This window comes from Chaetodon trifascialis, chromosome 7 (assembly GCF_039877785.1).
Source record: "Chaetodon trifascialis isolate fChaTrf1 chromosome 7, fChaTrf1.hap1, whole genome shotgun sequence".
Taxonomy (NCBI): domain Eukaryota; kingdom Metazoa; phylum Chordata; class Actinopteri; order Chaetodontiformes; family Chaetodontidae; genus Chaetodon; species Chaetodon trifascialis.
Window position 1 is genome coordinate 10,766,772 of NC_092062.1, and position 230,729 is coordinate 10,997,500.

At 42.0% G+C, this 230,729-nt stretch overlaps 7 protein-coding genes across 7 annotated transcripts; 4 read left to right on the forward strand and 3 right to left on the reverse strand.

Moving 5' to 3' along the window:
• Nucleotides 1–1,860: 1,860 nt before the first annotated feature.
• On the forward strand, nucleotides 1,861–2,569 carry LOC139333483 (hepcidin-like). The gene is made up of 3 exons (XM_070965926.1): nucleotides 1,861–1,988; nucleotides 2,088–2,150; nucleotides 2,295–2,569. Exons 1-3 carry the CDS (start codon nucleotides 1,902–1,904, stop codon nucleotides 2,400–2,402), a joined length of 258 nt encoding a protein of 85 aa, XP_070822027.1. The 5' UTR covers nucleotides 1,861–1,901; the 3' UTR covers nucleotides 2,403–2,569.
• A 4,970-nt stretch (nucleotides 2,570–7,539) lies between these two features.
• On the forward strand, nucleotides 7,540–8,278 carry LOC139333691 (hepcidin-like). The gene is made up of 3 exons (XM_070966302.1): nucleotides 7,540–7,697; nucleotides 7,797–7,859; nucleotides 8,004–8,278. Exons 1-3 carry the CDS (start codon nucleotides 7,611–7,613, stop codon nucleotides 8,109–8,111), a joined length of 258 nt encoding a protein of 85 aa, XP_070822403.1. The 5' UTR covers nucleotides 7,540–7,610; the 3' UTR covers nucleotides 8,112–8,278.
• Nucleotides 8,279–22,634: 14,356 nt separating this feature from the next.
• On the reverse strand, nucleotides 22,635–80,647 carry rspo2 (R-spondin 2). The gene is made up of 6 exons (XM_070966437.1): nucleotides 80,287–80,647; nucleotides 79,716–80,032; nucleotides 56,297–56,485; nucleotides 47,771–47,914; nucleotides 47,285–47,473; nucleotides 22,635–24,187 (listed from the first exon to the last, which is right to left on the reverse strand). Exons 2-6 carry the CDS (start codon nucleotides 79,936–79,938, stop codon nucleotides 24,072–24,074), a joined length of 861 nt encoding a protein of 286 aa, XP_070822538.1. The 5' UTR covers nucleotides 79,939–80,032; nucleotides 80,287–80,647; the 3' UTR covers nucleotides 22,635–24,071.
• Nucleotides 80,648–85,141: 4,494 nt separating this feature from the next.
• Nucleotides 85,142–111,170, reverse strand: eif3ea (eukaryotic translation initiation factor 3, subunit E, a). Its single transcript, XM_070965769.1, has 13 exons — nucleotides 111,069–111,170; nucleotides 109,786–109,903; nucleotides 109,433–109,550; nucleotides 107,390–107,432; nucleotides 106,281–106,385; nucleotides 100,635–100,760; nucleotides 100,148–100,272; nucleotides 96,646–96,772; nucleotides 95,871–95,972; nucleotides 92,582–92,691; nucleotides 87,103–87,205; nucleotides 86,484–86,618; nucleotides 85,142–85,306 (listed from the first exon to the last, which is right to left on the reverse strand). Exons 1-13 carry the CDS (start codon nucleotides 111,156–111,158, stop codon nucleotides 85,271–85,273), a joined length of 1,338 nt encoding a protein of 445 aa, XP_070821870.1. The 5' UTR covers nucleotides 111,159–111,170; the 3' UTR covers nucleotides 85,142–85,270.
• An 8,061-nt stretch (nucleotides 111,171–119,231) lies between these two features.
• emc2 (ER membrane protein complex subunit 2) lies at nucleotides 119,232–144,020 on the forward strand. The gene is made up of 11 exons (XM_070965771.1): nucleotides 119,232–119,302; nucleotides 120,131–120,244; nucleotides 124,659–124,723; nucleotides 125,694–125,779; nucleotides 127,499–127,556; nucleotides 132,093–132,178; nucleotides 132,475–132,534; nucleotides 135,910–135,991; nucleotides 136,230–136,340; nucleotides 138,083–138,187; nucleotides 143,375–144,020. Exons 1-11 carry the CDS (start codon nucleotides 119,251–119,253, stop codon nucleotides 143,459–143,461), a joined length of 906 nt encoding a protein of 301 aa, XP_070821872.1. The 5' UTR covers nucleotides 119,232–119,250; the 3' UTR covers nucleotides 143,462–144,020.
• Nucleotides 144,021–197,787: 53,767 nt separating this feature from the next.
• LOC139333911 (transmembrane protein 74) lies at nucleotides 197,788–200,838 on the reverse strand. Its single transcript, XM_070966609.1, has 2 exons — nucleotides 200,690–200,838; nucleotides 197,788–200,043 (listed from the first exon to the last, which is right to left on the reverse strand). The coding sequence occupies exon 2, from the start codon at nucleotides 199,974–199,976 to the stop codon at nucleotides 199,131–199,133; it is 846 nt and encodes a 281-aa protein (XP_070822710.1). The 5' UTR covers nucleotides 199,977–200,043; nucleotides 200,690–200,838; the 3' UTR covers nucleotides 197,788–199,130.
• Nucleotides 200,839–211,294: 10,456 nt separating this feature from the next.
• On the forward strand, nucleotides 211,295–217,586 carry trhra (thyrotropin-releasing hormone receptor a). The gene is made up of 2 exons (XM_070966721.1): nucleotides 211,295–212,344; nucleotides 217,112–217,586. The coding sequence occupies exons 1-2, from the start codon at nucleotides 211,538–211,540 to the stop codon at nucleotides 217,550–217,552; spliced, it is 1,248 nt and encodes a 415-aa protein (XP_070822822.1). The 5' UTR covers nucleotides 211,295–211,537; the 3' UTR covers nucleotides 217,553–217,586.
• Nucleotides 217,587–230,729: the final 13,143 nt, after the last annotated feature.

Below are 230,729 nucleotides of genomic sequence, written 5' to 3' on the forward strand. Positions count from 1 at the left end.
TCAAGAACCAGCCTGGTCTTCTCTTGCATATAGGCCTGCCTGATGGATTGCAGTGGCAGTTGCAGTGTGTTCTTCCCGAAGAGGCCTGTTTCGAAGAGGCACCCTGGCAGCCCCAGCCACTTTCGGATGAATGAGTTGGCTTTTCTGTCCATCTTTCTTGTGGTAGATGAGGAGATCTCACTCATTTTCAGCGGCCACATTACCCTCTTGCAGAGAGTGAACTGGTAGCACCAGACCTTGTACTTCCTAGGGAGTTGGCTTTGGTCGATCCTTGCCAGGCCGTCTGTTAGCTGCTTCATGACAGTTCCCTCCATCTGTTTGTCAGACAGTTTGGTGGTATATCGAAGTGGTGGTGTAATCTTGGAGGGCAAAACATATCTGCAGATCATTGAAGTAGGATGCAATCAGGTTCTTTCTGAAGGGGGCATGTAGGAGAACTCCATAGGGTAGTTGATCAGCTGGTGTGGGACTGATCCATACGCTTTGGCAAGGTCAAGCCAGATGACATGCAGATCAGTCTCCTCCCGCTTGGCCTTCTGGATCTGGGTCTGTGTCCAATGTGCGCCATGCCTCTGCTTTGTTTGATTTTGGCCATTTGATCTTGTTCTTTCTAGCTGGCTTCTTGGTCTCTGCTTGTGGCTCTGTTCTATGAGAGGTGGTGGGGACTGGGTCTTGGTGCTCACGCAGGGGCTCCGCCTCCACCAGGGAGCCGTCTTCCTCTGTGCCCTTCATGCCTTCAGCAACGTTGGGTCCATCAGCTCTGTGGTTTTCGACCCAGCTTTTGGTCCCCTTGTATCACCCACTGGAGCGGTGCAAGGTTGCTGTTGGCCTTTCTGACCACAGCTTGATTTCCCCTGGTAGATTTGTAACCTCCTGAACGTGGTCACTTTTTCCAATCCACATGCACATTTTAAGAGGATCTTCTCCTCTTTTACAGGAGTTCTGGTGTTCTCGTCAACCATTTCCATTGCAGTCGTTATTGTGTGGTCCGTCCTATTAGGCCTATTGTAATTTACAGTATAAAGCTGCAATTAGGGAATCTTAATGGACAGATTCATGAAAAAAGGGACAGAACACTGAAAGAAAATTAAAGTGTATTAAGTACTCCTGCAGTTTGGACTATGTATAGGTAACTGGTCCATTGTTGCCTCTCTCAATATCTTGTGTTCTCTCTAACCTGTCTGCTCTCACTCACTTATCCTGGAGAAATGGGTTCCTAAACATCAAATATAGATGGAATTTAAATAATCTTGAATAGAAGCTTGAATCCTGCATCACCTCCTGCACACAGTGGACATTCATGAGAAATTTGCTGCTTTTAATGTAGGTGCAACAAATTAAAGCCTTGCTTAAAGTTACTGGACATCAGTGAATACAGCATTGCATACACACTAAGGTTAACTTCAATGAGCTCAGTAGCTGCATGTTTCAAATAAAGATAAAGACTGAAAGATATGTTTACATTGTCATCGTGGTTCATTATTTGGGAATATTGGTGATTGCATCATCTGTCTGGAAAAGTAGACGCTGAAGAAAATGGCCCCTGTAATAACTGACACTCTGCGACAGAACAGTACTGTAAAGCAAACCGATAAGAGACAAAATGTTCAAGATTGATTTGTGGAGCAAACACACAAAAAGTAGAGATTTTCCAGTCACCATTGCTGAGGAATTTCCCAGTCTCATTCCCAGCATCCCTCAGAGAGTGATGCAAGCCTGTGCCTGATAGCAGTCACTGGACTGTAGTTGCTGTCAGTGATGCAAACAGTGGTCCAGGTGAGTATAAATAGCAGCACATCTTACAGACTCAACCATCAGACAGGAGAAGAAGTCAAAGGAGCTGACAGGAGTCACCAAAGAGTCAAAGGATTTAACAAGTCATCCACTCAAACCCTCCAAAGATGAAGACGTTCAGTGTTGCAGTTGCAGTGGCCGTCGTGCTGACCTTCATTTGCCTTCAGCAGAGCTCTGCTGTCCCAGTCTCTGAAGTAAGAACTTGACTTCAGTCATTTCATTTTCTTCTCAGTTGTGAGTGTTTTGTCAAAATACTGAGATGTTGTTCCTAAATTCACCAAATTCATTGACAGGTGGAAGAGCTGGAGGAGCCAATGAGCCTTGAACATCTGGAGATTCCAGTGGAATCGTGGACGGTACGTTCAGTTAACTGAATGAATGAAGTCAAACACCATGAGCCATATGAGCAGCAGGAGCATCAGAGCAGCAGAGAGAATAAACAGAGTGAGAGATGATGCTGGAGATGAACACCCTGCTCATGTCTCTTGTCTTTCACACAGATGCCGTATAGCAGCAGAATGAAGCGTCACAGCAGCCCCGCTCGCTGTAAATTTTGCTGCGGTTGCTGTCCTAACATGCACGGATGTGGTGTCTGCTGCAGGTTCTGAAGATTCTGCGCCAGCCTGGAATTTCAACAACAACCACTAAATATTCATTTATGAAGCTTTCTTTTTTTTATCTGACAGCAGTTTTACAGCTTTCAGTTGTACTTGTGGCTGTAAATATCTGAAGATGTGACTGGAATTGGTTGTACTGTTGTTCATGTGTAATGTCACTATATCATCCACTCTGTGCTAAATATCTGCCGATACTACAGTGTATCATCACAATAAACTTCAATATGATTAAGATATCATGTGTATGTACTCTTTCAACATTGTTTTTGTCTTATTTTAATCTGTTTTTACTCAATGTGACAGTTAACTTTTCTTTGAAATGTGTCAAGTGCATCTCCTGGTTTGGCATTTATGTCATTATGCTAATATTCTGAATTACATGATATTAAATAAAAGTCCATTGAAGCACTGACATATACCTGTTGTTGTTGTTGCTTGCTTCAATCCTGAAAAATCCTCTGCTGCACATGAGGTGACTCATCATTTTTCTTGCAGCAGTGATAGAAAACCTGCAGAATTCTAACTGATGATCAGCTCAACTTGATTATTGTTGATTAGTTCAATGAGTTGCGCCGACCTTGTGTTAATGGACCAAACAACAATGTTGGGACAGAGAGATGTGGTGGTGATCTCTGTGGGGAACCGAAGTTGCCTGTCGAGGTCAACCTTCATGTTCCACTCCTCTTTAGGGGAACAGGGTCTATGTGTTTCTCTTGGCCTGGTGTATCTTTTATCCCCACCTTCTGTGACAAAGTTGATGTGGCTCTCTGCCAGTGGTGACTTTTTGTTGTCTTGCCAACGCCTCTCCAGCTCCTCAGCTAGCTTTCTCAGGAGTTGGTCGTGGCACCATCTGTACTGCCCCTGAGAGAGCACGATCATACAGCCTGACAGAATGTGATGGAGGCTTGTGTTGTGGGCATTGCAGAGGTAAAAGCATTCCTTGTTCCCGAACCACTGTTGGAGCTTATGAGGACAGGGAAACGTGTTGCAGGTTGCACGAATCAGGAAGCTAAGTCTTGCCTGTGGAATCTTCCACAGGTCTGACCAACAAATATTTCGGTTGACAACTCCCTCCCAAGTTATCCAGCTTCCTTGTCGGCCCTGCAACATAGCCTTGATCTTGTAGCGCTCTTCCTCCATCCTCACCACCTCTGCCCCTACCATTTCCTTCCTCTCCTTGCGGTTGATCATGATTCTTACCCAAGCCATCAACTCATCCATTCTTTTAAGCAATCGAGATGGACATGGTGCCATCTGAAGAAGGCTGGTGATGTCCGTGCAGCTCCTCAATGGGGGTAGTTTCTGACCAGATGGTACTTTGATCACTCCAACCATTGGTCTTGCTCCAAGGGGATTATCTCAAAGGCTGCCATGAACACGATTGGAGAAATGACACAACCCATAGTGATTGCTACTTGTAGCTGCTGCCACCCAGAGGTGTAATCTTGGAGGGCAAAGCACATCTGCAGATCATTGAAGTAGGATGCAATCAGGTTCTTTATGAAGAGGACATGTAGGAGAACTCCATAGGGTAGTTGATCAGCAGGTGTGAGACTGATCCATACGCTTTGGCAAGGTCAAGCTAGATGACATGCAGGTCAGTCTCCTCCTGCTTGACCTTCTGGATCTGGCCCCAGATCATCATGGAGTGCTCTCCACACCTGGGAATCCTGGGACTCCTGCTTTCTGGCATTTGGTGTCAATGTAGCCATTCTCTAGCAGGTAGGTGGTCATCCTTCTGGCCATTACATAGAAGAAGATCTTTCCTTCTACATTTAGCTGATCGATGTTTCTGAATTGGCTTATGTCTTTGGAGTTTTGGTTCCTTGGGGATGAAGACCGCCACCGCTCTTTGCCATTCTGTTGGAATGAGTTGTTTCTTCCAGGCAGTTCGCATAAGGTACCATAGCAGCTCTAGTACCTTGGGGCAGTGCTTGTAGAACTTGTAGGGGACTCCATTGGGGCCAGGTGTGGAAGAGGACCTTGTCTTCATAACGACTTGCCTGACTTTAATGAGCTTGGGGGGCATGGTGTTGAATTCAGCTGTTGGTGGTGTAGGCCGAGGCAAATACCCTGGTGTTCCTGCTGGGATGTTCCTTAACGGGTCACTGTACTGCCTTTTCGCATGATGTTCCACCTGCTCCCTGGTGGCTTCAAGCTTCCCACTCTTCTTCTCGTCCAGCAGCTGTCTGGCATGCTTGAAGGGATTTTGAAGAAGCTGGTTCACTCTTTTTGCTTCTGTTTGCTATGCTTGCGGATGGGTTCAGTTCTGCAAAGCCTGGCTAACCTTTGTTGGACCTCCTCCCACAGGGCTTTCAGACCCTTTCTCTCTGGCTGCATTGCCTTCCTCCAGTTCTTGTGGAGTTGTCGGTGCCTTTGCACAAGCTGGATGATCTCCTTTTCTCTCCCTCCCTTTTCTCTTGGGGCAGTCCTCTGTTTGGGGATAGCTTCGCCAAACCTGTCCTTACAGGTCTGGTATATTATATGCCCAAACAGGTTAATCTTGGCTTCAACACCTCTATATATTCCTCGAGTGTCTTGATCAGGTCTGCATCCAATGTGTGCCCTGCCTTTGCTTTGTTTGATCTTGGCCATTTGATCTTGTTCTTTCTAGTTGGCTTCTTGGTCTCTGCTTGTGGCTCTGTTCTATGAGAGGTGGTGGGGACTGGGTCTTGGTGCTCACGCAGGGGCTCTGCCTCCACCAGGGGGCCGTCTTCCTCTGTGCCCTTCATGCCTTCAGCAACGTTGGGTCCATCAGCTCTGTGGTTTTCGACCCAGCTTTTGGTCCCCTTGTATCACCCACTGGAGCGGTGCAAGGTTGCTGTTGGCCTTTCTGACCACAGCTTGATTTCCCCTGGTAGATTTGTAACCCCATGAACGTGGTCACTTTTTCCAATCCGCATGCACATTTTAGAGAATCTTCTCCTCTTTTACAGGAGTTCTGGTGCACTCATTAACCATTTCTATTGCAGTCGTTATCATGTGGTCCGTCCTATTAGGCCCATCTTTCAACCTGCCTCTCGGAGGGCGCGCGGGTTGTTTTTTCTTGGAGTTCTTCATAGTTACTTTGGGTCTCTCTCTTCTGAGAGACTAGTGGGTTGGGTAACTCACCGTCCACTCTCAATATTTCCATGCTGCCATTCAGTCTTTCCTGGCTGTCCTCCAGTCGTCCCTGGACACCAACTTGATTATTGTCGACAATGGTCTCTAGCTCCTGCACAAATGTACATTATCAACATGCGGACATCGAGATGGTGACATCTTATAAGTACCTGGGTGTTTCACCTGAACAATAAACTGGACTGGACTCACAACACAACTGCACTTTACAAGAAAGGCCAGAGCAGACTTTATCTGCTCAGGAGACTGAGGTTGTTTTCAATCAGGTATATTATTACTCCTATGTGCAATATCAATACTCCAGTCAGGAGTACTATCAACCAATGTGCAATATCAGTACCTATAGTTAATATTATTCAACATTCCTTGTTTATGTTATTTATATTGTTTATATTGCTTGTTTGATATTTAATGTCCTTTTTACTGATGGCCTCTATTTTTTGCTGTCCACTTTGCTGCTGTAATTCCAAAAATTTCCCCACTGTGACACGAATAAAGGAATATCTTATCTTATCTTATCTTATCTTATCTTATCTTATCTTCAGCAAAGGACACAAATGTTTGTTTCAGTCTTGAAAAATCCTCTGGTTCACACAAGGTGACTCATCATTGTTCTCGCAGCAGTGATGGAAAACCGGCAGAACTTTATGTGATGATCAACTCAACTTCATTGCTGTCTACAATTGTCTCTAGTCTCTGTACCAATGCACATTATCAACATGCTTAGCTTTAGCAAGGGACAAAATGTATCTACAATGTCTGTGCGAGAGTTGGAAATATGTTAATGCATTGCTTGTATTTATACACATTTGTCACAAAGGATGTGATGCAGCTCAATTGTTTTGCAGCTGCATGAAATTGGGTACTCGTGATTTCATCAAGGTGACCACAGAGGGTCATCATGCATTATATCATTGCAGACAGTACATTACAATATAAAGCTGCACTTTACAGAGTTATGGAAATAGGGACAGAACACTGAAACAGAATTAAAATGTATTAAGTACTCCTGCAGTTTGGACTATGTATAGGTAACCGGTCCATTGTTGCCTCTCTCAATATCTCCTGTTCTCTCTAACCCGTCTGCTCTCACTCACTTGTCCTGGAGAAATGGGTTCCTAAACACCAAATGCAAATGGACTTTTAGATCATCTTGAATAGAAGCTTGAATCCTGTATCACTTCCTGCAAATAGTGGACATTCATGAGAATATTTGCTGCTTTTAATGTAGGTGCAACAAATTAAAACTTTGCTTGAAGTTACTGGACATCAGTGAATACAGCATTGCATACACACTAAGGTTAACTTCAATGAGCTCAAAAGCTGCCTGTTTCAAAAAAGATAAAGACTGAAAGATATGTTTACATTGTCATCGTGGTTCATTATTTGGGAATATTGGTGATTGCGTCATCTGTCTGGAAAAGCTGACGCTGAAGAAAATTCAAATGGCCCGTGTAATAACTGATAGTTTTGTTTCTATACAATGGTTTGTTGACAGTTTACTTCATCATAATTTCAATGTCTTCACTGTCATGAATGTAACACTGTGTAAAATTTTACACTGTGTTTGTGAATGTAGTATTGATTTATTCATAATTGATAACATGGCAGGGGATCAGTCACACTATCAAAGTAATGTTATGTGAAAACAAAAGCATAATATTATTTCTTATCTGTGTTCTTTGTTGGGCATAACAACGACTCTTGGAAGTAGGGAATAATTCTAATCATACACTTTATGACAGAGCAGTACCAGAAAGCGAACCGATAAGAGACAAAACGTTAATGATTGATTTGTGGAGCCAGGAAATAAAAAGTAGAGATTTTCCAGTCACCTTTGCTGAGGAATTTCCCAGTCTCATTCCCAGCATCCCTCAGAGAGTGATGCAAGCCTGTGCCTGAAAGCAGCCAGTGGACTGTAGTTGTTGTTAGTGATGAGGCAACAGTGGTCCAGGTGAATATAAATAGCAGCACATCTTACAGACTCAACCATCAGACAGGAGAAGAAGTCAAAGGAGCTGACAAGAGTCACCAAAGAGTCAAAGGATTTAACAAGTCATCCACTCAAACCCTCCAAAGATGAAGACGTTCAGTGTTGCAGTTGCAGTGGCCGTCGTGCTGACCTTCATTTGCCTTCAGCAGAGCTCTGCTGTCCCAGTCTCTGAAGTAAGAACTTGACTTCAGTCATTTCATTTTCTTCTCAGTTGTGAGTGTTTTGTCAAAATACTGAGATGTTGTTCCTAAATTCACCAAATTCATTGACAGGTGGAAGAGCTGGAGGAGCCAATGAGCCTTGAACATCTGGAGATTCCAGTGGAATCGTGGACGGTACGTTCAGTTAACTGAATGAATGAAGTCAAACACCATGAGCCATATGAGCAGCAGGAGCATCAGAGCAGCAGAGAGAATAAACAGAGTGAGAGATGATGCTGGAGATGAACACCCTGCTCATGTCTCTTGTCTTTCACACAGATGCCGTATAGCAGCAGAATGAAGCGTCACAGCAGCCCCGCTCGCTGTAAATTTTGCTGCGGTTGCTGTCCTAACATGCACGGATGTGGTGTCTGCTGCAGGTTCTGAAGATTCTGCGCCAGCCTGGAATTTCAACAACAACCACTAAATATTCATTTATGAAGCTTTCTTTTTTTTATCTGACAGCAGTTTTACAGCTTTCAGTTGTACTTGTGGCTGTAAATATCTGAAGATGTGACTGGAATTGGTTGTACTGTTGTTCATGTGTAATGTCACTATATCATCCACTCTGTGCTAAATATCTGCCGATACTACAGTGTATCATCACAATAAACTTCAATATGATTAAGATATCATGTGTATGTACTCTTTCAACATTGTTTTTGTCTTATTTTAATCTGTTTTTACTCAATGTGACAGTTAACTTTTCTTTGAAATGTGTCAAGTGCATCTCCTGGTTTGGCATTTATGTCATTATGCTAATATTCTGAATTACATGATATTAAATAAAAGTCCATTGAAGCACTGACATATACCTGTTGTTGTTGTTGCTTGCTTCAATCCTGAAAAATCCTCTGCTGCACATGAGGTGACTCATCATTTTTCTTGCAGCAGTGATAGAAAACCTGCAGAATTCTAACTGATGATCAGCTCAACTTGATTATTGTTGATTAGTTCAATGAGTTGCGCCGACCTTGTGTTAATGGACCAAACAACAATGTTGGGACAGAGAGATGTGGTGGTGATCTCTGTGGGGAACCGAAGTTGCCTGTCGAGGTCAACCTTCATGTTCCACTCCTCTTTAGGGGAACAGGGTCTATGTGTTTCTCTTGGCCTGGTGTATCTTTTATCCCCACCTTCTGTGACAAAGTTGATGTGGCTCTCTGCCAGTGTTGACTTTTTGTTGTCTTGCCAACGCCTCTCCAGCTCCTCAGCTAGCTTTCTCAGGAGTTGGTCGTGGCACCATCTGTACCACCCCTGAGAGAGCACGATCATACAGCCTGACAGAATGTGATGGAGGCTTGTGTTGTGGGCATTGCAGAGGTAAAGCATTCCTTGTTCCCGAACCACTGTTGGAATTTATGAGGACAGGGAAACGTGTTGCAGGTTGCACGAATCAGGAAGCTAAGTCTTGCCTGTGGAATCTTCCACAGGTCTGACCAACAAATATTTCGGTTGACAACTCCCTCCCAAGTTATCCAGCTTCCTTGTCGGCCCTGCAACATAGCCTTGATCTTGTAGCGCTCTTCCTCCATCCTCACCACCTCTGCCCCTACCATTTCCTTCCTCTCCTTGCGGTTGATCATGATTCTTACCCAAGCCATCAACTCATCCATTCTTTTAAGCAATCGAGATGGACATGGTGCCATCTGAAGAAGGCTGGTGATGTCCGTGCAGCTCCTCAATGGGGGTAGTTTCTGACCAGATGGTACTTTGATCACTCCAACCATTGGTCTTGCTCCAAGGGGATTATCTCAAAGGCTGCCATGAACACGATTGGAGAAATGACACAACCCATAGTGATTGCTACTTGTAGCTGCTGCCACCCAGAGGTGTAATCTTGGAGGGCAAAGCACATCTGCAGATCATTGAAGTAGGATGCAATCAGGTTCTTTATGAAGAGGACATGTAGGAGAACTCCATAGGGTAGTTGATCAGCAGGTGTGAGACTGATCCATACGCTTTGGCAAGGTCAAGCTAGATGACATGCAGGTCAGTCTCCTCCTGCTTGACCTTCTGGATCTGGCCCCAGATCATCATGGAGTGCTCTCCACACCTGGGAATCCTGGGACTCCTGCTTTCTGGCATTTGGTGTCAATGTAGCCATTCTCTAGCAGGTAGGTGGTCATCCTTCTGGCCATTACATAGAAGAAGATCTTTCCTTCTACATTTAGCTGATCGATGTTTCTGAATTGGCTTATGTCTTTGGAGTTTTGGTTCCTTGGGGATGAAGACCGCCACCGCTCTTTGCCATTCTGTTGGAATGAGTTGTTTCTTCCAGGCAGTTCGCATAAGGTACCATAGCAGCTCTAGTACCTTGGGGCAGTGCTTGTAGAACTTGTAGGGGACTCCATTGGGGCCAGGTGTGGAAGAGGACCTTGTCTTCATAACGACTTGCCTGACTTTAATGAGCTTGGGGGGCATGGTGTTGAATTCAGCTGTTGGTGGTGTAGGCCGAGGCAAATACCCTGGTGTTCCTGCTGGGATGTTCCTTAACGGGTCACTGTACTGCCTTTTCGCATGATGTTCCACCTGCTCCCTGGTGGCTTCAAGCTTCCCACTCTTCTTCTCGTCCAGCAGCTGTCTGGCATGCTTGAAGGGATTTTGAAGAAGCTGGTTCACTCTTTTTGCTTCTGTTTGCTATGCTTGCGGATGGGTTCAGTTCTGCAAAGCCTGGCTAACCTTTGTTGGACCTCCTCCCACAGGGCTTTCAGACCCTTTCTCTCTGGCTGCATTGCCTTCCTCCAGTTCTTGTGGAGTTGTCGGTGCCTTTGCACAAGCTGGATGATCTCCTTTTCTCTCCCTCCCTTTTCTCTTGGGGCAGTCCTCTGTTTGGGGATAGCTTCGCCAAACCTGTCCTTACAGGTCTGGTATATTATATGCCCAAACAGGTTAATCTTGGCTTCAACACCTCTATGTATTCCTCGAGTGTCTTGATCAGGTCTGCATCCAATGTGTGCCCTGCCTTTGCTTTGTTTGATCTTGGCCATTTGATCTTGTTCTTTCTAGCTGGCTTCTTGGTCTCTGCTTGTGGCTCTGTTCTATGAGAGGTGGTGGGGACTGGGTCTTGGTGCTCACGCAGGGGCTCTGCCTCCACCAGGGGGCCGTCTTCCTCTGTGCCCTTCATGCCTTCAGCAACGTTGGGTCCATCAGCTCTGTGGTTTTCGACCCAGCTTTTGGTCCCCTTGTATCACCCACTGGAGCGGTGCAAGGTTGCTGTTGGCCTTTCTGACCACAGCTTGATTTCCCCTGGTAGATTTGTAACCCCATGAACGTGGTCACTTTTTCCAATCCGCATGCACATTTTAGAGAATCTTCTCCTCTTTTACAGGAGTTCTGGTGCACTCATTAACCATTTCCATTGCAGTCGTTATCATGTGGTCCGTCCTATTAGGCCCATCTTTCAACCTGCCTCTCGGAGGGCGCGCGGGTTGTTTTTTCTTGGAGTTCTTCATAGTTACTTTGGGTCTCTCTCTTCTGAGAGACTAGTGGGTTGGGTAACTCACCGTCCACTCTCAATATTTCCATGCTGCCATTCAGTCTTTCCTGGCTGTCCTCCAGTCGTCCCTGGACACCAACTTGATTATTGTCGACAATGGTCTCTAGCTCCTGCACAAATGTACATTATCAACATGCGGACATCGAGATGGTGACATCTTATAAGTACCTGGGTGTTTCACCTGAACAATAAACTGGACTGGACTCACAACACAACTGCACTTTACAAGAAAGGCCAGAGCAGACTTTATCTGCTCAGGAGACTGAGGTTGTTTTCAATCAGGTATATTATTACTCCTATGTGCAATATCAATACTCCAGTCAGGAGTACTATCAACCAATGTGCAATATCAGTACCTATAGTTAATATTATTCAACATTCCTTGTTTATGTTATTTATATTGTTTATATTGCTTGTTTGATATTTAATGTCCTTTTTACTGATGGCCTCTATTTTTTGCTGTCCACTTTGCTGCTGTAATTCCAAAAATTTCCCCACTGTGACACGAATAAAGGAATATCTTATCTTATCTTATCTTATCTTATCTTATCTTATCTTATCTTATCTTATCTTATCTTATCTTATCTTATCTTATCTTCAGCAAAGGACACAAATGTTTGTTTCAGTCTTGAAAAATCCTCTGGTTCACACAAGGTGACTCATCATTGTTCTCGCAGCAGTGATGGAAAACCTGCAGAACTTTATGTGATGATCAACTCAACTTCATTGCTGTCTACAATTGTCTCTAGTCTCTGTACCAATGCACATTATCAACATGCTTAGCTTTAGCAAGGGACAAAATGTATCTACAATGTCTGTGCGAGAGTTGGAAATATGTTAATGCATTGCTTGTATTTATACACATTTGTCACAAAGGATGTGATGCAGCTCAATTGTTTTGCAGCTGCATGAAATTGGGTACTCGTGATTTCATCAAGGTGACCACAGAGGGTCATCATGCATTATATCATTGCAGACAGTACTTTACAATATAAAGCTGCACTTTACAGAGTTATGGAAATAGGGACAGAACACTGAAACAGAATTAAAATGTATTAAGTACTCCTGCAGTTTGGACTATGTATAGGTAACCGGTCCATTGTTGCCTCTCTCAATATCTCCTGTTCTCTCTAACCCGTCTGCTCTCACTCACTTGTCCTGGAGAAATGGGTTCCTAAACACCAAATGCAAATGGACTTTTAGATCATCTTGAATAGAAGCTTGAATCCTGTATCACTTCCTGCAAATAGTGGACATTCATGAGAATATTTGCTGCTTTTAATGTAGGTGCAACAAATTAAAACTTTGCTTGAAGTTACTGGACATCAGTGAATACAGAATTGCATACACACTAAGGTTAACTTCAATGAGATCAAAAGCTGCCTGTTTCAAAAAAGATAAAGTCTGAAAGATATGTTTACATTGTCATCGTGGTTCATTATTTGGGAATATTGGTGATTGCGTCATCTGTCTGGAAAAGCTGACGCTGAAGAAAATTCAAATGGCCCGTGTAATAACTGATAGTTTTGTTTCTATACAATGGTTTGTTGACAGTTTACTTCATCATAATTTCAATGTCTTCACTGTCATGAATGTAACACTGTGTAAAATTTTACACTGTGTTTGTGAATGTAGTATTGATTTATTCATAATTGATAACATGGCAGGGGATCAGTCACACTATCAAAGTAATGTTATGTGAAAACAAAAGCATAATATTATTTCTTATCTGTGTTCTTTGTTGGGCATAACAACGACTCTTGGAAGTAGGGAATAATTCTAATCATACACTTTATGACAGAGCAGTACCAGAAAGCGAACCGATAAGAGACAAAACGTTAATGATTGATTTGTGGAGCCAGGAAATAAAAAGTAGAGATTTTCCAGTCACCTTTGCTGAGGAATTTCCCAGTCTCATTCCCAGCATCCCTCAGAGAGTGATGCAAGCCTGTGCCTGAAAGCAGCCAGTGGACTGTAGTTGTTGTTAGTGATGAGGCAACAGTGGTCCAGGTGAATATAAATAGCAGCACATCTTACAGACTCAACCATCAGACAGGAGAAGAAGTCAAAGGAGCTGACAAGAGTCACCAAAGAGTCAAAGGATTTAACAAGTCATCCACTCAAACCCTCCAAAGATGAAGACGTTCAGTGTTGCAGTTGCAGTGGCCGTCGTGCTGACCTTCATTTGCCTTCAGCAGAGCTCTGCTGTCCCAGTCTCTGAAGTAAGAACTTGACTTCAGTCATTTCATTTTCTTCTCAGTTGTGAGTGTTTTGTCAAAATACTGAGATGTTGTTCCTAAATTCACCAAATTCATTGACAGGTGGAAGAGCTGGAGGAGCCAATGAGCCTTGAACATCTGGAGATTCCAGTGGAATCGTGGACGGTACGTTCAGTTAACTGAATGAATGAAGTCAAACACCATGAGCCATATGAGCAGCAGGAGCATCAGAGCAGCAGAGAGAATAAACAGAGTGAGAGATGATGCTGGTGATGAACACCCTGCTCATGTCTCTTGTCTTTCACACAGATGCCGTATAGCAGCAGAATGAAGCGTCACAGCAGCCCCGCTCGCTGTAAATTTTGCTGCGGTTGCTGTCCTAACATGCACGGATGTGGTGTCTGCTGCAGGTTCTGAGGATTCTGCACCAGCCCAGAATTGCAGCAACAACCAATAAATATTCATTTATGAAGCTTTTTTTTTTTTTATCTGACAGCAGTTTTACAGCTTTCAGTTGTACTTGTGGTTGTAAATATCTGAAGATGTGACTGGTTGTAATGTAGTTCATGTGTGATGTCACTGTATCGTCCACTCTGTGCTCAATATCTGCTGATACTACAGTGTATTATGACAATAAACTTCAATTTGACTAATATATCATGTGTGACCACGTTCTTTTATCATTGTTTTGGTCTTGTAATAATCTGGAGTCAAATTATGTCACAAATTAAGCAGAAACACTTGAACATGGTCACAGGAGTGGGGTAAGACTGGCGCTTTCATTTGCACTCCAGCAGTGCTTTTCCCAAACTAGTCCATCCATCTCAGCTATGATTTCTGCTCAATTCAAAATAAATACAATGCAGAAATACAAATAATAACTCAACTAGAAAACACTATTTTTTTTCAGAAGATAGAATAAGTGATGGGTGGCACGGTTGAACAGCAGTTAGTGCACGTGCCTCACAGCAAGAAGTTCGCTGGTTCGATCCCCGGGTCCGGCAGGGCCTTTCTGTGTGTAGTTTGCATGTTCTTTCCGTGGTTCTCTCCGGGTACTCCGGCTTCCTCCCACAGACCAAAAACATGCTCATTAGGTTAATTGGCGACTCTGAAATTGCCCATAGGTGTGAGTGTGAGCGGGAATGGTTGTCTGTCTCTTTATGTTGCCCTGTGATCCACTGGTGACAGGAGGTGACAGGGGGGCTGGAGCCTATCCCGTTGAGAGCTGGGATAGGCTCCAGAAGGAAGCATACATCCACTCATAGGCGAGAGGCTCGTGCTCATGACAACGTGGGATCTAAGCATTAATGGCGTCCTCAGCTGAGCTGTAACGTCAGCTGGCAGTATCAGTTGGCTGTGTACTAATCTCCACAAGCTCACAATGTCAGTCTGGGGTTAGTCGGCCTGATGCATGTTTCCCCCTGCTCAGTGATACGGTTGGGAGGTGTAGTTCGGTAGACAGGAAATAGTTCCTACATGAAACTTCTCACAACAGTTTCTGTGAATTATCGCAAGTAACTGGGTCATGATTTCTGGCAATTTGAGCAACACAAGCCCAGTGCCATCTAGCCGTATCATACTCGAGAGAAGGCAGACATCTCTCAAAACAATCTGCATCAATTAAGAGGACGACAGGTAAGAGAAAAAATATATATATAATTTAAAAAGAAAGGGTATTTCAAAACTGGGTTGTCACAGATGTGGAGACATTCATTCTACTATTTGTTGATACAGATGTGGTATGAAGCCACTAGGCAGAGGGAATTTTGCTAATTACACAAGATATGTGGAAAGACTGAAAATTGAAGTGGCCCCTTACTTTATCAGTGTTGACTGGAAACAGAGATTAATATATTTTTTATTGTTTGAATGCCCCCCCCCCCCCCCCCACACACACACACACACACACACTATCAGAAGTTTGTCAGTAGTAGAAAGTGAAAGTGAAGTGAAGAGGAAAAATCTGTAAATATAATCAGCAGTAATTCTCACCTTTGTCTGTATTCAGGTGAGCTCTGCTTTCCCAGTGAATGAAATTAAGAACTTGACTTAATAGCCATTTTATTTGCTTGTTATCCACAAGCATTTTGCCAGGATGCTACATTTGAGCTAATTCAAATGTAAGTGTGTGTCTTTTTCCTTTAAACTGCCCTGATTCCTCTCAGATGAGAAGAGGTGAATAGAATGGATGATAATGCTCTTTTCTCTTTTCTCTCACACCGATGCCATATAACCTCGGACAGAGATGTCAGAGTGGCTCCATTAGATGCTCCGTCCTCGGCGTCTGCTCTAAGTGAGGGTTGTTGTACCAGCCTGGGATTTGAGCAACAACCACTAAAATTCAATTTGTTAGGGTTTTTGCCCTACATTTGGTCATGCTGTGGTTGCTATCTGCTTATATTAAATACAGCAACTGCAGATAGTATTGTATATTGTTTACATTCAGTTTTAATGTCAATAAAGTATCCTATGACCAGGATGAGTGACCAGTGCTGTGGATGAACTATTAATTTACAATAAATAGAAGTGGTATTGCATACAATCAGTAACATGTAATTGATGATGATCAGGAAGAGAGAGTGTAAGGGCCTACACTCTGACAAATGGGGAAGTATGCTATCACTTAATATCTGTTACCATGCAGGCCCAAATACAGAAATGTTAAGGAAGTAATGTCCTCCGCTGGCCTCTAACAAACAACAATGAGGCAACTTCATTTTCCAAGAGTGGTCTGCTGTCCAAGAGCTAACCAGGGCCAGCTCAGCTCTACTGTGCCTCGCTTGTTATCCAGCTCAGTGAGGGGAGGTATGGCATCTAGCCATGGTGGTATGCATGCTATTGTGTTATTTCAGCATTGCTGGATTGCACCTCGCAATTATAATGACCACAAAGGTCAAATAAACGGTCTGGTGTTAATTCAGTGCAGAAATGGGGAACACACAGACTCAGACTCGGTGATCGAGTTATGAATGGTGAAACAACATGGAGAGAGCTCAATATATTGCAAGTGACAAGCAGAACAATGGCAAACCTGTGATGGCTATATGATTCCGATTTAATTACCCCCACACACAGAGACAGAGGTGCATGTGCAATGCAAAACACACACATTTGCCCACACTCACACATGTACAGACTACCAGTCTGGAGCCTGGCGGACTCCTGGTCTGATCCCACCCTCATGCAGCCTTGCAGGGGGCTGAGCGGCGTGCCAGGCCTGCCTCACGCCCAGACGGATGCCCGTTCTACGCCCCCATACCAACAGAGCTGCTGCCAAACCACACAAGGAGATAGTAAATGAGAGCAGAGGGTTCTGTTCAGCTTCCTCACACACACACACACACACACACACACACACACACACACACACACACACACACACACACACACACACACACACACACACACACACACACCATGTGGTTTATTTTATCTGACTCATACCCATATACACACACACAAAACACAATGCAGGCAGGCAGGCAGGCAGGCAGGCAGGCAGGCAGGCAGCAATTAGGGGCCTGTTCATCAGTGAACTACAGTAAACTAGCTCTATAAATCTTCAAACTACTGTTTTTAAAGTGTACAAATTAAAATGTTTGGGTGGTAAGCTGAGGCATTCACAGGATGTTGCTGTTGTTGGTCATTTGATTTGTAGACACTCTCTCTTGATGGCATTCAGACAGAGGCAAATGACATAACCTCAGATCTTTGTTGAGACACACAAATAGAAGCTGAAGTGCACAACAGGCAGTTTTCTGAGACCACAAGACCGATGAGAAGATTGAATCATGAAACCTTTTGATTTGCAGTTGTCAGTAATAAAAAAAGACTAAAACCACTGCATCATGATTTATAATACATATGCAATGTGAGGGGTCAGTCTGGCACTTTGACATCTCATTGCATTGCAGCAATAGTTGAACCAGTTTGGACTTAATTTGCCAAATGAATGAGAGGGCTATGTTTTTGGTACGCACAGGGCTGTTGTCTGTCTAATTATGGCCTTAGCCAATATCAGGACACCTCATCTGGACACCAGGAATTTCTGTACTCACTTTTGTGCCAATCCATCTAGTTGATGTTGAGATATTTTAGGAGATAAGTTAAAATTCTTACTTGCTGGTGGTGATACAGGAAAATCAAGGCAAGTCTTTAGGTGTCATCCTCTGGGATCATGAATGCCTAGACTAAATTTCTAGGCAATTTGTCCGTTAGCTGTCAAGATATTAGCAACAGACTAACCACCCGAACAACTGACATTGCAATCCCTGGAGCCATGCTGCTAACATAGCTAAAAAATATGTCTTAAAAATGAGTGATGGAATGGAACTTTCTGTTTAATGTGAAAATAACAACATATGATTGAATACACAAAATTATTTTCCTATTTATGGTCTTTGGGACTATTTTATGGTATTTCACTTCAAAGCATAGTTAACTTTAACTGCTGGCAAAAATAATCTTAAAGACTAATTTCTCTATTGGGACTGATGAATTATGAGTAATACTTTTTTAAATGAATATCGAAACTGTGGAGTAGAACTTTGGAATTGCTTTGAGTGAATGTTCCCCTTGATTGGATCCAGAGGGCCACATTGCATACAGTGTTGCCTGTAATATCTCATCCCACTGCAATTGTTTCAGACTCTTAACCGACAGATTAGTCATCACTTTCTACAGTTAATCACTTAAACCAGCAACAGCGGAGAGCAGAGTGTGAACCAGAGGCTCCACCGCAGGTCACACTCCACAGCAAAGGCTGGGAGCCATTCACACACACACACACACACACACACACACACACACACACACACACACACACACACAATCAAGGCTGGGAACCACTGACATGAGGTCAAGACCTCCCCTACAGCTGAGATGATTAAACACGTTTCTACAACCCACACACTGCCCAATAAAATGTGCTGTGCTGAGGATGATGACTGTGTTGTACACACTGGGAGCATCACTGGCTCCAGCCTTCTCAGAGAGCCCAGCCCTGCCAGTGAGACAGAGGTACAACACCCTGCTGCAGCGGCTCCACTTCCACCTACTCACCATACCTTGAGGGAGCAATCAACCTGACTTCTTATTAGGAGGATAATGCCTGTTTGTATATGTGCGCATGTATCAATGAATATTCCCTCCACAGACCCTCCAAGTCAGGGCAAAGGTTGCTTCTGAACCACGGTGCTGCATAATCCGGCCCTGAATGAAGGCAGGGGGGAAGATAAACATTCCTTGACAATGAGACCCTCCTTTACCCCCTGCTGTACTCATACCCACGTTAAATCTGCTTACCCACAATGCAACATTTGGCTCAAGTGAATAGCCCCCCTGGAACCGATGCAGTGGCACTACAGAATAACACAGCCCCGCTCCTCGAAGCCACAAGTGTCAGCTATGGCTCGGATACAACCCTTCTGGGCCCGTACTGAATGTATTATATCCAATTCAACTGGTATTAATATACTTTAATAAGACCTGTTTTCGATTAATTCTCCCTTGAAACCAGTAGTAACACGGCTACTAGGCACATATAAAAATTGAATGAATGGAGAAGGGCTGCCAGAGAGTCAGGAGGGGGAAAATAGGAATCCTTGTGGATTTGTCCTCACCAGCTGGCTCTTGAGCCCAATATAATGGCTGTGCCCATGGCTCTCAGAGCACCAGTCAAAGGAAATATTTGCCCAGCCTGTAATGTGTTTAAGGTGCACAGTATGAATCAGTTCAAGTCATAAAGCCCTTGCGTGTCATATCCTGAGAGGGGGATAGAGCTGCTTTGCCTATATTCCCCTCAAGTGAACAGGGACAATGGCTTTGTGTTGTGTTTAGATGTCAATGTAAAAGGAAAAAGCCAGACATTTCAGAGGAACGTGGGATTAAATAAGCCAAAGAATGCTTACAGCACCCATAGGAAATACACCGCGTAGGTATAGAAACATCTGTCTGTTCCATATAATGGATGGTGATAAAAAGTCCCATGCCCCCCACTGCACCTGCTGTTATGAAGCCTAGCTGTAGAAACACTACCACAGCAAGTGACTCATAAATATCCCACCATTTGTCATCCAAGAATGAAAGAAAAACACAGCATGGCGATATTAATGTGCAAGGTGAGAATTAAGAACATTAATCTTTTCCACTTCCTGTGCATCAGGTGAAGCACATGTGGAGGGGCTCAGTGACTGTGATCATCATGCACTCCCAGCACAGCTCTGAGTCTTTTTACAATTTCCTGTTTGAAACGTTTCTGCAGCAAAGCAGAAAACTGTCACAGACAATTAGCTTTTATTGGAGAACATATTTATTTTTGGGATTAACTTGTAACCTAGCAACATCAAATGAAGCCAAAATCTGCATTGAGAGTTGACTTTGGATTGCATTTTTGCAATTAGGGGTGAGTTTAGTAATAAAAGTCACCCATTAATGCCACCATTTAGTGGGCTTGTACACACCATGATGGCTAACATATGGCAAACTTGTTCAAAATATTAAGATCGGCTTGTCCTTTGACACCACTATGTTCCTACTCGTTGCTGTTTCGGCTTGTGCCAAACACCATGGCTAAACCATATGAAGATTAATGATTCCAGATTTCCCTTAGCTCGAAGGGCAAGCGATGGCTCATTATACAGTTATTAAAAACAGCAAATTATTACAACATTTATTATCCCGGGCAATCTCATTTGCCCCACCAATGTCATAACTTCCATCTTTGCCATCTGCATTGGAACGAATGTGTCACATGTGCCACAATTGCCACAACTGCACACTCACAGTAGTCTACAGAATGTGAATGCAGAGCAGAGGTCCCTGAACCCCTCCCCTCATCCTCTCACTGTCTTGCAAGGTACTTAGAGTGTATACAATAGACACATTTACATGCCATAACAACCTGCCTTAAACACACAGATTGCTATCACTGATCTATACACTGTAGCCCACTGGGTCATTTCCTGTTAGTGGTTTCACTTGTTGTGCCTTTGAAGCAGGCTTTAATAATAGGACCCAACAGAACTAATGAAAATGCTCTCTGTCAGATTAAAAGGGAGCTTCGGTCTCAGCAAGCTAACCACATTCAGCACAAACATTAAAACGCACGCACACACTGAGGCATGCGTGCACACTTACACACAGTACAGAAGTGGTTTACACAGAGAGGACCACTCCTTCTGATGTGTGGATGACTGCTAACCCTCTTAACAACCCTGAGAATACCATCAGTGAGCTGTTTTTGCAGCGATAGAGAAAACAAGCCAGTGGATCGATGTCAAAGGGCAAAGGTGAGACGAAATGAAGAGAGCCATTGCTCCAAAATGTGAGATGTGATTCTCTTTGTACCCCATTTTTCCATTGTAGAAGCTGCAATGTGTGCTGTAGTGGTGGTCTTGTGCTTAATGAATCCACTTCAGTGCAGTTCCTCTCCGTAAGCCTTTAGGTTTAATCCCCCAGTCTGGAGCAGTGATAGTCTGGCCCAGGGGATGACATCTGTGAATCGTTCATTAACTTGTAACCAGCAGCAGATGTCTTTAAAAACAACTCGCTACATGTACGGCTTATTTTGTTCCCTGCAAGTCACTTTTGCTTTGCTTCATTCACTGGTAGACCCTGGCTACATGGAGTTGTTTATTGATCTCACATTGGAGAGAACATGCAGTTTTATGGCAGTGAAGACTCACATCATGTTAAGAATTATTTGAAAAGAATATGGAATTTAGTGACGCATAGTGTCACTACGTAAATTGACAAAATGTGATTAAACGGTATCAGACCAGTCAAAGATATAACTGAATACAATCAAAAAAAAGATTTCCTCCAGCACCAAAAAATATAATGAACATCATTCTCTTGATTCTTCTATTTATTTGTCATATTTTACTTTTACCCCTTCGTTTTCCAAATATTTGGATTTCCTATTTTTTTTTTATGCATATCTGATAATGAGATATCCATGACCGTGTGTGTGTGCAGGGTAGTGTGTGAACCTCTCTGTTTGTTTGCAACATCAGTGTTGCAATAGAACTGAAGTGGCAAACTATCATAACCGAAAAAGCTGCTAAATCAACAGACAGTGCAGATAATGTTAATCATCCATACACTGCACTGCATGCTGCTGTAGTATCACTGTACAGGGCTAAATTCTTGTCACACTAGTGTGACATAAAGCATCTTTTGTTGTCATAATGACCAGAATATTTTAACTACTGTTACAAGAGTTAATATGGTGATGCTACAGCAGTATGCAGTATGTGGATGATTAGCATTACATGCCCTAGCTGGTGCAGTTTAATGACAACGCTTAGCTTTAGCTATGTAGCTTGTATTATTTACTTCATGATGTGTTCAGTTCTATTTTCTGTCTGATATTCTTTTGCATTTTTGGGCCTCCATACCACAATGTGAACCGGGTGGAAGTGTTAAGCTGTGAAAATGAATAACGTCCTGTGTAAAACACAGTGCCACTTTGAACACCTGTGAAAGATGTTCAGCCACTTAAATCTGCTGTGCATTAGGCCTCAAGATGGACATTTCAACACTGACAGCCTCCCTATGGAAAAATCATGTGTGATTTCAGGGGGGTTAACCAGAGCAGGAAGACTGTGGTCTGTGTCTTCCAGGGTGATATATATGTGACACAACGTGATTCATCTGCTACTGTGCATACATAAGCTGTCTGGCAGATTCAGCTTTTTTTTTCTTTTGGCACAATGATTATACAGTGTGGATCTTGGCTAAATTAGCCATGACATGCATTAAAATATTTCTCTTTGCCCATATACCAGGCAAATTTAGCCTAGAGGAGACTTTTATATGTGTTTATTTGATGTTCTGAGGACCATAAAAGTGAATAAATGGGATGTGCATCACGTAAAGAGGTGATCGAATGTGTGCGCGTGATGAAAGACAAGTGTCACGGTAAATACATGTTGTTAGGGCATTCCAATATGATGTTGGAAATGAATTAGCCACCAAAGACATTCACTGGATTTGTACCATTCATGAGGATACGTCATAGTGAATTACAAACCCTTAACAGTGCCGTCATGCTGTTAAGGCTCAATCGACCATATCCAATCCTTTGGCTGGAGGTAGCACTTGTGTCATGCAGTGCAATATGATGGATTTCACAAATGTTTTTGAAATCACATAATTGTACACTGAAGTGAAACAAGGAAACGGGAGTTTCAGAGTTTAGCCACATATATTATAGCCATAGACGATAATGAAAGGCTTCATCGTACAGTCACATGAAATGTATTTTAATAAAACACAATGTACACATATGCAGTCCTATGACCATACATTTGCTGGATCCTAATTCTTAAACCTAGAATATGTCAAAGCATAGTTTATTTGTCTTTTTTTTCTTCTTCTGTAAAACATTGAAATCAGTAGATGAGGTCAAATGAATGTAATACAACACTTTTTGTGACATCAGACAGAAACCTTTTCCACGTGTTAAAGATATGCACTGTTATAAGGAACTCAAAGAATATTTCTGCATATAAGAGTAACAGTATGAGGCAAAAATTCTCACTGAACAAAAAAAAGTACAAAATAGAATTAATAAATAAATCAAATATATACCATATAAATGAAATAGCTATGTGGCGGCTATGTTTATTATTTGTTTTTAATCATTTTAATCTGTAGCTTGGTATTACAACCTTTTTATCTCTAAAACATTTAGAACGGTGAATGAGTCAATACTGAAAATACAGTAATAAGCTTTCATAATTAGATAAACTATATACACGAGTCTGTTGCCATGCTAGTCGAACAACTAAATTTCTTCTTTTTTTTATCCACACTATACAGTTAGAGCATAAAGCGGTCTGAACGTAAACAGTTTGTGCTGAGAATAAAATACTTTGCAACTATGCATGGTAATTTATTTAATATTACTCTCAAAAATGTACATAACATAAAGGCCACACATGGGAACGCTCTGTCTCCATTCAGCGGGGAAGGTGAGGGTAGCTTTGACATAAATATAGGAACAAAAAAACAGTCTCTTTCAGTTCAAGATGCCATTTTCTTGTCCATCAGCATCATTTGCTTCAGCCAAATCTCTTTTGCCTCTTCATTCGCCATCTTTTTTTTTTCATCCTCCCATGTTCAACCCCCCCATCCCCACCCCCCATTTTCTACGAGCAGTTTAGCTTGCATAATCCCTCACCACCTCTTCTATCCATCTCCCTCCATTCCCACCTCCACAGTCCCTGGTTGCTCCTCCGTCTTCCATCAATGGTTAATGACATTGGTAATGACGGGAAATGAGTTCAGTAATGTCAACTGTAAAGGTCCACAAGGGGCGGGCGGAGAGAACAGAGTCACCTGGCTGGTCACTGCAGCAGGTGGAGAAGCAGCAGGAGGCCGAGGCATGAAGCACGTGTTTAGTGTGTTGATACCGATGTCGTACGTTAGATGTATATTTTTGTAGTGACGGACTTGTGAGTCGTGGTTGTGTCCTGGAGGGCAGGGGAAGAGGTGGGGTTGGGCTAGAAGGCAGGTGGGGAGGTGGTGGGGTTCAGGATAGTCGTTGGTCAGAATATGGGTGCAGCAGCAGCTAGCAGCTTTGCGTTGGTTCTTTGTTCAATGGGAAGTCCGTAGGTTTAGTTCTCACTGGCTGGTGCGGGCAGAGGCCAAGTGGTCGCTGTGCTGGTTCTGGGCCCGAAACCGCAGCCTCTGCTTGTTCTTCTTCTTTGGTTCTTTGGATCGGTGCTTCCCTGAGCCACCTGGGAATAAAGAGAGAAAGAGAGGAATGGTTATCCCTTTTGCCAGTACCACATACATATGTTAAATTCTCCATATAATGACCAGAAAAGCAGCCATCTGCACTGAAAGATTGTCTGTGTGAGGTAATCACTCTGTGGTAGCTTGATTAATCGTAAATCAGTCTGAAACACATTAAAAGGTGAAACAGTACATGCCCTGTCTCTAGAGGAGCCAAATATCAAAATTTAGCTTTAACCTCTATCTAGGAAATGTGTACTCCTGTTAGCTAAGTCCTTAAAGGGAGAGAGACAAGAGCTTGGATTTGAAAATTTGACAAAGGTGTTGGAATAGAAAGAAAACCACTTGGAAATATTATAGATTACAGCTACAAGTTTCTTGAGACTTAAAGTATGCGTTGGGTATTGATGACTTATAAGGATTCCAGAAAAGCCCTTACAGTGATCTCTTACAAATTACAAATTATGCAGTGTTTGCCAATGAATAAAGGCAGAATTACCTAAAGAAGTGACCCTTACATGAGGGAACATCACATATCAGATCTTTGTTTGCTTCAACCCTGAAGACAGAACCTCAATTTTAAACAAATGTCTGCTCAGCCCAACACTTTTGACTGTCACTGCAATAGAGAGGGAGGATAAGTATGGGATGTTGCATAACGCTCTTTCCAAGTTGGAAAGGTCCCCCTGCCCAAGGTTAATACATCCCAGGTTTCACTGGGATGGGCAAGGCATCCTGCTCTCATGGAAGCTTGTGTGGTGGAGGTTCTGCACCCACGGCTCTCTGTGACAGAGAAAACTCTGGCTACCGAACCACAAGGCAACAATCTGGCTGCCAAGGCCACAAATAAGATAACGAGGTGTGTGTGCAAGATGTATGTGTGCAAGGGGGAGTGAGTGTGAGGGAATTTAAGGGAAAAGAAAATCTAATGGGGGGAAAAGTAGAGTAAGGCTTGGATGATGAGACCCTATCTGGATCCTGATCTAGAACACAAAGAAACAAGCCACGCTATGGTTCGCTGAGGGGGGAAACACAGGAGAAGGCTACAGAAAAACAAGTCCCGCTGTTTCATTGTTGATTCTGGGTCTTATTAGTGCACTTGTTCAAGCCTTTACTCTCACGAAAAATAGGTAACGGTGTGTAAAATGTTGCATTATCTCTAATTGCCCTCTCATACATGCTGGCATTGCGGTGGCCTTTAAAGCACTACAAAAGACCTATTTCCCATTCTCAGGGCTATACACTATGAGGTAGATTTGAAAATATTCACTTGTTTAAGCCGATACGCACGAGAGAGCAAGATATTGCTCTGCTAATAGGGTCTCCCAATGAAAAATACAGATGCATGCAAACATCAAACCATCTCAGAGCTATTTCCTGCAATTAATCTAATCTTGTTATTTTGAGTCACATTGCCAGCCTGAGCCATGGCTATAAAGACTCCACACACAGCTCCTAGTTAAAATCACCCTTGGAAAACAACTTTCACATCTCTTCCATCAAAATCACATACCCTTCAATTGAAAAATATTACCCAAGGACTTTGTACACTTGCTTAGCTGATGCCACTTTAGATTTTTTGCATGACTTACAGTATGATAGTGTTTGTTAAAGTAAATCTGAAGCTGAAAGGCATTTGGCCTATAGGTTCATTTTCCTAACTGCTCTTTAAAGGGGCAATTTTCATTCAAAACAGTGTTGCTAGGTGCCTGATAAACATGGCTTTCAGTGCAATCAACTCAAGATGAATTACATTTGATGGCAATAAAGTACACAGTGCAGCATTAAACTCCCTCTGTAACGGGCATCGCCTTCATGGACCATTCCTTGGATGCAAAGCTGCATTTAAACTCAAAAAGCCGGCATTTACAGCAATTTCTTGAAACACAAATACTTATGTGAGAGTTAAGTTAAAAAGTAGTTTTCTTGGCTAGTTCAGGACTGGGCAGGAGATCTGTAATCCAAAGAGTTTGTGCAACAACGCTCAAAGTACACACACATATACACAAAAAACAGCAGGAAAGAAACACATTCAGAAGCTGCATATGCAGACTGAGCTCCTGAAGTCAAGAGGTATAAAATACAGAGCGGTTTCATAAGCACACTGATTGACTGAAAGTTGTCTTACATTGATCAGATAACTTTTTAAAGCTTTGTGATTAAACTTTCCATAGCCGTTACTGTAAATGATAAATATCATTTTTGATGAATCAATATCTTGTTTTTCTACGTAACTAAATATGACAGTAGTTACATCTAGTCATGATTAAAAAAATAAATAAATAACAGCTCTCATTAGCTCCCATCTCAGCTTTTGAGTTTAGTGGAATTTGTGTGATTTAAATTTTATATTCCAATGTATTAACTGATGATCTATATTGAATGCAAAATAAATATACCAGATGGACATACATTGAAACTATGGGTTAATGAATATATCATCAAACTAGTTAAAATGGACAAGAAAGCTGAGTGAATATGGCATTTTTCACACATCCTATAAAGACTGAAGTATTAAAGTATCTGTAGTATCCCTTAGGCCTTATGCAAGTTCAAGAGCAGGGATTATTCTGGGGTAAAATAACTAAAAAGGCATAAATTTAAGCTGTATGTCTTTGTAGGACAGTTGTTTCCAAGGTTTTGTCCTTCTTCTTCTGTTGTGGCTTTGGTTGTAGCAAACTGATGACAGCCGTCAAGACACTGTACATTCTTCTTACAATAAAAGGAAAAAGTCATGGAAGTCTTTACAGCAGGAACCAAATACACTCAGCTGATGCGTGATGCTTTCCAGTCATCGCTTTTAAATTGCACCCTTGTAAATCACCACATTCTGGAAATTGTAAGGATACTGCACGTATTCTTACATCAGATCCACAGATAGATCCATGCTCCTGCTGCACAGAAAACTTCAGCCATCACTGTACCTTTAGCCATCTTGTAAGATTAACTTTGTTCAGAAAATATTGACAAGTTCGCACTTTTATGAGCCACCCTTTTGACTGCAGCAGCAGAATCCAATCCAACACAGCACTGTCACTGTATTTCAAGCCTCAGCTCAAACTCCCTGAACTAACTGATGCCACTTCATGAATTCACCTACACACCTATTTCAGACCATATTTCATAATCCAGTCTCAATTTTGACAGCTAGAGGGCAACCAATCCCCACAAAAGCCCCTTCCCCCAGCATCTGATATTGTCCTTGTGAGATGGTCTATCATATCTACCCAAGAACTCCCATTTAGCCTTTCCTCAGGGCACAGCGCACTCTGAACACTGAGCTTTCATCATCTCATATTTACGACCGATGTAATCACTTAAGCTGATTACCAGAGTTCACAGAGGAAACAGTTTAATTTGCCTGGAAAGAAATGATTAAGTCATCTCAATTGCTTTCAAAACCAAGAACAAATTCATAAATCTTACAGCATGTAAAGATAATTTTGTCTTGGAAGGCACAGAAGGTTTCAAATCATTCTCTGTCTTTGTTTTGCCGTGTAACTGGCACAGTCGGGATCAAATCAAAGGAGCATGGCTTTATCAGAAAATTAGAATCCTTCGTTATACTTTTCTTTCCGTTCTGGCTGCATTTACTATCACTACAGCAAACCAAAATTTCACCACTGTTTAGTTTTCCTTCAGAGATACAATCTTCCTCTGCCAGCTTGACGTTTGTGTTTGAGTTTGAAATGAAAAGCTGATCAAACAAACAAACAAAAATCTCAAGAGCTAATCAAAATGTTTTGTATTTCGGAATCAGAAGCAGAGCCTGCGGTGGGGTGGCTGTGCAGCGCTGTCAAAAATGACCTTTGCTGAATCCTTTCATGTGTCCGCGTGTGTGCATGCACATTTGTGAATGATACACATGCCCTTTATGCCTGCGCCTCACTGATTGTGAGTTTCTATATCACCTATGTGAGCTTGAGAAATACTTAGTGTCATTTCCAATTTTTTTCGGCTGCCAAACCAGTGAGCAAAGGAATATTAAACTCCTCTGCACGCACTGTGGTGAACGTTCTTCAATAACCTCTCAAAGCCAGCCGGGACCCACCGCTTTTTCTTTTTCTTCCCCATCTTTCTCCCTCTCCCTTTTCCCCTCTCCGTGTCCCTGTGATGCTATTTGAGGCTCTCAGCAATAATCGAGACGATGGCATGGTGAAGATCCAACTAAGAGTTAAGCGCTATTAGACGTATCATATTATTAGGCTCGCACTCCAGAATAATATCTCCTTGTGGAACGGCAATATGACTACTTGTCCAACTGATGCACTGAAAGATAATCAGTCAAATCCATATCCAGAGGGAAGGAAGCCAAAGCCAAAGCTCCCTTCATCTGTGTCAAAGCTAATATCTTTGTTTTGGAAAAGGGGACCAAACTCAAGAATATATACGTTAACACGAGAGAAAGTCTGCAATATGTAATAGGCGTTTAGTTACAGTTTTGTCGCTGAGCATGCTTTGGAAAAGTCTTTTTCTTTGCTGGCCCTGAGGCTACTGTATCTATACGTTACCCTATAATCACAGAGGCCATGACCTGCTAAAAAAGAGCAATGCACCGACTGTTGGCACAGGCCAAGTGATTTCATCCACTCACAGCTCTGACGGCAGTGCAGGAATCGAAGGCCTAATCTTATCTCCATTGCTTGCGGTTTGAGAAAAATCAATGCCTGACCTCGAGAAGGCATTAAGACATACGGTAAATGCGATCCTATACTGCTGAAAACTCTCCCCCACTCTCCTGTTACCCCATCCCTCCACTCGAAGCAGACAGTCAATTAATAACTTTCATAGGACATGGGGGGGGGGGAACAGAGGAGAGGAGACAGAAAAAAAATCCAAACAATTTTGAAGAAGATTCGGCTGGACTTAAGGAAGGTAAAGCTGGAATTTTTGGCGGCTCGTCTTTTTCATAAACAGGCCAAAGCGGAGGCCATTATTTGTGAGGGAAGGAGAGAAGTACTGGCGCCAGTGAGATTTGATTTCAGTGGCAGAAATTGGATTAGCAGCCATTAAGGGCCTGCTCACACATACATTTATAATGCTGTGAAGGGGAAAGGATCTGTAGCCAGCCAGTGCTCTCTGTACTCACACACCGACAACTCCTCCGTCTGGGAAAAGGTTACGGATGCTGACACTGCCCTACACTGCTGCTGAACGTAGCTTCCAGTTGATTTATAGGTGGGACGCAGTCGTATGACCTCAAGTGACCCATCGTTCATTAAGGCATAAGCCAGAGGTAGGCCAAAACATTTGGTGCTGTTGTTTGCCTGCAGTGAAATGCTGTCGAAGGATGATCTGACATTTGAGGCAGAGGGGAACATGATACAGATGAAAGTGTAGAAAGACAGAAATTTGTAAGAAATACAGGGATGGACGAAGTGAAAAAGCTATGATATTTGGGAGGAACGCAAGTGGGAAATACTGCGGCAGAGACACAGACGTCACATGTAGGAAAAAAGAAATCAGCGTTTTGACAGAGAGGACAATCATTTACAAGAAGCGCATCTTGCCAACCAACTGACAAGAGGCTCTCTGCACAATGTCACTTAGCCCTAACAAGGTTACCCTGGATCACACTCTTTCATTCACTCTTTCATTCGTTCGTTCCCTTTCCCCCATGCTCTGCTTACTATCACCACGTTGCGAGGCGAGAATGATTTAAAACATACGCATTCCGATTTAAAAAGCTAATGTTGGGATTAGGTCGGTCATTATTTTCTCATCTATGACCCGGTGGAGGATCTGCACAGAGATTAAAAAAGCAGGTTAGCTCACCACTCAGCTCTTTGATGCTTGGTTTCACTGACAATAAGTTAAAGCGAAAACCCGACTTGGAGATTAACGTCTCTAAGCAGGGAAGTCCTGGCAAAACATGCATGACTGACACGGTGATTAATATGCCCGATGGTCAGTACAGACAGCGTGTTTTTTTCCCCTCTGGAGAAGGTCAATCGCACCAGCAAGAAGCAGCCACAACCTGCCCAGGAAGGCTACACAACAGATAATGACCCTGCACATTAAAGGTTCTCTCCATCAGTCCACTCAGAGTCCAGAGTCATGCTCTGCTGCATTTCATAACACGGGAACTGTACCCTTGTGCTGTTTGGGGTACCGCCTTCGATCGCTTAAAGGTAGGTTATCAAGTTGAAACCTTCCATGACAGATGTTAAATTATGTCAACATCCAAAAAAAGTAAGAACTGGCTTTCCAGAGCTATTTCCTGCCCTACGCCTTCACTTAAAAGACTTACGCTGAGTTTGAGAAATGTTGGAAAGTTGGGAATTACTTCTTCCTACCATACTAGGAAAAAATTAAATGAAATAATCCCTTAGGTCAGATTTCCAAGATGGAAACTTGGGGCGCAAATTCTCAGGTTTCTGAGGTGTACTTTGATGCTGGGATGTTAACATGGCATTGAAATCCTTAGAAATACTCCTAAAGTTAGATATCCGGTATTGCTAGCTACCACAGTCGGACTGGTCATCGGGAGGGCTGGGGAAAATCATGGTGGGCCAGTCACTCTGTGGGCCAGCTTGACAACAAATCACCTGGGACCAAATTAGCTTACATCAGAGGTGAGACCAATGCTGGACAGGCTATCTGGACCACCGGGTGCACTGTTTGACAAGGCTGATGCAATGCACAAATACATCTTTTTACATAACCCCAGACCTCACTTACACAAAAATAACCAAGGGCTGTGTGGCATACTGGACCAGGCAAGTGAGCTGCCTGTGGTTGAGGATTACATCTGTCAGCCTGGAGAGTGGAGCAAGATGGACAAACAAAAAGAAAAAAACATAAAGGTGATGCTGAAAAGCGGAGCAAGAAGAGGTTGTAGTCCCTTGAGGTTGATGCAACAGAGTGTTCTAAAATAACAAATTATTTATTTGCCACCATTACCAGTTGATCGCCTAAGCAGAGAGCAGACAGCGCAGCCCATTGAGCCCAGTGATACCAGTTCAACTGTTTGTCAAGGGTTTGCAGCTGAAGAGGTAACACAAAAGACAAAGAGGATAACACAAGCAAGGTTTTGGTTTGGTTGCCTGGCTGTTTAGTTATATCATGTGTCCTTTGTTGAAACAGTTCTTCAGCTTTTCTTAAGTCAATGCGCTCAACAACATTTTTCATGACTTTTCATGAACAGACCTATCAAAGCCTGGATGGAGCGGGACATTAAAAAAACACTGACATATAAACTTTCAAAATGTTGAACTCATTGTTATGTATGAATGGTTATGATTATTGACAAGTTAGCATGAACAAATTAGAAACTAACCACCTTTGTAGATCCTTTTTCTTGCACAAATCCTTTAATGAAGAAAACCTGCAAAAGGATAAATATTGTTTGTGTTTCTCTAAAACTGGTATTAATATTGTACTAGTGTTAGGCTATGTAGTATATAATTATATGAAATACTAATGAATATGATCTAATTCATATTCAACTGACATTGCTCTTTTTATATTAATATTAAACGTATTTTTTAATGTTATGATACTATACTAACATACTAGTTGAGTTACTCATCCAGGTTGTGGACAGAGTCAGCTACAACAAGGATGGCGGTGCTATTGTGTGAATATGTGCTCCTTCTGATCAGCCTCAGTCATATATTTTATTAAAGTTATAATTAGAAATATTGTTCAGTAATTTTGTTTGACAGAGTGTGCTGCAGGTTGTGTGGGTGATGATGTGTCACTGGTCACTGAGTGGGCCAGTGTGAGTGAAAAACTCCAGGGGCCACATTTCATACCTAGTCTGTCCCTGCTAGGTACACTATAAGAACATTATTAAATCTCTTTAAATGTCCATGTGGCAAACAGCATTTAGTAAAATAACTGAAAAAATTAATTACTTATCACTCATTAAAAAAATATTTACATTGCTTTACTAACTGGTAATAGTAAGCCCTCATGCTGATCTTAATTACAGCGGATAAAAAGCCTAAATTAGCTCTTTTTGCTTATTATGTATTTATTGCAGTCTGTTATCAGATGAAGCCAGACAATAACAAACAGTGTATAGCTCTATAATGAACTGTTGTATTAGTATTAGTATTAGTATTAGTATTAGTATTAGTATTAGTATTAGTATTAGCAGTTGCACTTGTGTTGAATTCTATTTTGAATTTGAAGAGCTTTCTGCCTACAGGTCTGATGGTTGCTTGTCGGAGTCTGAGGTTCACGTTAATGTTTTTTCCCCTCTTAATAACGGTTTTAAACAACATTGAATGAAAATGCATGTTACCGGTGGCTTCCAAGCAGTTAGGACGACCCAACACATAAATAAATCAAATTGCATTTCTATTTTGTGCCTCTCTTGGAGAACATTTAATCCCTTGCACAATATTACTGTACTGTACTGTAACGTGTGCTCATAAATGATTTACTGTCCAGTGCTGCTGTCTACTTCCTAAAATGATTCAGTCAAATTGTACATTTTAAGTTGTACTTATAGTTGCCAGCTTGCCACCTAGCCAGCTACCAATGCCAACAATTAAAACAATGTCTGCTGCACACAGACCAGAAGTGTCCATGGTTCTTCACTGGTTTACCCATGCTGCATCACTGTACTTACACAGGCCTTCACTGTCAATTTTATAACCTCCGCAACTTCAGTGACTCTGAAACTTCACAATGTCTGTGAAACAAGTTTACAGCCACTGACTTTTGTGTAAACAATTCTGATAGTCTTTCATTAGTTTTCACTGAGTTTTTCTCATTTATAACAGCTTTAAAAAAAAAGCTGTTAAGTGCATTGATTCTGCTGGACACTTACATGTACTGTTAGCAGTTTCAATATACATGACAACTTTAGCACTAAGTGTCCTGAAAGGGGGAAGTTAAAAAGTGTCCCGCACAGGACCAGATGGTGTCTTACCAATGCATGTTAAGGTTTATTAGTTTAAAGCTGCACTAGTCAAGATTTATATGGAAAAACACACCTGCTTTTCAGCCAAATTGAAAAAATGGTCATTCGACAGGGAATAGCATCCTATCTTTGTTATACCCTTTTTCTCCAAAAATAAATTTCCCAAAGAAACAGAAAGTGTTTCTTGTACTTCACATCAAAATGTAAATGTTGCTGCTAAACTGCAAAGAGCAGATGCCTCGTCCTGAGACAATTGGACTCAGTAATAAAGGCTAGAATTCGTCATCCCTGTGGTGAAGTGGTTCAGCCATTATTTCTAGATGTCTGGTGGGGGTACCAGACAGAGAGAAGAAGAAATTAGGTCTGATGAGTAAAATCACATGATGTGACAGGGTTTCTGGGCTATGACATCCCACCATCTGTTACGGTTTTCCCACTTCCACTTGAAACTGCCAGGACTTAAAGACTTGTAGTTTAGCTTTAAAGCATCAATCTGTACGCACACTGTCGCCCCCTGCAGCATCGAGAGGTGAGGTGAATGGAAACCTGGTGTTTATGTGAGTCAGCCAATGCAAAATGTGCCAGCTCATGAGGTATGATACTCACTCTTCATTTTTCAGTTTTGAATTAAGGCGTATAACTGATCATTATCGACTTTTTTCCCACTAAATGGAACCTTGCTGTATTGCAGTGGCTTTTACACAGCCAGTGGTGTCATGAGGGTAACGTCAGCAGCAGTGAACAGGCATCACCAGCAGCCTGCTGAGTCTGATGTGCCTTGAAACCACAGGACTCAGAGAGAAGTGAGCAGCCCCCTCTGTGGTCTGCTATCTCCAGACTGACTCATCGACACATCTGGGCCTAAGTATATGGGGCTCTCCTGCCCCACAGGCGCTTGGGTAAATGAAGGATAATTAGCTTTAGTTGACTTTAATGAATGGTTTAATGTTGTGTTTCATTTCTGATGAGAAAAATATAAAGCTCAGCACTTATCAAAGGGAGTTCCTGAAGGCTTGCCGCTGGTGTGGGTCTGTTTGTTTTTGTATTTGTTGTGTGTTTGGGGACGAGGCAGGGTGAGCTGAAGATAGCTGCAGCATATGAGGGAGCGGTTTAAAAGTTGGCCACAGAGCCAAAGATCAGGAAACCTGCTGGGATATACAGTAGCAAATTCATCATTCCAGCTTGGAAATTACTACACATGTGAACTCTGTTTGTCTTTCCTCAAAGACAGAAAAAAAGGGCCAAAGCACTCCACTTTGATTTGCCATGTCCTCTATATCAAGATGAGATCACTATAAAGGCTTTGATCCATTTTATAATTCCCACAAGCTGTGATATAAAGCAGAAAGTGTCCCACAGAGTTATGATAGTCGTTCATCTTAGTTTCCGATAAGTGTATTGCATTGAGCTGATGAAATCAATCATTTTCAACAAACACAAGATCCAGCATGGATTTATTTGTTCTATTCAATCTTTGATAACAACTGCTCTCAAGCCAGTCTGATATAACTGTCATTCACATTCCCATGTCTCTACAGTGATGCATCACTTGCCATTGCAGCTCTACATGGTTCATTATCTTTGCTGGGCCATTAAGAAGTAAAAGCTAATAAAAACTAGACTTGGCAGGTCAGTTTAGTGTACTTTTGCACACTCTACCTTTTCCTTTTTACAGCAAATCGGGCTTAGCATCCCTTGACTAATGGAATGAAACATACTCACATGACAGGACCTCACCCCACCAGGATTAACTGTGCACTTTTAAAAGCATCTTCATATGGATGAAGGCAGGAAAAACACGTCCTGCAACAGAGGTCACGTCTTCACACCGCTATGAAACAAATATTTGGAACACTTTCTATTTATCTCCAGAGTCTGAAGAATCTGCATTTCCAAGAGCATAGTATCAGTCTGGGCCTCAGGTAAAGGGGGGGTCAATCCCCAATGGAGGGCCCTGGCTTGGGGATTTGGCTGGCTCAGCCCCCTCCCATGAGACTCTGAGTCTTTATGAACAATCCCTGTGCATTATAGCAGACCACACCACTTTATGGAGAGGAATAAAATGGTTGTTAACACAGCCATGGGGTGGGCACGCAATAGGGTGCCCTGAGAGTAGGGGGCTTTCTGCCATCCTATAATGTGGAGAAAGGAAGGATGGATGATGGTTTCTACAAACACTTTGTCAACAGTAAACTACTGGCACATACTCAGCCAGGTAGTACATGCCTACAGTCCATGGTAGGGTCTACTACAGCATCTCAGCACACACACCGAGAGAGAAAAATAAAAGTGTAATTCATCAAATTCTCTAAACCACTTACACAAACAAAAGCTCTGTTCATGACCAGCGTGTCCACTGTGTAGTATTCCTCTACTGTGTGGAGGACAGTCCAGTATGCGATCAGCGTTTAGGGAACCATTAGCAGCTCTGTCCTGCTCTTTATTGGATCAAACCCCAGCCAAACTCATTACCTGAGATAGAGTTACATTTGCCAAACATCAGTCGGCCTTAATCTTAAAAGCCTTTTCTATTGTAATGTAAAAATGAAAACATGCTGTTTAAAAATATGAACCAGTATGTACACTAAGCTGCCAAAGGGTTATGTTAGAATGCAATAAAAGTCTGATCTGATCACCCTGATAATACTAGGACTAATTACCTCTACATTACAATACAAGAACGATCCTGTTTCTTTATTGCCATGTCTTCCACAGAGATAATCAACTGGTGAGGACTTCTAATATAATTTCTGCTATTTAATCAAGCTAACATTGGCTCCATTAGCCTGATACAGCCGGTCAAATCTACCCACATTAGCCAGAAAAATCAAAGGTTGCCTGCTAGAAATTAGAAGCCCACTTCTGCCTACCTGTGTCTGAAATCAAGCAACCACTGTCTCCATAATGAAGAAAAATTTCGATGGTATTACTACTGCAGATATCACTGTAAACTCCAAATGTGCTATGAGAGATTAGAAAGCTTGACAAATGTACTAACAGTAACTAGTTATTTAGGGGAGCAGCATGTTCTGGCTATATTAAGAAAGAACAAAGTGACCATGTGTGATCCACACAGTCGCCATCTCCACCATGCATGCATACAATGTGTGCTTGTGCATGAGAGTTTTTTAGAACGTGTGTTCATGTGCGTGCACATGCTCTTCATTCTCTAATTCCACCTGGTCTGCATCCTCATGGTCTCTGTGGGGCTGTGAGGAAGCTGGGAAGGATATAGGAGGAAATTGTCCAGCATGATTCTCTCTTTATATCTCATTTCTGCATGAGTCCTTTTATCCCCCCGTCTCTTGACTGGGAAACCCCAGGAGGAAATCCCTCACATGTTTGGACATGGAGCACAACTGTCCCAAAACAGGACCAGACCCTAACGAGTGGGGAGCCAAGCTAAGTCAGACAGGCTTAGACACTAAAACAGAGACAGGGGCCATCAGGATCATGCCGCAATCCCCATGCAATGGCCAGTGATGAGGGAATCAAGTCTGACTGACGCTTTTTGTTTTCTTTAATTGTTCAGCTAACTCTGGAAGGGTACTGTTGTTCATTCAGTCTCCTCGGATGATCCAACAGACTGCACATATTTTTCGATAAAAATAGTTCATTACTACACAGGGGAGAAGCGAGGGGTTGTGTTTGATGTGTGCACTCCTGTTGCACAAGGAGAGAGGTAAAACCAACTCAGGAAGGGCTTGATCCTCTCTAAGGCCTGTGCTTCATCAAACACTTGTCAAACACCAGACAGACAGCTGAGTAGCTCTGACAGATCTGATCACAGACACAGGCAATAAGAGTCTCCGCTGCTCAGCTCCTCTACCCAGGCAGCGCTCTCCCACTCTTGTCAATAATCCACCTTCAGCTCTCTAAAACACAAACAGAGGGCTTTGAGGCATATGGCACACATTTTCTTGTTTTTAGCTGTGTAAGATTACAGTGCAATTTCAACGGTCATTTCAGGGTCTCACCTTGCCAAGGAGAGGTTTGTGTACTCCAGAAGGCAGCAGCATCTGCCAGAGATATTGCAGGGGAAGGAGAAAGGAATCAAATCAAAGGGAGACTTAAGCTCCCACTAATCTGAAAGAAATGTCTCAAGGTCTGCTGGGATCAGGGTCCTGAACCTTACCACCCAGTGGGAAGGAGCATTTATGTTTGAAGTCATTTCATATACCTGGAATGGGTTGAGTTTCATTACACCAAGCATTCAATCATTTCTAGAGATTTTCCTTGGAGAGCCATCATGTCATATCCTCTGACAAGGCAATGTAATGGGTATTCCTCACACAACAGACGACTCTAAATGTTGCATTTCATACGCATTTTGAAAAATATGAATTTGGGGTATTACATGTTGATACCACTACACGAGCAACTACGGACATGGGTACATGCCAAAGCGAATTTCCCATTAGGAAGAAAATTGAAAACCCAGAAAATATTAAGTTTCAGACTCATTGTAATTATCTAATAGTACATGTAATGTGTCAAAATTGTATTTTTATAATTAAATTTATTGTTGATCTTTATGTCAACACATTGTTCAATATGTAAATTAACAAATGACATATTCATAATTTACATTCAATTCAATTTAAATGTTTTAAAAACAAGCACTTGTCTGCAACCACCATAACTGAACAAATACCAAAGATAAGTAAAGGAATGCATCTTGCACATACACCTGTCTTAAATTACAGTATCACGCTCATAGCAGCATATTTTACAGAGCAAATTCCCCTTGACTTTGACTCACTAGCCTTACATTTCTCCTCCTCTCCCACTTAGCTTTAATGCTAAGTATTGATGAATATTTTCATGGAAAATGTGTGAATTTGTTACCTGACTGTATGGCGGACAAGGGCTGTGTCAAATAAAAAAAAGTCTGCAGTTCACCTCAGCTCCACAGAGCATTTCAGCTTCTTTAATCAAACTGTTTAATCAAACCCATTATATACTACCTGCCAGCACCAAACAACACAGTACTGTAAGTTAGTGACTAGCTGCTGAACACAGCATTTTAGCAGCTAAAGAGCCAGATATTTTCTGTAGGAGTTGGCGCCATATCAGCTTTATATGTCAATGTTGTTTTTACAGTTAGGTGCCTGTTTACTGGCTCCAGACCAGTGACTTCTCTTTTAACTCACATATAAGCAGTTTGTAACCGCAGACAGGCTCGTCTTAGCTGGTTGCTGCTTGTGTTTTATCCAGTGAGAAAATGGGTTAAGGTCACTAACTTGTGCTAGCATCAGTCCTTTAAACTGAAATTGGTAACCTGTGACATCATCTCAGTGCTTTGTGTTGATGGGAGTGCATTGCCCCTCAGCCTTGGTAAATTGGCGCTGGCCTCTACTTACCACTATAATAGCTGTGCTGTTAGTCTGTGTCCTCCCCTGTATTTGTCACTGTTAGCTCACACACACAGAAAAATACCCAGACGCAGAGACGCACACGCAGCCAAAGGCCGGCAGGCCTATACTTGCTGCTTTGTTGTGTCTGCATGTCTGTACACTGGGTCCACGCTCATGGACATGAGTGGGTCAGAAGCCACAGCCTCCCTCTGAATCACAAGCTGTAATTAAAATATGTGATGTCTCTATCAAGAAGTCAGCCAATGATGGAGAAAGAGAGGGCAGAGAGTGGAAAGAGGAGAGGAGAGGAGAGGAGAGGAGAGGAGAGGAGAGGAGAGGAGAGGAGAGGAGAGGAGAGGAGAGGAGAGGAGAGGGGCTTCTGGCGGCTGAGCCAGTGCAACTGTGCACCAGATGTTTTCAGGCTCCCCCGTTCGGCTCCTCGCCTTCCTTCTTTTCTCCTCCAGCCAGACCACTGGAGAGTGCATGCAGCGCTGCCTTGAACAATGTGCGCCACGCGAACACATCCTCCTCTGTGACATGCACGTTGTTCCTAAGACAGCACCGCACTGCGATATGTGATACATGAGTGAGAGAGTGTCATTCGAGTGTGAGACAGGAAAAGAGAATGGAAACAGGGACGAGGAAAAGAGTAGATAATGTGAGGACTTGTTCTGCCTGTGAGGTCTGTTTTATTGTTTGTCGGTGTCTATTACGTGTGTCTCACACTCTGGCAGCGTGAATGTGTGTGTCTGTAAGTGTATGTGTGTATGCATCCTCATCTGCCTAGTGTGGTGTAGATGTGGAGATGAAAGCTTTTCATGGCCCACAGGAGAGCTGGCAGCAGTGCCGGACTGGAGGTCTGGCAGACAGAGAGAGGAGGTGCGGGGATGCAGCACGATCAAACAGATCCCACCAGCTCGGGTTATCTAAATATGAGGTGAGAAAGCCTGAGACAGGGGCCCACTTCAACATAGGGTCAATCCGATATAGGCATTTGATGTTTTTTGACTGGACTGAAGAAGAAACAGATGCTATTTTGTGCCTGTATTCAATAAATTTCACCATTCCAAATATTTCCAATAAACTACAAAATTCAGTATTTTGCTAGAAATATATTCCTGTCAGGCCTCTGAAACTGCATTTGGACCATCATGGCACACTCCAAATCCTTACCAATGAAATTTTTTAAAGCAGGGTGAGCAGGTTTCATTACAGGTTTTACAGATTGCCACCCCTGAAGCTGTACTGTAAAATCCTTTAACACCTCACTGTATTGATTTCTGTCATCAGCCTTCTGATATAAAATAAGGATATTTTTACCGACAGTGGGCAGAAGTGAATCTCTTCACTTTGTCATGTCACAAGCAGACATCTGCAGTCATCAGATATTTTACATAATAACAAAAAAAGCCCCATACATGAGCTGAAATCTACTTCAAAGATCTCATCACAAGCTGTTGCCATCCATCCTTGTAAAGACACAGACCATGTCTTGACTGCTGAAAAAAAAAATCACAGGGTGTAATGGCATAAGCTGTTCATCAAGGGAATGTTCACTGAAGGTGTGCTTTACAGCCCCGACCATGTCATGGGCAATATCAGCCCATATACTGCTCAGCGGGGGGAAATAGCTCCCGTTGGTGGAGCATGAGAACTTGAAAACATTCCACTTCTGTACAGTACCCCCCTCCTCCTCCTCCTCCCTCTTCCCCCCTCCAGTTTGCTGCCACTTTGTTTGTTTGCGTACGTCTGTTTTTGATGGGGCTGTTGATGTCGGCCCATATGTCTCGTTTCCTCTGCCAGAAGATGACAACGGAAGCCTGGCAACCAATGCAGTGTTCCTCCTCTTTGACTAAGTCCCACTGAACTATATGTACACGGACATCCAGGTTTTCAAGATCACAAATGATCCCTTTAGGTCCGGATTTCATCAAACTGTGTAGAATGAAGTCATGGCTGTGTATAAACATCCACTTTGTTAATGTCTTGGCTGTCAAAACGGCATGTATTCAATGTGTTCAGCAAAAATATCTACATCTACGTCATACAGCTAGGACTTATTAGAGGAGCATTACTACCAATGCAAACTTCACAATAAAGCGAGGCAAACAAATAACAGGACTGCTGTATCTAATGTGTGTACATGAGTCTACAAAAGGCAGTTCAGCAAAACCACAACTCAACTAGGCCAAAGAGTGTGAAAAAAAGCTTCACTCACACCCCTCCTCTTTCTTCCTGCTTGGAAAAGACCAGATGACAATAATGTGGAGTATGGAGCCCCAGTGAATGCTGCTGACCCCTCCTCTTCCACCTCCCTCCTTCAATCCCTCCACCCCCTGGTCTTTGAAAGGCCTCCACATGTTTATGGCTCATGCCTGTGGTATGACGATGGATTCTCCATATAAAAGCCAGCAGGATCATGGGGTGTTTCAAATATTGCTCTCTGAAGACAGTTGCTGACAAAATGACAGCAGCCATATTTATTTTGGTCAGAGAGCAGGGGCACTTAGTGGGAAGTTAATCAGAGAACCACCCCCCCACCCCCCACCCCCTATCCCCGGCTTCCAGCATCGCCCCCCCCCCAATAAGGAATGTACCCAGGGCAGAGAAGTCTCAGAGACTACTGGTAATGACCTTGTGCTCCGATGGAAGATTTAACACCGCTAAACTGCACGAGAGGCAGAAAAATAAACCAAAAAGTTTGGTTTGAGAACATCAGCATAAAGCAAGTGTTGATTGTCTGTCCAGACATGAGCTAGATGATCAATTTCCATCTGGTTAGGCGGAGATATGAACATAAGTGCGGAGACGGGGGGATAATAATCTATGGCAGACATTTTCAAATATGGAATAGCTGAAACATTACTTGTGTTAATTTGTGAGTGTGACCACAGTGGTGACCATAACTGCCATGGGCACTGGGATGCTGGGGATCAGGCCAAGCCAATGACAGGTTGATGTGTCCTTCCTCTTCACCCATACACTTATTCACTACAACACAGTGCAAAACTTCCAGAATACTTCCAAAATCATCATTATGTTCCTGTTTGCAGTTTTTTCATCTTCACAAGCAGATTTTCAGTAGCATTTAATCAAATAAATGAACGATGTAAGCTTTTGCGGTTGGTGGTCGTGGTGAGGTGGTGGTCGTGAATTGGTTGGGGGGGGGGGTTTCCCTGTCAGGCACCAAACCAGGTCCTGTGTCCGGAGCCAGGCCATCCATGCTGTCCAAAGGAGGCAGTGTACTTCTGAGGCCCTCTCACCAGCTACTGTGTCAGCCCCTATGGAGCGGCCTTATTAAATGAAGATTAAGCCGTGGCTCCCCCAGTCACAACAGGCAGCGGTGTGAGGCACACATAATCACTATGACAGGGCGGCTGCCAATTAGAGCCCTCCTTCTGTCCTGGGAAAACTCTCCTCACTCCACTCCCGCTGGCGGGAAGAACTGATCCAGATTGTCCATGATATTACCCAGGCCAGAGATCGCTGTTAATCACCCATCATTCCACTGTGGCAGAAATCAGAGCGGTACTTGTCATCTGTGCAACAGCTCTCTCTTCCCAAAATCCCGACTTCCCGTAGAGCAAACCCAGGGAACATTAATTGAAATAATGAGATAAGTACACGAAGGAACAGGAGTGCAAACCTCTGTGTTCAAGTGTTCAAGCACAGCTCAATTGTTGTTTGGCTTAGACAAACTGCACCATGAGCTTTTTTGCTGAGACAAGAAGAACACGTTCGATCAATTAGCCTCAAGTTGAAAGCATGCGTCTGTTTCAGAAAAAAACTGGCCTAATGGTAGTAGGCTACATCTGACAAAAACACATCCAGAAATGGATGTCGTGTTTCCAAGCCAAACACAGGCCAGACTCAGATGTGATCATGCTGAGTGCGTAACTAAAATGCTCAGAAGTGAATGGCATCTTTCTCCAGAGCTTAATGCTCTTGGCTCAGTGAGTATAAACACCAAAATTGTGTGTCACATGCTCATACGCATGCACGCGCATTAACTGCTTGCTCATATGCAAAGACTGCCAGAAACCGGAATTGGTTGGTGTCTCAAATGTAGTGCGTTACAGACAAGGCGGTTGAGCTTCCTCCAGAGCGGATTTGAGGCAATCACCATTGCTCTGTGCATCGGTTTACAGGAGCAGAGACTTTGGAGCAGATGGTTTGCAGACGGTGAGGACCAGGAGGTCCACAGCACTGTGGATTCACCGCAGAACCAGACTTGCCTCAGACAGAACCTGGCGTAAATCCCGCCAGCCAACCAAATCCTCATGGGTCTGGTGGATTCAGAGAAGACCTGGGTTCACTTCTGTCCCCTGCAGTAGATTGAAGGTGCTTGTGGGATAAATTAAACAACTGCCTGCCTCATGTCCACTGGCCTTAAATACTGACAAAGACCTTGCAAGGCCTTTAGACGTCACAGTGTGGAGGACTGATGAGGTAGTAAACTGAGTATTTCTGGGTTTATCCTCTTCAACACCCCTGCCACAGAAGGTGTAACAAAACGTTATCCAGGGTTTCAAATTGATGGCAGAAAGAATAGACTGGGCATCATGGATGCAAGAGGTAGTTATCACAGTTACAGTATAAACACAAACTGCGCACAGAAGTTATGACAGACAGTATTAGTGGTGGCTGGATCTGAGTACTCAGATGACTGATGGAATGGAGGGCTTGGCCTCAGTTGAGCCCTACAGCAGAAAGGGTTTCTCTGGTTACACACATGGGAGATCAATAATCCCACAAAGGCCGGTAGCTCTCAAAGCGCAGGTACATAATCCAATGGCCAAAGATAATCATTATATGTTCCTTCTTTCTTATCCTTCTTCTTTCTGCCTCTGACTGTTTTCCTTCTTTTTCTTTCCATGGGGTCAACAGGGTGACTGTGACCCTTCATGGGCTCGTAGAAACAGTCACAGAAGCATTTAGAGTGCAAATTGTACTGCATCGTTATGGAAAACCAGGTCCTAAATATGTTTCTGTTATCAGTTCCAAAAGCTGCTATGAAGCTATGAATTTTTACTGTTCCATAACTTCATATTGTAAAACTTCTGTTCTTGTCTGGGTTTACTTTGGGCTTGGCAGCCTCCTGCACTACAAATACCCATTAAACGAATCTACTTTTACCTACAAATCAAGCAAGTAGAGCTGCAGAAATGTCACTCTGGCCTGCTACCATAAAGACTTCTGTGCCGTCTGAGAATCTGAAAGCCGATTTATAAAACTGTTGGAAATTAGCCCGAGTTGCACTGGTGTGTTTGTGTTGGACTTTACTCCCTCTTAAATCTCAAATCAGGGATTACATTAAGAATGGGAGTTTCGAGAGCTTTAACATTTTAAGTTGTTTATTCAACATCTAATGTCACTGGCATGGCAGAAGCAGCTGTTCAAAGATTATAGTAGAGTGGGTGGGCAAGAGAGAAAGAAAGGAAAGTACACAGATGGATTGACAGGCAACAGAAGGCAGCAGGAAAGAGAAGCAGGAGAAAGAGGAATCAAACTTGTCACACACATCTGTTTGTAAACCAGTGAATCTGATGACAGGGGTTGCTGGGAAATCTCTGTAGGGAATTCCTTAATGGCATCAATATGGAGCAGCCGGGCGCTTCAGTGTTATCGCTCTCCTCACCTTTCCTCTCCTCTCCTCCCCTCAGCTCACAAGACAGAGAGAGGGGGAAACCCAGTCTGTCAATGCTGATAGTGCCGGAGCAGCTATTAATAAAGTCTCTTTATTGTTTATAGCCTGTCCAGAGCACCGTCCGGAGGATAGAAGAGCATTTTACTGTCTCAAGGGTACAATGCAAAGGCCTGGGGCACATGCCAGACAAGCAGCCATGAGACAAGAGTTTCTTAAGCCTTTGGAGACTGTCTAGCACATTTTCCATCAAATTATTATTTAAAAATTATTCAGCAACTTTAAATGGTAACTTTAAATGGGTGAAAATGGTAAAATTTGATTTTCATCTACATTGCACGTAAGGTTTTCTAATCACTTAACATTTTCAGAAGTAATATGATTAATAGCAATGGGAGCAGTTTTTCCAAATAAATAATGGTGCAGTTGTTTAATCTGATTCCCAAAACAAACAAGCCGGTCAATTGGTTCAATATGGCTTTAGATGCTTTCAGATTGTTTTGTGAACTGTTCATTATCATATGCATGCAGTCAATTTCCAAAATCCATTTCAATTGTAGTGCCCAAATATTTCATTGAGAATATTTCCTAAATATTCAACCACGTAGGTGGAAATCTATCAAATTCCCACTGTATTTTTTCCAAATTTGAAAATTGCTTAAAATTAGCTTGACAGTTGGATGGAAATAACGTTTGTAACAGTGTACCGCCACATATTTTGTCTGTCCAAGTGCACTTTTTTTTCCCCTGCCATTTTCGTGAGTGTGTTATCAGAACACTGCTGGCAAACACCGGCTGAGAACAGCAAATGAATCCCAGCAGTTCAAATGATATACGGTGTTTACACTGATCGGCATCTTGTACGGAACGCATCAGACACGGTTTACACAACTCGTCATGTTTGCTGTGAAATTGCCTCTCCTTTTGACATTATCTGGGCTTTGCTTTCTCTGCTTGTGTGTGTTTTGTGCAGGGATTAGATCTTTGCCGACACAGGGAAAAGAAGATCATTCAAGCTGTCCTTGTGTGCCTCGGCTAAGCTGGGAGACAGGGATCTGTCAGCGACATCCAGTGTAATTTAAATATGTAGATATGTAGAAATGCAAGCCAGAGCGAACAGATAAGCACTTCCATAAATAGTGTATACCTACATGCTGTTTCCTTTGTCTCCGTTTAATCCACAGCATTGTCATGGTATGCAGTTACATAATGCTATGCTTATACTAAACATTGGTGTCTGGTGTCCGGTGAGAAGAGCTGATAAAAATGTTCAATTTTAGACCGAAGTCTTAAGTTACTATCACTGTAAGTACTGCTTACATATATATATATATATATATATATATATATATATATATATATATATATATATATATATATATATATATATATATATATATATATATATATATATATATATACACACGTGTGTGTCTGTGTGTGCGTGTATACACACACACACACACACACACACACACACACACACACACATATATATAGTGGTGTATATATATATATATATATATATATATATATACCACTCCACTTCCTGATCATCTGCATTTCACAAGGTGGCCTCTCCTCCCATCGGACTACGCTTTATTACTAGTCACGGGAAGTGATTATTTTACAATGTCAGTCTGTTGAGCTCCCATGCGACGGCACTGGATCTCCTCCCTTTCGACTACAGTGGCTTACACTTTTACATTGTATTTATTTGAATTGAAGAGTGTTGCATTTCACTGGTTTTTGCCAAGTGGGGATTTTTCACTGGTGGTCAAGTGGTGGGGAATGAAGAACACATGCCTAAGACTGAAATTTACCTTTATTAAATGGGCCACCGCAGCACTTCATGAGACCGGAGAGTCCTGAGATGCTCATACAGTGACACTTTTACACACAGCTGAGGCAACTGATCTTCCTCAGAGCCCCAACTCAGTTATTGGATAAGGAACTGTACTGAGGTTTGTAAAAGCCGCATCACCAGGGAACAGTAGCTTTAAGCAAATGGATATTGTGTGTCTGCTGTCGGTCGCTAAAGGTCTGAAGAAGAATGGTTCTGCTATGCCCTCAGTATAGACCTCACAACAATTTCCCATCAGTAACTTCATGCTTGAGATAATTAACTGCAGTAACCATGCACAACAATGCCAGATTTTAATTAAAGAAGGTCATAAAGTTTCTTGGAAAAGGTCAAGCAGGCACAGGAAAGTCGTGAAGAGGTATGTAGGGGTTGGGAAGACTTTCCCTGACAAACAGGACAGTGCCTTAGGAACTAAATGTGCCATGGAATCACAGTTTCCAACTCCAAGAGAGCAGCGGCTGCTTTGGTAGTACTGAAATATGAGAAACTATCAGGGTTTATTTCAAGTTTATTTACTCTTTCACCACTTCACTAAATGATCCTCCCATTCAACACTCCAGGCCAAACATGGAGAAAAATCCTCGAGGTTATAATATTTTCCTCTTTCTGTTAAACACAGTTTCTCTTTTTTTGACAGCCTGAATGATATCTGCCACTGTAATTGCTTCCTTATTTGGTGAATTAAATATTTACACTTGGCCTATCCTAATCCAAAGTTTATGAGAGATGTTAAAGCACATTAAGGGAAAAGACATTTATTTTAAAAGCACTGCTAACTGAGGCCATCACCCCAAATGGTGTGTTTGGACCTTCTGAGAGAAATGGTTTACTTTCTGAAAAAAAAAAAAAAAAAAAAAAAAAAAATCCTTAGCTGTTTTCACACACAGAGAAATTCCAGATTTGACTTCACATTTAATGGCCTGACATACATGCTGTGTGCACCGCAAATATCTCTCAAGCTGACAGGAGGAAACAGAGACGGCCTTTGAGGAAACCTGCAGTTCATACTTTTAAGAATTCCACTGAGGAGAGGAAGGGAGATGGGAGAAAGTGGGGAAAAATATACCTCAGTAAAAGAGCTGGCTTGAACAAGGCCGCCATGGAAAAACACTGATATTTCATGCACGGAAACGCAATTGTGCACCTCAAAAACACAGACGGTGAAAAAACAAAGCTGAGTGCAAGGTACCAGGGTTACATGGAACAGGTGGAACTCTGAGATGGGGAAAGTTTTCCTATGGGAAAAGGGGGCTGTTTTCTTTAATATTCACCAGAGTAGCGTAAAGTGAACATGGAGTCGGGACTGACTGACACAATATCTCTCACACACATCAACACATGGCTGTATTCCATCCTTACCTCTCCTGCAGTGCCTCATGGCCATTTTGCACATCCTGGACTCAGCGATGGTGGGACAGGGTATTGTGTCCTTGGGTGGTTTCTTTACAATGTGCCGTGTCCGGGTCTCCAGACCCCACTTGTAGCCACAGGTTTTGTTTCTCCTGGTACAGGCTCCCCATTCGCTCCACTGGCCCACCTCACAGCCCTCTGCAGAAACACACAGAAAAAAGTGATGTGCAGTGAAACCACAGCAGAGCACAATTTAGAGGCAACTCAAACACTCCAGGTCAAGCTTTAATACAGGGTGAAGGAGCTTTACTGGGGTGCCATAACCTCTGTGTGTGTGGTCCCAGTTGAACCGCTTGTTTTCAAAGTCCAAAATATGCAGGCCAACTGTGACATTATAGAATACTGTGTACAGGTAAAGAAAGACAAAGTTGTTCACTCTCTTGAAACTTGATTTTATTTTTTCATTTTTGTACATATCTGAGTTGCTTCACATACCTCCACACTCCATGGTGTCCTCCAACGGAGCAAAGCCCTCAGGGCACTTATCAAAGCAGCGCCCTTTGTGTAGGTAAAAACCTGACTTGCACTTGGTGCAGAAGTCTTTGCTGAAGCAAGACTCGCAGTTCTCTATCCTGCACCCTGGAGGAAGAAGGAGAGAAAGAGGAGATTCGTCAGGGTCTGTGCAGCCCTCTCATCTGGAGTTGATCGAAAGCTAAGGGGTTTGGGGAAGGGGGCTCTCAAGAGGATTATACTGTCTCTGCCGCAAAAAAACGCTGTCGATGCCCTGTGAATCATTTCTCTCCAGGGCTCAAGTGTATTTCAGAAAGCTTGTTTTGCCTGAGAGACATTTTTCTTTTATCTTCCTGTTCTTGTTTAGAGTGAGCAAATCAACAGCATGAAAACACAACAGCAGAGATGGTGAGAAATCATGTCACGCTGACCTCTTTCAACAAAATGCATCTACATCTAACAGTCTGGATACAAACACTCAAGCTCACATGGTTTCAACTAATGGTGTGCGGTAACAGGAAGAACACATCCCATTAGGGCTCTGAATGATTTCCTTAATATGCTATCTTATCAAACACTGTTCCAATCTTTGCATAACTGAGGATTGTTGAGAAGGTTTTCATTTATGTGTGAATGATGGCTCATGATCACAATGCTAGCCTGCTGTGTGGATCCTTAAAGTTTTGGTTAACATATGAAAGGTGGAAGGTGGGTTAGGAAGTGAGAGGCATAGGGGACAACAAAATTTTGTGCCACCTAGCCAAACAAATGTTGATGCATTTAGTCATCAAACACAACAGCACACTTATCCTCCCACGCCACACCCTGCCACTGCGCATGACACACAGCGCCGCGCTTGCAAAGAAGTGCACGCCGATGTGTCATCAAGCTCTTACTCTGCAAATAGCACGTCAGGCAGGGCCAAATTACAACAACCACACCAACAGGGCGACGCACAGGCCCACATGATTAGAAGGAGCCTCCCAGAGCTGTCTAATTTATGATGCTCCTCAGAGGCTCTATGTGGCCCTATTGCCCAATAGGCTTCCAGTGTCTGGGAACCACAATCTGTAACCTGCAGCCACCGTGTCCTGTGGCTTGCAGGGGGCTTCCCAGGTAGGGTGTCATCGGCTCCTCTGATTGCATCTCGCATGGGCATGGAACCATGAATTAGCGCGTGTGCACTTCTCGCATAAACTTGCGTTACTGAGATTTTCCACATGTGAGCGCGACGGAGGCTGAGGACTGCTCTTTTATCTGTGACCCTTGCAGGGCCCGGGGAAGGGAAGGTTCTCACAATCACACCCCTTAATTACACCATCTCCAGCTAACCATCAGGCCTCCTCCTCGACATTCCTCCAAAACGAGGGGGTCCCTCCCCGCTTTACTTTGAACCCTAAAGTATGGCCTCTGCCCACTCACTCTGGTCTCACGCTTTCCCGACCAGTCTAAACAAACCGTGGATATACACACACATACACACACGCACAAATACACACATACCAATCAGATATGGCTGGAGATAGACCCGCTCTGCAACAAAGCTGTACTCCACATCCTGAAAAATGTAGATACACTGACCACAAATCACTGATCTTTTTGGTAATTTCCTGTGTTCTCACATTGTTTTTATCTTATAAATTCAATAATATGATATTATTTAACTTATCTAGGTATTACGTTTGCTCCATTTTATCTAATATCTCAACATGTAGTATGTCTTGGATCTCTCGAGCTACGCAGTGCTGTAGAGATATTAGTGTGGAATATGTGAGTCTAAGGGGGCATAAATGCATTTTACTGATCTTTTTTTAGCCCTCTGCCTCTCATCCACTTTTTTCTGAGTAAAACTGAATCAGTCAGGCTTGGGTTTGATACAAGAGAAGCCCAGTACCGGGAGCAGGCTAATAAATCACCAAGCTAATTGGAAAGCACAAAGCTGTCTTTTACCCCTCACACTTCCCAGACCTGTCATCACCTGAGAAACTTTTAGCTCTCAAACAAAAAAATAAAAGAGTAAGAGGGGGAACAAGAACATCTGGCAGTACTCTCAAGCACTGGGGTTGTTGTGCAATCCTCAGTTATTGACAGTAAATATGAGCAACGCAGATGTGCAAAATATTGCATCCTTGCAGCTGCAGCAGTAGCACTTGACAAAGTTCTGGATTAAAACATCGCTGTTGGTTTCAATTTCAGATATGGTAAAGTGATGGCTCAGATGCTTCGGAATCTTGTTTTCTAAATAGAAGATAAGCAATAATGTCACTCTGAGAGATGGAGGAGGTGGATGACACATCAATGTGGCTCCATGGGAGTTAGACTGCAGGGGGGCATAGCTGGAGGGTCAGAGGTCATCAGAGAGCGAGGTGGGTCGGAAGGGATCACCCTTCACCCTACATTCATCCCTCTGTCCAGTTATCTGGCAGAAGGCTATCTGGGACAGCAAGGGCTATCTGTGACACTGGAGAAGCTCCTACGCTGATCACCGGCCAAGTTGGTGGTTAGGCAGCTTGTCCAGCAGCTCCAGAAACAGATACAGGGGAGCGGGTTCATTCTCCCTGCAGGATTAACCTCTGGACCACCTTTAAAGTCTTCATATAGGTGCCTCAGGGAGACTAATGAGAAATAATGAGGTCATCAGATCCCACTGAAGGCCCAGTGTTCCTGAGACTTAAACGTATTATCATCATTATCTCCCAGCCTGGATCAGGCTGTGAGTTATATTATGAACACAGGAGGAAGAGCCTTATGTTTCAGCTCTGAGAGGAATTTCAAAAGCTGCCAGTGAAGTGACCGAGGTTGCACGATTTGAAGAGATCAGTACTGCACCAGCCCCACCGTTACCCATATCGCTGTTTTGTTATTGTTGATTTTGCATTTGAATTTTGCATGGTTTGCATGTCAAGTACATTTGGAGTTGAGAGATGAGTCAGTGAGTGATCTAATGGCACATGCTTGGCAGAAGCCAGTCCCTCAACTGTGGTCTGGATAAGGAACTCACTGATTTTATCACCAACACTCAAAGCCTTGTGTCAACTGCTGTTTCTCCGCAGGCTGACAGCATCATGTGTAAACACTCTATTTATTTAAATGGATATTCACTGTGTAAAGATAGGGTGCTAAATCATTTGGGAAGATTGATGAGTCTCTCCTGTTCCAAGCAGGGACTTTTACATTATCTGAGGTTGGGAAGTGGGTCTTCTACCGAGAGTCTCAGCCTCCTTCAGAAAGCTAACCAGACCCGATGTTGCGCAGCAGGAGTGTCCATGTCGTAAAAGGCCTGGCAGCGTGAGGGGGAAAACAAGCCCCATTTTTCCATTCTTCACCTCCAAGCTCAGTCGAACAGCTCTGACCTACTCTCTACGCCCCGGGTTTGGCTGACATGGAGGCTCTGGCTTGCTCGCTGCCACCCAGCCATGTCGTGTGGAGCTGCGGATGGCAAGAGTTCATGGCAAAGGCCAGAGCTGCCATGTTCTTCCCAACTCTCTCCATGCTGTTTTTTCCACATGGGTGCTCCCCACACGTCGGTGTAGAGCTAGGTGAAGCAGAAGTGGTGTTCCTGTCAATCAGAATCTCCCAGAGAGAGAACAGAGATGACAGATGTGTCAGCAGTCCTCCCAGCTTCTTCAGTCCAAGGAACACAGTCTGTGATATACCAGGATCCGCTCCTGTATCTGCTCAGCCAGCTCCAGCATACATGCAGACAGCTCAGGCTTCAGACAGTGGTCAAGCACAGACAGCTCTTCCACTCACACTATAGCATGCACAATTACAGAGTGTTTTGAGAAAAAACCCAATTCAACTCTGCCTCTGGCTGTAACATCCTGGAAGCAGGGCTTGGTTTGGTGGGTCTATTGTATTGTCTGGCAAATCTGAAAGTGCAGTTAGTAAAGCTGTGATGATTAAATGTCCCTTGGTAAAGCTCAAAGGCCAAAAGCAACTGGTCTTTTTGTTGGTTAGACTGTGCAATGGAAATACCCACAAGCTCAGAATTAGAGCGAGAAAGAGAGCGCTTGAATGAAAGACATGGAGAGGCAGAGCAGGAGCAACAGCTGCCAACGCTGCCAACTCAAAGTTGCAAAACTCACATTAGTGCCTTTACACAGCCTTCGTACCCATTTGGCTGAGACCCATCATGTATGGCTCTTATCCATCTCCAAACCAACAAATTCCCATGATGTACTTTTACCTCAAACGATCTTGGAAAATCCAATCCAATTGCCTTCTACTTCCAGCCCTAATCTGATGCGACAAAGCAGCAACAAATAAAACAAAGGGATCTGTTAAGTCTGCAGTCTGCAGTCCAAGAAATGCATTAAAAAAGAAATCACAACTGACAAAAATTACCTCTGACAGAAGAGCCTCTAGTGGGACATGATGCTGGCACTGAATGAGCTGTGATATTTAAACCACACTTCCCGGATATTGGCATCTCAGGCGTTGATCAGACTGGGTGTTGGTTGGCTGCACAGTTTCTACGTGTTTTAAACCCGCTGCAGTGGGGTAAGGCAACTGGGTTGGTGGCTAGAGCGTGTGTATGTGTGTGTAGCAGTGGGGGGTCCATGATATGCCCAGAGGGAGTACGTTTTGAATGCGGCCCTGCTCCCATGCTAACCCTCTCAACACTTTCTGTCTGTTAAAAGACAGTTCTGACAGTCTCCTTTCAGCTCATAATTCTTTCAGCCGGAGAGCTCGTTTGTGATACAAAATGACAAAATATGCTTTGGCTTAGGAATGTATGTTAACCGAGGTATTGTGAAATGTGACTGAGGCGAGAGCATGACTGCACCGCATTCACACAGATTTGGCTGTAATAAAGCAGCACACTGTACGACCGTTGCTACAAATCTTCCCTGTGGAGCAGTGGGTTGACACCCACAGAAACTGGTGTGGAGCTCTTCTGGGCGGCTGATAAGAAGCCCTGTGGATAACACTGGAGTTACTGCACATGGTTTATGGCTCATATCAACTGCCCATTAGCTGCTGAAAGGAGGTCTTTCAAAGCAGGGACCCAGGAACATAATATATGGATACTCAGAAAGGTATTATGCAACAACAAGGCATTGCAAACGAACCAGCAACAGTACATCTCAGTAATGGTAGTTAACACTGTGGCTCCCATGTCTGGGGACTCTTTGGAATCCAGCTGAAGTGTAGCTGTAAATGGGTTTCCAGTTATGTTACATTGCGGACATATATAATTCCCATTGTTTTTGGCTCTAATTATGGTGTTATTTTCTCTGCGTCTGGGGAAAAACCCCCAGAACAAGTGAGGCACAGTTTCTCAAGTAGTCCTGAGAAATTAGTAGGTTGTGCGGTATAAGGTCGATAAATTAGGGTTCTGAATTATGGTATACTGAGCTGGAAATGTTGTGACGACAGCATTAGATGGATGCTCTAAAATTAAAGCCTCTAAAACCAGCCGTAAATGCAGATTTCTTTGCATATTTGCAAACTGCACAACTGAAAATGATTTTATTGCTCAATTTTCTGTTGTACTTCATTGCAAGAAAGTAAAACATTTTATAATATCTGTTATCCGTTATAACTGTTGTAATATTAAAAACATTGGGAGATATTGAGATGCAGCTGTTAGCTAATGTTCTGTTTGAACATGATTCTGGCCTTTTGTGTTCAGTTTGTAAATGTTTCTTCTATTTGTGCCAAAAGTCCAAAGACATGCAGGTCAAGTGAAGTACAAGTCTACAAAGTCTACAATATAAGTCTATATGCTCTAGCTTTCCTTTACCCAGGCAGTCCACAGAAAAATTCTTGAATGAGATAAGATCACACAGACAAACTCTCGTGTAATAATAAGCAGCTGCTCTCTAAGTGATTTCAGAGACTGTGTTTAAAAAACTCATGATAACAGAGACTTAATGCCACGTTCCAGGCCTCTTTGGAAACCAGGAGCACACGGCAGCTCTGATCAGGCTGGTGTAGAACCCTCTCACTGTCATTTGTCCACTGCGCCTTTGAGCTCTTGCATACCAGCTGCCTGTGTCAACGCACAAATAATAGTCGCTGACCCTACGATTAGCTTCCAACCCAATAAAATATCCGTTTATGGAGGTCTGAAGTGAATTGTTTAGTGAAAATGACATGTGGAGCACAGCTAAGAATGAGGGTCAAATAGGAAACTGGATTAGAGAGCTGTGACTGAAGCAGCGATCACATCAAAGTAGGTCTCGCTTGGAGATCTGATGCTACGTGACAATACAAGATGTTGTTCTATGAGCAGTCGGTAAGGAAAGGGATTCAGATTAACTTGCCACACATCAGGATCGGTTAAAGTCAAAATTCACCCAGCATGGGAATACAGCGCTTAGGATAGCAGGGTTTAAGTCTAAAAAAAAGACTTAACCAGAGAACAAGATGTCTTTCTGTTCTATTTTCTCTGAGTCATACAAATAGAATGAAATGGCTGTTACTGGGTAAAACAGCTGTAGACAAGATTTTTCTGAAAAACGCCTGTTATATTAGCATAAATGACCCAAGAGAGGAAAATCTTATCATACAGATTGATCTTATTTCCTAAAATGGAATTTTGATGTTTGCTATTCACACAGTAAATCTTTTCCTTCTATTCCAAGTAACAATTAAGAACAAAATCTTGGGTGTTTCTTCCTTCTTTCAATCCAGATACTATTAGATTCAATCTTTTAATACCAATAGCCTACACTTTCAAACCCTGCATTACCAGCTGCATTATCACACAGTCAGTGTAGCAGGTAAAAAAAAACCTGCTTACATGACATGTCTTGTCCATGCCCTTTGTACAGTATTTCAACTCTAAAGGCATACAACATATAAATAAGTCAACTCTGAGTTAGCAGGAGGCACATTTTTCTCGTTAGAAGCGAAGCACACCAAGCTACCGCGTGCTGCACCATATCTGTCAACTGAATGCACAGAGAGGATATAAATCCTTCATGTAACTCCTGGTAAGACAACAAACGAGTGGAATCAGCAACTGCTATGTTAGATGCATTATCCAATGCTACTTGTTGGGGGAAAAATATGTCACTAATTCCATATTGATAATTATTACTTCCAAATAATTACTACTGAAGTTTTAGTTTAGGAAACCATCTAAGGGTAGCAACTACCAAAGTTGGCTAGTGCAGCTTTAACATACTTTTCATTTTCATAATCGGATGGAGTCAACAGATGTACTTGCATCTAAGTCGGCGGTGAATGGGTAAGCAGAACAGGGTTTTTTTCTTCCTGCGGTTGCTGCATGTTCAAGTTGTTGGGCCTAAAGGTCCGGACACCCTCCTCTGAGGCTTCATTTTAGTGCATCTGTCAGGCGTTTGGCTCAGGGAACCAAATGAGTTCAAGTTCCTCTCAGTTTTCATATGAAACACTCGGCCAACACCTCAGGCTCATGTAAATCTATAAAGGCTCTCTTTCTGTGTCTCTCTCTCACTCTCTCTGAGCATATTCCATGTTAAAATAAGGTTATGAGATCAGGGTGCTACATAAGGAGGAGAGGGTGACATTTCATTAATTGGATTTAGAGTTGTTCTTTAACGAGAATCATGAGGACATTTCAATATTCACTGTTATTGTTGGCGGATTTTTTTAATGTTAAAACATCATTCACAGTGTGTGAAACTGAAGGTGTGGTCTAATTCAAGTTATTAAACCAAAACAATGTTTTCTCCAAAACTGTGTAGTGAAAAAACAAAAACATATCCTGCAGCCCACAAGAGTAATGTGCAACAATGAGGTGACTATCAGCAAAACATCCAATATGACTTTTTGTGAGAGAAGACAAGATTGTGATTGTCCTCCTAAAAAAACTTCATTGTACATACAGTTGTTGGTGGAGCATCTGGACAATTCAGCTACAGTATGACTGGCTTTCTGTTCAAAGTTAAAAACTACTGTGGCTGCCAAGAAATAACACTGTCTGGTAAAAGTCTCACTCGACAAGCCCCTGCAGACTGTCAACAAAAGAAGTTAGTTTCATGCCCTAATGCTAATATACTGGATAACCATCTTTTTGTTCAGATAATATTGACTGCCATGACCAAAAGGCCTTATTTTTACATGTTGCTCACTCATGATGCAGATCTCTGGAGTGGGTATGGCTGAATCTTCAGTGCATCTTGATTGTATTTGCACTTGGATTTCATGCATTCAGACATCCTAGTGCCAATGGGATGGTTTTTAATTCAAGTCTAAAGGGAGTGTTAAAGACAAATGAGAAACAATGTTCATCCTAACTGAAGTTCAGTGTTAAATCCCAAAGGAGACGAGACTTCACTACTTACATCCACCTGTGTGAACAGATGAGCCGTTCAAATTGCAAGGTATGTGCATCTCCTCTGGATAATTGACAATAAATCATGTGCTGTGGGAAAAGGGGATGTTGAGGGAATGTATATGTGTGTCTGGGGAAGGTGGGGTGTTGAGAAAAGGAGGGGAAAGTCAGCAGTGTGGGATGTGGAGGGGTAGAGGTGGAGTGTGAGGGAGGATAGCTGGATTGAGCTCAAGAGGACTTACTGGAGCACATGTTGAGTTCAGGGCTGCGCATGCCGTAGTATCCGGCCGGACAGTCGTGAAGACACTCCCCATACTGCCTCATCCTCTCCCTCCGCAAAAACAGGAAGAGTTTGGGTTGGCAGTTTACACAGCCGTTGTCCCTGGAGCACACCGAGCAGCCTTTACAGATGGGGTACGCTCCATAGCTAGCTGCAGGACAAACACAGAGGAGTAAACAAAGGCGATCAATAAGACGTGTCAGTATACTTCAACCGAAGTGCTTGTTGTGTGGTTGAACAGTATGTGAAACCCCCTCCAAACACACTTTTCTGACCTCAATTTACTGCTGCCCTCACCAATTTTTGTAACTTTCTTTAACTGACAATCCAACAAACACAGCGATTGGTCTGCTGTTTGGAGGAGAGCGAGCAGTTTGAATTTCTATTTCAACTTTCATTGTTCACACAGCTACTTCTGTCCATTCCGTATGAGTATCACAGCATTTCATTGCACAATGAGATATGGTTCAGAAGTTTATTCTGTACTAGAAACAATAAAGTAGAATTATTACTGATCACTGTATCATCACTCATCTGTGAATGACCCCGACTTCACCCAAGAACAAGGACAGGGTGAACTTGCGGCAGCAGACTCAACTGTGGGAGGGCTGACCAGCAGAAGACAACCCAAGTACAAGAATAAAACCAAAACAACCATAATAGATATATCAGCAGGATATTCTCTAATTCATAGTAAATATGTTCAATTCAACAATTTGTCATTCATGCAAACTCTGGCTCCCCTCTCAATGTTCGAATACTGATTGGTTATGAATGTGAATATTGCATTAATTCTGGTCAGAGCTGGCCTCCTGAACGATTGTGTTGAGACAGCCGATGAAAGCCCCCAAAACCGCAGTGGCTCAGGCCTCGGCTCGAGTTGCCTACGGAAGACAAAGGGAGCCAGTAAAAAGACAGTCCGTTCCACAATAAGTGACTTTCAGTGTAAACTCCTTAGCGTCCCCGTTTACAGGAAAATGTCCTTGGGCGAATCCAATCTCTGCAAACTAGAGACACTTCAATTGATGTAAGCCAAGTCTTAAATATCACAAGCAGGGACCGGGTAACAGCAGTGCTCAAACTGAGCGACCTACCACAACGCTTAATAAAACACTGCGCAGCAAACCGGACAAACCCTGAGAGACAGAGCAGAGCATGCCTGCATTACTGGCCATGGATCTGCATATTACATTTCTCTGAGTAGATTCACCCAGACGAAAGCGAGCGCTAAGTGGGCCCAGTGCAAGCATCAGTTTGTAATCATGTGAAAATCAGTCAGCGGATGTCAGACTCATCTTTTTTCATTTCTTTTGTTGGAGTGCTGGGAGGCAGTCCTCAGAGAGGTATGCTGGCTCTGCCAAGCTACACTCATTCTCCTGAAGCCAGGGTGGATAGAAGTAAGATTAAGTGCTAATCAGAATGTGTCTCTGATGGTCTTTAGGGATGAGGCTAACAGCGACACCACATCGATCACAGCAGCGCCGGGGTGTGCGCTCCGAACCCATTCATCACGCGCACTGGTGATAGTTCATCTCTAGTCGGCACTCGCTCAGTAAGACATGAAGGAGAGATAAAAACCCAAATCATGACTGGTTTCAGATCTTCTAGTTCTCAGATGGAAAACTGCGTCCAATGCTCAAATGTCAATCCAGTGTCTGAGATATTATTTCTTATTTCAGTTGTGCCAATGCAGGTTGTCTCTCATTTCAATACAACTTCAGAGTCAGCTGCCTCTACTTGTTGGACGTATGTGCTGTTAATCAAGTTTACAACTGGCTAAAGTACAAGTGTACAGCTGTTTTTCTGACTGTCTGAGGTAGGTTTCAAATGTGCTTTACAGAAATTGCTCAAATAATCTGCAGGCATGTATAGCTTGATATATGTTATATGTATTTTTCTATTTTATTAAAAATACTTGCATGCACAAAAACTTTCAGCATGCTAAAAACAGCAAATGTCATTTTTATTTAAAAAGTCATTTCAGCTGTATTAACAGTGTTACTCTTTCCCATTAGGTAACACCACAAACATAATTTCTCAAATACATCTCCTGTTTCATTCTGTCAGTCCTTCTATTCAACAAAACTAAACTGTAACATTAGCCCAAACCTCATACTTAACCATATATATCTGTTGAATATACAGTCTGAATGTGTTTACAGCAAACTGACATTCATGTTAACTTGGTCACATTCACCCCCTCTGCCCTGGCCAAACCTGAACACAACACTGACAGAAAGTGGAAGCCAAATTGGCAAAAGTAAAGAACTGTGAGGCTGGAAAGCTTATTTCTCCAGCCCAATTTTGTGCGGGCTCAACTCTACAGTTTTTAATAGTGTGCTAACAATGCTATCCTAACTATAATAGAAAAATAAAACCAGGGCCTGTGATCATCTTGGATCACTGGTCAGTCAATCAGCAGAGGAATTATAGTCAGTGAAAGGTCTCTTCTTGACTCTGGCTCAACAATCGTGCACACTCTTTGTTGTCAAACTTTTGTTTTGCTGGTTGCTCATTTCGCAATGCACGCTGATTGAGGATAATATAATCACACGCCGTTTGACTGCAGCAGATCCCACATCCTGGAAATAGTGCAAAATTGGAGGGATAGGAAAGGCTGTCTACGGTGGAGAGAAACTCTTTTGCTGCTGATCTTGGGAGATTAGCTTGTGTGTGTCTGTGGAAAGGTTTGGGGGTTCAGGCCACAGGTATGTCAGGAAGGAGGCCACAATTCACAGTGTCTGGAGCAGCTCTGTCCAACTCACGTCCTACACTACCGGCATAATGTCTAGTGCACTTTACATCAATCTGTTGACTGCCAGCAGGTTTCAGCCATTCTTAAAGAAAACACTCATTCATATGAATTTAGACTAGAAGAAATGGAAGAATGGCCCTTTTACAGCAGAAATGAAACTGTGAAAAAAAAAAAAAAAAAAAAAAGGTATTTGAAAGCAGCTTGTGAGTAAAAAAAAAAATGTTACCTCGGTGTGCTTTAATGGCATGAAAATTGAAAACAGTTTGCCAAAGCATGTAGCAGCCATGTTTTTAAGTGGCACTAAAGAAGAGAAAATCAAAGGGAAATGGGTTAAGTGTTAGTTCTGAAGTCTCTATAGATCATTGCAGCTTAACCTAATTTGGCAGGAACATAAAGCTGTATGTTTAGTGTGCTGGGGGATGTGTTCTGAGTTATGGATGTGGTTTTTGTTTTGCATATTGTGTCTTTCCCGTTCTTTAACTGCAGACACATTCAAACCCAGTCCATCTGAATGCTAGCAAATATACTACACGTCATGTTTTGACACATGCTCAACTGCCCTTTATGGCTTCTTCTTTCCCCACAAATCATGTAATGCCTAGGCTCTTCCAGTGTTTCTACTGTCAATCATGTTGAAACTGAAGTGACCCAGACTTGTAGAATAGACATATAGAAAAGCCGCACAGAAAGTGGTCATTGTGAGATTATGGATACCAGGTTTTACCATACATGTCTTCTGAGACAGGGAGAGTGTACACGCCATTCTAAATGCCACTCCCTGCACACAATAAACTGATGGCGTTTACAGTTTCCACCACAGAAAACATATTACGTGAAACAAAACAAATCCGCAGTTCCCACTTCTGACAGCTTTCTGAAGATCCCTCTGAACCTCAAGTACTGTATTTACAAAAGCCAGAGCCCATATGAACGTCGCTGAAGAAGCCTCTGCAAAGACCTTTTAACACAAAGACTTAATAAGTGCCTCAATGTATCATGTGTACGAGGCAGAGGACTGGCATAGAGCTGCTCCTCTCGTTCATGAACCACATGAAGGACCCTTCACAAATCCTCTTCCTCACCCATCAACAATATATTGTGACAGCCAGACTGAGGATGATTTTCTGGAACAAACTGGAAAAAATACATTTTGAATTTCAACAGCATCACTTCGTTCACTTACTTTAATAGAATAATAATAGAATATTTCCATATTTTGGGAAATACTCTCATTCGCTTTCTAGCTAAGAGTTTGACTTTCTTCTGTCTGTGTGTAAATATGAAGCTACAGCCAGCAGCCTGTTAGATTAGCTTAACAAAACATCTGAAAACAGGGGGAAACAACTAGCCTCCGTCCATACAAAAAATAAACTTGATGATTTTCATTGTAGATTTTTCACAAATGACATAAAATGTGTTATTTAGTGAGCTTTAAAGGTGCTGGTAAGTGGATTGTGTTACATTTAACAGTGACGGGCTAGTTGTTTACCCTATTTCTAGTCTTTATGCTATGCTAATGAGTTGTTAGCATCAGCAACATACTTACTGTAGACATGTGAGAGTGGTATTAATCTTCTCTCCAAAGAAGTGAGTAAGCGTACTCCCAAAATGTCAAACTCAACAAAATCAAAAACCAATCAGTTTTTGTCATCATCATCTTTGAGACTATTTAACAACTTAAAAATAAAAAATAAAAAAATCACAATTTAGACCATAAAATCGACAGCACAAGGCGATGGCCTTGTAGATTTTCACTGATAACTATCAAACATATTCAGGTGAAGTTTTGGTCTTTCATTCATGCAAAGCAGTCACACAGATCACAGCATGAAGAATGACAGCATGTTTGGAGTGTAGCGCTTTCATTCTACTGCTGTAGGCTTGCTGGGAGGTTTGCTCTAAAGCAGCTCAAGAGCAATTAGGGCTGCAGTGAGATCCAGCAGAAACTCAAACTTTGTCTCAGGTACGTTTTTATGAGTCCAAAGCAAGCGTGACAGACTGCTCTCGGGGCTGCCAAAAACCTCCACATATACAAGGGGGTTCCACCCACAGCCAGCTAATTTCCTGCCTTCCACTCACCTACCGTTACCCATGAAATCATTCACATTGACCCATTCCAACTTTCTGCAACCCGAAACCCTAACAAGGCAAATTGCACATAATTTTTGTGTTTCTTTTAGAGCCCTGAACATTGAGAACAAGAAGACATTCTTACGTGGGGTTTCAGTGATGTGGCCTCTTGCAAGCCGACTTCGATAAAAACGTCTTAGGACTGGCACTGCTGAAAACTGATACTTTGTAACCATTTTCAGGTCTTAAAATTTGACAATTTTATTATAATGCTAAAATAATAACATAAAGAAAATGTATTATATCATTAGACATATAGTATAACATAAATAATACTGAATCATATCTGATTTTTCATAAAACACAACAAATCCTCAAGGTTTTAGTAGCATCTCCTTATGTTTCGTGTTTTATGGACAAAATGGGATTAAGGTATGCTAAAACATTCCCATTCAATCAGATGTAGGATTGTTTTGTGGTCTGCCATATCTGAAAAAGGCTTCAAAAAGTGGTTACATGCCTCTTTCTCACCTCTCAGCTGCTCACTTCAGTCACAGTCCACAGAGCAGCTTCCACAGGTACAGAGGATATTTTCTTTAAGACCAAACTGCATCCACTCATCACCTCTTTAACCTGCTATCACTACTGAAATTTGTCCACATTAGTAGCTGATGATATTGGGCACAGAGGTATATACTAGAGGCGTGTAAGATGGTTAGTCTGCTTAGATCCTCCTTCATCTTGTCACATATTGTTTTAAGTCCACAATAAACTGAAAATGATAGCACCGATTGACTGCTGAGGCAATATCATAACGCAGCAGTGAATTCCAAACACAGCATACGGAGGACAAGAGCTTATATTAAAACACAACTGTTTCTATTCTCTCAGTTCTCCTCCATTTCTCCAAGGGGCCCTGGTATGTAAATCTAATAATACAGACTGTGAATGCTTCTAACCAGCAGCTACACTGTTCATTGTTCAAAAAAGACACTTACAGTACAGCCTATGTCAGAAAGTGTGGTATCATCAAGTAACACGACAAAAAAGCTATTCAATTTATTCACTGCATCTACTAACTATGAATGTCATATGGTGAAGAGGCAGTGATGGCAAACCTCAAGTTTTGGAGTTACATAGCAGCAGCAGGTCAAGAAGATTTGTGCTCTCATGTGGAAAGCATCACATTCACCAACAGAATTATACGCCTTCCTCGTGGCACTGAGACAATTATTGTTTATTGTCCACCTCCCTTGTTCCCCCTAAATGATGGTATAAGCTTACTGCTGCTCCACTTTTGAGGAAAAAGAGAAAGCTTGAGAGAGAGAGAAAGGGCAGATACGGGACAGAGCAGCACTGCAGCCACCAGCCGACGGGCGGCGGACCAAACCGTAAGAAGCAACAGCCACTTTCTGGATCTCTGTTGAAACCACCTAACTATCCAGGCTTACAATCTGTAGCTGCAAGGCAGGAGAGCCAACAGTGTCTACCCTGGCACTCAGAGTTCATCAGCCATGGTACCGTCTCAACATTGTTCAAGCTTGTTAAAGCTGCTATACGGAAAATAGCATCAAACTGCCGGCTTTTCAGGCCCGTGACTTTATTTGTCATGGAACTGGAAGTTGCACTTAGCTCAAAAAACTGTGGAGAAAAAACAGAAGGGGTAAGAGGTAAGAGTGGGGTACTTCAGGCCTGTGTGCTGAAGGCACATTTCTGTTCTAATTTAGCAGAAAATATGTTGGAGTTGCCCATGACTCTTTTCCAGCTGGAGATAGTCATGTTTTAGGATCTACGTTTTTTCCCCAGTTTACTTTAACAGATCATACTGTAAGCACATGTTTATAATTTAGGACAGTCCTGCTGCTTATAATGATTTTGCAGCATGAGACTGAGCAAACGCATTTGCTGTCAGACATATTAGCTCGGCCAGAGTGTTCCTGTGACAAAGATCCACTGGGCGAGACGGGCAGCACAGCGGTGTGAACCTTCACTTGAAAGGGTGGCGGTTTATATAGTGAATGGGTAAAACAGGCAGCCGCGGTTCAAACGGGAAACTGGAAAATGGGGGCCAATTCAAAGCTTCACTTTTTAGTGCACAATAAAACAGAAGCACAAGGTAATTTACTTTGGTATAATTGTAGTTGTGATGTAGTTTTCTCACATGCAGGTGAGAAAACTACATTTGAGTCATTGGGTGACCACATCATCGTTATACAAAGTGCTTCTTATTAAAGAAACAGTTCCACATTTTGGGGAATAAGGCTGTTTGCTGTCTTGCTCAGAGTTCCATGCAAAGTTTGAGACCATTCTCACCACTAAAATAGGTAAATATGTATGGAGCAGTAATTTCCTGGAGTCCCCACTGATTGCTTGAAAACTGCTCCCAGCCAAGAAATAGTCAGCAAACTGTTTTTTGCACAGTTTTAAACAACACGTTTTAATGGGTTAATCTGCGAGAATCAGAGGTGCTGCTGGACAGATCTTGTCAATTCAGACAGAACCTGGTTAGCTGTTTTCGTTAGTTTGTTAGTTTCCAGACTTTATGCTAAGCTAAGCTAACTAGCTGCTGGCTCCAGCTACATTCGCAACTATATTTGTTTAAAGGACAATGTAACTCTTACCGAACAGCTGCCACTGCAACTACAAGTACAATTAGAAGTTAATGCTAAATGCTACATGACTGATTAGTATCAGTAAATAAAGCTGTTACTAGCTAAAATGCTGAGCTACTGTCGAGCTGTGGCAGCCAAACCCTTGAGTGTATTGAATCAAACAACAATGTGTTTGATTGCTCATGAACTCTAATTCCAATTTGTAAGAAAAAGAATATTTCTTCTTTTATCAGATCAATTTCTGTCATGTCATTATAAGACAATGTAATCCATTTAACCAGATCAGCTGCCAAAACTGTAGCCTATAGCAGGCATGCCTGTAGCTTTATATCAGTGATCCAGAAAATGTAAGCTGTGCAGTGTGTAATGAGAATCTCTCTGTCCTATGAGTCCTGAACCAGCAGCCAGTCAGATAGAGACACTGACACTGAATCAGTCTGGAAATACTCTCACACCTTTCACCCATCTGTCCAGCTGAACTCATCATGGCTCTCACCCCTGCACTCTCTCCAACTCTATATGAAGACCCTTGGTTAGTTCACTTCCTTATTAACATCTTTACGGTGGATTATGACTTAAATCCCATGTCCTGGGTCAAATCCCACATCTGGATCCCCTGATGTGAAAGAGACCTCATAATTCCTGTTTTAGGAAAATTAGAAATAAAAGGTGACCCAGCTGACCGAGTCACACGGTATGCGCCACAATCTTTTAACACTTTCGGCCGCACTGATGGGCGCTTAAACCCTTGACCACTGCAGACATGTGACCGTCATGGAATGCTCTATAGTCACATAAGAGGAAAAAAAACGAGAGAGTGACCTTGATGTGGTGGTCAAGCAACAGCATCGCGTCTTCACTGTGGCTTGCGGTCTCATAAAATGTTTTACAGCTCAGTCGGGCCTTGAAAACAACGGAATATTTGTTCACAGTCATTGTCCACATAGCTTAAACAATGCACTGAAACAATGCAAACCTCTAATCAGGTTAAACTTTTTGTTCCAGGGAAGGAAAAATCCACTCTAAAACAGTTTTAACACTTTTAAAAATAGCTGTTGGTGACGCTGTATTTATAGGCCTGCTTTAGTTTTGGTGGTGGAGTTTATGTATTAATGCCACAGCTATAAAGTGGTTACACCAAAACGTAGTGTAAATTGCAACACTTCATCACATAATGCATGAAACATCACACAGTGAGACGGATTTTCCTTTCACCTCAACACATGCTAAAAGACTAAAACCAACATTTGCATTTTTTTTTTGTCTTTTTTCGTTTCTATCAGCCTGGCACTTCCTGCTGAGTGGCACAGGTCATCATTCAGCACCTGTCTTTGATTCTCCTGACAGTGATACTAGTTTCATAGGCTATGGTTGATCAGCGCAGGTGTAAAAGGACTAAAGGCACTACAGGGATTCACCAGTGTCTCATGAGGATGGACTTAAAAGGCATTAAAAGATGAGCATGTGGTTTACATTTCTTCCTAGCTCTTCCTCTCTCGCCCGTCTCTATTCTCTCATTCACTGAAAAAGGTTAATGTTCTTGTGAAACACCCCAGTAATTTTCTACTCATCTCCACCTTCTCAGCATCTCACACACATACCTACATTATGCCAATAAAACTTGACATTTTGACATCCCTAGGATTTGTGAAGATTGGACCTGAAAAATGATGGCCTCTTCGTAAATGTGCGCCAAAAACACACTGGCTTTTTGCTACAAAACTATATGGCCTATAATAAATAGTTTTATAGCTTTTGGTCATGAGAGTCCAGAGATGCTGCACACCACATTTGGAAATGATTAGTTGAACTGTCCAGAAGATGTTTGCAAAATATAGTAAGTTTTTCAGGAAACTGGAATCATCAGAGAAATCCAGAAATCCAGGAATTATGTGCAACTGATGAAGCTTGTGCCCTAAAGTGAAGAAAAAGAAGAAATCTGTTTCTAGGACAAGCAATTTCAACTTATCTGGACTACTTTGCTGCTGTGGCTCTTATGATTGCTTCTGAGGTTTGGGGGAGAAAAAAAACAACAAGAAACCAGGTATTAAGACACAAGAACAATTGCAAAAAAAAATAAATAAATAAGGGGGAAGTATTAATGACGCTCTATGAAATGCAAGGATGGATGTAAAAATTGTAATTAGTATTTGTTTAGTCTCATGTAAATCTGCTCAGGAGCCCAAAACACCCCATTTCTTCCCAAAGTTTCCAAGTGACAGTAACCACTGAGACACAAACTGAAAACGATGTAAAAGCAGTGTGAAATGAGCCCCAAAAGGAAGGGAAAAGTTTGGAACTTTGAGTATTTCAATATTTACATTGCCTTAAATTCACTCAAGCTGTGGGAGCTGTGCACCCCCCACCCCCCAAGAAAGAATAAAGGAGAAAAGAGAAAAGGGTGGGGTGGCTCCGATTAGCCCACATGTTGGTAATTTATCACACATAAACCTCACACCTAATTTTCACACCTGTAGCTCAACGTGCTGGAAGTCTAGTAATTCACTCACTCACACACACCCACACCTCCCACGCATACACACACACACTGGCAAGTGGGACCTGGCTGTGGGTTTCCCTCGTTGCGGGAGGGGTACGAGAACATTACAGGCAAGGATCAGTAAAGTTGGTGGGCATGCTTGGCATATTTGCACCCCATGTAGCATGGCTCTGTCTCTCCCACATTAACCCGTGTTCACTCTCCATTCCCCATTTGTCATCACCTTGACTAAACTCATCCTGACCTCCAGCTCGCACATCTGAAAAAAAAAAAAAAAGAAAAAGAAAAAAAAGTTGGATGTGGATTTTTCATACTTGCCAGAAAGCACAACATACTGTTGCTGCAAATCCAGATGGGAGATGGGGCCTTCTCATCTTTTGTTGAAATGTTACACAAAAACAGATTGTAAACTACATAAATATAAAATGTTGTGATAAAAAAAAAAAAAAAACCTGTGTTTTATTGTTTCCTATCACTGATTGACAGAGCTGGAAAAAGAAACCAAATCCTTCAGGAGAAGTAGAAAAAGCTGAATGGATTAATAAATCAAAAAAGTCTGTACTAATTGATAGTATTAACAATTTCCCCCCGGGGATCAATAAAGGAATGCTGATTCTTATTCTGATTCTAATGATTGTTATCGGAATTAAAACAGTAATGTAATATCTTCCTGAAGTTAAAGTCTATGTTTTCATTCTTTTATTAGTGGAGTTAAATACTTTTGGAAAAAGTTCAATATATTGGGAAATACTCTCGTATCTTCCCACTGAAGCTCAAGGATGGTTAGCTTAGCTTAGCACAAAGACTGGAAGCGTGTGTGTGTGTGTGGGGGGGGGGGGGGGGGGGATTTCCAATCTCTGTGCTAAACAAAGCTAACATGCTGCTTTGGATTCATATTTAAGTGACATATAAGAATGGTATAATATTTCTACACTACTGTTCTGCTGGAAAGCAAATAAGCAATCTTCTTTTTTTTAATGTCTATATATTTCTTTAAAAGTACGGGTCACCTTTAAAATCAAAAACAGTTTTGTCTCCTCTTACATGCAGTGCTATTTATCCATCTGGCTTGTCATAGTGCGCAGAAGGACGTGTGCAGGTTAGTGGAGTAGACGCACACGTCCTTCTGCACAGTGATATGATTGGCGGGTGTAGTTCGGAAGAAAGAAACTAGTCCCTACTGCTCACAACAAGGTCTGTGGATTATCTTAAGTAACCGGGTCATGATTTCTGGAAAGAGACATTGCTGTTGAGTTTTTCAAAGGTATTCTTTTTGGCGCTTTGAGCAACACAAGCCAAGTGCCATCTGGTTCCATTATATTCGAGACAAGGCAGACATCTCTACTGCCTTTCCAGAACTCTGAAACTCACATCAAAACAACTTAGATAGCACCGCAGGTACAGGGAAAAATGTACTTATGTTTTGGGGTGAACTGTTCCTGAAGGCATACTTCTTCAAAATCTATTCTGTAAAAGTCCTGAATTACTTCCCAGTACTGCTGACAATGGTGGAAACATTCAGATCCTTACTCAATTACAAGTCCTGCATTTAGCATGTAATTAATGTAAAAGTCATATCAGCAAACATAATACAGCAGAACAGGGAGCTTAAGACATACATTACTGACATATTATCACTGATGCTTAAGGTTGCAGTTGGGTAAGGAAGAGCTATTTTTAACTACTATATATACTTTTGGGTAGTTTCTTGTGCACTGTAAATCACATTTTCTCTTATTTTGTATGTGCAATCTTAATGTATGAAGTTACTAAAGTGGTAACTGGAACTGTTAAATGAATGGCGTGAAATGCAGTTGAGAAGAAGTATAAAGCAGAAAAAGGAGATACTAGCACCTCAAAATTGTACTTAAGAACAGTATCTGAGCATATTCTGTACACATTCAAACACTGACTGCTGATTGCTACAACTCACATGATGTATCCTGCAGGATGTTAATAAAGGCTTTAACATTGGACAGAAGTAATTTGCTTTAATTTTCTTAGTTGATTGAAACAAATAGATGAACAAGGTAGTTGAACAGAGCAAAAGAGTTCAACCTAAACAACAGAATGGGAAGAGGAAGTCACAGTGTTTGACTGACAGGCAATCTACTGGAAGTGCATAGCTCATAGCATAAAAGATGGAGACAAAACAATCAGACAGGAAAGAAAAACAAGGACCAAAAAAAGATTAGCCTGTGCTGACTAACTGACTACAGCATATGCTGGTCTCCAGCAGGCACGACGTGAGCGTCCGCTTCAAAGTTCTCCCTCATTAACTCTTTAACAAGATATAACCTCACGCCCCTCCTCGCCCACCAAAGCCAACAGGGAGATGTGAGGTGATCGCCAGGGTCAAAAGTGGAGTGCACCACAGGGGACAGATGGCAAAGACCTGGTCTCACTTTCACATATGGTGCCTGCCACAAAACAAACAAACAAAAACAAACAAAAACCATCAAAGCCTTATTTTTCTACCTTAAAAAACTGGGCTGGATCCAATATCTCACAGGAAAAGAAGACAACTTTGTTTGTTTTCTCACCTAACTGAGATCAGAGTGAAGAAATGGCCACAGCATTCATTAATTGATGATTGTGGGTTGAATATTAGAATAATACTGATGTTTTCCAACTGAGGCTGCCAACACTTAATATCTTGTTCTAGTCTTGTTCACGTCTTGTTCAATTACGTGAGGGTTATCCCAGAAGTACACACACACACACACACACACACACACACACACACACACACACACACACACACACACACACACACACACACACACACAAATGGGTTTTCAGCATTACATAGACTTACATGTGTTTTCTGGAGACTTACCCTAACCCTAACCATAACCACTATTTGCCTGTTCCTAACCCTATACCTAACCTAACTTTACCTAACCAGTAACCCTATCCTCAGTCTTCACCCTAAAATGTAATGATTTAACTTGTGTGGACCTGCATTTTGTCCCCAAATGTGGCTGAGTCCCCACATGTGACTGTGTAAACAGTCTCACACACACACACACACACACACACACACACACACACACACACACACACACACACACACACACACACACACACACACACACACACTAAGTCTTTAGTGAGAAGTTCAGCTGAGGTGGCCTGTGATATACAGTTTCTTTAGACGGGTATACTGTATCCAGATGAGAGCAGCCACGCTCTGCTCCAGCAGGTGTCTGGGTTACATCTGGCCTCATGTCCTCACACCACCACAAAACTGCACCTGAATGGCTGGCACTGCTGGGGCTTCTTAACAGGAACCGGCTTGTGTTGGCTCTAAAAGGCCAAACTCAGCCCTCAGGAGTACACATTTATTTTCTCCAGTGCCCTTTGAGAGAGAGACTTGGAATAAATGCTTTCATAAAGTATGAAGGATGAGTGGACTCCACCGGCCAAAATGGAGCACATAAAGCAAAATGAAAACGACTGTGGTGGAAAGATAATTTCCTTTCAGCAAAAGTACTGTATGTACTGCTGGGTGTAGAAATGTAATCTGCTGCCTCGAAAAAGTGATCTTTGGAATGCAGGTGAGCTAGAATCTAAAGAAGGTGTTAGATGTTGTGATAAAAGAAACTTTTGGATGAAGAAATGAAGACTTGCATCCAAAATCTCTGGGTGGCATGAGGTCGCATATTATTACACAGAAGCAGCAGATGCATGGAGCTGTACCTGTCTTGTGCCTGCATGCCACAGTGTTTACAGCTAGAAATGAGTGGCAAATTAGATTGTCATGTATTGGCTGCTGTTACAGCAATGTTTCATAGGACTGGATGTGCCAAAGAGCTATGCAATAACTCAACCACAGGAGCTGTCTTCTCTCAGCAATCAGAAAAAAGAATCTTAGATGCCATCTCTCATTCTCCAAAAAAAAACCCCTTGACCTTTGTGTTCTAGCTACTCATATGCATATGTGCCCTCATGCTCGATGATGATAACTGGCCTCACACTGTCCATTACACTCCACTACTGCCCATTACTGCACCAAAGCAGTACCATCTCTACAGCCATTAGCTGGTAAACATGTAAACTACATGTGACCCTTGTCTACAGATACCTATTACTTATGACTCCTGCTGGTGACAGCTGTTTACACAGCTAAGGCCCTGCTCCTAAGATCTGGCTCCAGTCCAAATAAAATAATATCCAGTTAAGGAGAAGTCAGCCAAAATGTAATACAAGTGCATAACTGGAGATGGAAAAAGAGTAAAGGAATCCAAAAAATGTTAATGGCCTTCTTTTTCTTTTAAATCTTTATACTTTTCTGTCTAGCATTTGTCTCTACCACAGCCTTGTTTCATTGTCTGGACCCTAAAACAAGCTTAGTGAGATACACTGATGGAGAAAGAAAAGTTAAAAACAGTCACCACAATTGATGTCCTCTTTGACAAAGCACAACATAAAAATGTGCTGCGTTAAAATCATAACACAGCTTACAATTTTCCCCCACAATTTGACTTCCACTCTCTTTTTACAGTCCGTGTGTGTGTGTGTGTGTGTGTGTGTGTGTGTGTGTGTGTGTGTGTGTGTGTGTGTGTGTGTGTGTGTGTGTGTGGATCTGTGTCCCAAGCCTGCGTAGCGTGCAGCCACAGCGACGCACCAAAAAGTACATGGGCTTAAGTCAACACAAGACAAACAACAACAGAGACCACAACCACATGACAACTGGGTCAGACATGCACTGTATTACAGTGAACAGAGCTGGACCCATTCTGTTGGATGTTGGGCTCAGTGGTGAAGAAACAACATCTTGGCTTAGGAGAGCATATTACAACTCAGTGGCGTTCAATGACAGGTGAGCAGAAAGCATCGTCCAATGTGCAGGATTAAGCCAAAGCTCCTTCATCATCCTACATAAGGCTGACAAATTAAAGGAACATGAAGTGTGCTGGTAGAGTTATGAAAGGCAAAGCCTTTGATTCACTTTGTTGATACTTCACTCATTTACTCAGGTTTCTCCTTTAATTTGTCACCCATCTGTATTTCACTTCATGCAACCCAACCATGGAAGCAAACTGTAAGCTGTAATTGGATTGACAAGATGTCGTATCCACCCACAAAGTCTCATTGTGAGAGGCGTCAACAAAGACGTCATTCAGTCTGGGTATACGCAGACTGTGAAAATCCAACTTTCCTTCGTATATTTGCAGACCCAAACACTAAACTGCTCTTATATTATTTTCTTTAGATTAATAATTGATCAACTGTGTATGCGTATCAACTGTGTATGCATAATATGGAAGTTGTCGAACCCACAAAGAATTATCACTCAACTTTGCAGTTCGATTTAGAGATATACGTAAATTGTATTGTTTTTGGTTGAGTCCTGCTCATTATTCACGTTACTGCCATTTGTAGACAAGGCATGTTCTTTTTTCTCCAAAATGCTCAGCTAAACCCACTGTTCGCTACATGCTCTGCACCAAAAAACAAAGTTAGCAATTAGCAAGTATTGTTAGCAAGAAGCGCTTAACGTTAGCAGCTAAATTGGGACATCTTTCCCTCGGGAGTTGGTGGAACACAACAGCTAATGAGAGTGAACACTGGAATTTTTCATGTGGACAGAAAAACAACTCCAAACAAATGTTAATGCTGCTCTGTGTCTGTGGGATTTGTAAATGAGCAACTGTTTGCTAACAAGTCCCCCAGACCAACTTAATGAGAAAATAATATGCCAATGTTGTGTTTCGCTTGTTTCTGCTGCCCCCAAGTGGCCAAGTAATCAGTTAATGCAGGTTTAACCATCTACAACTGGGACAATCAGTTTATGGCAAAAAATGGCATCATCAAGTGTTAGCTGGTTGTGACTTGTGGGTAAAGTCTTGACTTGTGAGTTACGGCACTAACAATGTAGAAGGACAATAAGGACATAAATACACCTGCAATGTCTGTCCATTGCTTGACAACTAGGATACTAGCCAGTTAGCTCGAAAGTCGTGTAAAGACAGACATAGGTGCTCTCCTATCACACAAGGGTAATCACACAGCTCATCAAGATGACTGACAAGATACCTGAGACCAGGTGTGAGCTTGAACAAGCAAGACACTCCACTGTGTTTCCTGTATGTGTCCTGTAGCTTCCATGATGTGATTGATTACATGATCTTATTGCTTTGCTCCAATGACAGTCAGATGCAGGTCTCTCCCACCACGTTCCTCCTCTTTGCCCCCCCCACCCCCCACCCCCCTTCTCCCCCCACTCCACAGAGGGAGTCAGAGAGACAATGAGCTCAACATAGAGGCCCAGTAATGACTCCCAGCCTTGTTTCTGATTAAAAACACACCGGGTGCTTCTGCACTCCGCAGGCAGCCATGAGGCCTTACCCTCCTCACACCGCAAGGCTGAGAGTGAAGAGATAGAAGCACAAGCCAGCCCCAACACAGCTCCATGCCCAAGAAAACAAAAAATCCAGTGTAAGCCTCACACACTGTAGCATTCAAAGCTCTTGTCCCAACTAGTCCAAGCCTAATTCCACAGGCAAGACTTCATTTATTCTAAGGACACCCGATTACCAAGAGTAACCCCAACCTCCAAAACCAGCACCCTGGCACAGATACATCAAGGGTGGTGCTAAAATCCTGTCACATATTTGCACGTCTTTTAAACTGTGTTGAGATAATCTTTCACACCACTTCAAAATCATATTACCAGAAAAATGTGAGAACAGCTCAGGTCCTTATTTTATCAAGAATTCATCTACTGAAGCATATCAATGCCACAGATTTGCTGTAACTCCACAGACAGGCAGTAGGCGACAGTGGGGGCAGCTGCACCTTTACCTTTACCTCTCCACGTCCATACTTGGCCACCAAATTACAGGCAAGCTCCGCAGAGAGACGCTTTATTGCATCTGACCAGCTCACTTCCTCTCCATACCAAAGGCATTGCATGCTGAGCTTTATTTTGATGTGGCATGTAAGCATAATTAGAGGACCCATAAAAGCAGGGAGAGGGGGAAAAAAAGGAGTCTTGTCCATCTGTCGAGTGTTAAGGGGTGGGCACGGGGGTAGCGATCAGAGCCCCGTGTCTCGCTGTTGTTAGCAGTAGCCATTGGAATAGGCATTGATGCAAACAGCCTTTAGTGCCAAACTTAAGTTGAAATGTGTGTTTGTTTCTGCACACAGTGTATTTTCTCAAGGGGCCTCCTTTAGTTTCAGATTTCCTGGCCTTGCAGATCGATGCAAAGTAGGTACTAGTCGGCACGCACACAGAGGAACACACTGACATGGAAAACAAGCGCAGATACAGGGGATGGCATTTTCTGCAAACATTAGAACACCCTTTCAAGGAATCTTGGATCCTTAAAACTGCATTGCTCTTCTACACATTTCAGGCAGGTAAGAAATCAAATGTATGATCAGCCAAGTAGGCTCAGTTACCAAGCTGCACAGCTAAAAATAGTTAACGGGTTTAACACTTATTTACTTTCTTGCCGAGAGTTTGATGAGAAGATCAATACTACTCTCACATCTCACAATATGAAGCAACTGCCAGCCGCCAGGTAGCCTAGCATAGAAACTGGACACAGCTAGCATGGCTTTGTCCAAAGAGAAACTAAATCCAGCTCCAAACACCTCTAAAGCTCACGAATGAGCAAGTTTTTTAATCCATACAAAAAACAGCAATTCACAGTTTTACGAGGGGTTATGTGTTGGACTATTTCTTGGCCAGGACCGGAAACTTGTTGGAGTCTCCACTGGTTGCCTGGCCACTGCTCCTGGCCAGGAAACAGCAAAATGACAAACTGTCATGTTTACACTACAATTTTTGTGAGCATTAAACTAAGAACATATAAAGGTTAATTAGTGCGCTTTAGATTTTGTTAACAACACACAGTGCCAGGCTAGCTGATTGCCTTCAGTCTTCATAATAAGTTAAGCTAACCAGCTTCTGGCTCCAGCTGCATATTCACCACACACACGAGAGTGGTATCAATCTTCTCATTTAACTCTTAATAAAAAGCAAGCATGTGCATTTCCCAAAGTGTCTAAGTTTAACTTCAAGTGTGATTTAGTCATTTTGTAAACAGCAAAGGGGAAATTGGTCATTTTTAACTATTCATTGGGGGAAAAACACAATGGATGCTTATTGTATCCACGTCATTACCTCTAAACAGCTCTTCGCTGAATTCTTTTAGAGGTGTGTATTAGTAATGTGAGAGGTAAGTAGTCTGGAAGTGCATTTCAGTGTAAGCCTGAGGGGCTCCATCTCCGGCTCTGGGCAGCTCTCCTACCTGTGAAACCCTTGTATGAGTCATTTTTTCAAAAAATGCTCCTTTTGTGTTGTTGTTTTATGTGTGGCACTTCGAAATGATTCCCACATTAGATTTTTTACAGCCCAATAAACTTGAGAGAATCAGACCAAATTGGCTGGTCATATTTAGTAGCTTTATAAGGAAATGTATTAAGGTGTAATTGCTTCAGGGGAGCGTGCAATTGAGGGAACGGGCATAGGTAAGGGTTACAAAATCGCCTCCGCGCTCTAGAGGGACACAGCAGTTTTTGTCTGCTGCTCGGGAGTTTCCAATCACCATGAGGAAATATGGAGTGTATTATAAGATTTTATATAATAAGTTCATTTTATTTCACATTTCCGAAAAAATGAACTTTTACAGTGTGGTAAAATCTAGCTTGAAAATAAACCATCTGTTTGGCATTTAGCTTTGCCAGCATATGGAATCCACTGATGACAATGATTGAGGGTGAAAGAGAAGATCCCCTCGTGTATCTCCCCCCCCCCCCCCCAAAAAAAAGTTAAAAAAGGAAAAGGAGGGGACAATCTGCTCACAATAAATGTTTTTCCGCTGTGATGTGATAAATGGAAGGGTGTAGAAGTGTTACAAAACAAGCTTTGTTATCCATGTGAAATGGATCCTGCTCTTAAATGGAGCAACACCCAAAGAGTTGATAGATGAATATGAATCCCTCATCCCACCTTCCTGCCTCACTTCACTCCTTATACACAAATGCAGCATAAAGGATGGCTGTGCTGATTTAAATTCATTAGGCTTAAATTCATTTTTCATTTTGTTTTCTGTGGGAAAACAAAGGCAAAGTGAAACAGATCATCCCCACTTTGTCACGTGGTGCCTGAAAGAATCTCTCTTTGTGCCTTTCCCTCTCCAGTAGAAAGTTCATGCCACTGCATGTTTTTTCCTCTGCTGGGGTTTTCGGCAGTGTAGCATGGCATGAGTGCACTGAGGAGCCTTTCACCGGCTTCATCTGATACCGCTGTGACTCGGAGCAGGAGCTGCACTACAGGCCAGGATCGACATGCATGGGTTAGTGGGTCAAACAAGGAGCTAGTCTTTCGACAGAGTTCGGAGGCTGGGTCAGACTAATGTGATTTATCAATACAGCGCATAAGTGAATCATTGTCCTTAATGGCCATGACAATCCCCAAGACAGACTGTGGATGTGATTGGTTGAGGAGTTGGGGGTGTATACACTGTTCTGGACTTGATGTCTTGATTAGAGCATCAGGAACATGCACCTGGAGGGTGTCCCTGTATCTCCCTGTACTCTTTTACTCCCACACACACACACACACACACACACACACACACACACACACACACACACACACACACACACACCAGTGAGCACACACACAGATTTACACTTATGGAGGCTTGGCTGATGGGGCCTGGGAGAGAAAAGACAGAGCTCTGTTCCTTGACGCCAGAGCTCCAGCTCAGGTCAAGACTCAGCTCGCTGTAATCCCTCTCAGGTGATGCTGTTCACATTCAGCCATTTCCAGCTGATCTGCTTAAATGCGCCTTCCTCATCCCCTAAAAAGCCCCCACCGCTCCTCAACCAGCACCTTCGAGGACGATGAGAGGGAGGGAGGGCTGCTGCTGCTACTCCACACTGTCAGATCTCAGATCACTTTTCAGCGTTTCCTTTAAGCGATCAATCCGGTGCTTCACATGAATAAAAGACACAAACTCCTTCTGTTTTATGGCATAAGAAAAGTCAGGATGCAAGGCTCACATCACCTGGATAAGAGTGGCATCATGTGAGCAAGCCTTGTTAACAGACGTGCCATCTGCAGGGCTTTTTCACTTTTTCCAAAGGCAAGAGTGGCAAGGCTGGTTTAAAAGCAGCCTCTTGGAGCCTTCCCTCTCCTCCCCGTTAGGCACTTAATCAAGGTATTATATTGCACTGAAGCACAGGGTTCCAACATTAACACTTACACCCACAGACCTGGGAGTTTGTGTGAGCTTTCAGCGCACTGAGGCCTGGTTTCCTCGGGCTTAGAAAGAGAGGCCACAGTGTTTGAATTGCTTATCTGCATCCAAAGAGCGCTATCTTTTTTTTTTTTTTTTTTTTACATTTATTCAGCCAAAGCTGCATTTGACTTAAAAATAATCCACATCATCTTCTTTTCTGCTATATTATCAAGAAACTAAAACCACAAAGTCAATTCACAAGAGTCACATACCTGAGAGTATCAAGTTTCCACACACTCTTTATGGGATTCTTTCTCGAAAGAAGTGCATATCCAGCCACAAATCATGACCATTTTCTGTATGTTTTGGCATCAAAAACTCACCACACACACCCTTGCTGCAGACTACCATCAGCGGTACAAAATGTCATGCATCTCTGACCTCACTCCCTCCACCCTGCTAGGCTGCATTGACTTCATCTAATCACTTCTGTCCTTCAAAACATCTGGGAACACTGCGAAAGTAACAGATTACGCACATATGATCTGAAACATGCTGTGGCCTGCTGGGAATTCAAATTTGGCATTTCTGGGTAGATGCAGAAGGGTTAACAGTATCACATGGCAACTTTTCACCACTCTTGACTGCTATTATCTATTCATTACCTGTTTAAACGTCTTAGGGCCCCAGTGTGTGTCTGTGTTCCTTCAGGCAGCATTGGTACTCCAGCCTGATTTTATGTAGTCAGCAGGTGGCATCATTAGCCAGAGAATAAAAATGAAAAGTAATACCCTTGTGTCTAGCTATGATATCATAGAAGGGCTCATTGGCATCATTTCCCTGCTTCTATTGGGCAGGATAGGGGGTAAGGAGGTGTAAATTTAATATGTTTTGTCATCTGTTTTACATGAAAAAAATGTATATGTACAGTTACCGCAGCCAAATGAGAGGTTGGGTCATGCCGTGCAGTGAGTGAGCAAGACAAGATCAGACCAGAAACCACAAAAAGATCCCAATCTTGACTCTACTCATACATTTCAGCATGGCACAAGTCATATGCAATGGTTGTGTTTCTCCTTGACATCCCCTAATTATAATGGCATCTCAATTCTGTTACACTTCACTTGGTCATGCGGCTACATGTGCACAGAATATTAATGGCAATTTTTTTTCATTTTCGAAAATGAAAAAGACTTTTGTTAAATTATGTGTTTTGTTACGCCTAAAACAATTGCGCCTGGGGAGTGGAGTGTGGCCAAATTGAGCTTTCGAATGTGTCTGGGTCTCAACACCCCTGAACGGTTTGGATAGCTCACCGTGCATGCCAGAAAGGCTGTGTATAAAGCTGTCACAGGAACCTTGAGGGCTAGAAAAATATTCAAGCATTTCTGGGCCTATTGGACAATGATCTCTTACACATGCTTCTTTCAATATAACCGTGATAAATAAAGGAAGGAAGCAAATACCGAAAACTTGGCCGGCTGCCACTGCCTGCTAGAATGGCACTTTTGGCCCAAAGTGCTGTTTCCCCCAAATCACACACACTTACACACACATACGCACACACACATACACACAGCAATACTGTAAAACCTGTACATATTTGCATGGGATTAATCTGACAAGTGTAACATCCGCTCTGAGAGCTGGCAGTAACAATGAGTAGCTTATAGTGCTCAGCCTACAGCTTTTTCTTGGGGTCAAATGTGTAAGTTAACCTCTTGATCTCATCCTCACCGGTTAGCCCACCCCATCATCCCCTCCTTGCTCCCTTTCTCTCTCTCCTTTCCCCTCTTTCTCACAAACACCACACAGATAAAGAGGCTGCTACAGACTGTTAAGACTGGGTCTGCTGCTTGACCATTCAAAACACCCTCCAGAATTTAAGCAGTTCCAAAATAAGACAGTCCATACTAAGAAAATTACATTCTAGCTCCTATATCCTATCTCAGATCACACAGTCCTCAGAGAAAGAAACACACAAAGCAGCTGAAAAACGTGTGTGTGCCAGTACCCCGCAGTGATTGCCTGATTATTTGCAGATGGGCAGTGGAGGGCTTGCAGAGTGTGGAGGTTCCCCATGGCACGCAGCGCATATGATTAGATCTGTGATTGCCTTACAATTTACAAGACCCCCTCTCCCCTGACTTCAAGTGACTTTTTCTGCTGTGCTATTACGCTGTGCGGATTGTTTAGCGCTGTCCAAAAGTCCGCTACATAGCCTCTGAGCGCCTTTCTGACCAAGTCTCCTCTCGTGGCCAACCTGAGGATCTTGGTGATGGGTTATGTCAGTTTCTGAGGAGGGCACGCCGGGGGCCACTTTCCTAATCCCACTGTCTCCCCATTCATTCAGAGTATAGAGCAGTATTTACAAAGGGGCTGATCCCCTCCTCACCCCTGCGCCTCCGCTGAGCGACTGTTATGCGGGTTTCCAACCAACTGTTCAAAGTGGTTATGAGATCAATTAAAACCAGCTTAAGGGGCTGGAGTGGAGATGTGCAATTCATAAGTCAGGGGAAGGGGATTCCGTATCTATTCATTGAATAACTCCCACAATATGACCCTTTCCCCTTCTATAAGCCGCCAGCTCTCTATAGACCGATCCGCACCAGTAGCTTTTTAGCAGTTTCACATGTAAATAATATAGGAGACCCTTTGTTGGGGCTACAACATCGACAAGTAGCGTTAATAGCTCGTCTGACAGCGTGGTTTAAATACGATTAGCCAATCCACTGATGCAACATGTTTTAACATTAATTTTGGGCATGCCACAAGCGTGGCCAATTTTGCGCACATTTTACGCATTAGCTACCAGCTCTGAAATCGTTACATAATATTGGAAATCTTCGTTCAAGAGGTTAATAAGTTACATCAGATGCTGCAAGACTGAACTGTGGCTTAGATTACAAGTTAATGTCATCGTGAATTTCTGTAACATTCCTGAATAACAATGTTTGTTGGATCGGCAGCTCTCACCTGTGCTTTAAAAAAAAATCAAACAGAGGTAGTAATCAACATTTCATATGATATCTTTCTGAATTCTCGCCTGCTCTCTGCAAACTGTACTCTATGGGAACCTACAGACGATGTATAGCCTACACACTAGTGAGAAGGAGACGGACTGAATGAGTAACCTTGTTTAGGATCGTTGCCTCCCGTGACCCTCACAAACTCTTAAACCATCTGTTAAAGTCTTCCCCTGGATGCTGCTCTAAGCCCTGTACGCTACAACCCCGTGTTACCTCTTTTGTTTCTCCTCCAGCGGTGCGACGGCGCCTGACAGTTGCTGTACTCCATACAGTTCAATACGATCAGGGCAAATGAGAAGAGTCGAAACTGCATCTGGACGGCGATCTGTTGTTCGGACTCCAGCAAAAAGGTGCCAGCAGGGCTCGGGATGAATTCTCTGACTTTTGTAATGTCCTCCTCCAGTTTCTTTAGTCGATCCTCAAATGTGTCAAACATCAGACGAGATGCGACATGTTATCACGTCGCCGATAGGGATCATTTTATGAAGCGCGATGATCCTCCAGTCACTTAAAGTGTTCGTTTTGGTGCGCTGCGGGGAGAATGAGAAAGGATGTTACTGTGATAACAGTGTAATGAAATCAACACCTTCCTAAACAATGATGCGTGAGGGTGATACAATGGGGATTAAAAACAAAAAATGAATAGCTCTTCTGTGTGTTAATGCGCTGGAACAGTCACAGATGCAAAGGCAATGCGTACTACTCAAACGCCCCTTCCAAAAATAAGCGCAACCGTGCGTAATAGTCGCCAGGACGCTCCGTGAAATAACGTGTCGGTGTATACCTTGCACCAGATGGAGTGTAATTCCGCTCCGGTCCACTTTTAAGTTCCCTCTGAGTGCAAGTGCGGCTCGGGAACATGCAGCATCCCTCTTTGTGTGAGAAACTTGCGTCTCCAGAACAGAACAGAGGTCCGAGGAGGAAAAAGGTGGTCGCGGTGAAGAGGGGATTTCCTTTCCTCCTCTCTGTAAAAGCTTAGATTCCGTTTACCTGCGTCTCCTCACTCGAGCCTGTCTCGTCCGCGTCCTGCAACGTAGCAGAAACAAACACACATGTGTTGCTTTCTTTTAAGTGGAAAACGAGCCGGTGAGTGAGTCTGCGTTTTACGCGCTGCTGAGGTTGAGCGGTAACTGACTCCCAACTGGTCCTGATGCTTGCTGCCTTTTTCCTCATATAGCGCCGTGCCGCTGTCACGTGTGGAGATTTCTAGTTTTGTGTTTCTTCTTATTGAAGATGTTGAGGATGACATTTGGTCGAGTCCCCCCCCCCTCCTCAGCGCCCCCCACCCCCCGCGCACTCACACACACTGGCCGGTACGAGGTTGCCTCTGGGTCCTAGTGTGCGTAAAAAGCTGGAAACATCCCACAGACAAAAAGTTAGTGTAGTCTGTTTAGGGGATATGGTCTGCAGCGGGCAGCAGCGACTTAACTTATCCCTTCTCACCATCCGTGATACTCCTCTAGAACTCCAATGGGGAACCCAATTCCTTACAACACCACCCAGTTATACTACTTTTCCTCTCATGGATGTCTTCATATGGGTTTCAAATTAAACTTTAGTGACCCCTCTCAACTGGAGATCAAAAATGAACTGAACCATTGCGACACAGTCAATCGATCTCGGTTCAATTATCTTCCGCTGACGATAGCCCCATTGAATAATTAGAGGTTCGCCAAAAAAAAAAAAAGCAATTATCTGCGTAATGAGGTGGGCCCGCAAGTCAACCATCTCGTCACGCCTCCTTTATTGCGCACCCGGGACTACGACCCCCCTTCCCCTCCTCCTCTGAAATTAATGATAATCTCTGGGAAAGCTGTAATTGTGGAACATAAATAAATCATTGAATAAATTCAGGGTTTTCCTGGCCCGGGCCTTTCACACTGACCCGTGCGACCTCATCAACGGAGACATGTGGCGATAGTCAATGGCCGCAGGGATTCTCCTACAGGAAGAACCAACTTACCTTCTAAGAAGACATATGAGGGGCTGGCAAGCACCCATTCCTCGCTGACATTCAAACGCTGGCTGCTCGTCAGCTACAAATCAAAGAGGACATGTGACAGTAGCGTAATGGAAGATGGTGACAGAGAGTCCTGGAGAAAGAGTCAGAGTGTAGTGATGCGCACATGTGAGCAACTAAAGAAATGCTGGACAATATCCCTCTCAGCAGCTGTTCCACATCCCGGTTGGACTACAAGTTGTGAATGCTCTACCCCCTTCAGCCACTAGGTGTGGCACTTAATCTTTTATTTATGTCAGGAAATTATTTTCGTGTGAGAGCTATATTGTCCATGCAAGTAAGTCTACATCGGTCAAACTAGCGTGAAGTGAAGAAAAACACACAGGCCTTCATGAAACAGAAAGTGTAATAGTAGTGTGTGATGCTGAAAAGATTTAACAGTTCCCACTGTAAAACTGATAAAAATAAAATAAAAATCAACCTGTTTTTACCCCAAGTCTTGCTGACCTCAGAGGTCACACAGACCTCCCATCTGAACATTACAAAATATCATTTACACGCTGGTTTTAAACTTTAAACACCAGAGAAACCAGTGAAAAAAGAGACATGTCTATCCTCAGGCAGTAAAACATACACTCACTAAACACACGCACAAGTGCAAGTTTCCATTCCGTCACTTGAACTGGTTGGAAAAAATATGTGTGTGTGTGTGTGTGTGTGTGTGTGTGTGTGTGTGTGTGTGTGTGTGGGGGGGGGGGGGGGGGGGGGGGGGGGGGGGGGCTCTAACAATATATGTTAAAAAAACAAAAACAGGAATCATGATTGTTTCATTGCCAAAATCTATAGTGACCTTTGTCCTGACTTTGCTTATTTATCTATCTGGAGAACAGTGACAGACATTGTGGTCGGAGGCCTGTGTGCCGCAGGCAGTGCCGCTGGTTTGGATTCCTCTCTAAAACAACATCTGAGAGTGCACGGTTAAGGTGAAGGTGATAATTTAGGCCTCCGGCACTTTTATTTTCATGATGTGTCATGGAGAAGGGGGCCGGGAAACCAATCACTTTATTCTCTCCATCCCTCCCTCCCACTCCTTGCAGTGCACAAAAGTGGAGGTGACGTCAGCATTTGGATGGTCTGGCTCAGGGCCCTCAGTGCCATAACAGCAATGAGGGGAGCTGCTGAACACCCTGTTCATCAGGCACCCAGACAGGATGCTCTTCAGCGTGGGCTGTTGTCAGGCCTTGCAAGGTAAAAGGAGGAAAAAAGTTCCAAGCCACAGTGGTCATCCAAGTCAGAATTTCGAAAATGTCAAGGACAGGATGAGAGTGAGGCAAGCTGAGAAAGTTCAAGTTATACTTAGCAACTTCCCATGTTCACAGCTGGAAAGAGGCAAACTTCAATGTCCAGAAATAATCTAACATGACATTTGCAAACAAAGCTGAAACATTACAGTCCACATGTACAAATACAATTTTATAGCCATCATAAATCTTGCTGACAAAACCATCTCACCTCCAGGTCCGTTTAGTAGCTGCTCTGCAGCTTGGAAGGAAATTTAAACATCTACAATTTCCAAGACAACTGGGAATCTCCACCTGTTGATGAAGATCATGTGACATGATCAAAAGCTCCTCATCCAGACATCTAGGTGAGGTTGTTTTGTCAACTTCTGTATCCAAGAAAGAGAATTACTATTTTTACTATCTTTAAAACTAGCTTTACTGTTATTATTGTCAACTATGACTCCCAACCACTCATCTTCTCTAGGCTGGAAAAGTGTGTCCCAAAAGTGTCAAAACATCCTTTAAGCTCTCCAAAAGATATGAGATTGTGATTGAAGACCCTGAAAACATCTTTTCTCACTCAGCTTCTCCTTTAAGCCACATGGTCCTCAATGAACACAGACATTTCCAAAGTGTGATAAAAGTTTTGGTTGTTTCTGTTTTTATCTGCGTTCTTCTAACTGGTGTGAAGCAGGCTGGGCGTGGTCGGAACAAAGGTGATGTCACAAACTTTGGTGCACCAATCAGGATTTAGCAATTTTTAACTTTCTGACTATTAAAGTGCCAATAAGATAATCAATCAACACACTCAACCCCAGTATGTACAGGTGGGTACACACTCGTGTAGTTCTGTGACGGCTTCTTGCACAGTTGACGCTGTACTCTCAGTAAAACACATACATATGTCAATATTTACAAAGGATGAAAGTTGACCATGCGTGGCTATTGGGCATACTGAATAAATGTGGCACAGCTCACCTAGTCCACCAGACTCCTTTCCCTCCACTCCCTCCCTTCATGTGTTCCATTGCACCATACACACCAATTTGGCGTTGCAGCTGGTGTGATCCCAATGCAAGGTCTCTAGTTTTGGATAATGTCTTTCAATGGACTAGAATGACTGAAAGTGGGATATAGTGATCCACGACTTAAGAAGAATGTGGGCCAGGGGCGTAAATCAGGTGTCTTCTGGGCCACATTTTGTCATGATGACGAATGCACAGCCTCACAAGGTGAAAACAAAAGCAGCCCAACTGTTGCAGGTGGTAATAACGCAAACTCTGACATTTTATTTGCTATAGTAATGTTAAAAATTAAGATCCGAAACCACGTTTTCTGGGGCTTTACATCAATACCTGCATCAGATTTAATCTTTTTAAAAACTTCCTTAAAACACAATTGATCCACACTCACTGAAGGTCTGTCGTTGGCAGTCAAGACTGACTTACTATAGGTAAAAACAAAACCAATGGAAACCAAAACAGGGCAGTGCTGAATGACAGGATCTTCATGCTCCGCCTGTGGATCCTGACGAGGTATGAAACCATACTGATGGACAGCACTGCAGTTTCATGCCAATGTTTTGTACACTTTCTATGGTCACATTGCAATGATTTACCTTGTCGCTGGTTCAGTATAAGATTCGAAAACTCTTCAGGCTCATCTTAAAAAAAAGTATAGAGAGAACACAATTCCCTTTTCTCCTCTCAACAAAACAATGCCACTCTTGTGTTTAAGAGTCAGTTTATAGAGTCTGATACATCACTTCATGTGGTTAAAGTGTACATGCAGGTGATGAAACACTCTGTCCATTCCAGACTTTTGCTTTTGCTTAATAGAGCATGTGTATTTCCCATAAAATCCTTGTTTAGTAGTTTAATTATATGTAAGAAGAAGAAAATGAAAAGGCTTGTGAAGGAATGAAAGAGTTTGAGAGCAACTGTGATACAGGAGAGGCAGAGGACTGAGTTATGAGAAGGTCAAAAGCAGAGGAAAGCGGGGGTGGGGTGGGACATTACAAAGATTGTGTCCGTCTGGCTAATGGTTCTTTATGGCTCCCTCATGTCCTCAGATGGGCAGGATGACTGGCAGAGAGTGTGACCACTGGTAACTGTACATCACCTCTGTGTGCCCCCTTCGGCTGACGTCCCACTCAGTGTGACTGCCTGCCACGGTGAAGCAAACCACTAAAACACCATAAAACCAACAGACTAAACAGCCATTCATCATTACTACGCACACGAGCCACGTCACACGCAGCAGTCTTAACTGTCCCACTCGGTGACTCAATGTGCACATTAAAACTTCATCAAGTATTACCGATACAAAAAAGTCTGACCACTCAAACCTCAACCGCCATTTGTAATGTCCAGAAATAAGGCAATCATGGGTGAAAATGGTTTTGTTGGTCACTTTTATTGAACTGGTGATGACTTGAACCAAGTGCAAAGCAGTACTGTGCTCCTTGAGGGACAAGTGTGGAAAAAAGAAACAATGAGTGGGATGGATCCATCTTCACTGTGTCGCTAAAATCCTGATTCCTGACCAGCCCAGTTTGGCGTCTGGAAGAAAAGTGTGAAGAAAATGGAAAATTAGACCATTGGAAGATCTCTGAGTCCGATCAAAACAAAATTTTTGCTGTTGTTTGTGGGAATTGTGAAAAAGTAACATACATGTGCAAGCAGTTAAGTGCTGACGTTTTCCCTGTTGGAGTGTGTAATGTGTGTGTTCTGTTGGTAAGCGCTGGGTGGCTGTGAGGGTTGACAGGGACCCTCAGCAGCCACTCCAGATGGTAAGCAGTAAATGCTCTCTATACGTAAGTGATTTGTAGCCTTGAGGACAGCAGGATGTAATGGTGCTCTGCGAGTTGTTTGCAGCCTCTTTTGTCAAATTACAAAAACTCCTTAATGAGAGAGAGGGGGTTTGTGTTTTTACAGGACAGGGTTACTGCTGCACTCCACTGCAGATATTCAAACAATAGGGAGGAGGGTAATTGAGCACATCAAAAGATAGCCACTCAGTAGACACACAGTTAAAAAGTGAACATTTAACATGTCTGTTTTAACTCTGTGGCCTTGGTGCTGTCAGGCATTGGGCGAGGGAACCAGCCCATCAATCTACTTTGACACATGTGCATGTCCTCAAGGAGTGGGGAGTTGTGTGAAGCAACAGCTCACAGCTCCAGCTCACTATGTGTGTGATTATGACATTCTGTGTAGTTGTAGTACTTGAACAGACTACATACCACTAAAAACACACACGGTCAACATCAAAAACACACTTAAATGGGATGACTGGACCCTGAGCCAGACATCTGCAGCAGGTCCTAAGTGCAGGGAAGTCCAGGCTTTGAGTAATGTTCGCCAAAAGCCAGTGTGAGGGTCCACCTTATTTACGTTGCTGAGCTGAGTCACAGTGCTCAGGCATCATTTTATGGTTGTTTGGAATCTACCTTGTCATTAGGCCTTTGAAGAGCAATGGAGGGATGAAAGCGTTAGCTCTGTTAAACTTGCTCTTACTGGCTTATTTCGTGTAAAGAGAGCTTTTGTTGATGGTTGTTCATCAACATTCTTTAGCCTTGTTGTTCAGGGCTGATCATTTGAGACGCTTTGAACTGCCCTGAGTTCATGTTGACCTTCTAGCAATCTGATCGGTTGAGGGAGGGATGGCTGCCTTCAGCGACGTGCTGGGAGTGGTGGTTTGTGTGCATTTCGTATGTACAGTATGTGTGTCACTCACCTCGGTTTTGGTGCTCTGGGCCTGCTTTTTCTCAATGTTCATGGCCAACATTTGGCTGCGGAAGGAGAGACTCTTGGTCTTCTCAATCACCTGCTGGTAAGGTGATATGGCATTGTTCCCCATAACCACATGGCCCTAGAAATACAGATACAGATGGACTGCAGATTCACAAAAGAACCAATAAGCCAATCACACATGGCCTTGCAGACACCCCATCCTACAAACACCAAGCAACGGCTGCTCAGGTCCCATTCACATCTACTGTAGACACATAGAGATAATTCTATGTTATTCTGAAGGACTGGGCTGTGATTTGCTGATTACAGAGAACTGTTCTGATGTGTATGCCAAAACATGCAGGTTCAACATGGAGCCTCACAAAGGAGACCTTACAAGGGTGAGATATTATGGGTACAATGTCCTTGCAGTGTATCCTTCAATTACAAAATCAGGCCATAAATAATGCCTCTTTATCCCTCTCAAGTCACACAGGAGGAACATCTAAAAGGGTTACATGACTGTCACTACCGCCCAATTTGCAGAGGGCTGTTTATAAAAGCTTTGATTAATTAGTTAAGTACTGAGCCAACTGACTGAGGAAGAAGATTGAAGGTCTCACCAGTTTGGAGTCAATCTTTGCATCCAGCCTGGCGTTGCGGATGAGGTTGACGATCCATCTCTCAGCTTCCTCAGGCGACATGTTCAGTTTGTCTGCCAACATGCTGTTGAAGAAACAGAGACATGGTGCTCTAACCTGGGCATAAGGCATTGGAAAGTGAAGAACATGCATCTCAGTGCTGGGTAGACTGTCGTGAAAATGAAGAGAATACCCAAGAATGGCAATGATGCTGAGCACTCAGTCTGTAGCACTCCTGCCATATGTGACGACCCCTATAATTAATGAAGCCCCCTTTTAGTGCTAATTTGCAAATTACCCAAAGACGAGCATTTTAGCATTGTCACTATAAGCATTTAATCATGCAGAAATCAGCATTGAGCTCGAATTACAAGGGAAGTGTGTATTTTTTTAAAAACTAAAACAAACTAAATCTGAAATGACTGCTGTTGGTATTACTTGAGTACCACTGTCTTTACCAAAGCATGTGGCTAACCCGCACAGGGCTTTTTTAAAATCACGCTCTGCACTTGGTTGGCTCCTCTGTAAGATTAGTCATTTGCAGGCACTGACACTTCATAACTTTGTAACACTACACTACATTATGATGGATGTTGCACATTGAGTGCCAAATCAGTATTTTCATTTGAGAGAATTAATAAATGGCTAACATATTGTGTTAGGGCAAAAGGTGCACAACAAGAAACACATCCCAAAAACATTTCTAATGGCCCTCTACTAATGGGAGCTTGATTTACAGACTTGTACGAATAACTCAATTAGAAGAGCTGGGACGACCTCATGTTGTGAGCCTCTGTGGTTACTTATCCTTTCATTTTTTCTGTACCTCTATCCAAAACACACACTCTCTCCACCTGGCTGCTAAGGCTTGTCATGACACACAGGTCCAAACAGTGACTGTCGCTCAAAATGAAAGCCAGGTTGGAGGCCTGCCTGCTCTTTGATACAGCTAGACATGGATGTGTCACAGTGGAGGGAGGGGAGGTATGAGGGTGGCTGGCATTCTTTGATCCAAAGCTTTCCTCAGTGCAGCTGGCTTCCCTTGTGGCTTTCAAAATAACTCGACCCCCCTTGATACCCCCATGCAGACCCCCCTTTCCCCCACATTTCCTGCCCCATTCCTTCTGTCTGACCCCCACCACCCTCCACGCCTACCACATTTCATATAAGGGCCCCAATAAATATCCTCAACCCTCCGTGCAATGCCCACAATTACTAGAGCGACCCTACCTCTCATCTCAAAAGTAAGGCACCAACCCCTCCCACCCCTTAAAACCTTACCAACACACATACTGTATCAAATACTGTAAGTACAGATTTGTCATTGTGAATAGCCTGTGTGTTTGTACAAAATAATGAGGGTCATAAGGCCTATATAAAAGCAATTTACTCCACTAATTATCACTTCCTGCTCCATTAATCACATTTTGAGAGACGTCTTCAGTTAGTAAGCAACAATCTGCCCTAACCACACCACTTCTCACACCGTGACTGTGCAAACAAAGATCCCACCAACACCACTATTACTGATTTCAACTGTCGCTCTCAGAGTCTGACTTATTTAAGACATTCTTTTGGTGGAAAGTAATCCGTTTTGGGATTTGTGATAATGTCTGTCGTACCTCAAGGCTCAAAAAGAAAAAGAAAAAGAGACTACCACTTTGTGACCCATGAATGTTGGTCAAATGGTGGCAAAACCACATAAAGAAGGGAAGTGGAATGATGTCAGTGTCTGGATGGGCATTAAAAGCATAAACAACAAATAAAAGCATTACCTCAGCATAATGAGCAAAGTAGTGTTTGGTCTCCAAGTGACAGTGCACATCTCTCAACACTTTCACCACAGTGAAGTGATGGAGGAGGTGGATAACGAGACAGAAAAGCACCAGTTGTGAGCTGATTCATGTGTATCTCAGCAGCCCAGAGGAGGGGAAAGGGAATACAGAGAGACTGATCAACCCATCACTCACCCCAACAAACTACTAACACAGCTTTGCTGGACAGCTGATTACACTTCAGGTCATCAAAAGCTGGAGAAAAATGATGCTTGACAACGAAATTGCTCCTATGGATCATTATTGGGAACCTAAAAAGTTTGGAAAAGTGTCAGCTGTCTAATGACTCAACTCCAGGTCATGATGGATAACACATGTCAGCAATCGCAGACTGACACTATTAACATCAACGATTGTAGTTTGCAGGTCTACATGTTGCTAATGTAGAGCAAATGGCACAATGACGAATAGTTGTAGCTCATATTGATAACAATATAATATCTAATATAATCAAAAACTACTGCATAAAAAACAACTATAGATTGAATTAACGCCTGTCTGACAGTTAAATACTGGCTACTGTAAGCTTCACAAAGCATATACAGTATATATAACATATAGTAGCACGGCAAAAGTAATACATGAGTGCTTGTCTTCTCATGTCCATCTCAGTATCTTGCTCTTGCTCAAGAACAATACTCAACGCGTCCCTCAATTACATTGACTGATATTCAGAATCACCCTTCACTTATTTACTCTACAATCAAGTAATCTAAGGCAAATTTGAAAGAAATTTGTTATTGGTTCTCATTTTACCTGTGTGATTAAGTGATTGCTGCGCAGGGGTACTGGGTGTTTTGTTTGGCAATTCAGTAAAGTGGGGGCACATGTCAGTCAAGTCCAGGTCAGATATGATGATCAAAACAAACACGATCTGGTTTCCTCACCAGGGAGTTAAGCCAACCCCTAACCCTCTAAATGTAATCTATGCAGCATAACACAGGAACACAGAGTGCCCCAAAAGGCCCAGGGTGTTGGCCTGTACCAGCCAAACTCCTCTAATCTAATTTATAAAAGAAAGTCTGGCAATGTTTTCCCTCCAAGGAAGGACATTTGTATATCAGAGGAGGCTTACTTTATCTCATTGTCTCTCAGAGGTGTACAGCAGCGACCACTTCTTGGTGAAAATAAGAAAAAAGAGGAAGTCAAAAAGAAGGGGGGGGGGGGAGATGTGACAGGATTTACACAACCTACACTATTGACATCCTTTGGCCCTAAAGCCAAGCAGACAGCCTCCACGACTGGTTTTATTTTACACAATCATGATCCTGTTCCTTGGGGGAGAAGGGATCACTTTCATTTCGACCCCTTACTCGCTCTGGCTCCTGAGCTTTCGACTTGAGGCTAGGAGACTCCTTTGGGTCTCAATACCAACCTCACACTTGAAGAGAGGGGTCAGGCAATGGGGTCTAACTCTGCTAGAGGAGAGGAGAGGATGGGAGGGATCCTTCTCAAAAGTAGCCCCCTTCTTAACATGGCTGGTCTAAAATGAATGCATTGTTAAACACTAACATATGATAGCATTTGGGAGACTCCAAGCCATTTGGAGCAACTTCGCTTTCGGCTTGGGGTAAAATTGATTTTTCGGGGAAACCGAAATGATCGTGTGGTCTTTTTAATGACTCAATTGTGAGGTGGAAAGATCTTCAGTGTTACATCCAAATACACAAGATACTCCTTCCAACTACCAGTGAGCTGTTGTGTGTTGTGTACAAATACATTCTCATGATGAGGGGAAAAGAACTGCCCAAATGATCATGTGTCTAGTGCACTTACTCAAAATGTCAAGGGACAAGTGTGCATTTGAGGTCAAAGCAGGGTCTCGCCACTGAAAGTCATGGGAGGACTAAGGAAATAAACCCTGTAAATCAAACAAGGAAAACAAAGCTAAATTGGAAACACACACCCGGGACACTGAAAAGTCTAGACAAAAGGATGTGTGTGTATGCAATTACGAGTGCAGGCTGAATCACATTTTCACTGCCTACAGTGCATTTTACATAAGCATTTATTGCGTAAAATAACTCAATTACGCCAACTTCTGGTCTACTTTTGTGTCCCAAGCTGTGGGCAGAAGTCGAGCTTAATATCTGTGAAACCATCATGGCCAACAGCTGTAAAAATGTCCTCATTAAAAGCAGCCATCAAATTCATTTGAGTCCACGCTTGGGTGCAGAGGGCTTCTGGGTAGAGGACTAATGACTTGGAATTTGGGTGTCTTTCAGAAATAGACATGTTCTGTCCATCGTCATAACACCACCAAAAATAAACACGGAAATCCCTGAAACTGGCCCTGATTTGTGTTCCTGCTTTAGAGACCTCAACAAACAGGGCCCAAGACACAGAAAAAAGGTGAAAAGTAGAAAAATCACCGTTCAACTTCCTCTTTCAGTGTTACCACTAACCTTTGTGGTCTTTAACAAGTAAATGGATCCAATAGCAGTAAGTCTGCCAAAAAAGAACCAGGACTCCTAATCAATTCCAGACAATCTGCAACTGGAGATTTCGACAGGGCCTGATCATGTTCCACGGTTCAACCTTGACTACAGACCTCCACGGCTCTATATAACAGTCAATGCAATCATTTTCGTGTCAACAGAAGTAATTCATTCCCTCTTTCCACTGGGCATCATGTGTTCGTCAACCATATTTGAAATGCAGACCTTCCTTCAAATCTACAGCATTCGTGATATGCCTGAGGGGCAGTGTGCTATGAATAAAGCTTTCTGAAAGCAGTGGGAAATTTGTACTATAAATTATTGAGGAACAGAATAAACAAAAGAGCTTATGTGTTATCGAATATCAAAGATTAGATACAGCAACAAGCACATATTCACCATTACAAAGATGAGGATTAATGACTGAGAAGGGTCTCTATCTTTGTCACTCTCTAAAAATGATATAAAGAGGCAGCCAAATCCCATAATCTCTCTTAATTGCAGACAATTACTATAATCTTTTATTTTCTCTCCACTAATGCTCACTATAATTAGCATGAACTAAATTTATTGGTTTTTAGGGAGGCATCCAAGGTCAATTTTATTTTAATGCAACTAAACTGAATTTTGAACTATGAGTCAATAGAGTCCTACAAAACCCTCTGACCTCCATTCTCCCAATACATACATACATACATACATACATACATACATACATACATACATACATACATACATACATACATAAAAGATTTCTGCATGTTACAGCAGCTGGGAACATCCCAAGCCATCTAAACCCTGACATCAGAGAGAAAACTGTCCATGAATTAGCCTTGGACAGGTGGCCTTAAAGGTTTAGTGAGTCTACCAATCAGTGGAGACCTGGATGCAGTTGAACCTCACAATACTGAATCCTCAAGATGTGTGGAGTCAGCATGGCTGAGTGTGTGGAAGGGGCAATAAACACTTATCTGTGCAGAAAATTCCACTAATGATTAAGCCCAGGTTTGTACTTCCTGTTCAGTGACTGCTTACAAAGTCTAGTGACAGCAAACAGGATTTCCTGTTGGTCTTAAAAGATGTCTGTCTGAATTCTGCTGTGCAACATGGTCATGATTAGTAGTGTCCCCAATGTGACATCAAACTTGCAAATGGTAGTTTCACTCAGTTTGGACTGGAGTGACTAACCTGATGCTGATGCACTGGTGAATTCTGCAGAAGGTCTCAAAGATGAAGAGGCGGGCGTTCTCAATGAAGTCCTCCAGACAAGCAACCAGGAAGAAGTCATTAACAAGAACCTAAGACACAGAAAACATGTTACATTACAGGAGTGTAAATATGATACAGAGTTATTTGTCTGTATTTCAAAGTTTTTCTTAGAGGAGTTTAAGGCGAAAGAGTTAAATATGCACAAAAGCCAGAGCTTTTCTTAGACTCATTAGGACAATCATGCTGGGTCCTTCAGACTCAACAGCAATGGGGAGGGAGGCTTGAGTGTAGCATTACAAGTTTCAATCTGTCTGCTTCTAGGAATTCATGTCTTATTCCATTAAGGGGAAAGAAATCTATTCACTGAAACCAAATTCTTCCATTTTTGATATATAGTCAGAGTAAACAGGGAGGAGAGGATCATAGTGGCTACATTTACATTACCAAAAGGTTTTTTTTGGCAAAGGTTTTAGAGGATGAAAGTTCCCAGTATAAGGTATAAGTAATCCCAGGCCCTGCAAGGTGCTTCAAATCAACCACAAATCTTCAAATTCTACCAACACCACATGAGGCAATACAGCATGCACAGAGCCAACCACAGAGATGACCACATTGTCTGTAACTTATCACCAGTCATCTGGTCTAGTGGTTCAGTGTCAACTCTAGTGTGCAGGATGGCCAAATTTCACGGCTACAGTCATCCAACAACTGTAGCATCGCCAGTCCAAATAAACTTGCAGATGAGAGCAAGTCTTTTCAGCCGTCCACATACAGTATCACTGTGTCTTGTTACAGTAAGAAATACAGCCTTGCTTGTACTCTTTGACACGACTGCATATGGCCGATTCATCTACTGTAAATGTTCATGACCCACAGGTACCAGCGTGTGAAATGCTCCCCTTTCTCAGAGTGTGCTGCATTCCAACTCTCCACTGAGTGTTATTTCACATCACAGACCTCCATCTTCAAAAGTTCTCCCAAGAATGACCAGTTCTTTGTTTGCTTAAGCTTAGAAAGCTGCTATCTGCCCAGAGTTCTGCCTGAATAAATCCCAACTACATCAGGCAACGCACATTTCAGCTATGACAACGCTTATCTAAGGCTGATAAACTTTGAACAGTTAAGTGCCCTAATTACTGTCATCTGGGATTCAAACCACAAAGCTTAAACAAATTGTGAAAGGGGCTTGAAGAGCCCTTTTATGCTCAATCTGAGGGCCTGACTATAGGTAGGCCTATATTTTCATTCTTTGACATGCAGGCATCTAACATCTGACAGTGATTCCAGATTTGGGTGGGGTGGGAAAGAAAAAAAAAAAACTGTATAGCCTGAACAGGACAATTTAAACCAACCCCCCCCCCCCCCCCCCATTTGAGAGCACTTGGCTCAAACTATTATACAGGGTACAGTGAACCAAAGACAGGAGAGCTGAAAACAATACCCATATCTTGCTATTACAACAATCAGCAAATAGACGGGTGCCACTTCTCAATGGCTCAAAATTGATGCATTACAAATGCTCATCAAGACAAGAGCCCACCCCAATGGAGTATCTGTTTACCTCCATTACGGCACAGTCTGTGAAACATCCCTTTACCTCTGAAATAATGTGCTTTTTAAAGGCTTGCATGTGAATTTCTGCAGTGGAAAAAAACTGCATTACGGACTTCAAACAAGACCATTTTGGGAAAATGTTTGCAGACCATCACAGGTAATGCATTAAAGGTGCCGTTAAAAATTTTTGGTACCACCTACCTTGCTAGACCTGCTTTTGAACTGAGCGAGGTCAATAGAGGGCTTTTGTACCTACTGGAGATGCTCTGATAAGACTGACAAGTAGTGTTCAGAGCACCTGGAATAACTTGGGCTGTGACCTGAGAAGTAGTTGGGATTGAGCATCTATTTCAACCACAGCAGAGTCTCTGTAAACAGAACCCCATGAAGCGAGGTCAAAACCAACCCAGAGACTTCCTAAAAAAGTGAGTGCAAGTGTTTAACAAGGTCGATGATTGAGGGCGTGTCAGGTCTTAGCTGAAATAGGATACAGCTCTGATATTGTTGATAGTACATGTCATCATTTGGAGATGGCCCCTGGAGGCATTGGCACAGGAAAAATCTAATTTTCTCCTGGAATATGCTTTTTATGGCCATGCACAGATGTTTTTGAGGAGTTAATTAAGTAAAAACAAATCTGCTCAAGTGAGTTTGGTGAAAACTTCCTCATTCGGTAAAAAGTCACTTAGGAAGCTGAATATTCTTTGTATTAGCTTATAAATAGATTAAAATGAAACAGAACCGTCAGTAAACTGCTGACATGATTTATAAACATTTACTCCTGGGAAAGAGCCATTTGATCAGGCCAGATGTTTTTCATTTTGAAAGTTTATCGTTGAGAGGCAAAAGATGAAAAAGGAGCCAAATAACCCAAAGTTTTGCCTTTTATTCCTCTGTAGGTCCAAATTATCGAGTCATCTGGGAAAACCAAATTACAGTGTGTAGGTAAAGAATGAACTAAGATCAAGTTACATAAAATACATAACACAACACCAGTTAGGACACCTGCTTTCTCTCTCTAAATATGATTACTTGCACTGAATGTGTCCCAAGAATCTCACCAGCCCCTTATAAAAGGTCTACTGGGCTTATGCCTACAATTTATCATTATATTGTACGGGCATTCCTGTTATTTTGTCTACCCATTGTATACAACTGAATGAAAAAAACAAACAAACAAACAAACAAACAAGCAAAGAAAACCTGAGGAATTCCTAAAAGCTAACCAAAAAAAAGTATTGTTGTACCAGCACAACAGCCAACAATCTGAAATGACGAGGGCTTTTATGGGATACTACTCATATTCTATTGTCACATCAACGACTACAATCCCATTTCAAACATTACAAACCAAAATTGAAATAAATGCTCTTAATGACGTTGCTATGACGGATCTCCCCGTTAAAACGAGTGTCAGCACGCCTCTGAGGGGACTTTTGCTTATAAAGATTTTACTGTTAACTACGAGCCTAATGGGTCAATTACAGGCCACAGTAAAACCTGACAGAAACCTGAGTCATGAAATGTCTGAGAGGATCTCTATATTTGATAGTATGATACAAGGCACAGACTGTCACTGTTTTGTCTGCACTGGACCCACGCAGAGGTCCAGCAAAAGAAACACTGAAGGTCAGATGATGTCTACTACGATACCAAAGTTTAGCAACAAAAGGTTGAAATGAATGTTGGTAAGGATGTTGCAGTGGTTACTCACGGATTCACACTCCCTCAGTTTCTTCTGAGCGCTGTCAAAGTCAAAGTTCACATACAGGCACTCCACAAACTCTGTGATTGGATCTTTGTAGGTGTAAGATTCCTGCAAAAAAAATTGAAATACATTTTTAATGCCTAAATGCATCCATATGTTTTCTGTACCAAAGCTGCTACTACTTAAGTTTGAGTCAATGTTAAGATACAGAATAAAGCAGACATATACTTCAGACCTTGGTATCATGAAGTCATTAATATATACAGAATATATTCCGAAGAAAAACAGAAACCCTAGTTTGGTTAATGACTATTGCCATAAAGTGGAAATAATCACCTGCTGCACAATACCTCAATAAACATGACAACTTAGAAGGACTTAAGTGAAAACATATTCTGAAGAGTTCCACATCATGCTCAGACACCCAGCCTGACCCAAGGCTACAGAGCAGAGAGCACTGAGCACATGTTTTAGTGATTGCTAACAAGCCATCAAGATAGTGCTACGATATCTTGAAATAGCTACTTGTCACTGGTGGAGAAGCCATCGGTACACTACAGTCTGTAAATTTACTACCATTAATCACAAGTACTGGGTTAACAGCTTTTCCAGCTTGGACCCAAACCCCTATAAATTCCCTGGGCTTTAGAGGAAGTGTGAGCAATGCTATTGGGTTACATGGTCAGTTACTCATCCTTCAAAGCCTCTATGGTCTACAGGCAATGGCCTGATAACTCTGTGCTCTTTGTAAACACAACAGAGAAATAATGAATTCTGGTACCTGCTGTATGACCTTCACCAAATCCTTCAGAACCTGCCGACGCTTGCGGACATCCTTGTTTGTGATGACTGCTGTGGTTAGGTAACGCAAGATGTGCGGGCACATGGTCTGGATAGCATTGAGATATCTGGAATGAAGGAGGATAAAGGTAATCACTTATCAGAACAATCAAACATGTGATCTTTACGAGGACACATAATATAACATTTTGGCTGCCTATTGGGCTTCTGGCATTTAAGATAGAGAAAAAGCCTTTGGTGCTAAAGCAGATAAACATCCTAACAGGACCCTCACTTCTGGACATGGGTCCCAGCTTTAAGCCGTCTCTTTCATTTGTGGCCTATGAGTGGGCAGGGGGAAAAAGGAAACCCTGGCAAGATATAGATCAGTGAGCAGGGACCTGCCCAGTAGCTGAAACCCAATCCATCAGGGACTGATGTTTCAACCACAGGTCAACTGGCTAAGGGCTGAACACAAGAGACAGGACGCTGTTACAGGCTGATCCTAATCCCACAATAACTCTGGAGACGGTATTCTGTTAAAAAAAAAAAAAAAATAACTTGTAAGGTGTACACACACACTGGCACAGAACACTTTCCTTGTCAAGATGGCGATCAATCAACACCAACTAAAAAAAATTCTTGTTGGTTTTTAAATATCTGTCTTTGAATCTCACCCTCCACTCAACCTCCAATTGACCAAATTAAACCTGAAAAGAGGAAGTGGAGCGGGAGACCTGTGGCAGTAGTGATATTGAGTCTAAAAACAGCAGTGGGTTGCTTGAAAAAGCCACCAGTAGCCTGCTTTTAGGGTAGCTCTCCCTTTGTTGTTGCCTGACTCCCGTGGAAGACCGCAAAGCTCCGTGCTGTGTTCCTGATTAACTTACACCTACTCACTCTCTGGGGGGGGGGCTCCAATAGCAAGCAATCTTGCATGAGTCACTATTCTATAGCTGGGGGGCATTCACCCTACCCCACTTGAGGGACTTCATCTTTTTCTCTTTTTTCTCTTGAGTTTTGAGGTAACAAGCATCACTGCACTGGTTTGCTGAAGATGCTACTGAGGCAAGCAGCCAAGAAATCAGTGTTACTTCGAATTTCCTCTTTTCAAGGGGGTGGGTGTGTGGGAGAACACAGCAGAGGGACAGGGTAACAAGGTCCCATTTCACTGCTTGTCTGGACAAGAAAATTATGTTGAGCAATCAAACAAGTGATCCAGACAATCAAGTGACTCGGGATATATTACTGCAGTCGTATTTGCCCAGTTTGCACCTGTAACATACTGGTTCCTGAGCACTGTTTCCCCTGAAGACAGTGCAGTCTGTCAATAGTACACAGGGCTTTGGACCAATATCTGCTGACTGCAGGGGTAAGGGAGGTCATATGTGGAGCTGAAGGCCAGCCACTGGTCACCAACTTCAGCCAAAGGAAGTACTGGTCAAGAGATGGGAAACAAGAGCCAAGCCTCAGTGGGGAAAACATGAGGTTTCTGCACTGTGAAACTGCAAAGCACACAAAACTACCTCAGTTTGTCCACACAGATGGTTGGGTGAGCTTTTCATTGGTAATTATTGGGCAGGCCTCCTTAATCATCCACAATAAAATTAAAAACTGAGTAAAATTCAGGGAACCAGACATTTGAGTGTACTGTGTTGTGGTCGCCTGTCATACTGTCTGTGGAGCCCAATCATCTGTACAATTATACAAGCCTGCAATCAGAACTAGGGGAGGGAGCAAAGACATCAAAATAGGTGGTGTGCAAATTTTAACACAGAGTATAAAGTTTCCGATCTGCGATACACATGGCCTCGTTCTCGACTTGGAGAGTAAACAGACCACACGAAAACACACACTTCTGAAACCACTTTAAAAATACCAGCAGGGTTCATGAAGAAGCCCACCACCCAAAAACGTGCTATTAACGCAAATGGCTTTCTCTAAATGAAGTTAATGCTCTAAAATAACTGGCCTTTTCTCCAAATCCTCTTAGAATCAAGAATTACCTTGGAGCTACGATACCATTTTCAGCACAATATACTTTAATATGAACACCTTGTACAAAATAAACATCAAATTTAAAATTCAACCGTGTTTCCCCTGTAAGCATTCAACAGCGGTGCAGCACTGCTACTAAATGATTAGGGCTGCTGCTATATAAAAATCTCCCCAAACACAATAAACTTGGCACTTCATTAAGCAGCCAGAGTCTGGGACGAGCAAGGACCATCACATATAAATAACTACTATAACTATAAACACCCCTAAACATCACCATCATTTAGCAGTGCGTTATTGGTCACTGGTCATTTGAAAGCACAGCTGGCAGCAATGAAGGCTATGCTACCTACCTAATACATTCAAGTTCATAATTCTAAGTGTCAAAATTTTCCAACACATTAATTAAATGTCTAACAGAAATTCAAATAAATCTCAACTTCTCAATTCAATTAGAAATATTCCAAATTTTTGACCAATGTAGACAGACCTACATAGCACACATTTTTCCAAAATCTGATCACTGTAAATCTTTGTACACTTACTTACTAAGGCAGGTATTGTGTCTCCTGTATGTGAAATGTGAAAATGCTTAGCAGGGGTTATTTGATTTCATTCTTGTAGGTTGCTTAATCAAGTACTGTATTTGATGTATTCCATTATTAGACAGAATCACAGGTACAACAGGTGAGACCACAAAGAGAGGAAAGAGTCCAACTAGAGGTACAGGAGAGAGAAGGGGAGAGACGCAGGACCAACCACAGGACATAGGCTGTCTGGATGAGTCTTGAAGTGTTCTATTAAACGTAATTCAACATCTACAACTGTGTACAAATATGTGTCTAAAGCCCTTCTTGTTTCAGCAGACACGCTAAATAGTTTCTGGTGGCGCAAAATAAAACTCACACAGTTCAGCACTGCTGCTGGGAAAAATCCTACAGGAAACACTAACTGCACACATACTGAACACAACACATCAGAAACATATACACAAACTGTCACAATATAGCAATGCAACTGGAGCAAAACATCTGTCAGCAACAATCATGATCAAAATATACAAAGCGTGGGTCTGAGTTGCTATACAGTCTGTCAGAGGTACGATGTGGCAACTTCTGGTAAAATTTACCAAACATTTTTTTCACCGCACACATAATCACACAAAATTCATAATGCATGTAAACAAAAAAAGAGAAGAAAGAAAAGAAAGGCTTTTTTCTACAAAAAAAAACGGCTGCCATGTTTTTTGCTTCAAAGCGGCGATTTTCACTGAAAGGATATGAGTTTGCAGCTCTGCATTTCTCTGCACCTTAACAGGCCAACAGACCCAAAGTTCTACCAAGCTGCAGAACTTTGTCTTCGTGTTGTCCTTGTTTTGTGGAAATGGATCTTATCTTTACAACTACTTCCTGGTATACTCATAAAAGTTTTGCAATTTCCTGGGTGTAAAAACAGGGAGTTAAAACATGAACTAAATTATATAAGATTAGATTACAAATGTTACTTACTGTGGCTGATACAGAAAGAGCTCAATGATATTGTCTCTGCCCTTGGGGTGGTTGAAGAAGACAAAGAGAGACCAGTGAATGAGCCATGTCCTCTGCTGGAGAGACTGGAGAGGGGAGGTGACAGACTGGACAGGACAGAGATGGAAATACAGGCAGGGGGAGAAAGGACAAAGTGTAAAACAAGCACATAGGAGAGAAAGAAAATGTCAAATTAAAAATATGTTTTACCACAGTCACAGAAAAGCTGTCCTATTCTCCATTAAGGCACAACAAAGACAGTTCAAGTGTTATAGCTCCCTACATGACCATCAATCAAATACAGACAAACACTTCATACTCAAATCTAAGTTCTTAAGTAGTTAGATGAGCGCATGTGGGAAGGAATAAAATGTCACAGCAGAGCTGTACTGAAAGCAAAATGTCAATATGAGAGTCTATGTAAGGGAATCTAAATGAGGTATCAAATTCTGAGAAGTGGGGCATTTACGTTGTTATCGATAGTCTCTCTCAGGCGGGTGAGGTCCTCCATGGCTGCCTCCCAGTTCTGCATCAGGATCTCAGAGGCCAGCTTGCCCCACAGTGAGTTCAGGGCATTCCTGTCTGTAGATGGCACCTTGGGAACAAACATGGGGCACTGTTAAAACCTAAAGTACACAACACTCCAATATACCAAACAACAGTTTTTCCACATTACTTGACAAACCAAATTTTGATTAACAGTCTCCTTATACGGGCTGACAGACTGTTCAGTAACATCTGCATCTGTACACGTAAGACTAGACTTGCCACTGCTTGCTTGGCTTCAGTGGCACTGCTGCACAGTACAGTCACTTTTCTTGTTTATTCTGGATGAATGGATTAAATTATGTCATCCTGAGGGGAGGGAGCTTGACAGGGAAAGAGAAATTGATCATGAAAAACAGCTCTGCTTTTAATACATTTTCTGCACTTCTAGATACGACCATAGCATTGCAGTTCACCATACAGTTTGATACTTTGAGATTAGTACATTAAGTAAAGGCATATTTGGAGCATGTGTGTCACTTTGCTGTCTGAATTTGTTTGCTAAAAATATAACATTTTGGCTGCAGCAGAGTTTACTTGATTGGGTAGGCTGGAGATCATTCCCAATTAGATCAATCTAATGGCATATCAGCATGAGGCAAAAGAATGGTCGAAACAGTTGCAGAGGGGGTTAACCAGTTATCCTGGTTTTTATTCACTCATGTGAGAGACAGGATCACAATGGTGAAATCTATCTTTGACATTGCCATAACATGCCACAGTCAGATCAGTCTTTATTTATATAATCAACAACAACAACAACAACAAAAATCTGAACCAAAGATTTGGGTCCTCCAACATGCCACACCTGAAAAAGCCAAAATTGTGTCATTAATTCAATTAAGTGAAAAATGAGCTCAGCGCCAATGTGAAAGAATAACAATCAACATGATGGTTGGGTGGGACAGACACACCTTACAGAGAATATTTTAGGATCTACTGTAGACTGAAGTGTGACACTGTTGCTGCACAATGCTGGTTGATGAAATAATGATACAGCACAAGCTTTGATTAAAAAAAACTACATCATCCCAGCTCAAGGGCACGTTCAGTTGCTTTATTTAATCGATACAACACAATCACCCAAATGTATGAGCACAGACAGACAGACAGCAGACCAGAAGAACAAGCTTGAGTATGAGTAAATTAAATCATCCTAGTTTGTGTCAAGTTCCTTAGAAAATCTCATTCAGAAAGTATTAAAAGGCAGGATCCTCAGGACGCGTCTGCCACTGATGGCCAGATGTAAAACATTTGCCGCTTTGTTAACATCTTTTACAAACTTTCCTCCACTTCAGTCATGAAAATGGTAATTGCAAAAATCTCCATGCATTGCCTTCAGTAACTCTGGACAACTCTGTCGTTATCACAATGTAATTAGGCTGAAATATGAACTGATGCTAACAAGACACATCTTTTTGAGGAAAATCACTCTCAAAAATGTTGCAGGCTACTGTTTCTGATTTCCAGAACAGACTAAAACAAACAAAAAAGAATCAGCTAATGAAACACAGCTTGAGAATGCCTCTGAACCTCAGCAAGGCAATCACTCAGTAGTGGACACTAGACTACACCCTAGGGCTCATGGGAAACTCTGCGCCACAGTAGCTCACGATAACACCAAACACCAGACACAGTGACATGAGTCAAGCAGGAAGTCAGGGTGGGTGTCTGCTGGGCGGCCAGAGAAACCTAGATCCTAACCACACACCCCCGTACACCGTCGGACAGCCGCTGGAGCTGTGAGACACGACAGATGGACAAGTAGAGGAAACACTAAAAAAAGAACAGATTTCCGCTTGAACCCCGCAAATTGGTAAGTTTATTCAGAAATAAACTTTCTCACTTGGCAAAGACCAGTTACACACTGATAACATGTCAACAAGCTACTACAATGTGAGGCAATGCCAGGTGAGGGGAAAATATTTGGAAAATCTCTTGTGGTGTTCCCCAAAAGGAGAATACAGTAAGATGGTGTGTGTGTGTGTGTGTGTGTGTGTGTGTGTGTGTGTGTGTGTGTGTGTGTGTGTGTGTGTGTGTGTGTGTGTGTGTGTGTGTGTGTCCATCAACCCGGTCAGAACAGCAGAATTTCTTTGATCACAGAGTACTACACAGGTTTTGTTTTTTTTGTTTGTTTTTTTTCGGTGCAAAAGTCACAAGAAAGATAAGTATTGTAACAGCGAGAAAAAAAATGGCTACCCTGCCAGTATAAAGGTCAGCATTTCATCTGTTGAAGTGTTTTGTTTTGTTTGTTATTTTTTTTCCTTCTCTTGGAAGTCCCAGCCTGCTACGTTTGGCTGACCTCCAGGTCATTATGGCAGCTTTCTACACACACACACACACAGTCTGGCTTTCACTAGTGGCCACGCTAGAAAAGTTTCAATACCTGGGTTTTTCCAGCAGTTACCTTAAGTTTCCATTGGTTTGTGAAATGGGCACATTTTCGCTGACTGACCAGCAACAATAAATTTACTGTGCTGGGGATCCGTCGGGATACTCAATCTTTATTCTTAACATTCAATCCCAGCATTAAGTGATGATATGAATAAGTTGCTCTTTTCGGGCTAGGCCACACTGTAACCAGACCTGAGGCATGGATTTTGCAAGGCTGGCTTCCTTCTTTTAATTGACTGGGTTTCCCACGTTAAATGACTTTATGGAGCCTCACCTCTCCCATACAGGGGAGGGACGGACAGAAGAGGGGCCTGTGAGGATGGGAGGTCCACAAAACACCATAAAGAGGGGAGGGGGAGACGGGTATACACATTCCCACTAATGAAATCCATTTCTACCTTTTCCCTCTCTAAAAGCTTCTTGCATTGTCAAGAGTAAGCAACAGATATCAAGTTACAGAGCCTGATCTGGCTGGAACTTAAAATGAGGGGTCTAACAATTTGAGGGGTAAAAAGAAAAAAAAAATGTGCTGGACTTCGAACAACATACCTCAATTAAAGCAATTTTGGTTTATTTAGACTGAGTTGCAAAGCCATAAACAACTGTTGTTGGAACAGTGGGACATATCCGTTGCTTTTGAAGACTTTTCTTAATGCATTTTTTTGGTATTGAGTGGAAGTGGAAATCTTGGATGAATTACCCGTCATCTTGTCTCGGATGCAACTCTTCCTTCTACAGATTTGAGCAGATCAGTGAAAAACCCATCAAATGAAGTACCCAACTGCTTTGGGTTAAGAGCCTTGTTTGTAGCAAAGTGGGTTCATCATCGCTTGAGTCAATGCCAAGATTTTGAGGAGGGGACACTGCATGCATAGTGCATGACTAGCCAGAGTCACTGCCATCCAAAAGACAAGAGGCAACGCAATGTAGTATCAAATGCCAATTAGACTAGGAACAAAAGATGGTCTTAATGTTTTTCACTCTAATGAATAGACAAAATGTTGATCTTATTCTTGCCCATTCTTTTAGGGCTGGGTTTGGCATGAGTCCTTGCTTTACCGCAAAGTTAAATGCTGAACCAAAGACAAACAAAAGCAAGAGGACAACTGAGTGACACTTGGAAACCACTGGCTATGCAGACTGGCTCTTCTGGTCATTATAGGACATTCAGCTGAGTTGAACTTCCTCACACTTGATGCAAGATAACATCAAAAGGAATCAAAACCGAGCTAAATTTCCACATGGAGCAACAACGTAAGTCAACAGGGGGGTAGCTACAAGCTTGAAGATTCCCTGCATGTGACCTTGAAGGCAGCTTCAGAGTAGGTAACAAGTGCATAGCTAAGGATGAAATCGCCTTGGATGCAGGTCTCATACACTGGACAGCTTCACAGAAAAGAACTCCAAATGTATGCAAATTTTAATCGAATTTCACAAAAATTGGCAAAAGAATGCGTTTCCATCTACTTCCATTATACAATTATTTGGAACTGGTCTATCAAGAATAAGCAGTAGGTGGCACCAATTCTCCAATCACAAAACCATTGTAACATATAGCCTTTTTGAAAGCGATACAAAATGCACATAGAAATACAGTTAGCGTGTGAAACGTCCAGGTATTTGATCTCCCTCCCCAGTTCCTATTCCCATGGATAGGAAAGAAAATGTGAATAACCTTTCCGTTTGAAAAAATGCGCATTGCTAAATAACAGGCACCACAAATCCTCCGCTTCATGGCTTATTGTTGGTGTCATTTGTGCTTTTGTGTTTCCTTCAACTCAATCCATCAACATCCACAGTGACTTGTCATTGGATAGTATATAAGCTTGAGAAGTGTTGCGGAGCTGGCAGTCACTGACTGAATCATCATTATGGCATGTCACCTGCAGGGGCACACACAGCTTCAAAGGCGACTGGGAAAAGAGCCACAGGATCTAGTCAACAATAGATCATCACCTGCTGAAAACTTCTAGCGTGAAGGCCCTTTAAATTTAACCAGTATGTTGTTTCTTCACATATCCACTCCTCCGGAAATTTCCACCTCCCTCAGAAAACCGATCACTGAAAGGATACCTGTACTAGTCTAGCTTTTCTTTTGATATCAAAGACTAGCCTCAAACTGAAGGTAGAGCTTAACAAAATTAACCATTCAAGGATCACTCGTTAAAGAATCTCAATAAAAAGACATCTCTACAAAGACGAGGTGTCAGCTTTCACAAGGCTAAAACAAAACTCTATAGCAACATAACTTTGCTTTTGGCCAAGGCCACTGACAGACTTTCAAGTCTTCTGAGAGCCAGTAGTCCTTGTAGTCAACCTGTACCTAGGCCACTCACTATTTTTCACTCATTTCTGAGCGCAAAGGGAGAGAGGCCACAAATACCAGAACCCAGGCAACAAGTTGATAAGTGAAATAGGGGGTGCGCAAGTGCACCAACAAGAATACTGACAATACTCGATGTCAGTAAAACATTTGTTGGCATTTTTTAAAAACATTAAATCTTGAAAATGATTTCATGAAACTCTTTGTGTTGCAGAAATTTGTCTTTTTCCTACAGCCCACCATTTTTAGAGATTTCCAGGGAGTAAGAGCAGCCTAATGAAGACAGCCATTGATAAGATCACAATAAGTACACCTGCCATCATACATGCACAGCCTCGTGATGCTAAATAAGAGATGCCCTCCATAACTTCAGCACACTATAACCTCAGAAGTCGTGACGAGGGACTATCTGGCCACAGCACTCAAATCAATAAGCTGTCTACCGAGGCCTGCCCCGTGAGAAGACTACAGACAGATTATGCAGTCCGCCACTGATCACTTGGCCCAGTAAAAGATCCTACTCAAGTCTTAGAGCAGCAGTCTCCTCTTAATACAAAAGACGTGCAGGGAATTGAATAGGCAATGACGTAAGCGTTTCACATTCAATTACTTCTAAGTGTTCTTTTCCTCTCCTATGCAAGCATCGGCCTTTTGAGGAATTAAACCAATCTGGCAAACATAATGTGATGTTCAATTTTAATATGTCAGAGAAATGCCTCCAGCCAGTATATAAATGAGGATAGTAAAATACTACAGACCTCTGTTAAGTGAGGTAAGGTGTACAGTTATCAGCGAGCATCACTATTAATGTTAACTGGTGTTGAATGTCAATGACAAGAGTTGAAAACTTACCAAGACACGGAAGAAGTAGAGATATTCTGCAGCACCGGAGTAGTTTCCACACTCATACTGGAACTTGGCATATCTGTACAGCGTGTCTAAGTACTCCTGACGAAACTTCAAGAGAAAAACGAGAGTACCAATATCAGCAACAGAGAAAATGTGAATCATTGACAGACCAAGTCAAACAATACTTGCAATCAAATAGCGTGCTTGCTCCGTAATTTTATGCAGCTGCGTTGCCTAAGGAAATGCCAGTGTGATATCTCCTGGCATTTCAGGGTTAAGGTCTAATCATAAGAAAAATTTTACGTTACTTTTACATCAGGGCTACACCAAATACATTTTAGATCATCGTAACTAAATAGAAAGTTCTAATTTTAATTTCAGATTTATTTGTAACAGTAACATACTTTTACCCGCTGTGGTGGCATACCACTGCTAAATGAATATAGAGTAAACACTGGTATATCATATCAGTGGTATTTTGCCATGAATGGCAAGAGAATATTTAACTTTTGTAATGAATCTGCCAAGAAGTGGTCATGTGAACTAAATTAGAGACACATATGCATATATATAGGGCTATTATTTCAAGCCTACTCGTCTTCCTATATATAACTGTCCTTCCTGCTGTCCAGTGTGCACTGACGTCAGGCCATTCACTGAGGTTCGGTATAACTGTGAAACACAGAGAGTGCTCTGGCCCGCCAAAGCCTTTCCCACAGCATGCTGAGGGGCCCTGAGCCTGGTCTGTGTGGAGGTGCACTGAGGACAGTGTGCAGGTCAGCGGGATACCGGAGTGGGAGGGGACCGATGGAGGGGAGGGTAAGAAGCCAAACATCACGGTAAATATAGAACCTCCGGCATTTTTGCGGCTCTATCCACGAGTCCCGAGCTACTCCGTTTATTCTTAACAATTCACCACAGAATGTAAATGTCCACAGAATTTGTGCAAGCCATACAAACCCCGAAAATGAGTTAAGGGTTTTGGGAAGTAATTCTGCATTTCCCTGCTCAGCCTGCCCCTCCCACTTCCCCCTAAAACAACCATGGGTTCACACAAGAGCCATGAGAAATGCATTGAAGAAGTGAGATGTCAGCAGATCAGGCCAACTTACGTTATGCTTTTCAGCCAAATAGTCAAAGAGCATTCGTCCATCTCTGAAAAAAATAAACAAAAAAAAGACAGTTCTTGTAGTTAGAGGTCATTTGACTTAAGTTGCTGTTTGGCTGAAATCCTGGCATTTGGAGTCCCATTCAGGTATATTTTTCCACTTCTGTTCTACATCAAGAGCTGTGCATAAATGAAGACCATTTCACTTTTAAAACAGGGTGATGGGCTGTTTATTACATCTGGTTTGGCTACTACAGATCTATGCTAGCCATGTCTAACAAATTATGTCTGGTGAGGAAAGTGCCTCTGAGTCTCTATGGCTTTGTCAAAATAGAGGAATGCACTGGCTCCTCTAAAATGTTGTATCCCAGCTGCATTTTACAACTTTGCCTAACATCTTGGTATTTATGTGGACACCACATTGAAACTATGCATGTTTCTTGGGTACAGTATGTTCAGTTCCATGTGAACGAATTTGTGTGCATTTGCTGGCACATGTGTGATGTGTGTTAAGTGAATCTCATTTAGGCTCTGGCAGGATTCCTCACTGCTTCAGAACAGGTCTTCTCTGCTGATGCTCTACATATTGAGTTCCCTGTAGTGTGGAACGTTAGCATGCTGTGCATTATGGGAACAGTCGCTGGCCATGCAACCCATGTCAGTAGAAAAAATGCTTCTTTTTTTGTTACTTTTTAAAACAGGATGTATGCCTCTGCATGGACATAAAATGGGAAACAGAATACTATCTGAATAACGTCTGTTTCAGCAGTAATACAAAATATCTTATATTTTGCTTTGCACGTGTTATGAGGTTTAGATAAGAATCGGCTGCTGAGATGTCCAACAAGTGGCAACCCTTCATGTAAAAGTCTGCACAGCATTTCTGCCGCCTTCTGCACTGGCCTGTTGCCTGAAAAACCCCAACGTTTTTTCATTGCTTGTACAGACAAATGAGAAAATAAGTCATAGGTCACCCTAATGGTGATCATAATCCACAGTGTCTAATAATGATAGAATTTTCAGATATATGCTACCAACATTATTTACGATGATAGCCAGGTTTCAGTAGTTATCTAAATAAAGCCTAATAGGGCATACAGGCCTATTAGCCAATTGTTCAATAAAAGTAGTAGGACCAGTAAGTTGTATTACCCTGTAAAATGCTTTGTGGATCTGCGTATATTAACCCAAACATACAGGGCAATGGGGTTCAAATATTAAGACATTCCTCATTTCCAGCATTGAATGATCCTCTAATCCAAAAATAATGTTAAAAACAAGCAAACGCATCAAGAATTATTCAGGCTATAATAGCGGCATAAAACTGTTGCATGTCCTTTGGCTTCAGAGCAAGTTTTTCATTGACCCCAGATGAGTTTCCTATTGTTTCACAAATCCAATGGTATGAAGAAAATAGTATAACTTAAGACAGACATATGATTCTTCATCCAAAAGGAAGATTTCCTCCTTACTCCATACTGACAGCAAACTAACAATGACATAGACATGTGCTAAGACAATGATGCTATTATCAGGCTTCAAAACTCATAACAGTTCCTACAAATCTGTGCCTTAAATAAACAAATGTCTATAGCCCAACATAAAAAATGGAATAAAACAGTACGAATTGGACATAGATGAAAATGGAAAATGCCTTTGATTAACTGTACACACTCTCGCCAAGACACAAAGGAAAGTATAAAAGACTGACTATGACCAAACTATTTTAATCACTGCAGACAACAAAACAGTCTTAATAAAGTTAACCACGGCATCTTTTGTCTCTTTTTACTTTTGTCTTTACTGACTTTGCCCCTGAAAAGGCTTAATACATTTTTCATTTAAAATGCAGCTCCATGGACTCCACAAAATCCCTTTGCAATGCTGCTGTGCGGTCTACTGTTTCAAATAACATGTTTTACTAATCCTACGATCATGGCAAGTAAGACAAGCAATACATTTTACAACCTCAATGAGGAGAATGATGTTTTGCTTAAAATCTGTTTTTAGGATGATAATAATAATACTCGATTAAAAATGACTTTACCTGGTGGACTGCATCTGCCTAGTTGTCTCTGGATCCTCAAACATCTTCACAATGGGTTCTGTCTCTGACTGCAGCTGCTTCAGCTGGGCCACAACCTCAGTCCTCTTCTCCCTTAGAGCTGACACAGGAAGTATAAAGACAGTCATTAGCTACATGTCCATATGTAAACCAATACATACATGATCTACACTTAAAACAAAGTTTACTGCTACATCAATTCTGGATGGAGTAAGTGGTGTAGCATAGTTACCCTTCATGATGTCTATCAAGCAATTGTCATACTTGCTTTTGTGTGTGCTACTGGTGGAGAAATGGAGATGAGGAGCGTGTATACACCAAGTGTCAACACTTACTATGGGGAATTTCCTTTTCAGGAAAAAGGCTTCTGTGCACGTCCATGGCGAAGTCCACCATGTTTGTGTCACTGAGGAGGTCCAGTTTTCCATTAAGCAGTTCCTGCTCATTGTAAATCTAGGGAACAGGACCAATAATAGAAAGCACAGGTGAGGGGATGTTTTGTATAATATCGACTAACCAAAAGGTTCTGACATAGTCACAAAGACTGACACTATGTTTCCAATGTATTAGTTGTGACAAGGTTCAAAGTACTTACTGTAAATAAATTAAGCCCATTTTGCCTTTCATACCCACACAACCCCCAAGCCCATGCCGATGTGTATTGCCTCATAATTAAATCATAATGTATCCACAATATTTGTACTGATCAAGCTACAATAGCATGCTGAATTTTGATCGTCACTGTAACAACGTTCAGCTTCACTTGGGCCAAAAACGACAGCCATCGCTAGTTAACCAACGTTACGCGTAACAACTGGAGACGGCTAGAAAGTTACTGAGGCTCACTTTAGCTTTAAGTTAACTTCCGTAGCTAATGCTACGTTACTTTCAGCGAACCCGCTGGGTGTCTGCTAATGCTTGTGTTACGTGTTGTGAACATTTTTAATAATTATTATCCTGCTGATAACCTTTGTGGTTATTGTTGCAAATGGACCACTCCTGTTAGCTTCCAAGGGTTAGCATAACCTGAGAGACCAATTCTGACTGTTTTATTGACCATTATATCCCGACTGGGCGGTAAACATGGCTACCCTGCCGAATGGGAGGACCGCCCAACAACTGTATAGAATTTACTTCTCAGAGTGAGCAAAACGCGCACTCCTCTAACCGCCTGAATGGGAAACAGCGCGCAGCTCACTTAACTACAGTAAAGCTATAATCACAATTAAAAGCACGACTTCCGATACTTTGTCTTAAAATGTAAATCTAGTGAAATCTTAGGGTGTCATAAAATGCTGTGTAATTGTTAATATCGCAATTTTAAATACTATTAGAATGCATCTTTACTACACATATTAGATCACTTTCTACGGTCCTACTCTCACAAACTGTTTTCCGTTTTTGTCAAAAGCAATGTGATTTTTCGCTTTTATTTTGAATGCAGGAACCTATATTTCCGGATCCACTCCTGTTAAAAGTGGCTACTTTACACGGCAACAGAAAACGTGGCCAGCTCCCTGCTTTACACGGCTTTTACAACTGTTCAAAAGCTATAAATAGTTTCTTGAAATTACGAAAAAAATGTACCGAAGTGTCTATGTGTTAATATAGTCCGTACCTCTTTGACAGAAAGGAACTCCAGAAGAGGAAAAACTAGATGACGGTCTAAAAAGTGGGCAATTTTGGTGGTGAGGTCGTATTCCGCCATCTTTGCTCCGGGGAAAGGGAAGTGGAAGCACATTTCAGCTTTGTACGCAGGGGCGGACCAATCAGCGACATTCTCAGCATCCTCTGTGAGAAATACATAGAAGAGGACTATAACGAAGCGGAACCTAAATCCATACTATCCACTAGTTGAATGATGTAAATATGACTTAATTATAATAGGGCACTTTTTTTGCCAGCTAGTGTAGATAGATATATTTTTGTTATTGTCTGCTCAGTTATCCTTCATGGCAAATTCCGTAGTTTCAAACCATTTTCTTGTTTCAGTCACGTAGTGCGCAAGACTTAATGATCTTATGCCTTGGTGACTTAATGACAAGAAAAAATGTGAACTTCAATAGAATTGAAAGTTCAGGAGTTGAAAATGTGGGTAACATGGTCTTTTGAGGTCTATATACAGTGTAATATCTATTATACACATATACATATTTGTTAGAATTACAGTTAATATACAGCACCCTTTTATGGAGAAAGAGACTTTTTTTCTTGCTCATGTATGGAAATGTGTGTGCTTTTTTTCACTTCATTGGTTTCTCAGAAGGATGCATGACTGTGACTTGTAAACCTTTCAAAATTCCCATAATTTCCTTGTGGTGTTGATACAGTGAAACATTTCATTTATAAAGAGGGATCCAAGTGAACACTTTGTTGAATTTGAAAACATAGGCTTTCCTCCAGGCACCACCAATATTTCTCAGAAAAGCCAGTGACTGTGTATGACTTCTTCATGGGACCAAGACCATTTGAGGGCAAATGTAGTCATGATGAGCCCCCAGTCACGAGCCTGCTAAATTTGAATGAAAACAACCAGATCATTTTCAATCATTTTGACTTTTCCACAAGATTAGAGTGTGTTCACTGTGCATCTGAACCATCCTCCTCTCTCCTCCTTCAGCAGCTGCCTCATAAAGATGGCCATGTGTTGACCATACCCGGCCAACAGCAGCCAACATCAGCTACTAAATGGCCCATCTCTAATAGGTTTCACTAGTACCTTGTTTTCTTGACAACCACACGGAACTGTCTTGTATCCTCACACAATTCTTCCCTTGTTACCACTGGGCTCTCTCGCTCTCCTCCACTCCCACTTCTCCCAGCCGCCTGACGGCAGGTAGAAATGAGTCATAAACAGACACCACTCACCATGGCCAGTTGCTGTTTTACTGGGTGCTTCTGACACAGTCAGCTCTGGCTCGGTGGCAGCTCGCTTAAAATGAAAAAAAGAGAAAGCGCTGCTTTTACTCTGCTGAAGACTCCTTTGTGTCGTCTGCTTCATTTCAGGAAAGCATTTCGCAGTGAAAAGAGTCACCGGAACAATCATTTGGTCAGTTTGGCAATTATCATTTGGAAATTTGTCTCCATTAGATCATTCATAATTTAATTTATATAATTGAAAGCTCCAGCCATTTGGCTGCTACACTTGGCTTTATAAGGTCACAATAAAATATGTTTTTTTATTACTGTGTTTTTTTTTTTACTGCAGGTTTTACTGACATGGGCAGCTAGTATGCATACTGTACATGTATTTCATCATGTTTTCTTGTGTCATTCTTTACCTTTTGTATTCCTGCTCAGTATTTTCTTTAAGTATTGAAATTATGTATTTTGTTATTGATTGATTGATTGTTATTGCATCATCGTGATATTTGATGTTTTAGAGTGTGTACCTTACTTTTCTTGACAAAGTTTTTAAGTTAGGGACTGTACACAAATTATTGAAGGATCACAACAGAGGGAAGGTATTGTATTTTTCCTTTGGCTGAAGGTTGGGTTAGACTTGTTTGCAAGAGCTGGGGAGGGACTTTTTTTGTCTCATCATTATATTTTAGTCAGTCTTCCTTTGCAATATAGTTAATAGTTTCATAGTAACTGAAAAAATAACTTTCATAAAGGTGCAGAATATACTATATATATATATATTGGGTATATGTTTAACAAAAGGTGTACCAATTGAACACTGTTAATTAAATAAGCAATATATATTACACTGACATGTGTGACAAGAGTGTTCAAAGAAAACATTAATTACCCTTTTAGGGCCTTGTTTTTTGTGAAATGTAAGGTTCAATTCCTCTCACCACCTCAATCATATCTATAAAGGCCCTTACCAAGCTGGAAAACGTCAATGTGTCCTTCCAACTTTACTTGAGTGCAAAATGATCATAACCCAGTAATTGTTCCTCCATGTTACATAAACACATGCACTATATCGGCCATTTTCAGTGTAACGTGAGTTGTGTGCTTGCATTTTATGTGCAGGCAATGATACTTGTTATTACACAATATTGAATTAGGAAGCAGCAGGAAAGATCTTCACTGGTCCAGGCAAAGCCAATAAGCATTCTCAGATAGGTTAAACACCACAAGCTGAATCCAAGCTGACAAGAAATCATGTATTTTAAACACCGATGTGAAGGCCAAATTGCTTTGGTTTCTCATGTTTCCACCAGCCAATCTTCATTTAAAAGAAGAAGAAGAAAAAAAGAAATAGGTGCTTGGGAGGTAGGATTTTGGAAAAACATGTGCATGGGAAATCTCTTTTCTTCAGATTCAGTTCAGTTTTCTCCCTTGACGCCACACTAATAGTGTTTTGCTGATAGCATGCTGAAATCACAAAAACATAGACCTCACTATTTGAATATTCACAGTGCAGACTTTTCCCCTTACAGAATATATGTGTGTTTAGTTTATGTCTTGTTTTTCTGTTCAAAACCAACCATTGATCACTTCTTGCATTTGTGAAAAGAAGTTTCACTTAGAGTGCACATTGAAATTTGCAAACCAAATATTCCTAGCCACGAACACCATTAGGGCCTGAATTATGCTCAAACTGTGTTTTATAAAAGGTCCAATGCCAGCTAGATCATCCATCTGTTTAGAGAATAGCAAAGCCAAATTTATGAGTTGCAGAGAGTTGGAAATGAGGGGGGAAATGGGCAAGGGGCAGTTGAGACGACAATAAAGCAATTCAGGGGGATGGATCCAGGTAATTTCCTGCTGGACTCTCTCTAGTAAATCTTGAGATGGCGGAGACAAGACTTGAGAGAACCAATTAGAACATACCAAACTAAAAGTAACAACTGTTTAGAGGAATAGTTTAGCATTTTGCGTAATACATTTATTCATTCTCCTGCTGAGAGTTCGATCAGATTATTGATATCTCAAATCTGTATGAGGCTGGAGCCAGCAGAAGGTTAACTTAGCTTAACATCGAGACTGAAAGCAAGGGAAAGCGGTTCGTCGTTTTACTCTAAAACCTATATGAAGTGTGAAAACGAAAAGTTGCAATTTTAGTAGGGGCTATGTACCAGAATATTTCTTAGCTATGAAAAGTGATGTCCTCAAGTCTTGCCATCAACATTAGGTCGCCACGCAACCGGCAGACAATGTGGGTCTCCTCTTGTCCAAGAAATGGTCTGGCCCTTGTAAAACTGCAATTTGACATTTTTAGTAGGGGTTAAATTGGACTAGAGCCCAGCTGAGCTGTTTGCCTCCTAAAACCAAATCACACCCTGTCAGGGGCCAGCTCGGCCTCCTTCGCAGCATTAGCAATAGGATGTAGGCTTCTTTTCTTTGATATCACTGAATAGCTGTGGCCATCACAGAGCAGCAGTGTTGATCTGTGTGTCTTCAAATTGAGAGGGGCAGTGTGCAATTGACACGTGGTTCAGCAACGGGAACTTCATCGTTTCAATCTTCTGACGTGGCATTGTAATCTTAAGACAGCTTTTTTAACCTAAATGCTGTTCCAAACAACAAACACGTTTAGGTTTTGCACACAGATTCCAAATTTATACAGTAAGTCATTGGGAACAAAACCGTGCTCATGATGACTCTTCTTATTGCTTAAATGCAATAGTATTTGCAGGATGGCACTCCTGCAAATGTGGAGCTTAGAACACAACACAATTCATTGTAAGTTTTTGTAGATACTGTACTGTAGTACTTATTTCTTAAGACCAAGACTTTGTATTTGTACACAGGTACTGCAAACATGAGCCGTGGCACACATGCATTACTTTTTGTCACATTCAGCCTCTGCATGGATACAGTTCACGGTGGTCTGCTCTCAAACATAACTGTATCTTAACGATATTTATGCAACTTTGTTATCTCCTGCTGAGGTGCTTCTCGGTCAGCCCAAACAGCAGATTGAATGTAGCAAATGATTTGTTTCCAGCAACTCTCATACTATCCAACCAGGCTAGTGAATGAAGGGCTTTGGGCTAAAGGCTTATCAAAACTTCAAACAAAGCCCATGAAAGTGGAGTAAATATAAACAGTCATCCACCATTTATGTCTCTTAAAATCAAAGCATGTGTGTTTTTTTAAGATGAAGCAGTTGCACGAAGTGATAGCTTTGACCACACATGATCCCCAGGTTCAATATCGGGATGCTGTCAGGAACACCAACACATTTCAGCATGAAAAACAGTTATCCATCATTCTACGTGTTTGTCTTGCAGAAAGTACTCCTCGGCCTTAATGGGATAAACTTAAAGGGCGCTGGAGCAATGGGCCAAATATTCCATGAAAAACCTCAGCTCTCCAGTTCCCTGAAAGCTTTCTTGGTCAACAAATGAATCCAAGAGAGGGAGAGGAGATGACACTGCCAAAGACACCCACCACTGGCCTCATTCTAATATCTGTCAAAATATAAATCAATAAGACCTGAAGACAAATGACTCAGCGCTGGATGCTGCAAAGCCAAGCATCCCTGCTCTGAATCTGAATTCCAGCATCTCATATGAATTTCAATGATTCCTTTGTAAACTTTTTAGATATGCATCACCTCGCTCCTAGTGTGTGTCAGGTTATAAATCAGCGGCCCACACCACTGATCTGGAGCCCAGTGCTGACTTCAGCACTGTCGCACTCGATGGCAATGGGATGAAGGTTATCGACCAGGCCTATGGGCAAGAGAACAATACAAACTTCCAACGAGCACCCAATGGCACCAAGCATGGCAGAACATCTGTGCAACACATGCGCAAACGAGGAGTGATTTGTACTCACAGACATCAGCAATATCACAGAAGGCTCACATGGGAATCGATCAATACTTGACCCCTCTAATCCTTCCTCGGCAAGCTCCGCTCCCATGCTTGCTCCTCTCGTTATGCATAACTTCACTTTTCCTCTGCAATTTTCTTTGAAAACATAATATTACAGAAAACATGGCGCTATCTCCAAATTTGCGGTCATGACCATTCTTACCAGAAAAGAAAAGTGAAATCTGATAACTCCAGATTATGCCGTGTAGTTACAGGCTTCCACTGCACGGGGGATGAGATTTGAATATCCCTCTTCCTGTGGATTTGAAATTTCTGTAATAATTGCTATTGTGTGTATTTGTGTAGCTAAGTGGAGGACTCTGAATAAAACCACTGAAATAATGGAAAGAAAGTAAGACCAGTGAACAATAGTTATGACTTCTATGAATGTCAAACCTCAGCTTAGACCCCCTGAGAGGTTGTAGAAGTGCTTTATATTTCAAGTTGAAACCATATAAAAAATGCTGTTGTAATGAATGAACTTCACCAGCTGCCGCAACCTAAGATGAAGATGATGTGATTCTTGGATAAGACAGAAAAATTTTCAATATTTGGCTCTGAGGTGTCAGAATTGTCACATCACTGCCAAATACTCTCTTAGAGATCAAACTTTCTATTTAATAGGACTGCATGAGGGTTATGTAAGATTGGGCTTGAATGTTAAGTCCTCCAGTAAGACTTTTTTTCTGTAATAAATTCCAGGAGCTCGGGAATGTGTTCATGCGGAAATCAATTTCAAAGACTTGTAACGATGAGTTTTTCTTCGTGTAAATTACCATCACTTCTCATGATGAATGTGGCCATCACCTACATTCTGCGCTGAAGTCTTTGGGAGGTAAACTCATACACTGTGATGTTAAATCCTTGTTCAAATTTAATGAGAAAGGACGATAGGGTATTAAAACCAATCTAGCAACACATAATATACTACATGTGGTAATACTGCGATCCACAATAAGCAATCACGTTACTACACGAGGTGTCAGGGGAGCAATACATCCTGAGCTTCATACTGTGTGAGTAACATCAATTACCAGCGTGGTGCTGCTCTGACATGGGGCTGAATATTGTTCTTGGCACTGAAGCCATGAGAGAGAAGAGCAGGAGAGTGAGGAAGCCTAATTGTGATGTGCCATAATTTCCCGCTCAGGGCCTCTCACTCAGGATATGGGTGAGGTCAAAGGTGCAATAGAGGGAGTCCATCAGAGGCAAAGCGTGCTGAAGTCATCTGTACACAGTTATTCGCGGTGAGGTGAAAGCAACTTGGTCAGACAGGGGACCTAATCAGATTTCAAAGTAAACACAGTGCCGCCGGCTCCAGAGGGCTGAGTCCAAACATTGTTGCTAATTGCATCTGTCTTCATTTTCCGCAACTCACTGTACAACACCGACGAAAAAGAAATCTAGATGGAACAGGAACTATTTCAAAACCACAGAGAGCACCTCAACCTTACCTCAATTTTTAGTCCATAACTGTTCATTTTAGAGATTGCCAACTCTGATTGCTTCTGTCAGAAATCAAAATATAATGCCTGTGAAGTGTTTCTACTGGAATATTTCTTTTTTTTTTTTTTTCTTACATGGAGACTGAAAAGGAAAATATATATATATGCTTGTCTCATGTGCCATATGTGGGGGCTTCCAAAGCATGGAAACCTACGTAAGCACCAGTCAAGTAGTACAATTTCGGTTTTCAGATGGCTGCAATTGATCTCCCATATTGTGACATTTCTGTACAAGAGAGGCTCTCCAAGTTAAACAGGCGCCTTATGTCAAGAGGCCTGTTTTCACTACCACCAAATCCAGCTGCATCTCAAAGTTATAGAAAGCTTGTTCACAGAGAGCTTTTACCATCATGTCCTGAAATCCCAAGGGTCACAACCACTGCACGGTGTTTATTGCGGGTCACTGTTAGGGCTCTGGCCTTCAGTGGCACCTTGGCAGACAGGGAAAAGCCCCCGACCCCAAAGGACAGTATGTGATTGTTTTGATGTGGTTTCTCTGGTATTTCATGTTCCAGCGAAAACCCAACCACATATCAACTGACTGCCATGTGCAGACTTGAAAATTACAAGTGCACAGATCGCCAAAGCTGAGCGTAACTTAAACTGTACACAGTGTTATTATTTGTATCCCTGACAGAGATGATGACATTTCATCGTTCCCTTGTGCACTTGCCCATTGCTGATGATGCTAGGCTGTTTTACAATATCAGTGTCCTTTTGAAAAAAAAAAAAAAATCTCCTTGTTGTCCTTTTCAATAGAACATCAACAAAGTATGCATAACAGTAGGGTATATGCAGCCAGCAGCACTGGATATGACATCAGATCTCTGAAATGTCTCTGTAAGCAAGTTTGTGCTGAGCCCACATCAACAAGTGTGTAATGTGGTAAGAGAGAAGTGTGTAAGCAAGCATACACAGGGAGGGGATGAGATTCACAGAGGCTCCTGAGGGGAATCAGGATAAATGGTAGATGTGCTTGGAAAGCACATTTCATGTTTTCGGAAGAAACTGATTCTAGGCTCAGCCGACCGTCCTACCTAATACTTAGTAGGCAAATTATATAAAAATGGAAATGGAGCATGAGAATGGCATCATCTGGATTGTAAATGTCTGCCGTAGCCTGCTAACCATCATGTTACATGCTGCAGACTGCTGAACAGTGCAGTGGGTATGCAAATGTAGGTTGACAGTATACTGGAATCACACGTGCCCTGTGCCCAGGCCAGCACGTGCAATTTGTGCTTGAAGTCAAAATGACCAATAAAGTCAACCTGAATGCAAGTCATGGGCAACACAAGAAGTGATTCTGTTCATATAAATATGTAAATTTCTCTTAAGTCATATCAATCATATCTCATCTCATAACAATTGAAAACAAGTATTCTTATTACAGCATATTATTATGATTATGATTATGATTATGATTATGATTATTATTATTATTATTATTATTATTATTATTATTATTATTGTCAGACACGCCCACAGCTTGTAAGTTCCTGACGTAGCACGGCGTATGTTGTCAAAGATGGCGTCGGTATCAGAAATGTATGATGTCGGTTGGGAAGGTAAGACTAAAGATAAAATGGGTTCTCCTTCAGTGTCATCGAGACATATTATATTTAAGACATTCGGTCTTTTCTTTGTGTTTTTCTTGTGCGAGACCATTGGGGACAGTCGTTGTTATCCCAGACTGAAAATAGGAGCTAACAAGTCAGCGTGTAACGGAGGTAGCTATTGCTAGTTAGCATGGTTAGCTAACGTATCGGGTTCAGCTAAAACGTTGCAGTACGTCCATAGCAGCTTAATAGTCATCATTTGTGCCAAAGTAGTGTTTCATGGAAAGCAATACGCGACGTATGTGTGTGTGTTTTTTTTTTTTTACCACGTAGCGCCTGTAGCATGTGGACGTCAGCCACGGCAAGACAAGGCTTCAGCTAACGGTAACGTTAGCCATAACGTTAGCTACGTCGCAAAATATTTCTGGTTCTGCAAACGTAGAACACAAAAATAATAGTACAGTCATGCTGGTGTCATTTTGTGCACTTTCGAGCTTACCGTTAACGTTACTGACAACGCAAACGTAACCATAATGGTTAGGAGTTGTACCTCTCTGATAATGCCATTGTTAGGGCTAATGTATTGGGGTTGTGTGATGAGCTCCAGTATCTTCAGTACAACCACACGCGTCATTTCAGGTGACGGAAAATAAATGACAAACGTTCACTGTTACTGCACATTAAAGTAAAGCGTCATGTGTTTTGCTTCTCGCAATGTCATTCCACACTGTGCATTGCATGGTCCAAGAGTTACAGGACCAGGCTTGATTACATGATGATGAAAACGTGTTGATCCAGATCACAACTGTCTGTATGGTTTCACCACTTCCTCCACAGAGATGAGAGACAAGCTGCGTAAATGGAGAGAAGATAATTCCAGAAATAGTGAACAAATTGTGGATGTCGGTGAAGAGCTCATCAGTGAACATGCATCTAAACTGGGAGATGACAGTAAGTCAATATGTCAATATGTAATTTTACATCATTCCAGAGAACATTTTAGCAATTATACACACTGAGGAGTTGGCCAACTCCTCACTGACATTAACATTAAAAACTATGTAAACATACTGAAGTGTAGGAAATTATAGACTTTATGACAAACTCACTTAACCCGGGGAAACACATTGCTTTTTTGGTGATAACACAATGGGCAGCTTGCCACAATGTTCTTGTTGCTGCTCTCTCATTATATAGAAGTAAGAGATATAGTCTAGATATAGTATAGTCTGCAGGTCCTTTCAGAGGTTTAACTGATGTGCTGCTTTGTATTGTTGAAACCCGCTGAATGTCCCTCTGTAACTGACTGTACAACTGTGTGAGTAATGACTGATCCAAGTGGGTGAATTTCTGCTGTCTAGGTTTTATTTTCTCTGCTCTGTTTTCTGGTATATATTTTTCTTTTGGATACATTCCTGAACAGGGTCTTAAGTTTCCTGTGATGTGGAAAACACAGATAGAGACAGTCATGGTTGAAAAGCCAAATCCAGTAATAGAAGATTGCTTGCATTAAACACATATTTAGGAGATTTGAGGGTGAAAAGTAAAATACTGATTACTAACTGAATACTGATTTGACAATTTTGCAAAAAATAAACAAGTAGTATATCTGTAAAAGAAGAAAATACCTTTGAAAGATGACTGTATTCCAGACATACTGCAAGAAGGGACACAATATGACAGTAATTTTGGTTTCATGAAAGGTGCATTAGTAAGCATCAGGACTGTATGTTAACTTTTTTACACATAGCTCTGGTGCTACAGAGATTGAAAGTTTTGTAGCACAGGCCACAAAATTGTAGCATGAGTATAACATGTCTGTTACCATCTTTAAAACCACCAAAATGAGTGCATCACTTATATAGGCATATTATTGGCAAAGGACATTATTGTTGTATACAGGATACCATCCAAACCTGAATAAGAAATGTTTTCACGCAAACATTTTCTTCATTTGTTCATAATGGTCAGTTGCAGGGACACAACACCTTTTGCCATCTGTACATTACGCCCCAAATGAGCAGTACAAATCTCAGTAAATTTATATCATCCAAAAATAGAATTTATATTACATTTTTGTTCTTCAGTAGAATGCAACAGATTCAAGACATTTGCCACAACTAGGGTCTTTGGGCTGACATCACTTCATAAAAAGGACTCATTATTTAAGGGTTGTCTCCTTGAATGTTTTTGTGAAGCCTTCCTGCAAAAGCAACATAACAAGAGCTGCTATTCCTCATTGAAAGTTTACCAAGGGAAATTATTTTTCCACTTCCCATTATATACATACATTTTCACCTCTCCTGTTATGCATAGTTTCATTTTGTAGTGTTTCATTTGTTTTCATTTGCGCTAAGGTACCATTAAGTTAAATAGCTGTCATGATACTAACTTCAGCTAACTGTCAGGTAAAGAAAGAAATAAAAGTGAAGTTATATTATCAGTAAAATGCTGAAAAATTATATATATATATATATATATATATATATATATATATATATATATATATCAATCATCATGAATCTTTCTGTGCATTAGGAGTTAAGAGCTAAATTTGTAGTGGTCATATCTTGTATAAGCATGCAGCCGCAAGTCATTTATTTTCAGTGGTACAAAACTAAGATTTGCTTATCAGAATGTGTAACTGTTAAACTGCGACTCTGCACAACCTTGCTGATACCCTGGAGATACATTTTTTTGGACGAAATTTGTGACTTAAAATGGAAATGACCAGAATGTGAATATTTAAATATTTAAATTTAAATATAAAAACACAGTTGCGAATCCTGTGAGAAATTTACTCGACCTTTTAACTTTGTTGTAATGATGTTTTTTTTATTTCAGTCCAATTATTTCTAAAATCATGTCATAGCAGCAGGTTAACATGTAGGAATCAAAAAAGAATATACTTAGTTGTAAATTCAGGGAGTTATGATGATTTTCCCACCTCGATAGACTTCAAACATGCATTAGGAGACGCAGCTTCCCTATACCAATATGGCTGCCGGTCCACAGAAACTGTTGGATGCATGGACCCCAGGCAGCCTGGCACATGATTTTTTAAAGTGCATGATAGACAGCAACTACCAAGTAGAATAGTGCTGCAGAATTGATTCTCCTCACACACCGTAAAGCACATAAACCCTCATCTCACAGAAGCAGCCGTGGCAGTGTCCACACTAATATGTTCAATCTCCATCCAGACAAGTGTTTTAGCGCTGTTTCAGGCTGTCTCACACATGCATTGCAAATTTATATTGCATGGATGCTACTGTGGTAATTTTGTTTATCGCACAGACAGTTTTTTTTGTAGCACCTGTTACATATATGTCGCCGTGTACAGCTCTGAGCGCCATCCATTGCCTAGTGGAGCATGGAGTACAGTATGCTAACATCAGAGTTTCCCCTCTTGGGATTCATAAAGGCTTCTTTATCTAAGGCTGTTGATCCCTCAATATTTTTGCCGCAGTGAGTTTTACCCACCTTAACATCTCAAAGGTCGTGGTTTCTATTATAACAGTACTGTCCTGTTGCATTACCCCATAAAACTCTCCCTTTTCCCCTAGTCATTATGATTCATACAATCCTCAAAAGAGGCGGATAAACACTTAACATGCCATGGTTTTATTGAAACCAGCTCTTAAATTGGCTGTGAAATGATGGCAATTATCAAAACAAGAGTTGGAATCATTAAAGTCAAGAAAAACTAGAGGCATTTGTTTGTTTTGGCATAACCTGACGCTTTTTGGGTGGAGCTGAATTTTATTATTCCTTTCAATTAACAAGGGGTGTTCATTTGGCCGAATGTAAGAGCTGAATGTAAGAGCTTGTCAGAGCTGTTTGTCTAATATGTATTAATTCCATTAATTGGCTGTTGTAGCCAGCATGTTATAATGTTACAGTTGACTGTATGGAAAAATAATAATAAAAAAAGTATTTTTTTTATAGCTAACCACCAAGTGAAATATATTAAAGGAATGATTTTGTCTGTTAATGACATGCCTTTCTCTACATATACATGAATAAGTGCTGAACTTTTCACACTTGTGTGAGATTGTTTTTTTTATGTATGGAAAAAAAACATTGCCAGTATTCAACCAGAGGGTCTCTACGCAAAAGGAGCTCAGCATCATGGAGTACAAAGTGGACAAAACAGAGATGTCTGAGATTGTTGCAATTGTCTCGATGACCCGGCACAACCACTCTACAACATAATGTGAACATCAGTATCACATTCTTATGTCACAGTAGCAAGATATTAGCCCTTCGTCTTTAGCCCATGTTTATTAAAAACGCAAGCTGCAGAAGTTTATTTTTTAAGATGTGACTGTTGGAGGATTCTGCGTCTTCGAAATGTAATCATTTTCCAAAAGTAATTCACTGTAAACATTCAGTAATAAGTCTTTCCAAGTGTTGAAAAGTGCCAGGATATCTAGAACCTTTATGCAAACTCATTAATAATACTTCAGGATGACTTGCTGATCAAATTTTATATTGTGTTCATTTTAAAATACATATTTTATGTTAACTGTTACACGACACAGAGCAAGGCATGAGAAACAGCATGGCTTGTACAGAAATGTTAATTCAGCTACTTTGGATTCACAGCGCATCAGCAGTCTTTTTAACTGTTCGCAACGCCCCCATATAAAAAGTAGCTTTACTCTCATTTAAGTGCCCAGCATGTGACTATATCCATTTTTCCTCCTGTGCTTTCAAAGATCACCTTTTCCATGTCTCAATTTTTCTAGTGCAAAATGTGAGGAAGACGTCTATTAATGAGGAAAATTAATTGTGGTTGGGGAGTGTAGGCTAATTTTTTTTACATAGTTCAGATTCAGCTTCAGTTTGAAATAGAGAGGTGGTTATAACAAATGTAACAGCTTTGTTATGTTACACTTAATTTCCTCCAATGTAACATTATTGCTGAAATTGAATTAGTAATTTATTTCCAACTCACTGTGGGAAAATTAATAACATGACTGCAAAGCCTCATATAAGGGCGTTTACTTGAAATGTTCCTTCGTTTATTATTATTGCTATTATTGTAGTGCTGTCCAAGTCTTGAATTAGTATTTGGTTTCTAACAAGCAACATTATCTTCCATGTATTCCATACAGAGGATAGTAAATGTAGCATTACATATTAAATGAAATGGAAATGTTCTTTGGAGTCTTAAGCTGTTGATTCACATCATGGAAGCTTGTGTGTGTGTGTGAGTAAAAAACATGATGTGCAGATGTTGGGGACACTCTCTAAGTTGGGACATCAAGTGTACAGTTTAATATATCATTTTTCATGTTACACACAGACAGTGGAATGGAAAGGGCGTTAACAGTCTTCTGTGTCTGTCTCTTCTGCCCAGTATGGATTATTTATGAGCAGGTGATGATCGCAGCGCTGGACTGCAGTCGAGATGACTTGGCTCTGGTAAGTTTTTACCGCTCTTCCTCACACACCCAAGAGCTTCAAAAGCCATCGCTCACTCTCTCACAGCCATTCCTACTTTGCAGCACCCCCTCTGCCAAATGTGAAAATCTGATTTTTATTTGGCCAAATGGTATTACTCTCTCTGTACTTTGGAAAAACAATTTGCTGAGAGTTGGAATTAGAGGGTGTAGCAAATGAGCGGAGAGGCTTGCTTCAAGTGTTCGCTGAACTTGGCTATCATTTATGGAGTTCAACTGCTTTTTCCCTAAGGATTTATTTGCCATCCTGAAGCTTAATGTGATGGTTCTGAGTTAACGTTGAACTATTCATTGCTCTGAAAATGGTCAAATCTGCATGGGATTAAAAAAAAAAAGATAAGAGCTCATGGTAATTGAAATGGTTCAACTCCTATTAGTATGAATGAATCAACTCCTTGGCAATAGAATGACTCATTGAGTACAGAAAAGGCAGAACTCATGTTGGCTATCCTTTCAGCCCTGCTAACAGACTTTAGCTGATAGATGCAAAGGATTGCAAAGGATAGTGCAAAGGATTCAGGTAACACTGCAGAGTTTATCATCTCTTTCAGCCTAATGCTGAAAGTGATTGTAACCATTCCCCACCTCTTTCATGACTGCGTGATCAAACAAAGTCAAGCTATGTGTAGAGGAGGAAGTGGCAGAGAGTGTCCTCACTCTCCTTTTTTATGGTAGCAAGCATGGTTGCCTAAATGGGTAACATACAGTATTAACAGCAGACTCCTACATCTAAGACTGTGAAATTCACCTTTAACAGCCTGCTTTTATATCAGTGTATTAAGTTTGTTTTGCTGAAACACAGGCCAAAACTGACATTCTCAAGACAGGTGGTTTGTGTCTGTGGAGGTATGTGTGTGAGAGCAGGAGTGTAACATAAAGTTCAGTTACAGCCAACTATAATTGGTCTCTCTCCTCTGCCCACATCCTTGCAGACCTGTCTACAGGAACTGGAGAAGCAGTTTTCAGATAGCCACAGAGTCAAGCGATTATCGGGCATGAGGCTGGAAGCTTTGGAAAGGTAAGCATCAGAGTCGCAGAGGAGGCAAAAAAACAAAAACAAGCACAGCCTCTCTGTTTTACATGGTACTTTGGGCGGCTTGGATGCGAGAACCTTAGCATATCCAAAGTGGTACAATGGTCTGGGTGTGTGTGAGTACACTATGTGTGTGGGGTAAGATGTGTTTATATTGGATCACCCAGTATTCCTTTGGAGAAAAGGGGAGCAGAGAGAGGAAAGGTTCTGCACTGGGTAGTCCTGTGGCCCTTTAGCCTGAGTTAGGGATTCCCGGGAAGGAAGTGGTTGGATTCCACTGTTATTCTGGGGGTCCCTCAATCTTCTCTGGTTTCTGTTCCTCTGTCATTGCCTTATTTTGTTACTCCCCATCTCTCTGTATTTTTCTCTCTGCCCTCCATATGTTCATGCTTTCTTTCCCGCCTGGGGCAAAGTAATGTCTTAGCCCTGTAAATATTGACATGTCACCAAAATCTCAATCTCAGTGATAAATTTTGTTTTTGAATCTGCAGAATGGAACAGAAAAGATAAACAGGGAGTATTTTAGCCATACTGAACTGAAGTGGGGGTAATTCAGTCTGTTTACTACCTCGCTCTCATTCCCCACCCAGATCACCATTGCTGGTTTATCGGTTATGTCAGAGTTTATGTGATAATTGAGACTGATTGCTTCGGCACTGTCAGATTAAATAAACGGCACACTGGGATCTAATTGGCAGCAGACAGAGCTACACTTGAATGACATGGCTTCAAACAGCAAGGCCCTTCCCCTCCACGTACACACACACACACACACACACACACACACACACACACACACACACACACACACACTTGGTTCCTAAATAAATAAAGCAAATCAAAGTGGCTTGTGAGTGCTTGCCTGGTGCCATCTGAAATCTCCCAAAGTGTGGCTGAGTAATAAAGTGAATGTGAGGGAAGCAGCAGCGCTGGAAGTGGGGCTTTTCAGTGCTAATGGGAACCAGAGTTGCTTCTGTCTGTTGCAGGCTGTGGGCGGGACAGTTTCTCATCACTGATCCCCGCCTTTGGCTGCTGAAACGTCAGCGTTGCAGATTGCCCCTAATAGAAAAAAACTTCTAAAATCATTCTTCAGCGCCTGATTTGACATGACAAGTGAAGTGCACATGCCTCCTCTTCCCAGATTTCTTTACTATATGATTTGATATTTACAGCTCATAAATTTCCCCTTTAAACAGAATCATGTGGGCTCAGTCCAACAGTTTGAGGCACGCTGTGCTGGATATTGTCGCTTATCAGGGTCATATGTGTGTATTGTGGTAACATGTATGGGCCAAGAGACGGACAATTGAACCAACGAGCGTGCTGTGGATGTGGACGAATGCAAAAGCAGCAATTTACTTTTGTTTAAAGGTGAATCAAACTGGATACAATCAAATGAAAATACAATCTTCAAACAGTGTGCTTTGTTTGTATTGATTTCATATCTCATTGTGAAGTGATATAAGCCTTTCACAATGTCGACTGTGTGACCAGCAACCTAAACTTAAATGAGTGTTTATTTCTTCCTTTATATCACAGCTGATTTCTGTACAGCCTCAGTGTAATCATAGGAACCTGCCACGCTGTATACAGAAACTTGATTACCTTGAACTCTGCTTGATTTCCCCACTACCTAATTTTACTCGACTGGGGACTGGGATTGGTTTAAAAACAAATTTGTATTATTTTCTTTTCTCTCCAAAGGTACGACGAGGCCAACAAGGACTACGATGCCATTCTCCAAGACGACCCCACCAATACGGTAAGACTGAGAAGCAGGGAGAGAAAGGGGAAAATCCCTCTGCTTAGCGTTCTACTTCGCTTCACTTTGTGGTCTCAGCTTTTTGGAGGGCTTTAAATCTGCTGAGGCACTTTGGTGTTAGCAGTGTGAGTTTGCTAAGTTAAACTCCCCTTGGCCTCTGACCTCAACCACAGTGCTGATCAGCCTATCACCCACACAACTGAAAAGTGTTTTGGGGGGGGGGGGGGGGGGGGGGCTGGGTGGGGGGGGGATGATTCATGGTTTTAGTCAGTGGCAGACATGTTTGGTGGAAGTAAAGCGTAAATAAAGGTCTGGTCTTTGAAGATGGTGATTTAGTGGACCTTTTAGACCCCCACCCTGAGTGAGCAGGGCTGAGCTCCTGTCGCACCCTCTCCATTTCCGGCTACTGGCTTCAGGTGCAAAGTCTGTGAGCTGTGCAGTTGATACAGAAGAGCTCTGAATAACCTTCTCTGAAGCTATATCCCCTCTATCTTTTCTTCCCAATTTACTGTTCATCTCTGTGAAATGACTTGCAGAAGCATGTCTAGCCAGTGTTCTGCCAATCCCACACCACCAACCCAAAACATAATGTACCTGCTGTTAATTGTTTCCATAAGGACATGTGGCCATGCAAGAAAATAAATCTTTTAAAGGGTTTTCAGAAGAAACCATGACCTTATTTATTTTGGCTATACCTCTCACCCCAAAGACATGTCTCCTGTGCCATGCTGACATATGGATCGCTTTAGATGTATTAAACATTTTCTCTCAGTGCTGCAGACACAGCATAGACATTTGCGTTTTGGATGCCATGCGATTCCTCATTAATTTTATCATCAGTTATCTGCTTTAAACAACTAAAAACATACCTGAAGTACCAATAACCCTTACCTTGCTCTGATGCGCCTCACCTGCTGCCACCATGGCATCGAGGAATAGTCTCCTCATCGAGCCACAGCTGCTGCCCCACACTGTGTCTCACTCCCATCTTCACTTTGTCAAGACCGTCTCTGTTTATTTTACGCTTTTGTTGCTGTTGGAAGTTTGCAAGTCAGATTGGCAAGTCAGCTTTTAAAACAAGGGATGGGACTGTTTTTGTGGGCAGCTCCCCTCAGTTATATTTAAATTTAAAAGAGTGGTCATGCACACTTTTTAATCTTTTTAAGGCAAGGAATAGGCTGAATTTCACAACGAAAGTGTGCAGGAGTTGTGAAAATGCATTTGTGTTTGAGATGTAGTCTGGAAGGGCTACAATAACAATTTGTTTTTTAACCTGTTTGAGCTTTTGGTCCAGTATAGACACTATCACAATAGGCTGATGTTGCCTAAAAGCTATATCTGATGTTGCTAAAAACAAAATGGCAAAAACAGTTGACTTTCCTCAGTTATGCTCAAGGCTTGATCCATGCCATGTCTGACAAGAAAAACATACTGGGATGGTTGTAGTTAACATTCTGAAAAGATTTTGTCCCAGTCAAGCTGTCCAACGCAAGATAGAAGTAAAAGCCACAAATCCCGTTATTTGCTTGTTACACTGTCATTTTCATATACAAAATGGGTGTTGCTCCAGCAAATTTATGTTTAAGTAATTGTCATAATCTGCAGCAAATTGCTTCGCATTTATCCTCTGTTTGGACAATGGGAGTTGTAATTTCAGTAAATCCCAGGGCACCTCCCCGACATGGCACAGATCTTCTGGGGATTCCAGGGACATCCTCGGAAAGGGACTGGTCGGTTTCCTGGTCTCTGCGTGCTGAACATTGCCACCCAAGCGAGTGTAGGCTGTCAGTCAAACTCGGGGCCGGGAATGGAACAAAACAGACCAATAGGTCCTCTGTCCCTGGGATGTTAATCCTCAAACCCTTTTCCCACAATCCTTGTCCTGAATGACTTGGGTGTAATGGCAGAGGGTGGAGCGATGATATGATGACATCGTTCAGGTCACCTGTCTTGGAGTGAGGGCTATCTCCTCCTGACATGTTCTCCACCATACTCTTGAGAATCAGGCAGGGGATGGGCCAGAGAAATGGCGGAAAATTGGCGACCACAAAGAAGACTTGCGAGGCATCCCAGCATGTGAAGCAGAGATTGGAAACTGAGCTGTTGTAATTACAGGCTGTGGAATAGATGTGGTACCCATTAACCAAAATTGTTGAATCAACAAAAATTGCTCAAGGTTTTTTTGCCATGGCGGTGTCCAAAAAATGTTTCAAACTCTTAGCCCTTCCATTGCTTGCTATGTTCCAATACCTACAGCAATGATCTGGCAAAATTCTGCATCTATAAATGGATTTCTTTCCACCTTTCTATTTCTTCTTGTGAGTATTTTAGATGCTCCCCACAACATCAGCAACAAAGATGTACCAATGTATTTTTTTATCAACGTGCAGTTGCCTCAGTGAAGTGTTCAATATAAAATGCTACTATTTCTTAAAAAAGCCACTGAGGTCACATAGACTACTCCTGAGGTTGACCCACCATCACATGCACTTAGATTCATTGTAGGATGACTTTATATTTGTGTGGATCAAGTCTTGTAAAATTTAAAGCCTCAATTTAGATTTTTCTTTACTGATAAATATGAAATATATTAACCAAAGTAATGCAATAGATCAAAAATAACATTCTGTTTTGTAACTAATTAGAATTGAAAATTAAAAATGCCTCCATTGCTGCTATGTACATTTCTAAACAAACCTTAAACAGCATCATGAAACATTAGTCTTTGTCTGAACTTGTCTTTTGCTCTTTCTCTTTTCTTTATTCTCCTCCATCCAGTGTGCTAGGTGTGCCACCCTTGCTGTGATGTTTCGTATTATAAAGAAAGGTTGCGGTGGGTCACAGCAGTGAGCCAGGGTTGATCCAAATAATCCAGTTCTCACTCCTAAGATCTCCTCAGAGCACTAATTAAAAAGAATCATGACAACAGAGGGATCAGACCCACTGCCATATTTTTCTAGATCATTAGTTAGAGAAAGGAGGCAAGAGGGCAGTGGTTTGGAATTGCATCCCGTTTAATAAAGTGCTGTGTGACTCTCTGGGCTACCAACTTCCATATGTTCCTTTGAGCCCCAAGTGGTTCTTTATCAGGGATTGAAAAAAAAAGCTGGGAAAAAGGAGAGGTGGCTGTGGTGATGTGGAGAGCGCACAAGTGCAAAAATCCACATTCAACATCACTGTAGTGTTTGTTTAATTTTTTTCCTGCTTCCCTTTTTGGTATTGGATGAGGAAAGATCCCACATGCTTGTAATTTAGTCTGAAGTTGGTATAAATTCCTGAATCTCACATAGCATCAAGTTCTGATGGATTGCACTGGACGTGAAGTGGTGTGATCTGTTTCATAGTCGGAGGACATGGGTTGACCTTTCACCGCTCCTTGTTGCTTGATAGCTTCGAAACACATTTTAATTAATTTTCTCCCAAGTTGTTTTTAGACCACCCTGATTCTAAAAATACACTCTTCTACAGATGCGATCAGTGTGTTTGGGAATATGATGCATTGTGGTGTAGGTAGATATCCTTACTGTTGATGTTGTAGTTGTTCTTTGTTTTATCAAGACGTTGACCCATTGCATGCATGCTTTTTTTCCTCCAAGGGGCTAAAATATTGCTTTGCAGTTGAGCCTGTAGTGTCTCTGCAGGTCCCAGTTCTAACTTGATGGATAGTGGATTTCTTGTGATGCTAGTGTCAAAAAAGACCCAGATTTAAAGCCCCCAAGACATGACTCATATGTAGCCGTCAATGGCTTTGGTTATGAATGCAGGAGAGGAAGCCCCACTCAATCAAGTGCTAGTCCATAAATAAAATAGGCTGTGACAGGGCAGTGCGCTTCTAATGGAGCGGCAGCCTCCTGTTACGGTTTTCACTTACTACCAAAAGAAGAAGGAGGAGGAGGAGGAGGGTTGCTGGGAGTAAGACATTTGGAGCAGAAAAGTTCAGAGCAGCAGGAGTAATGTTTTCTAATTCAGATTGATGAGAATCTAATCCACCTTAAGGTTACTTCAACATCAAAATGAAGCGGAAAGCAATTTTCAGCTGATGTAAGTTGGGCTGGTGCAGCGCTAGATGCGTGCCGTGTTGTCAGGAAGACAGGCGATGGGGTTTGGGGGATTGTGCCATTTTCCCCACTTGGTTAGGGAATGACTCATCACTTTATCTAAGCAACTGAGCTCATTCCAACTCCAAAACATTGACTCATAATGTGTGTGTCCATCTCCTGTTGGACATGGCCATTAACTATCTCCAATTATGTCTCCGTAGGCTTGTATTCATTTAAATTTCACAAGAGTAGTATGAATAAATGTGACAAAGTTAACTTGTTTGTGCCTTTTGTTCTTTTATTTTTGTGGCTGTTGCTGTAATGCAAGTGCTGATCCATCTTATAGAAATGATTCAGTATGGATTGTGGTGTATTGAAAAGACGCTAATGTGCACACTTAAACACACAACTCTTACACTCACCCATCCTCTCACCCCCCTTCGAACAAACACTCGAGGGGCTGAGTTCCTAATCCTGTTTACTCTCTGCTCTACAGGCAGCGAGGAAGCGCAAGATCTCCATATTGAAGGCCCAGGGGAAGAGCACTGAAGCCATCCGGGAGCTCAATGAGTATCTGGAGCAGTGAGTGTTTCAACAAGGGGGAGAGGGTCAGCCAACCCACATCCCCTCTCTTATGCCCCCAGCTCCCCTGGCTTTTATTTTAATTACAAACTGAGTTTGCTTTCAATTGAGCTGGCACAACTTGTACATATAATGCCAGCAATCTCTTTCTTCTAACTTGATAGTTGGATGACTGTAATTATTGTTATTGTAAAAGGTAATACTTGGTATTTTTATTTCACTGTATAACAAATGTATTCACTGTTTTAAAAGTACTGTTATGACTTGATGTAGAACTTGTCATTTTGTGCTTACAGGTTTGTTGGTGACCAGGAAGCGTGGCATGAGTTGTCAGAGCTCTATATCAACGAACATGAGTAAATACATTTTTATAATTAAAGCAACAGTATGATCTTAGTAATAGCTCATTTTTATACACAAAGACAGGCAAAAATCTCCAGGATATTTACTCTTCCTTTTTTGCTTCCTAATGGCATTTAACACAATAGTGACAATTTTGAACAAAGGTCACCTTCTTGTATTAATACATCCATTCAGGAGTACTGCTAGGTGGACAGCCTCTTCCTCCATTATGTACCACATCATTATTGTTAATGTTTTATTACAACCCAGTTAAACCAACAGACAGTCAAAGTGAGACATTTTCATCAGCTGTCATGGGTAAATTTTACACAGAGGATAAAATAAGCTCTCTCTTTCAATGCAAAAATTATCTAATGAGTATTGAGGAGCATAGATTTCAAAACTGCAACTTTGAAAAGCAACCAAGACAAGGTAGAAATGGTAAATGGTGGGATAAAGAAGGGCTCAGCAATTATTTCAGCCAGTGATTAAACTCGACACGGCCTTAATGAAAGAAATAGTTTAGCCAAAAAAAGAAAACAAGTACTTTTCCTCAGATCAGTTAAATAAGTGGGCATGGCATCACCATGTGGGACTTCACCAAGACAACCGATGTGAATGTGAATTCATATATCATAATAGCAAAAAGATAAAAAATGAACAGTGATAGGCCCAATCATCCTGTACTGCAAAATGTACAGAAGGGAATGTTTGAGGTGTATCGGCTTTGTGTTGCTGTGTGTGAGTTGAAGTAGGTACTCTTCCTTTAATGACAGATGTTTGTCATATAAAAGTGCCTTAGAAATCAGTAATCTGTTTCCAGTAAGGCCGCCATATGTTAAAGGTGTATCTGTCAGTTTAACAGGGCTTCTCATCAGACTGATGGCTTGATCTCCAGAGGGCCGTTGGATGGCCACAATGGAAGGCGGTGAGATGCCTAACTCAGCCAGGGGTCTGAATGAAGCCCTGTCCATGTTCGTCACATAAGAGTTGTTTAATAGGATTTCGGCCCTAAGCCTCCTCTCCTACATACGAGAGCAGACAGACTCCCTGGCCTCCCACTGATATCTCAGTTGCCAAGGAGAATTGCCAGACAGGCGAGCAGTGTAAGAAAAAAAATGATTTTGTTTGTGTCGCCTTTTATCCATCCTTAATTGTCTGGGGCTCAGAAGTTAGTGAAGCAGTGTCTGTAGTTGAACTGTGGTTTTGCGTGTGTGTGTGTGTGTGGATACGCTGACGTTGTTTGGTTGCTCTGGTACGAGGGCAGTGGCAGCTGGAATGTGTAGCGCGGTGAGAAGGCTACTTATTGGATATTTCATGCTTTTGTCTGGGAGGCTTTATTGCTGTAGTAGCCAGAGGAAATCCAGGGGTGAGCGGATTATCTCCCAGCTTATCCCAACACTTCTAATATCACACCATTCTCTCCCACAGCCCCTTATCTACAGGCGTGTCAATTTCTTTTCTTTGTTTTCTTTATTTTGGGTTACAAACTCCCTGTTTCCCCTCCTCCTCCTCTTCCGGATAGCCCGGCATTATCGCCACTCTTTTCCAGAGGGATAGAGCAGGGGCCAGAGAGTGAGAGCACTTGCTGTGAAATTCCCAGGAGAAGGTGGTGGCACCCCCCCCGCCCCCCCAGCCAGAGAAAACAGAGGGTGATGTAGAGAAATAAACTCTCCTCCCTTCACTGCGTAACACCCTCGCAGCTAAAAATAAACAAAGCAGTGTGTCTCTGCGCTGCCATTGTTTGGGTCGCCACAGCCATCAATGTTAACACATTAAAAACATAATTAATAGTCTCTGAGTCGTCACAGTTAAAACAATCCTTATGCCAGCAGTGTTGGACAGGAGATTATTTTGTCTGTTTGTAAGTATTGCATGGAGCCTCTGTCGGAATCTGCTGTTGGCTCCAAATCTAACCCAGCTTATGAGACTGTTCAACAAAATTGGACTGGTCATCCAGAATTACAGGATAAATAGTAATCATTTTTTCAAACATACTTTGCACAGTCTGAACCCATTTCTGTCTTATGTGCAGGCAGAGTGTGGTATTAAAATGGGGGGAGAGCCACTGCTGATGGTTTTACTAACCTCCAAAAGAAACAAATATGATTCTTACAGTCTTGCGCACGATGGTGGCTACAACCTTACTCGAACACTGTGGTAAGGAGTGGGCTTAGGAGAGTAGCTCCGTGATGGTGAGGTTAGATGGCTTAGAGGAAGAGTAGAAGAGGTAAGAGTCTGGCTCTGGTACAAGATTCTGGTTGATGGCTGATGGAGCAGGCCACTGCATGAACACATCTGAAAGTCTTTATGGAGAGGAAGTGGTAATTGTAAGCAGCCCCCAACCTTCCAAGCTCTCTGATCTCCCCCTCTACTCAACCCCTTCCCCCTGTTTATTTCTCTCTTTCTCTGTCCCCACCTTTCTTTTCCTCCTATGCTGTTAATCTTTCAGCTAGTTACCATGGCGGACTTAAAATAGACTTCTTCATGTTGTGGCAGGCAACATTTGGTTCCTGCAAAAAACCTCTGCATCTTTAGCAGTGAAATTGCTCCTCATCTATCACAGTGTCAAAGCCTGTTAATGCAAGTAGCAGTCTTTTTCTTTCTCTTTTAAATGATAAGATTCATTCAGAAATATGTTCAATCTTGGACAGGAAAATTATAAAATGACATTACTTAAGAAGTGAAAGCTTGGACATGCGCTTTTGTTTGGATGTACTGATAAACAGTCAGTGTTGCCCCATTTTCTGTTGCTACTACTGCTTCTGCCTTGCTCTGTGTGTGTTGGCTGCTATTTTCTTAGGTACACAGACGTTTTATGGCTTTGTGTTCAATGATATACTGTATCTTAGCTCGTCTTGGCCTGGGCCTGTGAAGGGGAAACTGTGTATTAGAAGTGGAGTGGCAGCAGATTAGTGTGAGGTCAACAGCTCAGCAGTCTGCTGCTGAGAAGTGATCTCATCTGAGTATAGGCACAGTGTGCCAGCTCTTACTGTAGTGCTGACCTCAGGAAGGTAGTTAACTACACATTAAAGGCTGAAAAAACACACAGACTGACTCAAGATTGATCCTCACTCAGTGTCCCCAAAGGAGGAAGAATCACCACACAAGACAGGCTTTTACCTTTGCCAGCTGTCTGGACTGAATAACCTTGACCGTAAACCTGTAAATAAACTTAAAGTCATGTGGTGGATCTTTACAGATCTTTTCAGTGTAGGCTATCATTTTGTCTCATGTAAACTCACCAATACCCCATGTAGTTCTCAATTCAGATTTATACCTGTAAATTTATTGGCCATAGACGTAGCGCTTCACAGTTGAGCAAGCTAAAGGATGACACATTCACAGCTGTATCAATCGGGTTTCTGTTTTCTTTGTCATTTCCTCAGCTATGGAAAAGCTGCGTTTTGTCTGGAGGAGCTGATGATGACCAATCCTCACAATCACTTGTACTGTGAGCAATATGCTGAGGTAGGTACCCGCCTGGACGTCCATCATCAAGCATGGGGGGCAAACTGGAATAAACGTGCCTCTGTGTAACACCGAGAGACACCGACACGCACTTAACGTCATTGGGAATATAGGCTCATGAAAGGAGATGTGTTTACACTTGTTTGTCATGTATTGCTTTTTCAGATGTCATGCTGTCATTGCTCGTGCTGCCTTTTAGCACAGCTTATTTGATCGTGTTTAATGCTTCCTCATACAGGTGAAGTACACACAGGGGGGGCTGGAAAACCTGGAGTTGTCCAGAAAGTATTTTGCCCAGGCGCTGAGGCTGAACAACCGAAACATGAGGGCATTGTTTGGTCTGTACATGGTGAGTACTGTTTTGCATGAAAAGAACATCGAAGAGAAAGGGAGCGAGAGGGAGAGAAAGAAAAAACAAAAACAGTAGAACCTTTTTTGTAACTCTGCGGTTTGTCAAGGTTGAGGCTGGCCACTGAGTGTGTCAAGCAAGACTGTACCGTGAGTCTGTGTGTGTAAGTGTGTTTTTGGGGAGAGCAAAGAAGGGGCTCTCAGACAGGTCAACTCACTGCTGACTCAGACGGTGAACTCCAGCATCGGAAAAGTCTGCCCCTCTGGAGCTCTTTATTTTAGTAATAATACCCCTTTGGTGAGACGTTTTTTATGTTTATGACTTGAATAAATAAAGTAGTCATGGAGTGAAAAAGAAAAGAGCAAGAGGGAGAGCAGCACAACGGCTGCAAGCATTTTGTCACTGGCAAATTATCCAACCAGGTGCCAGTTTGATTGTAGTCTTGAGCCAACAGCCCTTTCATCTACATATTTCTTTAAACAGGATGTTGTCTGCTAGTGCCAATGCATCATATGCAAGTGAGACTTGACATAAGAACACAAACGAAGTGAAGCAAGGAATAAAATGTGCCGAGGGGAAGCAGGTCTAACACAGAGAACCTCAGTGTTTTCCTCTGTGCTGCACTGGGAGTCTTCAGGTAGTGCAAACACCTCATAGCACCTCTGAAAGCGCCCTGAGGTGCAGAGTACAGGAGGAGCAGGGCAAAGTCAAATGCTTCTGTTAACTCTCACATTCGTCTGGAGACAGAGCAGGCCCTGCACGGCTTCCTGACAAGTCATCCAATGACACTTGGGTCCTTAATGGATTCTCCAGGTGGGAGTTTATTCTGTATCAGTCACACATCTGTCTTAAGAGTGTGTCTTGCAGATCGTCAACTAGTCTCGGTGGTCCAGATCTTGACAGGTGCAGGAGGTTCAGTGAAAGGGCAGGAAACTTTCACCGTCTCACACTGGCTGAGTCAGTTCGACAGAGGACCTGGTAGCACTGACCACAGGTGGGTTGTGGGTTTGTTACTCACAACATTTGTATGGGGATTCCCCTCTATAACAGTGCACACTGTTATTCGGGGATAGCCTGTTTGGCTTGACACAATCTAAATTAAGGTTTTTCTTGAGTTAAAAAAAAAACTGAAGAAGTAAAGAAAATGCTTACTAAAACATACAGAAGCCAAACCATTTGATAGAAAAAACAGGGCCAGGTTGATTGGTGTGTAGTTAAAGTTTCAGCACACTGGTAGGGAGAGCTTTGAAGTGCAGGCAGGGTAAGCCCTCTGGGGTTTGCTTTGTGGAGATGATGGCATGAACATGGGAAAGACACGGGATTTGTGGTTCGGAGGGGAGCTGTCGGGGCAGGCAGAAACCGTGATTCACACAGCGCTCCTCTCACTGTGCGCCGCTCTTTTTTTCTTTTTTCTTTTTTTTTGAAGACATGCAAGGTCCTTTCATCGCCGAGAATCGATGGTGTTGGAGAAATTAGGCCCCGTTAAGTGACAATTTACGTATGAAGCATTAAAGCACTCACTTTTTCCTCCCCATAAATGATTTCTCCTGTGTCATCAGGCCAAGGTCTGTTTTTTCTCTTCATTCTGCCACAATGACTAGTGGAGTGGTAGATGGTAAGAGTGGTTGCACATTCATCTCAATTACGCTTTTATTGCCGTTTCACCAAGTTTTGATATAAGAACACCCCTTCCCCTGTTCTCTCCTTTGCTGCTTCTTCCTTTCTAATTTTTTTTCCTCTAGTCTGCAAGTCACATCGCTGCCAGTCCCAAAGTAAGTGCCAAGGTGAAGAAGGACAATATGAAGTACGCTGCTTGGGCTGCCACTCAAATAAATAGAGCCTATAAGGTGAGTCACATATGGATTTTTATTTGACTTGATCTTCTTGATATCTGTTTCATTCTTGTCATTACTCTTGTCTTGCCTCCATGTCTTTGGAGCCTCTGTCTTCTATCAAAAACATCTTTGCTTATCCCACATCCACCTTCATTCCACTAGACAGTGAAAACCACTGTTCATATTATCTTATGACTCTTCTGTTGTGTTTTAGCTTTCATGGAGTATTTGCACACAATATGCAGACATCCAGAAATCCCCTCATTTGCATAGTATGTGAAAAGCATTCTCCACCACCAAATGACCTCTGAATGTACAGCAGCCCTGAAGGTTGTGTTTGCCTTGCAGTGTTTTAATAACAGCCCCAGTGTCTTTTGGTGTGTGTCTGGCTGCGTTTATTGTTAATGTGTTGATTTAAGGCCACAGCGTCTGCTAAGACTTTATTCCATGCTCTGGCTTTGTAGATGAGCTTCTCGCCGAGCCACAAGCTGATTCTCTAAGGACGACAATCACGCTAGGCTGTAGCAGAAGATCGGCTCCTTCTGTGATTTTCAAAGTGAAGTTCAGTGACCCTTTTGAACTAAACGTAGGAGGTCCCCAGCAAATACACAAGTCTAATTATAGATTTTAATGTTATTTCTTCAGTTGCAGAATTTCTTAACTTGTTATGCATTTAACATTAAATCAACAGATCTTCCGAGATAGGCCTCACTAAAATAAATCTGATTGCTGGGGGCCAGTGGACCCATTGGTGTTCATTTGAGGATCCATGAGAAGAAACATGGAGATGTGTGCTTACATATCATAAAGCAAGGAGGGGGAAAAAGTGAGGAGCTGTTCAGATGGTATCACTAAAATAGTTTATGCCATTGTCATGGCAACCCAAGAATAAAAGCACATTTAAAAGAAATCTATTTTGCCATACGTGCCATATGTGTTGCTTATTTGGGCATGAACAGCTAAACATGTAATAAGTGGTTCCTCACTCAGCCTCTGTGGGTCCTGTTGAGAGAAACTCCCTGCTGAGCCTCTAAAGACCTCGTCTCACCACACTCATAGACACATTTCACATATTAAGCACACAGACAAGTATGAGGGCTCTATTGGAAAATGTGTTCATGTGAGCAATGTCAGGGTGAGTAGCTGCGCTCTTTTGGAGCTCTTGTAGAAGTGTCATGGAAGAGCTCTAAGCTTTAACTTGTTCCCTCAGCTTTGAGTTAAAGTGGAATGAAGTGTCATACCTGACAGGGTGCAGCCTGTTTTGTTTAGGTTAACACTTAATATGTATCATAAATCTCCTTGATAAACAGAAAAATGTAGAAGTGGTTTGGTCAACAAAATTACTCAATGAGATGTCTCGATTAATGTCAAGTCCACACTAACTCCACTTTGATCACTGCTCTTGCTGACCTTACCTCACTGTCTTGGAGAGCCTTTGATCCTAGCAGGGGACAAGATGAATATCTCAAACTGCTAACTTTTACACATAAGTCAGAGGCCCAAAAGGAGGAGAGGGACAAAGTATGAGAAAAGAAAATAATACTTTGAGGGAACAAGGCAGCATTCAAATATCTGAAGAAAATAAATAAAGGGTCTGGTGTGTCAGGCTCTGATAGGACAACTGAGGTTGAGTAGAAGAGCACGGTGAAACAACTAGTTCCTGCCAAAAATCCTGTCAGTCTCTAAATTAACCCTCTTTTCTGACATCACATTACACTAATTACACAGAATTATATATTCATATTTCAAAGTGGTTATCAATCCATTATCCATTAATCCAATGCTTGGATTAGAATTGAATTTGCAGGCGGTATGTCAGTACACCATGCACGCTTTGAAATAGACCCATTATAACAGTACTTTGAGACACTAGCATAGCCAGTAGTGGGGCACATGTTTTCCTTGCTTAAATATTTTCTTTATTGCCAAGGAGGTGTGGGAGAGGGTTTACCCACAGACAGGGAACACATCTGTGTTTGGTGATGTTGGCTGTAATGAATCAAATAGATAGCAATTTGCTATCCAAACACTGTCTTACATATGACGATACAGTTAAGTAGATTCTCTGGACTAACGGCTCAGTAGGCACAGACAACATATTTATACTTGACATATCAAAATAGATTGACAAGACTGAAGTGCAAATGAGTCTCAGGAAGCTGATAGGGTCATCACTATAACAGGAAGACCATGCTGTCGTGGCCCAGAGCAAAATGAGTGAATGTTTGAGCTGAGTTGTTACGATGACAGACTGAAACACTTCCGCTACTCTTAGAAGCCAGTGGACAAAGCACAAGTGTTTAAGTTTTGACTACATGCGGTTTTGACCTCCTGGTGACGATAATGAGACAGCTCAGTCAGTCACACCTTTGTCCTCCAGGGAACATGATGTGAGCGTCACCCCGCCCCCCCGTTTCTGCCCTGCTCTGTAACCTCTTGTAAAGTTGCCTGGCAATACTGAGGTTGTGCTGGGATTTCAACTCAGCTGTGAGTTTGTACGTACAGTGTGTGTATGCAAGCCTGGCACCACGCACACGTGTGCGGGTAGATGTTTTTGTGGTTGCTATGTGAGACAAGTTAAATGAGTAGGTGTAAGCTCTGTGTCCTTTATTTTGACCCCCCCCAGTCAAATGATTTCTGAGATCTTTAAAAGGGAGCGGTGGTGCAGGCCTCCGTCTGACAGCTGCAGGCTGCTGTGGGCTTGTGCTTGCTGATTGATGACCCCTTTAAAGCGTTGATCGTGTCAGTCGTCTGCTTTTATTACGCTCTGGTACCTGGTGATTGTCATACCTCAGTGGGAGAAAAAGGTGGGCAGGTGAGTGCAAGTGGGAGCAGACGTCAGTGAGAGGTCACTACTGACTGGGGCCAAAACAGAAAAAAGTAATTACCTCTTTGAGGTCGGTTGACATACAAGATCTTGAGATGTGTGAGTTGTAGGTGCAGGGGGCTTCAAAGCAGCACTACATGGTCTGCCCTCCTGCCCTAACTCTCTAAACAGATTCTCTCATTAGCTCCTCTGTCACGGACCACAGGCTCCCACTGCGTCATGACTCTATTATCAGATGCTCTAAATAGATGTGGAGCTGTCTTGTGTGCTCCTACCGTTGTAGAATAGGGCAGGAGTTAATGTGGTGGTCTCACCTCAGGCTGAGGAGATAATTGACTACCGGGCCTGGGGTAATGGCGCATTAGGCAGCAAGGCAATGAAATGCACTGCACTGATCATTATAGCAACCACACACACACACACACACACACACACACACACACACACACACACACACACACACACACACACACACACACACACACACACACACACACACTAAATCTAGAAGAATGAGTCACACTTTGAAATTACGCAGCCAATTGCACACCTTAGCCAACTGCCCTCTCTAAGTTAGAGTTTGGCAAATGAGGAAGGAAAAAACTTTTGCCATGGAAATACAGTATAGGCAAGGTTTAGGCTACAGTTACTGATTGAAGACGCCTGAGCAGGGCCAAAGGTTGAATGAATATATGCCTCACAGCATTAACAGCATTGCATTATGTTCAGCAATGGGTTGAGTGTTTTTCTGTTATTCCACAAATAGAATGTAGAGGAGGGAGTGTGTCAGGGCACAAGGTACACATTTCTTTAGCCAGCCGTGTGTTTCAAGTTTTGTAATTGTGTTTTCAATGAGTGTGTGTGCTTCTGTCTGATCAAGTGTGCACATGCGCTCATGGGGTTCATTTCTCACGTTGGAGGACATGCAGAATGTGCTCTGTCCAGAGGTGCTTTGAAACCGTACCCCCTGCCTGTATTTGATTCAGGGTAATGGTGTTTTCACACTGATTTAATTGAAAGAGCTCTATAATGCTGTTGCCTCCTGCTTGTCCGTTGTTGTCCGGCTTTGTTGTAGTTGTTGCTGACATCTGCAGTGCTTTTACACAGCAACAGATTTTTAGATGATGATCGATACGCTGCAGGCTGTCCTGGGGATTTAACTTCTGGTTTTTGAAATTGCAGAGGCTTTAATTTGCACATTTTGAGCACCATTGTGAGTCTCCTAGATTTTATCACAGTATAAGATATTTGCTATTTTTAGAGGAAATGTTCCAAATTTGGCAAAGATGTTCATGTGCCCCTCAGGATGAACTGTAATAACCTTAGTGATCCATGACTGTTCGCCTTGTGCCATCATCAGTTTAAAATTTCAATTCTTCAGATATTTTCGTTTGTAATTAAATACCTTGCAAAATTAATAACATTTCTATCAGCTGCAGCTGTACTTTTGTATTTCCTGCTAATCAGCAAATGCTAACATGCTAAACTAAGGTGGTGAACATGGTAAACATTGTGCCTGCTTAACATGTGACAGATGTTAGCTGTTAGCTCAAAGCACCACTGTGCTTAAGTACAGCCCCACAGAGCTGCCAGCACAGCTGTTGATGTTTGGTTTTGTTCATTTACAGTAAATGTTTTCATGTAACTTCATTTTATGTCACATTCCCAAAAAGTTGGGACAGTGTCAAAAACATCAATAAAACAGAATGTGATCATTTGCTAATCCTTTTGGACATACTCAGACTGTCTATAAATATGGCGTAAATCAACTGACTCATTATATCTCTGAGAAAGTCATATCTCTCTCTCTCTCTCTCTCTCTCTCTCTCTCTCTCTCTCTCTCTCTCTCTCTCTCTCTTTGTCTTTTTTTGAGGGGGTTGCCTTTTCTGTTGCAAAGCTTAATTGGCTGAAAAAAGTGTGTCTTTATGTGCATGCATGAGTAATCCTGGATGTGCCTGTAGATTATAATTTGCGGCACTTCCTGTGAAACCCTTTGGACACAGTGCAGAAATTAGAGCGGAGTGTTATGTACTCCTGTACTAGAGGCCATGGAAGTGGACTAATCATGTGGGCATCCTGTCTCAGAAAACACACAGAGGACTAAAATGGCACTTATGCAACAGTCGAGGACAAACCCATAGATTAGAGGTATTATTTTACATTGCATGACCTGTTTACCATTTCTAATGATCAGTGTTGCTGCAGATTAGTTTTTGTTTCTAGCTTTGCAAACTGCATTGTTTTCGCTGGTTCTCCGTGTCTTTTGTTGGCAGATCTAATGATCTGATGATCTGTTTCCCTCCTCTCATTCTTTCTCTCACTGTCCCACTCTGTATCTTTCTGCCTTTTCACCTTCCCTCTCTGACCTGCAGCTGGCTGGCCGTGGGACCAAGGAGAATAAATGCTCCATGAAGGCGGTGGAGGAGATGCTGGAGTCCATGCAGATCACCATGTCCTAGATGCCCTCATCCCGTCTGTTCACACACAGCCACTTGGAGCAACATGGCAGCTCAAATAGCCTTGCAATGTGATCAGAACCAAATCTTCAACTAATTTTTCTCTCTCTCTTTATCTCTTCAAGTTTGGTTCTGTAATTGATTGAACTTGACATGGACAATGTAAGACATGGTTTCCCTCAAATGCAAAGATTCCCCCACCCATCTGGAAACTCAACAGCAAATTCCAAATACTCCAACTTACTTAAACAAGTTGAACATAGTATTGCCTGAGCTGTAATATCCCCAGACTGCATCATACTGTCCCTCCCATCCCATGCTGTCTTCTAGGTTCACCTTGAACTAATATCACTAATTAGCACATCCACATCAAGGCTATTACTCTGACCAGGACAGATGACAAGCTGTACAGTAAATGCTATTTATAAAGACAATGTGGAGATACCACCTGTCTGCACTGACGTCCTCAACTGTTCCCATACTATCTGTAAATGAAACCTCTTTATCTAATAAAACTTTTTTTTTCTTATCCATCAGAATGTCTTAATAAAAGTTGGACTGTACTATTAGTTGGACAAGTTAGAAATGCATTTTCTTCATGGATGTTTGTAGCAGTGTAGCAGCTGAGTTAGTGACACGTCCCCGGCAGTGACACAGTTGTCGCTGTGAATGCAGCAGTGGTAATAGAGGCATAAAAAAGGGCCTCTTCTTTGCCAATGATTTCAGCTGGGAAATCCTGCCTTTCAGTTTCCCCGGACAGCAGCTGAACCAACTTCAGCACGCTGAAGAACACCTCTGTCATTTCAGTATAGAGAGCCTCAGAGATCACTGCCAGTAATTAACACGCCACAAGTTGGAAACATAAAAAAGAAAAAGAATCGCGAATCTGGGAACTTTCATGACAGGCAGGGAAGAAAGACATCTTAGTGCTGTGAGAGGCTGGTTTCTTCTGCTGTTCGAGCAGTGCACTCAGTTCACTGGGTTCTGTAACTGTTGAATCTGAATTGATCCACGTGATCATCTTAAGTTGTCACTCACCCGTGCAGGGTCAGCTGTTACTTCCATTTCTTTTGTTTATTAAGTCATGGCAATTGTCTCATAATTTCACTCTTCGGCTGATGGAAAACTTGAGTGTTGAGTTTATGGTCCTTTTTGGACGCCTTTTAAATTGAGAGGTCACCAGCTCAAAGCCCTGAGTGTGGAAAGCCGTTTTCTCAAGTTTTTAATACTCTCTGGCCGTGGTCAGTGGATGAATGTGTCTGTATTTGATTTGCCTCACCAATCTGGCGGAACCAATGAAAGCCAGGGGACGTTTGAGCATAAATTGACTTGAATTATTTTTACAGGAAAAGGGCTAAGGCTAAATGAAGCTCTTTTTGAAGAGTTACAGAGTAAAAGCTGTTTGCTTTGAAGCACAGTGATTCTTTTGCTGTTGTTGTTGTTGTTGTTGTTGTTGTTGTTGTTGCAGCGCCCATGTAAAAACTGCTGTACTTGCAAAGGCTTATGAAGTTGTAAAACAGGAAAAATGAGTTATCAATCAATTTGACAGGTCATCAATATGAGATATTGCTATCCAGTGCCAACTATACTTATGCAATAGTGCCATCTGTAGTCTGGATGAAGAACTCATGACTTTGGGTGAAACCTGTGATCACATGCAGCAGTGAGTAACCGTATACACCTAGAGGTCGGCTGTCACTGTCATGCACTGAACATCATCTAAACTTATCCTGTATGTAATGTTATTTCTTGCCTGTCTGCAACTCTGATGTGCTGAGCAGGGAGAAAAAGTGGGTTACGCTCCATGTATCAGTCATGACTTCTGATGAATCTTTTCCTTGCATTCAGCTGTGCTATCCAAACATATCCTTGTAGAGTCAAGAAAAATAGCACATCGACCTTGCTGTGTGTTCTGAATAAACCTCAGCATTTCTCACCTCACTTTACACACACCTCCAGCTGCTGATAGCCTTTTGAGCCTTTGTCCCAGCAGTACAGAGGATACGAATGTCTTGTCGATCCATACCTGGACACGAGAGCCAGACCAAAAGACAGGAACACGAGGAGAGAACCTTCTAACCCCACTAAGCCGTTGGCTCAGTTTAGTGTGTGTAGGGGATTCACTATTAGTGCTGTCCGTAATCCTGGATTCCCGAGGAGATTAGCTCATGGAGAGGGTTGGCTTGTCCTCAGCTGCTTTACAGTGGCCAGGTTAGCAGAACAGGATGAGTTCTGGGATGATAAGCTTACACTGGGATAGAGCCTGAAAAATCTGTTCATCAAAAGCAGGAGGCATGATAACTGTCTGAGGCTTGCGCTGAGAAACAAATTAAGTTATTTCTCCAGTAATGTCACAATTTTGTGCATTAACATCCTTTCCCCTTGCAATATTTATCTTTTAACATTTAAATAAGTACAGGACTCAGTGCATGTTCAAAACCCCTTTTTTGTTGCAGATTACCTGCATTTATGATATAGCAGACAGTTCGTCAAGATGACTGTGCTGGTGCAATGGGAACAAGTTTTCAACTTGGCTTCAGCAAGAGGTGCAGTTTCCTCTTTAAGTCTTGAACCGCATGACTGTCAAATAAGAATGATGTCCACAATGAGAGGAATAGATGCTCCTGAAAAATAGTTATGCATAAAACAATTTTTTTACCATCTCTAGCAAGCTAGTTTGGCTCTATGTCCTGGCAGTAGTCTGTCAGTCAACTGTTTGGCCCACACTGACATATCTAAATATCTATTGGATGGATTATCATAAAGTTTTACACAAATATTCATGGTCCCCAGAGAATGATTCTTAATGACGTTGGTGGTCCCGTTAGTTAAACACACAAAATTAAGGTGCTAAACATTGTAAACATTATACCTGCTCAACACGAGCATTTAGCTCAAAGCACCGCTGTGCCAACATTCAGTTAGCATGATAACATGGTAAACACCTTCTAAACATCAACATGTTAACATTGTCAACGTGTTGCATTTTTAAAGCAAATTCTCCAGTCTATCTTGTCTGCTGTGTCCCACAATGCAAAGCACTGGAGCAGTCACAGCCAGCAGCTGGACCAACAATGGCAGGTTTTTTTTTTTATATATATATATATATATAATTTCTGGGTGCGATTTTAATCAATTCATTTCTGACCATAAGTCATGTGGTGTAGATTCTGAATATTGGCATTTCCAGAGTTGCGAAGCTCTATAAGTGCTTGTGGGCATAGCTATAACCAGCCAGCCAGCTAGTCACGCTCACAGACCCTACTTACTCCACAGTCACACAGAACACTGCAGCCAATACAGCAGACTTCAGCAACAATGGCAGAGGACAGCCAGGCCCACAACTGAAAGATATTTCTCATTTCATACCAATGTTATTCTTTCATTACATTAAATTTTAGATGTATTTGAAATTTGTATTTGTTTTGAAATTATGCAGCTATTGCCAAAGAGGAAATGTTCACCATATGGCCAAACCAGCATGGGCATTACCAAGAACAAAAAGTACTATCGAGCAACAAGTTTTATGAAAAGGCAGCCAGCTGGATTGGAGCAAGGACAACACGGATAATGTTACGAGGACTAGCTACATCTGTAGTGAAATAATGTGACAAAATGCATATCAATCATCATGCATATCCTCTTATCAATGCTTGATGCAGACAAATACAAAAGTGGGCAAAGAGGTGGAGTGTGGGTGGAGCCTGGTTGCAGAAACCTAACAACTAGCTGTCATTCAAAGTGGCCATGGTGCACAACCATAATTATACATAACATTAAGCCATAAACAAGTGAGTTATTTTGCTATAAAGAAAAGGCCATTTTTTGGCTGTAAGCCTGCTTATTTCTGCTATAAAGTTGGGCATATTAATATGCGGAGTCTATGGGGATTCACTCAGTTTTGGAGCCAGCCTCAAGTGGCCATTTGAGGAACTGCTGTTTTTGTAACTTTTAAGCCCAGATGGTTGCCACCATCCATCCAGCTAGGTAGTCTCAACCCGTACAACTCTGTGTAATTGTTAAACCTTGATTTTAATGGTTGGTAAACACTTCTGTATGGTGGGCTGTAAAAGCCAATCACACGACCAACAAAACAATGAGTGTCATTGCACCGCACCAGAACGGGGTGAAAAATTTGATCCATCTGATCCGTACTGGATGCGATTTCTAGTGCAAAAATGCAGTCATAGAATGTAATTGGTTGGGGAACCTTAGGGTTAGAATAATGTTGCATTCACATGAATTCAGGCAGGTAGTAGATGACAAACCGGATTTCATTTTAGTGGACAAGAGCAGGACGGTAAAAGTAGTGAGGTTGGCAGAGAATAGCTTAGTAAAATATTTCAACTTTTTGCATTGTCCATGATGAATTTGCAGACAGATGTGGATATGATCCGGATAATGAGAATCTAATAATTAATAATCCATTTAATGATACATCTAATGATTAATAATTCTATGTAAACAATACAACATCACCAAAGCAACATATTGTCCAGCATGTTTTGTTTCACCGTACTGCCAATCCATTTGTTTATTTCTTTTTCTCGTGTCTTCCAGAGGGTGTTGTCAATCTTACGACTACCGTCAGCCTGAGTCCAATTGAATGCAGCATAACCCACCACCAGCATACCATTGTTCAGGACCTGACCGACACACATGCACAATACTGATCAAGCATGATGTATGGATTGGGTAGTGAGAGTGTCTACCCGGGTGTTGTGTTTCCATCACTGCCAATTGCAACTGGAGCCAATAAATACCCAAGACTGCTGCAGAGCCATTTGACCTGGCAGTGAATACACATTGTACTATTTCCCACTGAAGACAAAAGCCAGATGTTAGTGGGTGTTAGTGGGGTTTTTGTCCAGTGTGAAAGGGGTAATAATGTTGTTATTTGAAGCAGAGGAGGGTTCTAGTTAGTGGAAAAGCCAGAGGAACAGACTGCATAGGCGGGAGGAATAGGGTTTGTGGGAGATAAAAGTGGAGGTAGAAGAAGAGATGAGTTCGGTGAGGGTGGGGGTCCGAGCAACCGTGAAGGAACAAGAAAGTGGAGGGCTGCAAGACAGAGGGAGGAGCAAACTGCTCCATGATGCTCAGGACCGCAGCAGGGGCAAGCAAGTTTCCCAAGGTGAGGGAGTGAGTGGAAAGGGAGAGCAGGACTCCAGCGAGCTCATCCATCTCTGTCCGTTTTAGGGGGAGAGGCTGGGAGAGCTAAAGATGGATGAGGCATGCAGTGCTAAATCCTGCCCTGTCCAGTCACACAACTGGGCCTGGTGATGAAATAGTGTTTTGGCTACAAGAAGGGACGGCCCGACCCACTCCCTTTTTTCTGGGAATGGAGATGCACGAGAAGCAGAGTTGGACCAGTGAGGATGGATCAGTCAAATAACACCTGACATGTAGAGGAGAGTTTTGAGGAGACATGATGGGCCATCCAGAACTCATTTAACAAATTCATAATAATCTGCAACTCTTGCAAGCTTCCAAGCATTGATCCATTTCAATTAGCTTTGAATATTAACACACATGTATTATAATAAATGCACATTCATTGATTCTGCTGTATTTGCATAGATTTGCTTGGCTTGTCATGTCAAATTAAGTCTGTTTTCATGATAAAATTAATTTTGTGGAAAATAATGTTTGACAAGCATGCATTCATCAAAGCGGTTTTTCTTTCTTTCTTTCTTTCTTTCTTTCTTTCTTTCTTTCTTTCTTTCTTTCTTTCTTTCTTTCTTTCTTTCTTTTTTGCCTTGGATGCAGTTCTGAGAGTTGACCACATCTCATTCATCCATCCTACACAGCACAGTCAGAGCATCCACACTGCTTCAGTTCATACTGGTGGAGGTAGCATGTTTATGTGGAAAGGGGGAGATTTGTGTTGCATAATAAAATGCAAGCATTGCATATGAAGTAGTAAGGTCATCTGGCAAAGTGATACTTTTTGGTCATTGCACAATATCTCCTTGTTTATCCAGTCTTATTTTTCCCCAACACAATTGCACCAGCATGAGCGCAGACTTAATTTTTTCTCCAAGGGCTTCGATGCTGGGAAATAATTTCCTCTCAAGGCAAGAGAACATCCCTGAGAAAAGTGTGTGTGTGTGTGTGTGTGTGTGTTTGTGTGTGTGTTTGAGAGAGAGGAGGAAGAGAATGTGTGGTTATGACAGTGTGATTATGAATGTGCAGACAATGTGCAGGCATGCCTTTGTGTCAGCTTGAGTTTGTGTGTGCATGTGAGTGAGAGTGTGTGTGAGACTATGTGGTAATTTCAACAATATGAAGAGCTTTTGCCCGTGGAATTAAAACTATTGGCTGCAGGCGATGCTTGTACTCCTAAGCCTCTTGACCAGGAGGCTCCAGACTGCTGCGATCTTCTTCCAGAGGATATTCTGTGGCCTCCACAGGCCTTTCTGGTTGTTTCGCCGGCTTCTCAGCTCCAGGCTCTCTGGCAGGAGGCTCGTCCGTGCACATGTCGAGGCTGCATCCTGTCTGTAGACTCTGTCACAGTGTAGGGCATGTGTCAAATCAGAAAGGGGCAAGTTGCTGGCTCCAATAGACAGTTGTTCTTTCCAGCACAGGCTTCCCAAACCGCAAATCCCCTCTCAGAGTGTCTTCTCAGCCAGAATGAACAGGCTTACCCCACACAAGGCCTGGACCCTAATTACAAAAAGGGGGAAAAACCAGAATTGGCTACTGATTGAGCTTCCTGGGTGAATGTTAATGGCAACCACAGAGGGATATTTTATACCCTGAGAGGGATGCAACCAAAACTGTGAGTGTGGGGAAGTAGGGGATGTTTGGGGTTGCACAGACAAAGCTTTACATGGGTTTATGGATACATGCAAGCTATAACATGTTCTGTTATTCCATTGGCATTGTGAGACATCTCATCTGTATAAACTGGCATCATAACATCCAGGAATGGTAAACAAAACTACAACACTGTAGGAGTCAAACGAGTTTCAAGGCATTGTGCCAAACCTCAATCCAACTGGGAACAATGGGACACATATTCCTCTACATTAAAGCATTGATGCTGAACACTTCCTTCTCTCAGTTTTGATTACCCACATACCATACTGTCAGTGGTACATTCACTCCAGTACTGTGCTTAAGGGTCTGTACTTTATGCTAATTTAGTTTTTACTCCACTAAATGTATGTGACAGAGCTGCGGTAACTTGTTACTTTTCAGATAATATAAAGCTGCAACCAGCAGCTGGTTAGCTTATCTCAGCACAAAGGCTGGAAACAGGGCAAAACAGACTGACTCTCCACAAGAACTGTTTTGTTTTTACACTATCTTGTTAATTAGTGAGCTTTAGTGGTGTAGAACTATTTGTTTAAAACAAGCTCCACCATATCCAGTTCAATATGATACAGGACTCTGACAGGAGTCATGCCTTAAATGCAAGTACTGATGTGTCGGTTGCGAACGAAACGGCTCTTAGAGCCGGCTCTTTGAAGTGAATGATCGGAGCCGGCTCCTGCCTGGGAGCCGGAGAGGGAGCTGCTTTTTTCCATTCAAGCCGCACGTGATTGGTCAAATACATGATGTTTGGTGGCTTCAGTGTGTACGCACTGAGCAGGAGGGGAAGGAGCGGGGGTTACAGACACAGTGCACATACACACACACACACACACACACACACACACAGACACAGACACACACACACACTCACACAGAGCTGCAACAGACAAAACGCTGGAAAGGTGAGAAAATGAGAGACTGCAGGAAATGCAGTAGAATGTTTTGTACATTAGTAATTAATTTTACGCATAATTTTACATTATTTTGGTAATAAATTAATTTAAGCAACAAAAAAATCTGAGGAGCCACTTGGGAGCCGAAAGACCCGGGTCTTTTAAAAGAGCCGGAATTCCCATCACTAAATGCAAAGCACTATGACTTCAGTAAAGGATCTGAAGACAACCACTGCATGCTGTTCGCTCCTGATTCAGCAATCCTCTACCTGTTACAGTATGAGGCACTAGGCACCACTTCCAAAGCATTTTGCTCTAACTCTAACAGCATGTTTCCCTTTTTAGTAATCTCCAGCAATTTTGTTATTAATTACATCCATATGTGTACATAAGAGCTGCGGCCATGCATGGTTTGATTTATCAGTTGGCTGGTCCTTCAATCCTCATGGTAGCTATTTGTCTCCTCTGCTGTCTCTGGGCTGTTTGGTCATTGTTAATTTTCCCAACTATGATAACTGGCAAACATAGAGAGGTTTAAATAAACACAAGGATCCCCACTGACTCCGCCTGGTGTTGTGTGATATGTGTAAATTATGGCATCAGTAAGAGATTCAAGTCTACATCTGCAGGACATACTGTGGTCTGCTGTTTAGCTTTGACTGTATTGCTTTCCCCACTGTTCACTTGCCATTTGATTTTGCAGCATAGTAAGACTGCCATATTACATCCTTTCTCACATATATCCAGTCAAAACCCATCACTCTCTTTCCCTGTGACAAGATTTGTAATAGACACGAGAACATACAGTGCACCCTCTGCTGTGGGAGATAAGGGGGAATTTTCAAGAAGCCTTTTGCGATGGATAGGAATGAACTCTGCCGTGTTATTGCTACGTACAATTTTATGTGCGGTCACATACACGCATATACACCAATGGATACTCGTGTCACACGTACACACACACTCACTCACATTCTCCTCAGTGTAAACTTGGCAGTCTAGTGATGCTACCATCTGCTTGTGGGGAGAGGGATATGGCTGGCGGACAACCACAAACAGCCAAGGTAATAGTGATGGGTTCCACTCAGTCTCTATCTCCCAGACAGCAGTAGACTCCTCATTCCACAGCGCTTGGACTTTGTACAACATGGGCCACGGCACAACGACAAAGTGCTTCTCCAGTCCGCTGGCAGCTACTGTAACATTTCTCAGACATTTACGTAGGTTTGTGTAAACCAAACAGAATCTCTTATTCATATAGTTTCTTACCCATGTAAATCTTGGAGCCAGTTTCCGCCAATACTTCCAGGTAGGGATTTTTTGCTAGATGCTAATTGGGGGAGAGTTGTGCATGTAGAGGATTCTTTGCTCTTGGAGACACATAAAGTAAGGCACAGAAACACGCAGAGAGAAAGCTTGAACTGTGAGGTATAGCCAACAGACTAATAGAAAAACAGAAAAACAAAATAAAAGAACTCAGTTTATGAGTTGGGTCCTCAACCAAATGAATAGTTAGAATCCATGCCAGGGTATAAAAAGCTTAGGCTACAAATCCATTACCTATGGCAGCATTTTAATGGACACATTGTTCATCTGGACTGTGGACAGCAAAAACTCTTAATTATACATTTCTCTATTTCAGGAACACTAAAACATCCACATATTTATAGAGCCACTAATGATACTTATTAAAACTGGTTTTGAATGATCACATTAAAGTCACAGGCGTTCGTCCAACATCATGTTTCTTCAATCTAATATACAGTAGGTGTAAATTCTCACATATAAATCATTACATTTCCCATACTTAAGGACAGAGTTGATCAGCTAAATTGCGGTTGCCCCCATGACCTTCTTTCATGTATTAGTGTTGGCAAAAGTTTGTAGGTTTTTCTTCAGAGCCAAACCATAGAGTCTAATTCCACCACATATTCCTCTTAGGTCAAAGTGGGATATTTCACATGAAAACACATTATGTAGGTGCTGCATCTCCACAGTCAGTCTCGTTGCAGCTAATTGTAACACATTAAACATCGCATATTGAATTGCATTACACAGAAGACATAATGCATTAGAGTCAATATACTGGCAGTGATCCACTTTGTCCATTCTTAATTATTCATCAGTTATACATCCAAAGCAGCATTCAGAGGGAATAATTATATGCGTCATGGAGGCAGACAACAAACACACTTCCCGTGCTTGTTCACGATCAAGAACGCTTTTGCAGGATAACTGGCTACTCTTTATAGCAATAGTGTATCAAATGGTGTGAAATCAAGGTAAGGGATCGCTAGTTGTGATGAACTTGCGGCTTCACTCGGCATTGCAGAGATTTAAAGTGAGTTGCAACTTATTCACTCTCACTACTCTCATGTTTTCCAGGCAGCTGTTCTCAGTGAAAAATCTCTATAGTCTATAGCCACTACTTATGTCTGAAATTAAGATTTTACTTTAAAAAAACAAAACAGGGTGAACACACACACACACACACACACACACACACACACACACACACACACACACACACACACACACACACACACACACACACACACACACACACACACACACAATTTAAGATTAAAGCAGTGGTACCCAACCTTCTTGGCTTGTGTCTAAAAATCAGTGTCTAGTTGGAGGCCCCCTGACAGGTTTTTGATGGGCTATGTTGGAAAAGAACTTGTTGTGTCATTCCACCATGTCTGAAGGCCAAACAGAGCGGCCACACTCGAAGGCGAGGGGGAAATTCCAGCATGGGAAAGGTGCGGGGGGAGGGGAGTTGTGACAAGCATTTCTTTCCAAGCATACTGCCAGTTCAGGATTTCATTTAAATGCTAATTTGTGGCCTAAATCGAAATGTTAAGTAGGCAAAAAAAAGCGAAAAATCATAAAAATGACTACATTTGTGTAACAAAACTTTTTCTGTCTTTTAAACCACTTTAAACATCTCAGATTTATCTTGCGACCCTCTTTGTGACCATAAACTACCTGTGTATGAACTAGATGAACTTGCCTCAGAGGCAACAGTAAAATGCTGCTTATGCATGACTGCCTCTGTATTAACATATCTAATCTAATCTAATAACGGAAAATCTAATAATATATCAATTTCTCTGCAGAGCCGGTACATTTCGCTGCATATATTTAAGTAAGATTTTGAATTCATTGTACTTTTACATTGTTTTCTTGTTACTTTTATTTAAGTAATGGATCTGAACCCTCTTTCTACTAAAGTAAAAAGATTCAAGGCCCATCTTTTCAAGTAATATTATCACACAGGTTTTAGGTAGAATTACTTAACTGACACCAGCCTGGATATTGTAGCTATGTATCAGCACATCCAAAGAAGCATCTACCACACCACAGCAAACAGAAAGAGGAGATCAAGTTCTTCTTTACGCTATCAAATTCTGCAAGGTCCAATGAAGTCTACCTTCTCTTTGGTGACTGAGACACTTCAGTCCAGCTCAATAATTTCAATTGCCACTGCCTGCTCACATTAATCCCACTGTATCATACAGCAATACAACACTTGTAAAGATCAGGATAAGTAATACATATCACATGCAGAACAACGCATGTTTGTCTGAAGGGTAGAGTTACCTTTGTGGTGACTGTTTGTCAATAATATCCTCTGGAAAGTTTCTGCAAGATTTTCCTCCATCCTTGGAAAATAATCATTGATTCAAATTTGTTTTGTTGTGGAGGCTATGATTCAGTCCAAGATCAAGACTAGTCCGGTTTCCTTGCAGCCCAAATTGGGCTATTTTTCCTCCGAGAGGTCTCAGCGAGTGGGATTAAAACCCCAAAACTATTAAGTTCCTCGACTGAAAGCACTGCTGTTTTGCGCTTGTGCGTCAACACTCTTATGGTTCTTATTTTCTTTTGAAACATTGTTGGAGTGTAATCAAGCCTTTAAAGGAGTAGAGCCTGCAAGTCTACCTGAATGCCTGGTGGGCACGCTTTGATAGGAAAGACATAATGCCTTGTCCTCCTCTGAATCAGAACAGATGGTTGCATAAACTTGGATTGTCATGTACAGTATCTACATTTGAAAAGCTGAGTTTGACTCCTTGTGTTGCCAGAGTATTTGTTTAAACTTCATTGGTGCAGGGGGAATGAGTAAAAACAGGGTTGACTAAACTTCCTTACTTTCATATTGAAAAGGGTAAAGGGACTCATGCTGGTCCCTCTGGGCAAGGCCTTGTCCGTGGAGATTAATGAGCCAGGGTACATCCTACAGACACACAGAGACCACCATTATTCAAATTGACAGACCAATAGTTGGTACTTAAGGTACATAAATAACTCTCCTTGGTGGTACATACCATCTCATTGCTTATCCTCACTGCTACTGCTGATGTCATTGCCACTGTCAGCCACTCTAACAGCCAAAATAAGAGCTATAGGAGTTAAACACTATCAAGTCTTCCTCAAGGGTCTGATCGACCGCGCCTTGTCTGTTAACAGTAAAATAAGGAAAGCAAAAGGTCCATCATCAAGAAGCAGAGAAGCAGTGATTTGTTCATGGCCGTCCAGTCCAGCCTGTATCAAATCATCTAGAACAGATGCCCTGATCCAGCTCACTGGTATCTCAGCCCACTCTCCTCTCTTCTTGTTGGCCAGCGCTAGAGTCTGGGAATCAAGGATGCTGTCACTCATCATCAGCCAGTCAAGTGGGAAGCCAGAGCTTTATATGGATGCCGAAGTGGAGAGGGCTAGAATGATAACAAGCCAGCGGCTGTGAATCTTCAGCTGCTGGTAGTGTTATTTTTAGTAATAGCAAAAAGTGCACTGTAGGGATGGCAGTTGCAGTGTTATGTGAGTAATATATAAAACTCTGAACACAAGAAACATTCATTTGGGTGGTCAAGTATTAAACTGGAAGTGCAATGAATTAACCATGGATGGCCAATCTCCATGCTTTCCTTCTCTGTTTATAAGCTCATATTCTGGGTAGCAAAACAAATAAATTCTGTTCAAAACAGAGCCAATGTGCTGGAAGTGACGCTTTTCACACCATATTTTTATTTTCACACATTGAAATCAAGCATAAGCCCAGCAGTATTGCTTGTTGGCTCATTTTCCAAGTTTTGCAGGATGATTCAAAGAAACAACACATTTCCTCACAAGCTTGAGTAACTATGCCATCATTCTGGGGAATTTTGGACCACTGCAGAGGCAGACACAGAAAAGTGCTATGTAAACTGTATTTATTACCTTAATAAAATCAAACTACAATAACTAGATTAAACTATACTGTAAATCTTGTTACACAAGCAATATTTTCTTGATATAATGAGGAATACTGGAGATGCTTTTGCATTTAAATTAATTGATGAAGTCTTTCTCCAACAGCGTTTGCTTTTGTTGAGCAATCCATCCCCCTTGGCAATACATTTGTGAGGACATATCCTCATTATTCTGTGGATTCTAAGAATGCAAGTAAATGTATTTGGTTAAAGAGAGAAAAAAAGGAGGAGAAATTCATTACTTGCTTGAAGTAAAGTGGCAGTTAATACTGCACATTACATGTAAGAAGTAGGCAACTGATGGTCTTATATCCAAACTATTTTCAGCCTGGGGACACATATGAAGCAAAATACAGAAAATGAAAAAGATGAAATCAACACACACACTCACACTCACACACCCACACATCCACCCACCCACCCACCCACCCACCCACCCCCACACACCCACCCCCACACACACACACACACACACACACACACACACACACACACACACACACACACACACACACACACACACACACCTCCTTCAATAAAAACGACTGGACTCCAACTCTGAAAACTACACCGCAGATGCTCTGAATGCTGTCCAGTCCACCGAGGCAGGGGGGAGTACGGTGTTGCCAGCCTAAGGAGCCTGAGAGCTGGTATTAACTGTGATTTGACTGAATTGAATGTCATGACTGACGTAGATTCTGTCACACTGCGGTGAGGTCGTCCTGTCTTGGGTTATTGTCTTGTCATTTCCTGTTTTATTTTGAAAGTCTAACTCTCCTCTCGTTTCAGATCACTTGCCCTTCCTCTTGTGTCACCTGTTCATCATCCCTGATTCCTGATTGTGTCCACCTGTTCCCCATTACCCTCATGTGTTTAAATAGTCTGCGTCTCCCTTTGTCCTGTGCCGAAGTGTTTCGTCTTATGTCCGATCACCAAAGCCTGCATCATAGCTCACAGCCACAGTCTGTACTTGTAAGTCTTGTTTCCTCGTCAGAGTGATTTTTTGTTGTAACTTCTGTAGTTTAGTTTAGCATTTATAGTCTTCTGAGTAATTTGCTTTCTTGGTTTGCCTCCCTTAGGAGTGATTTTTAGTTCATATAGTTCATAGTTGTAGTGAGTCTAGCCTCCATCTTTTAGGAGAGTTTTTTGTTTCTGTCCTGTTCTTTCTATTTCTTTGTTAGCTCATTCTCCATTCGGAGAGACTTTAGTTTAAAGTTTTGTAGCCTTTTGATTTTCCTCTCTGTGAGTGATTTTGATTTTGATAATTTTAATAGATCCGTGTTTGAGATATTTTCCTCCTTTGGAGTGTTTTTTGTTTTCACTAGAGTAGTCAAGAATTCTCATAGATCAGGTTTCATAGCCCCTTTGTTTGCTCTGCATTGAGGTTGTCTTGACTCAATAAAAGTCTGCTCACTGTCATTCTCTGCTCCTGAGTCCTGTTTTGAGTTCGGGCCTGACAGTACACTTCGGCCAGTATGGACTCAGCAGAGGCTGGCCGGTGGGCGGCCACGTTACAGGCTCAGGAAGCCCGCATCTCTCGTCAGGAGGAGTTCCAGACGGCGATGGTGGGTCAGCTTGGCCAGCTTTCGGCCCAGGTGAGGGAGCTGACGGACCACCTGCGGCAGACAGCCCCACCATCAGCGGCGCCGGAACCCCCAGCTCCTGCTGCGGCCGCGTCCCAGGGCGTGGCCGGGATGGGAATCAAGTTGGCTTCCCCGGAGCGATACTCGGGGGAACCAGGACAATGCAGGGCTTTCCTTATTGATTGTTCCATACATTTTGAACAGCTCCCGCACGCATTCATCACAGACAAGTCTAAAATTGCATTCATGATTTCCTACCTGACAGGGAGAGCCAAAGCTTGGGCCGCCACTGAGTGGGCTCGAGACTCTCCGCTTTGCTCCTCTTTTACAGACTTCAAAACTGCTCTCATGATGACTTTCGATCCTGTGTCGACTGACAGGGAAAAGGCCAGGGAGTTGAGCAGAGTGACACAGGGCCGGGACTCGGTGTGCGACTATGCTATTCGCTTTCGCACCCTGGCGGCGGAGAGTGGGTGGAATAACACCGCCCTGTACGATGTCTTCCTGAAGGGGCTGGCGACTCATATCCAGGAGCTGCTGTTGCCCCTGGATTTGCCTGCGGACCTGGATTCACTCATCTCGCTTGCCATCCGGACTGACAACCGGGTTCGTGAGCTCCGGCAACCACGGAGCAGCGGTTCGAGGTCGGAGAGGGCTCCGTGTTTTCCTACCCCGGGGGGGCAAGTTCTCCGTGATTCACCGCCTGAGCACCGTTTTCCCTCCTTCCCCACCAGGGAAGAGGAGCCCATGCAGCTTGGCAGGACACGGCTGACACCGGAGGAGCGACGACGACGCCAGCAGGAAGGCAGCTGCTTTTACTGCGGCAAATCTAATCACCTCGTCGCTACCTGTCCGGCCAAAAAGATCCAGGAGGTGAGTCAACCCCCAGCCACGGACCGCGCTCCGCGCAGCCTGACGCCTGTTAAGGTAACGCACCATGCCATCACTATGGACATTGAGGCACTCATAGACTCTGGGGCCGATGAGAGCTTAATTGACTGGGGGCTGGCGGAGACATTGGGGTTAAAATCGAACCCCCTGGCCAGCCCCATCAAAGCCAGGGCTCTCAACGGAAAAAAACTGTTTTTGATCACTCACGCCACGGAACCACTGGATCTGCAGATCCAGGGGCATTGGGAACTCCTGACCTTTTACTTGGTTACTTCACCCTCTCAGTCTCTGGTTTTAGGCTACCCTTGGTTATGTCAACACAACCCCCACGTGAACTGGATAACAGGGGCTATTATGGGATGGGGGGAGGATTGTGTGGACCACCGCAAACCGGTTCCGGTCCAGGGGAATAACATGACTGCTATTAATCACTTCTCTGTCACCTCTGCCACAGACTCTGAAACCTCCGACCTGAGCTCCGTGCCTTCCTGCTACCACCACCTCCGAGAGGTTTTTAACAAAAGCAAGGCCTTGTCACTTCCCCCACACCGGCCCTACGACTGCGCCATAGACTTGATTCCTGGCTCCCCCATACCCAAGGGCCGGTTGTACTCCATCTCCGGGCCAGAGAAAGCAGCCATGAAAGATTACATAGAGTCATCATTGAGGGCGGGGCTTATTCGTCCTTCCTCGTCAGCAGCTGGGGCCGGATTCTTTTTTGTGGGGAAAAAGGACGGATCTCTCAGGCCCTGCATCGACTACAGCCCCCTAAACGCCATCACCGTCAAAAATCGCTATCCCCTGCCCCTGATGACGTCTGTTTTCGACCAGCTGCAGCAGGCTAAGGTATTTACCAAGCTAGATTTACGCAATGCCTATCATTTAATCAGGATCAGAGAGGGGGATGAATGGAAAACAGGATTTAATACTCCTAGCGGCCACTACGAGTACTTAGTCATGCCTTTCGGTCTCACTAATGCCCCAGCTGTATTCCAGACTATGATAAATGAGGTGCTCCGGGATTTTTTAGACCGGTTTGTGTATGTGTATTTGGATGACATTCTCATTTACTCACCAGATCTAGAAACTCACAGAAACCATGTATCCCAGGTCCTCCAACGGTTGTTGGAGAATAAGCTCTATGTGAAAGCAGAAAAAAGTGAGTTTCATGCCGACACCGTCTCCTTCCTGGGCTTCATTGTAGCCCCTGGAAGGGTGCAGATGGATCCGGCTAAAGTGAGCGCTGTGGCCAAGTGGCCCACGCCTGATAGCCGCAAAAAAGTCCAGCAGTTCCTCGGCTTTGCTAACTTTTACAGGCGGTTTATCAGACACTTCAGTGCTATAGCGGCTCCGCTCCATGCACTCACCTCCACGAAGCAGCCATTCCTCTGGACTCCGGAGGCAGAGGCAGCCTTTCAGCACCTCAAGACCCGCTTCACCACGGCTCCCATTCTCACGATGCCTGATCCTCTGCGGCAGTTTGTGGTCGAGGTGGACGCCTCCAATGAAGGGGTTGGGGCAGTCCTGTCCCAGCGGTCGGAACAGGACGGGAAGGTGCATCCCTGCGCCTTCTTTTCGCGGCGCCTGTCCAGGGCGGAGCGGAACTATGACGTCGGCGACCGGGAGCTGCTGGCGGTCAAGCTGGCCTTGGAAGAGTGGAGACACTGGCTTGAGGGGGCGGAACATCCGTTTATTGTCTGGACCGACCATAAGAACTTGGAATACATACGTAAAGCCAAGAGACTGAATTCTCGCCAGGCCAGGTGGGGACTCTTTTTTAACCGCTTCTCCTTCTCTCTTTCTTACAGGCCGGGGTCCCAGAATGTCAAGCCCGATGCCCTGTCACGAATCTACGACCCCGAGCCTGTTGCCAAAGAACCAGAGCCAATCCTTCCACGGACCTGTGTGGTTGGAGCGGTGACTTGGCAGATAGAAAATGAGGTTAAGCATGCAAACGGTGAGAGCCTGCCACCTAGTGGGTGTCCCGAGAATCGATTGTTTGTCCCGGCTGAGCTGCGCCCACAGGTGATCCACTGGGCTCACACCTCGCTGCTTTCCTGTCATCCGGGGGTACGGCGCACCATGTATGCCATCTCCCGGAGGTTCTGGTGGTCATCCATGGAACGGGAGGTCCGGGAGTACGTCGAGGCTTGTTCGGTCTGTGCCAGGAATAAGACGTCCTCCAGGCCACGTATGGGACTTCTTCAGCCGCTGCCCATCCCCTCCAGACCATGGGCCGAAATCTCCATGGACTTCGTCACGGGGCTCCCGGTCTCCCAAGGTAACACCACGGTTCTTACGGTGGTAGACAGATTTTCCAAAATGACTAGATTCATAGCCTTGCCCAAATTGCCCACAGCCAAAGAAACGGCTGAGATTATGATTAACCATGTCTTCAGAGTCCACGGATTTCCTAGGGACATTGTTTCTGACCGGGGGCCCCAGTTTGTGTCACGTTTCTGGAAGGAGTTTTGTCGTCTCATCGGGGCCACGGCTAGTCTCACCTCAGGCTATCACCCGGAGGCCAACGGCCAGACCGAACGCATCAACCAGCAGCTGGAAACCGGCCTCCGATGTTTGGTGTCCCAGAACCCCTCAACATGGAGCAAACACCTGGTCTGGGTCGAGTATGCCCACAACTCCCTGCCCACCTCAGCCACAGGTTTTTCACCCTTCAAATGTGCGTATGGTTACGAGCCTCCTGTCTTCGCGGACCAGGAACCTGAAGTGTCGGTGCCCTCCGCCCATGCCATGATCCGCCGTTGCCGACGAATCTGGGCGGCCGCCCGGCAGCTCCTTATCCGCCAGGGAGACCGGGTCAAAAAGGCCGCGGACCGGAGAAGACGGCCCGCTCCTGCATACCAGCCAGGCCAGAGAGTGTGGCTCTCAGCCAAGAACCTTCACCTCCGAACCACCTCGAGGAAATTGGCACCACGCTTCGTGGGGCCATTCCCCATCACTAAGGTTATTGGTCCTGCAGCAGTTCGCCTGCGTCTGCCCCGGTCTCTCTGTGTCCACCCCACGTTCCACGTAAGCCAGGTCAAACCAGTCAAGGACAGTTCCATGGTCCCGGCCCCCCCGCCCCCTCCTCCTCCGGAAGTTATAGACGGGGGTCCTGTCTACAAGGTCAAGAGGTTGCTGGCAGTGCGCACCCGGGGTCGGGGCAAGCAGTACCTGGTTGACTGGGAGGGTTATGGCCCAGAGGAGCGTCAGTGGGTCCCGTCCCGCTTCATACTGGACCGGTCCCTCATAGACGACTTTGTCAGGGACCATCCTGAACTTCCTGGGCCGTCAGGAGTCGGCCCTTAGGGGGGGGGTACTGTCACACTGCGGTGAGGTCGTCCTGTCTTGGGTTATTGTCTTGTCATTTCCTGTTTTATTTTGAAAGTCTAACTCTCCTCTCGTTTCAGATCACTTGCCCTTCCTCTTGTGTCACCTGTTCATCATCCCTGATTCCTGATTGTGTCCACCTGTTCCCCATTACCCTCATGTGTTTAAATAGTCTGCGTCTCCCTTTGTCCTGTGCCGAAGTGTTTCGTCTTATGTCCGATCACCAAAGCCTGCATCATAGCTCACAGCCACAGTCTGTACTTGTAAGTCTTGTTTCCTCGTCAGAGTGATTTTTTGTTGTAACTTCTGTAGTTTAGTTTAGCATTTATAGTCTTCTGAGTAATTTGCTTTCTTGGTTTGCCTCCCTTAGGAGTGATTTTTAGTTCATATAGTTCATAGTTGTAGTGAGTCTAGCCTCCATCTTTTAGGAGAGTTTTTTGTTTCTGTCCTGTTCTTTCTATTTCTTTGTTAGCTCATTCTCCATTCGGAGAGACTTTAGTTTAAAGTTTTGTAGCCTTTTGATTTTCCTCTCTGTGAGTGATTTTGATTTTGATAATTTTAATAGATCCGTGTTTGAGATATTTTCCTCCTTTGGAGTGTTTTTTGTTTTCACTAGAGTAGTCAAGAATTCTCATAGATCAGGTTTCATAGCCCCTTTGTTTGCTCTGCATTGAGGTTGTCTTGACTCAATAAAAGTCTGCTCACTGTCATTCTCTGCTCCTGAGTCCTGTTTTGAGTTCGGGCCTGACAGATTCAAGGCCATCAATACAGTGTTTAGAGCCACACTTAAAAATTATAAGAAAAGCAGTAAATATACCAGCCTCAGTTGAACCATGAAAGAAAGAAAAAATCTGAATATTTTATTTACAGCACAGAGTGACGTCCTTAAGTACCTCATACCTTGAACACCACAGTATGGTGACTGTAACACATAAGCTGTAGTACACTGCCTCTCTGAACTTACTTTGTATCACATTAGTGATGAACTTTCATCCCATTCACTATTCAAAGGCTACTTCCAGCACATAGGAACACTGCGTGTCGGACTGTTCTGGCCTCCATGTTGTCCATTTATTCTTGATAAAAGACGCCTCCTCAGATACTACCCCATAATCCCGCAAAAATGACATACTATTTGGGATTTATGTTTTCTGGACCGGTGCATGTTTGAAGCTGTCACATGGTGCAGCATGTTTGGTTTGCATGAGAAGGTCTAAGGCAAGCCTGATTTACTTCCTGTTCCACACAGAAATCAATTCAACAGCTATGGTTATGGTTATGGTCCTAAAAAAAATCTGATGGCTCAACACAGGAAATGTGCTGAAGGGAAACTCTGTCAGAGGATCCAACATGATTTTACTGCTGGTCTGTTGACATGTTTTCTACTAACACTTCAACAACAGTCAACATTGGATTCATACATTCTCAGAAAAGCATCTGATGTTTCTGAGAATCAACACGCAGAGTCACAGTGCTCATTTTGCAGTTTTTCTGCTTTCTCTTACAATGCATGTCCAAGTCCTGATTGACTGACAAAACCATACTCCAGTATTGAGCTCACACCCTTGGATCCAGACACTTTCATCAGGCTTTCTTTTTCTTCCTTGAGGCTTGGCAGTCTCGTGACACATGTACTGAACACAGTGTGATCATGGTGGTCCAACAGACAGATCAGTCATTTTACTAATAATGTTAAAAATATCCAAGCTGGATAAGCACAGAAACCTGACAGTTGTGGTGTGAATGTAAGTCCAGTTTTTAAGAATAATCAAATCCCAAACTTAATTCTGTGTGAGGGATAAAGTCTAACTGGGACTTCAGGGTTCTGAGCTGCTGAACCACTATCTGCTATTGGCTGGTACTTGGTAGTGATGTCATATTCAAACAGATATTTGTTTTTAGCTAATATTAGCTATAGGTTGTTATTCAAATTTACACAGCAAGCAAGTGAGAAGGCTGAGAGAAACATACCTCTTAATACCGATTACACATCTATTCTGAAAGAATCAAAAGATGAAAAATAAAAGCAATGGTGAATGACTGACATACAGTGAGACAAAACTGTGTGCAACTGTGCTTGTGGCACTCATCAGTGCAGCTGATACACTGTTAACAAAGCATATAATTTATCTAGTCACAGAGTAGCCTACTTGCTCTGGAAGACAGTGATCTTATCTCTATAAGGATAAGAAGAATGCATTAAAAATACCAGGTATGAAACGCAAAGGAAAGATTGGATCGTTTATTATTTAGACATGTGGATACAGCTAACATTTTAAAACCAGGTGTAAATGAAGCGTAAGTGTCTACAGCCACTCTAGCTTGAGGCTGTTTTTAGGAGCAGTAGTGCTTTGAGCAAAATGATAATATCAGCATGTTCACATACTCACAAAGACAATGGTAACATGTCCACGTTAAGCAGATAATGCTTTCCATGCTCACCATCTTAATTTAGCATGGTAGTACATGAACACTTGCTAATTGTCAGTAAATACAAAGTATAGCTGAGGCTCATGGGAATGTCATTTGTTTTATAAACATTAAGTCATAAATCTAAGTATCTGACACACCCAGGGTAGACTTTATCATCTGGGAACCATCCATCCATCCATTGTCTATACTCGACTATCCCTTCTCGGGGTTGCGGGGGGCTGGAGCCTATCCCAGCTGTCAACGGGCGAGAGGCGGGGTACACCCTGAACCGGTTGCCAGCCGATCGCAGGGCAACATATATAGACAAACAATCATTCACGCTCACACTCATACCTACGGGCAATTTTAGAGTCACCAATTAACCTAATGAGCATGTTTTTGGTCTGTGGAAGGAAGCTGGAGTGCCTGGAGAGAACCCACTCATGCACGGGAAGAACATGCAAACTTCACACAAAAAGGCCGCGCGTGACCCGGGGATCGAACCGGGGAATTGCTGTGAGGCATGCGCACTACCTGCTGCTCCACCGTGCCGCCCATCTGGGAACCATCAGTGTTTTTTATCATGTAGATGTTCAGATAACTTTGACCTGTTGGTGGTGCTAGAAGGTCACCAAAGTGGTTGAGATTCACCCTCTGGGAACTGCGAAAGGCTGCGCAACACACCATGACAGTCTATCCAATTGTTCTTGAGATAGTTAAGTCTGGACCAAAGTGGTGGATGGACTGATCAGCTGAGAACGCCACTGCCAGGCCATGCCACTAGTATGGCAACAAATAGAAGCCTTTCAGTACCATCAGCTGTTTTCATCCATTTCTTGCCAAGGGCCAATGGGGGACTTTTGAGGGACACGTTGCACATTGTCCTGCGTATTGCAGTGGTCCCCTAAGACGACCTGCTGCAGGGCCTTCTTTAAGGAACCTTGCAACGTAACTCTTTCTGAGAGAGCTGGTGAATAAATAGACTGTGGCAGAGAAGTGATGCTGGAGCGATTTGACCTATTCCAGTTGTGTGGAATCTGTGAGAATGTACTTTGGGTCTCCATGTCAAATTTGACTCCTGGAGAGTGCTTGGCTCAACTGTGAAAGGCTCTGAGTTACTAAACAGGGCCATTAGTGTTTGGTAGACGAGTGGTCTGGCCTCAGAGCCTTGCTGAGCGGCAGGGGTCCTGTGGTAGGAAGTCGTGGTCTGTCGAAGGCAGGCAAGGGGCTTGGGAAGCGTGAAGCCCAATACATATGGCCTACTGGCTGGACCAGGGTAAGAAAGAGATAGGGTGTCTGGGAAAATATGTGGATATTTTGGATTCATCACATTTAGAGACCACAGAGGACACTGAATCTCACTGTCCATCTTCCTCCAGCAGTCTCCTGACAAGCATAATCGTTTTTGTATAGTATGCAAATCTTCTTTCAGCCTCTCCTTTCCATCTGACTTTTTTCCATGGAGGATGGAATGAGAATGGAGAATTTGTACAGAAGGTACTATATGCATTGTATATCATCTAGCAGGATGTATGAGTATTAGTGTGTCATTCGTTGAGTTCAGTGCACCATCATTTCCTGTTGATTTTAATGTTTGATCTCACTTAGCCAACACTGAAAATGGCTTGGCTGCTATTGAATGTCAGTAGAAAAAAATATTTCATCATTGTTTGCATTGTGAACTTATGACCATTGACTTTGGCTGAACATGGGAAAAGAAAAATAAATTCAGTTTAAGATCCAAGTTATTTCAAGCTGTTATCGTCTCAGTACTGTGGCTATCAAAAGTCAGTTTGGACGGAGGCAATTAGTTAAAACTAAAATGACAGTTGTATTTTGTGACAAATTCAAAGAAACTATCAAGCTTCATCTCTCAGTTTTAAATTCTCACTTTGCTGCAATCAGACAGTCTGATCTTTTTGCAGGTGAAAAAATAAAACATATGGGAAAGAGCTGCCTAAGATGTTACATTTAAACACTAAAAGTCACAATAGCTTATGCAACAGAGAACAACCAGTTAGATGCAGAATGTGGAATCAAAATTATGTTCATTGAAAATTGACTTCAGTGTTTGAAGGATAGCTTCACACAGGCAGTGAGCTGAAGGCTTTTTTTGTGAGGCCTCCCCTGGACTTCCCCTGACACAGCGAGCTCCTCTCTCCCCCTGCCCTCTCCATTTGAACGTGCTCATGTCCCATTAATGCATGTTACTATGTAGGTTTCTTTCATGGAGTCTTTGTGTTTTCTTGTCTTGTAGGTTCCAATGAATCATGGCTGCTTGACACCCACTTCAACTGCCATTATTATTAATCTGTTATTGCTATTATTATTAGATACATAGTATTATGATTATGTACATTTACTATCACGTATAAATAAACCATATACTTTTATGACCATATCATAGTTAATTATTTGTGATATGTCTGTTATTATTGCTGTCATTATTATTGTCATTGCTGTACATCTATCTGTCTCTCTTTTGCCCTTTCTCTCGCTGTATACGCCCGTGAACTCCCAAGATTGTAAGTTTGAATTTGATTTTGTGCTTATTGAGAGAGGCCTATTGACCTTGTGAAGTCCCTTTTTACACTAGCTGGTCTTCCCCTTCTTGTGTCGTTTTTATTTATGAGCTGTGGGCCTGAACGGAATCTGTACTAGTTTTGGAAAGGCCCATCAGTTATCACTTCAAACACATACCACATCTTTTTGCATCCAGGAGGGTTTTTACCTGTGGTTGCGTGTACTTTCAACTCTGACAAAATCCCTGAAACCTAAGGGCAGCATGAAAAGCCAACTGCTAATTTGTTTACTTTCAACAGCTCCATTCCCTTTCATCTGATCTTTGTGTTTGGGGAGCTTCTGGCACCTGAAGGGAGTTTTCTTTGAGGTATGGGTCAGCCAGACTATCCTCATCACCCCTGTGGCTCACTTCAGCCACACTGGACTGGATTGGGGGAAAGATCTCAAGCTGTGGTTCTGTATAATTTCTCCAGCATTGAAATGGTGATATCTTTGGAATAACGGCTGTGGTGAGCAGTGAAATGGGGCCATGTATCAAATCCTGATTGATTTTATCATTACATCAGTCTTCCTGATTGTTCATTGTCATCTCACGATGAAAGTCCAACCATTCACTCATAGTCCTGCACACACAGACACACACACACAGCCTTTTACAATAATTCAAAGTCAGTGAGCGAATAAGGCAGCCCTGAAGTGTATCTTTACCTTAGACAAATCAAACCAGTGGCATTAGAAAGAAGGAAGCAGTGCATAAATGAAACACCCTGGGCCGTTGGGAGATGACTGATTCCCCTGGTTTCTTTTCCCTTTCCCATTCACCACCCTTGCTCTGCCCTCTCGCTGTCCCCAAAGGAGAGGGGTAACATCTGAAGACGATCAGAGAGGGTAGATGCAAACCTTGTCCTGCAGGGGCCCAACTGATGCTGCTACAGTACGTCGTAGAGGGTCATCATATCTGTGGGGTCTTGGCAGGATGACTCATGCTGGGTTATATATTGGTCACAGCAGGGCTTCAGTTCTGGAGTTCGCCGCACTTCTCAGAGTATCATCTTTCCAACCACCATGGGGCTAAATTCCACATGTGCGTGTTAACTTGTGTTACTTTCATTTAAAGCAGCGGGTAGAGTGGTGATGGACCAGCAGGTGTTATCTGCTACTTAAAAATGAAGATGCCTTTCCCTCACAGCATGAGACAGATAAATGGCTTGGGGCAACAAGAATGCACTGACCAAGATGGAGTTTGGAGGGAAAAAAAAAAGTTTGAGCTGGTACACATGCTCAAAGAGATGATTCATACAAAACTGTGAACTTAAAAAAAACCTTTCTGCTGTTATTATGTGCACTTTGGTGCCTCCATATCAAGCCAAGTCCTCCATGTAGACATAATGATAACCATAAGTGAAGAACATCCCCATGGGTCTACTTTATTTTCAACCTGACCTCAGAATATCCACTTGGAGCTGGCTTTTGATCAACTTCAAACTACCATTAGTTCATTGTTAGTATACAAGACATTAGTATAATTTCTGTCTTCTCAAGGAGAGGCACTTGCTTAAATCACATCAAATCAGATGATGCACCACTTACTGGATGTAATACACAGATGTGTTTTGGTCTACTGGCTTCCCTGTGAGATGAGACTGCAGCTCATCGGATGAGTCACCCTTCAATAACATCAATGAAATCTTCATTTTCATATTGGCATCAGTATGAGTTGTAATGTAGTTGCTTTCCCCATGTAAAAAGAATTTAATATTTTTCTTGTCCCTGCAGTAGTAATAGATACTATGACCACAGCACCAAGGACATCCACTCAGCACATTAAAAATAGCAAACACATCATACACACATTTTTATAAGCATGTAAAGTCAAAGTGAAATTTCAATTCTCCTCAAGGTTTGTCCAAAGAAATTTAAACTGTGATAATACTGCTTCTATTATTCATGATTTTCCATTCTTAAAAAGACAGTGAAACCACTTTTGGTCATTTTTGTGGAAACAAGCATCTACACATCTGAACGTGTCCCATTGTAGCTGTCAACATTTCAGAGTCGGCATTGCTGAGAGACATCCTGTCAAACTCTGTCGTCCGCTACTGACTGGAGCACTTCATAGCTCTGTGTAGCCTATGAGTGTTGATAAAAGACATGTCTTTCCATTTTCTTAACAAAACTTTTGTATGAATCATGGAATGATCGTGACGTACAGACAAGATAAGAGTAGTGGGTAATAATGTCAGGCCCCGGCCGGCGAACTGCCAATGTGGAAGAACTGAAGTAATATTACAAACTATTTTTAATAGTAAGTAAAAGCAAAGGACTTTCATACTGATTTCTTAGCAAACGCAATTTTTAGTTTCCGTTCAGCTTAAGAGATTAAATCATTGTAAACTGAATATATGAATAGGACTTTTTTGGGCCCAAAAGTTTGAGTTAAGGGGTGAAGAGAGAAAATAATCATCAGAATAAACATTTAAAATAATTGCTAATTGTGGCACTATTTGACTTTGATAATTAACAAGTAAATGACTAACATCTCTGTGCATAACTGAAGGGGCTGAGGGGAATTCCAGGCTATGATTTTGTTTTTGTTTTACTGACAGAGGAACACTGTTCTTAATCTATCCACACTGCACTGTAGCACACTGCATCCTCTCTGGGCGATTATAATTTACCACTCATTGATCTTAACTGCCTTTTTATGTTGCCTGTATGACACCAGAGCAACTATAGTTTAATTTTAGGCATGTGACTGAGACTGCTCTGGAACTTTGCAGTTCCATACATTTTGTCATTCCTGTAGCGTTGACTTTAACATCCTGCCTTCAACACTTTAGGATTTATGGAGGAGCCATTCTAACATCCACAAGAGGTTTATGAACCCCAGTAAAATGTTATTTTGTTCAGTCTTCCAAATGGTCAGACCACAAACCATCCAATCGTGGCATTAACAGTCAGTATTGACCTGTTTTTCTGCTGTGGCCGGCTCCCATGGCATCCAGTCAAGACTGTGCAGACAGGCCTCCAGCCCAAACCTTTACTTGGATGGAGAGAACATACTAAGCCAAGCACTTCTTATTCTACAATTGTCCAGAAATTTTGGATATCTTCCATGGTCTTTTACTGGTTCAAGCCCTTTGGACTTTTGCCTTGATCACAGCATCAAACTTTTAACTTTCTGGGATATTTCCGTGTGAACCGAGGATCACATGATGTTAGATATTTTAGAGCATTCCATGTGGTCTTTGCCATGTGTGTTTGTCTGTGATAAAATCTTTGTCCGATACACTGTGTCGAAGGCATGTTCGCTCTGACTGAGGTGAATATGCATATTGACAGGCAAGCTTGGCTACCCTGCTGAGTTTTATGATTTAAACAATGAACAGAACATTGAACTCTATAAAGTTCTCAGAATATTATATTTCAATAAGTAATAACTTCTGCGTTGGCTATCATTATTTAATTTAAATGCAATGTTCTATCAGATTAAAATAGAAATTATATATTTAACTTGTCAATTTGAAGTCCTGCGTGAGATTCGTAGTTATTGTCCATTACTTTCGCCCGTTATTATTGTCTTATTGCTGCAGACTCTGATGCTTACTTTGAAACCACACGGAATCATATCTTTGCTCAGTTCTGGCTCTTCTTAATGATTGGAAATGACGTGAATGGAGGCAAAATAACACTGTGTCTCCATTCACATCAATTTCAATCACAAAGAAGAGCCTGTATTTTAGATACAATTCCATATGTTATTCACAAAGACAAACTTGGCAGTACTCCTCTTCTTCAGATGACTGACAAGCAATGCTTTCTTTATACCTACCTCTGAGTGGATGAATGTTACGTAATAAATTCAGCTTTACTGTTATTTTTATCTTGGGAAAATCCCAGTCTATTTTTGTCCATTTCAAATAACATCAACAGCATATGCACTGTTATCATTTCGAATGAGCGATAAATCCAACGCCAATCTTATGAGTGTGGTGTCCTAACATTTGGCAGAAAAAGCACAACATCTTAAACTGTACAAGTGAGAAGTACATTTTCCCACCACAAAAGGATTACATGAAGGAGACATGACTAGAAACAGGCAGTGGTTTGACATAGAAATAGCACAGTGGAAAGTAAGGCTGTTGTGGTTGGGGTGGTGGAGGGCTATGTACTTTTTGCCTTTAACTGCAGTGACCCAGGTTCAAATCTCAACTCATAATATGAAGGCTTCTACTGTAAGTGGTTTTAATTGTAATTAACAATTTTCTTATTTCACATTACGACCCTAACCAGTCTTTAGCTGCTTAAGCTTTACCAAATCATTAGACGTGTATCAATAGTTTCATACTGACATTTGATCATGGCAATGTATCATGCAAAAAGAGTCTCTCGTAGTGACATACCTACAAAAAGTTATACCTGACTCTGTACTTTCCTTCAGCTCTACAGGCCATTTTAATGTCTTACTTATTGTAAACCTTACTGTTTTGGTTTTGGTTTGGTTCAGACTCACAGCTCTTATCAGCATCGCCTCTGGCCAAAGCAGGCAGCTGTTTTCTGTGAAAAAGCGCTGATAACCACTAACCCACTGGAAACTACCGGCTCCAAACAGCAGACAGACAAAGTTAGCAACTAAGTGGTGAACATAGTGAAGAATTTTGCAGCTGGAGACCAAAACAGAATGAAAAGAAAAGTTATTTTTGGCTTACATTGTTCAGGTGGATGCTACCGATGTTACTCTGTCTCTGCTTCGTATGTAAAAAGCCACTGTTTGCCAACTCATTGCCAAATCCGCTTTGTAAATTAGTGATATGTTTTATGTTGCGCTCACAGCTTCTTACACTGCCCCCTGGTGGCCAAACAAGATGGCGTGACGGCAAATTCTTTTTATTCCTTGTTTTCTGTTTTTTCTTCACACAGAGTTCAGACTTGGTCCCATTCCAATAGAGCAACAGGACAGGATGATGATGAGGATGATGATGACAGCGATGTAGGCCACTCATATAGGCTCATGTCATTAAGAAATACTCTTTTCTTTTCATTGGCTTGACTGCACGGCACATTTGCCTGTTTGGGTTTTGCAAAAACTGGTGGAAGAGGAAAAGAACTTTTATACTGTATCATTTTACCCAAGGACTTTTTCTATTAATAATGTCAGTTATTGAACAGAATAGCATGGTGAAATGATGACAACTCATGATGAAAGACAAGTGGCAGGGTTCCTGGTCAGAACTGATCCTACTATAATTGGAAAGCTACAAGATTTATTCAAAGAGGTGTCCATATATGACCATAAACTCCCCAACAGCCATGTCTACAATCAGTGTCTCCCTGAGAGACACAGATCACCTACTTGCTCAGTCAGTAAAAGCTGCATTGAAATAAGTTGCAGTTTGTTCACAATATATAAACTGAAAAATCACATAGAGAGGAATGTAACAGTCAACGTATATAACTTACATCACTGATACTCCAGTGACACCTTCTATGTTTCACAACTTCAGACACACATTTGGCACTGCATGAGTGAGGTTAGTCCTTGGAAACTGTGCGGCCATGGTCACACACAATGTGACAAGTACATTTCCATGTGTTCTCTCCTCAAGGCAATGAATCAATCAAGCTTACATGCAATAAAAGCAGAAAGGGGGTACGATTATTATTGCACTAAATACTACGTTGTCAGAGTGTCTTTTTTTTTTTTTTTTTGCTCCGCTGTTTTCTTTTACTGCTGGTCACAGATGAGTGTTTTATGGCCCCATGGCCCCTAGCGCATGGTCTTGATGCAGTAATGGGGCCCTCACATTCCCGTAAGACTGCTTTTTAAACAGACTGACATTGTAATTATGCCTGGCAAAAGGCTATGACGCAGCATAAGGCAGTGTGGCTATCTTCGTGCGGCCTGAGTAAAAGCTTCTCCCGGAAGTCTGGGGCCACATGACTGCAAGAAAGACTTCTACACCAGAGCTCACACGACCCTCACTGATGGCTTGGCCAGTGCAAACCATGCTGCATGTGTTGTTTTTTTTAAATTTTAGGTTGTGAAATAACAATGCAGAACAATGGAGGCGCCAGGCCACAACCCACGCTAATCTGGACACACCTAGTGCAGTGTTCAACTGACGCTCGCATCCTACTCTGATTTGCTGCAACTATGTGGTGTTCATACACTAAAAGAGGAAGGAGAACAAATGAAAAGAGTGTTAGCGAGTTATGGGGTGGCTTATTGGACCCTGGTTGGAGACCCTGGCCTGAACAGTGGTCCGAGCTGTGAGGTCATCCAGACAGATGGTACGATTTTACACGCTCGCGGGCGTCGCTCTGTGGGTGGTGCACAGCAAGAACAGAGGCCAACTTATTAGCTGTCATACTCGTACCCACATATTGGATTTCTGTGAAATAATATTTGGGTTTCCCAGTCACTCCCTCTATCCAGCATTCGCCTGAACCCAAAACCCAGGAGAAGCATGTGAAAATATCAAAGATAGTGCTGCAAAAACCAATGAGTATGCGTAACAATACCCAGAAGGCAAACTTGTGTTTCCTTCTATTTCATCCACTGTGTTTCTCCTGCAGAACTGACAGAACTGATTTATCTGTAATTTATTTTGAAATGACAGTCGGGAAAGAATTTATTGTGTTTTCTGAGTGAAATAAACCATGTCAGGATGATGTGAAAATTATAAATGACTTTCATAACAAGTTACTTGGGAATAATATATGTCTGACTGTAGTGCTACTACCATTATATAAACTTTCTGCTAAGCGCCTGCCCTCGTACCTTTAAGGGTTTTGTTTATGAGGAGAGTAAAGTGTAAGCAGGCACTAAAGGTGATGTATGAGGAGATTTCCTCTGAGGCAGAGGCAATAATGGAAGAGGTGCTCTACCATAAGTCTGTGATCAGGCATCTTTGAACATTCACATCTCATCTTACAGCTTAACACTTACTGGATTGAGGAATGGTGACGGACACTGCTTGTGAAATGAGTGTGCCTCTTAATCTTTCTCCCAAGAAACTACAGAGCACACCCCAGGGTCACTCTTCAGTAAATTTGACTCTAGCAGCTGGGAGGAATAGGATTGCCTCTGGAAAATTTACAATTTCCGATGCATGAATCTTCTTGAAGGAAATGTCAAGTTGTTGATGCTACTGCAGTAATCTCTTTAATTTTGCCTTTTTAAAGATATTTGCATTTGCTAACCGAGCAGTCGAAGTGAGAAACAGCTGATACAGTAAATCCTCAAACAGGGGGCCAGGACTTTGGGGACAGATCATCAAATGCATTTATCTCGGCTAGATCTCACCTTGGCTAGTTGCATGGTAATAACTAGACTGTTGTTGACTTCTTGCTGCCAATCCAAGGAGAGTTGAATCTAAGGCAACTGGACTCACTCGTAGAAACTTGAAAACGTTTCACCTTTTATCCAAATGGCTTCTTCAGCTTTAAATGACCAGTGAGGAGTCCCAGGTGTTTAACTTAACTGTGGGGTCGTTATCAAGGTCATTGACACCTGGCTGTATAATGGCAGTCGTTAGAGTTGTTGGAGTCACCTGTGAATCACAGTTTAATCTCCTGGGCAGGGAGGAAAAGACAGTATTGCACGTGGTGTTGTAGATCTCCTCCTCTGGTGAGGGATGGTTTCTCTGTTCTTACAAACACATTCTCCTTCACTCCTCTTTCAAACCATCTGTCCTCCCCATCCAAAATATGTAAGTTGAATGAGTGTCCTTTATCCTTCAGGTGGAGGAATACTGCTGAGCCTTGACCTGAGGAGTTGACCCTCCTGTGTTGAGCCATGGTTTAGTCAATGGTTGTTTAATTTCCCCAAAATACAAGTGAATTCCTCAGGTGGAACAGTTTCAGCCTTAGTGTTGTGTTTGGTGTGAACAAGAGGGCATGCAGTGCAGGCGTAAATGATAAAACTAATCATGGCTGAATTCCATTTAGGTGCTTCAGTTTACCAGACTCAAAGATGGTGCCCAGTGATCTGAATGAAAATTGCTCAACTAGCACAGTAGCCAAAAAAGTTTTTTTGTTTCCTATTGCGCATTTTTGTTTACGGACACATAATTTTTTTCAGATAAAGAACAAGTACAAGTTATTTGGGTACACACGAACATATACATCAACACAACGTTCAGGCAATGCATGGAGTGCACATCACAGAGCAGCACGGTAAAGAATGGACAGCACAGGAGAAAGAGAGAATAAGAGGAAGAGAAAAGGTAGAGCTAAGAGGGAGCGCATTGAAAGAGAAGCTTGGGAGGACAGTGCCATTGAATACTGTAAAATCACAGATATCTTTCAACAGCATCTCATATCACGGCTACCTTTCCCAAGTTTATTCTGTGTTTTAAAAAACTCAATCATGGTAGGAAAGCAGGAGATGTGTATGCATGGAAATTATCTTGAACATAAAGACCTGCATACTCTTTTCTGTCATGTGGAAGCATCTCCAGTCACTGAGTTACCAGAATTTATGATGATAAAGAGAAGTTCAGTCAGAGCTCCAAGGATATGCCAGGTACAAAGCAAACACTCCAAAATGGCACAAAAATGATATATATGAAAATTGACTCCTGTTGCCTTAATTATGGAGGTGCAATTGAACTCTTGAAACTAGGGACACTAGGTTCTTTTTAACTATTAAGGAATTTTTTTTAAATTTATTTAAAGTATAGGATATGTTACTACGGGCAGCACGGTGGCACAGCAGTTAGGTTGCCAGTTCGATCCCCGGGCGGGACCTTTCTGTGCGAAGTTTGGGTTCTCTCCGGGTACTCCGGCTTCCTCCCACAGACCAAAAACATGCTCATTAGGTTAATTTGTGACTCTAAAATTGCCCCTAGGTGTGAGTGTGAATGGTTGTTTGTCTTGTATGCTGCCCTGCGATTGACTGGCACCCGGTCCAGGGTGTGCCCCGCCTCTCGCCCGTTGACAGTTGGGATAGGCTCCAGCCCCCCCGCAACCCCGAAAGGGATAGGCAGTATACAAAATGGATGGATGGTTGGATGGATATGTTACTACTATGTGCAACACTGCAGATCTGGTGAGACAGGAAGTCAGACACCTGAACAGTGTAGTGAATCTGGTAAATTTTAAATAAAACACCCTGCGCAGACTCCCATTCATACATCAACTTTTCACAATAAACCACCATGTGCAGACTCAAGATCATATATTAACAATGAACACAACTAAAACAGACAACAAAAGAATCCATTATCTACGAAGTCTACTTACTCATGGTAGAAACACAAATATCAAGGAAAAATTACCAAATCAGCCAAATCTGAATTAACAAAACAAGGCAGGCAAAATGCTCTGCTTATGAAATGTGGCCTGTGGGGTTTGCAGCGGCATGGAGGATGGAACAAAAATGTGTTGCATATGCAACTTACAGAGACTCGCCTGGTGGAATCTCAGGGTTATTGGTATCTGCAGATTCCTATTTTTGTTTTACACCTTTTTTCACTTGCTTAAACCTGTGCTTCTCCTGCTATAACAGTTCCATGATGTTTACTGTGAAAAAGGCCTATGATCACAGTTTTGTCTTATTGCCATGGCTGAATTAGACGTCTGCCCTTATTTCCCCTCAACTGTAATTTCAGATGTTAACAGAAATACGACTGAGCAAGCACACAAATCATCCCAATTCTTATTCTAATTCTTCTAAATAATACAGGAAAATCAAACTCCAGTTCACAGAGAGCAGTTGCATCCATTACTGGGTCCAACCCCAGAATAATTTGACATTTTTTGTGTCAATTTTCTGTTAATGCAGCCTAATTAGCGCTTGCTTATTCATTGCAGGAAAATTCCTGAAACATGGTCCTGATTTCCCTCATTTGACAAAGCACCACAACACAGTAGATAGACCTCACCCCCCACCCAGTTATATTATAATGGGAATTACCACATTTCTGACTGTCTGAAAACAGTCATGGTTAGCAGTCATAACAGAACAATAGCAAACCCCTACAGTCATAATTCTGCCCCAGAGCCAACAGAGGCACTGGCACGAACGCAGCCACTGAGGTTGAATAAAAACGGAACACTGTCAAGGTCACAGTGCCACAATCCACTCAAGCACATTGCTATGGGAAGTGGGAGATGTTGAAACAGATGTTTTTCATATTGGCTTTGTGGCGTGGAGTTGATGAGTGCTCTGTTACATTAGCGCAGCATGCTGTGCTGCTGTAGGAATCGCATTCAATTTCATCTCTCCCTAATTACAAACAATAAGCTCTCACTCTCTTAGCGTCGATTTACACGGATCCCTCTCAGGACCCACTCTGCCATAAGAGTCATCAGCCACCCCGTACCCTTCTCAGAACTAACTTTAGTGTTCCAGTATCCTCTAAAGGTCTATTAAAAAGCCCCTTCAACAACATCATTTAAACAATTTACATTTGAGGATCAAGCAAAAGCAGCATGTGTTTTATTTTTTGAACATGAGACTCTCCCGAGAGAAATAGAAATGGAAACCAAACACTGAAATCCTAAAATAATAGCCTTTTATGATTAACTTTATTGACCCAAAGTGGAGGTGGGAATATTTAGGACTTTCCGACCTGGACATCGTCAAAACCTCTCAGCCCTTGATTGCCAGGATACTTTATATTTGTCCTGCTGTGCCCTCGGTGCACCTGGCTGTATAAATAAGACAGGATTTGTGTGGGGTTTGTTAATGATGTTTGGACTCATGGTATGGTCATGAAAGCAGTAGTGAAGTAATAAATAATGAGTAGATCCTATCCAAAGTATGCACTTTCATGTGGATGGATCTGACATTGTCCAGCTCTGTCAGATTAATTTGTGTTTGTCCTAAGTCTCCTTTCTCTATCCCTTTTCTCTTACACATAGTACATGCGCGCACACACACACACACACACACACACACACACACACACACACACACACACACACACACACACACACACACACACACACACACACACACATTGTTCTGTCCCAGCCTGGGAACAAATGAAAATGGACATGCAGTTAATGATATTAAAAGGAGTCCAACATTGGCTGTCTCCATTACCCTATACCTCTGTCTCCCTCTGTCCTGTCCCCCAGTGTCAATGATAAAGTGGGTTGTTTCCCCATGACACCATTGCCTTCACTAGAGAGGCCAGAGAACAGTCTCATCCATGTTCCATCATTTGTCTTAATCAGTGCCGAAGGACACATATAATATGAAACCCTTTGCTGTAAAAATGGGCTGTTTTACTTCTGTAACAAGGGAGTGATTCAGGTCTTGTCTACACCTAGATGTTTTTGAAAATGGAGATTTTCCACCTCTGTTTTACAACATATCTCCTTACATATGAGAATGCTAAAAAAGACCCACTGTGTTTTACATGTAAACACAGCACAGATACCAGAGTTCTGAAAAATCTCCACCTTTAGGGGTGTTTTCAAAAGTCTCTGTTTTTGTGACATAAAACTCATGTGTGGACAAGAAGCCAAAACATAAAGGAAAATGATGGTTTGCAAAATATCTGTATATGCGTAGACAAGACCTCAGTTATTCAACTTAACCTTCCAAATAGTTTTTCTAAGACAAACTCTCCGCCATGCAGGAGGAGGTGCATTTATGTGCTCGGCATTATGCTTATTTGCTTTATGCTAGCTTAGTACAAAGACTGGAAATGGGGGAACAGCTAGCCATGCTCTGTTCAAAAGTAGCAAGTGTATAAACAATAAGCTGTGGTTTTAGAGGGTCTATGGATGATTTCTTAACCCAGAGCAGCAATTTCCTTTGAAAATCACAAGGTCACCATGCAACCAACAAAGACTCCATGAAGTCACAGCACTCGACCAAGAAATGGTCGGACACATGAACTCCCATGATTTTTGTAAGGATTAAACAAACAACAATAATGTGTTAATTTGTGATCTTTAGAGGTGCTTATTTGTTTAGAGCGTGGGTAGATTTCCCACTGTTTCCTGTCTTTGTGTGAAGCTAGGCTAACCAGCTGCTAGATGTAGCTTCATTCTTACAGTACAGATATAGGAGTAATACAGATCATCTCATCTAATCCTATGCAAGAAAGCAAATAAACATATTTTCCAAAATGACAAACGATTGAATTTTCTTTAAGCAGAGGAGATGATAATTGAGTGACTGATTGATCTTAATAAGGCAAACAAGATCTGACTTCAATTATCCTCTGTGCATGTTTCAACATTCACTTGAGACTTGTGTGGAAGAAATGTTAGTACTAATGTTAGTTGAGAAAATACAATAAAAGATAAGGTGGAATAAAGGAGCACAATTTCACGCCAACTTTAGCACAACACACAGAAACACAAAGAAACAAAGTAGAGGCACGGTGGAAAATGTGCTGTCATTTGGTATCACTTTCTGAATCCTGTCTGGCCAGTTTTTTGACTATGAGGCCAATGGAAACAAGTGCTACTCTGGACACCCGGAGATCCCAACAGTGCTGCATTTTTGAAAGGAAACGAGCTGATACTGCAACCAACCAACCAACCTATCATCTTCATATAATGTTACACATTCTATTTTATCAAGTACATTTGCAGCACAAGTGACTCATCATTTTCACATAGAGCATCCCCAGTACACGTCAGAGCTTTCCTCCCCTCACCATCACCCTTTCACCCCAGAAGAGGGTTTATATTCCAGTTCACTGCAATACGCCAACAGCCCTCAAGCCACACAAATGCTTCTTATTTTCACTGCAACCTCTCTATGTCTTTTTTATGAGGGTTTGCCAGAGCAGGACAGCTCTTTGGGTTTAGGAAAGAAAAGATTCGACAGCTGCCAAAAACGATCGGTGGTTGAGAAACAATGGCACGCCCTGTGTGATTCTTACTGCTCCTCGAACCCCAGACGTCCTCCTAGTTGTAATCCTCTGTTCCTTTTATTTGTCAGATCATGGTTGTCTCCTCCAATTGGTTGTGTCAGTTTTGGCCAAGGAACAATGAGACGACCTGACCAACATGGTCATGCCACTTGCCAAAAGGACAGAGAAGAAAGGAAGGGGGAATGGGAGAAATGCTTTAATTGCTGCAAGAATCTAGACAGTTTGGGAAAATTTGTTTGAGAAATGTGCGGGTAATAGGACGGAGGCGAGGCGAAAAGTGGCAGTGTTATCCAGCGGACTCAAATTTGCTGCACTTCCACTTGCGACTTGTGTGGCAGACATCCCCGACTGGGCTCGGGCCACGCTGGGACGACGGCAGAGAATTGAGAGCAATTATTAAAGTGTGGGTGTGTTAGTCGCAGCCACAGGGGTGGTGGCGGTTTATTTAGATGCAGGGAAAGCCATGGGTAATTGATGTTGACAGATGTGGAAGAGGTCTACACTTCCAAGATGCAAAGGGAAAGAATTAAGGGAAGAAGTCAGTACACCACAGTCTGCTAATAACACTCAGAAGTATCATTTATATTTTCTTTTATGTTTGTAAATAAGTATGATGTGACTTGAAGGGCTTGATGTGCTTTACAGAGAGTTTTGAATCATTGTGAGTTTTCATTGATTCTCTTTCAGCAAGTGATCCTGGAAGAATTAGCCCTACAGTAGCTATTAAGTCAGTATTTACTCCAGAATGAATGCAGAAAGCTGCATCAGCCCCGTTGCTTTGGGCTACACTGAGAACTGTGAAAGTGATTACCACTGCGGTTTTTGTCTACATTTCAAATGTCTGCAGCAGTTTCGCTCAGTGTTTGAGTCTGACAGCAAATATTTGAATAAAGCACAAAATTGTGTCATCAAATGCCTACACACTCATTCACTTCGGAGAGGTTCGGAGCAAGGAGACATTTACGCCAATTTCAGTGAGTTTATTGGATTGGACGCGTGGGGAGAGCAAGATTAATGGCTTCAACTTTATCTTGGCAAATCAAATTCCAATAAAGCTCAAAGAAAAATTAAAATCTGGCCAGCGCGAGCACTAAACTGTGACTTGATTGATGTGTGAGGGTAAGGTAGTTCCAAAAGCCCACAGGTGATTCTTTTACAGCCCTGATGTCCAATTCAAACCAGAGGTTTTATTAGCGGCTGGCTCACCTGGACGTGCCCGTCAGAGGGAAAGATTTATCATCTCCTGGTTTACCATGTCAGTGTATAAACTGCTGGACGTTTAATTAGAAGTCGTTACTCTTTGTTAAAACACATATAATTTGCAGAAAACGAGTCCAACAAACTGGACTGAGGGTCAGTTTAAGAAACCCTTTATTTGGCGGAACATTCTAATGCATTTAACAGAGACAATATTGTTATTTGAGATTGAGTCATTCATGCACCAGCTGCTTTTGAGGAAAACGAAACATTTACTTGTTTGGCACCAAAGTGATTAGTTGTGATTTTTTTTTTCTCCAAAAGGTCAAATAGGTCTGTGTTCTGTTTCAATGTGCAGCTCAAAAACACCATCTGCTTAGATTCACAAGGGTGATAATCAGTAATCGGTCTGATCAATCATGACTTTGTTCTCTGGATTCACACTTTGCATAAAGACAAGCTTTTATTTTGATTAGCCCTTTCTGGATAAAAAACAAAACAAAACAAAACAAAAAACACCATTGTGTTCAATCTCTAACTTTCAGGGCATTTCTCCTGCGGAGAAAGAGTTATGACCATTTTATGTTCCTTTCTCTATCTTTATTGCTGATGTTGACTTTCTCATTTTCTTCCCGCTCTCCCTTTCATTCCTGCTGTCCTCCTTGCATCAAGGATATCTTACTAACATTTGCATTTTGGAGGGTCATACAGAAAGCTGAGTTCAGGCTAGCTTTCATCAACCTTTAATCCATGATGCCCTGCTGGCTGCGGGGTTCAGTATAAGGGCAATCTATGATGACTGCAGTCTTAGAGGTAGTGATTGCTGAGGCCGAGGGCAAACCAGAGGGAGGCCTGATGGATGGAAACCATTAAGGATGTTGGGCCCCTTTAGGCCTGGGCCAAAGAGGGCCAACAGAGTACCAGACTAGATAAATATGGATGACCTGACAGGAAAATATGATTGTAACCTCTCTTACCCCACTGAGACCTTGGACCAATTTGTAAACTGAGCTCCTTTTCAGTGTAACACAAGTCAGTTAAAACAGCGAGAGATAAAGACAACTGCACAACCACCGGAAAAGGCACCAGATCATGATCTCATGTCAATGGAAAACCATCATATAGACAAGTCTAACATTTTCACTGACGTACCAGCCAGTCCAGTGTCTACACTGATGCCCATCTTTAGCTTTATAACCTTAGCTGCAATTCAGGATAATACCCATCAACACCAGTGTGAGGGCATTGGGCAGGGCCAAGGGGATGTGTGGAGTTGCAATGAGGTGGATGCCGGTGTGGTGGCCTGTGGTCGGGTGCCAGTCAGGCCATCATGAGGAGATGGCCATCCCCATGAGAAAAGATATCACCATAGCCTGGTTGGCTGACAGCTCCAGGGCCCTTATTGAAAAATCAATGTCCATTTGTGCGTCCAGCTCACCTGGCCGTCTGCCAGCTCGGCTGAAGTCACCTAATGAAGCCTGATCCCGTTACCTGATTCCTGATTCACTGAGTCAAAGTGACTTTGCAGCTGAAGTCATCCACCCATCAGGGACCTCGGGGGTGAGTTCAACATGAACCATGCAGCGTGTTGTTGTTGTTTCTGTTGTTGTTTCAGTTTGCTTTCTGTGCTGTTTTCGTGTCTAGTCGCATCCTGACATGCCCCCTGCTAGTCTCTGTGATGATCGTGGTAATAGTCGATGCTTAGGTTAATGCTTGTTCGAGTACACACACACACACACACACACACACACACACACACACACACACACACACACACACACACACACACACACACACACACACACACACACACACACACGCACACATATACACACATATAGATATACATACACACATATATCTGTGTGTATGTACTATTTTACTAGACACAAAAATGATTAAAATTTTCAGGTTTCACAGAAATGTCCAGAAAGCTCATGCAGTGATTGTTAAAAGAATCCAAGTTTCAGACTTACACTCTAATGCCACATTCATGTCATGTTGGAGTGACTGTAATTACAAGTTTGCATCTTGTAGATAGTGTTCACACCAACATCCAAGTCTCAGTTATAACAAGGAAACTTCCATTTTTCTGAAGGCTCCAATATAACTTAATAATACAGTAGGGCTTGAATACAAAAGAAACATGGATGTCTCATGTCAGCCAAAGTCCGTAATTCTAATTAACTGAAATACAAATTTATTGTCAATGTAGAATATTGAATGAACTTTAGAGGTTGCCCTTTCATGGATTGGAGGACATCACAAAAACCATGAGGCAGGTCAACAGAGACTCCACTGGGAGAGAATGGATGTACTTTAAGCAAGCAGGAAAACTCTTGGTAGTGTCCTCTGGGTATGACTTGGTCCAATAGTAAATACAAACAATCCAGATTTTTACCCCAATATCAATAAGTGGTTAAATTGTCTCTTACCTTTGAGCAGTGCAGCATGTGAGAAGGGATGCTCACATCTCGACATAATTAAAACCAAGCACAGAGCTCGCCAACTACTCGCTTCTCAGCCCTGATCCACGTTCACCTGTCAGAGACAATCACGGAGACATTTAGCCTAAAGCCAGCTGTTGAGCTGTGGATGGAGACAGCTAACTGGAGGCTCAACCAGGGACTGGGAGATGCATCTTCATCAGCTACCATGCAGGAAGCTGAAGCAGAGGGCAGTGAGGAAGACGATGAGGAAGACTGCATTTATTAAGACCACACTATGGAGTGAGAACCAAACACCATCTACAGTGCTCACCTGAGAACCTGATTAAAAAAGATGATGGTCATTGTTGGAGACCCTAGTGTTCACAGAGTCAAGTGATAAGCAGTTTCGTGATGCTGGTCATATCAAGGATCACCAATGTTAATTTTAATGAAACAAGTGACCCAAAGAGACAGAGACCTCAGGACAACAGCTAGCAATATGGAGGTTGGCTGCTAGCCAAATTCTACAAACTCATTTTTGTCTCATCCTGGTCAAACTCTGAAATAATGAATTTCAATGCAGCACACATCATGCTGCCCACAATATAGTTGCAAGTGTTGTTTGAGAAATATAATGTCTTGGTGCACAAACCAGAATCTTATCATCCATCCATCCATCCATCCATCCATCCATCCATCCATCCATCCATCCATCCATCCATCTCCATTGTTCCTTCATAGTGGAATGTGTGGTGCACAAATACTTTCAGGAGAGGTCACTTATGTTATACTTATGTTTTCCCTAACAAAAGGAAATAAATTGAAAATAAACAGAAAAAAAACAAGAGATAGATCTGCTGACAGGGTTCATAAAAGGAGGACATACTTAACATATCTTAATATATTTTCTGCTGTATAATGGGAGGACACAATCCCCCCAAAGAATGTGTGGTTTTCTTCTTAGGTGGCATGAATGTTCATATGACATGAAAGCAGCTTAATGCTCCTGCTTGTTTATTGGCCAGGAGTCCTGCCATGACACAAGGCAGGTTTCCTTGGCCAATGAATGACCCAGAGTTGGGAGACAAAGAAATTCTCCAACATTTAATCAAATTTATATCGCATAGTGAACACGGATACCCACATTTGTATTGTCGTTTGATTGGCAGAAGCTGAATATAAAATTTTGATAAGATTGAGTGATTACAATCTTGCTACCATGGTGTTGTTTTAGCATTGGAAAACTTGGGTAACCCCTCCGTCTAATAGCATACTGTAAATGACTCATACCAGGATGGATTGCTAAAACCAAAATGCAGCCTGTATCCTAGACTATACACTGTGCAGTAGATTGTAACTGTGGTCATCTTTTTAAGCTTTGTGGATAAACCACCATAATATCACAGCTGAGACTGAGGCTTTTCTTCCAGTCACTCCACTCACAGTTTACCATTAGATGGATAGAGGGACTACACTATGGTATTGTGTATTGTGATTCATTTTTAGCCCATGCGAGGACTGTGGTCTAATTGTGTCCGGGAAACCTTTCCCGTGTGTAAACGCTCGGCCACTCTGACTGATCATTATGTTAAATGTCAGCTGGCTTTAAAGTTGTGGCTGAGGCAGCTGAGCAGCAAAGCCACCCCTCTTCAGTGGATTACTGCTCTCTGTGAAGTTTCATCTGTCCACGGATGAACGGCCGACAGCGGCAGTAGGCTGTAATCCTTCAGGCCACAACAGCAGTGCCTGATCCAAGGTGGAATGAAACATCCATCTGTAAACCCCCAATCAGAATTAAAATCCCAGTAACTTTAGTGGACTGGGGCAGCAAGCTGATCCTGCGGCTGGTGATTACTACAGTACATGACGCAGATATACAATCCCTCTACGGCCGGCTTGGTCCTACGTTGTTCCCTCCAGAAGAAACAGGGTTTTTGATGATGAAGTGTTTAGAAGAGCATTCCTTATGTACCTTCACTAAAGGGTGAGTCATATTAGTGGTGGTAGGGGAGGGGGTTGTGAGATCAGTGAGGGTGAAGCGGAGAGAATGATGAGGAGGAAGTTGCTGGAGGAAGGAAAGAAGGAAGAAGAGGAGGGGAGGAAGGTACTGCCGAGGGCATTGCTCATGATAAGAAACACCATCGTCCAGGAGAGAGAGTGCTCTGCCTTTAAAGTTGAGCTGGCATTCATTACCAGAATGACGTAGTCCGTCTGTACACCTTGTCTGTCCCCAGTCTGACCCTGAATTCACACTGGCTCCTGCTTCCTCTCACTGAAGGAGAACAAGAGGAGGAGCAATTTTGATTGGGCCTGTACAGTAGAAATTCTTCAACATACATGCAACATAAGGCTCTCTCCAAAATTCCTCTAGATATTGGGAATGCCCCCCTTGGTGCTTCCAGCTCCCCCCACACCAACTGTCCTGACTCTCCTGTCCCTCCTTCCTCTTTGCCGTGGAGCCTCGTGGAGGAGGCAGTGTGTAATGCAATTTGGTTGATTAAAAGAAAACATTAAAGCACTACCTTATTGAATTTGACGGCACGTACGGATCCGGATCTCACCGGCCACTCTGTTTTATTGGCCGGGATAAAGGGGATCACGTCACTCCCCATCACCCCCCACCTCCCCATTACCCTCCCCACCCGACGGCCCCGCCTTCCTTCATCCCTTCCAGCCCTAGACAAACCTTGGCAGGAGGACGTCCTGGCAGGACAGAGATTTGTTTAGACCCCCCTTTCCCCGTCTTTTCCGACTCTCCGCCCTTTCTCATTGCGCCTCTCTAACCTTGGCCACCACAACAGAAAGAGAGGGGGACAGTGTGACAGAGTGAAAGACGTTAAGCAAGTATGAAAAGAGAAAGAGAGAGAGAGCCTTGGCATAAGTAAAGAGGCGTCATTTTGTTTGTCTCCATAAACAGGCTGGTCATTAATCTCGTGAGCAGATGGGTTAGAGGTAGTCACCTCAGTCACTGTCTGTCCAAGATGAGTCATCCGTTGTTCCTAACAGGTTCCAAGTCTCATAGTCTATAATTCTGACTCAGACATGACTTTCTGAGGGACTGAGACACAGATGCCGGGGGTTGGCGCGTGGAGGGGAGGGGTAGCCTTCAGTGAATATCAAACACCTGCCAATCTCCTCAGCTGAGGCCAAGTACCCTCTCAGCTCGCCACCATATCCAGTCCATTTATTAGAGTTATGGTGATGGGGCTGGTCTGCCCGGTCGTGTGTACGGGAGCAACAAAACAACTTCTGAATGGAAGTCCTGTGTTTAGATGACATCATCTGTGGCTGCTTCAATTACGCTGCAAGAAATGAATAACAGCACACAAGGGGTGACATAATGTATCGGCACTATGTTGAGCCACTGAATTTAGACTTTTAATCCATATTGGCCTCAGTGCATTGTTGACTCCAAAAACCTCATTACATCATCTACACTCTGTCTTGAGCAGCACAGTCATAAAAGAAGGAAACTTTTTTGTCCACAGAGGGAGTGACAGCAGGCTTACTTTGCAGAATTTAGGTTTGAAGTTCACATTGAATCAAGGTAATCAATATATTACTGATTAAAGGTTTCTGTACACTAGAACCGAAATGCATGTTGGATGGTTGAACAACGTCTGAAACCTCCTCCTCCCACAACTTTCCCATGTCAAAACCAAAGAGGCAGCATCAGTCCAACATAATGTACAAATTGTCAAAGCAACACATTAATGTGAAGTTGTTTTCAGCAACGAGTAGAGGAAGGGACAATCATTTCAAATTCAGTTATAACATTACAGTGAAGCCCTGCTACACTCTGTGACTTTGCATTTTGGGGAGTCTTAGCAGGCATTGGATGGGAGGGATGTTGTATGTGTTCGACAATTCTCGTGAACTTTGCAAAACATGCAGTTTATCTGTTGTCCAAACACCCAACCTGAAGGGCCAGAGTACTGGCTTTGATCAGCTCACTCACCTGAGACTAATCAGGTTTGGCTGAACCTGCTGGGAGCTAAAACACCCATTGGTCTAGCTTTTAGCCCTCAATTCTAAATTCTATCCCTAAATTTGGGCACGGCTGTGTCACGTTCCAGCTGCAAAGTGGCTGCTGAGGCTGATTGTGGTCATTCTGGACAATTCTTGTGATTCCACTAGGAGCGCCACAGAGAATATGTATCTAGTCTATTTTGGACGGAAGCAGATTGAGCCAGACAGGAAGTCAGGAACAAAATAAAGAAACAGTCAGTCTTCAAAATAAAACACTGTGTAGACTTCCAATCGAATGTCAACAATAAATACAACTAAAACTGATGGGAAAAGACACTATTTAACCTACTTATCCATGGTAGAAGCACAAACATAAAGGAAGATGACCAAATCAGCAAAATCTGACTAAGTCAGCAAAATCAAGCGCTTTGTTTCTGAAACAATCCCAGTGGGATTTGAAGCGTGTGGTTTGTGTGGAGGACGGAACAAAACTACATTGCAGGCAGAATGTTACGCAGGCATGCCTGGTGGAATCTCTAAATTAGGGTCTTTGAGACCCTAACTCCCCACCACCACAAAGGAGCTGCACAAGGAGAACACACACTTTGCATGGTGGTTTGTTTCAACCCATACACCAGCCTTTGGCATGGTCCAGGGGCCAGAGGCAGGGCGAGGCGGCTAGCATTTGTCAAAACACGAGAAATATGACTTCCAGTAACTGTCTTGTTTATGTGTTTTGTCCTTTTAACTGCCAAGCTAGACACCCTACGCATTACAAAGCACTGAAAACTGAATGTTTTAGCTTTACTGTGAGCACATTTTGTAGTCCTGCAAGCAAAACAGGAGGCTGCGCTAGCTGTTGATGGTGTGTAAATACTTCTTAACCAAAGGCTGGATCCTTGTAAAACCACAGTGTCTTATATTTTCTCTACACCTTAAAAACAAAAGACAATGTGTGGGGCTTTGGAGTTGTTGAAAGGCACAGTTGATGGAGAAATGGAAGCAAGGTAACTAATTGCTAATACTATTGTGTAATTAGTAATGTAAGGCAATTACCTTTTTCAGTAATTGAAGAATACTGGAGACCTGTTGATAACAAAATAAGTCAAGTCCTCTTGCAAATCAGCAATACCACATTAACAACATACAGTATCTTACTGTTAATAAACTAAGACAGAACAGCATTGCGTCTTATTACTGTCCGCTTATATGTGTCTAAAATGAACTGTAACAGTGGTAACTTTTGAAGTTTAGGTATTCAACATGAAACTGCCAGTGGGATGCTTTCTTTTCTGTAAAAGATGACTAACAGCTGCTCCTGAGCAAACCCACATGTTTTGCATTGTCAAGGTGAAGGAAGTGATTCAGTGTCAGTTAGCAGGGAAGGAAAGCTTCATCAAAGCAAAATCCCAAAATCACTAGCAGTACAGAGACACCCCCGACAATTACATCCCTGTCTGACAGATTTATCGGCTACATGGACGTCTTTCAGGTCAAGTAAATACCTGGAGTGCACGATTTCAGCTCTTTGCCGCTTTTCCCACCTGATTTTCCTCTGCATCTTTGCGAGGTGGAGCATGAGTTAGGTGAATATAGGAAAAGGAAACATGAGAGGAAGGGAGAGGAGAGGAGAGTTCCAGAAAGAGGAGGAGGATGAGGTGGTGGTGGAGAAAGAGGAGGGGAGAAGGAAATTTGAAGGTTTAGATGATGAGAATGCACTGCCTCACATCGGTGCGCTGTGCCACTGGGAAACTTGAGATGTGAGCAGATACGATTGTATGCTAGAGTTTCCCGCAAAGAGCACCCTTCACAGCAGAGAATCGAGGGAGGAGGGGAGGAAGGCCAGCAGTGTGGAGGTATTATTGCGTTAAGACATCAGATCCATGGCATCATCATCTGTATATCAGTTGCATAACACCTTTCAGGTCAAGGCAGAAAGGTAGAACTGTTAAATTGAAAAATGAGAGACAAGGATGGAAGAAGAGAGAAACAGATGGATAAACCTGAGGAGGTGCAGAGGGAAATCGGGTCAGAGTGATTAGAAAGGAACACTAAGAAGACAGAGATTAGGGGAAGAGAAAGTCAAGGAGAAAGTTGAAGATCTTTGTGGATAGAGGAATGTTTTATAACCTCTCATCAGCCCAGACTCCTGGTGCTTTGAGGAGGGACAGGCCCAGATGAATTATTCAGTTTCTGGCTGGTTGATCTCCTGCGGGACTGACATTCACTCTCCTCGAACGTTAGAGCACCACTTGACGGTAAATGCTCACTGGGACAAACAAGAGGTCCTTAGAAAAAGACCCGTGCTCACTCGGCCCCTCATCCTGACCAAGATCAATACACAGCCGGAGCCAGATGTTGCGCAATATCACACTGGGGAAAGGAAGGTTTCTAAGAGGAAACCTCCAGAGGAAGTTGTGTGCCTGCATTTATAAATGTACTCATGGGCATGCCAGTGGATTGTAGGGGAGTGAATACATTGACAAGAGAGGTTAGACTGGCTTGCTTCAAAGTTTCACATAATTTTTTTAACCATGTACATTTTTACAGAACCACAGTGATTTACAGAGCTCAGCACTGTAATATTGGGATTTCACACAGCCTATTCCCAGAGCATCAGACTCTCGATGCTGACAGGGCAGTAAGTGCCATGCTTTGGGTTCAGGCTGCAGGTTGCATACTAAGGTCTAATGCTGCCATCTTCAGGTTGTCTTCTGCTATTAAAATGACACGCTACAGATGCAACTATACGAGTGCCTGTAATCCAAGTACAGTGATTATAAGTGATATTCCTCTGAGGAGTCTGAGGCATGCAGATACTGACACTGGTACAAATCATTAAAAGTGATCGTTCATGAAGGTGAATATTTTTTCTGCCTGCAGTCAGCTCTTGCCTTCTCTCATCATAATTTACTCTGAGCACAATGAGGGTTACTGATAAATTGATTTCAGGATCTGGACTGAAGCAATTATTTCTCCAAGGTTTTTACTCTTCTCAGGTCTCACCACAAAGTCTATATATCAATTCAAGCTCACACAGAATGCAAGAGCTCACATCACTTCTGTACTGTGTCTGGGCGGACTTCCAGTTAGTTTAATGATAGACTTCAAGATGCTTGTTTTTGTCAATAAATGTATTTTTGGACTTGCCCTTGACTACTTAGGTGATATGATGCATAGGTATGTCCCTTGCAGATCCCTCAGATGAATGTTGTTTTTTTTATGTTTTACCCAATACTGATAATTGCTGCTGTTACTGTTGTTGCTATGTTGTCTTATTTCAGTTTTATTTTTTAATTGTTTATTATTTTACCATCCCTACTACTGCTATTATTGTTTAAATTTTCTTTGCAGGGACAAGCATTTTGTGCATAGATGCTATGTAATTATTATTATTATTAGTAGTAGTAGTAATAGTAGTAGTGGTAGCATTCATATTGAACTACAATTGTATAGCCCTATTTCTTTTTATTTTATTTAATATGCATTCAAACTGTTTCAGTATATTTGAATTCTGTTTGATTTGATCCAGTACTGAGCACAGTTTGGAGGTATTTCTCCTTCACTTAAGTATTTGCATTTGTGCATCAGTATTACAAATCCAGTAATTTAGTCAGTCTGAAAAACATCAGTCTGCAAAATATACATACTATTAAGTATGTGAGTGCATTTTTATTGTAATACTTCTATACAGCCACTTACTAAAAGTTAAGTTTTGCATGTAGGACTTTTACTTTCATAGACTTAATAGTGTTTCAACATTATGGCTTTGCTGCTTTAACAAGTAAAGGATCAGAATATGTCCTCTGCCACTGATATCCTATTTTTTGTAATGTAGGTTTGCTTCTTTTTCTGGCCTGTATCCCTTTGCAAAAACCCAGTTTACCCACAGCAATCAATCAAATTCATTTTATCTTGTGTAAAGGATACCACTGAACTCTGCTGAAAGGTAATGTGTCAATGTGCATACAGTACACACATGCAATATGTGTATGTCTCAGAGTATGTGTATGTTTCAGAGTATGTGTATGTGCATGCTTGGGAGTGTATGCGTGTGTTCCCATGTGTGTATTCACCCTGTCAGCATCCGCCCTCTTCACATCCTGCTGGGTCTCTCCACCGGTCAGTATCATCTCTCAGCAGTCCAGTGTTCACTGGTAACACAACACTGAAGGCAAATGAAATGCGGCACAGACAATCAGCTCTGCAGTGTCGGCTTTTGGTCTCAGTCTCAGACCCAACATCACAGCGGACTTCTTTCAGAACGTATCCTCTGTCTCCTGCCTGGCTCTTGGTCTATGAAGAGCAGATAGTCCAGAGCTGTTTTCTCCTTTTGAGCTGAGGCACACTTAAGGTGCTGGAAATCACAAACACATGCTAACATGCATGTAAACAGATTGAACATGCAGTTCAAAATACATTTTTTGGCCATAAAAATCATCTCACTGATTGAGTTAAACCTCAGTGGGTGGAGCAAACAAGCTACAGTTTTTGTCTAAGCACATAAATGGCAAACTAGAATTGCAAAGTATTCTGGTCAAAATTGAAATACAATGGCAGTAGCATTTTTCTCATTCCTTTATGATTATGGCATTCATGATTTCACAAAGGTCAGTATCAGGTGGGAAAACATACTAGTTGCTCGGCTCTAGGGATGGAAATGCTGGTTGAACGGTCTGTCAGTCAGCCTGCCCACCACTGTGGTCCAGACTTCAATATCTCTCCAACTGCTGGATGGATTTCTCTGAAATTTTTGTATAGACATCCATGATGCCAGGAGTTGAAGCCTACTGATTTTGGTGATCCTCTTGCTGTTGTCTTGGTGTTTTCATTAATGCAACCACGTGGTTGGCATTTTGGCTTTTTAATGAATTTGCCACAACTAATAGATGGATTGCCATTTGGTACAGACTGATTCTGTAGTGCTACTAGGCAATCAAAGTTTTCACATTCTGATGAAATATCTCAACATCGACTAGATGGACAGTATATCTTAACAACTTTGGTAATCCCTTAACTTTTTCTTTAGTGCCGCCTTCAGGTCAAATTTTCAAAACTGTTGAATACTTAAGTTTATGACCAAATACTCACAGCCTCAGCTGCAGTAAATGTTAGCATGCTAGCACACAATACTAAGATGGTAAACAGGTAAACACATACATACACTTACTAAACTAGGGGTCCAAACTACAACCCACAGGACATGTGCAGCCCAACACCTTCATACTGCCTGTGAGATTTTTTTTAAAATGAATACGACATTTGGCCCATGACAGATGGAGGGAATGGAATGGCATTCCTCTTGTGCAGTAAAATTGGGGAACGTATGGGAAAAGCTGTTGGAATTGCATTGTATTATGGTACATCAGAGAGCACTCTGCACCACAGCTGCTCAGTTGGTGATGCGATGAGCACCGTGGTGAAGACTATCAATCTCATCTGACCAAGAGCATTTAATCAGCACGAGTTTCAGGCTTTCATGTTGGAAAATGATGCTCAGTACAGGGAGTGTAATCTACCGCTCAGATGTATGACAATGTAAGACAATTCTGCAGCGATTCTTTTCACTAAGATCTGAAAATGGCTATTTTTCGAAAGATGAAAGTTACAATCCTGTTGGACTTAGCAACCCTGAGTCGTGTGTGATCACTGGCCATCTGAATCTGCTTGCAAGGAGGAGATGGGCTTGTGTCACAAATGTGTGCACACATGAAATCATTTGTTCTGAAGCTGTGTCTTTTTGAGAGGGAAATCGGTGACATCAGTGCTGCACACATTCCAATTCTGCATTTCTGGGCCTAAGTATAGCTTCCCAGAGCTGCTAGCGTGGCTGTTAAGACTTACTTTACATATGTCTTCTGCTCCATTGTGGTTTAACTCAACCGAAGCAGTTGTCCTTTTGTATTTAGGGATAAATGTGTCAGATTGCTCAGCATGCCTTTCCATTGTGTTCTGTTGTTCAGGAGGAGATAAACAAGCTGTTTTCTTGGCTCACTGATATCTTTCTAAAGGCCACACTCTGTACCACTTATAGTATTTACTGCAGCAAACTAGCAAGCAGTCATTATTTACTGTAATTAGAGGTAAATGCATAGGCATAATGGGGGAAACAAGCATACACTGGAGGCCATGCATGACAAATAACTGCATTAGCAATTTGATACAAATTAAATCAATGGAGCCCAGCAAGACTGTGTGATTTACAACAGAGGGGGCTAAACAGTGAGGGGATCAAGAGGTGAACCAAGCTTGTGATTTGTTTGTGCAATATGCCTACATTACCTGAATCTCCTAAGCTGAGGACGCATTCAGCTCATTGAAAATATGATGGTAATGTTATTGTTAAAGCAGCCGCTGAGTAACCACAACACTGGCAGGGGCACGGCCTCGGCCGTGTAAAACAGCCCATTTTGAAATTCACTCAAGTGGATGATCAGAGAGGCTGAGACAGAGAGAGATGTAACCTGTATTGCCTTCCTACAGTGGTTGGGTGGTTTTATGTAAGATTGATTCAACCGATCACCTCATTTCCTCTCTCATCTACCATAGCAGCCAAAGCGCTGATAGTTTATCCATCTGAGAAAGTGATTTTAAGGTGCCAAGTACAACACAGGAAATGGCTTTGCAGACGTTCCAATGTCTGGTTATGGCAGGCCTGATTGCTGGCATTAGTGAGGTTCACCAGTGACCGAGTGACAAAGCGGTTCTGAGGACTGTTTCACTGTTAGCCATGCAGAACTTGGCTGACCATAGACGTAAATCGATTTGACACGGAGCAGTACTTGTGGTCGCAAGAACAGAGTTTTGTTCAGTCACAGAATAGGAAACTGCTGAACCCTTGAGGATTTCAAAATGCTGTGGCACAAGAGAAAGGAAAGGACAAGACAGTACTGATGAGGGGGAGGTATTTATTAATAAAGTGAGCTGAAGAAAACATACAGGCAGAATAAACTTACTTTTCATGAGCTTTAATGTCATGTAGAAATGAAACTTGGATGCAGCTGAGCAAGGATGTTCTTGCAGGCTAAATGTAAAACAGCCCCTTTAAGTGCATCCTTAGCCATGAGCTTTGCGGACTACATTTACAATACAATGAGCTTTCCAAAAATCCAATATGCACATTCACTAAAAATATCCTGTCTGAGTAAAGCAGTGGAGGGAACAACCAAGAATGAAGTCATATCCCTGAGGAGTTTGGCTTTAGTCTCTCCCTCCAAAGGAATCATTTTAAGTTGAATTTGTTTTTTGTTTTTTTTGGGCCACATTATCCAATGATGTGGAACAAGCTCACCACATTCATATATATCTAATACACGTGACCAAAGAGAGGCAGTTTTTTCTATTTTACCTTAAAGCCTGAGTACATTCACCACATAGTTGCATGTACACTGCACACTGTTAATAGTTCAACATTTTCTCAGTTATGGTTTTATGGAGGATAATGTATCTGTTTCTTGGCTGGGTGCAATGACCTCCAGGAGTCTACTTACCCTAGACGGCATGGTCACTGCACCCAGCAAAAAGATTTAAACAAAAAGATGTAATGTGTTTGTAGAGTTGTGAAGTGAGAGGGCACGCTGGCTCCAGAAGTGTTTTTCCCTATTCTGTATCCTCATGTCAGTTTTTTCTTTAAACAAAATCCCCAGTGTTACTTAACAGAGAAACAGGGGGCTGTTTCAGATCATGTAACAATCCTATAGGTTTATGTTATGACCACTTTTCCATCGTTGGCAATGAGGACAGCTTTAAATGCTACAATGCCCATATTGCTCAATCCAACCAAATTTGACTCAGATTAAAAGTGAACAGATTTAAGATGCAGCTTGTTTTAGCACATTTCTCAACATGGTAATCTTTAGCTTTTATTGGAATTTTTAGTTCAGTGATTGGATGTTACTTGCTGAAATGAGCCTTGGGATCATAGTTGACTTCAACTTCAAAGTTATGCCTTTGTCTTTTGTCAAATAAACAGATATGTTTTAGCGCAGCTGATGATTTAACCGGGAGAATTTTATACTGATCCAAGCCATAGAGGTGCTCAAAATATGAGTCATGTAACATAATCAATTGGAAAAACGAATGGAACGTCTGCTCCTGGAACCAGGGGTGCCCAAAATAGCTCCTTCCACTTCAAGCTCCATTAGTGAGCTTTAGGGGTGCTGGTAGGCAAATTTTGTTACTTTCAAAAAGCTGTTTTCCCCTGTTTCTATTATGCTAAGCTAAGCTAAGCTAAGCTAAGCTAAGCTAAGCTAAGGTAATGACTGTAGCCTCATGCTGAACAAAACCATGAGAATGGCATGGACCTTTTCATTTAACATCATTGAGCAAGAAAGCAAATTTTCCAGAATGTCAAACTATTCCTTTAATGCCTGCTGGTTATATAGTATATAGTGTTATGCAGCTTCTTGCTGCACCTGTTTGCATTCTTCAGAGACTTTTCTTCCTCTCAGGGTGGCAAAGCCTACTACCATCTTTGGACGTTAAATCTCTCCACAGAAATATTTGAAATGAAATCTTACGGTCAGCAGTGCTTTGATCAAAGGTGACACACAACACCTATGCAAAGTCATATGAATACACACACACACACACACACACACACACACACACACACACACACACACACACACACACAGAGAGAGAGAGTATTAACACTGACAAGATGGAGGAGTGTAATAACACCTTTAGGAAATTAGCTGATGGCAGCAGCTCAGCCGCCCCTCGGCCTCACCTGAAGGGATCGACTTACAGAGGAACTAACCCAATATCAATAAGGGTGATTTAGCTGTGCACTGCTCAAGGATAAAGAGCTTATGCATGAAACCTCTGGAAATACACTTGAGCTTGGCATGTAAAATGCTGTCGCTTCAAGCAAATCCCTGATTAAATCCCCCAAACACGTTTAGTTGGCTGTATGAAGGGAAGCCTGGTGTTAGCTGTGAGGCATGATGCCAAGCATGGAGGAGGACAGAAAGAAGGGGGGGTTAAAGAAGGGAGAGAAAGGGGGAGGAATAGTATATGTCTGAAAACCTGTGTTGTGCATTACATGCTGCCGATGAGTCTGTTTGAAGTCTGCAATGTTAACGGCTTCCCTCTGGGATTTATGATCCTCTGTGTGCTACAACAGTGATGTTCTCACACATGATGCCACCTCTGAATATGACTCTGACACTGAATGGAAAGCACTACATCAGTGCTTTCCATTCAGTGTCAGAGCCATTATAATGTAATGTAGCCATTATATTCCTGGGATTTGAATTAATTGCTCAATATTATCATGCAGAATTGTTGGCGTTTGTATCATTGTTGTTGGCCACCCTTTAAGTGTTGAAGAAATTAAATTTTACACAAATATATTATTGAGAGGGAAAGAAAAAGGAAGCGGTAAGAAATGAATGTCAAGGACTTGGGCGTCGCACCTTCTTCTCACAGCCAACAACACCAGGAAGGCTGGCTAAATGAAATATTACTTGAACATCTGCAATACTGGTTGTGGATTTACAACTTCTGTGAAGAGAGCAAGATAACATTGCCTCATATGGATCATTAATTTTTATTACCTTTCATGGAAATCTCTTCATTCGGCATTTTACTGCCATATCAGGAAGTAATGGCTGCTTTTCAGGGATGCACACACACTTGTCAGCTCTGTGGTCACAGACACAGAAAATGAAAAGCTTTCGGAACACAAACTTGCAACAGTTCACAGCTGCAGCGCATGATTTTTGAATGATAACGCCGACTGAAAACCTGATTAGACTCCTGTGATCCTATGATTTATTCGAAACACATTTTTTCATCTGTGTGTACGCTAACTGGCACTTCCAGTAGAATACATGTATACGTTGTGACAGTAAACATAGAGCCTATGTAAGTGAATGAAAGCACAGCAACAGTGAGGCCTCAAGCTGTTTACCATAGACTAATCAGCCTACGCATCTCATTAACAGGGGCTGACTCATATCGTTTTGAATGTAAGCCATGAATCAGGGTCACCCAGCCCAGAAAATGAAAGGACAAAAAAAAAAACAAGACAATGGTGACACTGCACGAGAATCACGAGCACTTATCTTGCAAAATGCAACATTTGGCTGAGTATGAATATATGCAAATATGAATGAATTCTAATAGTTCATGCATGATTTATGAGAGTTCCAGGGTACATACCTACAAGAAAAATGTTTTTCCAGGAGACTTGCGTGACATTTTTTATTCTTTACTGCAGGTTTCTTCATACAGCATTAACAACCGTCAGGGACACAGAAGGTTGCTTTTACATGGACTTAGCTGAGACAGAAACTAAAATCTTCCTTATCCAAGAAAAGGAAGTTGCTCTCTGATTTGCTGGGGCATTAACATTTTTAGCAAGTCTGCACATGATAAACCTCTTCTACTAAGCTTTTCATGTCATTTGCAAAAAATGTAGTCAGTAAATCACCATGATAACATCAAATATTACCCTTTAAAAAGAATGATACCTCACTTTGGAAATGTAATTAGCTCTTTGAAGTAGTGACGGCTTAGGTTTTGGAAGTAGGGCAACTCTTTCATGTGTGATTAGGTGTTCTTAAGTCCGTCCTCACGTAGAGAGAAAGAAATGGAAGGAGACAGGTAAGGAAAGGCTCATCAACCTTGAAATGTCACAGGCACTTGGCTGTGGGTGCCCAGGACCCTTTCCACACACTACGGAAGTGTGTGTATGGTGAGAATTTACAGTATTGAGGAGAGTGCTGCAAAAATGGTAGGCAAATAGTTTCCTGTGGCAGAGAGAACTAGAAGGTGAGGGGAAGAAGGAGGAGAAGAAGAGCAGAGAGGATCAAGTGAGAGCAGAGGAGGGTGTACAGTGTCAGTGCTGTCGACTGCAGTCAAATTGCTCACTACAATCAAACCGACATGGAGCTTTGGCTCAGATGCATGAAGCCTGGCTTACTGGCTTACCTCAGCACTGCACCAGGGAGGGACTGTCACTGGATATTACCATGTGGACCACTGAGCTCATTTCTCCCACATCACAGTGGACAGGGACAGCTTTACATCCCTCCTCTCTCCCACTCTCCTGCCCTGGGGACACACACTTCCCTTACTTCCTGAAATGTGTCTGTGCACAGTTTCGCCGTTGGAAACATTCGCATTAAATATGAATAGCCTCAATAATAAATGGAAGCTCTCAGAGATTGCATCCTGGGTACAAAAAAATGTGATCTAGTATTTGTGACACAAATTGTTAACATTCTTGCCAGTTACTTTTATGGTTTGATGCCATTTTAAAACATTTGGGACCAATTTGATACCACATAATGTTTTTCACATTTCCACCAATTGCTCACTGCATCTAAGTGCTTTTCTTGTCTTTATGGTTTGCCTTGTGGATATACAATACAGTATTCAAGCTATTTCTACAGTATAAGACAAAAATGTTGCAGACTTACATTTTGAATATGAGTTTTTGGCTACAATATGTTAGAGAATGTGTGTGAATGGCATTAATTCCTCAGTTATACACAAAATGTTCCTATGCAGAGCAGCATTTTAAGTCAAAGTGTCCTCTATTTCCTCCTCCAGGGACAAGTGCGCAGAGGAGTGGCTGGGACTGGATCTAGTTTTCAGGCTGATAGAGCCGTACTGTTTGGCTGAACGCTTTGAATAAGCGATGACTTTTCTCCTGTACATCTCTCCCTTCCACATGGAGATCATCAGCAGCGTGGAGAGCACCACACCGCCGAGCGTGAGCAGGCACAGTCCCGCTATGACGCACCGATCCAGGTGGGCACCTATCCGGGCGCTCTCCATCTCCAGCCTCTCCATCTCCCTCGCTGACACGCTGTCCCGGTCCACCACAACATCCCGAGGCACGGCGTAGGAGATGATCACCAAGGAGATCCCGGTCACTAGGAACGTGACTGCACTGATAAACCCGTAGTCTATGGAAGTCCCGGAGCTTTCCCCGAAGGAGAGATCATCCTCGGACATGAAAGAAAACTCCGGTAAAGTCTCGGAGCAAGGCTCGCCGTTGCGCACGGGTCTGTGTGTACTTTTACAACTAGTCTCCGGGCTGGCCAGTCGCAGGTTAACATTCTCATCAATATATGTGAAGGATGTCTCTAATTCCTCGTCACAACAAACCCGGACTTTCTCTTCGCCGAGGTGACAGAGTTTAACCTCCGCGCCTCCTTTCCGCGGCGCCGTCCTTGGTACTGAATGACACCCGTCATGGCAGCTGCGGGCCGGGTTACAGCAGCCCTCTCCCGGCAGCGCTCCTCCTGTTGATCCGCCCGACTTGCGGATATGCAGCGCGCTGGAAACCCTGTCAAGGACGTCGGGATGATTGGCCCGTTTGCCTCCCTCATCTGCGGGAAGCAGCTCTGGAGAATCCATTCGTAATTCACCACCCTCTGGTTCACTCTGAGCCGTCCTCCCACGATGTTGTCAGTCCACAGCATCCCTAATAAGAGCACAGACACCAGCCCTAAGTTAAATGGTGCATCTTAATGAGATTACCCTGATTGTAAAGCGTGAAACCTTATCTACACAATGCGCAAAAACTTGCGTGCGTAATTTGGAACGGTGCGCAAATTGCACATACCTTTATAGTTCGGCTAACCCTACTGACATAAACGCCACTTTGAAGTTGATCAGATCGTTTAAGAGAAATCCGTAGACCCGTATTGAAAGGCGCTTATACTGGCTGTGATTAGCCAAATGCCCCTGTATCCAATTAGGGAAGCAGCCCACGTAAACCGAGATTATTCTAATTCAGTTTTAAAATGGACACAGTCAATGGAATGGATATATAAGCAAAACTGGGCTAAAACAAAATCACATAAAATTTGCATAGCCATAGTTGGACTACTTACGAGAAAATGATGATGAAATTGTTTCCACTAGAGCCAGTTTTAATGCAAAATACATCCACTGCCTCCGGAATATGTGTCGGACTGCCCATGCACACTTTATTTGAATTCAGCAGAAGATGTGAGATGCTTCTCTGCATAAGGATGGACGATCCGTGCACAACCCGGTTTGATTTTTTTTCCAGTCCCTTCCAAAAACCTCCTCAGACTGCACGATAAAAAAAGAAATACACTCACCGCGCTAGTTCAGCATCCCTTCTCCTCTTCATATAGACACTGTAGCGAGGGCACACAACGGGGACAGATTAAAATAAAAACCTTATCTGTGAATATGCACTGAAGATATTCTCTGCCTGGTCGATGCTGTGACGGCAGGCTGCACTGAGGGGAGCTCTCCGTTAGTCCCTCCCACACACAGAGCCCCGGCTGCCCGCGCTGTGGCGCTGAAAGGAGCGCCGCTATCTGAGAGCCGATTGAGATCACTACCAGCCAGTCAACACCCAAACGGGAGGAAGATTTGAAGGGCTGAGGCGAACCCTGGGACCTGATGGTCATATTTTACTAAGTGTTCAACTGTAGAGCTCCTGAAGGCTGACGGTTGGTTAGTAGGCTATAGTAGGTGTGAAACAAAATCAGCCTCAGTATGGGAGCCCAAGTGGAGTAAAGGTAAAGTTGCTATGAAGTCAGTACTAAATGCCACAAACTCATCTGACATACAGGGATATTACACTGATGCCAATAGAGATCATGTACTGTATTCTAATGTACGGTAAAGCACTATAAATTCAATATTTAACACCCCAGGTTAAATATAACAAAGTTATAGCAATGTCAAAGCAAACAAACTGGACCTATTGCGTGACAATGTGTGTCCAACCTCACAACTGAATCTGACAGACATGCATACAATAATCTATACTGTATGTTGTCAGTTAATGGCCTCATCATATCAGAACAATTTATCCAGCGGCGATATGCAAACGGCATTGTCAAACTGCGTGTATCATGCACCATCTGTTCTACTGTGCTCTCTCAGAAGATTACTAGTCACTATGTCAAAGCCATCCTAATCCATGTTTAATCTAGAGATCTAATAGGTCATGTGATCTGTGACCCCTTGAAACTCTTTAGGAGGTTCATCTCTTTTATGCCACATCTTCAGAGTCCACATGTTGGTAGCATCTTTTAAGATACTGTGACTGATCAACAATGAAATGACTAAGTTTTCTCAGAAAGTGACACTGTAAACTAGATGTTAAGTGCAGGCCACCATCAAAGATTTAAGTGTTTAATCCCACTTTCAACTGAATACTCATTTGCTGACGGTTCCACCTTATTTAGCACAACCAGGCAGGCAGCTATAAATATAGTCGCCACTTTTCCTGGAGTCCTAGTGGCTGGGTGAATGGCTTTGGCTCATTTCCCAACAAGACTCCATTTAACAGATGAGTAAAGGGAAGGGGAGAGTCAGAGAGAGAGGAAGACAGAGAGGGAGAGAGAGACTGACAAAGATTTACTCCACCATTTTTGTTCCAGATATTGGTTTGCAGAGAGGGAATCCTAATGCTTTATGGTGTGTTTGGTCACACTGTAGACAACTTCAGTTTGTCTCATGCAGACAGAGAGAGGGAGAGAGAGGATGCTGAAATCTGACTGTGCGCTCGACTGAGGGGTAACAACAGTCAACTATCAGATGCTATCTGTCTGCAACAGTGCACCACTTTTCCTGCTGGCAAGGACACCAGGCTTGGAAGAGGAGGGGCGGCTGGGGAGTCAGTGCTTCTAAAGGCTATAAATCCTCCCAGTGTCTCCTGCCAAAGAATGAACCCACACACAGAATAAAGATTATGAGACATGGATGTAGCACTGCTTTTTCTTTAGACAGTAGTAGATATCAGAAGGTGATGGAAGGGGAAGTGGAGGTCCCTGCAAATGCAGCAGGAGGAGGGAGAAGAAGAGCAGCACAATGCACGTATGGGTGTGTGAATTATTGAGTGAATAAGTGAATGAGAGAGAGACTGAGTTCACTTCACTTCTAGGAGCAGCTGGAGCTGGCCAGTGTCCCACAGTAGCAAAATAGTAATAATAGGTGGATGTGAATGGCTAGAACTATGAGTGTGAGACAGGCTGCAGCAAGGAAAAAGCTCAGAGGCTTAAGTTCTTAAGTAGAGATTAGTTGTGAAATATTTGTACCCAATACCTACCAGTTGTGACATAGAAATACTGCGTTCATAATATATCAGCATTTGTAGTTACCAGATTCTGATATACATTAAATAAAATTAAATAGTGTTCACATCAACTTCTGATTTATAACTCTCAGTTGCACAACAAGGCTAGCAGTGGGGTAACCTGTGATTTTTAATTTTTAACAGGGGGGATTGCCCAATGGGAGCACCCTGCTGCCCCCACACCACCAACCAACACACATTTACTGAACCTTAACCCCAACCCATGATCACAGGAATATTATAGGAATAGTGCAGGCAGCAGGTTGTCTCTGTGATCCTCTCTCCCCTGCAAAGACACATTGCCAATTGTCACTTTGATGATGAAGATGACACTACTCTATAGAGCAGATAGACTACAATATCATACAAAATTGAATATTCATAGCATATAGTTAAGAGAATGTTATAGACCCAAGATGAAAGGCGGGACTGAAAGAAAACAGTTATAAATCTGTCTGTTTCTTCAGCACTAGCACCATAGATTTATCAGAACAAAGCACTGTTAGGCTACTGATATTTCAGAGCCATGGTCATGGGCTATAGATTCTAACTTGCACAAAACTCAGTCACCTCAGCATCACAAGCTGGTAGCATACCAGCTTGTGATGCTACAGTTACATCCTATTAACAGAGTTGATTACTTTTGATTAGATGGTAGAACAGATGTTTTGTAGCAACCGATTTTGACTAGTCTTTAAGACATTTGTAATGGTATGACCCAATTTAGTGAACTACTGATTTAAAACTAGCTAGTAATGGATGCAGAAATATCCGGTGCAACCCAGTCCAGAACTCAAAATGAATTAATAATACTCAGAATGTGGAAGTAGAACAATCTCCACAGTTTTAATAGTAAACATAGGAGCTTTATTATACATTGATAGAGATGTACACATATGTCACAGTGTGCCTGTACAGTACATCTCTTCATCACCAGCAGCCAGAGAGTGTCCTGAGGTCTCTGAGAGGGCAGTAGGCCACGTCAGCAGAGTACTGTAGATTATTAATAAGACGGTGTACATGGTCCCCTGGATTTGTTTTTGAAGTCTGGCACGCAAACCCTCTGCCAGCTCTTAAAAAACCTCCCAGGGAGGACAGCGCATGCAGACAGCAGGCTGATAAGGGAATTTATTTGATTTATTGATATTATTTGTAAAAAAAAAACCCACATGCAATATTAAACATAAATGTTTAAATGTTTAACACACGCCCCCCCCCCCCCCCCCCCCCCCCCCCCACACACACACACACACACACACACACACACACACTTTATCAGCATCATGAGCATGTTAGTAACTTTTAAGTTACTGATTGAGCTACAGCTCATTATGGTGTCTGGTCAGGTGTTCCACTGAGTTTTGGCTTTCACAGAAAAATCTGACTGGTCAAAGGCAGCCGACCAAAGAGTACTGTACAATCTCTTAGAGAAGATAATCTTGTGTATTTTTATAGGTTTCCATATGAAAGTAAACAAAGTCATGTAATTTAGGCCAAATTGTCAAGTATTTTATACACAACTCACAAATTTGAAAAACAGTCTAAACTCAGCTATTGAATTGGCTTCTTATCCAGAATTTTTAAAGTTTGTTTGCACAGGGCATGTGGGGAAGGATCATATATGAATACACATCCTGCATCAACAGAAAGACAGTCTCTAATTTGTCTGAAATTTGCCAAGTTTTATTGCTTTTTTTTTTTTTTTACATTTGGAGGCTTTACAGTGTTTTTAGAACATACCTTTTACCTTGGCAGCTGCTCAGCTGTATTTTGCATGTGTGTATACAACAATGTCATCGGCATACATTTGCAATTGCCATGATGCTGTTTTGAAAGGTCATTCACATGCAGACTAAATAACAGGGCACCTAACACCAGTGCTTGAGGTACACCCACTGTGCACTTGTTTTTAGACTGAATCCCGTTAGATGAATATGAAAACATCCATGCCAGTGCTCTAGATGAAAAATTAAACTTTGAATGTTTATAAATAAGAACTGATTAACTGTATCAAATGCTTTACACAAATCTAAAAACAGCACCAACTACTCCCCCTTTATCAAGCCTTTGATTGGATTTGCTCTGTTAAGTGCCAGACTGCACATGATGTAAGCCAATATTTGTTGTGTTATCATAAGTTGTCAGTTGTCCAATGATAACTTTCTCAGAAACCTTTGAAAGTACTGGCAGTAAGCCGATTGGTCTATTGTTACTGGCTTTATGGCAGTCTTCAGATTTAAAAATAGGTGCGACAATGGCGTGTTTCCAGTCTGTAGGAAAAGTTCTGAGTTAAGTGACAAGTTAATTAAATGTGCAATGGGGAGAGTTAAAATATCTTTGTGTTTTTTGATAAGCATGGCATCAAGTTGGAAAGCATCTCTACATTTGGAGCTTTGGAAGGATCTGATGACTTTGTTCACTTGTATCTCATTGGTTGTAACCAGATCAAAAACCTGACCTGCAGCTTCTATAGCAACAATATCTTCTTTCCTTTTTGTGAAGTTCTTGTAAATAATGTCTTGAATCAATTTTTCCTGTACTTTGAGCTAAATATCTTCTGAAAAAAAGTTCCTCTGTGTGAGGATGTTATTGATATCTGTCTAGATTAATTTCTTACTTTTTTGCCTCATTCATTACATGGAGATAGAAACAAATTAAGCTTTGTCTTCTTAGTAACTTTATTCCTCACTTCTAGATTTCATAGCTTTCCTTAATGCTGAATCTCTAGTCTTCATCAGTTTCGCAGATTTTCATTAAATCAGTGTAGATTGTTGATTTTTTTCTAAACCTGTGCAATGAATCTTTCCCTTACAGAGTTAATTCTGCAAGTAAATGTGTTACAGTCATACTCACCATTATCACATTACACAGCAATCATTTCATGGTCAAATGCAGCTAAAGAGAAAGGCAGACTGAAGCTCAGCGTGGACATTTTCTCCTCTTTTCGTGTGGTGGTGGCGGCAGACACTATGATGAAATATTTAGCACTTAGACCTTCAAGTTAATTTACAGTGACTTTCCTAATTGAAGTGATGTGGCTACCCTCAACACAGACACTGTGGGATAATGGAAGGATAATAATGGCTTTTCTAGTGCCTTATTTGTGTGTGTGTGTGTGTGTGTGTGTGTGTGTGTGTGTGTGTGTGTGTGTGTGTGTGTGTGTGTGTGTGTGTGTGTGTGTGTGCATTACTCATTTTGTGAGTATATAAATCTGTTTACACAGTCACATTGTGGGGAGTCACTGTCCTTCTGGGGACAAAATGCATATCATGAAGTCTTAGGGTGAAGCCTTGAGTAAAGGGTAGATTTAGGTTAAGGGTAGGCTAAAGGTGAGGATTAGGCAAGTGGTGGTAATAGTTATGGTTAGTCTCCAGAAAATGAATGGAAGTTTATGTAATGTCCCCAAATGTGATGGAGACATGAATTGTGTGTGTGTGTGTGTGTGTGTGTGTGTGTGTGTGTGTGTGTGTGTGTGTGTGTGTGTGTGTGTGTGTGTGTGTGTGTGTGTGTGTGTGTGTGTGTGTAGGCAAAGATTAATGCTTCACGCAAAGATCAGACAGAAAAAGCTTTTTGGTGATTAAGTAAGCTGACTGGGATAATTAATTCCACCGTTTTGCTGAGCCTTCTTCTCTTTATCACCTCTTTATCATAATTAATGTGATGTTATCCCCTCACGCCACAGCTGCTTTTGCACTATAATGCTCTCAATAGCTCTTGATGATAATTCTCTTTTGCTGTCTTCTGCCTCTCTGTCTCTATCTGGAGCACTAATTATCAGTGTTTCTTATGTGCCCAGTTATAATGGCGCCCTAATTATAACACAAGAAACATTTTGTTGGAGCTGCTGGATCCCATTTGTTTTGACAAATTCACAGTCAAGTTGAGTTAAGCTCTTGTTATCTTTGTGTGGGCTTAATGGTAAGCAAAGTCAGAGCCGGTGTTTTGCATGTATAGGGCAAACATTTTAGATGAGCTGGGATGACTTTCATTCATTAGGTAAATGAGAAAGTCTTGAGTTCAGGCCAAAGACGTTATTTATTTTTGGTGAATATAGTGAGCCAAGCACTGAGTAGTCTGCTGGCACCGCTGTCATTGGTACAATTTTGCTTCTGAATTTCTGTTGGGATGTTTACCTTGCATTTTCAATTAGGAACAAAAGGACCTCGCTCTTAAAAGCTGCACTGGATGAATAATGCATTATTTTAACACAGAAGTCACTGTGGTGAATTTGAAGTGTAAGATTTTCAGACATGCAATTTCTTCATTTGCTTGAGTAGACATATGTTGTAAACAGGGAGCACGTATTCTCGTTACAGCTTTATATGGCTGGCTGGTTTGTTTAATGTCCTCCAGTGATCATTTGGTAAAAGAAGAAATTCCCTGGAGGTGAAATATCAGCCCAAAAGAAAGTCTGAAGGAATGGATTCATAAATACAAATGACTTTGGAGGCAGAGAGATAAGCATTACCACAAACCTGGATCAAAATGTGACAGTTCAGCAGCACAAAAAATAAATATTTAATCCAAGTAACTTTTGCTTCTCAAACACTTTGCAGGCCTGTGTATTTGTTTGGCTTCATTCATGTACAGTAGTATGAGTGGCCTATACTTATTTTTGGCACAAAACATTCAAGGCTATGCGGCACCTTCTTCTGTAGTCATTAGTGTTTAAACCTTTATGCATTTAAAATGTAGACACAGTCTCCTACAGTAAACCTCTGGATCATACAGATAAATTTAATCGTTTTGAAATGTGCCATGGTCCACATATATTTTCAGCAACTTGGCTCCTCTCCTGTTCAATGTGTCAGTAGCAGTATTTGACCACGAGGTGGCAGTGAAGACCCACTGTCAGTGTAGGAGCAGGGAACCACGAGCAGGGGGAAATTATGCAGTGATCAATGGTGGAAAATACCATTTACTCAAATGCTGTACCTAAATACAGTTTTGTCGTACTTGTATTTCCATTTCATGCTAATTTATACTTTTACTCCAGAGTTAAACATTGTACTGTTTACTCCACATTTACTTGACATCTGTTGTTAATCTGCAGATTCACCCAGTTTATAAATCACGATGCATTGTTATAGATTAAACTATCCATCGATAAATTAAGTAGTCAGAATTAACTCCACCTCAACCAAAGATGACAGTAAAATGCTGCCTGTAAATGAATGTTTTAGATACGATAATGAGATGGTATATATTATTATATTACTCACATGGCCAGATAGTTGATAATTTTTATACATTTTTCGTTTTGCCACTGGGAGGCATATTTTTTATCTTCTGGCAGATGAAGCAGCAGAAGCAAGTTGTGGACACAGTATATCATCCCCTTTCAAGTTGATATGATGAACCTGTTAGAAAATGCTTGCTTATTACTTATCCAACAGGTATGAAGCAACTTTGTCTTTCATTTTGAGGCGTGTTTCTGGACAGCTGGTGAATGTAAGTCCAATATTCACCTTCTCTAGCTCAGTTTTTGGTCTCTGCTGTTTTTTTAGCTGACAGTCACTAACTGTGTCCTGAGCTACAGCCGCCCTGTATAAGCCAATGGTTTAGTAGTTATGATCATAAAGTACATTTTAAAGCCAGCATTCAGTGTAGCTGGTTCATAGATTGGAATGCATAACCTATAAGACATGCATGCACTTTCTGTTAGCCACTGTCGAAATGTACCAGTAATGAATTACAGCAAGCATAACCAGTCACATTAATACAATCAATAGTCACTTAAAATTACTTGGAAAGCGTGCTGTTTCTGACACGTCTGGTGGATACATTCTGCAGGCAGCAATTACAAGATTTCTTGCCCACCTGTGAATTCACCTCTTGCCCCCCGCCTGTGAGGAGTGATGATCTGTTAAGGTGTTCCACCGGAACTGAAAACTTCATTTAGCCCTCCTCCGATGGTATAAGAGTCTCAGAGGGGATCAATACAGGGGTGACAGTGAATTAATACTTCGTGGTAAATTATGTGCACGCTGACATAAAATCTTTTGAAGGATTGTGGGATTAACAAAAGAGAAGTAGACCCATGAGCACTTAAGACCATGATAATCAATTGCTGACTTCCAAAAACACTACTATTAACAGTCAGGTAATCTTACTTTATATTCACGCAGTCTGTGGGTAATCTGTCTACAGTTCAAAACAAAGCCTAAAGTAAGAGCCATGCTTTCTTCCTGGCGGTTTTTCTGCAGACTGCTGAGCTCTCATTGCTAAACGAGCCTCCTGGGAAGGTTATATAGACAGTAATATAAACAGATGCAGCACCCACTGTGCTGAGATCTGAGTAATTTTCCTCCAATGCCTTCCCCTCTTTCAGCCCATGCGGCTTCACTGGGAATAACAATCATACTAATCTGGACTGGTGTTGAGCGACTGCCTGAAACCTCAGCCAGTTTGTTTATCTTTTTGGCTATGGGAGCTGGGGGGGGGGGGTCTAATCACGAATGCTTAAATCATGAGCACGCATGTCTCACTTTGTAGTTCCACATTGGTTATCCTGCAGATGGTGATGAGTGCAGACAGTAGAGGACTTTCTCTACCACTGAGACGCAGCTTCGAGAAGCATGTCAGCTCCTCTATCCATTGTTGCAATTGTTAAAAACTCTGTTTCTACAGAGAGAGACAACAGGAAGAGACAGGGATAGAGAGACACAGACAGACTGAGGCCATGAGGGAGGTGTACACACAAAAAAGAGGTAGTGAGGCACCCAATTTCCCTGGTACATTTCACACATGGTTCACATGCAAGTTAGCCAATTTAAATTGCGGCAGCCTGTACTACAGTGCAAAATTGCAGACCTGGAGTGCAGTGCAAATAGGCTGCTGCTGGGTCTCCCATGAGTCCAAGTCATGCTGTGAACATTTGGAGCCACCACACGAGAAGACACATCATCACAATATTGCACAAAAAGTGATATTAAAGTTACCTTGTCTTTCTTTAGGACATATGTATCTCCTGCCATCATTGAAATAGTCCTACAATAGGGTCACAACCTGCCTGTAGGACTCTAAAAGCCTTAGAATGATCTTATTGTGCTTTATGCGTTTATTTTTTCCATCTTCTTCTATTCCCCGTTTCCTGTGATACTTGCTACAGTAATTGAGCCACAGGGACCTGAACACCCTTAATGGTATTTTTACGTCTCACTATATAAATTCAGTGTGTTTGTGTGTGTGTGTGTGTGTGTGTGTGTGTGTGTGTGTGTGTGTGTGTGTGTGTGTGTGTGTGTGTGTGGTCAGATCATTTATCACAAGTACAAGTAGCAAAGTCTAAAGTACAGCATTATCAGCTGATTGTGCTCAAGTGTAGAAAATAGCCCGTGTGAGTCACATGTCATTGTATATCATTTTATTTGATTCTTGTTACGGTTGAATTCATGTTTAAGATGCACTGTAGTACAAAGTACAACAAGTGGAGTAGAAGTATACAGCAGCATAAAATGAAAAAACTGAAGTAAAGTATAAGCACCTTAAAATTATATTTAAATAAACTGTGAATACATTCCACCACTGGAGTTTACAGTGACTCTTTGTGAACTACTTTTAATTTTGACACTAATATTTGTATAATTTTGTTTTTTAGTTCTATAAATAAATCAGTTTTCTCACTACTTGTTTCATCCCTCCAACATATATTTTATTTGGTCGTAAATCATAAATATGCATCACCTGCCAATGTCATATCATTACTGTGAATATGGCACTTTGTGAGTTTGTTATGAGATTATCTTGTGGGTCAGTCAGTATAAACATATTCTGTGCAGTATTCTCTTTTCCAAAGATGCCAAATACATGAGGCTGACTTTTGGCAAAGCATGTAAATTGATGCAGACATCCACAATACCTCCATCTGATGAAATGGTGCAGCCATAAAAGACACCAGTCTTGAATATGTCACTCAGTGTGACATATTATGTAGCTTCTATGAAGAGTTGGAACAAGCTGATGCAGAATGTGTGTGTGTGTGTGTGTGTGTGTGTGTGTGTGTGTGTGTGTGTGTGTGTGTGTGTGTGTGTGTGTGTGTGTGTGTGTGTGTGTGCGTGTGTGTGTGTGTGTGTGTACACACAGTGAGACAGTATAGTTCTATTTTGCGTTCATAGTCAGCATATGACACTATAATGCTCTATAATATAGTTGTAACCAGTTATAAGGACATTTTTAAGTGTTGAGGAGTGCTTGTGTGGGGAATGAATCAGTTATAATTGTTGACAAATCCATAAACAAATAAAAACATATTCAACACTAATTGAAGCCTCTTGTATTGTAACTACATTGTAGTGTGTTATAAAACATTCATTAAGTCTTTATGTTCTGCTCTTGTTAAATGTTAAAAAAACAAAAAAACAAAAAAAAACAAGGTTTAATTTGTACAGCAACAAAATCCAACTTACATTGGATACAACATGTTATACAGCAAACCGGAGCAGTGTGAGTCCCTGAGAGAAGAAAAGTTGGAGGCTCCAGTGTGAGCCCGTCATGTCACTGTGACCAGTGTTCGAGGCTCCGCTCTCTCAGTCATGACTGTGTGAGCAGTGAGACAGGAGCAGGGCGCGGAGCTGCCTGCAACACCTCCACTCTCCATTCTCTTATAACTTCAACCAACAACCGAGGATCCGTCGACTTACATTGGAGTTTCATTTAATGGCTCTGCGCTATCAGAAATTGGATTTCGTGGAGAGGAAAGCGGCGTTTGACTTGATGATATGTGGGTGAAATGAAGTTTTTAGAGGATTTGTGGTCGTTGGATATTGGGTGCCAGGGCACTGAAGTTTACTGCGATGATTTCCTGTACCCGGTGCGATTTTGTTGAAAGCGCACAGAGCCACTGTCTGCTCCTGTAATGGAAAACCTCACCATGGATAACATGACTGTGGAGAATGACACGGCGGTGCAGGACAATCAAACCCTGGGCGTTTGGACTGACTACACAGTTGAATACAAAGTGGCCAGCGTGTTTTTGGTGTCCCTCATCTGCGGGGTGGGGATCGTGGGGAACGTGATGGTCATACTGGTGGTCCTGACCACCAAACACATGCGGACTCCCACTAACTGTTACCTGGTGAGTCTGGCCGCGGCTGACCTGATGGTCCTGACGGCCGCCGGGCTGCCCAACATCACCGACGCCCTGTACGGACAGTGGGTGTTCGGTTACGCGGGCTGCTTGGGGATCACTTATTTCCAGTACTTGGGTATAAACGCGTCCTCCTGCTCCATCACTGCTTTCACCGTGGAGCGCTACATCGCCATCTGCCACCCCATCAAAGCGCAATTCCTGTGCACTTTATCCAGGGCCAAGAAAATCATCATGCTGGTCTGGGCGCTCACCTCGGTCTACTGCGTCATGTGGCTCTTTCTGTCAGACACCAAGAAGCTGGTGTATGACAACGTGGTGCTGCTCAGCTGCGCCTACAAAGTGTCCAGGAGTCACTACCTGCCCATTTACTTTACTGATTTCGCGGTGTTTTACGTGCTGCCCCTCATGCTGGCCACGGTTCTGTACGGACTGATCGCCCGGATACTTATCCTAAACCCGCTGCCTTCAGATCCCAAAGACAGCACCAAGAAGTGGAAGAGGGAGATGAGTCAGGGAGGGAGGATGATCAGCGCCAGCTCCTCCAGCAGCACCACGGCTGCCTCCCGCAGACAGGTGGGCGAAACAACTGTTGGTTCATTCACTTCATCAATCAATGTGGAATGAGTGTGTGTGTGTGTGTGTGTGTGGGGGGGGGGGGGGGGGGGGGGTAAAATTATTAAATACACTACATGAGGCATTTAGCATTAACGTTTGGGTTTGGCTGACCTGTGTTTTACTTCCTCATTGTTTGGGGCCCCACAGCCGTTATGACATCATCTAAGGAAATGGTGAGCAAAATTCTTTCTGTCTGCTGAGAAGTCGTTTACAGAGAAAGGCATGATGTTAATGTTTGGGGCCAGAGAGGTTTAACAGTAGAACAACAGTTATGAAACAACAATAACAGAAATCTTAATAGACTTATTTGAAACTTTGAAGGGAAATGTTCCCTAAAACATACAGTCAGCAAAGCTTACACCGACAGAGCATAATACAAATCCATTGTACTTAGCACAGCTGGAGTCTCTGAGGAGTGATATCATTTTCTGGAGTGGAAACAAGTCATTATTTCAAAATCATAAGCACTTCTCATAAAATCAGGAAAGCTCATGAATTATCAAGGTGGTACAGCCGTGTTTAGTATGCTTTTTGAGCAGTTTCAGGACCTGAGATCTCCAGGTGGCCAAACACAGCATTAAGGTTTACTGTTGCCACATATGTGTTTCTATTATAATTCTTTTTTTTTTTTAATGTTACAGCTGACCAAGGTCCCCTGTTTGATATACAATGCATCAAAGTGCTGCCACAACTCATTCACTTTCACACTGAGTCTGGTGTGAAGTGAAGTGCAAACACCCGTCACTCAGTTTGCCACTTTTTTCAGTGGAATAAAACTGATCCACCGTTTTGAGACTCTGGAACACAAACACAAACAGCAGCTCATACGATGCTGAGTTCAACTGACAAAAATGATATGACACCTTAGTTTGTGTGTTTATGTGCATGCTGCAGAGAAATATGTGTTCCGTGATAACAGACATACAGTAAACACAAACTATCCAAGGCTGTGGTTCATCCTCTTCTGACATCATCTTCATCCTTTAGAAAACTCATAACACTGTAGAAAATAGTTAAAATTAAAGAAGATCCTCTGAAGGCACAGACACATTGTGCCAGACACTCAGCTAAAGAGCAGAGCGAGAGGTTTGTTTATCAGATCAGTGGAAGAAGTCTTCCTGGAATGACAGGGGGTGTGGTACCCTGAGGGAGTGCATGCACTATTGGATAGTCTAATCAGTTAACCTCAACTCAAATACGCTTTTCCTCCATCTTTGTGGCTTGTGTTTTCTCTTTGATGTATGTGTACCCACAAGCACACACTCACATGTGTTTCTTTTGGTCAACATTAATTTCTCATTGTCCACACATGGAACAATTCATACCATCGACTGTGTGCCTTACTGAATTAGCGAAAGGTCGAGAGGTAATGACGATCCATGATTAAGTATTTTGCTCACTGATGACACTGGCAGTGCCCCTGTCCAATCCTGTTAGACTCACCTGACTGCGGCTGGGATGACACAACATAAATATGGATAAGATTCAATTACATACAAGCTTCTCATCAGGATTATCACCTGATAATTACATTAACAAAGCCAGGCTTTGTTATACTGCGCATACAGATTTTATCAGTCCTCCTAGTTGCAAATTAATCAACAGGATCTGAATAAACAGTGTTTTATGAGATCTACAAGAGGGCGGTTTACAGTTATTTAGCAAAGTTTCTCCATGGAACAGTTTGGGACGTTTGTGGTCACATTTTCACCCACACACGGTCTCACTATTGTTACTTACGAACCCTGACGTTGTATTTGCATCAGTCTTTGTTGAAAGACATAAATTGCACAGATCATGAACTAACACATAAGACCTGATCTACCAGAGCACTCATTTTGTATTAATTAAGATGCAAATGATTTACTATGGGCTGCACGGTGGCACAGCAGGTAGTGCGTGTGCCTCGCAGCAAGAAGGTCTCCGGTTCGATTCACGTTTCTGTGTGAAGTTTGCATGTTCTTCCTGTGCATGCGTGGGTTCTCCCCGGGTACTCCGGCTTCCTCCCACAGACCAAAAACATGCTCATTAGGTTGATTGGTGACTCTAAATTGCCCCTAGGTGTGAATGGTTGTGTGTTTGAGCCCTGCGATCGGCTGGCAACCGATCCAGGGTGTACCCCGCCTCCTGCCCGTTGACAGCCGAGATAGGCTCCCGCGACCCGGAAAGGGATAAGCGGCATAGAAAATGGATGGATGGATGATTTACTATGTTCCTAAAGGAAATTCTGTGTTTGGTGTGGATATTTTGGTATGGTAACTCCACACTCTTCTAAATTAGTATGTTTGTTTTCCCCTGAAGAAATTTGTTGGGTGAAAAGTGAGAGTTGCAGTAATGAAAAATGTCATCCTATACGTTTTGATCTGTTTGTGGTCATTTTATTACAACAAATAACTGACAAATTTATGGGGATTCTTTTAAGCGTTAACAACTACAAGCAGACAGTAAAGTGGGTGGTGTAATGCAGTAATATAGGATCGGAAACCATCCAACAAAAGCTGCAACGAAAAAGATGACTATTATTCCAAAAGTATGGCAGAGAGCTACAATGTGAAATGCCAAAAATTTGTGTCTAAAATCACAGCTTCAGCCTGATTGTATTGCCTGTATTTTTGTTTTCATTTCATATTTTTGGTTTGCAATTCATAGGTCATTCACAGTCATCTTGGTGGGGTCATCATGGTATATGGACAAATGCTAACGGGACAGGGATTCTGTGTGGTGTGGCTCTGCTGAACTTCCTTTGTCTGATCAAATGTCAGTCATAACCTTCCAGGAACTCTGGGAAGAGACCACAGAACTTTCAGCATTTATTTATGAAACCTGATGACGGATAACTTTGGGGCAAGCTAAGTCATCTACAGTACAGTTTATTGTGAGCAAATGCCACCACGCTTGTTAGCTTGTTTGTTAGCTTGTTAGCCACAACCCCCCTGAGTCAGCTAAATGTGGAAACACTGTTTAATACTACTTATTGAGAGAACTTGTCATCTACACTGAAAGGTCTACTCAGTGGAAAAAAAGACCTTTTGTCATTCCTTTTGTTCAGCGAACAAAAAACAGTCTCAGCTGATTAAATCTCTGCTGAGTCCATTATCATCTATACTGCATTTTAATGTGATTTGATTGGGGCTCAGGAGGGCTGACATTATTGATATTTCTATCCCGGCATATCAGAACTCCTGCATTTTATGATCGTGATGTTTTCTGACAAAATCAAAAAATCTGTGTTGTGTGATCACAGACGGAGTTACTGTAGAGGTAACAGAAAGCTCCTGGACCCTGTCTAGCAGACATACAGCACCATTTAGAGATTAATCCAATCTGGAGAATGTGGAGGAAAAGCTTTGTTTAGGGTGTACTCCTGTGGTTTCAGTACATTTATATTATTACATCTGATTTAGTTTAGTTTTTTCAGGTCTCAGTAGAGAAAACTTTGTTGTAACTACTTGTTCATGTACCACATGTGTTGTTTTTTTCCCATTCTACTGACTCCTGGTTACTAGAAGTAAGATAATGTCGTCATCTCATCATCCATTGTAGATCCGGCTGGACATTAAAGCACATTAATAAACGCGTCCTGCCACTTTAGTGTGTCAATAAAGCAGCTCATAAGATGTGTTTCATTGAATTTAATAATTTTACCAGCATCACAACAGCACAAGAGGATAACCGCTTTGATTGCTTTATTTACTTTAAATCGCCTCCTGATGGGACGCACGTGCAGTATAAATAGTCCATAATCTTTTTTTTGCTTGGTTTTACTTTGTAATACATTCTTCATTTGTAGTTTTGCTTATTAACAATTTTCTTATATATATGATCTGAATTGAGCGCTTTGTTAATCTTGAAAGCATCCCACTGTGAAGACACACATAACTGCCTTTCTTTTGTTCACTGATCATACGATGTGTCCTTTAAAAAGAGACCTCGCTTGACATTCTGACAAACGCTTCACGTCATGTAGGTCCTTGTAAATAAAATGATCACAAATGTATCAAATGTGGATTTACCTTTTTTTCATTACTCCTGCAGTGCTGCCTTTTTTCCTCAATAACTCTGGGGAACCCAGGCAAACTTAAGTTTAGGGTTGAATCAGAGCAGCAGAATGAATATTCAGTGTAGGAGGGTTTTCTTCTTCTGAACTTGGCACATCATCAATATTTGAGTAGGAGCATGGCTGCACAATTTTCATCTCATTAAACATACTCAAGTTGACTCAAGACAAGTGTTCAGCTGAAGCTGCAGCTGTGTCCACAGACAAGACACAGTATACAGAATGTCATCTGGTTAAAAAAATAAATGATTCACCTGCGCCAATGATGAGGGGCTCAGTGAACAATACTTTTTATTTTGTTGGCCATGATGGCTCATTGTGTGTCTATCACAGACACTTAAATTATAATGATCATTCCTTGTTCCTTTGAATGTAAAGCAACAGCAGTCAGAAATGTTCAGAGAGTAGTTTGATAAACACGGAGGTTAATGTCAATGAGATAATGTGAATGTGGGTGTGTGTTAAAATCTTGAATGACCATGGCAGACTCTACCACTAACAATGAAAACTACGATATAGAAACATAGGTACGGAATGTAAATACATTGACAGCCTTTTACTGATAGACTCCATGTTCATTCAAAACATTTAAAGTTCAATGATTATTCAGTTTTCTGTGATCTCATTTTGTTGTATCATTTTTTGAACACATGATTGAATTTTTTCAGGTAACAAAGATGCTGGCTGTGGTGGTGATCCTCTTCGCCTTACTTTGGATGCCCTACCGAACCTTAGTGGTGGTCAACTCCTTCCTGGACAAGGCCTACCTGGATACCTGGTTCCTACTCTTCTGCCGTCTCTGCATCTACCTTAACAGCGCCGTCAACCCGGTCATCTACAACGCCATGTCCCAGAAGTTCCGTGCTGCTTTCAAGAAGTTGTGTCACTGCGGCCCTCAGCGTATGGAGAAACCAACTTCTTACAGCGTGGCGCTAACCTACAGTGTCATTAAGGAGACATCCAATGGGGAAAGTCCTGACCATTTCACAGAAATGGATGATGAGCTAAACATGCCAACAGATCAGTATTTACCCACTAGCATCCTGCCAAGTGCCAAGAAAATGACATTTAAAGAGCCTTCCCTGTCTGGGAGTGATGTCAAAGCCTGACTAAAAGCAAACTTTTCACCCAAAACGGATTCTGACAGCTGGATTCAGTCACCTATGGGACATTTTAGAGATATTTTAAGTACCTGCAAACCTCCCATTTTTTTTTCCAAGGTGTTTTTCTTGGAAATGTTTCACAAGACTGTGTGCCAAAAACCAGATAGGATGCTGTGAGATGAGCTGACAAATAGGTCCTTTAGCATTATAGTTACAGATACATCGATGCAGCAGTGATTATTCAGTTCTGCAGAGAAATATCCAATATTTGTGAAAAACAGGAAATAGTAGTTATTAATGCAGTATATGATGTACCTAATCTGACGGATAAAATGCAGAGACACCTTTAAATACATACTAATACTTAATACTTAACTTGCAGGAAAAAGGGGCACAAGAGAAAAGTCATCAAGTTTATCCTGTAGTCAAATGATGGATTTGGTTGAAGCAAACTGCTCCCATCCACATCCTAATATGGCAAAGTAATGCAGGAAACCATGTCCTCGTGACATATTTTATTTTTCATATAAGTTTATAGAGGGAGCACGGTGACACAGCAGGTAGTGTGTGCAAGCAAGAATGTCGCCGGTTCGATCCCCGGGTCGGGCAGGGCCTTTCTGTGTGAAGTTTGCATGTTCTTTCCTAGCATGCGTGGGTTCTCTCCGGGCATTAGGTTAACTGGTGACTATGAAATTGCCCTTAGGTATGAGTGTGAGCGTGAATGGTTGTCTGTGTGTATATGTTGCCCTGGCGACCGGTCCAGAGTGTACCCCGCCTCTCGCCCATCAACAGCTGGGATAGGCTCCAGCCCCCCCGCAACCCTGAAAAGGTATAGTCGGGTATAGAAAATGGTTGGATAAGTTTATAGATATTTATCGAGATAGAATTTACGTCAGTGTTTTTGTTGAGCACAAGATTCTCCAGTCAGATACAGAATCGGAAAAGTGACCAAGAATTGTATAAGATGCAGAGGGAAAATCTATTTAAACTCATGATTTAGAGTCCTGTCAGTCCTGTGAAGTGTGAAAATGTTTACAGCCATGGAGCTTATATCTTGGGTTAGTTGAAATAGTCATGTTATGGTATGTTGCAGGGGTGTTTCTCTGTGATGTGTTTAACTAATTCCAACAACCCCGCTGTGCCTGTTTTTTAAAACACCTTTAGATAACCGGTGTTTCTCTCAGATACAAGTTGTACAAGGGATTGCAGTTTTAAATTCAGTAACCCCAGCAAAGTTATTAATTTGAGTAAGGCTCCGTTGCTTTGACAGTCTGAGGGTTGATTTGTTATCTGTGCTACCCAACACATCCTCATACTTAAATAACTGAATATGTCGATTGTCAGTGTCTCTCAACATGACGTACATCACTGAGAGTACCAGCGACAACCCAGTAAGACCATGTCTTTGAAGGCAGACGTTTGCCCTAACTGACCTTTTGCGTAGGTCTGGGCACCAGTACTGCTAGGTTAGGTTAAGGAAAAGATCACAGGTTAAAATAAGTGTGTTACTGTTATGTACTTCACACAACTTCAGTTTGTTATATACCTTAAAATAGGTCAACATTGACTTTTGGTTTCACATGGGACATGAAGAGTGGTCTCCTGGGTGAAGTCCTGTCCTGTCTTTGATTGATCCATCCATCCACACTACCTCCCTCATTCTTGCTCTTTACACAGCATGACCTGACTTCCTGCTGGCTGTTGATGGTCAGTAAATACCTCCGAACTGTAGGCTGACTGCTTGTCAAACCACAACATGTCATTTTTCTATGTGCGTTAGATACAGTAGATGTAACGTGTGAGTGTGCAGGTTTGAAGTTGTTTTAAAGGCACCAATGGACTGTAATCTAACAATATTCTAAAGATGTTTACTGTTGAGTAATTAGATTTTGATGAAACTAATTAAATGTAATGTATAAAAGATGATATTTTTTAAGTATCTTGCCCATCACATATGAGTGGTTAGAAATCGCTTCATTTCTGTGTTGAAATTAGGTTAATAGTACGTTGTCAAGCAATCTGTTTCTGATTTTCTTATCAAGGGAATTTTCAATCGTCTGGCCCGAGGATACCATCTAACAAAAGCCCTTCCTCTTTGTTCATGCACCTCCTCACAAGAAACCATGTATTTCAAATGAATCCAAGTGTACAACACCGTGACATTGTAATCTTGTTATTAGAAAGAAAGCACAGATATTGAATTACGTGACATTTTAAAAAAGGTCCATGTAAAGAAAAGGACAAATGTTACAGACACTCTCTTACACCTGCGTCGATTTAAAAGTTTAACGATTTCTGCAGGGAATTTAGTCTTAACAGTGACAGACACGGCAAAGCCTTATCTTGCTTTGGTCACTGTGAAGATGATCGCTGTGGACTCTGTGAGGAGCATGTGAAGGTCAGTGGCTGGTGTATAATAACTAGGGAGAAATGTGTAACCCTGATGTGCAGACAGAGAGGCTCTTTGTCAAAGGGTCAGATAACCGTTGTGGCAGTAATTCACTGATTTTGGCTGAGATTGCAGAATGCAGCGCTTTTCTGTGATTTATCTGCTCAGCAAAATCCACAGAGCAATCATGGAATGTGTAAATAGATCGTGGCAAAGTGCCATACTTGAGCTGGTGCAATCCACAGTGTGTACATAGTTCACGATGCTATTAAAAGAAAACATTTCTTGTTTGAGCTGCGTACACACATATATATAAATAAATATATATATATAAATTGAAGAGCACTCCGAGGGAATGAGTGCTGAGTGAACTAAACGAAACAGACCTGCTTCACCAGCAGGCCTTTTTGTCTATACTGTGAAGTTGCTTGAAACTGATTGTGCAGTGCTATGTGAAATTAATTCAATATTGTGTTTTCAAATGTGTGCCAGTGAGTGCATATGTAAAATAATAGCTTGTTTCAATTCATTGTTCCATCAGTGTGTTTTCTATCATTTCAAACCAGTCAGTGGAAGCTAATATGCCTGAAAGTGGAACAGGTGAGGAAATAAAAAGATAAAAAAAGGTTTGAAGTCCGTAGTTTGTAGCATAAAGTACCTCTCATTCGTGCACTTTTATTATTTTCTCCCTTTGTCCTCAGGTGAAAGGCATTTGTGTTTTCTGTTCTGCATGGTACAGTTTGCAGCATGAATGCAAGCTTTTGTGATGTGAACACAAAGTTGTCAAAATCAGATACCATCTGAGGCAACGCTTTGTGCACAACTCTGTCTCAAGGTAGCTTTTTTCTGCTCTTGCTGTTTGATGGATTGTTTTGTATTTTGGATTGTTCTTTGTCTGTAATAAACAGAGACAGTAATTGTAGCACTTTGTCAATGGTGCATTATTACTACATTTTAATGTCTTGTAAGGTTAGATTGTTTTCTCACCAGCTCCTTGCACCTCTCCATCTATAATGATCTATTACCAGCAGCCACTGAAAAAACTACATCATCCAAGACTGCCATGAATCAGGCACAGTTCACTTCTGTATGAGCTACTACCACATCAGCGACATGAATCAGAGAGGTGATGGCTTCGCTTTGAAGCATGTGGTGGCCTGCTTTGACTCAAATTCATCGAAGCTACAGGCCAACTGTACTTCTAAGACAAACAATATGACACCCCTACACAATTTCCATTCAGTTACTGTAGTAATATCCCTCTCAAGTCATCAAACCTCCCTCTATTTAGTTAAGCAATAATGCTAACATTACAGTAATTACCCATGCAATGTTATGCAGCTAGAAAGAGCTTAATGTGCTGGGAGATAATGTCCTTGGAACATTAATTGCTGATTGCTGTTACATTTCATCAGCTGTGTGCACTACAGCCATAAATTTTAATGCCACACACATTTTATTTTTAAGCCAGAACCTTTTAATACCTCAGATAACACACACAGTATTTCCTAGCACATCCGCTGTTGATAGGAAAGTGGTATTTCCTACACAATCACAGGTTACACTGTACTTATTTTCACCTGGACTACAGCTGTTACACTGCAAAAGTGTCATTTATAAAGGGTGAACAAACAGTTCTTTTATATTTGTTGCTTTGAATTTTCAATGTACATGTCCAGAGATTGCTCTTTTAAATGCAATGGCAATAAGGTTTCTTCAGTAAGACACCAGTGAGGATGTTTTTTGTAATTCAAATATTGAAGTGTTATCACATGGAGGTCCCCAGGCCGTAGGCACACCTGATAATGATGTGATCTTGTATCAAGATGCATCATTTTTTGCAAGGCAAGATTTTCTAGCTGCTGCTACTTGTTACCTTCTACCAGGCAGCCTGAAGCAGGAGTTGGAGTCAGGTGACCTTTTAACTTTTTTTTTCTATCGAATGTGGTCATATATATATATATATATATATATATATATATATATATATATATATATATATATATATATATATATATATATATATATATATATATATATATATATATATATATATATATATATATATATATATATGTGTGTGTGTGTGTGTGTGTGTATATATATATATATATGTGTGTGTGTGTATATATATATGTATATGTATATATATATATATATATATATATATATATATATATATATATATATATATGTGTGTGTGTATATATATATATATATATATATATATATATATATATATATATATATATGTATGTATATATATATATATTTTTTTTTGTTTGTTTGTTTTTTTTGTTTATACCTGCTCCACACCTGCATACTCACTCTCTATGCCATGAGGCATACAGACTACAATTACTCAAATTTCACTGCTAAGTCATAATGAAGTTCACTTCTAAGTTCGCTTTCGTTAATAAAACTATACATAACCACTATGTTGCCACTGCCAAGTGCAACAGTGAAGGCAGTTGCAGAAGTTGAAAGATGTCATGCATACATTTATTGTTCTATGATCAAGACCCTATCACTCTATCTGAAAAGGCAAAAATAGTATGTAGATTTGAGACAGAGCAGAGGACTCATACAGGTATCTACCTTACACAGCATCAGAATAAAAGGAAATATACTCCAGAAGGTCAGAATTAAACTCCAACCTTTCCCACTCTTATTTTCTGTTTTAATGGTGATTCAAATCTCCATGTTGTTATTGGGGAGCAGGAGTGATTCAATTGTAATTGATGCTACCATTTAGAAAAGACCTTGTATGACCTTATTGACAAACACATCTTGAACTTTAAGTCAGACATGTTTGGATTGTACTCTACACTACACAGAAAGATGATGTGCAAAATGTGGATGCTGATTATTGTGTGTTTAATTCAAAGTTGCTTAAATAGAAGTAATATACCTCACTAAATGGGATAAAGGCATATTGAGACAAATCCATCCAATTATCCTGTGAAAGGTGATGGTTTCAGTAAAGATTTACTGGCAGGAGAGAGGCACGCTGATTTTGCAAAGACTTAGAAATCCAAACGGGTGAAAATGAGACATTGAGTAGGGCTGAACTGGCTGAGAGGATGAGACATCAGAATAAAAGCCTCAGCAGAGGGCAGCTGCACCAATGAAATGGCCCTGGCTCTATGAACCTCATTTATTTGCCTGCATCTGCCGTCCAAACCTATTATGTTTGGAGAGCTGTACATCTTTATGTTCAATTTGACAAAGAGGAACAAGAAGGGAAATGATGCTTCTGCCATCAGTAGAATGCAAACAAATTTGCATAAGACAAGAATATCGCTGGTAACCGTAAACATTTACAGATTCCAACATTTCACCCTGACAGTGAATCATGGCTCTTATTTCTTCTCTACAGTTCATTTGCATGCTTGGTGATTTATTCAGCCATTCTCAATGTGATTAGTCTTGGACTGAGAAGATATTATACTAGATGAATTGGTTTTCACTTGTTTTACCCTTTATATGGCATAAAGAGTAACACAGTCCACAATCCATAGCCTTTACCTGAAATGTGCACTAAATCTAACATTTTTCAGGCTGGATTTCTCCCTTTAAACCTGTTAAATGTAGCAGTATGTAGCAGCCATATCTGAGCATAATGTGCATGCATATGAGGAGAGCTGAAAGGCTTGGGTCTGACATTTCCCTTAAACTCAGTCTGTCAATTTTAATTTGTTTGATCCCCGAGCAGCATTCATCAACACAATCCAAGCCAATTAAGGTGGAAATGTTGCCTTGAAATTGCTGTTTTAATGTCGTTGCTGAGGCCAGCAAGCTCTGCAAGAAACAATCAACAAGAATCCCTTGTTGAGAACAAGCATTTCCGCTTGACTTCACCAAGTCTTGCACCAGCACACAATCATTACTTTAGGAAAATGCTACTGAGCCCCTGTATGCAGGTGTAAAAATAAAGGAAACAGCTACTGTGTGACTGATGATGTTTCTGAGCATGCTGCTGTTCATCATTTCACCCTTCGTTCTGCTTAGTGCCAATGGCATGGGTGGATCTGTGAAGGCACCATTAATGCTGAAAGGTACACAAAGGATTTGGAGCAACGGCATCTTTTGCAGGGTCCTAGTAAAAGAATTCAGGCACAAGACTGGCCTGTCTGCAGTCCAGACCTGACTCCCATTGAAATGTGTGGCCCTCATGAAGCACAAATTATGACAATGGAAAGCCTGGACTGTTGAGGACTGAAGTCGAATATCATGCAAGAATGGCAACGAGTTTCACTTTCTGCACTTTAACAATTAGAGTCCTCAGTTTTCAAAAGCTAAGTAATGGTAAAAGCAAAGGTGACGCAGTGGTAAATATGCTCCTGTCACAACTTTTTTGGAACGTGTTGCAGGCATCAAATTCAGAGTCAGTGTATATTTACAAAAAAATAAAGATTATCAGTTTAAACATTTAGTATGTTGACCATGTTCTACTCAATTTGAATACAGATTGAAAATTATTTTGCAATTCATAGCATTCTGTTTTATTTATGTTTTACAAAGTGTTTGGAAGCAAGTATGACAATCTCAGTGTTGACAATGCTAGGACGAATGATGCCAGTCAAACTTCAGCCAATCTTCACTCAATCTTTTTACTTTCAACTTATTAAAATTGAAGTGGCTGCTTTTAAGGTAACAATACCACTGATTACTGTGTTACTGTCAGCACAGTTCAAAGCCTAATTTTCATCTTAATAGCAGGGATAATAATTGTGGATGCTCATTGTTGATGAGGGGAAATAATGATATTCCTGTTTTGACGGTAATATTTCACATATATAAGCTACTTTCTCTGAAAAATGAAATAAATTGTAACAACAATAATATTTAAGAACTAAATTATTTCACAATTTCAACACACTGGGCCTTTTAAAGGACCAAGTGGAGAGCCAGAGGGAAACAGATCTTCTAGGCTCTTTTCCTAAAATGAGAAAAACATGTTTTTATTTGTGTGAATGTAAATTTCAAAAAATCCAGCCTTGGAACATGAGCTAACATCATGGCAGGCGGTTCACTGCGTATTATTTCAGTGGCCTTTACTGAACACCATTTCCCATAAATCCACACCCCTCATGGCTTAAATGTCACTGGCTTGACAGCCAGCTCAGACATGTCTGTAATTAGAGCAGGACAGAAAGGGTCAGACAGCGTAGATGTGTTTTGGAGAGCACACATTACAGCTGAGATATGTTTCAAGATTTATAGTAGAAGACAATGTTGGCCGAAATTGTAACAATTATAAACTTGCTTGACAGTGAACATTTTGTGCTTTTTATTGTTTGTGAAACAGTTTTGTCATGCGGTAACGCAGAAAACATCAGCTGTCACTGGCTAGTACAACTTTGCTGTAATTGGCTGACAGATGTTGCCTCGAGCATGAAAGAGTCTGTTCCAACCAAGTAGTTTTGGTTCCTAAAGCCAACCAACCTGCGACTGAACCCTGCAAAAATAAAAAAACAAAAATGGCTTATTTAGTTTTTTATTTTTACATTTTCACACCTATTTGTTCCTTTAATGTACATTAAGCCTATTTAAAAATCCATTTTCATGAACAAAAGTAAAAGAGCTGGAGCTTTAGCTTTTGTTTGGCGGCAGAAAAACAAACCAGAACTATGGAGGGTTTCATGACTAAATGGAAGTCGTAAATTCCTGCTAACTGAAATGTTTTAGACACAGATTTGCTCTCTTCAAGTTGCATCAGTGACCAACAGACTCCATCAGTGACTGCAAAAAATACACAAGTATAAATTTTGTTTCTTGCTTCCTCTGTAACATTTTATCTGTCTCCTCAGTGTGTGTTTGAGTCCATGTGAATATGAATATGAAACATTTTAATAACTTCCAAAATTGATCATGCCATATAAATCATAATGAATCAAATTTCTACAAAGCAACTTCAATTACATGTACCTTCCTGGATGATGTATGAACATCTTTCCGGACACTTTCTCTTAAAGTGCAGTTAGACCTACTTTAAACCTGTGTGCCATTTTCTGACATGAAGCAAGTCTTAGAAGAGTCATTATTCTCTATACCGAAATGGAGGACAAAAGCTTTTAGTTTAAAATATAATACAGCAATAAAAGAAAAAAAATGTGCAAGACAGAATATCAAGACTCCCATCTCATGTGAGTGTCTCTGTGCAGTAACGGAGTTCCTGTACAATTTGTTTCTACTTAAAAGGCACAATATCTTGCGTGATCGTCAATAAAGCCACTTCTGGAAAACAGCTCCAAGACAAAATCTACAAACCCTGATGGATCATATAAGCACCAAGTGAGGCATGAAACCTGCCTGACTGGAGAGGAGAAAATAAGACCATGCAGCCTAATGTTTCCATCACCTCAGCCTATCAAATCATGAACGGAGAGAGGAAAGCCATAGCATGAAAGAGGCCATGTAATCACAGCTTGTTTCAAAAGCGCCCCAGGACATCTCTCACAGGAGTGCAGCCTTTATGGAACATGTCAGTGGTCGATAAGACTGGAGGGTAGGAGGCTGAGAACAGTTTGTGGCAGATGAGCTAGTCACTTACAAGGCTTTGTAGAGAAGGTTACTGCAGTAGCGTCATTTCTGCAACATTGTGACTCAGTGAAATACAGGAAATGTGCCGGAATATTACACTCCTCAACCATGAACTGGATGAAGTCGTGCAAATCACAAACTGGACAACTTTATAATTTTTTGAGAAATTTCAGTAATAGCATTGCAGTAATACCCTTTTTGCTTCTCTCATTTTTCCATTTTCCGCCCCAGAATCAAACTCTAAACCAATAACCTCCTCTGCAGCCACTTTAGGACCCACTTTCTATCTTTTATGATGCATTTAAACGAGCCAACAAATAAAAACTGCACCTTGATTTTAAAGAAATATGGCTTACAAATGGCATCCTCTTCCTTTGGGTACCCAGTATATTTTTACATTATATTTTTCCAAACTAAATTAAATCTCTACCAAGATGAGAGAATTACACGATAATGAACGAATATTAACACGTACCTAATCAAAGGGGGGATTGACGCAATAAGCAATAACTAATCATCTAAAACAATTAGGTTTTAACTAAAGTTAGGAAATGTTTAAATTATTATAAAAGAGAATCCTAAGCCAAGCATTCTACCTCCCTCTGGTATGAGCAAGGAAATCAACACGGGTCAAGGAAAAGAGGTCAAGGCAAATGAACTGACTGTTTCTATGACCACTCTCTCCTTCTACTTACGTCTTTCTCAAGTAATGCTGTGATGAGAAAGTCTGCTTTATATTACTGAATGTCTTTGATGCATGCAAGAAAGGTGAATTTTATTCTCAGGCTAACAAAGGCTGGAGATAGACTTACTTTTAACATCACGTTCGTGTGTGCGTGGTGTCTGCCTGGTGTATCCTGAGCCCGTCTCAGGTGTTGGTTGTGCACATCCCCAGAATTTAATGCTTCAGGAACACAAGATGCCTTGTGCACACGAATGGTAGGGGCAGTGTTGGAGCATGTATGAGGGTGGTAGCAGATGCTAGAAAGCGAAAGGTGATGGCAAGCCTCTCTGCTGAACTGTCTGGCTCACTGTGTGTAGTATGTAGTACATAGGCAACTAAGAGCAATTACCACGCAGCCAGTTATCTACGCAAACACATAATTAAAAAGCAAGTATATCTCTGGCTTAACTGCACCTAAAGGCATCGCAGTACTTTGACATGCTAACACGCTCACAATGACAATGCTAACATGCGTTTGTTGAGCAGGGATGATGTTTCAAACTGGGGACATTTCATTCTGAACCAAAGTGTTGGACCATCCACATGCTAGCCTGCCTAAAAATGTTAAACAGGTCCCTTGAGGACAGGGTGTGCACATGAGAGCCAGATCAAATTCAAATAAGTGCAACAGCATGGCAAACAGCCATTATCAAGATGAATTCAAAATGAAAACGGTGGTGAAAACAATGAATGTACACAAATAAAGACAGTAAGTTATGTTCCACAGCAGAAATAGATACATGACTCTGAGTCAGTTCTGCTGTTTTGTGAGAGTGCTCTCTCTTTGTAACAGGAGCGATGCAGGACATGGAGGGCTTGTATGTTTTCTCAGCTGGTGCTCCGGATTCTGTTCTTCACATGTGAAAAGCGTCATATGGATGTGCATTGAGCTCCAGGTCATCTGGCTCCAATCTGCGAGGATGCTTTTAGGTTGTACAGTTCAAACAGCACAGACCTGTTCCCTCTGAACAAAATGATTTGGAGCTATTTGCTTGTGAATGTGTGTATTAGCTGTGTGTTGAGAGTCAGGGCTTTTGATTCAACCTTTCCATGCTCTCTTAGGTCTGAAGAAACTAACCTGTTGATAATACAATGAAAAAAACTTTTATGCAAGTAATAAATATTAACGATTTTTTTTTCTTGCAATAGTGCAAGCACCATTGCTGCTTGTGTAGCACAATCACACTAGCATGAATGCATCATTGAGACATTACCAGATCATTCAAATATTTGCAGCTGAATAAGTTGCTTCAGAGCAAAATATGGATAAAAAGCACAAAACCAAAAGAGCTCTAACAGAGGAGAACTGTGTACATTTCCTATCAACTCGATGGGAGCAATGCCAGGTGTGTGTGTGTGTGTGTGTGTGTGTGTGTGTGTGTGTGTGTGTGTGTGTGTGTGTGTGTGTGTGTGTGTGTGTGTGTGTTCCCGTCATATTGCTGATAGGGTGAGCAGCTAGGAGCCTTGCTGACCTCCTGTTGGCAGATAAAGGAAATGTTGCTGAGCAACAGCTAGCTGTCCTTTCTAGCCAAAACCTTTTGTTTCCCACAACTCATTTTTGGGACAGAAATGACCATTTGTGCAGTTTTTTTTTATTATATCCTTGATTCTACGTTCACAAGTGTTTTTTCCTATTTCCCTTTTTCTAAACTTTTGATGAATCACACAGCTTGATGACTAATTCTTGATGAACAATGGGGAAGAAATGGGGGGAGGGTTATCTATACGTTTTGTTGACAGTCGTGATGGATCTTTTGACTTCTTCTCACTCCAGATTTATTTTGATTTTATTCTTTTCTTGTCAGATGTATCAGAAAACTTTTGTTTAGCAACTACATTTCTCGAAAATGTGGAGCAACCACATAATTTTATGTATCATTGACTTATATAAATATAACAAATATAAATATAACACGCAACTTTCTCAATGTGAAGGGGTGCATCCAAAAAAAAACCATTATTAATTCAGGGAAGGGCCTTGCTTTTTGATTAGATTAGATATAAGATTCAGCCCACCCAAATAATTTTTGGACAGTCCCTAATAGAAACTGACACACTAAAGACATTCATAATGACCAATTTGACTTTCTTATAATCAGTCATCTAAATAGTTCAAAACAGCATGTTCACTTCATTCTAACCTTAAATTAAACAGTAGTTGTTGGGCACTTTATTGCAAGCGCCTGAATAGAGGTACCCACAGCAGAGTGCTGATGATTTAAAGGCTCACCTTCACATGAGAGCAGGCTTCACACATAAGCACTGAACTGATAAAAAAAAAAAAAAAAAGACAGGAGCAGGTGAGCAGTGGAGAGCCTCTTTCATTTAGCTGACCAATAACAGCTAGATGAACATTACCTTGATCAGACCTCTACACAGTCTCCCTCTATTAGATTCAAGGCCATATACCAGGTTCAACAAACCATACTTGTGCATGCTGACATAACATCCAACAACAATAACCAAAGACTCAGAGAAAAAGCTTCATTTGTAATGTAGTGACTCACTTCTGGTCTTTATCAGATTTCAGCATAAACTGAGCTTATTTGGCAAATTACGTGGAACAATAGTACATCTCATTTTCGTGGCTAATGTTGACAATAATGTTGCTGTTTTCGTTTTGTTTGTTATGAGTCCTTTTGCAGCTCTAGCTGGGTGAAATGACTTCTGATCTGGAATGATGACCTCAGTCCATGGCCCTGTACTTTCTGCCAGGAAGTGATCCTGGTGGGAAGTGTGGGACTCACACTGACACAGGCCTGTCAGGTTCATGTACAGTGGGTGGTAAACTTTTGCCTATTACAACATTTTGTTCAAGGAAAGATGTTTTGTTTTTTTTTTTTTAAATCCATCCTGTATCTGATTTCAGGTGAGTGTTGACTTTTTTTTTTTTTTTTTTTTTTACAAAATATGCAACAAAGAGCACAAACCTAAAATTCCCCAGAAATGTTTTGTCTCCAACAACTGCAATGCATGGGGCTTTAACACTGGAGGATGGGGGTTGCACAATGATGACTGCCACTGTCTTTAAAATATCAATAATAACATGGATTAACTGTGTGTTCAGGCAGAAAGTGAAAACAAACTGAGTTTGACCTCTGCACGATTTGTCTATATTTATTCGCCCCAGACAGCCAATAAAACAGCTGTGCAGCTGTTAGCTGTAAGCTCACAGTGTGAATGGGAGTTTGCCTTTGCATAAGGATTGTGTTCAGCTTGGCCTGACTGAAGTCAGAAATCATCTGGAACTCCAGTTCTTTCTGTTACCACCTGCAGGTTTTCTCCTTTGTCTTACTGTCTTTGTATGTTGATGAAGTAGATTCATAAAGCCTCTAATTTACCACCTGAGTTGAGACATTCTGAATTTCACATATTTTTATGCTCCCATCTTGTTCCAATCGGCTCAAAGATTTACCTGAATTGTGTCTGTACTCACAGTAAAGGTCGATTCCTTTGCCTTTCACAGACAAAACAATGATAATTCTAATCCACTAACAGAATCTGATTTTCTATCCAAACTCTTA

Coding starts and splice junctions, on each gene's coding strand:
- LOC139333483 (XM_070965926.1), top strand. CDS start 1,902: ATGAAGACGTTCAGTGTTGCAGTTGCAGTGGCCGTCGTGCTGACCTTC. Junction 1,989..2,087: donor CTGCTGTCCCAGTCTCTGAA/GTAAGAACTTGA, acceptor ATTCATTGACAG/GTGGAAGAGCTGGAGGAGCC. Junction 2,151..2,294: donor TTCCAGTGGAATCGTGGACG/GTACGTTCAGTT, acceptor TCTTTCACACAG/ATGCCGTATAGCAGCAGAAT.
- trhra (XM_070966721.1), top strand. CDS start 211,538: ATGGAAAACCTCACCATGGATAACATGACTGTGGAGAATGACACGGCG. Junction 212,345..217,111: donor CGGCTGCCTCCCGCAGACAG/GTGGGCGAAACA, acceptor GAATTTTTTCAG/GTAACAAAGATGCTGGCTGT.
- rspo2 (XM_070966437.1), bottom strand. CDS start 79,938: ATGTTTGACACATTTGAGGATCGACTAAAGAAACTGGAGGAGGACATT. Junction 56,486..79,715: donor CTGGAGGAGAAACAAAAGAG/GTAACACGGGGT, acceptor TTTGTCCTGCAG/CTAGCTATGGAGCGTACCCC. Junction 24,188..47,284: donor CATGAGGCACTGCAGGAGAG/GTAAGGATGGAA, acceptor CTTTATTCCCAG/GTGGCTCAGGGAAGCACCGA.
- LOC139333911 (XM_070966609.1), bottom strand. CDS start 199,976: ATGGATTCTCCAGAGCTGCTTCCCGCAGATGAGGGAGGCAAACGGGCC.
- emc2 (XM_070965771.1), top strand. CDS start 119,251: ATGTTGTCAAAGATGGCGTCGGTATCAGAAATGTATGATGTCGGTTGG. Junction 127,557..132,092: donor AAGACGACCCCACCAATACG/GTAAGACTGAGA, acceptor TCTGCTCTACAG/GCAGCGAGGAAGCGCAAGAT. Junction 135,992..136,229: donor ACTGTGAGCAATATGCTGAG/GTAGGTACCCGC, acceptor TTCCTCATACAG/GTGAAGTACACACAGGGGGG.
- LOC139333691 (XM_070966302.1), top strand. CDS start 7,611: ATGAAGACGTTCAGTGTTGCAGTTGCAGTGGCCGTCGTGCTGACCTTC. Junction 7,698..7,796: donor CTGCTGTCCCAGTCTCTGAA/GTAAGAACTTGA, acceptor ATTCATTGACAG/GTGGAAGAGCTGGAGGAGCC. Junction 7,860..8,003: donor TTCCAGTGGAATCGTGGACG/GTACGTTCAGTT, acceptor TCTTTCACACAG/ATGCCGTATAGCAGCAGAAT.
- eif3ea (XM_070965769.1), bottom strand. CDS start 111,158: ATGGCGGAATACGACCTCACCACCAAAATTGCCCACTTTTTAGACCGT. Junction 87,206..92,581: donor CACCAGTGCATCAGCATCAG/GTTAGTCACTCC, acceptor TTTCTTCAACAG/CATGTTGGCAGACAAACTGA. Junction 85,307..86,483: donor CCCAGAGCACCAAAACCGAG/GTGAGTGACACA, acceptor CTTTTCTTCCAG/ACGCCAAACTGGGCTGGTCA.